Below are 288,358 nucleotides of genomic sequence, written 5' to 3'. Positions count from 1 at the left end.
GAGAAAACGTGGACTCCAAACTCTGTCTGCGCTACATTTTCTGCACATTTGAACGAATTTACCAAAGGCTCACGGTCATACTTATCTTTTGGTAAGCCATTTGAGTGGAGGAATCCTATTGATCATGTGAGTGATTGCTATTTTTGCCTGACTACACTTCGAGGAGGAAAATATAGCAAAGCTACGTATTCCGACGTATCATCCAACGAATACTGCTGGATGCAACTTCGTGAAGATTCCGTGCAACATAAAAGAAGAAGTTTGAGAGTAAAAGCGTATTATCGACCTCAAACATAGCCATGTCAAAAGCTGCAAAATCACACGTGTTGACTTTATAGCTCATAACTTCTAAAATTGTTCGTCGATTCAGACAAACTTAGGCTTAAAATGTAGGTGACAAAATTGTCTTTCAGAAAACCTATCATAGTCGGTATAAAAATTTTGTTTGTTCCAGAAAAAAGTTAATAAACTTGAAAATGTCTTTTTTAACTTTCAACAGCTGTTTTGCGAGAACTACGACTTCCAGGTTTTTTGGGAATATCTCGGAAACCGTTCTTTAAAAAAAAAAAAAAAAGTAATTTTTGGTTTCAGCGACCTCAAATTAGTCTAAAAGTCGCTTAGTGTTAGTGTTATTAGTGTTATTTCATTGAAGGCCCAGGAAATTTGAAAAATGTCTCACTAGAGGGACCAGTTACTTTCTTAAAAAGATTTAACTGGTTTAAGCAACCAAGTTATAGGATGGAAATCAAATACAGGTATCACAATGGGCCTTAGGGTCACGAGTGTCTTGACTGGCCTAAAGATCGACCATAAAACAATTTAAAACCTTTTGAGCAAAATTTTTACGCAAAAATAATAGATTATATAATAACACTGATCAACAAAATAAAACTTTCGGAAAATATCTTGGAAACCAACACTTGTTTTAAGACAAGTAAGACATGCTGATTACAAATATAGAAACCGTTTGTCTCTACCACCCACCGTTGTTGAGATATTTGGCATTGACCATTTATATATGTTTAATATTGTATCAAAGCAAACAACTCGCAGGCAAGTCACAGTAGAGCATATATCGCTGAATAGAGTACTACTTAACATAAATACACATAGTTTAAGATATAATACACTTGTAAAATACATAGGTATAACGTAAAGTTCCTTAAATTAAAAGTTAGTTTGGTTTGAATTTCTTGGCTGTAGACTTTCGTTTGTGCTGACAATTTGGCATGTTGCGCTGAAGCATCCAGCAATAGTCGGCTAACATTGCTGCACTCCATCGACTTTGATAGCGTGACTCCATCACCGAGATGTCCTGATGGAAACGTTCACCATGTTCATCACTAACAGAACCTAGGTTTTCTGGAAAGAAGTCGAGATGTGAGTCGAGGAGATGAATCTTGAGGGACATGTTACAACCCATTAACTTGTACACACTAATGCACTTCTGCACAATATTTACATAGTCAGGAGATTTATTATTTCCAACGAAATTGGCTACAACAGACTTAAATGCCAACCATGCTTTTTTTTCAGTTCTGCTGAGTAAATCTTCGAAGTGACTGTCTGCTATGATCTTCCTTATTTGTGGACCTATGAATACACCTTCTTTCACTTTCGCATAACTCAACTCTGGAAACTTGTTGCATAGGTACCGAAAAGCATCTGAGTTTTTGTCTAGTGCCTTCACGAAGTTTTTCATGAGCCCCAGCTTTATATGAAGTGGAGGCATAATAACTTTTTCACGCTCAACCAATGGCACACGCAGGACGTTTTTACTACCTGGCTCCATTTTATCTCTAATGGGCCAATTCTTATTTATATAGTGGTGCTTCCTATCTCTGCTGTCCCACTCGCAGATAAAGCAGCAGTACTTGGTGTACCCTGTCTGCATTCCCATGAGAATAGTGATCACTTCTAAATCACCACACATATTCCAATTGTAATCACGATAGCAAATTTTTTCAAGAAGTAGCGACATGGTTTCGTACGTCTCTTTTAAATGAGTAGAATAACCAACCGGTACTGATGCATACATGTTTCCATTGTGTAATAATACAGCCTTCAAACTTGCCTTGGAGGAATCAATAAATAGACGCCATGCTTCAGTCTTATGTTCTACACCGAGGCTTGACATAAGACCTTGGATGTCAGTGCAGTAGCACATATTGTTACTCATTGCAAAGAACTGCACGAGTTCTTTGTGTCTATGTCGAAATTGTGAAGTTCTTTTACCTGGTGATAGCAAATTAAACTCTTTCAGACGTGAACCTAGCAGTTCAGCTTGACCTTTTGTTAGTGCCAGGTCCCGTACAAGGTCGCAAAGATCATCATTATTAATCAAATGAATTTCATCATCATCAGGATTGTAGTCAGAGTCTGCCATGTTGCTGAAAGACGAACTTTCTTCTTGTGTTGCATCATCGACTCTGTATTCTGTAGGTGATGTTGGTATTGGACAACTGACTGGATCATGTGGAATTGGTTTTGAAACCGAGGGAATATCTGGATACTTCACAGATGAACGAGTCTTGTATGAGAAGACTGTGACATTTGTCAAACAGAAATAACAGTCAGTGATGTGGTTGCTTGACTCACGCCATATCATAGGAACTCCAAATGTCAGATGATTGTTATTTTTAGCCTTCCTTATCCAACCCCGTAAGTTGCATGCACATGTCAAACAAATGAACTGTGGTGCCCATAACTTGCCGCTGTCAACCTTTGAATCAAAGTATAGTTCATAAGCTTTTCTCAGAAATGGTGTAAATGTCTTTCGGTGTCTTTTGTCTGTGAGATAGCCGCACACATAACAAAACAAGTCTGCAGCCTCTAGACGCCATTGTTTCACTGAAAAAAAATAGCAAATATGTTATTAACTTAGTAAACTAAACTCTATTTTCTTATTCATTCGTAACAATAAGGGATTAGAAAATGTATGTTTATGTTAATACCTTAAAAACCTGACGTGATAGAGAAAAACGGTGTTCAGATTTGTAATCAGCATGAAAAACTGCTTTAGAAAATGTAATAATCAAACAAGATATTTTTGGGTTGTTATTCAGTGTAATACGAACGCAAGTGAAAAAAAATAAGTCAAAGTTTAAGTTTTTTCGGAGTTGAAAAGTTTAAGGGAGCGTTATAATTTTAATGAAACCTTCTTGGTAGTAATATATTAAGGGGGGAAGCTGGTCTAGAGCGCAAAAAATGGGCATATTTTATGAATTTATTTTGACTCAACAAAGGAATCAATCGAAAATCTGTGAAATAGGTTTAATAATATAGCTTTCATGGTACAAATACAAAATTTTTCGTCTGAATTAATTTCAAAATGGCCGCTATCCAGCAGTTCTCCTAAGGCGCCTTTTTTTCTAGTGGGTCCATTGCCGAAGACGTAAACTCCTTAATTTTTGTCCTGGATCAAAAAATAAAATTTTTTTAGTTTCTATATAACAACAGAAAGAGACGTACGTAGGATTTTTTCGATATTTTGTTTTTTCGCGAAATGGTGCACGTTTGAACAAAAAGTTAAAATTTTCACTATAAAGAACGACATAAAATTGTTGATTAAAAAAAAAACTATGTAATATAAATAAAAAATCCTACGTACGTCTCCGGAGAAAGGTATTTCGAATGTATTGTCAAAATTTCGTAAGAATCGGTAAAGATTTGTTCGAGTTATGTCTTCGGCCAGTTTAAAAAAAGTGATTTCGAGAAAAACGCGTTTAAAGTTGTAAGTAGCGTTCGGGGCATACCTGCGAGGCACTGCCGTCGAATGAAAAATTTGGGCATTTAGACATTTTTGCTGGCATCCTTCATTTGGTATATTATTTCTAAGACCCTAAAGCACCTTTTAAGGCAAAAAAAAATTTTTCGATTTTTTCAAAATTCTAGACCAGCTTCCCCCCTTAATAGATTGGCTCACATATCCTGAAAGGCGTTTGGACGATCTTCTTACCCCATTTGTGAGCCAAGAAATAGCTTTTTCATGGAAGAAGCGCAATCGACTGTTCTTCATTGACTGCCGAGTATCGACCGCTTTTGTTATAAAATATGTTTAATTTTAATCTCCGCAATGGCGAGTCACTCTAGTGTCAATGCGTCAAGCTCAACAGTACACTTTGTCATGATGACCACCGAATATCATACAAATATAAAAACAGAAAAGCTTTAATAGCTTCAAGTGAATTGGAAACCCTCTCTTACACAAATTGTGTTGCTGATACAAATCAATCAAACTCGTCAGACGAACAAGCGCATCATAACACCGTGCAGCTTTGTAAGCGGTTGGTTCTCTAAACTGGGCATAATATCCGCCTGGTGTCGATATGCAGCTTCACAAATAAATCTCTATTTCGCTAATTACGCGGTACTTATAAATTTTCTGCAGTAGATGGAAAAAGCGTGTAAAACTCAGATATTTGTTTGTGTAAACCAGCTGCACATGGCACACTGGCACCTCAGCAAAAACAAGTAGCAACAACTGCAATTACAAACGCAAGCAAAGGGCACAAATGGACAGCAAACTGCATTTTCACACATTTTCTGCTACTTCACATATGTACACACACACACACATGCGCGCCTTCTCTCCCTCTCTCTCAGCCTGTGTGTTTTGCACTCTTCCGCACCGCCGGCACTGTGACAAGCGGAAGTAAAATATGCAAACTGTTTGTTGTGCATTTTTTATTATTATTGCAACCACAACAGCAGCCAGTAACAAGCAGTAGTTGGTGGCCCTAATGGCGACAACATCAAAACGGAAGTTACAGCGGCCTGGCCACAAACAAGCCAGCAGCAGCCCCACTGATGCTGAGCTGCGCCGAAAAACGTCCTTTCCTGTGCAGCATTCGCTGCTTATTTTGCCTCTTTTTTATTTCCACTTGCTGTTGTTGCTATTGTTGTGCTGCACCTAGCATTATTTTTCCTTTACTAGTCGTTTGGCGCTTCGCTGGTGATGCCTTGTGAAAGTTGCTGGCCAGCAGTAGCGGCGGAGCGGCAACAGAGAGTCAGCAAGTCGAACAGAATTGCACTGCGGCTTGGCAAGACAACGCGGCGCCAGATATGAAAATATATAAATTTTGCATTTTCCTGCCACATTGATCTTGTTGCTTTCTCTTCTTTTTTGGCTTGTTTTTGTTTGCCGTAAAGTAAAAGTTGCGTGGCGTTGCCAAATTTTAAAATTTTTGCGTATTTGTACTGCATTCATGTCGACCAGAGTGACTTGTACACCTACGTACATACATATATGGTTGCCTTTGCATGTATATGTGGCCTTTATACACACTTTCCTATACTGTACCATGCCATTCAGCAGCTGGCCCTTGCATTCACCCTGCTTTTTCAGAAATACTGAATGTTACATAAATCTTTCGCCGCATTGAATGGGAGCCGCGCAAAAGCAAAGAGGCTAAATGTAAAACAAAAAAAAAGATTAAAAATAAAATAAAAAATTCGCGCACTTTTTCATATTAATTAATATTGCATATGCGTCATCGCCCGTCCCTCGTCCTGCTCTACCTTGCACATACACCGACCCGGCCACGCTGTTCGTGGCTGAGCGCATACTACGCCATCTTTCGTTCCACTCGCTGCACTCAACAATATTTTCCGTGAACTGACCTACAACTGCCATCATTCAATGCGGTTCCATATCCTGTTTTTCTTGCATCTCTTATCCTCTTTACACCTATTTGGCTCTTTTGCCATACATTACGGCATACAAGTCCGGTCATACTGCCCCCTGAATGCATTTTACATGCACTTCCGAACATTTCAGCAACAATCGCAGTAACATTGAATATTCTGGGAAATATTGCATTCGAATGTGTAAATCTTTCACTTGCATTTGCCTACTTATTTTTGTAATTTATAATTATTTTACGGAAATAATGTCCACAGAATGGACTTTAGTACTAACAAAAGCGAATGTAAAGACGCAAAATTAAGATTTTTCCACTGCGGTCTTAAATTTCAACTTAGCAGCTGTGCTGGAATTGATGAGTCTGATATTAAAACTATTTAATTATTGATGTTTTCGAATAGCACCAAAATTCGGCACACCTAAAAGAATCTTTTTCAAGTTTACCACCAAAATTAGCCAAAAAAAGGTTCACAATTCTATCTCACTTTACAGTGGATAACTTTAGTTAGGTAAGTTTAGCTGACTAATCCTAAAGAAACTGACGTTATTGAATAAATAAGCAGAGAACAGTCTATTGAGACAGCATTTGCTACTACTAAATACTACAAAGGGGGAGCGAAAAGAAATAATGAAGGAGATTCCGTATAATTCAGCTTAAGTCCTTTATAGATATGAAATTATATTAATTTTTTTAATGAAATTAAAGAGAATACTGCTCAAGTGCTTCCCACGCCTTCAAAGACATCCTCCTGTTACACTTTTGCCCTGGTCTTAAGCTCTTTTTCAAAGAAATTAAGAGATGTAACGCCTTTACAAGACACTCCCACCAAACTATTACGGAGACTGTATGGCGGCCACGCTGAACCTTTGGAACATTTTTTGCGTATTTAGAAGTCTTAATATAGATTTTGTCCTTTTGCTTATTAAACATTTCTTCAACAGTGAAAATTTTCTCATCGGTGAAAAGAATACATACCATATTTTCATAGCGGTTGATCGCGTGTCACCGAAGTAACTGCTTGCATCTGACGAGTCTAATTTTCTTCAAGCGCATTGTCGAAAGATGACCAGTTGATGTGGATGTGATGGTGAATACATTACTATTGTAATGCAAACACTGCAATGCGATTTTCCTTAGCCCCCCACCATTGTTAACAAACAAAGACTCTAAGCTGAATTTCACCAGCCATGTTAACCACGTCATAAGACGATCATATGCGATGCTAGCATTCGAACGCCGAAATTGTTCTGCATTTACCAACCCACACACTCTCAAAACATTGTATTGTGCTTTTGTTAGATCAAGATTAGAGTATGCCGCTGTTATTTGGAGACCGTACCAAATAGGTCTGTCTAATCGGATTTAGGGAGTTCAGAAAATCTTTCTTCGTTTTGCGCTCCGATCTTTAAACTTTTCTGAACCTGTACCATCGTACCGCTCTCGATGTTCATTGAGTGACTTAAAACCACTTTATAGCGGACGATCTATTCTATCGTGCTCATTTATTATTCGTATCATTTCTGGATCTATTGATTGTCCTTCCCTTTTAAATAAAATTCAATTTAAAATACCCAATATGAGGTTCCGACGGTGCGACACCTTTAAAATTGGTTTCTCAAGAACCAGCTATGGGGCGAATGCTCCGATTACTAGGGCATGTGCAGATTTAAATATGTTTTTCAATTCTTGTGGTGCTCATTTTATATCTTAGTCAATCATCATCATCATTATTTAATCATCTCTTTAATTTTCCTTCTCAAATGCACAAAATATTATACCCCATGATTTATTTAAAAAATAATAATTTAAACTATTTCTTACTGAGGTCCACTTAATAGTAATAGTCTAAACTTTAACTATTCAGTTCATTTTTTGCTTCCGGAAATTAAAGAAAGCTTAAGCGAACAAAATTATGAGGAAGTCAAGTCGGCTATTTCAGCCTATAACGACGGACTATATAACTCAAAGGACTCCTGCGAAGGACTCATTTGGAGGGAAGCATCAAAGCGGCCGCCGTAGCCGAATGGGTTCGTGCGTGACTACCATTCGCAATTCACAGAGAGCACGTCGGTTCGAATCTCGGTGAAACACCAAAATTAAGAAAAACATTTTTCTATTAGCGGTCGCCCCTCGGCAGGCAATGGCAAACCTCCGAGTGTATTTCTGCCATGAAAAAAGCTCCTCATAAAAACATCTGCCGTTAGGAGTCGGCTTGAAACTGTTGGTCCCCCATTTGTGGAACAATATCAAGACGCATACCACAAATAGGAGGAGGAGCTCGGGCAAACACCCAAAAAGGGTGTACGCGCCAATTATATATATATATATATCAAGTAAAAAAATGTTTTTTTTTTGCTAACATTTTCCCAAAAAATTAAAAAAAATTAGGAAAACTAATTTTAGTGAAAAAGTTTTTTAAAAAAATATTTTTTATAATTTTTTACCACAATTTTCTCAAAAAAATTAGAAAAAACTTCTTTTCTTTTGGAAATATGATTTTTTTATCACAAAAAAAAATTGAAATTAAGGGATCTGGACACCGTTTATTTTCAAGACGCCATTCAAGCAACGAAACCGTTGATCTTTTACGGGAAAAGTTTCCGGATCGTGTTATCCCTAGAAGAGGTGATCACAATTGGCCTTGTGACTTTTTTCTTTGGGGCCACGTGAAAGAGAAGGTCTACGCCAACAGCCCAGGGTCGATTCAAGAGCTCAAATATGGAATTCGTGAGGCTATCGAGGACATAGGGCAGCCACTTTGCTATTCGGTTAAGGACAATTTCATAAAATGGATATTGTCCGGTAAGCGTGGTCGTGGTGGTCATTTGCCAGATGTTATTTTCCACTATTAACTTCATACCATTGCCTTTATAATGAAATAAACATCCGATCATTTATATTAAAAAATAGCATTTTTCTTTGAATATCAAAATAACACCTCTTATTGGAAAACCCCTTATAATACAGACGCAAGCAAGGCTCTAGAAAGAAACCCAGAATTTTTTAGACAAATTTTTTTAAGATATCTTCTACAATTTTCTCAAAATTGAGACCGGATAGAAAGTTTTTCGTAACCTTTGGGAAAACAATTTTTCAGATTTAATCAAATTTTTTGGTAAGTAAAGTAGTAAAGTTAAAATTAAGTAAAGAAAAGTTAAGTTTTGTTGATCAGTGACATGATCTGAACAATTTGGTAGACAAAATATGTCGCAATATTTCATGCAATGCTTGTTGAAGTTGATAAAGAGAATATATCCAAAAACTGACAGTCGGAAAAAATTTCCCGATCTTAGTTGTCAATACAATACACAATAGAAATTAATAACAATCAAATGCTTTAATGCAAGGTGGCACAAAATTAATCACCCTCTCAGAAGATTTATAATTTTTGCAAATGGCGTCATATTTGGCAGTTGTGAGCTAGACAGCTCCGATGAAGCGACGCTTGGAGTGTTCGAGAGGAAGATTCTGCGTAAGATTTTTGGACCTTTGCACGTTGGCAACGGCGAATATCGTAGACGATGGAACGATGAGCTGTATGAGCTTTACGACGACATAGACATAGCGCAGCGAATAAAGATCCAGCGGCTTCGTTGGCTGGGTCATGTCGTCCGAATGGATACAAACGCTCCGGCTCTGAAAGTATTCGATGTGGTACCAGCTGGTGGTAGCAGAGGAAGAGGGCGGCCTCCTCTGCGTTGGAAAGATCAGGTGGAGAAGGACTTGGCTTCACTTGGTGTGTTCAACTGGCGCCGGTTAGCACGAGAAAGAAACGACTGGCGCGCTTTGTTAAACTCGGCCAAAATCGCGTAAGCGGTTATAGCGCCAATTAAGAAGAAGAAGAGCTAGACAGCTGCTGTATACAAACAGAAAAGCAATGGGGTGCGTGAAGATCAATATAAGTTCATAAATGATTAATGTTAATTAAAATATGTAATTTCTTTTTATTTATATTAGTAAAAAATTTATGCAAAATCAAAAGTGGATGATTAACTTTGCGCCACCTTGTATTATAAAAGAAATGTAGCCACACTGCACACAGCAATTCGGATGAATAATTATTCGCATCAACGAAAATGCAAATGCTAATTATCTGTTCACAAAAACGAAGCACCCAACTGTAGCACCCATTGAAGCACTCACATTTATATCCACTTCAATTTTCTGCCCCTTTTCGATTATACAAATGAATAATTCGAAAATATTTTTCTCTATTTCTTTGTGACTAAAATTAGTAAAAGTGGTGTGCTTGATTAAAAGAAATAAAGTGTGCAACAATAGAAAAGCACAACAAAAAAATCTACACACACACTCATACATACCTACAATACAATCCAACGCAAATTCTTGGCAGTCGCAACGAGCTTCGGTGCTATCTGCCGCCACCCCTGGTGAGGCGCAATGTAGAGTTGCCGGTAGCACAGCGTGCGGTCGAATTTGGTTGTTGCCACTGAGCTGGATGTTTATGAAAATGTTGGTGTCATGTTTTACATTTATAATGCATCGTGTATTCATATTATTTTATGCACTCACTGTGGGTGCACTCGTGTGCCAACTGGAAAATTTATGAGCGCAGGCACTCAATTTGGTGGGTAGATTGCTGGCTGGCTGGTTGGTTGTTTGGCATTGAACGGCAGCCCTTTATACACTAAGTGTTTGTGTATCTATGTATATATTTATTTATATTTTTACTATTTTGCACATTTCAGCAATGAAATACTGCACTGTTGCAATGCACATTTCTTTTTGTTGTAATTGCGAGTGGCAATTTAGTAATTTTTTTAAATTTTTCGCGTTGATACGGGTTTGTTTTTTGCAGTTCTTTTATTTTTTTTTTATTCTTTTAATTTGTTTTTATTTTTTATTTTTCGCTATCCTGCTAATAACGATTTTTACTCAGAAAATATAACAAAATAAAAAAATCTGTGAAAAAGAAGTTTGAAATATACCAGAAAATTTGGTTGTTGTATGCCACAAAAAGCAGTAAAAGCATAGAAGTGGTCGCTAGTAGAAACATGCGGGTGGCTAGCAGCACCTTCTGCTTAGTAATTGAAGATGAAATTGAGTGTATTCAAATAGCAAAAACTCGCGCTCACCCGCATATACATAAATACAAACATACACGGAAAATACAACGAAAAATAAATGCGGAGTATTTCAGAAGAATTTGAGTAATTTAAAATTTAAAAAGGCAAATTTTAAAATTCATTGCCTTAATTAGAAATGCAACTACTATTAATTTAAAAAAAGTAGTTTAGAAAATAAAATAAGGTAGAATAAGATAATACAATAAGAAAAAGAACAAATAAGAAAAAAAGAAAAAGGAAGAAAACGATAATAAAAATAAAACAAAAATGCATGAATCCAGTAAGGACTAAACTAGAGCCAAGGAATAGTATGCCCAAGCATATGTGAAATATTTTCAAGTTATTATCTGTATAAACGGGCGTACAGATTGAACGCAGAGCTAAAAAAATGAAGAGAGCTTTGAACAGCTCTAGATAAAACGGCTTATCTCAAGAAGTTGTAGGGCACTCTGAAGCGTACACTAGGCACCACTTCCAAAAGAGCAATTTAGAACGCAACTCGTAAGTAATCAATAAACAGCACAAACAACTTAGGGGGACAGATACCTGTAAACGGACATATTTTACCTGATTTTCATTAAAATTATTTAAAATGAAGAAGCCAATATATATACTTCAAAATTGGCAAACAGTTTATTTATATATTAAAATAATGTAAATTTTTTTTTTATTTTAATCATTTAAAATGGCGGATGAGCAATCAATTCTTCCAGGAAGGGGGGGCTTCGGGGGCTTCGCAATCGGCGGGCATTGTAGAATCGGCGTCAGTGACCTGAATACAAAAAACCAAAAATACCAATAAAATTCTTCAAAAAAAACTAATTTTGGGGCGAATTTTCCTACTACTTTTGCAAAAAACTCGAAGCTTAAACTTCAAAGGACATTAAAAAAACTTAATAATGAAAAATAAATTTAAAAAATTTCAATTTTCCTACTACTTTTGCAAAAAACTCGAAGCTTAAAATTCAAAGGACATTAAAAAAACTTAATAATGAAAAATAAATTTAAAAAATTTGTCTAAAAAACTGGCAAAAAATCTGAAATTCTAATTCAATAAGAAATGTGAGCAAATTTTAACGCGCAGAACACAAAAAAAAATCTGTATACATTTTAACATTTTAACTCAAATTGCAAAAAAAATTATTTCAATATTGAGCAAATTGATAAATAAATCAAACGCACGAAAAAGTTATTTTTCTTTTCTGAAAAAACCCTAAAATATTCAAAAAAAAAATCAAAATTCAAAAATACATTTTTTGTATTTAGAAACCAAACAAAGGGAAATAAAACATAAACTCTTTAATATAGGAATAAATCGAAATTACTATTTAAAGGAGATTTGTTTTTTTTTTTTTTGTTATTTTGTCACTTCTGAAGAATGGATGGGCGCGTTAGTACCATTTGGAAGTGTTTCGGTTCATATCTCCCTGCATGAAACGGCTAAATGATAACGGTCTTTTTTCTGACAGCGGTCACCCCTCGGCAGCAATGGCAAACATCCGAGTGTATTTCTGCCATGAAAAAGCTCATCACAAAAACCATCTGCCGTTCGGAATTGGCTTAAGGGGTTACATAGGTTTCGTAGGGTAAAAGAAGGCCTATTTTCAATATTTGTTTTCTAGGGAAAAAAATATTTATTTAATTCAAACTTTTTTCTGTCTTATAGAAACATAAAGAATAATTTCTGAAATTTTCAAAAAACAAAATTAAAACTCCTCCATTGCAACCTCATTTCCGGTGACCCCTCGAAAAAAGGTGCGTCCACGTTGTCATCATAACTCCTGACAGGATCATCTAAAATGAAAAAAAAAAATAAGTGTTAAGACCTTAAACTCGTGCTTGAACGAAAAAAAGAAAAAAGAGTAAAAATTGAAATTTTGACAAACATTTTTCATAATGAAATTTTCCGTCAAATTTGCTTGACATTTTATTTTTATTTTTTTTGATAGTTGTAATTGAAAAAAAATCCTTCGTCCAAGCACGAGTAAATTGTACCTCGATAACCTGTGTAAAATTTCATCAAGATCGGTTGAGTAGTTTTCGAGAACAAAACGTTTAAGGTTTTGAGTAACAATAAACGTGGCTTGGATCGCACACCTTCCAAAGGATGTATCTCCGAAACTATTATTCGGATCGACTTGAAAATTTAGGATAATATTCTTGAGATATTGTAGAAATTAATAAGCCAAAAAACAAAAAATCGATTTTTTGAACCCTTGAAACCCATGTAACCCCTTAAAACTGTAATTCTCTCTATTTGTAAAATAACATCAAACCGCCCTCCAAAAATAGGAAGAAGATCTCGGCCAAACACCCTATAAAGTTAAAGAGATCAGCAGCGAGTCACCCTGTCTGAAGCATCGTAAGCATTACATCGTAGCACAATTATCATGAAGCAGACTCCAGAGCATAGGAAAAGTTCTGCGTCAAATTTTCTTTAAAGTAATTATTATAGAAATATTATAGAAATTTCAAGCGAGCAAAAGGGAGAGGATAAACGTCTCAAGCCAACTTCAAAATGAGGTCAAAGCTAACATTAAAGCAAGACGGATTAAGGAAAGGTACTCCTGACGGGCCAGCTTTGCTAAAGGTCGGCTAAAATCACTTTGGAGGTTACTGTGCAGAAGAAGGAGCGGAAAGACGGGTTTTAATCGATTTCATAGAAAAAGAAATACAAAGTAAATAAAAACAACTATTCACTAGATTAGCTCCATAAAACAAAAATAATTGCTTTAAAAATCAGCACACTTTAATAAGTCTGATATTTTCCTCTTTTATGTATTAGCATCCAAAGAAAAAAAAAGAAAAACACTAAACTAAAAGCTGAACTGACAGAATTCATGGATCAGAAATGAGTTGCTAAAAATGTCAGCAAAAAAAGATTTGCTTGTAACTCACGACTAAACCGAAAGCGATATTTTCGTTTTACTGCGCCAAAGTTTGAATTGAAACACGTAAGGCAGACAATGAAAACAAAACAAGTAAAAATTTAAAACTAAAAAATACGCTGCCTGCGCTGGTTATGCAAACGTTCTGAGATAGAATTTCATTCTTATTTATTTATTGCAGGAGCACTTGAACATTTTTTATGAACCTTTCCCGACAATATTTTCATGTCATTTCTATTGCTTTTCACATAGATAAATATACAAATCCATCCACACACAACACACATACAGACACATTCGCTTATATAAATAAATAGGGGGAATCGCTATTTCTCCACATAAATCTACATTTGCTTGAATCTTTTGTGACCTTGAAACCAACACACACACACACACAAAAATGTATGCAGTGACCCTGCAGGCAAATCCAGAAGTAACGAACCGGTGCATTTGTAATGAATTTTGACCCATGACTAGTTTACTCCGCTTCAAATACTCAAAGAAATAATCAACCAGTGACTTTTTGATGCCAATGTCCTTGAAAGTTTCAATTCACCACCGACATATTCTACTTTCTATGTCTTCGAAATAGTTTACATTCACGGGTAAAGCTCCAGCATGCAGCTCATCTGCAAACACTCTTCCGTAGTATGGAATTCTGAAAATCAGAAAAGACATTATACATATATATATATATGTAATTGGCGCGTACACCCTTTTTGGGTATTTGGCCGAGCTCCTCCTCCCATTTGTGGCGTGCGTATTGATGTTGTTCTACAAATGCAGTGACCTACAGTTTCAAGCCGACTCTCAACGACAGATATTTTTTTTTTTTATTTTTATGAGGAGCTTTTTCAGTAGAAATACACTCGGAGCTTTGCCATTGCCTGCCGAGGTGCGACTGCTATTAGAAAAATGTTTTTCTTAATTCCGGTGTTTCACCGAGATGCGAACCTACTCTCTCTCTGTGAATTCCGAATGGAAGTCACGCACCAAGCCATTCGGCTACGGCGGCCTTAACTTATGCAAATCTCGCTGCCACATAAGTCTATAGAGGAGATCAATAATGCTCCAATCATTACTCGATGATCAATACTGAGTGATGGCAACAGCAGATTTTTGAATTCGTTTTTTTAAATTTCATAATTCAATTAATAAATTTTATGTAATTTCAATTTTACTAAAATTCAAAACCAACTTACGTTCTACTTATTGAATTCGACAAACCACCCTACCTCCCAACCCAGCTGAGCCAGTAACTCCATATGTCCGAAGCTGTGATAATCACACAAAGCCCCAGTCTGACTGTATGAGCAAGGAACATCATCTTGCTGGGCAGAGTACCACGGCATGAAGGCCTGGTCTAGCAAAATTAGAGGCTACGCCAAAATTCCATGGCCCAGAGCACTTTTACGGGCTTACCAAAGCCGTCATGAAGAAAATTGTCAACGACTGGGAGGACAACATTCAAAAGGCACTGATTGGAAGGTCCGTGATAGAGGCAAGCAAAGCATTGATACATTGTAGGCCCTTAAATCTGGATAGAGCGACCTTCCATGAGAGTTTGTGGATGCCATGCATTGTAGTCTCCATATCTTTTCAGGAGCCTAAGCTTAATAGAATCAAGCGTCTATCGTTTTTGCGAGCAGGGCGATAAACACCTTAGCACATTATCTGCGAATGTGCAGCTTTCGCAAGTTACACCCAGGTGGTGTGACTAAGGATCCATTGGTAACATAGAACAAAAAGTCCGAAGAACTGCGCAAATTCATTTGTGGCCTTCAATTATAGACTTGCAGTCAGGCACAATAGACCACTTTACAGGTGGCTGAATGAAACTAAACTAAAATATTCTATGAGAACAAGAGTTGTTCGCTTATGAATACATAGTTCATTCGCGTGAACTTCCGCGAGACTGTGTCTGAATTATCGAGATTCTTAAAGAAGTTTTCTCCAATTTGACTGCGTCACCGACCTAAGTGAATTGTTCACAATGGCCCATCTACAGTGAAGACGAGTTTGCAAACCCAGTCGCCGTACCAACTCCATAGATATTAGCTACAGCGACCTTTGGTTGGTTGGTTGAAGTGGTAATTAATCTACAATCCTACAAGCGCCTTTGTACCATTTTGTTGTTACATCCTGGCTACCAATTTGTTTTACGGCGATTTACAGCGTGACTATATACAGTCTGGCGGGTTTAAGAACCTGATTAGGTTGTTGACGTATAAGCTAAACAGTTGTACGATTCTGCAAGTTCATACCGATTCTACAAGAAGGTTATTTATTGCAGATCGCCCTCTTTAAAGTTCGTCCGCTCTTTCATTTCCTTCAATGTTCCGATGTCCCAGAACACAGATTAATGTAACTTTGCACTCAAGGTGGTGAGGCTATTTCTGCTTTGTATTACCAGTTTAGAGGTTTCTGTAACTGTATCGAGTATCTGAATCGCGTATCTGAATTGCGGCTTGGCTATCCGAAAGAATAGCGCTACTGCACTAAGAAGAAGAGAAATATGCGATTAGTAGCCTACAAATTTCTCCTATTGCCGGTAATTCCGCAAGTTTTGGGAACACGCAAAGATTCTTCCATTTTAAGTATATGAGAATCTACATATATCTGCTTCAACACCACAAAATATTTTTGAATCATCTGTGTAGACTGTAATGTCGAAGTTGCTTAGTAAAAGTCCCTTACTCCATTCCTCCCGAAATGGAAAGAGAGTGACAAAATCCCTATTGAATGTCACCGTTGGAAGGATGCAAAGACATCAGATCCTGTTCCAATGTACATCTATCATCAGTCTTAGAATGATATTAGACTCCCAGTTACCTCTGACGAAGAAGTGATGGTTCAAGCTAATCTCCGACCAAAACAGATCTGCGTAAACTGACACTTGCAATTTGCATGTAGGTGTGGAACATTCCGTTCTGTTTAAGTGGGAAGACTTTTTCTGTCACCCAAGGTCGGTTGAATGCCTTCATCCACTAGGCACTAAGAGTACTGCAAGCAATTTCAAATATTATTGTATTATAAGCGGTTGCAAATGGCAAAATTTTACTGGTAGCAGTTTCACCAATTAGACTCACTTGTTAAAGTTTCTCTAGGGAGAAGATGGAGAAGTGAACCCAAGGTAATGCACTGGCTCTAGGAAACAGTTGTTAGACCAATTCTATACTAAGGCATTGCAGTGTGGTGGGACGTCTTTGAGCAAGGTGTAAATATTAAGAAAATTGACGGGGTTCAAAGGAATACATGCAGCACTAAGTATTTCGTAAGTAAGAAAGAGGTCTAACAACGGTAAGATGATAACCGGTATTTCCGACCTCCCCGGACTGTTGGACTACGCAGTCCCGTCTCCAGTTACCCCCACAATATTCACGACCTTTCTATCCTCAACGGAAGATCGCAAACGAGATATTGTAAAACAAGGCAAGTCCTTTCATGCTTGCACATATAGCTCAAAGTATTAGGTAGGCAAGGTGGGTGGAGGTGTATATACGAACATCTGGGAATCCATTTTACCTCTCGGCTCTCCTACTATTGTAATACCTCTCAGGCTGAACTTAAGGCAATAGTTAAGGTCATCATACAGTTACAGTGTTATGACATGTCTGGAGATGATAGCTTGGCTATAAAATCCCACACAAGGCAGTCCATAACTTCTGTGGTAGCCATGCAATAACAAATAAATAATTGTCTCGTACACTTTTTTTAGATGTTTGGCCGAGCTCCTCCTCTATTTGTGGCGTGCGTCTTTCTGTTGTTCCACAAATGGGGAACCTACAGTTTTAAGCCGACTCCGAACGGCAGATATTTTTTTTATGAGGAGCTTTTCATGACAGAAATACATTCGGAGGCTTACCATCGCCTACCGAGGGGCGACAGCTTTAGAAAAAACTTGTTCTATTATTTGATGTCCTGATGTTCGAGCCTGGGCACTCCCGAATGGTAGTCACACCCCAACCCTTTCGGCTATGCCGGCCGACGGAGATGACAGTTAGGCGGCCAGAAAATCCCTCACCAAGCTGTCGATAGCTTCTTAGGTAGTCATGCAATTCCTCGCATATTTTTTACCGCGAGGGCTGAGCCATTTTGTCCAACGATTGTATGGGTTCCAATCGGTACCACAAACGAACACATTGGCAGTGGTATAGGTATACCTTTCCTTACAGGAATGCAACCTCCTTTTTTTTTGAAAAAAAAAAAAAATGGAAAATCAAAGAAGGTGTTATGAATCCACAGGCAAAATCGGAAAGCTATTGTGGCCGATTCTCAATTCTAAACGTACAGAATCCCTACAGAGTAGAAAATAAGCTTAATCTTGACGCACTAAGTTTTCCCTGCAGGGAGCGTACTAATCCACACACACACACACACACACATTGGTATACATATCAATATGCAGGGAGCAAACTTTTAAGTGAAGCATCCGCATCCACAGCAGAAACGCTTTGGAACTTACGCTTGTGGCCTGTCCTGCTAGTCGCTGAGTTGCCCATTGCCCGTTGCACGTTGCTTAGACTGCTAACAAGCCAATTAATGAATTAAGTAAATACTTATGGATGTATGTGTGTGTGTGTAGGTATGTATGTATAAGAGTCTAAGTTTTCATACACGTAGACTCGTTAAATAAAATGTATGCACGTCGTTGTACTTTTGCTTTTGTAGCAAAAAGTGAAAGTTTAAATAGCTATCGGGCTGCTACGTGTTCGTTGAAAGGGCTTCCCCCTCGGACAAGCTCGACCTTGAAGGGAAATTTAGTATTAATTAAACACATTTTTTCCAAAGGCATTAATTAAGGTGTAAGGCGATGCGCTTGAGGCATTTGCGGCAAATGTATCTACAACATTTCGAATAGTGAGTTTTCTTTAGACACAAATAAATCTCTCAAGTCTAACAAATATTTTGAATGTATAATAAATATTTTATTGCTTATAACAAAATATATAATAAATATCTTATTTACAATATTTAAATTCAGGTTGATGCTTAGGTGTCTGCTTGTTGCCTGTTCGCTGTTAGTTCAAAAAGTTGTTCAATTTTCTAAGTCAATTACCCTATAAAACGGATAAGTAAGATGAGCGTTTCCTCCCAGTAACAATGGATACCGAAACTAGGTACAGAAGAAGACGAAAAATCAGCTGACTTACATTGGTCATTGAAAACAGATAATCCCGAATTTAAAAGGGACAGAGGATAAAGCTTAATGTGCCACAAATGGACTGATGACAGTCACAATCAATCGCAACAGACGCCAAAAAAGGAAAAGTTAGTTTAACTGATTTGTATATTTTTTCCGTAATTCATTGGACTTTGGTGCTGGAAAGCTTTTTCTACAAACTTACATATCTTCTTCTTCTTGATTTTCGCGATAACTCTTAAGTGGTTTTGGGCGAGTTTAACAAAGTGCGTCAGTCGTTTCTTTCTCGAGCTTAACAGACCCAATTGGGCACACAAAGTGAAGGCAAGTCATTCTCCACCTGATCTTTCCAACGCAAAACAGGCCTTTCTCTTCCTCTGCTACCGCCAATGGGCACCGCATCGAATACTTTCTGAGCCGGAGCCGACGAAGCCGCTGGATCTTTTTTCGCTGCGCTATGTTTGTGTGGTCCTATTGTAGAGAGAGCTCATTCCAACGCCTGTGACATTCGCCATCGTCAAAGTGCAAAAGTTCAAAAATCTTTCGTGGAATCTTCCTCTCAAATAATTCAAGGGGCGCCTCATCGGATGTTATTATCGTGCAAGCTTCTGCGCCACACGATAGGACGGGCATGATGAGAGCCTTTTTTTGTCGAGTCAGCACTTTACTACTCAATTGCCTACTTAGTCCATAGTAGCACTTATTGGCAAGAGAGATTCTTCGTTGGATTTCAACGCTGACATTGTCTTCGGTGTTAATGCTGGTTCCTAGATAAACGAAGTCTCTTACAACCTGTCAACCTTCGAGCCTGTCAACAGTGTCGTGGGTGCCACCCAGTGATGGTAAATGTAGGGAAAATTCCCTACATGTGGGGATTTTTGTCTAAATAGAAGGACAGATTTTTTTAAATTCTGTAAATGTAGGGAATTTTCAAAAAGAACAGAAAAAATTTAAAAATAGCGGGAAAAATTAAAAAAGTTCATTTCAAATAAAAAGCCGCAGTAAGATTTCATGCCAGTGTTTTTTTCCTTATGGCAGCATACTTTTAAAAGGTTAATACGGCCACAATGGCATTTTTTTCTTCGTGAACGCTAACGCGATTTTTTCTTCGCGAGAAAATTGTTAGTTGTCCCATGTTTTCTGGTGCTTTTCACTTTTGAAGTAAGTTTGCAATTATTTTAGTTTTAGCTTTTTTTATATTTAAAATTTACATATTTTACAGAAATGAGCTCCTTCTCCTCGACTGACTCTTTGGAGGAACACGAGGAGAAAAATTCAAGTATCGGAAACAAAAGTTCAATAACAAAGCTGTGGCTAACGATCCATTCAAATGAAAATGCGCTGAGTGCGACAAAGTTTTGAACTGCGGCAATTCTGATTTGCAGAAGCACGCCGAAGCAAAAACGTACCAAAAAAATATGAAGACAATAAAAAAGACACCTAAAATAAACAGTTTTTTTTAAGAAAAAGCCGAGTAAACCAAATGGTTCCAGAAATTTCGAAATAAGATTTAGCATGCTCTTAGCTAAGCATAATGTCGCGCTGCAAGTGGTGGACCATTTTATCCCAATCTTAAAAGTAATCGTGCCGGATTCTGAAAAAATAGAAACTCGGTCTTGTTTTAAACAGAACTGAATGTAATGAAAAAGTCTAATTTTTAGTCTTTTTGCTAAATTTTTCTTCATATATGTGTTTATAATATAATAAATATGTATATTTTTGAAATAAAATTTCTTATTAAAGTGTCTTATAAAGTGTCAAAATAGCACCAAGCCTAAAACTTAAGCAAATAATTCAATTTTGACGTTGCAAGTGTCTCATTATAGTCACAGGAGAAAAATATGTGGGGAATTTTGTAGGGAAACTTTTTTGAAGCGTAGGGAAAAGTAGGGAATTTTTTTGGGCTGTGTAGGGATTTTTCAAAAAATCATTTACCATCACTGGTGCCACCGACTGTTTGTTTCATGGCAGGAGTGTACTTCTGCATTGTCCTCGCCCACCACCATCATCGCTTTATTCCTTTGTGCAGTTTGTAAAAAGCAGAACTAACAGCGCGAATGTTAAGGTCGATAATGTCAATATCATCCGCACACACCAAGAATTGTAACTCTTATAAAAAATTTTACCTGAAGGATTAAGTTCTGCGGCTCGTACGATGCTCTCCAACATCAGGTTAAAGAAGTCACACGACAAAGAGTCTCTATGTCTGTATCAAACGGCTCGGAAAGGTTCTCTCCAATTCTGATGGTGTTCTGCTATTGAACGACGTCATTTTACATAGCCGTGTTAGTTTTGCGGGGATACCAAATTCACATGTTATGGCATATAGGTAACTCCTTTTCGTAATGTTAAATGCAGCTTTGAAGTCAACTAAACGATGGTGGGTGTCGAGTCTCATTTCATGGCTTTTTTTTATTTTGTTAGATTGTAGATTGTAGATTTTCCAGGTCTAAAGCCACACTGATAAGGTCCAATCAGTTGGTGTATGGTGGGACTCAGCCTTTCACACAATTTGCCAGCTTGGTAATTGGGACAGATTGTGGGATCACCCTTCTTATGGACTTATCGGTAGGCATGCTTTTGCATAGTAGCTGATGCAAATATGAAGCTGACCAGCTCCTCGCCGCCATTCTTTAATGGCTCAGCCGGTAGTCCGTCGCCTCCCGCGAGTTTGTTGTTCTTTAGCAGACTTACATACATATGTATTCAGTGAGTGAATTAAATTATTAAATTTTATTATAGACTCTTAAAAACAAGAATAATTGTAAATGTTCTTTTATACGAGTTTTTTCAATTTTAAAATAATTTAAATCCACTTGAGCCCAAATAAAGAAAACTGCAATGCACTTCACAAAGTGTAAAAGCGACATCTAGGGACTAGATATCAGGTGTTCCATTATGCTTTAGCATTAGTATTTTCCCCTTTCACAATTTTCCTGTCTTTTTTTCACACCGTGTAAGTAATTATCATCACTTATTACCACTTGCTTTGCTCTTCAATTTCTCGCTTTTTACGGCAACTATTTTTATGAACAATTAATCCCAGAAGTATAGAGAGGCGGTAATAGAACCAATGCGCATTCGAATTCCTAATCTCATTAATTAAGGTGAAGTGCTGCTGCTTTTATTGCTGCTGCAGCAATGTTTGTGAAAAATGTGAACAAAAAAGAATCGACGAGAATGCAAACGTGTAGACGAGCTACTTTAGTAATAAGCTCTAATACTGACTGAATTTAAAAATGCGTTAAAAGTTGCAGGTATTTAAAATAAATCAATTGACGAGAGCTGTTAGGAAGCGATTGATTTTTCTTAAACAAATACAATCATATCCCATTTCAAACTAACAAATAAAGACTAAATTCCAAATGAAATGCTTTTCGATAACGAATTTTTTTTTAATTATTGCCATCTTACCCTCAAGGGAGAGGTGAAAGCAGGACGTTGTAAAACAGCGCGAGTCCATCCACGTATATACAAATGACTCGATGTTTGAGGGCAGGTTGGGTGGAGACGTATATTTCGAACATTTGCGGATCTCCTTTAGATTTTAACTCCCTACTACTGCAGTGCTTTTAAGGCTGAACTGATGGTGCATAGTAATTAAAGCCATGATACTGGCACAGTGTAATGAGATACCGGAAAATGTTATCTACATTTTCACTGACAGCCATGCGGTAATAAGATCCCTCTCAAAGCAGTCGACAGCCTGCAAGGTAACCATGAAATGCATCACATCTCTTAACGAGAAGGCTGATTCATTTCGCTCATATTTAACATGGGGTCCAGGCCATTGGGACAACGCGGTGAATTGTAGGGGCGATGAACTAGCGAAACTCGGCACCAACTCTCCTAACGATTATATTTATTTATTTGTTAATCTACAGTACGAATTGCCTTACAGACTAGACAAAAAGTTATTAAAAACAAGCCAAATTTGGCAACTGAAATATTAGCAACCAAAACAATTTGAATATTAAGCAACTAAATTTCAGTTTTTTAAAAAATTCGATTTAGATGAAGCAAAACCCAGAAGGTTAAATTTGGATAATGAATTAAAGTCTTTAACTGCATGAACTGTTGGTGCATTACTCGCAAATTTAGTCTTAAAGTTTTCGCCATAAATATGGTAAGCATTGCGAAGACTTCTTTGTGGAACATTAAAGTAGAAGCGGACAGTCAATGATGCTATTAACAACAGCGAAAATAAACGAAAATGTAAAGGACGAGAGTTATAGTGCAAAATAGCAACCTCAAATCATAGGCAATGTAATGCCTGCTTAAGAAATTTTTTTGAACGCGATTGGGGAATAAGTTTCTAGTGTTTTTACCGAAGAGTTTTATTTAAACAAGAAACAATAATCACATCAATAATTTAATAAATTATATTATATATACGCCGTTGCTGTTCACAACCTCTTCCCACCTCTCGGCCAATTCGTTGATGTCATTCCGCCAAAAATCGCCCGGTCTGGTGTGAAAGAAGTTATTGAGGCAGTTGTTAAGGACGTCTTTGTTATCCAAAGTAACGCCCTTCATATTATATGTTTCGACAGGGAGCGGAAATATAGTAATCGGTGGGTGCAAGGTCCGGAGAATACGGCGGATGCTGAAGGACCTCCCATTCAAGCTTTTGAAGCGCGGCTTTGACGACTTGTGCATCAAGGGGCTTGGCGTTGTCGTGAAGGAGTTTGGTGGGATCATGTCGATCAGGTCTTTTCAGTCGAATAGCCTCAATTACGGGGTGTAGTTGTTGACCGTAACATTCTTTTCAAGAATTTCTCAGTGCACTATGCCCTCTCAGTCCCGCCAAACACTTATCATGATTTTCTTTGGATGAAGCTCCGGCTTGACTTTCGGCTTTGGCGTATCTCCTGGAGCAACCCACTCCTTTCTTTACTTCATATTGCTCTATATATAGGCACCATTTCCTATCTCCCGTGACAATTCGGTGCAAAAAACACTCTTTATGACCGCGTGTTGCTCAATGGCGGACGAGATGCTGAGTTGCAATTTGAAGGCGATTTTCTTTGCCTTTTTCGTTCAGCTCGTACGACATCTAGGCTCCCAATTTTTCGGTAAATCCCACTGAATGAAGGTGATTGAGAATCGTTTTATGATCGCAGACAATTTCTTCCGCCAATTCACGACTCGTTCTTGGCGGAATTTCTCCTTCAAAAGTTATTTGAGACGTTCTTCCTTCCGCTACGGGTCGTGCCATAACATCAAAGTCGCCATTTTTGATCAATCAATAAACGATAATAGTAAAAACTTATAAAATAAACGAGAAAGCTCGAAAATAATATTGTCAAGACAAGCTGTAAGCTACTTAATTCTTAGAAATTTGTATGAAGAGTTAATGAAAGAAGGCCTAACAAATCCACTAGCAGAACGCCAGACAATTGTGGACGACTCGCAATGCTAAACGCACTGGAACCCTGCTAAGCCAAAATGAGCATAGTCTTAGCTAATTTAGGCTCCGCCTACTAGACAGACACGCCCAGAGGAAGCTCGTGCAGATACATGGCTTCTGAAGGAGCTGTCTAAATGACAGTCACACCTTCTGTGCCACTGTCCTGTCCTATCAGATGAAGATTTACGACTTTAGGTACATAATTTTTCAATGATTTGGATTTTTTCTTTTTCCTTGTTCACTCCACTCGGGAGCATAAGACCTCGACAAGACTCAGTCTTCCGTTGGTTTCGTTAATCTGTTTTTGATTTCTGACAGGGTAGGTGATTAGCCTGCCGCTACCAGTCCTAAGTAGTGGGAATGCCAACCTGTCGTTGCTTAGGAACAACGCCTTCTTACTGCTTGAAGCGCCATCTGTGTGTAAAATTGTTGTGCCAAAAGGATCACACAGATGGTGGAGGACTTCGCTAAATTTTTGGTGTGTCTGCGCTATTACCGCGATAGCCCGCTTCCTCTTGCTGGCGCCACTGATGCAATGTGTAACTGTGTATTTTTCTTAATTATTTTATTTTTATTTTTTGCTTGTTTGCTGCTAGCCACAATGCAAGTAATGCGCTGGAAGGATAAGGTCGTTGGGGTTCAGGAATATTTTTTTTTTTGTTTTTTATAGAAACTAGGAAAGTAGGTAAGTTTGGAAAAATGCGAGGATCGTGCTTTACGTGGGATTCGAAGCCACAACCTCTGGGATGGCAGGCTAGTGCACTTACGCTAGACTACCGAGGCCGTTGGAAAATTTTAGCACTGTAAAAATGACGGATCTTCTAAAATTGTTGAATAGTTCCCCATTCGGTAATTCAACGCGCTATGAGGCTGAGTGTGTATCCTAGCGGACAGCTGCTGCATTTAACCGTTCCTATTGGCAATTACTTTTTCTTCGAATACACCAAAAGAAATTCAAACGGCGTCAAGTACTTGCCCAATTCTTTTTAACGCAGCCTGATACAACCAGAAGTCCCTCAAAAACAAAAAGCAAAAGCGATAAAAAAAAACACACAAAAAAACATTAGAAAATAGAAAATAGAAAAAGAAATTTGTACAATTTTCTGAGTTTTTAATGCATTATTTCACTTCTCTGAATATTTCCTCTAAAACTCCCCCAGCAATCCAGCTAATATTTGTCCATAAACTGACTTTTGCAACCACCATTTACGACAATGTCTGCAGTGCCAATGTTTTTGTTGCACACATTTACGACTTTATGGCAAATAAATTTTATGGCATGCAGCCAACCTATTTTACAGTAAATTAAAGCAAAAAAAAACAACAAAAAACTCAGTTATGATTTTTAAATCACTTAACAGCTTGACACTCCCAAGCCAGGCATTCGCACGCACGCACACCAGTGCAAGGCAAGTGCATGCACTAAAGAAGTGAGGTTATAACAGTTATAGTTATAGTTTGTACATATTTACACACACACATGCACACAAAGTATCAGTTGATATAGTTTGTATAAATAAATTTGTGGTATATGTAAGCAACGGTTTTTATTCTTGCATTTATTTGACTTCATTTTATGACGCAGAGTGAGAGCGCATACACACACACACGCACGCACACTTGAAAGGGAAAGGTAAATTTGTCCATTTTATGAACAACATTAACAACTTAGTTATGTTTATGATAATAATGGCCTTAACGATAATGAAATTTACGCCGCACGCACAACCAACTGCATATAAGAGAAATATCAAAAAGTGTGCATGTGTGTGTGCTTGCATGTATGTAGTTATTTATTTTATTTGTTTGTATGTAGCTATTCATGCAACAAAACTATGCCACTACTATTGCATGGCGCTTATGCTTTGGAACTTCACTGAGAAGTCTGCAGTGCAGTGCAAATGCACGCACGCACATTCACAGCCTCTAGCAATAATGCAATACATTTGCTTGTGTGTATGAATATGTGCGTCTGTGTATTGATGTGCGCATTCGTTGCCTAGCATGCGTGTGCAGTTCAAGGTTGCACTGGGTCGACGTCTGCGTCAGCATTAACAACAACATCGACGACATCTACAGAATGATATCCTTGCGAACCTGATAATCTCACTTGTGTTGTTGTTGCTATTGCTATTGCTTTTCACTTTGACCATTGACGACGAAGAATTTGCTGTTGCTTTGGAATGTAACTGCAGATTTGCAGTGACTGCATAAAATAGCAAAAATATATATATTAAAAATATAAAAAATTAAAAAAAATAATAGAATAATAAACAAGGTGGCACAAAATGAATCACTCAAATTTTGTTTGTGAATAAGGTTTTTCTAAGGTGGCGCAAAAATAATCACCCTGTCGGAAGATTTATAACTTTTGCAAATAGCTAATTTCATTATTTTGTCATTTTTTTTCTACTGTTTATCTTACGTATTCCATCACAGCATTTCCCTACTTAAAACCAACCCTACCCTGCAGGGTCCGGCACTCGAAGTGTAATCAACTTCAGACCGCTGCACAGTCATCAGTAGTCTGTCAGTTCGCTAAATGACAGTCCAGAGTATCGTTTACAAGCACGTGGAAGCATTTTGCCGAGAGTATCGCGAAAAAAGAAAATCAGTAATGGATTTCAAACGTAATGAGATCCTCAAAGTAAATAAAGTTTTTGGTTATCGCACCATTACTTGTTGCAATGAGATGGTCATCAAAAGACTGCAACGTCACGTGAAATGGTTCAAAAAGTGCAGAAGCGACTTGAGCGAAATCTCCGGCAAATAGCAGAAGAACTCAAAATAGCTGACCGTAGCATCCACCCAATACTGAAAAAAATATCTCAAAGTCAAGATCCAACGGCGCATGATCTCACAACAGATCAGAATTGGGAGAGCGAAGGAGTTTCTTCGCTTGTCCGAAAGTGGTCAATTTCCGAACATTGTGTTTTCTGACGAGAAAATTTTTCAAATTGAGCAATTCGTAAACTCTGATAGGGTTTATTGGGCCGACTCTTCATACGAGAACTTGAGTCATCGATTGGCAGGAGGCAGCACCCGTCGCAGGTAATGGCTTGGGCCGCTGTAACCGCAAATGGGCGCTCTCCAATCGTTTTTATCGAGCCTGGCGTCAAGGTAAATGCGAAATATTATCGGGAAAGTATTCTGGAGGTTGTTTTAAGGTAATGGACATTTCAACAGGACTCGGCACCGTCTCACAAAGTTCGATTGAACTAAGAAAGGCTAAAAACAACAATGGCTTTCAAATTCACCAGACGCGAATCCGATGGGCTATTTGGAGAGCAACGTTCGAACTAAAAGATTCACCAGTCTTGAGGCGCTGAAAAAAGCCTTTGTGGGCCAAAAAAGCTACAAGTCACATTCGGGAAGTTTGCGATTCGTTTCTAGACCGTCTTAAGGCCATAGTCAAGGCAAAAGGTGGTCATATCGAGCAAACGTAAATTTGAATCCTAACTTTGTATTATTTTCACACATTTACTTCGAATTGAATAAAAGTAATTTCCCAAACAAAATTGATGTCCTTTTTCGTTGGTTATACTTCGAGTGCCGGACCGTGTATATTATCCCTTATTAACTTATCCCAACTATTTTAGGCTTTTTTTTAATTGACACTTACATCATTTCTCCTCCTATTTGTGGCGTGCGTCTTGATGTTGTTCCAAAAATGGAGGGACCTACAGTTTCAAGCCGACTCCGAACAGCAAATGGTTTTTATGAGGAGCTTTTTCAGGGCAGAAATACACTCGGAAGTTTGTCATTGGCCACTGAGGGGCGACCGCTATTAGAAAAGCCTTTTTCTTCATTTGGTGTTTCGCGAAGATTCGAGCCTACGATCTCCGAATACCGAATGGTAGTCACTCACCATATGGTATTTGAGGACAACTTAAAAGCAAAACTAATCAGTTTTTATTTGGAGCAAAATTTAATGAAATTTAACGCATTTTTTTTTTCAAAACATTATCTTGTTAAATATCTATCCAATTAGTCAATAAAATTTCCATCAGCTGTAATAACCTCTTCGATACGGCTTCGGAAACGATTGCATACCCGAGTCAAGTGCTCCTTATTCATATTGATCGTAACGGTATTAATTGCAGCCTTTAGAGGAGAAATAGTGCTATAAGGATGCTTTCTAGGTTCACCCTCAACTATGCGGCCATAAGATCAGTGTTATGCGATCACGGACATTTTTAACTGTCTTATCTTGTGTCGCCATCGGTTTAGGTGAAGGAGTAGAGTCTTGCTGAAAGATGTATGGGGTGTTAACGCGTTCATCGAAAATTTAGACCATCGGATGGAGGTGTGCCGCCAAAGTCGTGGCGGCCATTTGGAAAATACTTTTTAAATGAATTATAAAGTTTTTGAAGTAAAAGCTTTGAAACTTTAGTCCACATATAATACCACCAGATGGATTTTTGACCCTTGCGGATTTTTCAAAACATATACAAATATGTGCAAATTCAATGCTTATCCCCAATAATAATTCACATACACCTATCGCTACACCTGCTCCCACCAAATCACACAACCCTTACCTTACCTTTCTTTCATTAGTACTAAGTATCCGTCGGATTCTCATTAGCATACCCCGCCGCGCCCACACAAATAGTTTATCCTGAGAACAAATTAGCCCAAAGTGTCGGCAACTAAAAATAGTTGAAGGTTGCAATGTACAAAGAACATCAACACACATTCACACCATAGCGCTGCTGCAACCATTCGAAACGATAGCTGCATTGCAATCACTTGCAAAATTTACTGTTTTTGGATAATGAATTTAATTCAGTGGAAAATGAGGGCACGACCTGATTTACTGAGCCAAGTACGGGTAAACAAATGTGCAAAGTTATTAGCCCGAAATTCAAAAGTCACTACAATACGTTATGAAAAAAGTTTATGCAAGTGCAGGCGGTACGTAGGCGGCATTAAGTTTTCATTTGCGATAGACGAACATTGCATTTCAATGCATAAGAAGGTATACATACATATACACATTTACAAAGGGATATTACGGGAATGGATTGTTGGTGTGTACAATTTGTTCACGTTGCTGAGGATGCATTAACTCGAACGTGAGCAAAATAGCCATCAGTCGCTACCAACCAGATTTTATTAGATACTGATTTCTTAAATTTTTCACACAAACAAATTTCAAAAAAAACAATACGTCAGTGGCGAAAACTTATCCACACATTTCTAAAAAAATAAATATTATACTTAGTCTTGCCTTAAATTCTGTGGCAAATTTTAAAATGCATACGTCGGCAACAAATTCGCAGTAAAAATTCTGTTGAAATTGAAATTTGAAAAGGTCGAGCTAAGGAGCACCAAGACATTTGGTGGATCCTAAAACACTCTGGCTAAAAAGCCCATTGTATTTAGAGCTCTTCAAAGAGATAGAGTAGATAGTCAAGGAGGGAAGGAGAAAAGTATCAGAGAAAGAGAAAGGAAAAAATAGAGATAGAGATAAAAGTAGTTAGTCCAGTGAGACTTTTCCAGATTCTTTTGCAAATCTGTAAATATCCTACAGTTTTAGAGAACGAATATTACTCATTCTCACGACATCGGAACCCAAAACTCGTAGCCGTGATCTAGCAAAGGCAGGATACCGACCATCAACGTCTTTCATACTAAGTTTTAGAAGAAAGTTTGACAGTTTTCTGTTTGGGATTGTCAGAAAACATTTTGATGTTCTACAGTATTCCTCTTGTCCTCTTTCAGTGAATTTAAAAATTCAGCACATCCCAAGTATGAAATTAAATCGGGAAAATTTTCGTGTGATGATTTATTACGACTTCCGATGAGGATTATCGAGACACGAGTGCACTGATCAACTCACTTCGCCTTTTTACGTTGAAACATCACATTAAGCTACTGTGAAACGCTAATAAAAGAGTTCCAAACTTACAATCGGCACTTGCATGTTGAATTTCGTGAAGGTCGTACGAAAACGGTTGTTGTGCCAAAAAAAATCACTGCCGCGCATCAACTGATAACACAAGATCGCAATAAAGTATATCGCGAGATAGATGTATCTGGCATTGGACATTAGCAGGGCCAATATACACTTAATATTACATGAACATTTGGTCGTCAAGAAGATTTGTTCTCGTTGGAAGGACTCGTATCGGTTGGGGTAAAGAACTGTTGAGGAAATTCAGTCACGGTGGACGAGTCTCGGATCTATGCATATAAGCCGCTAACAAAACAGTCATCGACAGTATGGGTTCTCCAAGATGAGCTTAATCGGGGAAGAAGCACCTCAAAGCAAACGGTCGCCTGCTTTTTCGCACAAACAGTAAAATCTGGTCATGTCGCAATTGCGCCACGAGAGCAAATTAAAACAGCCAATTCAAAGTGGTAATTTTTCTTTGGGGATGCTAAAAACTAACTATGCAACTAATGTTCCTATAATTAGGACTACAAAGAAATTCCACTTGCTCTAAAGCTCTTCTGTTCTAGACATCTCTTACTCAGCAACCCATTTCAAATTGTTACTGAATAAATTTGTTGGTTAGTTTTTACTTTTTTTACACATATTTCGTTATAATCCGAATAAAATGTTACACATCCTGGATTACTAAATAACTGAACTAATTAACAGTATATCTGTGATTATTTTTTTGATTATGCTTCGTTTGCGCGATTACCACTTAAGCGACTTTGGCCGAAGTGCTAACCGACGCCAGTTGGACACACCAAGTGAAACCAAGTCCTTCTCCAGCTGATCATCCTCTGCTGCCACCAGTTGGTGGCGCATCGAATAATTTTGGTTGGTGCTTCTTTGTTATATTAGCTGAATATATTCAGTCATCTCGTGGTGCTATTCGCAGACAGGGAAGATATCTATGTCGAAAAAACTTACTCACCACTCGACTTTTACAGTTCCAAAAACGCCGTATTTAACTGATTTAGCGCCGCCTGGCTTCTGTCTGTTCAATCAACTCAAAAAAACACACTGCATACGTCCTACTTAATCCAAAGAAAAAGTTCAACATAAGTCGCTGCTGAAGTGAAGACAGTTTCGTAGGCCGAGTTAGAGAATTAAAAACAATTTTTCCATGAAAATACTTCATCACAGGGCGAATACTTTGTAGGTGACAAAATAGATTTCGATGATTAAATAAATATTATAGAATTTATTACATTTGCATTTATTAACAGAGTGAAAGACAAATGAAAAACAGATGTATGAGAGTATGTGTCTGTACCTTTTATTCGATTAAATTTTATATGGGTTTCACACATCTACACTCTACACACATCAACACCTGCTCCAGTGGCAATAACCGATTGTCGCACATTTCATTAAACAAAATTGATTTTTCGCACGCATCGTGCATTCGTTGAAGCCCAAATTTTCCATCCGATTTAACTATGTGCATGCACACATACATTTGCATTTATATACAGCGGCGGACACAAAAAGCTGTGCACCGAAAAAATTGTAATTCTTATTGTTAAGTTTATGAAATGCTAAAGTTGGTCATCTGCTGTACCGTTATTCCAAAGCTTCTTCCAGTAGCTGACAGATCTCATGAAAAGTCTTGAGTTTCCTGTTTTTTGCTTCCGTCTTCAAGGTTACAGATGGGTTAGAGATTGCGATTGAAAGAGATGGAAGTCATTGATTAAACAAAGTGGCGCAAAATTAATCATCCAATATCGTTTTTAAGGGGTAACACCACTGTACCCGCGTAAAATAAACACGATTTTTAAAGAATTTTTTTGTATAGAAGGAAAGGGAAAACAATCACTCTGATTTGGGAAGTTATTACTTATATACTAAAATACAAAACTACAAAGTTTGATCGAAAAATTTTACAAAATGGGGGCATTGGAGACATTTTTGTAATGTGGTTTCTCTTGAAGGAGCTCCGCGGCACGCAGTACAGAGGGTGCAAATTTTAATCTGGAACAAAGAAACATTTTTTTTCTTAATCTAGATAAGAATAGCTAGAGAAACACGTAGGGGATTTAAAAAATATTTATTTTTGTGGAATTAGCAAGCATTTGAAGGAAAAAACTCTATTTTGGACTAAAAAAAACGGCACTTAAATAATTATAACAATCGTTTAAATTAATCTATCGAAAATCTCCTACGTTCTTCTCTTAAGAAGGTTATTATACAGACGTAGTGAAAAACATGATTAAAAATTTGTTAAAATTGTTTGAGTTATGCTGCGAGCCAATTTCAGAAAACGTGCTTTGAGAAAAACGCGTTTAAAGTTTGGAAATTTGGAGAAGTCGTTAGGTAGCAGTCACTAACGCTTGGTTAAAAGCTTAAAATACTTATGAAATAAACTTCGGGAACGTATAAAACTTTTTTTTTGTATTTTAAAAGGTTCAAAGAATTTTTTAAGCTTATAAAAAGAAAATCAATTTTTTTAAATTTCTACAGTGGTGTTACCCCTTAAATAATTGTTGTTGAGTTAATGGGAGTCAGTTCTAGATAGGAAGGAGCTTATGCTGCTGCAATATATATACATATATACCCTCCGTACTATACGTACATCCTCTTTGTGTGTTTGGCCGAGCTCCTCCTTCTATTTGTGGTGAGCGTCTTGATGTTGTTTCTGAAATGGAGGGACCTGTAGCTTCAAACCGACTCCGAACGGCAGATAGTTTCTATGAGGAGCTTTTTCGTGGCTGAAATATACTCGGAGGTTTGCTATTGCCTGCCGAGGGGCGACCGCTATTAGAAAAAACTTTTGATCTTTCACCGAGATTCGAACCGACGTTCTCCCTCTGAATTCCAATTGGTAGTCACGCGCCAACTCATTGGGTCACGGCGGTCGCAATATACACCACGTAAATGTACGAAAGTTCTTATTTGCAACCGTCTTCGTTGACGGTATTCAAGGGCGAGAGTTTGCAACGATGGTCTTTTTTTTGCGGATGAGGAGGTTTAAAAAGTCGAATCATCATCAAAGCTGCCGTCGTAGCAATGATACGTCCGGAGACTAAAACACTCCCCTCGTTTGGGCCGTCGCCCACTCTGGAACCGCTTTCGCATTACTTCAGGGTGCCGTTCCATCTTCCTCATTACATGATACATATATGATTGTGTGTCTGCGTTCAGATCCTACGTTTTAAACCGTAGTATATCTACTGCGAATCTACTTACGATTTCCCACGTTTCCTCAATACTTAGCATCTTGTCGATAACATTTTCAGTGGTTATGTGACTGACTGCATTCTCCAGTGTTTGACGTACCACGAAAGCAATTGCATTGTATAAAAATTTACTTCACTGAAGCTCCTGCGTTTCCTGGTATTTTATTAGCCCAGCCATCCATCTGGCGCGAGTTTCGTTTCCCCAGCGGTCTTGCTATAGCGTTAGCGTTTAATCCTTTATTTCGCGCGCTACAGATTTTCTGACTCCTTCTTCCATTCCCTCTTTCTTTTATGTCCACAACTTTTTCCGCTCAAAGGCTAGTTGACTACTTGGTAATACACCAATGGTTATAAACTCAACTCAATCAATGTCGTTGAAGACCGTCGATTCCTGATCGAGAGTGATTTGACACACGATTCAGTCTTTCTAACTCATTCTTATCCATTTCTCTCACATCAACTTGCAAAGAGATATGCGAAGCCTATCTCACCCAATCTTAACTTTTCCCGAATAGTACATTTCCCTTCTGCAAGATCAAAATTTCTTCATTGTTGCTTTCGGTAATTTTTTTAAAACTTGGCTTACTTTATCTTTCATTGTCATTATGTAACCGCTTTTCAATCTTAATGCATCCCTCACCTGATAACTCTTTCAATACAATCTTACTTCCTGTCCTAATTTTTATGTCCGCAACTGTATAACAAAATTTCATTCATTAACTGGATATTCGTGGCCGCGGCTGCTGTTGCGGTTTAATGATTTTGAGAAAATGTTTGGTAAATTTAGCAATCTGTTCACAGCCGTCATGAATAAACACTCACTTACATTTACGTATGTAGATATGTGTATGTATGTATGTGCGTGCCTTTGTTCACAGCAGAAACCACATTACACTTTGCCTATACTGGGAGAAGCTTTGTCGTTGGTTAGCATGCGCTGTATGTTTATGGTGCCACGAGTGTTAGCTAAAGATTTTGCCAAAAATTCAAATTTTGGAAATAGAAAAATTTATTACAATGTTACTTATGCCGTGACTACTTCAAACTGGTGCTAAATAGATTAAAGGTAAAAGCTCCCAAAAGTAGAAGCACCAAAGCGTCTCCGTCTGCATATCTGGAGTTGCGCCTGATTGGGGCTGGAGGATTATTGGTTTTTTTCGACATTTACTATAAGTAGTAGATAAATATCCTTCGGGTATCGATGGGAAAATCCAGTGATTTTGAATAATTCGGAGTCGGTAAAAAACTATAGAGCACAACAAAATTTGGAGACCAAGCTAGGTCATAACTCTAATAAAAAGTTGTTCAAAAAGTTTTGAGGTTCGATAAGAGAAAGCGTTGGTACTACTCAAGTAAAGGAAATTTTTCAAGGAATGTTGACAATGTAGGTAGAAACTTATGAAATGAGACTTTCAGCTATTAGTCCATAGAGTCGCTAAGAGTATTTTTAAACCTACCCAAATGTCTTGATTTTTCGTCTGTCAACACTATTCAGTTCATTGTTTGTGACGTTTCATACAACAATGCATTTTTGTCGCTCTTTAAAATGTCGAGTTTCGTGCCTTCAAACTAAGATTTGCGGACATCGAAAAACCACTAGTGAAATGCTGTTCTCCCGGTTCAAAAGAAAGTCTTTTTTGCATCGAATTGTTACGGGTGATGAAAAATGGTTGTATTTCTCTACTCTCAAGCGTAAACGATCGTATGGTCCGCCCGGCCACAAGGCAAAAACAACGGCCAAACCAAATCGCTTCGGCCGGAAGGCAATGCTGTGTGCTGTGTGTTTTCTGGGATCAGCGTGATATAATTTGGTACGAGCTATTAAAACCAGGTGAAACAGTTGACGATGCACGCTACCAACGACAATTGGCTGATTTGAACAGCGCTATACACCGAAAACACCCACAATATGCCAATCGACGTCACAGAAAAATTTCTTGATAATTTTTTGATGACAATGCACCGCCACATCGAACAAGAGCGACCCGGGAATTGGTGGAGACGTACGATTGGGAACCGCTGGTGCATGAGGCTTACTCACCAGACTTGGCGCCTTCCGATTATCATTTGTTTGCATCGTTGGGCCACGCACTTTCCGAGCAGCGCTTCAATTATCACGAAGAAGCCAAAAAATGGCTCGATGATTGGTTTGCGGCCAAAGACTGCCAATTTTTTTGGCGCGGCATCCACAAATTGCCTAAGAGATGGGAAAAATGTGTCGCTAGCGATAGCTATTATTTTGAAGATTAAGTTTGCAACCATTTTTTGTTAATAGACGTTTGAAGTTGAAAAAAAGTCTCATTTCATAGGTATCTACGTATAAGGACTTTTCGTTATCAATTAGTACAGTAGAGATATGTGTTGCTGAATTTAAACCTGGTCGTACAAGCCTTAAAGACGATCCACGACATTACTCAAAATAATTTTTTTGACGTGATAACGTCTTATAATTCGATTTAACAGGCTGCACGCACAAAAAAGTGTGTCGTTACCTTGCTCATATGTCGTTACCTTGCTCATTGCCGTTACCTTGCTCATTGCATTGAATGAACTGCAAGCGAAAGCGCGGAACGAACAAAGCAAACGAACGGCAACGTTCGACATCTTGCTCTCTCCTACTTAAGTGAGCGTATATATGTATGTATATGCGCATATGTACATATATAAATTCACGTATTTGTATTTGCATATGCCTTCTTATTGATTATTATTAATTTGATTTACTTAAAGAATTTAAAATAAAACCAAGTTTGATAATAATACCTGTTGTCTTAATGTTAATATTATTAATTCTTTTATTATATATGAAGGAAAAAATGTATGGTAATATTTACCATATACCAAAAAGAACAAATCTATATGTAAAGATGTATACAAGTCATATGGGCATATCAAATATACGAATCTATTCCGTACGTAAGCAAATGTAAGCTAATCTGCTTGAACTGCAAGCGAGAGCGCGGAACGAACGACAAAGAGCACAATCCCCGCGTTCGGCAACGTTCGACATCTGGATCTGTCCTACTTGAGTGAGCATATATATGTACGTATATGCGCATATGTAGGTATATAAATTCACATACTTGTATTTGCATATGCCTTCTTCCTGTGTGCATGGTAATGAACCATTTCTCTGTTGAGAATAGGACGATGATAGAAAAAGTAGGAAATGAAAGGGAGTGTTTCGAGTGTAAAGTGTCTTGAAAAAGGCAAATCGATGATGGTGCCTCTTAGTGTTGTTGACTTATTAACGTCTTATGCACAATCGAAATTGAAGATATCTTTCATGAATTTGATAAATATTTCGTAATTTTTCACGTTTGTGTAAATGTATTCCATTGCAATTCCATTTACCTCCTCCTCTATATCCATACAAAATATCTATCAAACAAATAAAATTAAAATTTTGCTTTGAAAATTGCAACCATTCCATCAATATTTTCTTATGACGTTGTCACGTTAAACTATCGTCAGTAAACCGACTTTACAGACAACCTCTTTTTTTTAGTAAAAAAGTTGTTTAAAAACATAATTGGTTGATTAATTTTGCGCCACCTTATATGAGGACGATTCAATAAGTACCTTTGTTTGATGACAGAGAGCGCTCCTGAGGGAGTTGTTGTTAGCATCGTGTGCTGCCATCCATCAAGCGACAGCAAAACAAATTTCAGATTGATTGGTAGGCTAGTATTGATTTGGCGGCTATTCGAGTAAGACGTATTTCGTGATTTTCGCTGAGATGGAAAAAGAGCAGCATCGTTCTATAATTCGGTTTCGGTTTTTGGATGGCAAAAATTGAGAAGATAAAAGCAAATCTGGATGCTGTCTATGGGGATGCTTCGCCATCTATGACCACAGTTAGATATTCGTTTAACGAATTTAAACGTGGATGCACATCCGTCTTTTATGAGGACCGACCAGAACGCCTGGCAGACGTGGTTACCGCGGAAATCATTCAAAAAGTCCACGACAAGATTCTCGCTGATCGACGAACGAAAGCGCGCGAAGTAACAGAAGCCATAGGTGTGTCGACCGGAACGCCAATTAATATTTTACATAATAAGTTGGCGTTGAAAAAATTGTCGGCTCGATGGGCGCCGCTATTGCGCACAAGCAACAACAAGCGGAATCGGCTGTTAACTTCAAAGGAGTGTTTGGAGCAATTTAAGCGAAATCCGAAGGAATTGCTGCGTCTAGTTGTCACCGTAGATGAAATCTGGATTATTCATTACACACCAGAAGCTCAGCAACAATCAAAAGAATGTATTTCTCCCGGTGAATCTGCTCCAAGGAAGGTAAAGACAGTCCTATTGGCCGGAAAGGTCATGGTGACGAGCTTTTGGGATGCGAACGGTGTCATCCTCATGGATTTTTTAAGGAAAAGGAAGAACGATCACTGGACAATACTACAATGAATTACTGGACCGCTTTCACAAAAAATCGCAGGAGACACGGCCGCATTTGGCGAAAAAGAAGGTGCTGTTTCACCACAACAACATACCAGCACTTTCAACCGAAGTTGTCGTCTCCAAACTGCATGAATTGCGTTATGAATTGCTGTCGCACCTCCCGCATTCACCCGATCTGGCTTCCTGCGACTTTTTCTTGTTTCCTAACATAAAGAAATGGTACTGCGAGAAAACATTTAGTTCAAACGAGAAAGTGATCGCCGAGACAGAGGCGTATTTTGGAGAGTTCGACAAATACCCTTTTTTTGGAGAGATTAAAAAAATATCCAGAGCATTGGGAGAAGTGTATCTTTCTAAAAGAGCACTATGTTAAAAAAAAAAAATTTTTTTGAAAAAATGTTGTCTTCGTTTTTAGCAGGGGTACTTATTGAACCCCCCTTAAATATTCCATATTACAACATACGCTTCACAGAAGGCACATAGCGAAAAATGATCTCAATTTCTTATTGCACCAGATACATAATTTCTTTCAAATATTTATAATACTTCCAAATTTCTATTTGCATATTTACAATTACAAAATGTAATATATATTAATAATCATTTCGTTTCTTCTCTTTTTCTTTGCAGGTAAGTGTGACACGTTTCTCCTATTTCTATACTAAAAGGGCGTACGTATGTATTTGAATTAAAATTAATTTAAATTTATCCAAAAGAGCAAGGCTCACAGGCGAACGTAATTTTTTAAGCCTTATTGTGAAATCCCTGTGAACAAATCAATTCCATTATCGATAATAAAATACAGTGAAAAATTTGGAGTCTTTCTTGCATGCCTTAGATTAAAATTTATGAGATTAATTTGTTCACACATAGTTTGCTTTAAGGCTGAATAACACTCACCCAGGACTTGTTTAACTAAATATCGAAATAATGATATAAAAAAAAATATATAACATTTTATATTAAATATATAACAGTTATTCCTTTGGAACTGTAACATTTTTACGATATATAAGAAATGGTGTGCCCACATCGCCTTGTGTTACTGAGCAAATATATAAAGAATGATCAATTTAGAGGTGAAGTCCAAAATAAACATGAATGAGCTAAAAAAAAAAAGTCACAGGAGCTTTGTTCTGACAACTTCGAGTTTATTTATTCAAAATAGTCCGCTCTGGTCTCGATACACTCTTTTTTCTTACAGCTTTTCGAAAGAGTGTTTCAGGTCACTGACTGAAATGTTCTTCAGGATGCCGGTACAACTCTTTTGGATGGCCTCTACGGACGCAAAACGTTTTCCTTTCGAGATCAAATGCAATTTTCTGAATAGATAGGAGTCCGAAGGAGTCATATCAGGAGTCATATCTTTTTTCATTTTGGTTTTACACGCTTTTGAAGAAACATTCAAAATCATCATTTCCAATGAGGCGAGGGTCTTAACTGAATTGATGTAGAGTCAAATTGACATTTTTTGCCCGGGACTGATGTGCTTTAATAGGTAATAGGTGCTGGAAAAATAGATCTATGTGCGTAAATGCAATAGTTCACAATGATACCATCTGGCTAGACAGAATGAGGCTCTTGGAGTAGAGGTCAGCAACCTGCTGCTCGCGAGCCAATTGCGGCTTGTAGGAGGTGAAGTTGCGCCTCTTATGTTCCATACGAAACAAATTTTTTATTTAAAAAAAATCATTTGAAAATAGTTCAGAATCCATTAGCGAGGAGCAGGCACAGATTCTATCTCTCAGCCACTTGTACTCGCCATTGTAATCAAAATTGTTGGCCCCATCTTGTCATAAACACTCTTCCATAGTCAGTTTAAAAAATTCTTAAACGAAATGGAGGTTCAGTACTCCGACCTCCTTCTTAAAAATATAGTGCGATGGCTTTCCAAAGGTAAGGAGTTGAACCGTTTTGCTTTATGCTTGAATGAAATTCTCGTAAATGCAGTTCTATGATAATTGAAGAAGATATTAACTACCCTGAATTATAGAACGGCAATGGCTGCAAAAATTTTACTTGTGGTGCATGTTACAGCGAAACTATCAATGGAATCGGTGCTGGATCTCTAGCAATGCAGTTGATCGATTTTAAAAAATAAAACTTTGTGGAGTGGAGAGTTTACAGAGTTCAAAAGCAAGTTGGGGGTTCAGTAAATAGCTTTAAAAGAAATGCCGCGAGTTGAGGCACTTATATGCGACGCATGAAATAGTCTTTCGGATTGCTAAAGTGAGATGATTTATTGTTGGCAAGAAACAATTTTGTGGCTCTTTAAAAACTTTCAAATTTAAATTTTTAACTCTTCCCCCTTAAAAGGTTACCGACGCCTGCCTTAGGGCAATATATCATTTGACGCATTGCTAAAAAGGTACCAAGAGAGTGTTGTGATGAGTAGAAATAGTGAAAGAATTCTTATAAACAGTGCTGCACATGGTTCTAGGGCCCGAATGTGCCCCTCACGTCAGGGGTTTGAGAAAAAAATGGGGGGCAAAAAGACTCAGAAACTCGTTTTTATGGCACCTTTAGTCCACAGAGTCATGTGCAGCGCACAATAATCCATTGGAAAGCAGGCTGGTATAAAAATAAAAAATAAAAAAAAAATTTGTAGACTTATATAAATGACCACACCGCGAACAAAAACGATTGTCGAAATCCGTTGAAAGTTTACTCGAATGCTCAAAGCGCGCTTGTATGTATGGAGAGGTAACAGGATGGTTTCTAGATACGTAAAGAGATTGGTACTAAGATCGTTTCGTATTAATTTGGTTATATGACATGACATCCTAAATTTCACCGCATTCGAGATTTGCGAATTCAAATATTATTTCAAAATATGTTTCTTTTTTCCTTTTTTTGTTTTCTTGCACGTCCAGTGTTTTTAATGTTAGTTCCATGGTCCGGTTTATTGTCTATTTTTAGTGAAATGGTTTTACAACTAAAACAAATCATCAGTGAAATTTCAGCCAAGCCCTGACACTCAAAACTGACTGCTTGAACTTGCATGTAAATGTTTGGCGCTTCACAGCATTAAAAATAATAGATTTTTCTCAGACAATATTTAAAGCCGAATATCTCGCAAATTTGCTGAGTTATCGTTTAACTAAATGAATACCAAATTACCTCAATAATAGAGACCATATATTTCCAAGACGGCTTTCTCGGTACCCCTGTGTTGTCTCATAATTTGTACGTCTCTTCATTACTCATGGACACCGCGAATTTAATTAGACCGGGAAAACGAAACGATTTAAATTGCACTCCTCCACTCAAAATTTAAAACTAATGTAAATTCTAATTTTCAACATTGTAGACAATCAGAGAAATTTACATAGATAACCACTTTCAACTCAAAAATCTCTACGCTTACCCTAATCACTTCTTAATGAGCTTAATGAACTTTTCGCTTGCGTAACGGCTCGCTTGAACCTTTCCGAATCGTATATAAACTCAGTAGTCGCTGGCAATGAACAGTCAAAGTATTTTGAGTGACTATCTAAGCAAAAATGGAGTATCTGGCTTACGTCGCAAAGCTTCTAATCCTCGTTTGTCTGGTTTCTGAAGCAATACAAGGCACTATCGGCATAGACATTGCACCACGCATAGTAGGTGGTCAAACAGCAGCCAGTGGTCAATTCCCATATCAGGTATCGGTGCGCGTAGGAGGAAGGCATACCTGTGGTGGCACAATAATTTCTGAAGACTTTGTGGTAACTGCCGCACATTGCGTTTACAGGTAAAATAAAGCTTACTATATAAAACTGGTGTACAACCTTAAACCATACTTTGTTCCAGTGTTTCGCCAGCATACCTTACAATTCTAGCCGGTACCACAAATCGTACTGCAGACCGTGTAATTAAGGATGTGGTGAAAGTGATTCCACATCCTAACATAACTGCTAACTTCGACAATGACATTGCCTTACTTAAACTCAACGCATCACTCCAACTCAACGATCTCATACAACCGATACAACTTGCTGCTCTTGAGGCGCCCGTAGGCTCATTAATTACAATTTCCGGTTGGGGACGTACAAGTGAAGGCGGTCCAGTCTCATCGCAACTATTGTACAATAAATTTATGAAAACCATAAGTGATGCTGATTGCACCCGAGCTATTGGTTATGATACATCTAAATCTGGAATTCTGTGCCTTAGTAGGGGGTACGGAAATGGTATTTGCGATGGTGATGAAGGTGGTCCCGCCGTTTACAGAGGCACTTTAATTGGCATTGCAAGTTTCCAAACAGGTTACTGTGGTACTGATGTACCAGATGGCTACTCAAAGGTGAAATTCTTCAGAGATTGGCTGATTGAAAATAGTGCCAAAGACACCGCGCCCGTTTAAAAAGGTATTTGCTTGTTTAGATAAACTTTCAAAATTATGTAAAAACATTTAAAGGAAATGTAAAATTAAATTAAATAAATTTGTGAGAGCATACCGTATTTTAGTTTCAAAACATTCTATTTTATAAAAATAAACCATATATGGTTGTGGGTGTGTACCCGTTTCGCCTAAAAGCATTCCTGTACCGTTCAAACGACTGCTGAGTTTTCGTGAGCTTGCATTCGAGCATTCAAGCCTAAGTGGCTGCTAGGTGGCACTGGGATCGATATACCGCAAACATTTCATTTCTTGTGTTATGTTAAAATTATTGTGTGAGAGCAACTATTCTGCTAAAATTAGTCTGCTGTATGGCGCTGAGGCGGGAGTTTTTAGGAAATTGTATAAGTCCGTCCGTTACCGTCCGGTGTCGTGTGTGTGCAGAACGATGTAAAAAGAAATATTTCACCGGTTGACGTTGGGACACGCTTCTAGAACTAGTTTTGACTTTTATTCAGAAAATCTGTATACTAGATTTGCGAACATACATATCGAGCAGAGAGCAGAGAGAATATACTCATATAAGTGATATCGTAATGTTTAGAAAAAGAGGTTGTCTGTAAAGTCGGTTTACTGTCGGTAGTTTAACGTGATAACGTCATAAGAAAATACTGATTGAATGGTTGCATTTTTCAAAAGAAAATTTTAATTGTATTTGTTTGATAGATATTTTGTATGGATATAGAGAATGAGTTAACATTAACATAACATAATATACTTTAACATAACATAACATAACAAAACATAACATAACATAACATAACATAACATAACATAACATAACATAACATAACATAACATAACATAACATAACATAACATAACATCACATAACATAACATAACATAACATAACATAACATAACATAACATAACATAACATAACATAACATAACATAACATAACATAACATAACATAACATAACATAACATAACATAACATAACATAACATAACATAACATAACATAACATAACATAACATAACATAACATAACATAACATAACATAACATAACATAACATAACATAACATAACATAACATAACATAACATAACATAACATAACATAACATAACATAACATAAAATAAAATAAAATAAAATAACATAACATAACATAACATAACATAACATAACATAACATAACATAACATAACATAACATAACATAACATAACATAACATAACATAACATAACATAACATAACATAACATAACATAACATAACATAACATAACATAACATAACATAACATAACATAACATAACATAACATAACATAACATAACATAACATAACATAACATAACATAACATAACATAACATAACATAACATAACATAACATAACATAACATAACATAACATAACATAACATAACATAACATAACATAACATAACATAACATAACATAACATAACATAACATAACATAACATAACATAACATAACATAACATAACATAACATAACATAACATAACATAACATAACATAACATAACATAACATAACATAACATAACATAACATAACATAACATAACATAACATAACATAACATAACATAACATAACATAACATAACATAACATAACATAACATAACATAACATAACATAACATAACATAACATAACATAACATAACATGACATAACATAACATAACATAACATAACATAACATAACATAACATAACATAACATAACATAACATAACATAACATAACATAACATAACATAACATAACATAACATAACATAACATAACATAACATAACATAACATAACATAACATAACATAACATAACATAACATAACATAACATAACACAACATAACATAACATAACATAACATAACATAACAAATTACCCCGTATTAAAGCACTTATCAACAGCTCTCATTTGATACCCATATTGTACATACACAACCAAAGGTTACGCGGGTCCACGTTTTGACCTATATCTCGAGACCCTATCTACCAATAGGTATTCAAACTATACGGAAATCATCTTCAATACCTACTTAACAATGTGTGTAAGTTTGGTTTAATTCGGTTCAAAGACACGGCGGGTCCACGTTTTGGCATATATTTCGAGACCCTAGTCATCAATAGGTATGAAAATTACCCCGTATTAAAGCACTTATCAACAGCTTTCATTTGATATCCATATTGTACAAACACATTCTAGGGTCCACGTTTTGGTCTCTATCTCGAGATCCTAGTCACGGAGCGGATGGAAATACTCTGAACTAAAGCATTCACCAACAGCTTCTATTTGATACCCATATCGTACATACACATCCGAAGGTTACCCGGGTCCACGTTTTGACCTATATCTCGAGACCATATCTACCAATAGGTACCCAAACTATACGGAAACCATCTTCAATACCTCCTTAACAATGTGTGGAAGTTTGGTTTAATTCGGTGCAAAGACACGGCGGGTCCACGTTTTGGCATATATTTCCAGACCCTAGTCATCAATAGGTATGAAAATTACCCCGTATTAAAGCACTTATCAACAGCTTTCATTTGATACCCATATTGTACATACATGTCCGAAGGTTACCCGGGTCCACGTTTTGACCTATATCTTGAGACCCTATCTACCAATAGGTATTCAAACTATACGGAAATCATCTTCAATACCTACTTAACAATGTGTGTAAGTTTGGTTTAATTCGGTTCAAAGACACGGCGGGTCCACGTTTTGGCATATATTTCCAGACCCTAGTCATCAATAGGTATGAAAATTACCCCGTATTAAAGCACTTATCAACAGCTTTCATTTGATACCCATATTGTACATACACAGCCAAAGGTTACCCGGGTCCACGTTTTGTCCTATATCTCGAGACCCCAGTCACGGAGCGGCATGAAAACTACTCTGTACTAAAGCATTCACCAACAGCTTCAATTTGATATCCATATTGTACAAACACATTCTCTATCTCGAGACCCTAGTCACGGAGCGGCATGAAAGATACTCTGAACTAAAGCATTCACCAACAGCTTCCATTTGATACCCATATTGTACATACACATCCGAAGGTTACCCGGGTCCACATTTTGACCTATATCTCGAGCCCTATTTCCAAAATAAAATATAATCCATGTTACTCGTGGAGGATGTAGCTTTCGAATGGTGAAAGAATTTGCAGTTCATTCAATGCAATGAGCAAGGTAACTACATATGAGCAAGGTAACACTAATGAGCAAGGTAACACTAAAGAGCAAGGTAACACTAATGAGCAAGGTAACACTAAAGAGCAAGGTAACACTAAAGAGCAAGGTAACACTAATGAGCAAGGTAACTACATATGAGCAAGGTAACACTAAAGAGCAAGGTAACACTAATGAGCAAGGTAACTACATATGAGCAAGGTAACACTAATGAGCAAGGTAACGACACATTTTTTCGTGCGTGCAGCCTGTTAAATCGAATTATAAGACGTTATTACGTCAAAATCAGTCACAAGAGCGAATCGATGAGATGGTGCTTTATCTTGCAATAAGCGCCAGTTTCCTCCTTCGCGGTATTCAGGACGAATGAGATGGAACAAACGCTTCAAAACGCCACAATAGAAAGTAACATTGACGGTTTGACCCGTTGGCATGAACTCCTTGTGTGCAATTCCCTTGGAATCGTAAAAACAAATAAGCATCGACTTGATTTTTGACTTTTCCAAACGCGATTTTTTGGGTGGTGGCTTATCTAGGGCCTTCCATTCGGCACTATTACGCTTAGTTTCATGTTCATGTTGGAAGCACCACGTTTCATCACCAGTTACAATGTTGAAAAGGCAGTTGTCACCTTTTTTCGCCTATTTAATGAGGTCTTTTGAATGTTGAATTCTTAGCAATTTTTGGTTCTCAGTCAACTTGTGCAGAACGAAACGTGTACAGACCTTTCGTAAGCCACAGTTAAAATGCCATAACTCGATGTTTTGGAGATGTTCAACTCCGAGTCCATGAATTTCAATAATGATTTTTATTCATTTTTGTTAAATTTACGAAAAGTTTCTCACAACCATCTCTGAAACGTGTAAACCATAAACTTGTTTCATCAATTAAAATATTTTTGTAAACCTTTTACCTATTTTAAAACAAAATTCGATATTAGTTCTTTGTTTGAAACTAATTTTTGTACTGATGACACAAATATACTGACACTTTTGACGCAATAACTTCGCTTCCGACAACACACGAGCAACACGGTACGCCTTTCCTTTTCTCGTCGCCACTCTTTCACAAGGTAAGAATTGAAACTCCCTAATATCAGAAATGAGAGCTGGCAGCATTGCATATAGTGAGTTATGCCAGTTTTAAGAGGTACTGAGTACAAAACGAAGTACCTCTTGTCATCGCGTATCGGCACCCACGTCACTGTTGACAGTTAAGATTTCGAAGTTGTTAGGGACCTCGTTTACTTAGAGACCAGCTTTAATACCGATAATAATGTCTGCGATGAAATTCAATGGAGAATCTCTCTTGCCAACAAGTGCTACTTTGGACTAAGTGTGCAATTGAGTAGTACTCTTTTCCTCTTTCGACGAACCAAACTAACACTTTATAAGGCTCTCATCATGCCCGTCCTATCGTGTGACGCAAACACTCATAGGCGATGGAACAATGAGCTGTATAAACTTTCCGACGACTAGCTGGGTCATCTAAATTAATACCGACGGCCCGACTCTGAAAGTACTTGATGCGGTACAAGCTAGTGGTAGTAGATGAAAAGGAAGACCTCCTCTGCTTTGAAAAGATCAGGTTGAGAAGGATGTAGCTCCATTCGGTGTTTCCGTTTAGCACAAGAAAGAAACGACTGCTTTAAAATTGACATCTACCGAAATAGCGGGCTATTCAAAACAACACTGGGTTGTCTTCAACACTTTCGGCTACAACAGCAATATTTTCGGCTGTTCTTGAGCGATGTGCACGGGTTTTATTCTTCACATCACTAACTTGTCCCAACAACTCGTACTTTTTCACCAATTTCTGTATTGCGGTCCGACAAGGTGCTTCAGGATGACCCAAAAATGTTCGAGTTTTACCAACCGACTCTGCCAAATGTTCACCATTTTTTAGTGAATTGCGTTCCATTTTTATTAATGGGGTAGTTTTTACTTGTCAAGTATCAAAAAATTACAGCTTCAAGAGTGACATCTACCCAAAATAGCGGGCTATTCAAAATAACACCTGTTATTGAAAAACCCTTTAGTATAACACAGTTCAAGCTTGAAGTGGATGAAAATTCACTTTGATTGTTAATCATTTTTCTCTGATGGTGCTGCGCATTTTCTCCATATAAAAGATGCCATCCTTTTGCACTCCAATTATTTCTTTTTTTTTTTGTAAATTCTGCATAAAAATTCATTTTCATTTGTGTATCGAAAAATATTTAATAACACCCAGTTAACAGATTTCTTTCGAATTTCTTAACAAGGTAAAGTGTGTTTTATGTATCTGGGGAATAGTGTTAAAGTGCTAAGCGTAGATCCGAAACCTTAAGCACAAAAATAATTGAAAAATTATTTAATTCTTAAATTTAATTTCTTAAAATTGGAAAAACTTTAATTTCTCAGCGAAAATTTCTTCACAGTTCAAGCGCGTCGAAAATCACGCATTCTACCTTTAAAGGCTGGTTTGAAAAACTCAACCTCATTTCGCGGCCCTATCTTTTCTGTCCGCACTGGTATATTTATTCTATTATTACTCTTAAATAATTCAACTTTTGAACCAATTACTGAAATGTAATTATTTTCTAAATTTTTGCGGTAGGCAATCCCAAAGAGCCATCGTGATACTAAATAATTAATGTCTTATGAAGCGCTATACTCACTCATACCTCACAGAAATAGGTATATGTGCAAGAGTATTTTCATATGAAAAACTATAAAGAAGCAGGAGAAAGGTTCAGCCAACAATTTTAATATATATTTCGAAAAAATAGGAACAAAACATTATACAACAAAAATTCAACATGACTGAACTTATTAAATTAAAAAATAAATTAAAATGAATCCATATGAAATAAGTTTGTATATGTGCATTGGCCTTTCTTTACACTTATTTTCAACGTTTCTATAACTCTCGATTTCCTAATAATTAATATGTTTTCATTTACACGTTTAGGTATAGAGTCTGTCAAGTTTTGAAGAGTGAAGTCACCTATCTTATCCCACTCTTCCACTAAAGCACCTTTCAGGTCATTGATTGTCTCAAGCTGCCGACCATTTTTATAAATACGGGCCGACAATATTCCCCAGAGGTCCTCAATTGGGTTTAAATTGGGACGTAGTGCCGTAGTGGCCAATCCAGAACTGAAATTTTTCTTGCCGATATAAAGGCTCTAGTTAAACGAGCCGTATGGATTGGGGCGTTGTCTGACTGGAAAACCCTGACGTCTCCGTATATCTTCTTCTCTTCTTAATTGGCGCGATAACCGCTTACGCGATTTTGGCCGACATTAACAAAGCGCGCCAGTCTTTCTTTCTCGTGCTAACCGGCGCCAATTGGACACACCAAGTGAAGCCAAGTCCTTCTCCACCTGATCTTTCCAACGCAGAGGAGGCCGCCCTCTTCCTCTGCTACCACCAGCTGGTACCGCATCGAATACTTTCAAAGCCGGAGCGTTTGAATCCATTCGGACGACATGACCCAGCCAACGAAGCCGCTGGATCTTTATTCGCTGCGCTATGTCTATGTCGTCGTAAAGCTCATACAGCTCATCGTTCCATCGCCTGCGATATTCGCCGTTGCCAACGTGCAAAGGTCCAAAAACCTTACGCAGAATCTTTCTCTCGAACACTCCAAGCGTCGCTTCATCGGATGTTGTCATCGTCCAAGCTTCTGCGCCATAAGTTAGGACGGGCATGATGAGAGTCTCCGTATATATTTCCCGCAAACTCAATGAAAACATCCTCTAATATTTCAACACAGAATTCTGCTTTGCTTCTTGTCGATATAAAACAAATTGGAGACTTTCCACCATGTCCGAAAGTGGCCCAAATCAACAACGACCCACCACTGTAGTTCCGCTTATGACGCGTTTGCCGTGGTTACCTAAGGTCGCGCCAATATTTCTGGCAATCATCTAGACCAACTAATTTGAACTTTTTTTCGTCCGAAAATACAACGTTTCGGAATTCGTTAGCCCAAAATTTATATTTTCCGGCAAACGCTAAACAAGCCTTAATGGGACGTGCTAATAGTCTTGGTACCGACTCCCGCAAACAATATTTAAGTGTTCCGTCCTCGAACAAAATTTGACGTATTCGTCTATCGATGACCTTAAGACTTAAATTGTGTTTGATTTCCTTGGAAGACATTTATTTTTGAGCAGCCAGATGACTAATTTCTCGTTTACATCTGCTGTCGATGTTTGTTGGCCTGCCGCTACGTTTGAATTGACCATATGTTTCTGGATTTTTAAGAAAGTTGCTGATGGTATTCCTGTGCCGGTTTACTCTAGCAGTAATTTCATGAATATTTTTGCCACTTTCGCTTAGCCCTTTAATCAGACCACGCTCTTCATCGGATAAATGGCTTCCACATGGCGGTCTACAGATTAACCCATCAATAATTCAATTATTCTTTGTTCAAAAGAACTAAAATATATTTTACTTACTTACTTACTTATCAATGCAAATAACATACAATTTTTTGATAATTTGCTCTCTATGCGTGCCAAATCAATACTGATCTCTGATTGCACATATACTTATTTCATAAGAAAACCAAATCTCGCAACACAAATTTGTAATAACGGTACTAAGAATAATGACTAAGGAAGAATTTTGCAAGCGAGTAGTTAAATTGGACTGCAAATACAGACTTTGGCATACCAAACAAGAATGTACCGTTACTATCAAGAAAGATATCGATATAAAAAATTTTGCACATATACTCATTTCTGGCAGGTATACTCACTATACTCAAATTTAAATCTGTGAAGTGATAGAGAAGTGCCTCGGGAATACTTTGTGAGCTGTAAGAGGAATCACCGTCCCATCTAAGGCATTTCAAGTAGTAGTAGGGTAAGCTTTTAAAGGACTGAAGTTAATTTAAAAATCAACAATTGATTAAAACACAATTCCCTCTAATCTCTGCTGATGGAAAAAGGATAGATATGAGGCAAGTTTTTTTTATTTTTTGAATCATGATTTAGCAACCTAGAAGATATATAAATAGAATGGATCAAGAGTTAGGCGTAGCAAAACCATGGAACACTACAACCTCAAAGACTTTTGTTTCCAATTAATGCACTTCGAACCCAAGAAGGGTATATACAAGATTGCGCCTTCCCAAGAGCCATAACGCCAGTGCTGAATGTAGGCAAACGAAATGGATAGGAGGAATAAGCGAAAGTGAGTAAAAAGCCAAGAATATATAGTGAAGTAAATTGTGCTCATATACAGCTGCACGTGCATAAATTTGCACAAAACGGTTTGATAATTTTCTCCACTGGCGTCACTCCATTGACAAATTCGCAAAAAATAAAGTAGCCACTTTCTGTATTCCCTATATTCTGTTTCTAATCCTAGCTACGCAGAAGCTTTTGAAAATACAATTACCGCAGGCTAAATCTCTGTTTGATGAGACAACAGAAAACGTGCACCGATGTCGCCTTCTAATGTCGGCGTTGTGTTTAATTAGCGAAATCGATGCTGAGAAAACTCAGTCGGTTGCGTGACTGCTAATCAGTGACCCGCCTAACATGTGAATGTATTTTCTACTAAGTCTGAGAACCATATCGCCTCACGGTATCCACTGAGATCTAAGTTTAGCTACTCACTAGTTGTAAATCTAATAAATGGAAGTTTATTGGAATGCTCAAGGCGCGCTTTTATGTATGAAGAGGTAACGGGAAGGTCATTCTAGATACGTAAAGAGATTGGTACTAAGATCGTTTCGTATTAATTTGGTTATATGACATGACATCCTAAATTTCACCGTATTCGAGATTTACGAATTCAAATATTATTTAAAAATATTTTTTTTCCTTTTTTTTTCTTGCACGTCCAGTGTTTTTACTGTTGGTTCAAGGGTCCGGTTTATTTTCTATTTTTAGAGCAATGGTTTTACAATTAATAAGAGTCGTCACTGAAATTTCAGCCAAGCCCTGACACTCAAAACTGGCTGCTTGAACTTGCAAGTAAAAGTTTCGCAGTTCACATCATTAAAAAAATAGATTTTTCTCAAATAATATTTAAAGTCGAAATTCTCGCAAATTTGCTGAGTTTCGTTTAACTAAATTACTACCAAATTATATCAATAATAACGACCATATGTATCCAGAACGGCTTTCTCGGTACCCCTGTGTTATCTCATAATTTGTACGTCGCTTCATTACTCATGGAATTAGACGAATTTAATTAGACTGGGAAAACGAGACGATTTAAATTGCACTACTCTACTCAAAATTTAAAACTAATGTAAACTCTAATTTTCAAAACTGTAGACAATCAGAGAAATTTACATAGATAACCACTTTCAACTCAAAAATCTCTAAGCTTACCCTAATCACTTCTTAATGAGCTTAATGAACTTTTCGCTTGCGTAACGTCTCGCTTGAACCTTTCCAAATCATATATAAACTCAGTAGTCGCTGGCAATAAACAGTCAAAGTATTTTGAGTGAATATCTAAGCAAAAATGGAGTATCTGGCTTACTTCGCAAAGCTTCTAATCCTCGTTTGTCTGGTTTCTCAAGCCATACAAGGGACTATCGGCATAGACATTGCACCACGCATAGTAGGTGGTCGAACCGCAGCCAGTGGTCAATTCCCATATCAGGTATCGGTGCGCGTAGGAGGAAGGCATACCTGTGGTGGCACAATAATTTCTGAAGACTTTGTGGTAACTGCCGCACACTGCGTTTACAGGTAAAATAAAGCTCACTATATAAAACTGGTGTACAACCTTAAATCGAACTTTGTTCCAGTGTTGCGCCAGCATACCTTACAATTCTAGCCGGTACCACAAATCGTACTGCAGACCGTGTTATTAAGGATGTGGTGAAAGTGATTCCACATCCTAACATAACTGCTAACTTCGACAATGACATTGCCTTACTTAAACTCAACGCATCGCTCCAACTCAACGATCTCATACAACCGATAACTCTTGCTGCTCTTGAGGCGCCCATAGGCTCACTAATTACCATTTCCGGTTGGGGACGCACAAATGAAGGCGATCCACTCTCATCGGAACTATTGTACAATAAATTTGTGAAAACCATAAGTGATGCTGATTGCACCCGAGCTATTGGTTATGATACATCTAAATCTGGAATTCTGTGCCTTAGTAAGGGGTACGGAAATGGTATTTGCGACGGTGATGAAGGTGGTCCCGCCGTTTACAGAGGCACGTTAATTGGCATTGCAAGTTTCCAAACAGGTTATTGTGGTACTGATGTACCAGATGGCTACTCAAAGGTGAAATTCTTCAGAGATTGGTTGATTGAAACTACTTCTAAAGAAGATGTGTGTTAATAGGGTATTTGTATAATAATGTAATAGGGTATATTAATATATTTTATTAAAAACCCAACTCGAGTTAGTTGTGAATCGGAAACGGAAATCTTAATTTAAGAAAATGAAATTAATTAAATTAATACAAAATGTAATGGCAACTGTAATGACAACTTAAAGAGTAATGGTAATGGTAATGGAAGTAGTAATGACCAAAAGAAAATGATATTAATGACCTTCAACAAAAGCAAATGTAAAATAGGGACCTAAATACATTTCTATAACCAAACGGTATTTTACACTTTTCTCAGTTCTGCCTTGGAATTTGGTCTGTGCTATAAAAACTAAATTGGTAAGTGACGCGGAGTCCTCCCGAAAGATGAGCTCTGAAGAATACACATATTGTTTTTCTCCAACGAGAAGGAAGGATACAGCTTCTCCTTACTTTTGGGCGTTTATCATTCCATCAACAAATAGTAAAAAATCCCCTATACAGAAAGAAAACCACGTCCACACCATTTGGATTTCAGGATACTTAACCAATATCGTCACACAATTCCCTTTAAAGCGTCCACTTGGAGATCGACGGACATACGGTGAATGGCCGTTGCAGTGTAAATGGAATCTGTTTGACATTTTCCACTGCCCCAAGAGCCAGTTACGGTGCGTTATTGCCCCTTCCCATAGAACAAGTCTAATTTTTTTGAGGCAAAAGTGGTTTTTGTGCGGGTTTCCTTGTATTCAAGCGTTACTGCTGTAGCCTTCTGCGTAGAGTTCTTGAACTTATGGCTGCATTGTGTTGTTCCTCTGGACCCTTTCGAATTACCATGGAGTTTTTAAAGCGGTCCTTTAAAGAAATACTACGATGAACACTATCTGTTCAGGGAGAAGTCTTTCTCCTAATTACAGCGCTACTTTGCCGCTCCAAACGATCATACTGGGTATTTTTGTTTTCAGCGAATTTGATTTTTTTGCTGTTAGATGACTACATCCAACTTTTCTCGCTATCTCGCGAATAGGCACTCGTTCTTTTTCTCAAGTAGAAATAATTTTTTTGTCACGAGAGAATTGCTTATATTTAGCGCACATTTTTTATGCAGATTTCTCGCAAGCTCCTAAAATAGCTTTGTCAATATTTTGTTCTTCAATTTAAGCACTTCATAATAAAAACTTAAATCATTTCGACTCGAACTACCATAACTACGGTGGAAATGCATATTTAAGCGAAAAAATGTATTGATACATTTTGTGGGGCGACGAGTGTATGTGTGTCTGAGCGGAAAGCAAGAAAATACAATACAATTTTAAGGCAAATATTTTCGGTGACCGTTGTGACCCATCAGCTCCTACGTAAAATAGTCGCTTTGACGCTGAGCTCACGAAACCACTCAAAAACCAAACATGGAAAGTCGCTAGAGGATTAAAATGTTCTAAAAAACGATTCTCTGGAAAATTTTACTCGTGTTTAGAAGACCCCTAAGGTATTTTGTGCGCTTTAAAAAAATTAAAATAAATTGCCTGGGCAGTTTTGCCTTGCAGCTTAAACAGTTCATTGCAGCAAAAGAATGAAAAAGTCACTTTTAAAGTGTCACCCTGAAAATAACCTTGTTTGGTCCCAAACGGTACTTAGAGGTAAAGCGCACGCTCGATAACGTGAACTAATTCAAACCAAGGCAGTTCACGTTAACAAAAGTGTTCACGTTTTGGAATGCCCTAAGACTAACTAAATATATTTTTTCACATTTAAATTCACATTTTACTCTTGTTTTCGTTACATATTAATTGAAAATTAAGTCATGCGATGGTTTTATTTAAAAAAAATCAGTCATCTTTTTTGAATCTTCTGTTTTTCTAAAAGTTGAAGCACAGCTTTCTCCCTTAACGGTCTTAGCACACTCATATCATTTTGATCGACGTCTCATGGCTAGCTCATAATTATTAACGCCTTGTTGAAAATTTCAACTGCTTCAGTCAGCTTAATTTTCTCCACTCGCTCTGATACGCTGTCATCATGTTTGATGATCGTCATCTGCATTACCCTCCTCGATATCTTCGTTAACCTTAAAAATCGGACAAAACTTAAAAGGAATATTCACCTGTGGAATAAATGACTCATGAAACCATTGCTTGAAAATAGTCGACGTCATCCAAGGGGATTTCGAGCTCTTATGGTCGGTGGGACACTGAAAATTCTTAAAGCAGCGTGGATTCTTCGCCTTTCCAATTACCAAAAGCTTAAGCTTGTGAGATCCAGTGGCATTTGAACAGCATAAACGTGAATCGCTGCTTCTCGGACTTTACCCTTGGGGTTCTCTTCTCCAAACTTGACGCGTACATTTTCTCTAACAAAAGTCTAGAATAACCCCGACTCATCAGCATTATATAACTGAACTCCATTTCGGCCACTTTAGCTTTAAGTTTTTCTTTAAACGGATCCACTAGCTGAGGTTGCGAAGACAGTTTTTCGCCTGATATTTTAAGAAGACGAATACCGCACCTCTTCTTGAATCCTTGGCGCGATCGATCACTAGCAAAGAAGTTTGCTTCATTTCCTTTAAATTTTGCATGCAGTGTTTTTGCCTTCTCACTTAAGATTAGAGCACTTACTGGCCAGTTTTTATCTCGCATTCGGATAAACCAACGATAAAGAATGCAAGAACGCAGCGTTTTTCTATTTCCAGGTCCACAATACGTGTTGTTTACGCATTTTAAAATCGCCTGCCTTTTTGCTTTAATGTTACAAATTGTTGATTTAGCAACATTATATCTATTTTTTTGGTAAAATAGTCACAGATGAGCCTTTTTTTAAAAAGCCGAGAATTTTAGCCTTTTGTTTTAATGTCAAGCACACGGGTTTTTTAGAACTCGTTTTCACCAGAAAACATAAGGTGAAACACTCTTTGCAAAACCAAAACCGCATCTCAAATATTTTACTCCTTACATGCAATTACGAATAAAATGCCTATTTTATTATTAGGGGATTCCCCAATTTCATAATTACTTGAGATCAATGTAAACTACATTCAAATACTTGTAACGTTTATTGTTTATGTTATAGAGCTTTTTGGATTTGTTCACGTTTTAGAGCAGTCAATGCACAAAAATGTCTGTTCACGTTTTGGGGTGTTCACGCTTTCGAGCGTTCCCCTTATTGAGCGTGCGCTGTATTTTCCTATTATAATGGAGCTGTTAGCGTTATTTGACGTCATTTTACAAAGGTGCATTACTTTTCTGATACGCCAAATACGGGCTCTAGTTAGCTGGTAGTTTGGTTTAATAAATTTTTACTAATTTAATAATTTCAATGACTTGCCGTGCCTGCATATATGCGTATGTGTGTGTGCGCTATTTCTCATACAGCTCTTCTACGTGCTTAGCCCCATAAAGTTTGCCGCTTTACGGCAATGTGTGCATTCAGGCAAAATATTCTAAGCGTTTTGACCTTTGGCTCGACACCTTCGTCATCAACAATTTACAGTGCAATAGCAACAGCATAGAGCACCGAGCACGGCATATCATTTTACATAATAACAAGTTGCCCGGTGCAGCGCAGCAAGAACACTTACTCTCATTTGCTGTATGTGTATGCAATTTGTATGCATGTATGTGTGTGTATCGGGATATGTACGAATGTGTTAAACACTCATACGCAGCGTTGGGCAGCTGTGTTGTGCTTACTTAGTATGAAAATGTTTATGTTTGTATTCACTTGTAAATTTGCTTTGATTTGCTTTACAGCTCCCGAGCACCGTTACAACTACAATACATATACAAGCATGAGTACATATGTATAAACACATCTATACAGCGATTTAAAAAAGGAAAACAGAGAGGCATAACAAAAAACAAAAACAAAACAAGCAGAAAATTCACGCTGATGCGGCGAATGGTGGAAGAAACAGGCCAAGAAGAAAGCTTCAGCGCAAATTGTTTACACTTCTGCGGGCTTTCCCTGCTTTTTGAGGCAGAAAGAATGCCTTTTTACAGCAGCCAACTGCTCGCTTTTCACTTTCACTTTGACTCTGACTTTCGCTTTCACTACTTCTATATCTTCTATCCTGCACTGCTGCATTATTACGCTTTACTACTCTTATTTGCGTTGTTTCTTCATTTCTCTTTGCCAACTTCTTTGCAGTTTAATTAGTTTATTTTGCAATATATTCCCTTTTGATTGTCTTACCGCTTGGAAGCTCTCCGCTCTCAGTTCTCAGCTCGTTGCTTTGGTGACAGCTTCCGCGCTTTTTTCGCACTCTCGAGTTCGCTCTCACCCATGCAGCGTGTTGAACTTGCACAACTAAAAAGCTATTGTCCATCCTTAATCCTTCGGCAGATTGTGGCGCCATCTGTGCGCACTTTTATACAGCATCACTGACCGGCTGGAAACACGTCGCATGCGACTGGTGTTGTGCTGTAAACATACTCGTACTCGTACTGGAAATTCCAGAACTTTTAGCGAATGCAACGCTGCAGCTTTTTCCATCTCTTGACAATCCACGCTCTTTATCGCATTTATTTATTTGTTTTCAATAATCGCTTCGTTGGCTTTGTAATCAATTGGTTGGCTGAGCATTCACTTCAAGAGGCACACGCTGCTTGCATACATATGTATGTATGTATATGTGCAAGCATATATATTAGTTTTACAAATTGCTCGTATGCGATGCATGAAACTATTGAAAAATTTCGGAAATTTTTTTCGCATTTCCGCACGCTTTCAATTGAAAATTTCAATGTCTTAACATCATTGACCTGAACAAACACAAGCCTTCACAGAAAATCAGAGAAAACTAATAAAAATGAATTCTTCAGAACAATAAAATTTATTTAAATATCTCAAAGAAAATTTCGGCAGCAAACTTGGTGCAGAAATTCACATGTAACACTGTGTGGCAAAACCAAAATTTTTCCATAAGTTGCCATACAAATTTTTTGTTTTGATTTTTTTCAGACGTTTAGTGTGAAATTTGCGCTTTGGTGTATTAAGAGTTTTATAATAGAAATTTTTGGTACATATTTCTGTATTCGATTTTAACCGTTATATTTATAACAAGAAATACACACTAGTAGCCTTCCTAGATATCAAGGGCGCGTTCAACAACATCCTACTGAACACCATAATAAAGGCACTAACTGATTTCGGGATCTCCCGGTCTTTGGTTGAGTTCATCAAAAACATGCTCATGAGCAACTTTGTGATCGGAACCACCTACCTACCTTAACCGTTATATGACTTTGTTATGTGTATGTTTTGCTCTTCCCCACAAAAGAGACAAGAAATACACATCTATTGAGGAGTTGGAGGGTTAAAATTTTCCACAAAAAAGGTGTGGTTAGTATTTTCATCGAACTGCTGAGCACATCATATACCTAAAATGCAAGATTAACTCAGTTTTCTTTGTCGATTTACCAAAGGCATGTGCGGAAGTATGAAAACTTTGTCCTCAGACGCAAAATTTCAAGTTACATATAAAAGTATTGTTCTCCCCTCCACCATACCTCGTTGTCGAAACTATATTGTGTTTTTTTTTTGTCTGTTGCATAGTGTAATGAAAAGTAATCAAAATTGCAAAATAAAATGAATGCATTAAATGTACGGGCAAACAGTTTGTCAAAATAGTGTTTTTACAAGAGAAAAAAAAATCAGGTATAATATCTTCTTATTGCTCTACTCATTTAGTAGTGGTGCAAAATTAATCATCCATCGTATGTCTTTCAATTGGGCCACTGACTGTGGCTTAAGTGTAAACCTGAGAAAAAATTTACTGATGCTATTCACCAAGAAAACCAAGGTACCAAACTTTAATCTCCCAAAACCAAACGGCGTTAGTCTCACGCTAACCTAACAAGCAAAATACCTAGGTGTTATCCTAGACCCCAAACTCAGATGGAAGTCCAACGTAGAGTACAGAGTAAAGAAAGTGAAACCACTTTACACGTGTAAGAGAATGTTGGGTAAAAATGGGGTATCCAACCGAAACTATCCAATTGGTCATACACAGCCATTGTATGGCCAATACTAACATATGCGGCACTAGTCTGGGGGCCTGAACAGAAAAGAACAGCGTGCATCTTAACTACAAGAGCGCTTAGCACCAGTCCTACTGAAGCGCTCAATGTACTAACTCATCTGCTACCATTAGATTTAAATATTAAAACAATCGCTACTTGCAGCGCGGTGAGACTTAGAGGCATAGAAAGCTGGAAAACAAGTTCGTACCGTCACAGTAAGATCATCCTACAGGGACCCTCGCTGCTCAAAAACAAATCAGACTACACAGTCCCCGTCCTTAACTTCAAGAAAGACTTTACGGTACGTTTTCCATCGAGAGCTGAATGGAGCAAAAGGAAGGGATTGGAAGATACGATATCTAAATCTATACCGATGGTTCTAAAATGAACTGTGATGGGGGAGCGGGCGTCCATTCGGAGCCGCTCAACCTATCGCAGTCAATTCGTCTTCCTGACTATGCCAGCGTGTTCCAGGCAGAACTTTTAGCGATCAGAAAAGCATGCAAATCACTAAAGCTCTATAAAAAAAGTTGGTGAAAGAGTAGCTATCTTCTCAGACAGTCAAGCAGCTATAAAGGCCTCCAATTCCATTTCATCAAAACCGGTCTTACAGTGTAGAGAGGAGCTGGATTTGCTTAGTCATTGGCTTGAAATCACTCTGATATGGGTTCCCGGTCATAGGAACATACTATGTAATGAGATGGCGAATGAGCTAGCAAGGCAGGCATGACTTCGCTTCTTCGGTAAGCCTTTCTTACAGCAAATTAATGAGATTTCACACATCGAGATAAAGAATGTGCTGCTATACTTGGACCTCACTAAATCGATCTGACTTCGAGGAAAAAAAAACAAAAAAAAGACATCATCACACGAGAACAGTGGTAGTAAATCGGCGCTGGTCACTAATTCGGATTATTTCAGTGAAAATACTCAACCACTTCAACAACAACAACAACATACATCAATCATATTTGACACTTGAGAGCTATACAGCTGCAATATGTATACAAACAGACAAGCAATTCAACGTATCAAGTTCAAAATGAAGATTTTCATCAGCTAAAATAATTTTGTTTGTGTTTGGTGAGAAAGTTACTCAAAAACAGAATTGGATGATTAATTTTGCGCAGCCTTATATATGTACTTATGGTACTAAAAATTACAGGTTGATGGAAAACTATTGAAAGCGATACTTATTAACCCATCGAGGAACATAAATTTTTATAGAATTTTTGTATTTTATCTTTCTTTGAACACAAAATTTTTAATTTCTTTTTTCAAACAATTCAATTTCAATTCTTTGTTTACAAGCTGTGTAAAGTTGCTGAATGGGTGTTATTTTACAAGGAGAAGAACTGAATAATGATTACCTATAAATTTCTCTGCTTTATCGCCAAGAAAAATTCAAGCAATCCAAAAAAATGCTAAAAATAGTAAAGGGGCCTGCCTCTTCATTTCCAATTAGCCATCGTTGAAGATGAACCATGCAATTAAATATCATAAGAAATTACAAAAAGACTAAAAAAATAATTTTTTTTCTACCAAACCCAAACTATATTTGCAACAGAAACATTAAAAGATATACTTTTTCTTCTTGTAAATATACTTGCTTTACAAACTGTGCGCGTTGAATGCAAAAGCAGAAAGTCCACAAAAATCAAGCAAATGCACGCAAATGTAGCAGATCGGAAATACCTCGAATTCAGCAATGGGCATCGCACAATGAATTAAAATGAAAATTCAACAAAAGTGTAGTTTACAAAGCAAAAGCAATAAAAATTAACAATCAAAACCGTGAAATTCACAGCGTACAAACCTACATACATATACCCTGTAGGAAAATTATACTAATATAGCTGTGAAGTAGAATATTACCAGTTGATTTTTCAGCTCAACCACTTCGTATTTTATGTTTCACTCTCTGTTAGCAGAGACATTTTCAACGCGGAAATACTTTACAAAGTATCATTTGTACGGCCTTGCATCAGGAAGATACCAGTTAAAATACCAGTTAACAGTTCTTGTGTCCAACCAATCAACGAACAGTTCCTACTAGGCAATTAAAATTCTAGCCGAATATGTTTCGCTAAATCTTTTCATAGGTAGTGGTCCACATTATGGTATCAAAACGGCACGTAAGTGCTACTTGAAGTGTACCTGGGGTACTCTTGCCATCTTACCTACCTACCTACCTATGTTTCCAAAATAGCCAGTTATAGACCAGTTTCCATACCATTCCACGGTTTTGAAATATTCCATCTCATATAAAAATTCATAAATTTCATGGAAATACTTATCAAATGCCTTTATTTGATAGACTTGAATATAGTGGTTTTCAAATAAATGTATTCCGCAGTATCCACAAGGTGGCGCAAAATTAATCATCCATTTATTTTTTTCTATCACTTTCTTTACAAAATAAAAATAATGATTTTGAGTGATGGAAATCTTGGTGTTAATCTGCACGCGCGCCACTGCTTAACTTTTTATATACTGTAGCTGCTTCTTTCACCAGTGTCAAATATGATTGACGTACGACACCATTCGAAAAAATGTTTAATCTTCCGAAAGGGTGATTAATTTTGTGCCACTTTACACTTCTATCTATCTATCGCATTAAAACATCCAAACATAAGCCTTCAACTTCCTTATCATAAAAAACAATTTGTAAATAAATTGATAATTTTACTACTAGACTCATTCTAGTAGCTGACGACTAGTTTGGTTTCCTCTATTAAATACCAGTATTTGCACTAGAATGTTTCTATAATATAATAAATTGTAGACTGTAGATTTGTGGGGAGTTGGACAAGTCCAAACACTCAGTCAAGCAAACCATTGTACTACACCCGTATAGATGCCAGTGGAAGGGAAGATAGCAGTTCTGCGAAACTTTTATTATTATTATTATTAGAAGGCTATTACGCACTGCGACCAGAGCTGATCTATTGTGAAAGGCCTATTTCTGTAACTCTAGAGTTTTAGGCTTTTTAAAAATTTAAGCACAATTTTGGGTTTGGTGTTCCAGAGATTGAATGGAGATACTACGATACCACCAAGGTGATGAAGTCTCTGTCTGCCCAACGCAGGACATTCCCATAGCACAAGTTCTGACCTTTCTATGTCCATTTCACAAAAGCGGCAGACATTGGTCTCAGATAGACCAATATTATTTAGATGATATCCTGTTAAAAGACGCAGATCTACTCTGCTTAGTGAGAGTAGCTTGTCAGATATTCCTTTGTTGGGACTTAGAAATAGTTTGGCTTGACGCTGACCGGCACAGTTTATCCAGTGTGTAGCAAATTTCAATTCTTCCCATTTCCTAAGGAATTCATTAATGTGGCCTTTTGTGAGTCCACAGAAAGGCTCAGGATCAGTAAGTTGCATATTTGCTCTTCATTGATGAATCATAAGAGCTCCGAAAGAGTAATAATATAAACTTCATTCATTCTCTGCACATTGCAAGCCCACGCCTGAGTCTGAAAAAAGACAAGACAGGGATGTTGGGTCGCCAATTATTCCCATAGTAGCCATATGCTGTCCACAGGTGTTGTGCCCTGTGATTATACCCACCAGTACTCTCAGGTCCTTCCCACTAAGTTTTAAGAGACAGGTCGCTAGTTTCCCGTTTGGTTGTTTCACAAAGCACTTTGCTACTCTGCAGGAGCCCAACCCAGACCAAAGTCTTGTATGGGTAGACCTCACGACATCGTCCATCCATAGTTGAATCGATGCGGAATGGACACCTAGAAAGGGTTAAGGGACTAATGGCATACTTGCAGAGCATTCATTAGCCAGTTTATCAGCCAACTCGTTCCCTATAATACCACAATGACCAGGCACCCAATTAGAACCAACTTTGTCGTGTTTTGTAACACTATTTTGTTTTGTCTAACATTCACCGACTAATTTTGGAGAGCAGCGTTGGTTAGCATGGGCTTTTAGCTCAGCTTGACTGTCACTACAAATTCCAATACTACAACCCAATTAGTCAGTATCCTACTTTTAAGATGGCATAGACTAAGAATACCGTGGCCGTCTGTCGTGTGGCGTAGGAGTACTTAGTACGAGTACCATCCAGATCCGCTACCATCATTAATAGATTCGCTAGACTTAACGATTGATCTCTATCTGGGATCAAAATATCATACTTCCTACCGAAACTAACGACTGGCACCCGATTGTCCGCTGGCATCGAGAACAGCGTGCCCCGCTCCAACAACAGATGGAATATATATTTCTATAGTAGTTTGTCCTTTTCTACAGGGCACATATAAACTTTGTATATGCCAAATGTGCTTGTAAACAAAATCAAATAAGAATTGAATATATACGTGTGTACGTATATAAGTAGAAACATTAAATTTTCACATCTTTCCTGTAAAAATTGTTGAATAGAATTCCTCTTATCCCACACCACGAAAAATATTTCTTAAAATCTATTTAACAACTGCCTGGTATTACTAAATTTATCACACACAAATGAGTTACAAATTATTTGGTCACATTGAAATGGTCACAAAGACCAACATAACTACGCCTGCGCACAGTGGGATGAGATACGAAATCTTGCTACAATTGTCGAAAGCTTGAAATGCAAATTTTTAAAGTGCTTACATTTTTTTATTTAAGCGGTTTTGGGCTTCTTATGAAGAATTACTGCTTAACAAAAACTATTTCCCTCCTCTGAGTATTTGTTTGCCATGCAAAAGCTTTTCATGAAAACCCTTGGCTCCACCAAGGTGGAAAGGAAATTATACCATTTTGATCAAAAAGTTCCCGGAATATATTCGGAAAATTCCAAATAAAAGTTCATGCCTCAAAAGTGCTACTATCGCCTTCAGATTACTCCTCCCCTCAATTGCAACGCACTTATGCCAGTGTTTGATTCAGCTCTCGAAACATTTATTGAACTCTATTTTCGGTATAGCCATCAAGACGGGCGTCGAAGTGCAAAACGCCTGAAGAAACTCTCATTTGCACAAAGAAAGAATTTGAGAGTAGACCTTTTAATCAACAAAAACCAAATATTTATATAAGAAACTAAGAAACAAAATGTGCCAGAAATACTAAAGATGGCCAGTAAATACGAGTGCCGCCGTACTCATTACAGGAAACTTTGCATATTTTACGGAATTTGCTACTAGGCAGGTTCGTAGTTTTGACGTTGGGCCCCGCGACAATACGCAGGGCGGTGTATCTTCTCCTCTGCTGTGGATTACACGTAGTGGCCTACGCAGACGATGTTGCAATATTAATAAAAGGGAAATTCCCAGATACACTCTGCAACGTAATGTAAAATACTTTGAGCGATGTAAACCGGTGGGCTGCGTCGAGTAGTCTTGGGGTAAATTCAAACAAAACAGAACTAATCGTGTTCAGCAGAAAATACAGGATAGCCGTTCTAAACCCCCCAACTCTTGAGGGAATCACACTGTCAATTGGGGAAGATGCGAGCTACCTATGACTAGTATTAGTTAGGAAGCTCTCGTGGAAACAAACGATTAATGATAGAGTAAAAAAAGCAGCCACAGCACTCTATACACACAAAAGAATTGTGGGGGCAAAATGGGGCCTAACCCCAAAAATAGTACACTGGCTATATACAGCAGTGGTACGGCCTATCGTGAAATACGGTGTCTTAGTCTGGTGGCCAAAACTTGAGAAAAGAACAACAGTAAAACGCCAAGAAAGTATTCAAAGGGGTGCTAGTCTCTGCATAAGCGGGGCACTAAAGACTACGCCCACGGCAGCGATGAATGTCATGCTGCACTTATTACCGATTGAGGCCTACAGCAAACAGCTGGCAGCGAAGTCGGCACTTCGGTTAAGAGAATCTTCTAACTTAGCCATTAACAGAAGGGCTCACGCAAGAATACTTGACGAATACCCCTTCTTACATCAAACGACAGACTTTTGTAGCTCAGTTGCATTTAAACATATCCTTTACCACAACTTTCCCAACGAGAGAAGATTGGGATAATGGGGTAATGGACAATAGAAGCGGAATCAGTATCTATACTGATGGTTCCAAGCGAAATTATCAAGTAGGCGGAGGCCTTCATTCTGAAGGAATGTATGCCAACATCTCATTCCGGTTACCGGATCACTGCAGTGTATTTCAAGCTGAAATTTTGGCTATCAGGGAAGGTCTGCCAGCCCTAAATAAAAGTGTCCTCACCACAAGAGATATTCAAGTAGCCAATCGGCCCTGAAAGCTTTAAAATCGCCTAATATTAACTCGAAGGCAGTAAAAGAAGGAATCGACGTTCTGACAGAACTATCACAGTACTTTGTAATAAACCAGCTCTGGGTGCCGGGTCATAGAGACATAGAACGCAACTGCAAATCAGATGAACCAGCGAGATTACGTACCACATTACCGATCCAATCAGACAAAGCGAACATACCTATACCTTTAGCAACTTGTAAGATGCTTATAGACAAACATACTATCAGAGCTGCCAACAGGCTATGGACCCAGTCCCTGACCTGTGCAGCAAGTAGAATGACGAGGCCAGAATGAAATATGGGTCGCACAAACCGACTGTTGAAACTGAACAGGAAGAACATGAGAAATCTTCTCGGCGTCCTAACAGGGCTTTGTCTGATTGGCAGCCATGCCAGTAGACTGGGAGCACCCTATAACGACTATTGCAGAAGCTGTAATGACATCGAAGAAGAAGAGACAAGTGTCCTATGCTATGTGGGTGCATGGCTCTGAATAGGTTGATGGTTCAATATTTTAGGAAAAAAATTCCCTGAATAACTTGGCAGAAGTAGCCAATTTAAAAATAGCAAGTCTTGTTAGATATATTAAAGCCACAGGTTGGTCAATGAGGGCAATGTAGAGTGAGGAGAGGGGACAGCCCTGGTGGTATCACAATGGGCCCACAGCAGGCCTAGGTGTGTCAACCGACAACCACTATACCTACCTACCCTACCTTGCATACACACCCACCTTTCGAACCAGTGGTTTTCACACATTGCCTAGTGTTGCCTAAAATATATTACAACAACAGCATTACAATGCTATTTTTCCACTCGATCTAACAAACCGCCTTCAAATTCGCGTGTTCGCTTGCCTATTTAAAGCCCAAATATTTTAAAAATAGCTGCCATAATCAAATACGGGTAATTTGCTATTGCCTCACACCTTTGTGCCAATTGTTGCAACAAGCGCAACACAAAATTGACATTTCAGGTTACATTATTTGGCAACAACGCATAAATGTCAGATGAAAACAAGTGTCAGTTCACTGACAACTGGAAATACACACTGACAGTTATACACAAACACAAACAAAGCATTTTATTTCCAGCCGCCAAAAAATGCAATGGAAGCTGAACCTATAGAGTAGAGGAATTTTGCGATGTTTCACTTGCCATGGCATGCAGAATGAAATGTAGAGAAATGGTGGTATATGAAACAATAATAACAATAACAACAACAACAAATAGCAAAGAGACATTGAAACGCCGCAGTGGCGTTAACTATGGGGAAAATGCGTGTGTCTACAAGAGGAACTCTCAATTCATTCACACACACACACACACGCGCATACATAGATGCACTCTCGTTGTGTGCAAAGGTGTTTACATACAGGCGGCCGAGCATAAAGGAAAATAGGGGCTCCGCGGGTGGGCGGTTGGTTACAGTCAAACAGCCAACCAACCAACCAACCAGCGAGCCAGCCACCCAAACAGCCGACGAGCAGCGAACGCAGCAGCTCAAAGCGACAAAAATCGCTGCGCTGAAACGGTACACACAGCGGACGGATGCTGCCGAATCGAATTGATTGTGAAAAGTACTGAAGCGGAGCGGATCGTTGGAAATGAAGCAGAATTTTTGTTGAATAGATAAAACGCGAAAAAATCGAACAAACAAAAAAAGCAATTGCACTTTGGCGAAAAACGAAAAACAAAAACCAACATTAATTGGCAAATTAAATATTTACAAAAGAAAAATTTTTCCAACAAGAAAATGCGCTGGAAATTTTCGCAATACATTCACACGTGTCTTTCGCGCTTTCACTGCACCAGAGACCAAACGATTTCGGTGCATTAGTACGCGTTGAATGTGCCTGCGTGTGAGAGGGTGTGCGTGTGAGGGTGCGCGTGAAAAATTCTAAGACAATTGGATGAAAAATAAATTATTTGTGAAAATAAGTGCAAAAACATTGTGTCAAAGCGTTTGCAGGTGCCAGTGAAAATTCTCAAGTGCTGTTGGAAACTCTAAAGGAAAATAATCCCCACTTGCAAGGGAAAACAAAAATCAAAGGCCTAGTGTTTGCAACGGAAAACCCATTCAACTGCGTGTACAAGTTTATAGGCACAAAAGTGTAGAAAAAATTTTAAAAATTAAAAATAACAGAAAAAGTGTATAGAGAGTGTCAGCAAACGCTTTGCACTATGCGCTGCTGTTCTATGTGAGTTTCAGGCTACTTAACCTTGACATATCAAACGACAAGACGCATCTCGTGGCTACAAACAACCAACCAACCAACCAGCCAACCACCCAGCATCAGCAGCGACAAGCCACTAGCAGCTGTATGAAGGTAGCAGCCGCAAAAACTAACACAACCAAAAAAACAACAAAAAAACAACAACAACTAACAACTGAAGCTAAACTCAAAGCAGTCAAAGCAAATAATAAGGCTGGAAAAATAAAAAAAAATAGACAAAATATAAGAAAACAGTGGCCAACAAAGGAAAAAGAACTTTTTTTAAGAAGCAAAAATTATAAAAAAATTAAAAAAATGTTTATAATTTACCAATTTAAAAAAAATATTATTAAAATGTGTTTGTGTGCATATTGCTTGAAGGCGGTGTGAGAAGAAGTAAGTTGAAAAGTGCAAGCGAAAAGAGAAAGTTTTTCGAGCCATTGCAAAATGCATCGTCGGTTTGAAAAAAGTTATAAAACATTGCACGAAAAGGTCTAATCAACTTACAACAAATAATTGGCGCAGCAACAACAACGTGTTCTATACTATTTCGCTTTATTTTTCCAAAAAAATGTATATTCATTAAGTTAAACAACTACGAGCATTCCAACAGCCAAGCGGTTATTTGTTTCTTAGGCTGATGATGTGCGCGAAATTAATCGATGAATGCCTGACTTCATTTTCGGTCGCATCTGAAAACTTGGATAACAAGCTGACATATGTCGATGCCAGCTAATATACACAGTGCATGGATGATGAGCTGGTTGGGCAGAGTAACAGAGAGCTGGTTTCCTCGCGCGAGCAGAGGAGGGCACGTCATCTTGGTTACCTATGGTCTGTCGCTTGAGCGGTGGTTTACGTATCCACTCTCAGCGAACGTTGGTCAAGAATGCTAACTTATAGATTCGCTGGCTTCTTTCACGTCCACGTGTAGATTATAGACACTCCAGGCAGCTACTGAGACTAAAAAAGTGAGAAAATCTTAATAGCGGTGGGCATCTTAAGTGGGAATAGTTCGCTAGGTATTCATGCGTTGAGAGTTAGCATTCATTCGTGTACCTTTTGCGGCACCTATCTAGAAGATGAGGTGTTTTTCAACTCAGTAGCTACTGCTCGTCCGCTCTTGGTGTCTATTTACGTGTGTGGAGATAATAAACGTAGATATTTAGCGCCTCCTTTATCTCATTATCCCAATATTATCAACTACAATGAATTGTTTCGTGCGGCTGTAATGAGTCGCCGTGCGCAGTCCCCCGTTTACTTACTGCTCTTTCCCGCATTCCCTCCATCTTTTCAATAGCACCGCAATGGGCATATTAGAAGGCATATCCAAATGAACCACCTTCTCTTTGGAGGCAATCATCTAACTTAACTTAGGCTCTCGACTAATGGGTTGGTGTATGACTGCGATTCGGGAATTTCCGTCCATGAAACAGCAAGCTAAAGAAAAAAAAATTCTAATCGTGGTTGGCAATGGCAAACCTTCGAGTGCATCACTGCTATGAAAAAGTCGAAGTCGCCTCAAAACTGTAGGTCTCTCCTTTTGTGGAACAACATTTAGAAGTACGCCACCAATAGGAGGAGAAGCTCGGTCAAACACCTAACACAAGTGTATGCGCCAATTATTTATTTTTTATTTACGCCTGAAACTGACCAAAACTCTACAATAAAATATATTGCATATGTTTTTAGAATTGCTATGATAAATAATGTTTTTAGTGACTATTAGAAACTTATTTTCACCAAAAACTTATCTGCCATTAAGAACGCTGTTAAGTCTATGAATTAGTAAGCATTTCCACCACAACAGAGTTCATAGAACAGCTGATAGGTCGTTCGGCTTCAACTCTTGCACCAGCTGTATTTTGAAAGGCTTCACACCTAAATCCTTTCGCAAAATTGTCCACGTTGTTGAGTAACAGAGGCCCAATTGCTGCGAACGGCAACGAATCGATAATTGATGGTCATCAATAACACTGGCCGATGCAGCTGCGATATTTTCTTCAGTTCGCACTCTACGTAAGCGTGTTGGGGGTTTGATGTCCAATAATGTAAATTTGGTTCTAAATTTAGTCACAATAGCTCGAATAGCCGCTTTAGTGGGTCGATTAAACTGACCATAAAATGGAAGAAGCGCGCGATAAATTTTCATAACAGAACACGCATTTTTAAAAATTCAATGATTTGCAAGCCTTATTCGCTTGTAAGACGATTCATGATTAAATTATAGACCAAACTGAAGATTTTTGACAGTGAAACAAAACACAAAACGTGCGTCAGCTTTTTAAACCAACTGTTTAAAAATATAATACCTAAAAAATCACCCGTTATTTGATGGTGGATGGTAGAGATTATTCTTGTGATCTATTTCGATTGAGACCTACTTCCGCCGGTGTACGCTAGATGCTTCTCGCCTTCCTCAAAGAAATCAGCATTTTCTAAGAGTTATGTATCACCCGTCACGATACTGTTTTTGACTAACCATACGATTTTACATTTACTCGACGGGCCTCAGTGTCAATTTTTTTTTTTTTTCAAAATAGGACAAAAAGTAATATTTTTCACAGAAGCTGCTTATTAGGCGCAATTCTCTTATCTACACAAAAATATTTGGAGCTGAAATTCTGCTTTTGCATATTTTAGAGCGCTTTATTGCCACCTTCGAGTGATATGACCGCCGAAAGAAGCTTGAAATTTGATACTTAAAAGTAGATTTAGATGCTGTGGTGGTAACTAAATTTTCCTATATCAATTTTATGAGGAATATAAAAAGGGTTCAAAAAGCTGAAAGAGATTGAATTGCCGCAGGCAATGTTGGTCAGAATATGGCAAGAAATGTCAACATGTAATCATTTCCGCATTTTTCCTAATTGAGTTGACGCAGTGGTTATAAAATTGGTAGGAAAAAGTTCTTCGTCTTCGTCTTGATTGGCGCGATAACTGCTTGAGCTATTTCGGCTGAGTTGAATAAAGCGTGCCAATCGTCTCTTTTTCGACAGTCTGGATACACCAAGTGAAGCCAAGTCCTTCTCCACTTCAGCTTTCTAACGTAGAGGAGGCCTTCCTCTTCCTATGCTACCATCAGCTATTTTTTTGTTTGTTTTCCCTTGTTCACTCCTCTAGGGAGCATAGGGCTTCGACAAGACTCTTACATCGTACACGGTTCTGTGCTGTGGTTTTTGCACGGTCCCATGAGATGTCGGCATCTGTTAGTCGGCGCTACATCGACCTTCTCCAAATGTTTTTTGGTTGACCGCGACCTCTACTCCCTTGCGGATTTCAGTCCAGTGTCATTCTCGTAATGCTATCTGGAGGTTTTCTCAAAGTGTGACCTATCCATAGTCACTTTCTGTGTTTAATTTGCCTAAGGATGGGTTCCTCGTTCGTTAATATTCACAGTGCGTCGTTACTTATGCTGTGAGCTAGGAGATTTGCGAACTCACTCACATCGTATGCATTCGCCCGAATGCCGCCCTTGCCTTGTTTAGCCTGCAGTTGACATCTTCATCTGCTCCACCATCTGCCATGATGATGCAGACGAGGTACCAGGCCGTACCGCATCAAATACTTTTAGAGTCAGAGTGTTTGTGTCAGCCAACCCAGCCAACGAAGTCGCTGGCCGTAGGAAAATTTACATTGAGTAAATCAGACATAGTGAAAAAAAGTTCTTTGCAGATGCTCAAGCTTATCACGTGACTTTTATGAGCATCGTGAAAAAATATTCTAAAATATTTTTGATTTTCTAACTTTGTTAACTTTGTTAATTTTACAGCTAAGGAAGCTAAGCATTAGCCATATTTCCAAGACAGGTTCGAATTTAAATAAAAATACATTCCTTAGTAAATAAAATAACTTCAATAAAATACCGGTTTTTTTATATTTAAAAATGAGCGGACGTAAAGAATATCAACACCAGTAGGTGGCCACAAATAAAAAAAATCGATGCGACCAGTTATGAGTAAAAAATTAAAACCCAACTTATCCAGTAAAAAGAAAACAAGACATAAGCTCGAAAAATATTCAAAATTCGAAAAATTCTCGAAGTCTTATTTTTACTTATTTATTTTATGTATTTACATGAAATATTTTATAATTAAAAACGACTACACAATTATGGCAACTAGCAGTAAATATTATCGGCCTGGCGTGAAGCGTAAAATCAAACAAAAAACTAGAGAAAAAGCGCGACCTTCAAACGCTATTACTTCGTGAATGTTGACGCTAATATAACTTAATATTAGCATATGATTAAATAATATCTTCACATTAAATATTCAAATGCCTGCTGATAGCGGCAGGCTAATCACCTACCCTGTCAGAAATCAAAATAGATTAACGAAACCAACGCCAGACTGTGTCTTGTCGGGGTTCTATGTTTCCGAGAGGAGTGAACAAGCACTAACATTTGGTTGGTTTGAGTGGTGATTCTTCCAGAATCCAACTAGCGCTTCCGCATTATTTTGTTACCACATCCTCGTTACCAACTTGTTTACCAGTTATTAAAGCCAGTTATGACTGCCGCTAGTCTACGTCCGTCGTTTCATGTTTAACAATATTGACGATTGTTTGAGGTTGTAGGTGGACCATAACGTTCTGCTGATTTTGCATTTCGTCTGGTCTCTCCATCTACAATACAATGCGCGATTCGAAGGTATTTTAAGGAAATTGTACTCTTGACTGCACCTTATGGTGTGAATACCGATTCTGAAAGAGCGTTATTCATGGCAGATCCCCTTCTTGCCAGTTCATCGGCTTTTTCGTTACCTTCAATATTACGATGTCCCGGGACCCAGATTAAAGTAACATTATGGTTTATCCTCAAGGTGGAGAGGCTATTTCTACTTTGTTCCACCACCATAGAGTTTGTAGTAGCTGAATCCAGTTCCTGGATTGCAGCTTGGCTATCCGAAGGAATAGCGATATTTCCCTTAAAAGAGAAATCCGTGATTAGTAGCCTACAAGCTTCCCCAATTGCCAGTACTTCCACCTGGAAGACACTGCTGGTATTAGGGAGACGCCCAGACTTTTTATTTTTAAGTCTATGAGAGTATATACCAGCTCCAATACCACAATCCATTTTAGAACCATCTGTATGTATGTGGTAGACTGCAGTGTCGAAGTTATTTAATGAAAATCCCTTATCCCATTCCGCCTTAGATGGAAAGAGAGTGGCAAAATTTCTATTGAATGTTACCGTCGGGACGATGTAGACAGTCCTCGCCGAGGTTAACTGAGTTTGTCGCAATAGTAGCCTGGCATGACTTATATCTGGTGGTAAATAGCATGAGTTCTGTTTTACGCGCGTTTAAACTTAGGCCACAGCCTGTTGCCCAAGAATTAAGCTCACCTAATGCCCATTGAATGATCCCACTGACCGTATTAGGACACAGTCTTGACGCCATTAGCACCACATCATCAGCGTACGCCACCGTTTTTACCCCACCTTTATTGAGTTTTATTAAGATTTTGGTAATTACACATAACCAAAGAAGACGAGATAATACTCCCCCCTGTGAAGTACCCCTGTGGACTCTCTTAGTTATGTTGATATTACCCATATTAGCTTCTATGATACTGGTTTCTAGCAAAGAGATGATGCAATTGCTGATACAATTTTCCACCCCTAAGTCTATTAACGCCCTTAGGACAGCATCAGTGCTAACGTTATTAAAGGCGCCTTCTATGTCTAGAAAAACTGCCACGGTATACTGTTTGTTTACTAGAGACCCCTCTATTGTTCGGATTACCTCGTGAAGCGCTGTCTCCGTCGATTTGCCTTTGTCGCATGTACGCATGTTGTCCAGTTGATATACTAGAACTATCCAGCGAACTTCTAATGTGCATTTCTAAAAGCCGTTCAAAAGATTTTACGAGGAAGGACGACAGACTGACTGGCCTAAAGTACTTCGCTGATTCATGTCCTCTTCTACTACCAAAGGCAGGTAGACGACTCTAACAAGTTTCCGGCTGTTTGGAATATAACCTAGGTTTAGCCACGCTTTGAAAATTTCCACTAGCCATGGTAAAATACTATCAAAAGCTTCCTGTAATATCTTAAGAAAGATCCCTTCAGGACCTGGAGATTTGAAAGGAGAGATTGATTTGATTGCCCGTGCAACCTTCTCTTTCGTAACTATAACATCGACAAGATGATGTGGGTTATATCGGCTCCGTCGAATTCTCCCAACATCACTGTCATGGGCGCCACATCCCGGAAAATGAGTATTTAAAAGAAGTCCTAAAGACTCATCTGCCGTAGAAGTCCAAGTACCATCTGGCCTCTTGTCGCAAGAAACCATTGAATGTTCTTTGGACAAAATACGGCTAAGTCTCGCAGAATCTCAGGTAGATTCGATAGAAAAACAGAAATCTCTCCAGCTCTCTTTCTTGGCGGCCCTGATTGCCTGCTTGTATTGCCTCCGACTTTCTCTGTACAACTGCCAATTACCTGTTGAGTAGTTCAGATTGAAATTTGATCTGGCTTCTTCACTTAATTTTGAAAGCTCATTGCTCCACCAAGGAGGAAAGGATTTTTTGCTATATTAGCACTAACATTAGTTTGGGGAAAAAGAAATCCATCCGGCAAATGGCTGTAGTGATCGATACCTCGTAAAATACCCATCAAACACTTTGCAATTTATGCTCGTTGTCAAGGTGACATCTCACATTAAAAACATTATTCTTTTGTTTTTTATTTAGCCCATTCAATTGTGAGTTACAGGGTATTAACAATGGAAGTCAGCAAAGTGAAAATTCTGTACATTTTCTAGTTCTTCTGAAATTGGGAATGGTATTTGTGGTGTTGATACCGCAAGACCTAATTATGTGCAATCTTGGTTTCGTCCATTCATTAAGGCATTTTTGATGTTAAAGAAACTGTCGATGATGTCAATCGAATCACAAAACTAATCGATGTTGGCAGGCATGTTAGTAGTCGTGGCAGCATCAGGAGCTAAAGATCGACTATAAATAAGTTTTAAGCCATTGGCGCAAAAATAGTGGATTTATTTTCTTCAAACTAATATTACAGCTTCATGAAAGGTTTCAAGGCACCTTTCAGGACCCCATCTACTCAGTGTGATGAATTGAGTCTTATTTTTCTTAAAATTTTGTCTCACACCATAAGTGTGCTGACTCACCACACCCCTACACTATCTAACCTTTGGGTACCGAGTCACACACAGCCCTAACCCCTAGTAACCACCCCTATCATGCCGCAAGCAGGCTTGCCCACAAACTCCAAATTTGCATACTATTAATCCATATATTTCAGGCCCTCAAACCCAAGAAAATTAGTAATCGACTATATCATGTCTATGTTATCTTAATCGATTTTCAGGTGTAGGAAAATTTCGAAACATGAAAATTTCAAAATGCGATATCTCTGCGAAAAAAAATGATATTTGAGCAAACAAAACGCCATTTGAAAAAAGAAGGATTATATTTAAAGATGCCATCCTTTAATTTTGGTGAAAGAAAACATCTGCAAGGCTACATAACCTCAAATATGGGCAAAAATGGGGTTTTTTGCACTTTTAGGTTAGGATATCTCGAAAACTCAAACTAATAGAGCAATTCTGAGGCCAGATTTGGATTCAGCGCATCATACACCTTCGGAAATATATAGTCTGGTTTCTGGGTCTGAATGTTGGTTAAATTATGTCGGCCTGTGTATTTAAAAAAAAGTGTAAGTTATAATATTTTACAGAACTGATTTGCCTGTTTCGCAAACAAAAACTTTCCGAAACCATTCTGAAGCATTAGGAATGTCAGCGGAAAAGTCTATCTGAGCAGTAGCTGCTTATTCTTATATCATACAACAAATGAAAAGTTGTAGAGAAACTTGGTTCCAAGTACACCTGCACCAGAGGTTACTATGTACACAAATCTGCTGCTGAAAGGCCATAAGCTTACCCTCAAACAAACCCAAACAAATAGACACAAACACATACATACGTACACTCGTATATTTATGTATGAATGTAAGGCAAATAGGCAAATAGGCGAACGTGGAGCAGCTTTTCGTAGCGACAAAAATAGGCATTCGTAGAAGTGCTCGTAGTAATGGCAATAAATAGCAAAGCGTGCGCCACAGGCAATGGCAACAGCAACAGCAACAGCAATAACAGCAGCAACATTTGTCCTTAGCCAAAAGCAAAGTGATAGAAATGAAGAAGCAGAATAAGAAGAAGCAGAAGCGGCAGTAGCAAAAGAAGTAGCCGTAAAATTTGTGCAAAAATATTATAACATTCTTCTTAAGGGCATTCCAAAGGCGATTTCTACATTCGCTCTAACAATCCAACTAAGGCAACTGCACTCACACATATACATACATTAACATATATATAATTGCTTGTTTGTATGTATGATACATTACAAAAATATTTTCACTTAAATAAGTACGTTGGCGCTCGGAATATAAATGCATGTGTACATCACTTCATTGCGCGAACAAAAAAAGTAGACCGAAAAAGTAGCAACACTCAACAGTAAAGGTGACTTTGCAACAAGGAAAAGTGTCGAAAAATGCTTGTAAATATATGAGTACGTGCATATACAAACACAATATTGTGTATACATATACGCGCATATATACAGGGTATGTCATCAGTTGGCTGATTTTATAAAATGCTTTAAATGCCATGCGAATTTTCTTTTACTACAAAGATTAAAAATTTCACTTTACAAAGACTAAAAATTTCAGCATTTGCACGTCCACCATAGCCGAATGGACTACCTTTCAGTGGTGTTTGGTTTGAAACTCCGATACGAAAGTCCGTACCAGAAACACCAGAATAAAAAAAGCTACCCACAAAAACCATCTGTCGGTCAGTGCAGTGCATAAAACTGTACACTCGTCCGTTTGTGGAAAAAAAGCAAAATGCACCTCACAAATAAGCGGAAGAGCCCCGCCAAGCATCCAATAAAGGGGTCAATGCGCCAATTAAAGATAGCACGATTCCGCTCAATTTTAGAATTTCTTATCCTTCAAATAATTGCCTCGGCTAGTTTCGTCCTGTAGCCCATCCTGGTAATTCAAGTGCCTAAAACCATAATGACAATTTTTTGCCGTGTCTAATGAATATCTCGCCTAAGGTTGATCCAAAATTCCTTGATTGCTATGAGTTATCTGCTTAGCATAAATATTTAATAACAATTCACACAAAAACAAAGGCGAATGGAGCTCCAAAGTTGCCAATTGACACCGCTTAGGCAGCATTAGCTTAGGCAAAACTGCGATTATCGAAAGTGGTACCGAAACAAACAATTATTTTTTGGTCCGAATGGCATGTTGCAACATTCTTCTAAAACCAAAGCTTGCCATGTATTTGAACATACCTGTGAACAAAAGCGGAAAGCAAGAACTGTTTAAGTTTACACCTCACATAAATTTTAAATTCTCTTTCCGAAACATATTTTCATTTCGGGCCCCACACTCAAGATATGTACAAGGTGTGTTCGAAAAGTATCGCGAATTTTGTGTTTTTTAAAAAATTATTTATTTACTCGTATTGTCCTCTCATTTCCGATCATCAGATATATTCCTGCTACTTAAAGCGCCCGCTGTTATGAAAATGTCCCTCGAGATAATAATCAAAAAGTTCATAGTTTGAGCAACCGAACATTCGCTTTGTAAATTGGTTTACAATATATCGAAATAGCGCTCGAAAGCTGCATGCACCTTAAAAAGTATCAGCTTACAATGGTCCACCCTTTATATGAGTATTCACAAACAAAATCAGAAGTATGCAAATAAGACAGGAAAAAAGGTGGCGAAGACAAAATCGCATGTCATGCCCGCAAGGCGCATGCAGCATCACATCATGCAACCATGCTAGCAACAACAAAAACTATCTTTTGATTGTCGCATTTGTCATTTTGATTTGTCAAATATTTACTCCAAAAGTTTAATTTGCAATTTATTTTTATTTTAAAAACACTTTTGACTTAATTTTTTTCTAAGCGAAAATTTGCCAATAAAGTTTCAACAAATTCGTCTTTAACATTTCATGAATGAAGTGGCAAAAAATATATTAGAAAGAGCGGATGAAAGAAGGTGGCGTGTCACGCTATTTAATTTAAGAGGGAAATACAAGTATTATCCAATTTTGTTAAGCATTGAAATTTAGTGTAGGAGTGGAATAGAGGAGATATCCGTAATTAAATTTTGGCTAGCCGACACCGTAAGGCAGTGCATTGATTTAATTTGAATTGAAATATAAATTGAAAGCACGCTTTTTGAGTACCTCACCTCATCTTACTCTGTTTGGAGAACTTGAACGCTATGAAAATGTTTATAGAAAAAATAAGTACGCACGGAATACTCAGTTGTAGTAATTTTGCATTTTCAGTCTTTCGCTAGAATTTTTTGCTTTAATTACCTAAAAGATTCAAAAAGGTCCCAGCAGTCAAAAAATTATTACAAATATGCGAAAGTATAGTAGAAGAGCAACAAATGAAAGGAGAAAATGAATGAAGTGCAGAAATGCGTCCGTTTTACAAGAATCCTTATTGAGACATATGAAAAATTTCCTTTGAACTTGTTATTCTTCAATGTCCTTCCAGATATTTTACATAGAAGGTGGCGCAAATTTCACTAACTAATTTGTTTTTTAATAACTTTTTTTAATAAATAAAAAACAATGACTTAGAGTGGATGAAATCGGAAGATCTATAGTTCCATCAAATGGCGTCGTACGTCAAATATACTTTCCGCTTGTGCAGTACTCGTAGACAAACAGGCAATCAAATAATTTTTATTTTTTCATAAATTTATTGGAAATTGTAATAGTACCACCTCACCCTTTTTTCACCGCATTTACTTAGTCACAGGACAGTGGCCCCGCGTCAAGCATTTCACGTATTTTCGGTATTGTCGCTTCTTCTTCTAAAAATTGGTTTATTTCTCGGCTTGAGTATAAAGAGAAGTAAATTGGTAAAATTCTGACACAGAATTAAAAATTTTGAGATTTATCCAATGTTGTTTTTTAAAGTGAATTTTTTTTAATTTTTTTTATTTTAGGATAATGTATACTCTCTAAAAAAAATTTTAGTAAAAATGTAATGCATTCTTGTTAAAAAATGTTTGTAAATAAATTTTTGAAAGCTTTTTGTTTTGTCTTTTTTGAAAAACATCCTTGATTCACTGATCTGCTTTAGGTATTTTAATGGAACGCGAGAAGTAATAGAGAACTCATTTCGAAACTTCCAGGGCCTACCGAGCATAGTCCAAATTTGTGTTAAGAAGAATGAAGTCAAATACAAAACAAAAGTAAACAATATAAAAAAATTAAAAACAACAAAAAAAAACAAGTACTTCATAAAAGACAGCAGACAAATTTGTTCGCAAAAATTTGGAAAGATTTATTTATTTTTTTTTTTTTTGAACATTTTATCCTTAAAAATTAAGAAAAAAAAATAAAAAAAATGCTGATATATTTTATCTTAAAAAATCAAAAAAAGTATAATATTGGAAAAAAAATTTCAATATAAAAAAATATTTTCTCCAAACAAACTAAAAACACCAAGACTTCAAAAATGACAGCATAAGATACTTTGACTTTTATGCGCGAATTTAAATTGTAATCAAAATGCAAAAATTGCAGACACTCAACAACAGACCGTCGAGCCCGAAACATCATCATCTCATCGGATAGCTCAACCGATGAATTTGACATTACCAAACCAAGACAAAATTTGTTCACAAAAATTTTGAATAGCTCTTTTTTATTTTTTTGTACATTTTATCCTAAAAAATTAAAAAAAAATTATAAAAATGGAAAAAATTGTTATATATATTCTATCTTAAGATATTGAAAAAATGTGTAAAATTAAAGCAAAATTTTCAACACAAAATTTTATTTTTCCAAACAAAAAAAAAACAAGACTTCAAACATGACAGCAGAAAAATTTGTTCACAACTAAAAACTAAGCTAAAATTTTCAACATAAAAATTTTCTTCAAACCAAAACAACAAAACAAGCAACAAAAATGACAGCAGACAAATTTTTTCACAAAAATTTGTTGTGTTTTGTATATTTTATCCTAAAAAATTAAAAAAAAAAAATTATAAAAATGTTAAAAAAATTTCTTTTGATATATTTTGTATTAAAAACTTCAAAAAAAAATTTAAAAATTCGAACAAAACTTCAACATAAAATTTTTTGTTTTCCAAACAAAGAAAAAAACAAACAAGGCTTCATAACTGACAGCAGACAAATTTTTTCACAAACATTTCAAAAAAAAAATTATTTATTTTTGTATATTTTATCGTAAAAAATTAAAAAAGAATTTTAAAAATGGAAAAAATTGTTTGATATATTTTAACTTAAAAAAATGGAAAAATGTATAAAATTAAAGCAAAATTTTCAACATAAATTTTTTTTCCAAGCAAAAACAAAAAAGACTTCAAAAATGACGCAGAAAAATTTTATCACAAAAATTTTGAAAAAACAAATTTGTTTTTTTTTGTACATTTTATCCTAAAAAATTAAAAAAGAATTATAATAATTAATTTAAAAAATTTTCTTTTTTTATATAGTTTGTATTAAAAAATTAAAAAAAAAAAATTTAAATTGGAAAATAATTTTCAACATAAAATTCTTTTGTTCCAAACAAACAAATTTTTTTTCATATATATTATCATAAAAAGTTAAAGAAAAATATATAAAAATGGTTACAGAAACCAAAAGAGTTTATCCCGAGAAAACTCTGTAACGAAATAACGAAATTTTTGTATTAAAAAATTAAAAAAAAGTTAAAACTTGGAACAAAATTTTCAACATAAAAATTATTTTTTCCAATCAAAAACAAAAAAACAAAAAAAAAAAAAAAAACAAGAATTCCAAAATGACAGCAGACAAATTTGTTCACACAAATTTTGAAAAAAAAATTTGTTTTTTTTTTGTATATTTTATCCTAAAAAATTAAAAAAAAAATATGAAAATGTCAGCGATCCTCTTTTGATATATTTTGTTTAAAAAATTAAAATTGGAAAATAATTTTCAACATAAATTTTTTTTTGTTCCAAACAATTTTTTTTTTGTATTCTTTATCCTAAAAAACTATAGACAAATATATAAAAATGGTTACATTTGGTATTTCTCCCTAGAAAACTCTGTACCCATTTTTTATTTTTTTCCCCAAACCAATTTGCATATGAGGGGTGGTAAAATGTTGGCGGAATAGAGGGAAAGGGAAATAATGTTTTAACCGGACCTTCGAAATAAGCAGAAATAGCTAACTTGACTTGTCTCATCACCATCAACATCATTCGCCGCGAAGCACTGTTTTAATTAAAAAAGCTGGATTAAAGAAAATGTGATTAAGTCTTTCGAAGATTCATTTGAAGTTTCATGTTAAGGGTCGGATTGTTGTGCAAAGAAAGCACCAGTTTCTCAAAAGTCACTATATTTCACACTCAGAAGGTGCCTTTAAGAACTAGCATCTTACTATAATGATCTGTCGCGTTGTTCATTGCTTACTGAGGCACTTTCATTACGACAATAAGACATAGTTGTTATCCTTCTTAGTTGATATTTTCCTTAGTCGGTATTTTTTTCTCGATTGAGGTATTTATCTGGCTATATTTCAAGGGTCAGTGCACCGATTCGACTAAAATGAAATATTTACAATTTCATTTAGTCACCAAGTGGCGCTAAGTAGTGAGAGAAATTGCGCCCATTCTCGCCAACAGCTGCATTCTGCTAACTTTTTTATCTCTCCTCATCACTCCACATTCACATATACATAGACACCCATAATAAGGAATACGAGTGCAATATGCAATTATCTAGTTCATGTATCAGGCAACTCAATAAATTTTCGATTTAGTATGCGAATAAAAATCTTTATTAATCTCTATTAAATTTTTGGAAATCATTTGCCACTTTCTGCTATCTTAACTAGGCGCCATCTTACAGACTTATGAATCTACATCGTTTTACAAAAGCGTGATTTAATTTTACGACCAAGTGGGCAGGGGCATATGTGCGTTTAACCATTTGAATATCCTACTATATTTGAACGCACATACATTTGTATTCTTTGTATTATTTAACTAATAAATTGTCAGATGGCAATAGCTTTATTTGTGTTCCTTTAATTTACTTTGCTATCCACCTGCGGAAACTCTCCGCACAAGCAGCAGAAAAATTCTCATATTTCTTTTCATATGTGTGAGTAGTAGCGGTTACATTTGTATGTATGTCTTTCAAAGATTTATTGACTATTTGTACTGGCGAGCGTTGCAGAAAATGAATCAAAATTTAATTTATTCAAAGTAGTGCAAAGATTGTCCAAAAACTATATTAATTTAACCTTTCTCGTTCACCTGCAACACTCGCTCTGTAATGAAGGGGAGAAATTAGCTTTCCATTGAAGTGAACAGGTAAGCAAACTTTTCTAAAAGAAAAGCCAATCCAAGTGCAGGTAGCTTTTCAATAATATTTAGGAATATTCATGGAGTTCATGGAGTTCAGAAATCAGGAATGACATTTCGTATATACAAGGCCTTGAGCAAGCCAAAAAAACACAGAATCTGCTGTTTAATGGTTTTATTCCACTATGCTGAAGTGGCCCAAATGTATCCAGAAATGAGAAATGAAGTAAGTGTCTTATTGCTTTTGCAGCATCTCAAAGTGCTCGCCAAAAATGGAGTAGAGTATTTAAGGTTAGACGAGCTGCTTTGGAAATAAATTCACTCAGTGTTCAACAAGACCCATTGTGGTACCAGACAACATTTTCCTGTCATAACAACACCAGTAAGCTGTTCCAGTCGTTTACCAAATTCGAACAACTCTTCCGATGAGACTATACCTAAATAGTGCTGATCCTTGAAGTATTTCTTTCTTGAAGTGCGCATTCTTCGCAGCGCAGGGCATTCGCATAGAGAGTGCTCAGTGAACTCCACCTTTTCCCCATACCTGCAGCTCTTACAAACATTGTTATGTGATGCTCTGAAACTCATGACCATACGGCCCTCCGTGCATGAAACACCAAATGATAGAAAATGTTTTTTTTTCTAATAGCGGTCGCCCCTCGACAGGCAGTGCCAAGAAAAAGGTCCTAGTCGAAAGATTCCTTCATTTTTGAAGCAATATCGAACGCCCAAAAGGAGTGTAGCGCTAATTGTATTTATATTATATTTATATACTTGTATATATAAGGCCCAAGGTTCAGTACCCTGTTAAATTTCTTCTTAGTCGCCATTCTTCTTTTAGGGAGCTCAATAGGCTCCCACTCTGCAGGGACCCATATTAATCTGTCAACTGTTAGTAGCTAAATGTTCTAACTTTCTTTTCAAATGGTGAAAATAGGAGCCCGATTTAGCGAGTACACCGTCAGACTTCCTCCGGGATGCAACTTGTTTCTCGGGTGTACTATGTTATTGAAAAGAGCATCTATATACACCTCGAATGAGTTGTTACTGACCTATGGACCTGACTGAGGCTGGGCTGTGTGCAAAGAAGAGGAGTTTGGATAGAGCGACGTGCATCATGCACACAATCCTTAAGCTATGTCGATCACTAGCCCCAGTTGTAGTGGGAAAAATGAGCGTTGACATAAGATGAAACCAGGTCCTCTTAGAAAGTACGTTTTTGAAATTTTGTAATAAATAGAATGATATCAGATAGAAAGTAAAAGTTGCGGCTAACAAAATCTGTGCGATCTGCTGGTCGGAGCTTCGATGTTTAACAACACTTCCTTTTGCCCGACATCCGCATTTTAAACATATGTGGATGGATATAACTTAAGCGATACAGAGTTTGTTAGAGTTTGTTTGCTCTAGTTTTCTGACCTCAAATGGAAAATGTATACTTTATTACGCCTACGGTCCTTTGTTCTTTGCTATTAATCTGTCAATAAACATTCGAGCTGTTAGAGCATTCACCGTATTCACGAGATTTGGCCCTTAGCAACTTCCACTTGCTTCCAGATCTACCAAAATTCTTGCATGGAAAGCGTTTTTCATCAAATGATTAGGTCATAAAAGCGGTTGCAGCCCTTACAGATTCTCACTTCAGAGATGGAATTCCTAAATTGAAATCTCGTTATAACAAGTGACAGGGAAACTATGCTGAATCATTGAATAGAATAATAGGCCTCTTCTATTCACCATTTGCCCGCTCTATGCTCGATAACTTGATGAAAAAATTGCATGCGAAAGCAACAACAAAGTTATCGAGTAAGATTCGCCGCTAGCGAGTATGGCTATAGCTCATTAGGCCGCACTGCCTTACCAGCACATGTAACAAAAAATGGTTACAAATTAAATCTTCGAAATAATAGCCATCGCTAGCGACACATTTTTCCCATCTCTCAGGCAATTTCTGGATGCCGCGCCAAAAAAATTGGCCGTCTTTGGCCGCAAACCAATCATCGAGCCAGTTTTTGGCTTCTTCATGAGAATTGAAGCGCTGCTCGGAAATTGAGTGGCCCATCGATGCAAACAAATGATAATCGGAAGGCGCCAAGTCTGGTGAGTAAGCCGCATGCACCAGCGATTCCCAATCGTACGTCTTCACCAATTCCCAGGCCGCTCTTGTTCGAGGTGGCGGTGCATTATCATCAAGAAAAATTTCTTTGTGACGCCGATCGGCATATTGTGGGCGTTTTCGGTGTATAGCGCTGTTCAAATCGGCCAATTGTCGTTGGTGGCGTGCACCGTCAACTGTTTCACCTAGTTTTAATAGCTCGTACCAAATCATACCACGCTGATCCCAGAAAACACACAGCACACAGCATTGCCTTGCGGCCGAAGCGATTTGGGTTGGCCGTTGTTTTTGGCTTGTGGCCGGACGGAACATACGATCGTTTACGCTTGGTATTGGAGAAATACACCAATTTTTCATCACCCGTAACGATTCGATGCAAAAAAGACTTCCTTTTGAACCGGGAGAGCAGCATTTCGCAAGTGGGTTTTCGATGTCCGCAAATCGTAGTTTGAAGGCACGAAATTCGACATTTTTAAGAGCGACAAAAATGCATTGTTGTATAAAACGTAACAAACAATGAACTTAATATTGTTGACAGATGACAGACGAAAAAAACAAGACATTTGAGAAGCTATTTTTAGCGACATCTATGGACTAATAGCTGAAAGTCTCATTTCATAGGTATATATCTGGTAATTTTCTTCCCGCGTTGCCGTCATATGTTCATTTGCTTCATCTATTCGCTAAGCTTTGACGAAAAAGAGAGGCCCAATGATTCAAGCCATAAAACTGTGATTTCCTTATCGAACCGCAAAACTGATTGTACAACCTTTTATTTACATAATTTTGGACTAAAAAAATAAATAGTCTTAGTGTACGTAATTTTTCTAATTTTCTAGCTCTAAAACATATATAAAAGCCAAGATTGAAAATAATATAACTTCATTGGATCAGGTTGTTGTTATATTTCTACGGTAGTCAAATATATCTCAGTGCCGTTAAAGGGTTAAATAATTTTTGCCTGCGCCGATGTCACAACAAATTACTCCTTCTTCACAGTGTAACTAGAGAAGACTTTTCATGATTGAGTATAGGTCTCTAAAGTTTTATTGAAAACATACCTCGAGTAGATAAACTTCCGTTTACTTAATTTTTTACCTTATTTTTGCACAAATTTATGGGGTTTTCGTTGTTTGTCCTATTCTCTTTTGTTTCGCCTTTCCCACTATCAGACCTTAATCACAACCCCGTTCATATGTTATTCTCCGCTAACTGTATTTACTTGGTGCCTTAATTTTTATTTTTTATTTTCAACCAACGGTGGTTTCAGCAGTAATTAGCGATTATAATTGGCGACACAGTGGGAGTAATTTTTTTATTAAATGATTTTTTGAAAACTACTCTTCCACTGCTAAAGCCTTGGTGTTATTCTCCTGATTCCTTTTTTCCATGGAAAGCAAATTCTATATATATAATATAAGTACAGGTACATGCATACACATATAGAGTATTTAAGCATAAAGTGTCCACCACCAATAAAAACCACAACAATAACAACGGAACAATACGCAGCTTCCAAAACGTTCAGGCAACTTTGCCACGCATAGAATTTCCTTTTTGGCCTATTTCAAAGAAGCAGCAACGAGCACGACTCGCATCATGCATACATATGAGGCCAAGCAGATAGTCAAGTGAAACGACTGAAATTGTCTAACTGTCTACTTTTGGTCGAGTGTTCTCGCTTTGTTATTCGCATTTGCGCTTCATATGCCTTTTCGTCCCTGAGAGCAAGCTGTCTTGCTTGTGAGCTATGGGACTCTGGTCCAAATGCACAAACGTATATGCAGAAGAAATATTTAGTGTACTTGTAGATGGGTGTGTATGTGTATATGTGCGCGTGTGTGAAAGATGTGCGTGGTAAAAGATGTAATACAGATTTCCGTGATTAATAAATTCTCTTGGATAAACACAAATTTTTGCTGTTTACCTACAAAAGATTAATTTTAGTCGACAACCAGCAAATGAGCCTTTAAAAGTATTGAATTTTATTAGATTTGTATTTATTTGTTGATATTCAAATAAAATATGTTAATTATATAAAAATACGTAGATGATTGGTTGATGCATTTATAGCCTAAATGAGCAGCTTAAGTTAGAAAATGCATTTCAATATATTTTGATTGCCACGAGTTTCGTAGTCAAAGCCTTATATTATTCTGCTCTGCATTTTTCAAATATCAGCACTCAATTATATTGAAAATGAATATTCACGAAGGAATAATTTGAATATTTAATACATTCCGAAACTACTTCAAAACTTCAACTGCTTCATTTCCGGTTCTCCTTCGTTATTATAATATTAAAGAAAGTTTTCCCAATCCACAAACTAATCTCGAAGCTATGGAAAAGGCTCAAATATGGACAATGACACTGGATCGGGAGTGTACTCGGAACAATTATCCTTAAATTGTTCCTTTAGACTCACCGACTGGTGTAGCCTCTTTCAAGCTTAGATCCACGCTATAGAGCCAGCAGTGAAAACGATACGACTGATGAACTTACCTCCAACAAATAATGATAATGAATTGATAATGAAACATAGATCAAGGCATTGGCCTCAAAATATGCTAAAGACTGTTGGAGGTCGCTCCCGGCTAACCAACAAGACCACACTTTGTTGGATCCACGGCCACTCTGGAGTGCAAGGAAATGAAAGAGCGAATGAGTGTGCAAAGAAAAGCTCTGAGCTTGACTTTCAACGAGTGGTAGAAGACATAAGCATTTCTCTAAACGAACTATGCACTGCAGTTGACTTAAGCGTAATCGCGGAAATAACTTCATGGTATCCCAAAGGCTCTGGTCAAAACTAAATTTTAATAGGACGAAACGGAGTTGTGGAGATGAGCAAGAAATTTAATCAATACAACCCCTCCTCTGTGAATGTCCTGCACTTCAAAGAAGCCGTGCCAAATATTATACCTTGGCGATTATTTCTTTGAAGACCTGGGAAATTTACACTGGTGGACTACTTGCCTTCTTATAAAGATCTAATTGGTTTAAGCAACTTATTGCAGTTAGGGGATGGAAAAATCAAATACAGGATCACTATAGGCCTAAAAGCTACCGAAAGTTCTGCCTTAGACAAGCTACCTGGCTAACTTAACTTAGCCTAACCTAACCATGCAAGGAATGGCAAGCCATTGGCACTAAGACTTTGCAACTTTGCAGGTTAGTAATATTTTTACGCAGCAATTCTTAAGTGAACTCGAGGCACACCGGTAGTCAGTGGATCCCCACAACCTTGTTGTACACAGAGAAACCAACGCAAGGGGTCCCTACCTACTTAGCTTAACAGCCATTCATCAAACTGATTATTCAATTAATCGATTTTTAAGCGCGCTGTGCGGCACAATGCGTCGTTCTGTTGGAACCAAATTTCGTCGATGTTTAGCTGAATAATTTTGAGAAACAAAAATTCAGTTAGCATTGCTCCAAAGCGTTTGCTATTCACCTGAACGGCAGCTTTTTCCTTATTACGAAAAAAATAATTTCCGGTGATTTACTATGAACTTTGCAAACAGATTTGCTTTTTATTTTTCAAAGTAACTATTCATAATTTTGAAGCCTTTTTTCTGGTGTTAAACGATACATAATAACTTTTCAAACCGTACTGAACACAAATGTCGACACAGTTTGCGATTCTCAGCTGTCAAATCCTAATAATCGATATCGATAGCTCTCATGCAGCTAAAACAACATAGTAGCAGCATAAACATTCCCCATACTTACATACGGGGAATGCTGCTGGAATGACAGTCGTTGGCCGAATATAAATCCGGGTCGTTTCGGTAACGTAGAACCGACTGTCGTGTTAGTCTTTGCTGGGTGTTTGACTGAGTGCCTCCTCCGATTTGGGGTGTGCTTTTTGATATTGTTCCATAAATGGATGGGGATGCAGCATTAAAAATATGCTTCAATTACAGCTTAACACAGAAAACTAAATTTAAAAAAAATTTCAAGAACAAAACTCTTCTACAATTTCTTTAAAAGCAACGTTTGATATTTTTCTGTAGCTAAAATATTAAAAATTATTAAGAGTAAGCAAGCAAGGACGTGAGCAAGCTAGATATCTTGCGAGAAACTTCTCGCATTTAAATTGGCATCAACGACAGAAATATTCGCCCGCCGACTGTGCTTCGTATACCCTTTTTCGCATTGATTCGCTAAGAAGCACTGGGGTTCAGGCGCTGCGATAACTTTTTGTAATATTACTTATTATGTAGCTGGCACACATTCTTAATGTGTGGGATCATGAATGAAATTTTCGCCTAAAGCACCACGTAGCTTGATAGCTGGTACCCAGATATCTGAGAAATTCTCAATACACCTTTCACTAAAATATATTCACTTCTTTTTGGATCTTTCGCTTGCAAGGAAACACCATAAAATTGTATGTTCATAAATATTGTTCTTATCTCTGATAGCATTTTTGTGTCCACTGACCTATCTTCAAACTCTACCTTAGTCTCTTTCGTGAAGCATAGCAGGCATATAGTGTTTGATCTTTTGGGCCTTTAAACACAAGCTGTTTGTTGCACCTTCGCTCAATAGTGGGTGATGCATAAAATGTGAGGCATACACTTAATAGAATAAGGTAAATTATATAGAATAGAAACACTTAATAGAATAAGGTAAATTTTAAATTAAATTGTAGGAGTTCACAAAAAACCCACAACTCCCAGTTAAGCCACGTATAAGCACTGGCTTCTACGCATTGCTGTATTCACCTCTTTGTGACATACTTGAGACGTTACTTAAGACATTATTTAAGATAGTCAAACGGGACAGCACACGCCACGGATAATCGCTTAACCTCAGCAGTTGCACACCTACACGTACACGCACACATAGATGTAATGGCAAATGTAAAAAACAAACTAAAGCAGGAATGAACATATAAAAAGGAACAGGAGGCAACAACAACGCAAAGCAAACACCAGCGATAATCCGACAACTAGCCAGTTTGCTGAATGGACTAATGAATGTAAGCAGGGATGAGTGAAAAGCATGCGTGATATTTTCTTTTTTTTTTTTTGACTTCTTAGGGAGTATTTGTGCAAGTTTCCTTTTCCTTGATTATTCCATCAACTAACTGATAGCTGCAAATACTGAAATAAGTAATAAGCAAAATAAATTATTTGACGACCAAAGAAGTAGAAGAAAGTAATGTGAGAGAGAGCAAATACATGAAAGAATAAAGCAATATAATAATAATAGTAGGAAAAGCAACAACAAACCACTTTCACAGCGAATTCTTTGAGTAAGCGAGCAAAAAACTGTTAGCAGTTGGACAATCAAACAAATGAAAGCAACGAGTAAATTACGAGAAAATTAGCGAGAAGAAGGCATGTGAAAGCAGCGAGCGTACGAGCGTAGCAGTTATGTAGTACGAGGAGCAACAACAACGAGAAAGAAGAATGAAAACCAAACAATAGTGAAATAGAGAACTCAGCAAGAAGAGAGTGTCAATGCGAGAAAAAAATGTATACAACATGTAATAAATATAAAAGGGTATATGCACAATATGTAATAGCTTGCGTTAGACACAGTATACAGTACACAGTACACAGGTACATAGGTACATAATCCACATACATACATAGATATGTACGAATTTGTGTACGCTCGCAACGCGTTGCCATCGAAGAATAGCAAATGAGCGATAGGAATTTCATCGAAAATAGTCATAAAAAATGGCAATCAAATAGAAGTAACAAAGTCAATGCTGCAGTTACACACGTGCGCATACGTTGCATAGTACATATATACTTACATATGCTTGAGCTTACAAACGTTTTCCACGAAAATGCATATAAGCGCACAGTAGGTGCGGATTTCAATTAAAGTCTCTGTAATTCCAATTCATTAAACGCTATTTAAAAAAAATGTATTGCTTCTGATAAAAAAAAAGTATAAATGAAATGCATATACAAAATTCGGTGCTGCGTTGCGTATGAGTAACATGCGCTTCTATGCAGGCAGTGCAGAAAGTGCACAGCAACTCAAATGTTACTCATACGCAGCGTACGCGCAAAGCGAATTGCGAATGTCAAGCAACGTTGAAAAGGTCGTGGCTAATATTTTCTAGAAGAAAAATTATACACAACCGCTTGCTAGTGGGCTGTGGGTTACAGAAGTACTTGCTGCACCACATTAATGCTCATTTTAGAGCTTCCACAATAACAGACTTGTAAACAAACTGTTTATTAAATTTGTTATTTAAATTTTTTTTGCTTGAAATTTAAAAAATGCAGCCAATAACGGCATTTCTGAAAATACTAAATATACTTATTGGTATATAAAGGGTGGTTAAGTTTCAAGGGCCGGTGTTGACTTTGAATAAATACAATTTTTTTAGGAAATTATTGTCATTTCTCTTTATTATGATAATATTGGTATGGCTGAATTATGTATGGAACGGCACACCTCCATCCGATGGCCCAAATTTTCGATGACGCTGAGGTATAATTGAGGTTCTATGCCGTTAATGTGCCGAATTATCTCTTCCTTTAGCTCTTGAATTGTTGCTGGCTTATCGACGTACACCTTTTCTTTCAAATAACCCCAAAGAAAGAAGTCCAACGGTGTCGTTGACGTTTAGGTGTGGTTCACATTCAACATCGGCCCTTGGAATTTAACCACCCTTATATAACACCCTTTTTGGGTGTTTGGCCGAGCTCCCCCTCCTATTTGTGGTGTGCTCTTGATGCTGTTCCACAAATGGAGGGACCTACTATTTTTATAACTTGCTAGAAAATTCAATGCCACATTATTACTATAAATATTCGTTTTCTAGCTTCCACTAAACGAGTCTTTCAAAACAAAATTTATTTTAGGTTGTTTTGAATTTGTTTCTTTTAATTTTAAAAATGCTGCCGCAAACGGCATTTCTGAAAATATATTACATAAATTTTTTAACCTGCTGAGTGTTCACTTTCAAAGTTTTTTAAATAATGCTCTATTTACTCTCGTACTTGAGCTGAAGATACGCAGGTATCGAGCAGTGCAAGGAGCTCTGTGCTCGCTCGAAATTCGTTCATATCTCAACAGCTCAAACGTTTGTTCGAAATTTTGGCGCCCTCAAACGCTCAAATTGTTAAATAAGAATTTTAAATTTTATTTGTCAGTATTTCTTAAACTTTCCAGCGGCGTTACTATTGTGTATGAACACTTTGGGAAACTAAAAAAGTGTTGACAAAAACAGCACGGCGTACGTTACTCGAAAAACCTCGGTGCACTCAAACTCACGCTTGAAAATTTTCAAGTAATGTGCATCGGACAGTTCTTAAACTCTCCCCAAAAACACTTGGTATCACTATGGAGCAATTTCTTGTCTATGTGCGATCTACAGGATCAACCAAGTCCAACCTAACCAAACCTAGCATAGAACAGAAGTGCGGGTACTCATTGCTCATAGCGGAAAAATTGCAAACGAAATCGAGAGTTGTATTTTATGCAGCAGCAACCTCGTAAGAAAATATTTCGAATAAAAATTCATGGGTTTTTACTTTGAAAATATTGTCAAAAAATAGTAATTGAGAAAAATGTATGATATCAATGTATCATTTTACAAAGTTACTGGCAACCGCAATTTCACATTTTTGTAATAAGTGCGCGGTTTTTACAGTAAACGCCTACCAAAAGATATATTGTATATTTTTGTTTTTGCAAGTACAAAATTTTACTTTTTCATTTTGCAAATTCTGCTCTAATAGAAATTTTTCAATTCTTTACCAGTTACCTGAAATTTCAATCTCACATTTTGTAATTTTTTCTGTCCACGAAAAGTATGTAATTATTCTTACACAGTTCATTTATTAATTTCGCCTGCTCAAAATTTACCTTTAATTCCTCTTTCGCTCTTACTCGCCAGTACGCGCTCAGCCACTCACCCAATTACGCTCTTTCACTACTTTTCTTTGCGCTTCCACCAACTGGCTGGCTATCGACGCTGGCATATGTACCTAACCCACCTGTCATCATGATAATTATTCACTACTTCGCTTTCACGCTGTCATTTAGCGGCTTTCTTTCACGGTCAGCTTTCCAATATTCCTTTTATATTTTCATTTCTATTTCCACTTTCTTCATCGCTTCCTTTATCCTACAATTCTGCTTTATTTACTTCGGCTGTATCACAAGAAACTATAGCTGCCTGTTAACGGCTTCAAACTCCAGGGTAAAAGAAAGAGATAACTATATGCATGCATTTTTCGTAGCTGAAAGCGCCGAATTGTCAGCGAACAGCCGAGCCGTTAAACCGAGTACGAGCAGCCGTAGCAGCGACAGCAGCAAGTGGTGGTTTTTCGCTTTCACTCGCTATGCTCATATGCAACACATACACGCACACCCATACACCCACAACACACACACTTAAGCCAAACAGCAGCGAGGACAACGCATAAACACCTCTAACCTATACCGAATGTACAGACAATTGCATTGGCAATCCTGTTTTCGTGTGTTTCCTTTTTTGTTTATTTCACTGCGTCGCCATATTCTCCTCCATGACATAGGTGTATACGTGTATATACACGTGTATGTGTGTGCATGTGTGTGTATTGTGTGTATGCGCGTGGTAAATACAGAGATTCTTCTATGCCAACCAGCCAAGTTGCTCGGTCGCTTGCTCGCTCGCTTACCAACCACGACGGCAGGCAGCCTAGCAGCCTACCAAATGCAATACTAAACCATCGAAAAAGCCACACAGCCACCGCCGCCGCTGCCGATTCGATCACATTTTTCTATGTCTACGTTGGTCACAGCATTCGTGGTCGTTTCGTGTGTGCAGCAACAAAGCAGCGTAAAGCGAAGCAGACCAAAGAAAAAAGACGTAGCAAATGTGAAAAATTGTTAAAGTGTGTGGAAAAAAGTGTTCCAGCAGGATAACCATTTCGGTTATGTAGCAAATGAAGAATTCGAAAGAAATAAAATTGCAAAGAAGTTTTTTTACAAGCTCAATCCATCGAAAATGTAAAATTCTTATTTGTAAATGCTTTTGTTGAAAAAATCTAAATCTCACTGCCTTAGTGGCTGCTGGAAAATGTGCCGTGAAAATTGTGAACGAACAAATCAGCTAGCGAACAAAAGAAAAAGGTGCGTTAGTCGACGATGTACTTCAAAGGTGCGCGCGGGTGTGTGTGTGTAGGTGTGGGAGTGTGCTGGTGCTCCGTTGATTAGCTAGTGCTGGATTTCGTACACGATTTTTACCAACTTTACGCAAAAAAATATGAGAATAATGCATAAATTGAAAACTTTTAAACTAAATATGTGGCAGTGATTCGAAAAATATGCAAAAAGCATAGCGCTGCTTAGTGTTTTACACGCCTACATATAAATACGAATGCTGGAGCTCCTACTAATTCTGCTTGGATGTGGCAGCTTCAACAAAACGAATGTGTATATATTAAATACAAGTTGTGCAGTAAACAAAAATCAAGAAAAAATAGTATAGAGATGTGAAAACCCTAACGCTTCTTACTTTGAATGCTGCAAGTGAAAATCAGTGTGCTGCAAAAGCGATTTTTTATCACTCTGCGCCCTCTGCCTCTTACTAAACTAAATATCAGTAGCGACTGGGCGAGAAATATTTGCTTTACAAAACGAATTTTCTCTGCTCAAAAATCTGCTTTATGAACAGAAAAGACATACCAATGCACGCCTAATCTATTTGCTTTAATTTTTTGTTAATTCATTATAAATACAGCTCATGAATGGCTTAGTTTATGTAAACTTGCAGGAGTTTCATTCAAGGTGCAAAAAATAATCTATAGGGATTAGGTGAAGTAAAAGGTGCTCAATGGTTTTTTCTTCCCATTTCCACGACGAAATCAACATATCTTTGAAAATTCTTCCACAAATAGTTGCAAACACCTTCCAGATTAGCCATCAATTCTCGGGCATTTGAATCAGAGTTCGTATGCCGGTGCGTGTTTGTGCTCACCATGATTTCGTTATCATATTCGAAGTTAAGCGACAAGAATGGAATCACTGAATTCAATGCTTTTTACTGTGTTGAGTCTTTAAACACCACACATTTTTCTGGCCGCGTTCTTCAGATCTTCCCTTTGGTTGTAGTTAAACTGGAGAAGGGATCGAATTTTTTTTCTTTTTCTACCTTTATTTTGAAGTGCTGTAACACACAACCGGCTGGACCGAACACAAATTTTTCGAAAAATTTGTTTTTAAACGTGAATCCACTTTCAAATCGCCGAATAGTAAAAGCAGGTGCGATGTATGAGCCCCACTAAAGGATTCTAGCAAAACCCGTTCAGCACTTTTGCTTCACTTAATATTGCACCCTGTGACAGTAGAAGTTATCAAGAAAGAATTTCGTTTGCGCGCAGAACTATAGATTTCAAATTGTAATGCTGCATACTCAGTTTTTCAGTTACTCATCAATTTAATTTTGTAAAGGACTTTACAATTTTTACGCACTTAATTTTCAAAAATTGGTTTAAATTACTTCTACTCACTCGATGATATTAATATTGATATCAGAAAAAAGAGCATACATTCAACTGATAAAAAACAGATTTTTGTTAACTAAACGCTAGGATCAACATAAAGGGTGGTTAAGTTCTAAGAGCCGGTGTTGATTTTGAATAAAATATAACTTTTTTAAGAAATTATTGTCATTTTCCTTTATTATGATAATATTGGTATAGATCAATTACGTATGAAATAAAATATTGGCCAAATGGCCGCCATGGCCTCGGCAGCACACCTCCATCCGATAGTCCAAGTTTTCGATGACGCTGAGGCATAATTGAGGTTCTATGCCGTTAATGTGCCGAATTATCTCATCTTTTAGCTCTTGAATTGTTGTTGGCTTATCGACGTACACCTTTTCTTTCAAATAAACCCACAGAAAGAAGTCCAACGGTGTCAAATCACATGATCTTGGCGGCCAATAGACATCTCCGCGACGTGAGATTATTCGGCCATCAAATTTTTCGCGCAAAAGAGCCATTTTTTCGTTCGCTGTGTGGCAAGTGGCACCGTCCTGTTGAAACCACATATCGTCCACATCCATATCTTCCCATTCGGGCCATAAAAAGTTCTTTATTATCTCACGATAGCGACCGCTATTCACAGTAACTGCCTGACCGGCCTCATTTTGGAAAAAATACGGCCCAATGATGCCGCCGGCCCATAAACCGCACCAAACAGTCACTCTTTGTGGGTACATTGATTTTTCGGCAATCACTCTTGGATTATCCTTCGCCCAAATGCGGAAATTCTGCTTTTTGAGGTGAAAATGTGCCTCATCACTGAAGATGATTTTCTTCACGAAGTGCATTTTGATTTGAACGCCCGATTTCATAATAAGCCTGAATAACTTTAACGCGTTGCTCGATTACGTGTCTTTCCATGGTTCAAATTGAGTTAGTCTGAAATTGAAAGATGTTAAATGAAATGCAGAAAAAAACTTAGGGTTTAGGTGTGGTTCACATTCAACATCGGCCCTTGAAATTTAACCACACTTTAGTAAAACAATGGGCTTTGAAATATATAACCTTAAATATCCTGGAAATTTCTGAAGATATTATTTTCAAAAAATAAACATCTTATAGACATATATACGTCGTAATACATAACTCAGCTTCGGTTTTCTTGCTGTTTTATAGAAACATTGATTTTTGCTGCTATGAAATATATAAAATAAAGTATACGCCATGGATGCTGTTCTCTACGGTTTCCGCTTTGATATTTTAAAGTCCTTCAAAAAAGTGATATTGTTAAGAAAATGAAAATCTGATTATGCAGCATCATAGCAGAGAGTCCATGTTTTTGTACGAAAATTAAATGTTTCATGAATAACAAAAAATTTTAATTCTTGTCGCACTTTGTTATACGACTTCTACTCGTACGCCTCAGACTCTATGCCTCGTATCATGGATTTAGGCTGCAAATAACTATGTGAATATAAGCTGTTGAGTTCACTTTTTTCCCCGTTTTTTAAGAAAACAAATATGCTTTGAAAGGTAGCATTCGACGCTCATGTCTACGTACATACCACAGTGCAAAATAGGCTACCAAAGTCAACCGCTCAAATTTCAAATTTTCATCTATCTGAACCATCTGTAATGCCTCTAGTAAGAGTAAGAGTTAAGCAGAATTTGTAACCTTCAGGGCATCGGTACACTGGAATGTATTTCCTTGAACATCTTGAGTGGTATTCAATATGTGCAGTTGGTATCTTGGTCAGACTAGCTTGAAAATTAAAACTAAATTCAAATATAATATTTCCTTTGAAAAATCTCAAGAGCGAAAAAACTTGCTACACTGCTGTTACCACTTACTATTAATCTGACATAATTTGAATACATTCTTGCATCAAAATGAAGTAGCGTAATTCTACCAGTTCAGCCCATAACGTACCTCTTGCATTGCTTCCGAAGCATCGTAGTAAATAATTGGAAGCAATGAATCTTTTGCTGTCTGAATTGCTTGGGTGTAATTTTTTTTCCGACTTAGCCCCCCTGGCTTATACACTTTGTTTAACGCTGTTCCGAACAATAGAATTTGTCCGAGCCTGAAAATAGCCATACGTTTCTGCAATCACCTCTTTGTTTGAATACAATCTTTTTCCCACCAACCATTTATTCAAATTGGGCAACAAGTAGCAGTCCGAGGCATTCGAAGAAGCTAACTCTGGTGAAGAGAGAAGATATGAAACGATTTCAAGCCTATTTCCATTATTGTGACCACAACTGTAAAAGCGTAACATAAACTCGATACGCACCAGTGGTGTCATATCTCTAACTTTACACGCACTATTAAAATTACCCTTTCAGTAACCAGAAGCATTCAAAAACAAACTTCTCATTGAATAGAAACATATAGTAATTGCAAAACATCCCCTGGCTCAAAAGACGCAAAAGGCATTGAGTAAATTTGTGCACCTATTCACCACTGTCCCCTTAGATTTCAAGGCTTATTATTTTTTCTATGCGAGGCTCGCTATTCCCTTATTATTTCAGTCGTTCCTCTCAAAGAGTTTATGTGCTCTTACCAAGCACCTCTCCTACCTTTAACTCGCATATGGTAATTATGATAAGCCTAGCTGAGTTTACATGACACATACCCTCTGAGGTTCCTAAAGTATAATTAACACACATATGCTAATCCGAGCTGAAGAAATTGATGAAATGTATACATTTGCTATCGAATTTTGATTTGAAACTTTAATTCAAGATAGCTGTGAGATCTAGAGAAGTGCACCTCACCCACCTGATCACTCCAACCTGATCACTCCAACTCTTCATCTGTTACCACCAGCTGCTTTCAGAGCTTTGTATCCATTCGGTGACATGACCCAGCCAACGAAGCTGCTGGATCTTCATTCGCTGCACTTTTTCTATGTCGCGGTAAAGCTCATTGTTCCATCGCCTATGATATTTGCCGTCACCAACGTGCAAAGGTCCAAAAATTTCATCTTTAGTGATTACTCTCGGTCATAGGCTGTCAAAAACTTCCTGTACACTGGCAAGTGGGACTTCGAGTTTTGCCAGATTGACATTTAATTTTTCTTGTTTGAAAGTAAACTGCAAAAAACAAATCATGAATCGCGTAGTTTTCGAAGCATCCGGCGCTAATTTTCTGCAATTTCTTTCACGGTTAGCACAACCGTAGACAATTTTTTGTATATTCTCTTTGCTCAGAATTGTGCAGCAAATACATCTAAGAATATCCCATATATATGTTTTTTTCTCGCTGATACGATCCCGTAGCCTTAGTGCAATACTTATTACACATCCTAATCATATTGCAAATATCAGTAGTATTTGAGAGGCCCATTCAGTTCATTCACATTTTTTACCATGACAAGCTGTTCCCTTTTTGAAGAATTATCAACAGAATAGCTCTATTTTTGCATAGAACACCAATTAAAGGGGCAGCTAAACTTGAATTTTACTTGCACTTGCATAAAGTTGCACAATTAAACTTTAACAAGCGTTGCTTTTTATATTTTGACCGCTTCATTTTTTGATCCAGGATTTCTCCAGAATATGTAATGCAACTCATTTTACTCCTTCCACTTAAGTCTTCTGAATAGCAGAAGGCAAATTAGCTATCAATTTTTGTATTTGTTCATTTTTCCTTATGCCGAACTTCATCAAATTTTCATTCGCATAGTGGCTTCTAATGATTTGATCAAGCGATTGCTTTACCTCTGGCCTACCCTGATTTCGGTCTAGTCTTAAGATTCATATACCAATGATGTATTTACTTAAGATATAGGTAAAATCGGGTGTGTTCATGCATGGTTACCATTCGATTACTATCGGGACACTATGGACTTAAAATATGAAGAGATTAAAAAGAAATGTGCCTAATAGCGGTAGATATCTAATTTTTGTATAAGAAACCTGCTCTTCGGTGGCATAAAATGGAAAAACTAAAGGCTTCTAAATACATCTGTAGATCAACATTCGAACTCCTGTCACAAATTCTAGAAAAAATCTCCGTGAACTTCTAACAAAAGATGTGCTTATAAAGAGTGGCTAAGTTTCAAGGGCTGGTGTTGATTTTGAAAAAATATAATTTTTTTAGGAAATTATTGTCATTTCTTTTTATTATGATAATATTGATATTGCTCAATTACGTATGGAACAAAATATTGGCCTCGGTGGCACAACTCCATCCGATGGTCCAGATTTTCGATGACGCTGAGGCATAATTGAGGTTCTATGCCGTTAACGTGCCGAATTATCTCATTCTTTAGTTCTTAAATTGTTGCTGGCTTATCGACGTACACCTCTTCTTTCAAATAACCCCAAAGAAGGAAGTCCAACGGTGTCGTTGACGTTTAGGCGTGGTTCACATTCAACATCGGCCTTTGAAATTTAACCACCCTTTATGTATGGCAATTGCACAAACACACACATACAGAGCTTCAAATAAGTATAGCACACGGACTCTGCAGCAACTTTTGAAAATTCATTTGTTTCTTATTTAATTTCGGTAATTTTTTTATGAAAATACATAAAAACATAAAATTTTGCGCAAATGAAAGAAATCCAAAAAGTTTTAATCACAATTCGAAAAATTTTCAATCAGAATTTTTATAATAAATTTCGGGCATAGAATTTTATAGCTTCTTGAATTTAGGTATAATAAAGTTCAAGTGCAAAATGGTTCCAAAAAATTTTGCTGACTTTTGACAATTTTTTTGACGCATTTTTTATATGGAGACAATGCACAATGCCGCCAGCAAAAAATCACTCGAAAAATCAAAGCTATTTTTCATGAAACTAAATGGGCCATACAACTGCGTACTAGTAAATTTTCTAAAAGCTTGATTAAAAAGTTTGAAATTTTTCATGAAGATTTTTAAAATTTTTTTCATTTGCAAAAGTTTAAAGCGTAAATTTATATAGGTTTTGTAGAATAATTAGCTACATTTTCATAAAAAAAATTACTTTATTTTTAATTTATTATAAATATTCAAAACTAGTTAAAAATTTTCTGCGCTATAGTTAGGAAACGTACTGTATGTATAACTCAAGCACGTGGCGCCGTACCTAAGATGAACTTGAAGCGAAACTCACCTCGTGCACTGATGCCTGTATGCCGCCATATGTTGTGATGTGCATTAGCGTCACATCCTAGTACCAATCCGCACTTGGAACTTCGCTATCTGAGATCAATTACTTTAGTATTTGAAAAGTTGGATAGGTTATCTTGTAGCAGTCGCCCAGCTGACCGAGATTATGCTTTCTTTCTTATTTTTATAAACTATCAAAACATTATATATGGCTTTAGAAAATATCAAGCTCTCTTTTTGCCCACGTCACTGACACCATAGAACTAATAGTATGGATTCCTCTGCCCACAAATCCGCCCTCGCCATGCGTAAAACGAGAGCGGTCGTAGCGTGATGGTGCAGGCTTATTTGAAGAAGTATCATTGGTTAGAGTAACATCTACATCTTCCTCGCCCAACAGCTCCCACTCCGAAAGTAATTTTACACCGGCTTCCGACGATTCCGGCCCGTATGATGCATACTCAACAAACACTGGGGACAGTTATAGAATGGAATATGGGTCGCACTAATAGTCTACTTAAATTTAATTGGACAGACAGAAGAATAAGGAAGGATCCCTTTCTGGACACTGTCTTATAGGAAAGCTTGCTAGTGGAATTGGGGCACCAGATTTTGACTTATGCAGAGGCTGTGAGGATGTAGAAGAGGAAAAGAAAGTTGAACACCTCCTATGCGGGTGCATTCCTCTGTGTAGAAGAAGGTTTAATTTGCCCGGAATCGTTTTTCTGGACAGCATCGCTTAGGTTGATAATCTCAAACTGGCTAGCACAGCCAGCTGTTTAAAGGCCACACAATGGTTCAGAGAGGACCAGGTGAAGTACGAATGGGATAGTTCCGGTGATATCACAACTGGCCTCCATTTGGCCTAGGTGCATCGCAAGATAGCCATTTTACCTAACTTAACCTACCATACCGCCGTAGCCGAATAGGTTGACGTGTGACCACCATTTGAAAGTGCCTGAGTTTGAGTCTCCATTCATGAAACACGGAGATTATGGAAAAAGTTTGTTCCAACAGCGGTCGCCCTTTGACAGCCAATGGCAAACCTTCGAGTGTATTACTGCCCTGAAAGGGCTCCTCATCATCTGCCGCTCGGAGACCTATTCTACAATCCACTTCGATTTGTAAAGTAAACTCATACCACACAGCTCCTCATGCCTTCTTTTCAAGCTTTTTCTGCATTTTGATTTGGCTTGAAAATCAAAGGCATACCGTTCCTTCAACCCTGTGTATTGCCTTCTTCAAACCTGAGAAAGAGCTTCTCATTGGGACGAGTCAGAGCCAATACTTCTGAAAAAATTGATGAGATCCGGATTAACGGAAATTATTTCTTTCAATTCTGAGAACATGTTTCGTCCAAATAATGCAGAACAGACCCGATTATCTTGCAATCACTGACATTAAGTTCATTTATTTATATATAAAAAAATAAATCAATTTCCTTCCACGCCACGTGCCAAACAGCGAGAGTCGAATGTTTTCTCATTTGCTGCTTGTGAAACCTTCGCCCGCCGTAGTCTAAAAATATAACTTTATCATATCATATTGCTCCCACCACTACCAAACCGTACACCAATAAAAAAATACATATCTATAAAAAAATATTTTAACTAACAACAACAAAAAGCACTTTTGGTGATGAGTTTATTCCCCAGCGGAAGCATCGTCATCTTATTTGTAATTCCCAACTTTCATTTCTCGCTGTCCAAGCTATTCCTGACACAATTTGTTCCTTGGTGTGCCTATGTATGTGTGGATGTGTGTGCACATGTGTATGTGTAATTTGGTTTGACATTAACTTGAAGTGAAAGGTTGGTGCGCAGCAGCTGTACGCGCTCAAGTCATAAATAACGCAAACCTTATAAGAAGATGAAGAAGAAGAGGAAGAAGAGAAAGAAAGCGCTGCAAAGGGCTAAAGACAATGAAAAAAACCAACAAGAAAAATGCAATAAAAATAGTGACAATACAAGAGAAAAGTGGAAAAAATGAATCGATGTGCGTTACTTATTTACTGAAGCTGAAAAGGTTTGATGTGTTTGCATGGTATGTGTGTGTGCGTGTATGTGAGCGCGTGTCACAAGTGGGGCAATAAGACAAAAATAAAGCAATAAGTAAGCAAGAAAAGCTAAAACAAAAAAAATTGCAAAGCTTTCGCTAAGTTAAAAAGGATTTGTGCGCGCGAGCGCGAAAATACGAAAGCGGAGGCCAAAGTAAAGGCAAATAGACGAAATTTGAAATTATGGCCAATTTAGTAACTGTCTCATTTGAAGATGAACAGCACTTGTTGTTATTGTAGAACAACAACCACAACAAATATCGTCAAATAGGCATGTCGGCAATGCTTTGCAGCTCTTCAACGCCTAGCATTGCCTGCACGAAAGCCTTTGCTTTGCTAGCGCACATACCCATAAGCATAGCTATGCCTGTACATGACGTGTGCGTGTGTTTGTGAGTGAGCGTGTGTTTATTTTTTTCACAGCTGAAACAAAAAAAACAGCAAAAATACTGACAACATGAGCAACAACAACAATAACAAGAGCAAGCACACTCAACAACACTCGACAACTCAACTAGCGCTTGAACTTATACGTATATTTTTAGTCGTAATTGTTAGTAACTTTTTTCGTCATCATTCATTGCTTTCTACTTTTATCCTGCCCGCACGCTGACATTCTTTCCAATGTGGTTGCATTTGTTGTACAACATTGTCACTAAACAACTACGTGTACTACACTGGCTACTGCTGCTGTTGCCTTTGCCTTTTCCTTTTGCTTTTGCCTTTGCTTTAGCAGTTACTGTGATTGTTGTTATTGTAGCAGTTGTTATGCCTTGTTGAACTCGTTTAGGCATCCAGCGTTGGCTGACAGTGAAGCTGCCAACAAGCATACGTTTTGGCGTGCGTTGGGTTGAATGTACATATGTATGTGTATGTGCGTGTGTGTATGGGTGTGCACGTCGGCTCAACTGTTAGTTGTATGCCCATGCAGAAGGCCCAAAAGGTTCAAGGTTGACAGAAGTGTGGTTGTGTAAGTCAGTGTACTGTGTGGCGTGTCGAAAAAAACGCACGAATGAAATGAGCAATAATAAACGAAAAGAGTGTAAAAGTGGTGAAATAAACGAGGGAACGAAAGAACGAAAAATATGAAGATAAATAGAAAAGGGGGAGAGTGCGCGAAACAAATGCTTAGGTAGACGAAAAGGTGTAAAATGCACGGAAAATGTCTGAAATGTGGTAAACGTAAATGAGTTGAAAGCGAGGAAACAGTAAACGTGGAAAAAGAAACGCAAAGTACGGTGCAAAATGATTGAAAAAAAAACGAAAATTGCACACATATCAAGCAAGTTGCTAAAATTGCAACCATAGGATGAGCAAATAATAATAATAGGCTCGCGCAAACATCCTTGCAAGGTATTTAGGCAAAGTTTGTCCTCCAATTTTGGTTTGGCCTCCAATGATTTTTATAAGCAGCTTTTCAATGACATAAATGCCAAACGGCAACTCTAGTGGAGAAATAATTTTTAAATATCACATCCGCATTTGCCTTTAAGCCCAAGATTCACAAAAATTTTTTGAAGATTTTGTCCGAACTTAGACACATTAAGTGTCTCGAAAAGCGAAAAGCGTAGATAATAGATAATAGATAATAAATAATAGATAATAGATAATAGATAATAGATAATAGATAATAGATAATAGATAATAGATAATAGATAATAGATAATAGATAATAGATAATAGATAATAGATAATAGATAATAGATAATAGATAATAGATAACAGATAATAGATAATAAATAATAGATAATAAATAATAAATAATAGATAATAGATAATAGATAATAGATAATAGATAATAGATAATAGATAATAGATAATAGATAATAGATAATAGATAATAGATAATAGATAATAGATAATAGATAATAGATAATAGATAATAGATAATAGATAATAGATAATAGATAATAGATAATAGATAATAGATAATAGATAATAGATAATAGATAATAGATAATAGATAATAGATAATAGATAATAGATAATAGATAATAGATAATAGATAATAGATAATAGATAATAGATAATAGATAATAGATAATAGATAATAGATAATAGATAATAGTTAATAGATAATAGATAATAGATAATAGATAATAGATAATAGATAATAGATAATAGATAATAGATAATAGATAATAGGTGTCTGACAATAATTAAGAACAGGGCAAAATTTGGCTCGTTTCGTAAATGTCTGCAATGGAGTTTTCCAAAATAACTGTCAAGCTTCGAATTGTGAAAAAGCTTACGTTTTACACTGCACATCCAATATCTAAAGGATGATCAATTTAGAGGCATTGGATTTTAAATTGATTTAGGTAAGGTTAGGTCAGCCTGGTTGGTATTAAGCCTCGCATAGACCTTTTGGTCTATTCCAAATGGAGACCAACCTCTATGAACACTGAAAGTAGACATCATGTAGGATGTCAGCGCTTTTGGCGAATCTAAGCAGAGCTGAGAGATCCGCTTTTGAGACGTCCTCCTCAAACTGTGGGGCTCCCAGGCATTTGAAACGCGTTTTTAATAATGCCGGACAAACACACAGAAGGTGTTCGAAAGTTTCCTCAACATCCTCTCTGCATTTCCTGCATTTGTCCGTGTTAGCAATCCCTATCTTATACGCATGTACAGCCAATAGATTATGACCAGTCAGCATTCCTATGATAGTTCTGCAGTCCTTTTGCGAGAGCGTAAATACGAATTGAGTCAGTTTTTTGTCGTTGGTTCTACACATAAAAATTGCTGTTTTGCATGTGGTCAGATTAGTCGACCTTGCTTCCACTCGCTTTTTCATGTAGTCATCCACTTTATTGATATTGTATTTAGCGGTTTTGATATGTCGATCTCTTGTTCAAATGCTATCTCATCTACTATTTCGTTTTTCATAATGCATTTGTGACCAGGTACCCATTAAATATGCAGCCTTCTGTTTGCGGTTAGCCTTTCTATGGTCTCCCTGCTCCGTTGAACATTCTTGGACTTGCTACATACAATATGAGCTCATTGCTTTTATTGCTGCTTGACGTATATATTAATTGTTGAGTTCATTATTGTTCTTGTGTAGGCCAGCTCCGCTGCTTTGCCCACAGCAAAAACTTCCGCTTGAAAAATACTGCTCTCGTCTGGCAGCTTGATAGGCTGTCTAATCCCTAGTAAATTGATTTAAAACAACGAACAGTCAAATTGATTGGGCAATCTTTATTATTTTTGTGTAGAACCATTCATGACATTTATTTTTGCGCCGTAATTCGGCCATCAGCAAACTCCGATTTTGAATAACTCGCTGGAGTACTGCAGTCGGTATCTCGCGAATAACTTTAGTAATGTAGGACTTATATGCCTCAATTGAAGCTGGTTAGTCCACAAAACATTTAGACTTTACATATCTTCACAAATAAAACTCAATCTTAGTGTCCAATCCACTGGTCCGAGACGAGACATAAATTGATCGCCGAAACGACGATGCAGTAAATCAATTGTTGCACAGGCTGTACGCCAAGTAGTGCCGTTTTGTTGGAACTAAATATTGTGGAGATCACGGACTTCAATTTCCGGCTTCTAAAAGTTGTTGATCATGGCACGATATCGTTCGCCATTCATTGTTATGTTGGCGCCAGCCTCGTCTTTGAAGAAATGTGGGCCGACGATTCTTCCAGCCATAGACCGCACCAAACGGTTGTTTTCAATGGAAAGAAAATGAAAGAATGAAGAAGAAATGGCTGTTCTTGAATGGCTTTGGGTTGCTTCTCATCCCAAATATAGCAATTTTGCTTATAGGCGTAGCCGAAAATGGGCCTCATCGCTGAGCATAAGGTGGCCTGAGCGCACGATGAACACTTTTCACAGAGCGAAGATAATAGAATTATACAATTTGTAAACATTTTTGAGGCGTAAGTCTCTATACGAGGAAATGCCAATGAATACTGAATAAGAAACTATGTATTTATTTTGACCCTATTGTACAAACTACCCCATTTGATCACCCTTTACTACCCAAATAGCAGTATTTCTTTTCTGAGTAGGCTGTAGTGACGTGCATGCCACAGAATGTCTCGCTTTTGTATTTTAGAAATGCGTTCATTCATCGAAAGCTCGATTAAATGGCATCCCACGCTCCTGCCTGCTTCACACCTAACAGATTATCGATGCATGAGCATATGTGACGGTGTACGTGTGTATGTATGCTAATTTTATTTTTGTCGCCTTCACCTAAAAACGGAAATTGTTATTTTAAATACCCACTAAATGAATTTCGTGCTTACTTCCGCCTAGCGAACTACCTTTGAAAATGGCCAAAATTGATTTCTGGTTACGCGTGTATGCTAACATGCATTCACACATACATTTACATGTAAGTGATTGTGTATAGATGTTAATGTTGTATTTATTTTTAAACAAAAACAAAGAGAACACAAAGCATGTGGGCTAAAAATAAGTGCGAACTTTTTTCTCACGCACACAACAATCAGAAGGAAGTGTTGAAACCGCGGCCAAACAGTTAATTGAAAACAAATATTTTTTACATGTATTAGTGTGCGTAGACCACATGTATGCAGTATTTGTAGCTGTGTGTAGTAAATTTTTTTATAACACTGAGTGTAACGCGTAGAATGGGATTTTAAACACTTAATTTTTTTTTTGTGTTTAAAAATTGGAGACATTTTATAGTCACAAGTGGTTAAGGCGTTATATACCTTGTGAGCCCGAAAAAATGGACGGATGTTACAATTTTTTTTAAATATGTTTTAGAACTTTTATTCAAATGACGCATATATCATACTGAAGGGTAACTCTCGAAGAATACATTTTGGCGTTTTTATTTTAAAAAATGTTATTATTTAGTGTTGATATCGCCGCTCCCCCGAAACGCCGTTTTTTAGAAGGGGCTTGCGGTGATCACGGTAGCGCATGAGCAGCGAACTGAAATCAAAAAAATTAAATGAATATTTCAGAAAAATGTTTTTTAGTGAATCTGAACGGTTTATTTACCCAAAAAAAATTTTTCACGATATGAAAACCGCTTTGCACCAAAAAAACGATTTTTGAGGGGTTAAAAAAATAAAAAAAAAATTCCAGCGAACTATGCAAATATTTATAAAAAGTGAACCGTTCAGATTCACGAGGTTGTAACTTCGAATAATTAAAAAAAAAAGTTTATGTTATTCGGTCAAATAGTTTTTGATAAATAATGACGGTAGCTTTCAAAAAACACGACTTCAAGATAATCGCGTCTAAAGTTTTGCGGGCACTTCTCTTTCCAAGAAAGGTCGCGCGCTTCCACGATCTGTAACTTTCGTTCTAGTGCTTCGATGTTTATGATTTGTTGAATTTATATTTTTAAGATGATGTACTTTTAGAATATGCCATAAAAAAATTTACGATTTATTAGTCCAACACAAGGTATATAACCCCTCAAATGTTATGAGTGAGAATGCATTCCGAAACGGTTAAAGTCGAAAGCAAAGATTTAAAATAAATAATAATATGCAATATAATAGAAAAACCGTAATAAAAATAAAAATTTTCCATCGAAAGTTGCAGCTGCTTGTTTACGGTTTTTAAAAATGCTTGTATACGGCTGAAAAAAATATTTAAAAAACTATAAATAAAAAAATGTCCTCTTTGCAGAATTACCATATCAAAGAAATATTGAAATTTTACAACAAATAAAATGAGTATATTATAAAAAACAACAGATATCACAAATGAAACGAGCACATCATTTTGAAAGTAGAAAAAAACTTACACGGATCGTATTATTCAATAAAAAAAAACTCCGCTAGCAGACAAAAAAATAAATTTTGTTTAAGTTTTTAAGCGAATGTGGGGAAAATTGCCAAAATAACCAAAATCGCCAAAATAAGATAAAACCAAATAACAACAAAATGCAACAAAACTGCCAGAGAAGATGATTACAGTTGCATGCGACTTGAACGCGCTACTAGCAACAAAAACAACAACAATAAATGCGTCAAAACCAAACAAACAAAGCAACAGAACATAATCTAATTTACAAATTAATATAAAAAAAAAATAATAATAAATTAATAATACACAAATTCCCTGCAACAAACAACAATAAAATGAAGCTTTTATAATGCCTCAATTGCGTAATCAAAACAAATTCAAAATGCAGTGCAGATAATAAAACGCCTACAAGCTCTGAGCAAACAAGGCCGAACGCAGAAAGGAAGAAATTAGTATTAGCCATAACAAACCAAGCAAATACGTCAAATAAAAGATTGACAACAAGTCAGCAACTAGCGCGCGCTCATTTCTACTACTACTCGGCTAAAACTTCTCAACTATTCGACTTCGAATTAAAACTATTGCTACCTACCTACCTCTACTACTGCTGCTACCTACAACTACAAATATGCGTATTCACTTTTATTCCGAACACCAACAACAGTAAACAACAGACCAAAACGAAAACAGGCTTACGAAAAGCTCAACCTGGTTTTTATTATTTTTATATATGGAAGAGATCTTTATTTATTGCATTTAAATGTCCATTACGACGCACATCTCGGCGACTTTCAACAAAGTAGAGCTTTCCCTTCAAATCAACACTTTAAATTTAGCTTAGAGCTTTTACGCGTGTGTAAGCTCTATTAGGGTGTGCGCGCGCGCTGTTTTGTGTGTGTGAAAGCTTGGGCTAAACAAATCTCTTTAGTAAATCAAAGTGTGTAGGGTAGGGCGTGAGCTAAAGTGAAATACGAAAAATTGGCGAAACTACAACCAATTACAACAACTTGCTCATCATCAACCATTTCCCGCATAGATTTCATCGAACGATGGGGCCTAACACCGGTTCTGCGACCGCGTCAAGAACAACCATTAAGCGGTGAAAATTTATCAACAGCATCGCCCCCTCTTCTGCGTAATAGGTAAAGAAATTTTTTAAATGTTTAAATATGAAATGTGATATTTTATCAAAAATATTAGTTTATAAATATTGTAATTTTACAGCAAGAAAACCAACTTCAACTTTACATTTTTGTCCAGAAAAATTTTGGTTATTTTATGAAATATTTCAGAAATTTAGGACAGCGTAAATGTTTTCACACCTCAATCAAATGCATAGTCTCATTTGAAATATTAACTTAAGTTAGTTTATTAACGAAATAAATTGTTTCAAAATAACTTAAATCAACATAAGTCGTTTTTCAAGTAGTCGTTTTCCCAGAAGGTAGTGATGGACAGGAAAACCATTTCAAAATTTCGCTTTGCGGGACATCTTTCGAGTATGCAGTGAGAAAACTCTCTTTTTTTGTGGCCATGAAGGTTCTTTAATCATTTTTCAATGAATTACGAAATTTTATTTATATTTTTTCAACAGTAGGTGGCAACCTTATTCAAAAACGTTTTCGGATGAAAGCAGTTGTCAAAATATGTCTCAATAAAGGCTTATGATTTTGATATTTTGTTTTCATTTGAAAGGTAGCAGTTTTAGAGTCATATTCTCAGGGACCTCATCCCCTATCTTGATTAACTTAGATATCCACATGCAAAATTGCGATCAAAACATGAGTGCAATAATTTAAACAATAATTTTGTATTCATGATGAGATGGTAACTCTAATAAAAATATGTTTGTATTAATGTTGCCAAAAATACCTGTCAATCGATATGAGCTTTATATTTTATTCAATCTTCAACTAGTTTAAATTAGGTGGCAACCTTGTAAAAATATTTTTAGGGATAACTCTTATCTAAGATACTTGTATTCTTACAAATTAATATACTGTCTGAAAGCAATAAGCATTAGAATCGTTTCCGAGAAACCAGTGAATGAATTTATATTATTTAAATAATAATTTTGTATATAAATTAGGCGGTAACCTTACTTAAAACTATTTTTGCATTGTTGCTATCTACAACACCTATTACTTGATACCTATTTTATTATACGAGTATATCTAATTTAAAGTTAAAATAGTTTGAATGGCATTCCAATAAGGTGGCAACCCTATTCACAAATATTTCTGCCTTTAACCCCTCTCATTAATTCAAGCTATTCGTTAGTTTAAGCTATTCAATTAATGGAAATTATTTAATTATTTGAAAAGCTTGAAATTAGGTGGCAACCCTCCTCACCTATATTATATTTCTGCCTAAAACTCCCCTATGTAAATAATTAAATAGTTTTAATAAATAGTTTTAATTATTTGATTAGCTTGAAATTAGGTGGCAACCCTCCTCACATATATTATATTTCTGCCTAAAACTGCCCTATTCAAATAATTAAATAATTTTAATAAATAGTTTTAATTATTTGAATAGCTTGAAATTAGGTGGCAACCCTCCTCACATATATTTTATTACTACCTAACAGTCCCATATTTAAATAATTAAACAGTTTTAATAAATAGTTTTAATTATTTGCACGGCTTGCAATTAGGTGGCAACCCTATTCAAAAAAATATTTCTGCCTAACACTCCTGTCATTTATTCAAGTTGTTCAAATAATTATACAATTTTGTTTTGATAACTATTTTATTATATTATATATCTGATTTCAAGTTTAAATTGTTGAGATTAGATGGCAACCCTCATCCCAAATATTATATTTCTGCCTAAAACTCCCATCATTAGTTCAAACTATTGAAATAATTTAATTTTTTACACAGCTTGCAATTAGGTGGCAACCTATATTAGTTCATAAAAATGTCTGCCTAACACTCCTCTCATTAGTTAATTTATTATTTAATAGTTTAATTAATTGAGTAGATTGGCAACCTTACGTCAATACTTTCCTATCTTGATAAAATTATGTGAACAAAGCAAAACTTAAAATTCAAGTCCCTTGGAGCTGGCATTCCCAACCATTCAGATTTAAAAAGTGTCACTAAATGTTTGCTGATTATAATTTAAGATAAAAGATATTCAACACACAATAATGAATTGTATAAAAACGATTCGATGCCAATTTAGCACCCTTACAAATACCATCAAAACTTTGCATACAGATGCGCACCATCATCAAACCGACTTCAATAAACATTAATAAATCGAATGCCCTTGACAGTTTTGTTGATTATCTTCATATACATATGAGTCTTCAATTCCACAAACACACACTCAACATAACACGGGATCACATACCGTCTGCCGCTTTCCTCTCCAAAATAGACGGTGACGAATAGAAACCACTTTTGTAGCTAATCTCATTGACAACAATTTATGTCAATTTTATTTATCCTACAACACTTCTAAATTTAGCTCTACCCACACTCAAAGTATCCTAAACATAAAGGCAAACACAAATACGTACATATGCACATATCAACGCTTGTTTGTTGAACTTCTCGCCACATCATATATCACTTCAGTCAATAGAAATAAAGAATCGTACTTGTATTGCTATTGGTTTGACAGACTGAATGAATGCAATGAATGAAAACCCCCTTCCTTACTTGATTATTTTGCTATCTAGAATAGTTTTTCACTACTTCAAAGGCGTTAAGTACAACTTTGGTCACATGTGTTTTGTGGTTTTTAAGCTCCCTAGGATTCTTCTTCCTTAATATAAACCTCGTAAACATATGCCCCTCAGCTCTCCAGCCAGAGTAGACGGTAAACCCAATTTAACTATAATCGTTAAAAGAACCAAAGACTTCTTTTCACGAGGAAGAAAATTCCTCATAACTTTGTAATCTGCACCAAGTCTATCAGATCAAATCCAACGGTGGCTCTGCTTATGATCTATTATCTATCTATAAGCGTGAAATATTTTTATCAGGCAAGTCGTTTTTAACACTTCTTCGGAAGGCCCTCGAGAACGCGAAGCAAACCTCAAAGATTGTTCAAGAATGTAAGAAGAAGCTTAATTCTGGGAAACGAAATTCCCAATGACTTGGTCAACCGTGGATCAGCGGTTCCCCCACAAGGGCCAGAGGCAATAATCGGAATCAGTTCTACAGGAATCATGAATTGGATCAGCGATTATGTAGGCAATTTACATAAAGAGCGATGGTCCGGTCTAGAACGCTGTAGAACTGCAAAGTGTTTTGTGACAAGTCGGAACAGAAAACTGTCAAACTTTCTAGTAAAACTTAGAAGGAAAGACGTTCGGTTGATGGTCTTTCATTACAGTAAACAACACCTGGGGGCAGCATGACCACCATTGGAATCATTGAGGACCCAATGTGCCTGTCATACTTGGAGGAGGCGGATAACACTGAGCACTTTCTCTGTAAGCGTCCTGAATTTGCTAGAGCACGGCTACAAGTTTTGGGTTCCGATGTCGTGAGAATGAGTAATATTCGTTCTCTAAAACTTGAGGATGTTTACTGATTTGTCAAAGAATCTGGAAAATTCTCACAGGTCTAACTACCTCTATCTCTGTCTCTATTTTTTTCTATCTCTTTTCTTTTTCCCTCCTTGACTATCTACCCTCTTTCCAGAGCTTTAAATACAATGGGCTTTTTAGCCTGAGTGTTTTAGGAGCCACCAAATCTCCTGGTGCTCCTTGGCTCGACCTTTTCAAATTTCATTCATTTCAACACTTCTCCGACAGAACCTTTAATATATTTTTATTCCTCTAGAGAAAAGATATGATACTATTTTCATAACCCTTCGTGCAGTAGATGCGAAAATTTCTTCAGTGGACCTTCTTATCCCAAGCCTTAAGCGACTGCGAGACTAAGAAAATGCTTTACGGTCACTAATACACAGTTTCTGTCGTGGTGTCCTCCTGTAGCTATAGCTCCCCAGGAATAGAGAGAATGGCAGGGCTTCCTCTTAGCAGCTGTGCAGCAGTCTTCTTCTTGATTGGCGCGACAACCGCTTACGCGTTTTTGGCCGAGTTTAACAAAGCGCGCCAGTCGTTTCTTTATTGTGCTAACCGGCGCCGGTTGGACGCACTAAGTTAAGCCATATACTTCTCCACCTGATCATTCCAACGCAGAGGAGGACTTCCTCTTCATCTGCTGGTAAATACTTTCTGAGTCCAACCGTCTGTATCCATTCGCATGACCCAGCTAGTCGCCTTAAAGCTCATACAGCTCCATCGCATACCCTACTCGCCGTCACAAAGAACCAAAAATCTTTCGCTCAAACACTCCAAGGGCGCCTCATCGGATGTTGTCATCGTTCAAGCTTATGCGCCGTACGATAGGACGGGCATGATGAGAGCCTTATGAAGTGTTAATTTAGTTCGTTGGGAGACGAACTCAATTGACTAGTTAGCCCATTGTTATTGGTTACTAGTTAAACGAAGTCTCTTACAACTCTTAATGAAAACAAGGGGTTTTCCTTTACTTACATCCAACTTTTTTAAGTTTTCATCTTTAGATCATTTTTCTAATTTTGATGCATTTTTGGCGCTAATTGGAATGATAAAAACTCGCCATACCAACAAACAACTAACACAACCTGTGAAAAAAAAACATTTAAAAATATGGGTTAGGTTAGGTTAGGTTGACCTAACTGGCTGAAAGCCATCACATAGACAAATTGGTCCTTAGTGGTACCAGATGCAGCTTGACCCTTACGTTTCCTTGTAGTAGGCTTCTTGTAACACGTCTGCATCTTTTGCGAATCTAAGTAAGCTCTGAAGCTCTAACCCCGAGAGACATTCTAACCTCTCATAGTGTAGAGCTCCTAAGTATTTCATTCGACTTCCAGCTAGAGCAAGGCAAGAACAGGTGTTCTAGAGTTTTCCACTATTCCAGTTCATTGCAAAATCCGCAAAAAAAATATAACTTAAAACAAAATATGTTTTGCTTTTCTCTTTGAGTGTAAAGCTTCAGTTTACACTGCTATATCCCTCTGAACTGAACCGGCTTGTTCAAAGAACTTTAATACCATAGAAAATGCAAAAAGGACAAATACAATAGACCTGAGGACCCAACTTAGATTTCTCAAAGACAAAACTGCTTCTTTCCACCACGAGGAAAAAAATTCTTAATTTAACCATTCTCTCATAAATAATCATTTTCTTTCGCACTCGTCCAGTATGAAATACTTCAAAAACCAAAAATTTCAAAAGGCGGGCTAAAAAGCACCAAGAAAATGGTAGTTCCCAAAAACCGCTGAGGGTAAAAAGCCCTTTGTACTCGTATTCAAAACTGTGGAAAATAAAATGAGGATAGGAGTAGGAGGAAAGGAGAGAAGTCACAGAGCGAAAGGGATTGGAAATATAGAGACAGAAATAGCTAGGCTATGCAAATTTTCCAGATTCTTTGGCAAATCTACAAATATCGTCAAGTTTGGGAGAACGATTTTACTCATTCTTTCAACATCCGAAACCAAAATTCGTAGCCTTGCTCCGGCTAGGTCAAGACACTTACTCACAGAAAATGCTCAGTGCTATCCAGCTCCTCTAAGCAAGACAGACAAATCGGGTCCTCAATGATCCCAATGGTAGTCATATGCTAACCCCGTGGTTTGTGTCCTGTAATAATACCGACCATCACCATCATCAACGACTTTTCTCCCAAGTTTTTGTAGAAAGTTTGACAGTTTTCTGTTCGGGCTTGTCAGAAAACACTTTTCTGTTCTGCAGCATTCCTGACCGGACCATCGATCTTTATGTAAGTTGCATACATAATCGCTGATCCTATTCGTGATTCCTGTAGAACTGATTCCGATTATTGGTTCTGGTCCCTGTGGGGTAATCGCTGACCCGCAGTTGGCCACTTCGTCAGCAATTTCATTTCCATCAACACTGCGGTGTCCTGGAAAAGCGTATTCCATCTTGCAACGGAATTTAGCTTCTGCTTGAACAATCTTTGAGGTTTGCTTTGCGTTCCCCACGGGCCTTCAGAGCTAAGTACCTGCTGATTGCTCTTAGTATAACTCGATTTAATAAAAATTTAAAACCATTTTTTTCTAAATTATAAAATGCTGTCATTTTAGTTGAAAACTAATTTAACCAACTATGCTTTAGCCCATCAAACTTTAGCATACAGCAATAATTTATTCATTGCCTTTTTGCCACTTCGGCTAACGCATCTAAAATGCCAACGCGCACACACACACATGGACATGCATATACGAATAGGCAAGCATGCAAGTACTTACAAATATGCGGTTTGACACTCAATTTAGAAGCTCAGTGGGTCATAATAGTTATTCAGAATTTTCCATCCAACAACAAAAGCGGAAGCTTATGACCCAAATGACGTCAAATGGACACACAGACACATGCACACATACATAAACGTATATTGAATTGTAGTAATCTGACTTTTTAAAACGAGTTTGGTATTTAACAGAGTGCAAGGAAAATAAATAAAATAGTAATAACGGCAAATTTATGTCAGTTGACCAGCGATTGGAATTACAATTTACAATTGATGGCAAAGGGCCTACTGATTGCATAATTCGCTGATTCACTAATCTGTAGAGTTCGAAAATTGTTAGAATTTTTTTATTTTTTTTGTTTTTTTGCTCCATAGAAATTTATCGCCATAGCTCAGCAGTTTGTTCTTTTATGCATCATTTCGATTGTGCTGGTCATTGCAATAGGAATTTTATTGAAATTCTTCCGAACTAACTTTTCTAAAAAAAACGCCAATCACTTGAAAGGAATAATAAAAAACGATCCTAATTGTTTGCCTGATTTTTCTGCCAAATTTGTTAACCTTTCAGTGCTGCACAATTGAATACTTTTGCACTATTAAGTGTCCTATAGAATTCATTAACCACTTTGACCCTTCACTGCTACTAAATTCAACGGCAGCATATCCATGTATGCTTATGTGCTTTGTGGCATGCCACAACAGTTGGCGCGATTGAAATGAGCTACTGCCAAGTGCCTATTGTAGGCGACATTGTCATTGTTTTTCCTTCAGGTCTTCACTTATGCTCCGCCATTGTGTTTGGCAAGCCAGCAGCTGTTGCTGTAGCCACTAGTGTTGTCAACAACATTGTTGACATCAGCAAAAATCACTGTCAGAATAATTTTTTATTTGACTTACAATGCGCTCAACAACAATCAGCCAAGCAGGCGAGGGTGAGCGCTTTGTGTGTGCACTCACTTGCATTTCTTGGCACAGACAGTCGTACATATGTGTGTATGTGTGCGTTCAAATACAAATTAGTAGCTGTAGCAAGAGGGCTTACGTATACCCAGCAGTAAAAACTAGTGCTGGACTTCCTCTTTTCGATATGTGTTAATAGTTAGCGCTAAATCCTGGCAAAAGCTTTTAGACCACATTGCAATTGGCGATAATAACTGCAAGAGTCCGCATCGATTTGAGTTTTGTTTTCCAATTCAACATTAAACTATATCTACAAGCAGCTGACTTGATTTTTTCAAAATTTTTCGATGCAACTCATACTCAAAGGTTGCCAGAGACATTGCGCCGCAAATGTGCTGCTGAGGCAAAGACCTAAGCAGGAATTAGTAAATTCTGCTCGTAAAACAGGCGCTTCATCCTAATGCTTTACTAAATCACCAGCAGCTTAGCTTGACTTTTATTTAATAAGCAATTAATAGATGCGTCAGGAAGCCCACCTATTATGAGAAAAGACAAATCTCACCAAAGCTCGATGAAAGGTTTGATCCAAACCTCTAATCTCCTTGACCGTTCCTCCATTCATGGAATAGCAAGTTTCACTCCTGCATGCAGCCATATAATGTTGCAAGGCAATGAAATTCCTCAATTGGGCTTGCTCTGTTGCAGCTGTAAAGCCAAAAAAAGATGGCGAGCACTGAAAAGCGTATCTGCCACAATTCCGCTCTGACAAAAACACAACATCTCTATTTTGGCAATTTCTTGAAATATCTATTAAACTTGGAGTTCCTGAACATGCGGCGTTTGCAGCGTTTCATAAGGGAAATGATAACAGGTCATGGTCAAATAAAGCGACAGCATTGAAAACCTGCTCACGTCTCATCACGATAGCCCATTTGGCTTAAGCTGCAGCTCGGCACCATGGGGACAGCGGCAGTCACCTAAGCTCAAATTGGTCCAACGCCAAGCTACGAAACTCTCATATATTTTATTTCATCTATGGTGCATATTCACATTATACAGTAATAAAATATTTGGTTGAGAATTTGTACTCTTGTACGGCTCAGAGTATTCGCATGTTAGTGTTCTCTCATTTTTATTTTGAGTCTCATTTATTTACGTCTAAGTACTGCACAAATGCAGAGCGATTTCTTTTGTGGTATCTAAATTAAAAAAAAATTAAAAAATTAAAAATAAGATGCCATAACTTCTTTCATGTTTATTTTCGGTATGCTTGGACTTTCGCAATTTGTTTGCAATTTTTTTTTTAATTTTTAATAATATCCGGTAAATACATCGCCAGCAGCTACAAGTAATAAGCGATTTACTGAAAAATTACAAAAACAAAAATTCAAAAAATTAAGAAACAAAATATTTTTCAATTCGGTTTCTTTTTAATTTTTATATATAAAATATGTATTTTATTAAAAAAAAAATATAAAAGAAATTGTTTAATTCTTTAAAATGTTAAATTTTTAATTTTCTTCCGCCAAAAAAATTATTTTTAAATTTAAATTTTGTAACTTTTTTAATTTATTTTTAAATTTTGTTTTTACTTCTTTAAATTTTGAATTTTTCCTCCCAAAAATGTATAAATATTTTAAATAAATTTTTGGGTAAATAAAACTTTTTTTTAATTTCTTAATTTTTAAATGTTTTTCTCCCGAAAATTAATTTTAAAATATGAAATATGTATTTTTAGTTTTCTTCCACCAAAAAATTTATTTTTAATTTTTAAACTTTTAATTTTTTTAATTTATTTAAATTTTTTTTTTACTTCTTTTTAATTTTTAATTTTTTCCCAGAAAAATTGTATTTAAAAATAATATATGATATCTTAAGAACAGGTATAACAGTTTTAAAAAGAACGGAAGGTGTTTCACTTCAAAAAATTTAATACGAAAACTTATACATTGAATTTATCAAAATTACTAAACTTTTTTCAGAATTTTTTCGGTCTATTTCTTATTATACTCAAGCCTTCAAATAAATTAATTAGAAATTTTTACGAGAATGTCAAATTTACTAGAATCACTTGGCATGGATCAGATTTATCCGCGCACTTTTAAATTCATGAATTATTTAATTTAACATATGAATTATTTCTGGAATAACTCAACATCTTTGCATAGCTCACGCCGTTCTTTGACGGTACTTTCGAACAAAATTAACGATTGGTTGAATTTTCGTGAATCATCAAAAGGACCGATTACAGGATTATTTTATCTTGCTGAGTATGCAAAAATCGCTTGTAGAATGAAGAGCTTACACCGCTGTCGTTTGCTGCTTAAACTAGAGCCTGCTGACATCGAATTATTCATTTACAGAAAAAAATTCTAGAAAAAAATACTCGTGTGCTTATGCCGCTGTAGGGCTTTCCGATGGCGAGAATATCGTTGCCTTCTTCATTGTTGTAGCAAAATGAGCGATTAATGTCGGCGCTCCAAAAACTTTCTCATCTATTTTGATTCTCAACGTAGAGGACTCAAACATTCGGCACTCAAACACTAATTTATGACGCGCTTGACGATAAAAAATTGAGCACTTTGTTGAAACATTGATCGGAGAGTCGTCTACACCCTTTCAAGAACTCTGACCTAGCTGTAGCCCTTCTAGTAAACTGAGTTCGAACTTTTTCAAATGAATTTGAGTACACTGCGCTTCCTTTTCGAGTATTTACGAACACGAGCTCGGCGCAGTAGAAGCACTAAAGTAGCTTGAAATTGACGAAACGATACTAATACTCAACTAAATGTTCATGTAACTAAGTGAATCTTGAGCTATAGTAAGTAATTCTTGCACTGCGATTGACTTGAACATAATCGTGGAAACCAATAGAAGGTGGTCTCTAGCTATTAACTGTGGTGTCTCCAAAGCGCTCTGGCCGTAACGGAGCCTTAAAAGGCCAAAAGGTCTGCTTGGATTCAACAGATCAACCAACAGCGCACTTACAGGTGTTATAACAGGTCACACTGCACTGGGCAGCTAGCCAATAGAACGCGTATACCTCACAATGACTTCTGCAAGAGTTGCGGAGATGAAGAAGAAATTAAGTCGTTACCTCCTCTGTGAATGTTCTTCACTTCAAACAAGCCGCGCAAGATGTGGAAAATTGGCAAGATGTCTCTGGAGGGACCTTTTTAAAAATATCTAAGTGGTTTAAGCCACTTAATGGAAATCAAGTGGAGGTATCACAATGGGTCTAAGGAGTGTCCTATCTTAAGTAAGCTAACCTCATCCAACCAAAGAAATTCCTTTTGTCCCACCTAACCTCTCTTACGCGCTGCTCTAACTTTCCAGGGGCATTAAGTGATCAAACATTCCCAATCCCAATTCATATTTTTGATTTCACGGTGAAGATATCAATCCATTAGAATCTTTTGTTGAGCTTTCAGATGTATTCCCATATAAATACAAATTCTGCATCTCTAAATCCACACATATGCTGCCGTAGCAGCTGAATTTTTCACATCTCTGTGGGTACAACTTGGAGACTGCATTCCTTGCGGCTTTAAACTCATGTTTTCATATCTGTAACTAAAAAATATCGAGCACATCCATAAGTTGCAAGTCTGAGGAAGAACTGCGGAGCTTCACGGGTAAGATGGCCAGCCACTTCTAACCTGAAGAACAGATGCCTTCTGCAGTCGCTCTCTTCGAAACAGACACTACGAACTTCAGAAGACTTTAAATTGTGTATGTTAAAGTAGCACCACTCCCCGAAACTATCCTGCTTTCCTACGTGGATTGGATACCTTTTTGTTGTTGTTATAGCCGTAACTAGGCCCTGCCAGTGCGTTGTAGTCACCGGTCGTCTTTGTCTAGCTCGTGCTGTTTCGACCGGTTGGGTCCAGAGGAAGAGGAGTATTTGGCGTAATTGAATGCCACGTTGTTGTTGTTGTTGTTGTTGTTGTTGTTGTTGTTGTTGTTGTTGTTGTTGTTGTTGTTGTTGTAGCATAAGCATTCCCCCTGCAAATGCCGGGAATGCTGCTGTAGTGACTGTCCTTGGCCGGGTATAAATCCGGGTCGGTCCGATTACGCATAACCGGCGGTCGTGGGAACGGGAAAGCTCGTCTTCAGCTGTGGCTGTTCAGGCTACCAGGGTGTAGCACGAGGAGCTGAGAGTAAGACTTGAGATTATAGCATTCTGTCAGCTGCTTCCTTAAATTGCTAAAACCCTCTTACACCTCCTAAAACCCCTTTACAACCCCATTGCTCTATATTGCATGAAATCCAACGTTCAATACCACTCAAATAGTATTTTATCCAATTTCATATATGCCTACTTTTACTACATACATACACACAGACTTGTATAACTAAACTATATTAGGATGCACAAAAGCAATCTCCGCAACGCTGCTCACCAAAATGTGTGCGCTTTTCATGTGCATGAAGTGTCAAATCGGCCTTTCAGCATAACCACTCAACTTTTCCGAACCCACTCACACACCTTCCAGAGCAAGTAAAACTGTATGCTTTACCATGCACCATGAAACTACACATGAATGTGTGAATGTTTGTATGTATGTATGTTTGTATGTATGTTTGTATGGATGTTTGTATGTATGTGCATGCAAGCAAGCAGCAAAAAGCGTTGTGTTTTTTTTTCGCTCATATTTCCATTTTCATCATACAATTTTGCTGTCGTCGCTTATTTGCCTTTCTTTAGTGGATAATTGGCGGCAACAGGAACGCAACGAACGCCAGCCAACACAACGCAAAATGAGTTCCTTTGCCTCTTTTGTCCACTACTATTTATAATTCACATATTTTGTGGTACACATTTAATAAGGATGTGTGTATGTATGTGTGCCATGGCTTTAGTTGAGTGCCGCTTTGGAGGAGTGGCGACGACGGCCCTTCATGTTATGATTTTTATCACACTCTCGCACTCGACAAGTCGAGTTGACATGTCAATTGTGTGCATTTAAATGAAAACTTCTATACATTTCCACTTACACTTGCACACTTGTATACTCGTATATGTATATACAAACACACCTTCAGGCATGCATTGATAGTTGTACTGCATTTTTACGTTTCACATAAGCACATACATTTCGAAGCACATACGAGCGTGTGTATGTGTGTGTGTGCTGCATCAGTGTGTTTCTTCATTAGTAATTTCACTCATGCAACCAATGTTTATGCATGACACACACACACACACACACACAGATACCTACGACTTGCCTACGAGCCTGCGTTCTTGTGTAGTCGGCTCAGTTGCTGTTCCAGCTTGACTGTCACTTATTTTGGCATAAATTTACGCTCGTTGAAAATTTGTACTCGAACTTGCACCACCCCATATGCATAACCACGTACTACTACTACCACTATCCATCTCACTTGGATCTTGCGTATTATACTTGCCACAAGTGTGCGCTTCAGTTAGCTGGATTTTACACTATTTCTCTTGTTGCATGCGAAATTATATGTATGTATGCATATATTTGAGTGTGTGTGCGTGGGTAAGTGGATGTCGTTCAAGGACGCAATATAAAGTGGGCCAAATTAACTTAGGAAATGTGTGGAAACTGTGGAACGCCATTTTAATAGGATCGGATATTCAATGCACCTTATTTTCGTAATTCTTTTTCAATTCCATAAATTTATAGAAACTGCTAGCAATTAGGTTTTAAGCAGATACAGGGAATAATTTTAACAAAATTTAAAGGGCTAGGGGAAGTCAGAGGCACGAAAAAATTTTATTTTTAAATAATTTTATTTTTTTTGGCTAGTCAATTGCTTTATTTTACAAAAATAAAAACATGGCATTAATACATCATGTTTCGACTTCAAGGGGGGAGCCTGGTTTATGAGGTCTAAAAATTGCATCTCTTTGCGATTTTGTTTTTAAGGAAAAAATTAATTTAGCACTGCAAAGTTTTTTCCATCTTTTAATGAACATTTAAAAAGTATAAAAAAATTTTGTACTGGTTAAAATAAGTTGAAAAAAATGTTTAACATAGAAATTAGTAGAGCGCTGCAACGCTGGAGTTTCCAACTGGCGTACAAGATACAGCTCGTAATTATTATCTAAAGCAAAAAATTCAAATTTCTATTCATCATTTCTAATTATCATGATTTTTCATTCTAGATGAACTAAGAAAACAGAGAAATTCCAAAATTTCAACTTTTTGAAGGTTTTAAAGAAAAAAATGTCTTTCTATAAAAAAAAAATCACTTCAACTTGGTATAAATATCTTGAAAAATTTTTTTTTATCTATTTTGTTAGTTCAAATAGAAGAGCATTTAATACTGAAGGGAACAAACCATGATTCATTTCAAAAGGTTCATTAGTTTTTTTTCATTCATGTACGCCAATTCAAAGAAATCTTAAAAACGAAAAGTCGAGAAAAGAAGATAAAGTTTGTACTATAGCTGTCCGGTCACAGCGTAACTACCTAACGCTCGCCTACCTTTGACTTTGTATCTACGGAAATATTGAGGCTCTGTAACTTTGTGTGAATATTCTGAAATATATTAGGAATCGCTTATAACGAAAAAAAAAAAATTGATTTTTTTGACCTTATAAACCAGGCTCCCCCCTTAAGAAAAATTAAAAAAACAAAAAATGTATATTTGTAAAAGTTATTGCTGTTTGCGCGGAGCCCATTTTTCCAGAAGTCCCTTTTTTCAAAATTAACAATATGGCGGCCTCAGGAAATATTTTTCAGATTTTCGAGAAAAAAAAACGGCAATTAATTGTTAAAAAAAAATCGAAATTTTTGAAAATAAAAAATCCTGCGATCAGGCACGAGTTTTTTATGTTTTTCAAAGACAGCATACATTTTATTGAAATCCACCAAGCGGTTTTTAGTTACAGTCATCACCAGCTCAGAAAACATAGTTTTGAGAAAAACGCATTTAAAATTTTGCAATCGAATTATGTAGAGTTTTACGAATTATTTAACTACTTAAACTATGTCATCTATTTCTGGGCCATATAGTTGTTCTTCAGCCGTCATAGCAGCTTCCAAAATATCGATTTGCTTTTGCCTACGTAGCATTCTACCTTCTCGAGTGTTATCGTTTGCGCGCTTATCTGCTCCGGAGCGCCCGAGCGCCATTTGTTAATTCTTAAATAACTCGAAAAGTATTTTTTTAGATTCACTTCAAATTTTCACATAATATTTTTAAGATATAATACTGTAAGAAAATACTGTTTGAAAATTCTGACTACCCCTAACCCCTTGAGGTTTAGCGCAAGTTGAATAGAACCCAAAAAGGTTTTATGAAATATTATACATTCTGTCCAAAAAATATCAATCGGCGGGCATTGTAGCATCGGCGTCAGTGACCTGAATACAAGAAACCAAAAATTTTGTTTGTTTATTAATTTCATAATTTCTAATATATATGAATTAAAAAAAATGCTACAAAAAAAATGAATTTTGGAGCGAATTTGCCTACTATTTTTGCTTCGAAAAAATTATTTTTTCGAAAAATTTTCGAATTGTAAATTCACATAGAAAGTAATATCATAAAAAAAGATGTAAAATTTCAGGGAGATCGGTCAATAACTTTTCAAGTTATCGTGTATGCCAATTCGAAAAATATAGTTTTGAGAAAAACGCGTCTGAAGTCAACAACGTAGGGTGAACGATATGAAGTGTTACCTATTCAAAACAGCATAACTTTTTTGTGTGAAATTAGTTTTTATTGATTTCAAAGACAAAATTGTTAAAAATGATTACAATTTTAATATATATTCACTTTAGCTCGATATGACCACCTTTCGCCTTGACTATAGCCTTCAAACGGTCAAAAAATTAGTTGCATGCTGCACGAACGTGATCTTGAGGTATTTTGGCCCATTCTTGTATAATTGTTTTTTTCAGCGCATCCATACTGGCATATTTTTTAGTCCTCACCTTGCTCTCCAAAATGGGCCAGATGGAATAGTCCATCCGATTTGCGTCTGGCGTCCCTGGTCTACGACCGAAATGTTTTTCATCAGAAAACATAATGTTAGGAAATTCGCCACGTTCGTGCAAGTGCAACAACTCCTTTGCCCTTTCGCACCGAACTTTTTTTTGCTGGGGTGAAAGATCATGTGCTTTTTGGAACTTGTAAGCCTTGCGATACTATCAGTTCTTTGGCCATTTTTCTCTCACTTCGACGTGGATTTCGTTCAAGTCGACCCTTCACTTTCCGAACCATTTCTGGCGTTGTTGCGGTTGTTTTTGGTCCACTTCCATACCATACTTTTGATGGCTTATAAACAATATATTGAACTGTCATTAGAACAATTTTGACGTTGATGTCATGAGCTGTTTTACAGATACAAGCAGTGTGAAGAGGGTAACACTTCATATCGTTCACCCTGTACCTCTCCCAGCGCTCGAGAGAGAGAATAGAATCGTCACGGTTGACGATCTATAATATAAGAAATACTTAAATTTACGTTCTAAAAATATATATATTGACATATTCTTAAAGGATTTTAGGGAACATTTTATGAAAAAAGAATTTTTGTTTTTCAAAATTTTACAGATATCTGTCCCCTTAACTCACATAATATATTTCAAGAAATATAACTCTATTTTCATACATTACAAATAATAAATAAAACTTGGCATCTTTCGAATTTGCTGGGTACTAAGTAATCTTAAAGCATAAGAAACCCAATAAAGTTCAAACGTACGAAAATTACCCATACGGAACCCTCAATTAGCTGATGGTCAGCCAAGAAAAAATCATCATCATCGCATCACAGTTCGGTGTAAACCACAGCTTACGTTACAATTCGCTTCCATATTACGCGATCTTCAGCTTCTCTCTTAACATCAGATATGCCCATAGTTCGTATGTCTTCTTCTATCCCCTTGTGAATTTATTTCGAAGATCTTTTTTACAGTTCTAGCATTACTCATTCGCAGAATGGCACCGTACCATCAAATTTTTTCCACTTTAACGTATCTAATAACATGTGGACCTCCGATAAGTGTGTCTAACTCATCATTGTACCGAATGAGGTAAGAGTCATCTTCAAGTCGTTCAGGGCATCTTTCGGAGGATCTTTCTTTTGACACAAATTAATTGATCGACTTTATTTGATTTCAGTCCCCATCATTTGATTGCCACTGTATGTGAATGTAGTTCCTATAACGGCTTTATATATTCGAAGCTTCAGATTTCTGGAAAGTAGTCTCAACTTCATCAGTTTTGTTTGCGAGAAGTAAGATTTATTTTCAGCTTGTACCCACTCTAGTATGACAATTGATACATCTTTCTGCGCGCTCAACATAACTCCAAAGTACAGGTATCCCTCGTATAACGCGATAGTTACGTTCCAGAAGAATTGCGCGTTATGTAATTCCGCGTTATCTAAAACATAGTTTTCATATAAATTTGGGGGTTATGTTCCAATAGGTTTTTTTTTTAAATAAAATACATACAAAATAACAGATGCGCATATATTTCAACTCAATACTAAAGTTCAGACTTTATAATACAATTAAAAACACAAAACAAAAAATTTGAAAACAAACTAAAACAAATTAAAGGTTTATTAAAAACTTTATTGTTATTCTTCAAACTTCATATGGTAATTAATCTGTTTCACTGTCTTCAAAGATATTTGCACGTGGGCGTTTTGGGGGAGCAATAGCTTCATCAGAAGATATTTCTTCAACATAGTTTTCGCTATTGGATAAGGAACTCGTTCTGGGACCTTGTGGTTCTTCTACTGGTTTTATAATTGCAAAATCTGTTATCAGTTTTTGGTGGGTGGTTTTTTTAAGCTCCTTTTCAATTTCGTAATAAGGTGCTAGATTAATATCTATTCTATCTATCTAAGGCAAAAAAAGGTTATTCCCGGTTTACATTAAAAATACATTACATATTATAAATATGTGGTACGCAAATTAGTGTTACCAGATTTTATAATTACGTATTTTCCCCTTCGCATTATATAAGCCTAAATTTCCCGTTGTACTGAACCCTAATTTTTCCAAATCGCGTTATATCGAAACCGCGTTGTATAAGACCGCGTTATACAAGGGATACCTGTACTTAAATTCACTGACTTTTCAAAACTAACGCCAATAAAAGATACGCTGCCAAAGCGCTAGAATGAGAGAGAAAATAATGCAAAGCAGCTCACGAATAGTTGAATCAGGCTGTGGTTGAAAATAGAGCATTTGTAGTCGCAATCCTAAGCCTCTACGATTCTTCCGTAACCCCTACGCCTTTTGCGTCAAATAATACAAAAAATGCGACTGACCGCCACGTGATCACCATTACTGGTGGCTTTACTGCTCTGGGTGAAAGAATGTGGGGCTTACTTACTGTAGACTCTAATAACTCTCGCGTTACTTATGAATTTTCAAAGCACCGTCAAGTTATAGCCTAGATTGTCGGGTGCATGCCTAAAAATCACATACAGGTTTTATTTGAACTAATCCAAAATAACGTAGCCGAATGGGTTGGTGAGTGACTACCGTTCGGTATTCGGAGAGAACGTAGGTTCGAATCTCCGTTTTCTAATAGCAGTCGCCCCTCGGCAGGCAATGGCAAACTTCCGAGTGCCATGAAAAAGCTTCTCATAAAAAATATCTGCCGTTCGGAGACGGCTTGAAACTGTAGGTCCCTCCATTTGTGGAACAACATCAAGACGCACACCACAAACAGGAGGAGGAGCTCGGGCAAACACCCAAAAAGGGTGTACGCGTCAATTATATACAATATATATATATAATCCAAAACACTCTCTCTCACACCTCCCATCCCCCCCCCCCCTCTCTCTCTCACCCCTCTCTCTCTCATGGAGAGGGGGTCTAGGGGGTCTAGCTCGCACCTAATATAAAACTTGTCGGTATGAGTCCTGTTAAAAACCTCAAAGAAGCAGAAAACTATTTCCACCCTTTATGGCTACAAAACAGGGGCCGCCTACAACACAAAAAGATGGGTTACTGAAGTCGAAAATAATACATTGTCTGCACACAATGGACAGCGATTGCTGACTCAATAGATAGAAAGAAAAAGGCTGTCGGTCCTCGGCAGGCAATGGCAAACTTCCGAGTGTATTTCTGCCATGGAGAAGCTCCTCATAAAAACACCATCTGCCGTTTGTAGTCGGCTTAGAACTATAGGTCTCAACATTTATGGAATGGAACAACATCAAAACGCTCGCCACAAATTGGAGGAGGAGCTTGGCCAAACACCCAATAAAGAGTTATTTGGTATAGTGAACTAAATCCAAATGGTATAACAACGCGCAAGCTTAGGTGTAATAGTAAAATTGCCGTTGCTCTTTCAACCAAATCAACTGGTACTAGAAAATTAGCCTGTCAAAATAAAATTTATTATAACACGAATAAATTTATGAAAAAATTCTTTACGCTCTATTAAATTAATTTCTCAAATGGATATCTATAAAATATGCCCAAAATTTTAATATTTTACAAATTAGCTCATCTAATACCGAAGCTAACTACCATTACAAGCCCATCAACTATTGCAAGCCTTTTCCATACTCACAGAGACACAATTTCAAATAAAAATTTACATATGTCAGAAAATATGGTTGAATGCAAATTTATTCTGACACTTCTATGTACTCGTACATGGGAAAGTATTAATGCTTGTGGCACTCAAAATTGAAATGTGGTAAATAATTGAATTACATTTTGCTAGAATGCGCATGCAATGAAAAGGAGGAGGCGGAGAGGCAGGCATAGAACGGATTGCTATTCCCTAGACACATTAGCCAACAGCCAACGAACTTGCGCGCCTACCACCTACCGATTCACGTACGGGCTGGGTGGGCAGCAGAGATAAACACTGACAACTTGTACGATTGCTGTTGGCTGCCTGCCTGAATTTTCGTTAATACGCCACAAATCCAATGTAGAATGCTAATATAGCCATAGCATATGTGTGTGTGTGTGTGTATGCGTATGATCAAAAACCAACTGCATTCTGTCATGGTTGATAGTTTTTGTTGCAAGTTTTGATGAAAAATACGTAATGAACGCTTGTACCAGCAGTATACCTATGAAACCGGAATTTGCAAATAACTGGCGCCAACTACAAATGTGTGCACGATTTAAAATAATTTTTGAACTCTGCCAATAATATTCGATACACAATGCTAAAAGATTCTCACAAGAACGCTTTTTCTCTGTATCTTCAAACTATGTTTTGTAGTTGTAATCCAGTCTGAGCTTCTAAAAGCAAATGGATTTGCACAAGTCAGCGCTACCAGCAGCAATTAATCGCATTTAAACTCGCTTTCGTCTACAATTTCCCAGTATAATTAAAGGAGCAACACAAAGTGATTTTCCTTTTAGCAATGCAACAGTCCACCGAGCAAGGCATGCCAAGAAAATTAGGGAGGCGCTTAGCTTCCTTAGCTTAGCATTTCATCATGCAATTTATTCGCAAGACTCAGCTTTAAACGATAGCCTCTTTTTTGTTTTTGGTGAGACGTTCACAAATGAGTGGCAAAAAAAAAGGTTTATCTAGCAATAAAAATTAATTTTTGTGGAATATTTTCTCTAATTTGCGAGTAATACGAGTTGGTAATCTATCGGAAAGCCTTCGCACCAATGCTGGTGTTGTCTCCTTTATTATTTTTAATTGTTATTGATGATATACTAAAAAGCTGTATTGGGGGGAAAAGAAGAGGTATTTATTGGAACTTCTATGAACATCTCGAAGACTTTGCCTACGCTGATGATATATGCCTTCGCTCCGTCAAACACACCGACATGCAGAACAAAATTGACGATCTGTCCTCAAACTCATTGAATGCAGGGCTAAAAATAAATCACGAGAAAACGAAAGCCATGAAAGTTCGTTCCACTAGCCCGCTCCTCTTAAATGGTAATCAAATTGAGAACGTTGACACCTTTACCTACTTGGGTAGTATCATTGCCGCTGAAGACAGTGCGAAACAAGACGTTATCGCCAGAATAAATAAAGGGATCTATCTGGTTTTCGAGCATTTTCAGCGTACATACAAAATTACGGATCTTCTTTGTTACGCATTGGCTAATATTTGAGATAAGCCTATGAGACCAGCGTCCGTTAGTTGACGAACCCCATTTGCTTTGCCATTCTTCTATCGAATGCAGTCGATCTGCAGCTTTTTCTTCTAATGACGGCTTAGCTCCTCGCCTGCCATAGAGCCGGCTCAACTCCTTTGCCTAAATGTCAGCTGGTAGTTTGCCAGCGAAACGCCTTTTGCGTCTCTTGGAGCCGTTCTGTGTCCAAATCCACGCATATTCTACTTCGGCGAAGTACCTGTGCTGTGTATTGTAAGTTGGACGTTTTCGCTCCGGTCCACATCGGGGCAGACATAAAAGACTACGGAGTCTGCAACCATCGATAAGAGACGTCTTCTGCTGACTTGTGGTCCACCATTATTCGGAAGCATTCGTATTAGCACTCCATTGATGGCAGCAGCTCTTGCACTTACCGCAGATAAGTGCTTCTTATAGCTAAGTCGGCTGTCTATTATCACGCCAAGTTACTTAATCGATGCCTGAGGGAGTATTTCATAGGTGCCGATAAGTAGTTTTATTTCCTCGCACCTATCGTGGTTGTTGTTGCTGTTGTGGCAGCATAAATATTTTCCATAAATGTACGGGGAATGCTGCTGACATGACAGTCCTTTGGCGGATATTAATGCAGGGTGTTCCGGTAACGTAGAAACGACTGACTTGGGAACGCTGTCACCATAGTCGATAAAATTGGTTGATTGATACTGGTTCAATGTGACACAATAACCTATTTTTCTTTCTTTTTGTATAGTAAGTATATGAGGACAGACTACAGAAATGACCCTGTGAAGTAAAAAGGTTGTGGCGGAATAAGGCTATTTGGCTATTCATATGAACTTACACCAAAAATCACATTTGGAAGCCAGAAACAGCACAGCCAAGGCAAGCATTAATTGCACCTGGACGGACTTTCTTGCTAAATCAGTATCCCTAACAAATAAATGGAAATTTTTTCAAGCAGTCTGTACATCCATAAAATCGTATGTTGTCCAAGTGTGAGGCTATACATTTTCGGATGAGGTCGACAAACTGCAAAGATACTTCATAAAAAGCATATTAAGGATACCAGACTTCACGCCGAACTATGCAATTTTGCTGGAAACCGCAGCTGAAAAAAGTCACTATTTTACATTGAGTCTTCACATGAAATATATTTTTAAAACTTCCCACAAATATAAAGTAAGCAAACACCATAAATTGTTTTTGTGTTACGAAAAACCATTTTCTGGTACGAGCATTGAAATGAAATGGGCTCGGAATTCGGATTAACTTTCGAGGAGTGCATTAATAGTACGCGGTGCACAGCCTTCGCATACAGTTGCCGTCAGAATTAAAGGCTAAACACAGCAGAGAACATAGCGAAAAAGCACTCGCAAGTGCATCACGCGGGGTTCAGCCTACATAAAAAAGGAATGCGGATTGCAGATATCTCAATGACTTTCAAAGCACGATGTGGTATGCTTATGGTACAGTCTTTGCCAGAAAAATGGAACCGCGATTTTTCATGAAGTAAATATAAATATATACTTAAAATTTATTTACATGAAAGTATGTACAAAACTACGAGTCGCAATTACTCAATAAACCGTGTAGTCTTCATCATTGTCAAGTATAGCCTGGCATCTTCTTGGCGTGCTTTGAACCAGCTTTTCTGCGTAGCTCGTCAACAAACAGGACTAGATTTTGCGAACTTGACGCACGACTTGCTTTAAATCATGGACTGGCCTTCCGGCAAGATGCGTTTTCATAGTTCCCCACACATTTTCACTGGAAAGGCCAGTCCATCACTGTTGTTGTTTCTCAATGTGTTTTTTTGAGATCAGTGGTTTCGATGCTGTGGGACGGTAGGATATGTTCGCCTCCTTCAGTCGACGTTCGATGGTGTTGATACTCACATCTACTCCCTTTTTAGCCAGAACTGATTGTGCTTGGCGTAGTGACAAAGAAGGGACTCGCTTAAAAAGTGGGACGATCACTTTATCCTGCATTTTTGTCGTTATCGCTTCAAGCAGCGAACGACACTAACCGGAGTTAGCGCTGGCGTCGTAACCCTTGAGTGGGACTACTATGCAACAAAAAGCAGAACGAAATATACAGTAGGTTCTGTTTTTATGCGGTTTTGAAATAGTGCGGTTTGTTTTTAATTAAAAAATGCATGTCGACCTATCCGGAATTGTACATATAAACAAGATTCTAAACCAGCTAAGCAAAAACTCATCACAGATTATATCAAAAATGCTAACCCTACAAGTATGGAACCGCCTGCATCATCATCCAGATCAGACGTGTACATTTCCTCAAGTGACGGAAGTGATTTTACGCCAAATCCTAAACGAATGCGCAACATGCGGGTATTATCTGATTATATTTCTGACGATGTAAATTTATTTTTCGATTCTGACGTTTCTTAAATAAAGATATAATTTTCAAAAATACAAATTTTTGTTTATGCGATTTTATTTAATTATTTCAGATTCATGCGGTCTATGGAGCGTATCTATAGTTATAATACGGGGCTAGTACCCTTTATATTTTATTTCAGATTTATGCGGTTTTAGCACTTTTGAAACGTATCTATAGTTTTACTATAGAACTGGTAGCTTTTTTTATGCTTTTTTTTATGCGATTTCTTGCGGAACGTATATACCGCAAATTGAAATTACAAGAAAAAAACCGGTTATTTGCTTCTGACACAGACACACTTAAAAGCCAATCAATTCGGAAGCGTGTCAAAAATATGCAACCTCTGCCAACAAAGAAAAAAATGTGAAGTATTTTATTGGAAGATGTGCTGTACTCGCCAAGTTTAGAAACATTTATTAAAAAAAAAAAACGAAATTAACAGAAAAAGAAATTATAAACGCTTTAAATGGAGTAAATGATAAAAATTGGGGAAAAATGTTAGGTTTTTTGTATTCACCTTTACGCTATAGAAATTATTTGCTAGCGGAGTTTAACCAATTGATTTTTTTATTTATAATTATATAAAGAAAAAGGCAGACGATAAATTGTCATGTCTTATGAACATATACAGGGTGGGACATATAGCTTTAGCTTTTTAAACCACCTATTTTTTTGAGAATGGTAACACAAATGACATGTCAAATGTGTTCATAATTTACTTAAAGGTGTGACATTTACGAAATGGGACGCTATGCGCTTGAACAAAATTGGGAAATATTGAAAACCTATTTCCAAAGTGGTGAGTCTTCTTCTTCTTTTCTGATGAAGCTCATTTTCACATCGGTGGCTACGTCAATAAGCAAAATAGTCGGATTTGGGGCTCAGAAAATCCACACGTTACTGTAGAGAAGCAAATGCATCCACAACGAGTCACTGCTTGGTGCGGTTTTTGGTCTGACGGCATCATCGGGCCATTTTTTTCGAAATTGAGCGAGGAGCCGCGGTTACAGTAAATGGCGAGCATTACCGTGCTCAATGAGTTGTTTCCAAAAATTGAAGAGGATGACATGGACGACATTTGGTTTCAACAGGACGATGCAACTTGTCACACTGCCAAAGTTACACTCGTTTTTGAAAACCGAATAATCCGCCGAAATTCCGATATCAATTGGCCTCCTCGGAGCTGTGATTTAAGCCCGTTGGACTATTTTTTGTGGGGAGGCGTTAAGGACAAATGCTATGCGAACAATCCAGAGACAGTCGTGGCAGTCATTTGAACAATATTATTTTTCATTCATAAATTACAATGTTCAATCTTCAAAATAAAAAAAAGTTTGAAAAAATTTTGATTGGTTTTTTTTTATAGCCGACTCAAAAAGCAAATTTTACATGGCCCACCCTATAGTATATGTTTATATTATAAAAAACTTATATAACCTACTTTTATTGAATGTGCAAAAAAAGCCTATATCTCCATTAGAAGCTCTTGGCACTCCACAACCCCACAAACGTAATACAGAGAAGGGGAATTACTTTCGAGCACTTTTCAGCTACGACACTCTCAAACAGCCACACGCCACTGCTCGCGCCACGATTAGCAAAGCGGTTCACAATTGGCGTAAGCGTACTAGTTCCGGACTAGTCTTTTTTGCTTGACTAGCTTCAACTTTTGCTGTAGGGTACAAGCATATGTACGGCACACACACACACACATCTACATATGTCCATCAGCATTTGCACATATAAGGCACATTGAATGCCGTTTGTGACGTCATTGGAAATTTTTACACTCTGCATCCCCACCCAAGGGACTCGCATATTCACATATGTTTGCACATATGCATGCATGTATGTATGTGTGTGTGTGTGCTTGTACGTAGTATATTCTCTGCGGTGTCGTTGCAGTTTCGTTTTGATAGTCGTTTATTTACATATATGAGTATGACATTCACACACACACTCGTATTTACGCAGCGCCACATGTATGGCACACACAGGGGGGTGTGCGTATGTCGCCATGCTCGCACTTTTTAATGTCATGTCCGACTTTTATGCTTTCATTGCACTACACACGCATATACACACAAACATGCATGTGTACTTAGTTTTTTGTTGTCATAGTTTTTGTTGCGGTTCATGCCGTGATGTGCCGTTGCAGTTGACATTCGTTCGGTACACATAACCCACATTAAAATGCGAAATTTCACATTCATGAGTTTTCGTAATTTATTTTTGTTGTTTTTGGTTGCTTCTTTTACAAAGCTCAAAGTGATGCATGCGCTTGGTGTATGCTTCATGCAGCTCACATCCGATTTTGTTTTATGTGGCATATCTTCTCCTATTAAAATTGTCATTAAAGAGTGATGTTGCAGAGGATGCTTTCATTTTTATAAGAAGTAAAATTTTGTTAACTATTTCCAAGTACTCCTTCATGAGCTGAAAAGAGAAATGTAAATCAGTTGCACGCACAAAGCGCCGTGACTACTTCAGTCGTAAAAAATAATCTCTGATATCCTTAGTTATCAATCCATTGCGGAACTTTTTTCTCAAAAAAGTCATCAAAACATATTAGAACTTAACCCAAAATTATCAAAGTATAAGGTGCTTCCTATGGCGAATCCGAAGCGCTAGAAATAGGCTGTGCCCAAGGCCTGCGCAAAAGGGAGATCTTCTCGCTATTCCAAAAACAGGCCGTGGGCAGGTGGACTGAGGCGGATACCTGCAAAATAACTGAACAAATGTGGCCCAATTTCAACAAATCCAGAAATGACAAGCTGTTAAGAAAGCCACGAGCAGACATATTCAGAATTACGTCAACAATAATCGGCCACTGGCCTTTGGGATGCCATGCCAGGTAGATGGAGTGGCCGCACAACGACAGATGCAGAAGCTGCAATCGAGAAGAATCTAAAAAAGCAGTATCTCACTATCTGTGTGAGTGCCCAAGTCTGGATGCTCTATAGCACTCATAGCATAGAATGCTGAGGGAACTCTCGATGGTCTAAAACTTGAAAGAAACTGCAGAAAACCACTGCTAGTGGTGCTGTTCTCAGAGCACCGCTAATACAAAAGCTTGCTGCTATTTGAATGTGGTGCAGCTGCTTGATCGAAGTTTTCTGCTCAAGAGTTGACCACCAGACGGTATTTTCTTACATTTCTGGTTTTACAATAGGTGTATAAAGCCCGTGAACTATCTTGGGGGATAGGCTTTGTAGTACTTTTAGTGGAATTGCATAAAAATAATTAATTAATTCTCTTTTTCATGCTTTCATAGAATAATTAAAAAAGTTAATTTCAAGTTTAAAGTTAATTGATTAACGCCCAACAAAACCTGATTCGCAGTTAAGGCTTCAAGCAAGAAACAGCAGTCGGTTTAAAAATTCCTTGAAAAAAACTGAATAATCGTATGGCAAAACGAACCAGTTCTTCTGCTTACAAAACCTTTTCTTATTTCATTGATAATCCATTTTCCTTTTTTTTTTTTGCAACACTTTATAGGACTTTCGCATTACGCAGACATATGTGGCCTACGTCATTGCAACGCAAAATTAAAGATTATTTATTTCTCCTACTCTGTGTTCTTATGTATTTTTAACGACGTGTGCTGGCTTTCTCATATTGAAAAAACAAATAAGTTTTCCTGTTTCAACACCCAAAATAACACCAGCAAAATAAAAGAAAAGGAAAATTTTAATTTTGCATTATTTTTAAATGCAATTGTCGTCGCATCAGTCAGTTCGATGGCCATTCAAAGAAAGAACTGCACTTAAAATGTAGAGGTTTCCTTGGTACGTACTCGTATTAAAGAGGAAAGCGATAAATCATTATTTTCGTTTTGATCTTCTTGAGAGCTTTTCTTTTTTTCTGAGAAATTTATCTCGCGCTATCAAATTTATTTATTCCCATGAACGGCGTGCGAAAAAAGGAAAAGTTCGGGATTTTTTTTTGATGGAAAAAAACTTCAACTATTTTTTCTTTTTACATTAGATTAATTGATATTTATTTTATAACTGTACTATATAAAAAATAAAATTAAAATATAAAAAAATGGTGGAGATATGACTCCACAAAAAAGGGTTGTCGCCGCACCTCAGCCATGATAATGGCCGTTCTATTCATCTGAAACAAAAAAAATAAAAAATCATTTTATTCGGAAAGGTTGTCGTCATCATATGAACTAGAATCTCTGAAAAATAATTACATGCAATGAAATGGCAGCTTCTTAAACATGAAAATCGTGATTTTACTATTTTTTTTTTTAATTTCGTGGGCCATAAAAAATCGAATATATTATTGTATTGTAATAATTCTATTGTAGTTCATATTATAGGGGCATTAATTATGAATAAAATAAGACCTTATACGTCCAAATCGGTAAATTACATTTTGATTTATCGTGGCTGCGATTTTGAAAAACGTAAGTTTTCAGGAAACGCGTTTAAAGTTGGAAGTACCATTCTCTGTACCTGTGCGCGCTCGGCTTTAATTCTCCGTAACTTATGGAGATTTGAAGATTTCTCAAAAACTCCTGTTGGAGATTATTCGGAAAGGATTATAAAACTAAATAATTTAAAAAAATTCAATTTTTTGAAACCCGAATCATGGGAATACCCCCTTAAGCAAAATTGATGTAATCTTGCGGTTATTTGCTTTTTAATTTTTGAAGAAAAAAATAAAAAAGGATCTTTAAACTAATGAAGAAATAAGACATCATAATCATTAAGCCACGTCCGTCTCATGAGGCCCATTGCATCTTAAGAAATTTAAAATCACTGATGTTTACCCATGGAATTGTCAGTGGCGTTACTGATTGTTCAGATCTACTGTTGTAGATAAGCGTCAGAAGCGCCAGAAGACTTTGCGTTCGCACTCTCCGTTGCATGCTAAAGTTCTTAAATCACATTATTTAAATTATGCACCCATTACTAAATATCTCAATGAAATTAATAGAATTTTTAGTATTCTCGATCTTAATTATAAGCTGGAATCAAATTGCTTCTACAAATTAGTTTCACGTCTTATCTCCAAAAAAATGTTTAGTTATAGACTGTAAGGCTTATGGTTACAAAGTTCATTAATGAAATGAAATGAAATGAAATTCTTTTAACTTAGTGTACTCTTTAAAATAAAATGTCACATATTATTTGGGTAATATTTCTCTTATAAGCCGAAAGTTGCTCATTGCCTCTCGAACTAAGAATTTGGCCAAATCTAGAGGCCCCGCCTCTCCCAATGCTGCAAGCTTAAGACTTCAAACTCATCGAACTCCTAGAGACACAGAAATGTATTGAAATGCGCGCTGAGAGCAAAAGTGAGAATAAATTGACTCATATTTCGGTATTTATTCCATTTTCAGTTTATCGACAATCGAGCTTTCAATTGTACCCTTCGCTATTGCAGAGCGTCAATATTGAATCTTCAAAAGGCATATATGAACTACTGATGTTTTTAGTCCATAGATAACTATTTAGCCAATGTTTTCATGCTAGAGCCTAGTGCTTGAATTTATTTCTTTTCTTACTTTTCCGTCCGTAGCATATCGATAACTCTCTATTACATCTTTTTTATCGCATTAGATGCCGCCCACTAGAAACAAAATTACACTAAATCTTTCCATACTTGACACATTCAATGAAAGAGGGGTATGAAATAGGCCATAAATTTAGTTTGGAAAAATACTTTTATTCAATTCAAAGGAAAAAATTTATGAAAATAATACAAAATTAAGACTCACTTTACTTTTGCTCGATATGACCACCTTTTGCCTTGACCATGGCCTTGAGACGGTAAAGAAACAAATCGCAAGCTGCCCAAGTATTTTGGCCGACTCGTAAACAATGGCTTTTTGCAGCGCCTCGAGACTAGTGAATCTTATGAGAATAATCCATCGGATTCTACAGTTTATTGAAACGTTCCGAATTTGGTCTCACGTTGATCTAAATTAAAGGGTGGTTAAACATCACGAGCCGATATTGAGTGTGAACCACACCTAAACGTCAAGTTTTTTTTTGCATTTCATTTGATATTTTTCAATTTCAGACTAACTCAATTTGAACCATGGAAAGATAAACAATTGAGCAATGTGTTAAAGTTATTCAAGCTTATTATGAAAACGGGCGTTCAAATCAAAATGCATATCGCGCACATCATCCTCAATGATGAGGCACATTTTCACCTCAGTGGATTCGTCAATAAGCAGAATTGCCGCATTTGGGCGCATTGCCGAAAAACCAATGCTCCCACAAAGAGTGACTGTTTGGTGCGGTTTATGGGCCGACGGCATCATTGGGCCGTATTTTTTCCTAAATGAGGCCGGTCAGGCATTTACTGTCAATAGTGTTCGCTATCGTGAGATGATAACGAACTTTTTATGGCCCGAATTGGAAGATATGGATGTGGACGATATGTGGTTTCAATAGGACGGTGCTCTTTTGCGATGGCTCTTTTGCGCGAAAAATTTGATGGACGAATAATCTCACGCCGTGGCGATGTCAATTGGCCGCCAAGATCATGTGATTTGACACCGCTGTACTTCTTTTTTTGAGGGAATTTGAAAGAAAAGGTGTGCGTCGATAAGCCAGCAACAATTCAAGAGCTAAAGAGTGAGATAATTCGGCACATTAAGGGCATAGAACCTCAAAAATTTGGACCATCGCATGGAGGTGTGCCGCCGAGGCCGCGGCGGCCGTTTGGCCGATATTTTGTTCTAAACGTAATTGAGCCATACCAATATTATCATAGTAAAGAGAAATAATAATTTCTTAAGAAAAATTGTACTTTATTCAAAATCAACACCGACCGTTGAAACTTAACCACCCTTTATTTGGATTTTGAAGAAAAAAAAAAGAGGTTGTCTGTAAAGTCGGTTTACTGACGATAGTTTAACGTGATAACGTCATAAGAAAATACTGATTGAATGGTTGCATTTTTCAAAAGAAAATTTTAATTTTATTTGTTTGATAGATATTTTGTATGGATATAGAGAATGAGTTAACATTAACATAACATAATAACATACTTTAACATAACATAACATAATACAACATAACACAACATAACACAACATAACATAACATAACATAACATAACATAACATAACATAACATAGCATAACATAACATAACATAACATAACATAACATAACATAACATAACATAACATAACATAACATAACATAACATAACATAACATAACATAACATAACATAACATAACATAACATAACATAACATAACATAACATAACATAACATAACATAACATAACATAACATAACATAACATAACATAACATAACATAACATAACATAACATAACATAACATAACATAACATAACATAACATAACATAACATAACATAACATAACATAACATAACATAACATAACATAACATAACATTTCATTCAAAGACACGGCGGGTCCACGTTTTGGCATATATTTCGAGACCCTAGTCATCAATAGGTATGAAAATTACCCCGTATTAAAGCACTTATCAACAGCTTTCATTTGATATCCATATTGTACAAACACATTCTAGGGTCCACGTTTTGGTCTCTATCTCGAGACCCTAGTCACGGAGCGGATGGAAATACTCTGAACTAAAGCATTCACCAACAGCTTCCATTTGGTACCCATATTGTACATACACATCCGAAGGTTACCCGGGTCCACGTTTTGACCTATATCTGGAGCCCTATTTCCAAAATAAAATATAATCCATGTTACTCGTGGAGGATGTAGCTTTCGAATGGTGAAAGAATTTGCAGTTCATTCAATGCAATGAGCAAGGTAACTACATATGAGCAAGGTAACACTAATGAGCAAGGTAACACTAATGAGCAAGGTAACACTAAAGAGCAAGGTAACACTAATGAGCAAGGTAACACTAAAGAGCAAGGTAACACTAAAGAGCAAGGTGACACTAATGAGCAAGATAACGACACATTTTTTCGTGCGTGCAGCCTGTTAAATCGAATTATAAGACGTTATCACGTCAAAATCGTAAAAATATAAACTGGGCCCTCAAAGAAATAATCGCCAAGATATGTATTTGGCAAGGTTTATTAGAAGTGTAGGACATTCACATAGGAGGTGTTGTAACAACTCAATCTCGTCTTCATCTACAGAACTCCTGCAGAAGTCATTGCGAGATACACCCATTCTACCGGCTAGGGAGCCAATAGTGCACCTATGAGGAAGCCAGTAGTTTATCTGCTGAATCCAAGTAGATATTTTGTCCTTAAAATTTAACCGCCCTTTATAGATGAAGTGTTATGGTATTTTCTACAGCTGTTTGCAACAACTAAACGGTCTTAACCCAACTTATTTGACCAAAAAAAAACATTTACCCTGATCCTCTCCACTTCCTTGTTAACTTTTGCTTATGTACTTTGGATTTTTTCTTTATATTTACTTTCCTTAAACTAGTTTCATTTCATATTTACTTGTCAAGCCCGAAAAGGCAACAAAATTCCAAAACTGCTTCGAAACTTTTTGAAGTCACTGTAAATGTTGTAATTACCTTGACTCACAAACTGACAGCTCGACTGCCTGAATGGCTAAAATGGCTAAAAGGACTGAATGACTGGCTGTAATTGACACAAACATGCAGAAACAGAAGTACAGAAGCATTCGTAAACTCACACCCCCACCCATACATGCATATATGCACGCCCGCACACCATCGCATAAGCACAACTATCAGCAAACAAACACATTTATGCACTTCGATATTCATGAAACACAAAACGGCCAACAAGTGAGTTTTTGGATGGAGAGATGGCGACACGAGGTGGCTGCTGCAGCGCAAAAACTAGGAAAAGCAGAAGGAAAAAAATAACGAGAACGGAAAATCAATCTTGTTACCGTCTTCTTCTTCTGCTGCATGTTCTTCTTCAACTTGGATTGGGACTTAACGTGCAAATGGCAACACGTTTAGTGCCGTACCCACTCACACACACACACACACACACACATGCATGCACGCAGTTATGCAAATATTGTGAGGAGTGAATATTCATTGCTAGGATGATGAGTGCATAACACATGCATGCATACATACATACATGCACACATACATACACAAAGCAAGTGTACCTACATATGAACTCATTTGCACAGACACACACGCACATAGCAACATTCAGCAGCGCACTTTCGCCGCCTTGTAGCTGTCAACAAAATTCAATAGCTAGCAACGAGAATTACAAAAACATCCAACGGTGATGAATATGTATGCATGTGTGTGTGTGTTGGTACAGATGTATTTGAATGTTCAAGGCGAAAGAAAGTGAGCTCCTCGTATAGTTTGAATGGCAACACCAAATGGCAGCAGCAGCAGCCAAAGCACCAACAGAAGCAACAGCAAAAGTTGCATCTGTGCTTGCTACAAAAACAACGGCAGCCATGGCAACAGCTGCATAGGCAACAATTAAAGCCAGTCAGTCACTCAGTTAGCCAACCAGCCAGTTAGTTATTAAGAAATAGTCCAGCAGTGCACGGCATGGCACAGTAAGAAAATTAACTGTTTCACAACAACAACTTTGAAGACATTCACAAAATTCTTGTGCTTGCCACTTGTAATTGCAAGTGACTTGCTCCATTGCGACTGTTACAACTTGCAAGTGGCAAGCATGCATGTGCGTGCATATGTATATGTGTATGTGGATGCACACATATGCTTGTGTGTGTTTGCATCTAAGCCATTGTGGGAGTTTGTTTGCTCTAAGGACGCCGCGAATGAGGCCAATGAAGCGCCAAGCGAGTGTTTTTGCCATTTTGCACAAAACGACTCTCGCTGATTGTTGCTGCTGCTATGTTTTCTCATTACTAGCTGTCTTATCCGTCAAATACAGTATTGGTCTTGAGCAAAGAAACTTCTGAGCATCCTCATAGAGCTACGATTCGCATATAAGTAAAAGCAAAAAATGCCTTACAAATTTCTCGCTGTTGGCTTTTTTTGCTTTTTACTTACATGGATTGTATTTTTTGCTTCCATTCCCGCTAAATTTCTTTAATTTTAGTACAACCCAGCAGACTAATTATTTTCGGTAACCAAATACTATAAAATAAAGTTTGCTTAGAACAATCGCCTAAGAAAGCAACAACAGGCTGTGATAAGTTCAGAATTACTCAAAAGAGCAGACAGATTTGCATGAAGCTCCATAAGTTTTTTTTAACTGAAATTTTTATTTTAATTGAATAGTATTCCATTTTTATTAACTGTCAGAATAATCGGACTAAGGGGAGCTGATTTTTCTTATAACTTAAAATGCCTCAGACTTCCAGATTCCGTCATCGGATATTCCGGATATTTTCTCAGATACATTTGATTTGAGGTTTGCACTTCGACTTCAAGATCTTTTGTGCCTTCTATTCAACACCGTACTTCATCCGAACCCATATTAAACTTAAGATAGAGCTGGGGTGGGCTGAGCGTATGTGCCTTTCTTCTAGCTGCAATGGGCCGAGATGTCTCAACCTTCTCGGCACTGGAGCGCTGCATTCAAGGAGGAGGTAAATTGAAGTCTCCGAGGATTGGCCGCAAAAATGGTAAGCTTCAATGGACCATTTTCCAATCCTGTGCGGATAACTGCGCAAATTGCAATGGCCTGTGATAATTCTCGTGAGCATTCTCAATTTATCCTTAGGGTTGGTTATGAGTTTTCTAAACTTCTTTTGATTGTACCACCCGTAAGGATATCGCCCGACATGGCTCCCAAATTTGTAAATACTAAGTAACATACCTATGAAATGTGTGAAGTTCTCGCAAAAATTCCGCACTTAGTAAGTTCTTCAGCTTACAAAGTAGTTACATTGAGAATAGAACTAGTTCGCGCAGCATCGACCTTCTGCAAGTGTTTTTTGGTCGACCGCGACTTCTGCCCCCTTGCGGGTTCCAGTCAAGTGCCATCCTCGTGATGCTATCTGGTGGTTTTCTCAGTGTGTGACCTATCCATCGCCCCTTTCTGCATTTTATTTGCCTAAGGATGAGTTCCTCGTTCATTAACCTCCACAGTGCGTTATTAGTGATGGTATTTGGCCAGAATATTCTGCAGATGATGCGGAGGCATTTGTTGATAAAACTATCAAACGCGACGCAATATGGCTGGCACTGAGTAAAAAGGTAGTTCCCACCAAGATAATCCGCCTCTTCAAAGCCCTCTACGAGAACTGTCAGTGCTTTACAAAGGCGATATCAGCGATCCATTCACTACCAACGCAGGCGTATGCCAAGGTTTTCCCCTATCGCCCCTTTTCTTCGTCATCGTCCTTGATGACGTCATGAGCCAACTGACCCTGCACAAAAAAGGCATCGTATGGAGTTTCACCAGACATTTTGAGGACCTGGACTTCGCTGATGACATCTGCCTCCTCTCTCACAAACTCTCCGACATGCAAGCGAAGGCGGACAAACTAGTCGCGCTGGCACGCACTGTCGGACTGGAGGTCAACATCGCTAAGACCAAGGTCATGAGAGTTAACCACAATAACTTGACGGACGCCCGGTGGAATTCGTTGAAAGCTTCTGCTACCTCGGCTGCATTATCACGGCAGATGGTGGAGCAGATGAAGATGTCAACTGCAGGCAAAGCAAAGCAAGGGCGGCAATCGGGCGAATGCATACAGTATAGGAGAGTTCGCAAATCTCCACGCGCACTAAACTACGAATACTCGCTAAATTAGCAACACAAAATTTTCGTCTATCGCGCATTCTATGACGTTCCATATATGCACTACATACAAGGTGGCGCAAAATTAATCAGCCAATTTTATTTTTAATTCACATTTTTACTAAGAAAAAAAAGGATGGTTTTAAGTTATGGAAATCATATACCGCGTTAGCCGAATGGGTTGGTGCATAACTAGGAAGTACCTAGGTTCGAATGTCTGCAAAATAATAAAAACGCTTTTCCACAGGGATGGCAAACCGCCGAGAGTATTTCTGCCATGAAAAAAAATCCTCATACAAATTTTCAGTAAAAGAAAAAACTGTAGGTCCCTCCATTTGAGGAAAAACATGAAGACGCACCCCACTAATAGGAAGAGAAGCTCGACCAAGCACCTGACAGAAGTGTACTCGCCAATCTTTTTTTTATTTATATACCTTTTTCAACGGAGAATTTCTCGTGCCAACAACTGCTACTTTGGACTAAGTAAGCAATTGAGTAGTTAAATCCTCTCTCAATGAACAAAACTAACACGCTACAAGGCTCTTATCATTCCCGTCCTATCGACTGGCACAGAAACTTGGACCATGACAATATCCGATGAGCCGTCCTTTGGAATGTTTGAGAGAAAGTTTCTGCGGAAGATGTTTGGACCTTTACAAGTTGTGTCATAGGCTGTGAGCTTTACGGTGGTATAGTGCAACGAATAAAGATCTAGCGGCTTCGTAGGCCGAGTAATGTTGTTCGAATGGATACTTTGCTCAAAATATTCAATGCAGCACCAGCTGGTGGTAGCAGAAGAAGAGTAAGGCCTCTTCTGCGTTGGAAAAATCAGGTGGAGAAGAACTTGACTTGACTTAGTGTGTCCAACTGGCGCCGGTTAGCACGAGAAAGAAACGACTGGCGCGCGTTTTGTTAAATTCGGTCAAAATCGCTTAAGCAATTATCGCGCCAATCAAGCAGATGAAGAAGGTATACCAGTTTGAACTATAGCGCAGCTGTTTAGTTCACAAGTGTCTAATATGGTTCACGTAAGACGCCATTTGCAAAAATTATAAAACTTTCGAAAGGGTGAATAAATTTGCGCCACCTTTTATATGTAAGCGTATTTATAACATTGCACTTTTCCATACTATTTTCTTACGCCGCTATCCATGTACACGTAATTCTCTCAACTATCATAAATGCATCTGGTCTACCCATTCCTATTCACCTCGCCTTCCCTCTGGTCATTTGTGCTTCGGCGGCTCTGCACAATTTCGATTTAAATATTTATTCGCAGAGATTTCTTGTTCCGCAATTTGCAATTCTGCTTCCTTCAACACTGCACTGTGCTTTCTTGATATTGGTATTTCCCCTTTTTTTTCATCTGTTAACTTTCTGCGTCACCTTGCTTCCATATGTGCAGCCGCACGTGGCTTCAAGTGTTCTTCTCACTTGTACGCTTTTCATTTCTGTTTTATAAAATAATTATTTTTAGACAGCAAATATTTATGTGGATGGAAGATATTTATAGCGAAAGTGATTATAATACAAACATAAATATAAGTATAAGTACATACACGTATGTGTGTGTGCGTGTGTGTGTAAAAATTCATATTTTTGTTACTTGCAATGCTTGACTCGATGTCATCAGGGTCAAAGAAAGGCTCTCTTTAAAGAATTTTTAAACGATATGAAATTTTATTTGCACTTATTTGGAGTGACGTATGATACATAGATTTTTCAGGTACACGTACAATGTTTCCCATGCATGTGAAATAAAATACAGAAATAAGTTAGGTAAGATATTAATAGTTGGGGCCTGCATCTAAAATTAAATATGCGATCAAGGCTCTGACGACGCCATGGTGAAGAACGAAACTAGTAAACTCCTGTAAGGAGAAAATCAAATCTCTTGGGAGTGCAGGTAACATTTCTCTGACCTGGCCTCCAGGACATAGGAACATAGAGGGAAATGAAATTGCTAATAAGCTTGCCAGGAAGGGACGGAATTGGCCTCAGAGACCTCCTACCCGGTCATCGGCATCCTCCTGGCAGTTGTTAAAGGGGAACTGCACAAATTATTTCTCAGAAAAGCGCAGAAAAAGTGAAGCTCCATTTCTTCATGTGCTATTGCGAAACCCCTTTGGCCCGAGTACAATTTACGAAGGACTCGGAAAGTCCTTTTGACTACTCGCCATTCAATTTCCAAACTCGTAGCTGTATTTACCGGTCACTGGACGATCGGCGCACACGCAGAAAAGCTAGGGCTGCCATTTAACCCCCATTGCAGAAGCTGTGGTGATCTTTCAGAGAAGCACTTTCTCTGTAATTGTCCGGGCTTGGCAGCCAGACGATTAAAATCACTGGGCGCTCCTTTCTTTGACAGCCTGGGGCAGTGCGTCAACAAAAATGTCATCAATCTTCTTCATTATATCAACAGCTCTGGCTGGCTATAGATATCTGCCTGTTGGAGGTCTCATAATGGTATCAAAACGGCGCTTTAGTGCTACTTCAGCGCCAAACTGGCACTTCAGCCATTTCACCTACCTACCTATTTGCGATTAGTAGAAGATGTCTCGTAATAAAAAAGGTGAGTTAAATCATATCTAATGGTTATTTCCATTGTGACGGGTGTGACCGTGTTACTGATATTTTTCGTTATAAATTTAGAATTTAAAACTGTTACTTAAATTAAAGGACACTAATCCCTGCCATGTGAATATTAAAGTTGTTTGATACCAAGTACATACTGAAAATGCATCATTTCCGACCATAGCTGCGAAAAAATTCCATGGCACTTCTAACCCAAAATCCTTAGGAGCATGACATATGTTGAAAATGTTGTACCTATTTTTAAATTGAGATGCACAACCATCTGAAAAAATGTGTACAACTTTCAAATCAACCTTTTCCTTAAGGTCACTTGCAATCATTTTTAAGAATGCCCAAACACTGTGTTTGTTATGAGTTAAATCATCACTGATAATAGCGTAGGATTGTGTGGAAATACCGTATTGATATCTAACCCAGGCGCATGCTGTAAAAATAGTCAATTGTGGATGCTTCCAATGTGCACTTTGTATTTCGTCTTGGAAAAATATTGAAAAGTTTTCAGCGAAATCTACTTGCAGAACCACTTCGTTTTGGTGGGGTATCGCTTTCCTGTCTTGGAAACATTGCGCTTGCATATTGTTGACATACCAATGTGTTTTAAATTGATCTAGATTTAATTGAAAAAAGCTTCAAGAATTCTCCTACAGCTGTTTCCTTAGCAATTATATGGAAACGCCCTTCCTGACTTGTCCAATACTTCCACGACACTATCATATTTTCATTCTAGTTTAATGGCACCAGATCATATATATTATCACAATAGAGGCATTCGTTTCTCATACATTTCTCACAATGAATATTGCAGCATGTTGACTGCAAAACTTTTGAAGGACTTTCCGGTATAGTGAAAAAAGTTGTATGAGCAACATCTGTATAAACTTAATGTTTTCATGATAGATGCAAATGCACATATTGAGGAGAGTTTCCGCCACTAGGCACACCGGCCGATAATTATAAAATTGAGATTTACCAATTTTAATTGTTGGATTTTCTTCCTTAAATAAACTATAGCACTCGCCCACAGTCATGTTGAGGTATCGTTTTTGAACTTTTTGCTTAGCGCCCGTTGATGGATTTTTCACGATTTTTACGTCCCTTATTCCAGGTGTATGTCGACTGATATCATCCCGTAACCAAAAGCTTTTGATTTTGTCAATATCGTCAATCGGAGTTTTCACTCTTGTACTTACTGAGGGCATTATAATATAGATTTTAAGGGGGTGGTAGGGTTTAGCGCTAAAAAAAAACACTTTTTTTTTGAATTTTTTACGGAAATATGGCTTAAGATACTTTAATAAAATCAGTTGCATGTTATTGTAAATCTTTTCAATAAGTTTTTAAAAAATATTAATAATAAAATATTGACAAATAAGCCCATGACAGAGTTTTTTCGGAGATATGTTTTTCGAGAGGTGCTCTGCGGTGCCAATCGGCATTCGTCGTAGAATCATCTGAAACTAAAAAAGTCGAATTTTTCAGTTAAAGTATGACGTAATGCTCCCCCCCCCCCCCCCCCCCCCATTAATAAAGGAACGTCTTTAGCGAGTTGCTTAATAACAGCAATTCTTTTCCATGGACTACGAGGCAGGATTTTTTCAATTTTGGTGACTGTTTTTTTCAATGAACGACGTGATTTGAAGCTATCAATTTCAGATGTATTCAAAACACATGATACTTTCTGCTCATCCTTTTTGCGTTGCTTTCACTTTCTTTCTTTATCTTTTCTCCTTTTTTCTTCCAACGTCACTTCATCCATTGTAATTTTTTTGACATCTCTGCTTTTTTATCTCTTGTTCTCTCTAAAGCCAAATGCAGTTCATATTTTCTTTATTGTTTTTAAGTTTTTTCCTTTGTTCTCGCTTTCTGGTTTTCGAATCCATTAAAAAAACAAGCACTTCGCGTTTATGTGACGGGTGTGACCAAGTATTTTATATTACTAAATTGCCAAAACGCGAATAAAAAATTAGTAAAATGTCACCAAACTATTTACTACGCATACTTTGTTATCATTGCAAGTATCAAGTGATTATAATGTACAGTACCAATTTAATTGAACTTTTTCAATTTTTAGTGGGACGGGTGTGACCGAAAATTTTAAAGTTTTAAAAAATCGATAAAAATTTTATTTTACAATGTACCATGTCAAAACTTTGAAAGAATGGAAGCAATAGCATATTATATTCAAATATAACGGGGTTTTGTCAATAGTCATAAAGGAAGAATAAGAAAATGTAAAATAAAAACACATCGTAAAAAGAATGTAAACTCACTTTTCAGTATAGGTGAAGTTCACAGTGTTGCCAAACTTATTAAACTTAAGGCAAAAATATAGTTTTTGATTTTCCCATATATATTATTCTCTGGCAGACATTATTTGACTGAATTTAACTAAAAACAACTAAATTAATTTTTTTCTGCATAGGGCCGTTTTAGGTGGAATTTACCTAATGCGATTGTCGATAAATTTTTTGCACTCCCAAGGATCTACTGTGAATCTACAGTAAAATTCATGTAGTAAAATTTGGTAAGGAAGCGCAATAATGCTTTCATAATCCATTTCAATTATTTTTCCAGCCAGCTTCAGTTGATATCAAGCTAAATGGATACCTTTTCTCATATCCAAAAGCCGCCCAAATCATTTGCGATCCACCACCGTAATTTTGCTGGCGCTGCGGCAGTACTTATAGTTGGCCGTTAGAGTTACCGCTAACGAATTTTTCCATGTCAGAAAAAATTACGTTCCAAAATGGATTCATCCATAACGACTATGTGTCGTTTCAATAATTTCGCACTCAAAACCTACCTACTTTTGGAAGACACCTACTTGAAACGTACAAAATCAATTCGTTTTCCTTCGAGGGTGGGGTAGATGGCGAATTTTGGTAAATCGAGAAAAGACATTCACTGTTTTAGGTTTCAAATATGCAGATGACTTGCTGAGGGAAAAGCCTAATTTCATTTCATTGTTTCAGTTAATTGCCTGACTAAACGGTACTTCCTGCCAATTCGATTACTGCCGTTTAATAGCGCCAGAAAACATGCTAGCTTTATTTTTAAACAACAAAAGTGAAGTGCGTAGCTTTAACAACACTTTTAAATAGGTATACAAATATACACACACATACATATGCATGTATATTTCTCTGACGTCACGCGAATGCTCAAGACGAGAAAAGCGCTACCGGCAAAAAAATGCAACCCATTTTGTCCCAAATACCTATGTACGCGTACAAATGTGCATATGTATATACTAGTGCGTATGCATATGTATACACTAGTATATATGTATGTATACACGCACATAAGGAAAATCCTGGCGAAAACGGGAACGTAAAACGAGTTCACAGTGCCTGCCCAGCTGTGCTACGTCACAAAGGGCAGCTCTATACTGAGTAGTTGCATACACACGCCAATAATTGCATACCTGCATATGTATGTATAATCGTATGTACAAAAATATATGTACAATGATTTGAGCAAAGAATCATAATATAATATTTGAGCCCCATTTTTCTCAAACAAACTGTGCACCGAAAGTATGCAGGGCTTCACACACACATATACATACTCGCGTATATATATAAGTATATGCGTACTGCCATAAATAGATTTGAACATTAATGCAAAGCTGCATATTCAAGCCATGCGACATACATACATGCCATGTACTTATGTACAGGCACACGCATACATAAGCGCGCCATATATAGGTCAAAAACTTACACAACAACGACACTGCAACTTGCCACCCACCCTCGCACCACCACCGCAGCAGCAGCGTCAGCGGCAGCTCAGACGGCACTTTGGCCGACATGCACCTCGTCGAGGTTACGGCCCAATATGCGGCTTTACTAGTGGCTGTGACGTCACAGCTATGTAGTACATTAATAAATACCTCTATATATGTGCATGTATTGTATTTTGATTACATATAGCCACAACATGAATGTTGTATGCTGCATATGGCAGCAGTGCACGAGCGGCAACGAGCATCGAAGTGCCGCCGCTGCTGACCCAATTTGAGTACAACCATTTGCCGCACCGAACGCTATTGCAAAACTTTTTTCTTTTTTTCTTTTTTGTTTGTTTGCGTCTCTTGTGGTATTCGCCCTTGTATTCTTCCTTCGCATACACACACACACACACATGCGAGTAAACACAAATACACCAAAGCATTGAAGCTTATGATGAACGAGGAGCGGCAGCGGTTGGCGCTTATGCACACAAAATTATGCTAGGACAGCAACTCAGCAACACAGCAATCGGCGACCGGCGTTAGCAACACGTCAATACTTATTCGAGTACGTCACATAGGTATATAGAGTACTAACAACAACAACCACAAAGGCAACAAGGAAACAGTGAGACGAACCATTTTTTAGGTTTTATGTCCACTTCGGCAGCCGCTTGGCCACCTTGGCGTTCGTCCGTTTTTGTTATTCCTCTGACTCGTCCGTTCACCTTGGCGTCGTTGCATCAATGAAATATCTTCCCTGTACGTATGCAACTGCTGCAATTGGAAGAGCTTTTGCATTGTTAATGGCTAGTTTTGTTTTTGTTGTTAAGCATGAATTTAGGTAAAACGGTATACGAACGTTTTTAGCTGGTATTTGTTTGTGGCTGTTGTCCACAAGGTGTTCTGTTAGCGGCTTTCGAACACAACATCCGAGCCATTTGTTCTGCAGCAGATGGGTTGGTTACTTATAATCCAATGTCGCATAGTACTAACTCATGCGTATATATACAAGGTGTGGCTATTAAATAGCGAGCATGAAACGGGAAAACATTTGATTTTGACTCCATACCTTCCTACTTTCTCATTCTTCTTCGTGGTGGCCGCGATAACCGATTAAACGATTTTGCCCGAGTATAAAAAAGCGCGCCAGGCGTTTATTTCTCGCGTTAACCGGCGCCCATTGAAAACACCAACTGAAACTGAGTCCTTCTCCACCTCATCTTTCCAACGCAGAGGAAGTCTCTCTCTTCTTCTTCATCTGCTACCACATCGAACACTTTCAAAGCCGGAGCGACATAACCCAGCTAACGAAGCCACTAGATCTTTATTCGCTGCGCCAAGTCTATGTCGTTGTAAAGCTTAGGCAGCTCATTATTCCATCGCCTACGATACTTATCGTCGCCAACGTGCAGAGGTTCAAAAATCTTCCGCAGTATCTTGCTCTCAAACACTCCAAGTGACGCCTTATCGGATATGGTCATCGTCCAAGCTGCTGTGCCATACGTTAAGACAGGCATGATTAGAGCCTTGTACAGTATTAATTTTGTTCGTCGAGAGAAGATTTTACTATTAAATTGCCTACTTAGTCCTACTTAGAGAGATTCACCATAAATATCCGAATCAATATTCACTTATTGGAAGCAAAGCGGAAGACTTTTTCTATCAGCTACTTCAGGACGCATGTCAGCTTCTCCATCACCGCTTTCACGAACTCAAATTGTATTGCTTTTAATGTGGCGACTAAAGTGAACCACTGTACCTGACTAGCAAAAAAAGCCTCGCTTATCTTCTTCTATAATATAGGCAGTTTTTTCCGAGTTTTCTCACGGGATTCCGTGAGAACGGGAAGGTGGCAACGGTCTTACCTTTAGCATTACAATGAAGATGTACCATTCCATGCTTATCGAAAAAATTTCAGTAGCCATCTCTCCAAATTTTTGTGTGAAATTAACATAATAATTCATTACTTTACTTTACTTTATTACTTCACAATTTTCCGCCGAAGCAAGAAACCACTACAATGCGAGTAAAGTTATGGCATAATTTTTCTGTTTTCAGAACCACCATCAGACCGTTAACCGACTCTCAACGATTTTGAGGGAATTAGCTAATTTTTTGAAGCCAAAGTTACTCTCACAATTTCGCTTCGAATGTCCAAATCTTGTAATCAATCATCTTTGGAGTGAAGTCTATGGCTCTACTGATTTGTTTACAGAATTAAGCGCAACTACATTCCAAAAGGAGAGCTTCTGGTAAAGAGCCGGTGGTCGCTTGCCGAGTTTGTTTGATTTATTTTATTACTTCCCCGATATCAAATCGCAGTATCAAATCATATCTTCAGTCGCACTAAATTTGTACACTTTGCATTGAATACGAAAATAATCAGTTTCCTCGAACGGCTTTCTCGATCCTCCCCCGCTCTAGACGCTGATAGTAGCCGCTGGCTGAAAGTAACCGCAACGGAAGTTATTAAAAAACACAATTTTTAACTTAAAAAACATTCGAAGAAAGGAAAAAGCTAATTTTAAAACATCGTTGGGAACCTAGTAATTGACGCTTACAAAACAATCAACCCGGAAATGATGTGATGGGGTATATAATACCCTAAACCTTAAATACATACAAAGGATGATGAATTTAGAAGTATTGGAATTTAAATTGAAATAAAATTTTAATTGAAATAAAATTGTAATTGATTGAGTAGTCTTTATTATTTTTTAGTAGAACCATTTATGACATTTATTTTTTAAAGATAGCCTCTTTCAAATGTTTGGCGGAACTGCGCCGTAATTCGGCCATCTGTAAACAACAATTCTGAATGGCTCGCTGGAGGGTTTCGGTCGGTATCTCGTGAATAACTTTAGTAATGTTGGCTTCCAATGCCTCAATCGAAGCTGGTTTATCCATAAAGCATTTAGATTTTACATACCACCACAAAAACAGCCCAAGGGTGTGATATCACACGAGCTTGGTGTCCAATCCACTGGTCCGAGACGAGAGATAAATTGCTCACCGAAATGACGACGCAGTAAATCAATTTTTTCACGGGCTGTGGGGCAAGTAGCGCCGTCTTGTTGGAACCAAATGTTGTGGAGATCATGGGCTTCAATTTTCGGCACCAAAAAGTCGTTTTTCAGGGCGCGATAGCGTTCGCCATTCACTGTTACATTGGCGCCAGGCTCGGTTTGAAAGAAATATGGGTCGATGATCCTATCGACTGTCCCAAACGGTTGTTTGCAATGGATGTAATGGCTGGTTTTGAATGGCTTCGGGTTGCTCTTCAACCCAAATACAGAAATTTTGCTTGTTGATTTAGTCATTAAGCCAAAAATAGGCCTCATCGATGAGGACCATAAGTCGGCCTGAGCGCGCGATGAACATTTTTCACAGAGAATCGGTTTTCTGAAAAAAAACTATGTATTTAATTTGACTGTAGCCACGCGTGATTTGTCAAAAAGCTCTGTTGAAAAAAGAGTCTCCCATCTGATCACCCTTTATTAAATTATTATTAGACTGAAGGGATAAAACTTATATTTGCATTTTTACTACCTATACCCAATTCCAATACTTATTCCACACTAAACGTTCATAAATGGCATGGACACAGATTCCAGGAATAAACTTTTGAAAAGTTACAAGAATAACACTTTTGGGAAATCAAATGACTGAATATTATGAATGAATATCATTTCTCGAACCTTGAATTATTTTCCGAAATCTGAAGAATTTGTGTGCATTCAAGTAGAAGCGTCTCAAATCGCGTTTATGAAATCGCGGACATGAGTTTCATAAAACTGTTTTTTTAACAGTTTGCTTTAACAATGCTTTGATAAATACATACATACGAACATATACAATACATGCACATTCAGTTACTATGTGCAGTACAATGCATACTTTTTATGTTGCCTTACATGAATACTTGCTTGAACGCAATGAATGAAATTTTCATTGAACGATGAAAAGCAACGGCTGGAATTTTTGTATGCAAAGTACACTAACGGTATGGTTTTAGATGTATGTATGTACATATATATACTACATATATTTGTTTATGCATTTATATGTATGGTTGTATACACGCGCAAGTACTAAGTACTGGTCCCGAACTGACGAATTATCAACCACTTGGTATACACCAGTAGTCCCAGATCAGTCTACTCAGAATGTTTTCAGTGCACGTATTTGACATTTGCATGTCCTAGGTGGTAGGCCATCGTCACCGCCGCGTTTCAATTAGATAGCAAACTATATTTAAAGACACAATCACCACCGCGGCCGCCGTAGCCGAATGGGTTGGTGCGTGATTACCATTCGGAATTCACCGAGAGGTCGTTAGTTCGAATCTCGGTGAAAGCAAAATTAATAAAAACATTTTTCTAATAGCGGTCGCCCCTCGGCAGGCAATGGCAAACCTCCGAGTGTATTTCTGCCATGAAAAAGCTCCTCATAAAAATATCTGCCGTTCGGAGTCGGCTTGAAACTGTAGGTCCCTCCATTTGTGGAACAACATCAAGACGCACACCACAAATAGGAGGAGGAGCTCGGCCAAACACCTAACAGAAGTGTACGCGCCAATTATTTATTTTTTTATTTAATCACCACCGCTGCTACACTTCCTCGGTCTGTCGTCAGTCGCTTGGATGTAGTAAAATATATGCAGATGGATAGTAAGCACTTACAATTAAAAAAGCCTTAAGAATTAATAATTTTTTGCTTTTTTATAAAAATATTTACTTTTAAACCCCCTTTTTTTGCCTATGTCTACATATATGCTTAGTTGTAAGCACTGATGATATCACGCATTTTAAATACATCAAACATAAATGGCATTAAATAAAATACAAATGCACCTTTAAGCAGGCTGGTTGCAAGGTATTTTTGTTGCTTTTTTCAAAAAAATTTTTCTTTGCCTTCCATTCGTCTCCAGCCTTTCCAGTCCGGAAATAAACCAGAATTTGTTGCAAACATATACGAAATGTAACGCAGAGAGAGCGACAGACCCTTAGCACGTATGTCGCTATCTACATGTAATACTGAAGTGGCGATTGGCCGCCGCACATGCTAAATTCTATTTACGAAAAAGCTATCGCGTACTATGGAGTGTACTCGTATAAGCCGAACAGGGGCGAAAATACACTGCCACTTGCTGGTGGACTAGCAGCCATTGTCAGGACGCGCTCTTTGTTTCCCTAAATCCATTTCTAAATTAAAGTGAACTATTATTTCATTCACCTAGTACAAGTATTTTATTCTCACAAGAGTAATGAAGTACATGCAGCCTTGTTGTCAGCAAAACTTAAACCAAGCTCCTATCAACAACAAGCAAAACTAGCGCAAAGCTAAAGTCAACGACCTTTCTAGGTATTGCGTTTAAATACAATAAATAGCAATATATTTAGCTCTGTGAAGTATTTACGCATTTGAAAAGAATTAAAGGGCACTTTAAGGTAACAAACAGTTTATCGACTCGGTTAGTAAAGTTCACCTAATAGGGCAGATAAGAAAACTAATTTTAACTAAAAGGCTTTGTGTCAAATTTAACTTAACAGCTACAGAATTTGTTCGAATCCCACGTAAAGCACGGTAATCGCACTTTTCCAAATTTACCTACTTTCCCTCTTTCTAAAGCAAAAAAAAACTTCTCATTCCTCAACCCCAAAAAAAATTATTCTTCCCATCCGTACTCCCGCACAAGGGTCAGCGCATTATTTGCATTGTGGCTGCTAAAACAAGCAAAAACAAAGAAAAATTACACAGTTACACAATGCATCACTGGCGCCAACAAAAGGAAGCGGGCAATTGCGACAATAGCGCTGACATACCAAATTTAGCGAAGCCCTCAACCATTTGTGTGATCCGTCTGCCAAAAAAAAATCTGAAACACAGATGGCGCTCAAAGCGGTAAGAAGGCGTTGTTCCTAAGCAACGACAGGCGGGAATTCCCATTACTTAGGGCTAGTAGCGGCTGGCTAATCACCTACCCTGTCAGAAATCAAATAGATTAACGAAACCAACGCAATACTGAGCCTTGTCGAGGCCCGATGCTCTCGAGAGGAGGGAACACGTAAAGATACACAGCGTTTGGACTTCGATTAATCTTTTTGCTTTCCCATTTTATTAGAAAAAAGAAGTTTTCGACCAAACACAACGAATGCTTAAAAATACGATCCTATCTCATAGCTTAAATGTACAAATAATGTAAACAAACTGAGCGCCTCTATTCGGGTGAACCAATAAATCAGGCATAGTATTACAGCTGCTGAAGATTTACTGGTGCAAAATGCCGTTATATGGAATAATATTTTCATGAAGGTTAATTTGCGAGCAATGTAAAGTCTTCCCTTGAATTATCAGAAAACCATGGGTCAGTAGATGAAATGCGGTAGCTTTAAAATCCATTTTCCTCCATAAAAATGATTGCTTCTAATCAAGTGAACCGCGAATTGCCTCTAATCGATTCAAGCGTCCACTGTAACCAATTGGAAAGGTGCGTAACTATCATTCGGAAGTGCGTAGCTTCAAATCTTCGGCATGAAACTCCAAAATGGTAGAAAACGTTTTTTCTAATAGCGGTCGGCCTTCGTCAGGCAATGGTAAATATTTACTCGTATAATCAAGTGAACCACACTGTATTTTGCTTGTATCTAGAAAACCCCTTTTTGGAAAAAAACAGTGAAACCCACGTTCATGTTAAATTAGTCCCAAGAAATCATTTTTTTTAAGGAAGTACTTTTTTCGTGCGAACTAGTTTCTATTTGTTCGCGTTTGCACTAGTTGTGAACTAGATGTTGGTCCCAAACTTTAGGCTTTATACTCGCACACAAGTACATACAAACATACAAACACACACTTTGCCTAACGCACAAATTTAATAGCAGCTTGCTCGTACATATCTATGTATGTATAGATGTATCTGAGCAACACTACATAAGCCTCCGAGAGTATCCGCTATATAGTAACCCATATGCCTTATTTGTTGTTGCAACTGCTACTGCAGACGAATCTATTAAGTCCGCGCCGGTGTTCGCACCTCTGCTGCCGTCATGTCTATGCACTTTTCGCCTGCTGACGTCATTTCCCTTGCATTCATTGTTCAAGTTTCTATTGTTTTCCAATACCTCGTCGTTCTTCCCACGCCAGCCTTGCCATCATCACTTGCTGCTCTGCTCTTAAGTTTGTTTATTTCATTTGATTTCATTGAAGTTTTCAATTCAATTGCTAAACGATGGCAAGTGACAATAAAGGGAAACGAGCGTCGATGTGAGTGCGGACTAAGAGTGAGAAAGAGAGAGGGGCACTGCGTGCATTTGGGTGCAATTTGATTTTGCGAAACTTTATGTTTGCTAGCATACAAATATGTACTCATAATATTCAATTTATTTATTTTTGTTTTCTCTGTATCTGTGGCATTCGCTCAAGGCTGGTAAAACTAGCGTAGTCTGCTGGCGTCGCTGAGAACCTTACAACTTCAGTGAATGAGAGGAGAGTGAGGTAGGGTCGTGAAAGCGCAAGCCTCACATAATTTCGTGTAACTTTGCTCCTTGAAGGAGCTGCTTGCAAGTCGCTACACTCATACTCATACTCATGGACAATTGTTTTTGTGTTTATTGCAATGCTCATGACTGTAGCGCCTCCTTAGCATGCTACCTCTTACAACGGCTGTTTTTTAATAAGATGTTCTCCTTCGCTCTCACTTGCCTTGGTCCTATGTTCCTCTGCTGGCTTTTTTACTTCATCAACCCGTCATCTTCGATGTCCTTCAAAGTAATTTGATGGCAAATATTGGATTAGTTTTTCCTCCGCTTTGAACGCTAGTGAACGATTTAAGAAGGTTATTTATTTGTGGATACTTATGGTTCTATAAAATATATGTATGAGCACTAAGCGAAGTGTTTATCCATGTGTATGTGCGTGTGTGTGTGCTGTGCGGAATGTGCTTTTCGTTTCCACAGACTGCGTTTTGCACATAAATAACCACATAACTTAATAAATTAAGAACTTTCCAAGGATGATGATTATTAACTACAAATTCACAAGAACCGATAAATATTCATTAGTTGGATATTTCGAAACGTTTAAATGAATAGCTAGAAACTTTCTACATACTTCCACTTTTCAAGATTTTTGCTATTGGAAGTTATAAAAAGTCGCTTAAAACTCAACCCTTGCGATAAAATTTATTTAATGCCTTCTAGTTGCTTTGATTTAGCTTGGACTACTGTGGAAGCATAACTCAGGAAAGACTCTCGCATACATCGATGGCCAAAACTCAGCTGAAGGCCCGATGTAGAATACAAGGTGAAGAAGCACTCTGCACATGTACGAGAATGTTGGGCAAAAATGGGTTCTTCAACCAAAGCTATCCTGCGCAGCCATTGTAAGACCGATGTGGCCCTAGTCTGGTGGCCCGCTATAGAAAAAACGAAACCAAGCTGCACAATATACAAAGATCCACAGGATCGCTTGGAGCTCTTCAACCAAAGCTATCCTGCACAGCCATTGTAAGACGGATACTAAAATATGTGGCACTAATCTGGTGGCCCGCTATAGAAAAGAAATACAACGAAACCAAGCTGCACAATATACAAATATCAGCGTGTATTCTACCCACAGGATCGCTTAGCAGAAGTCCTTGTGAAGCCCTTAACGTACTAACACATCTATCATTTGGACTTACACATAAAAACAATGACAGCGCAATGGATGCAGCGCGGTGAAGCTGGACAACAAGATCGTACGGTCAGAGCAAGATCCTTCTATAAGGACCCTCACTGCAAAACAAATCAGTCTTAACAATCCGCGGACTGTGAATTTCAAGCAAGATTTTACGGTTCGTTTTCCACCGAGAGCCGAATGGAGGAATGGGAAGCTGATTGATAGATTCGACATGGAAATCTACACAGACACAGAATCTAAGATGCTAGCTAGCGTGTTTCAAGCAGAAATATTAGCAATCAGAGAAGAATGCAAATCACTAAATACGACATTAGTGCAAAAGTAACCATCTTTTCAGACCGGCAACCAACCCTTTCATATATGTATATATATATTAGGCCGGGTCGATTTGTGGGGAGGCAAAAAAATCTTTTTAAGATGTTTGACTTCCAAGTCAGTTTCCTCTCTATGTTTAGTCCTAAGTACTTGGTTTCTTCCGAAATCACAACGCCTTGCGGTGTACCTCTACGTACCAATCTCCTAAGCACCGATTCTCCTGGATTCGCTTCAATGGTTCGATCTAAGGTTATTTTTATTAATTAATTTTAATAATAAATAAGTCGAATCTTGTAGGTATTTTCAAAGGACTCCTTTATATGAATAAATCTTAACCTTTTTCCGAAATATTTTGGCGGAATTCTTGAAATATACTAAACTTTATTACTCCGTTTGAAGAGCAACCCTAATGGGCACCATGAATGCCACGGAACTGCTTAAAACACGGAGATGTGTCTGCGGAAAACTAAGTACTCCATCATCATCCCTCTAATACGGAAACGTCGCAGCAATACTAACCTTGAAAATACCCCCGCCATAAATAGAATTGCTGATAGAAGCAGCAGAGCACAGCGTCATTTCATCTTCCCCTTATTGTGAATTACTTTTCTTTTCAGAAATCGTTCCTCATACTTCCAAAAATAATTGAATTTTCTTGCTTGAAAACAATATTTTATAGTAAATAAATACTCATACAAATGAAGACCTGTCACATTGAATATCACAAAATTTGGCAGCTTTGCCAAAAAATAGCGCAAATTTTCTGCTCATCCAAAACGCGATTAAATGCCAAATTGTAAAAGTACTTAGTTGTATAAAAAATTTCTTTCAATTACACTTTCAACACCGGCATAAAAATTTCCGCTTAATTGTACATTTATTGAAGTGTTAAATGCGAACAAATCACTGCTTGGCAAGCGAGAATGGAAATGTTGCCAAAAGCGATGGAAAGGTCAGATAATGCAACATATTTGTGAAAAAGTAAGTGCTGTTGCTTAAAGCGCAACAACAAATGTAATGTAATGTAATCATAAAGATTTGTAATTTGTGTGCTGGCCAAATTTGGTAGTGTATAATAAAAAAATAATATAATATTAAAAAATATTTTTTTTCAGCTTAAGTAAATAGTAAAATTACTCAAGAAAATTTTTAATTTGACCACTTTTTATTCGCTTTAAATACCACTGTTACTAATCGACTATTTATATTTTTCTTTCACTTGCAGGTCTCTACCCAAATTAAGCAGTCAAGACGAAGAAGGGGGGGCAGGTCATGGGTATGGTGGGGGGCCACAGCACTTTGAACCCATTCCTCATGATCATGATTTTTGCGAAAGAGTCGTTATAAATGTAAGTAGAAAGAAAGTACCGATACCCTTTAGCAAAATTCTGCTGCTGTTGTATAAAAATTAGTTTGTACTTCTTTTTAATTTGAACAGAAAATCAAAAATCATATTTAAAGAGCTAAAATTGATATTACTACTAAATTAAAATTAAAACTAATACGCAATTTTTAGCTCAAATTCAAATTCATTAGCAATCAGAACTTGAATTCAAATACAAACATAGTCAAAATTCAAATTCGAAAATCAATTTCGGTTTCAAACAGCAACTCGAATTCAATTTCATACACAAATTCATATACAAATACAAATACAAATGCAAATACAAATACAATTTGAAATTCAAATTAAATTCTTTAAATTCGCTTTAAATTAAATTCTTCAATTTTAAATTTTAGTCCAAAATCGAGAATTTGAATTTAAATACACACTCAAGCCCAATTGAAATTCAAACTGTGATTCGAAATTCAGAACTGAAAATTAAAATTCATTAACATTCAAATACAAATTAAAACTCAAGTTCTGTTTTAAAATCAAAATTTTAATTCAAATTTCAATTCAAAATTTTAATAGTAAATCACAAATTCAAGTCAGAATTCAAGTTCAAACTTTCGAATACAAAATTCAAGCCCAAATTGTAGTTCAGATTCGAAATTGGAAAACTAAAATACAAATAAAAATTCAAATTCAAAATTCGCAAATTATAATACAAATACAAATTTTAGTTCAAAATCCAAATAAAATTCCAATCCAAAATTTTAGTATTAAAATGCAAATTCAAATATATTAAAAATTCTAAAATAAACTCAAAACTCGAAAATTGAATTACGAAATGAAATCTTAACTAGAAGTCGAACTCAAATTTAAGTTTAAAACTAAAAACGCAAAAAACTCAAATAAAAACTAAATAAAATATAAATTCAAAATCAAATTGGTATCCTCGAATTAAGTAAATTTTTTCATATCGAATTCTCAAACAAATAAAATTTAAGTTTAAATTCAAAACTCAAAATTGCAGTTCCCACAAAAGTAAAATTCTTAAATCTAAATAAAATTCAACTAAAAACACAATTAAAAATAAATTCGAGATTCAGAACTCGAATGTCAAAATCAAATTTCTGAATTCAAATGAAAAATTTCAATTTAAATACAAATACAAATTAAATTCGAATTCGAATTAAAACTAAAAATTCGAAGATCTAGACCCAAAATGTATAAATAGTCCAAAATTTAGAATTTCTAATTAAAGTTCGAAAATTAAATTAAAAGTGCAATCTTACATTTACACTAATTTCCTTAAAATTTTAAAACGTAATAAATTTTTTTAATAAATCCACATACCAACGCATTTTAAATTCAAACTCAAGCTTTTGAACTCAAGATTCGAAATTGAAATGGAACTTGAGTTTGATTTCTTCAACTACACACAACTAAATTCAAATTTAGAATTCAAATTTCTAATTTCAAAACTCAAAATTCTAAACTCAAAGTTCGATATCCAAACTGAAAATTCAAGACTTAAAATAAAAAATTGAATGTTCAAATTTCAAATCTCTAATTTCAAAACTAAAAGTTCAAAATTTTAGAATTCAAAGTCCAAAACGTAAAATTCACACTTTTAAATAAAAACTGTAAATTCTAAATTAAAAAAAAATTAAAAATCTTAATTTCAAAACTCAAAATTCACAATTCAAACTTAAAAACTAAATATTCGAATTTCGAAATTCTAATTTCAAAACCCAAAATTCAAAATCTTAATTTCAAAACTCAAAATTCACAATTCAAACTTCAAAATTGAATAGTCGAATTTCGAAGTTCTAATTTCAAAACTGAAAATTCCAAATTCAAATGTAAAATTCAAGATCGAAGGCACAAAATTTGTAAATTTTAAATTCAAAGTTCGAAATCCAAAGCTCAAAGTTAAAATCTTAACTCAAAATTCAAGACTTAAAATACAAAATTGAATGTTCAAATTTCAAAACTCAAAATTTAAAATACAAAATTGAATGTTAAAATTTCAAAACTCAAAGTTCAAAATTTTAGAATTCAAAGTTGAAAGTCGAAAACGTACATTTCAAGCTTTTAAATAAAAACTGTAAATTCTAAATTCAAAACTTAAAATAAAAATTCAAAATTTTAATTCCAAAACTTAAAATTCACAATTCAAACTTCAAAATTTAAAATGCAAAATTGAATATTCGAACTTCGAAATTCTAATTTCAAAACACAAAATTCCAAATTCAAGATCTAAAACACAAAATTGGTAAATTTTAAATTCAATGTCCGAAATCCAAAACTCAAATTTCAAAATCTAAACTCAAAATTCAAGACTTAAAATACAAAATTGAATGTTCAAATTTCAAAACTCAAAATTCAAAGTTCAAAATCCAAAACACAAAATTTAAACTTTTAAACAAAAACTATAAATTCTAAATTTAAAACTCAAAATTCAAAACTTAAAATAATATAAAAATTCAAAATCTTCATTTCAAAACTCAACGTTCAAAATCCAAAACTCATAATTTAAAACACAAACTTGTGTATTCGAATTTCGATATTCTAATTTCAAAACACAAAATTCCAAATTCAAATCTAAAATTCAAGATCTAATACATAAAATTGGTAAATTTTAAATTCAAAGTTCGAAATCCAAAACTCAAATTTCGAAATCCAAACTAAACATTGAAGACTTAAAATACAAAATTGAATGTTCAAATTTCAAAACTCAAAATTCAAAATTTTAAAACTCAAAGTTCATAATCCAAAACGCGAAATTCAAACCTTTAAATAAAATATGTAAATTGAAAATTTTGAGTACAAAATTTAATATTCAAATATTAAAAATCTAATTTCCAAACTCAAATGTCTAAATTTAAAATTAAAAATCCCAAATCCAAAACTCAAAGTTCAAACTTTTAAATAAACACTGAAAATTCTAGTTACAGAACACAATTTCAAATACCAAATTTAAAATTCAAATTTCAAAACTCAAAATCCAAAATTCAAACTTCTAAACTTGAAATTCAAAGTTCAAAATTAAAATAAAAACTGGAAATTCAAATTTTAAAACTCAAAATCCAAAGTTCAAACTTGAAAATTCGAAATTCAAAGTTCAAAATTAAAATAAAAACTGAAAAATCAAACTCAAATTTCAAAACTCAAACTTCAAAATTCGAAATTCGAAGATCAAAGTTCAAAATTAAAATAAAAACTGAAAATTCAAATTTCAAAACTCACAATTCAAAATTCAAACTTGAAATTTCGAAATTCAAAGTTCAAAGTAAAATAAAAACTGAAAATTTTAAAATTCGAAATTCAAAGTTCAAAATCAAAACTTAAAACTCAAGATTTGAAATACAAAATTGATATTCAAAACTCATAATTCAATATTCAAAATTCAAATTTCAAGACTCAAAATTTAAAATAAAAACTAAAAATTAAAATTTCAAAATACCGATTTCAAAACTCAAAATTCAAAATCCTAAACTTAAAACTAAAAACTCATAATTAAATATTAAGAATTAAAAACCCATAATTCAAAATTCAGAATTCAAATACAAATGAAAACTAAAATTCATAGCCGAACATTTAAATTGAATACATTTTTTTTTTTTATAATAAAAAACACAAAAAATATCTTCTAAACTAAACATAGATAAAAAATATATTAATATACATTCGCATCTATTGTAAACTCTTGTTTTTATTTACTTTTTTTCTTTTATCAAAAAGGTTATATAATATTTTTTTTTTTTTTTTTTCAAATGTTTCTTACATTTCTCAATGAATTCTCTTCCTATTCTTCTTGAATTTCGCTTTGTTTTTGTTCTCCATTTTCATCGATGTCATCTGCAGGTAAGCGGGTTAAGGTTCGAAACACAATTACGAACGTTAAATCAATTTCCGGACACACTGCTGGGGGATCCAGCTCGGCGATTACGGTACTTTGACCCGCTTAGAAATGAATATTTTTTTGACCGTAGTCGGCCGAGCTTCGATGCAATTTTATACTATTATCAAAGTGGTGAGTTTTAAAAGAAACGTATATTTGTAGTGAAATAACGGTTTTTATATTTTAAAGTATACTAAATATGTATTTTATTGAACTATGATTTTTAATCTTACTAATGGAATACAAACATAGTTACAATGAGGTAGACTAAGTTAACAAAGCCATACTGGGATTCCAAGGCGGTTTGTTTCTAGTATTTCAATGCGAAATTTAAATATCTTACGCGCTTCTCTAAGGCAAAGGCCACCATTTCGGCTTAGACCATTCCACCCAAATCTATACTAAAAGTAATAATAAATTTTCAATGATACTTATGATATAATACTGGCCTGAAAACGAATTTATTAAACAAAAATTTAGAAGAAAATGTAATTTTTTGCATTTAAACAAAAATTAAAAAGAAAAAAATTATCAAAAAAACCAAATTAAAACGAAAAAAATATTAAAAATAAATTATTAATATTTGTTTAAATGTCAAGAACTAAAAACAAAAGCTTTGTGTGTTTCTGAGATTTGACATAAGCAACAGCCTTCAAATTTATTATGCAATAACCACTAGTAATAACAAAAGCTGTTACTAAACAGCGTGTACAGTGGGCGGTAAAGGATTAAAAGCTGCTTAACCTTACTTACCATTCAAATTACTTCATGGAACCTAAGACTTAAGCGCATTTATTAATAGTATATGATTGATTGGTTGATTGTGTGGAGTAGGCCCAAATGGCTACACAGAAGTTTAGTTATCGTGACTTATGGTTCCCGAAAGTCTTATGTCGTCTAGAAACAGATATACCTTGGATGGCAGCACGAAATATTCTTACTGAACTTAAACAACTCTGCGCTAGGCCCAATTTCAAACAACTCTACGCTTGGCCCTTTTAACGAAGTAGTTGTACTAGAAATTGCAATGAATTTCTCTTTGGTTTAAACTGAGGGAACGTCAAAGTCATCATCATCGTCAGGCAGCGTTACAGCTCGGAGAGAGCTTTTGCTTCGTCAACAAAACTTCTCCAAGTTACACGATTCAAGGATTCAGTAGCCCTCCAGTTATAAATTTTAATTTTCTTGATATCTTCGATGATGTCGTTTCTTAGACCTTCCTTTACATCTGGTGGCCAGTGCGATGTAATTTTAGAAAGATTTTCGGGGACGTTCCTTACTCATGCGCATGATGTGACGTAGCCATAAGAGTAGTGGCGATTTGACATACTTAACGACATCTTCACCTTTGCAAAGATGCAGCAGCTCCTCATTGTATCTAATGCAATAACAGCCATCATCAACCCGAATTATACCATACATTTTTCGTAAGACTCTTCTTTCGAAAGTTCGATTTTGTTCATCCTTGATTGATAATACCCATGACGCACAGCCATACCTAAGTCAAAAAATTTTCATACAGAGTTCTGCCTTAGCGATTGGCTCGCTCATTCGCTTCACTGTTTCCGTAAAGGAGTATCTACGCAAGAGAAAACAACCTTTTCAGCGACACATATAGTCAAAGTAAAAAGAAAATTCACATCATTTCAAGTATGCAATTTGATAGCTCATTGAATTTACTAAAGTGCAAGTTTCAAGTAGGTGAAAAATCAAACTGATTTTTGAGAACTTTTTTCGCTCACGATCTTGTGGATTTTCTCTATTTAACGCCTGCTCCCAATTTTTTTATATAAAAGAAAACACTCAACAGCGTTAGCCAAAAAATTGTCAAAAATCAATGCGGTTCTTGAACTACTAGAAACTTGCACTTTATTCTATCAAAATAAAATGATCTACCGGAAAGTTTGCTAAAAATTTTGAGTAAAAAGTTTGAAATTTTGATGAAACTTTTTGCGTATTTTATGTAAATTTAATATAGCAACTTAGCATTAAATGGTTTTTGTTGTAGTACCAACTATACTTTTATAAAAAAATAATTGAAATTACAAAATAAATTGACTAAATAGTCAAAACTTGTCAATATGTGGTGTACACTTCCTTTTGACTTTGACTGTATGTAGCTCAGATTTGGTGATAGGAGATGCTAATGATAATAGTTCCACCTGGCTGTTAGAATATATTCCTGCTCTATTTCTTTGTATAACCCTGTTTCTTAAGGTCTCTTACTGGCCTCAAAAAGAACTAACACTTCCGCTTAGAGAAGCTCACGTGATTCAGTGGTCGAGTCAAAATTGATCACTGTAAAGAGAAATGGCTACTCTAAGGTCTACTTGACCTCTCCATGGTATTACTCTGGAAGAGAAACGTACCTGAAAAACCTTTATTGGTACATATAATAAATTTATTTTACTTCCCCTATGAGCGATTCCATGTCAAGTGACAAAGGGTGATTTTTAAAGAGCTATAGGAAAGTTTTTCAAAAAAACACACGTAAACTTCAGAAAAATGCATGAAATTTTTATTTAAATCGATAGTACAGTTCATAGAATTTAATGTTTGAAGATTATTTCATGCAAATGTTGACCGCGACTGCGCTTCAAATGGTCCATCCGCTTAGTCCAATTTTGGCATACTCTTTCCAATGTTTCGGCCGGTATCTCACATATAAATGTTGTAATGATGTGTTCCAATGCGTTAATTGAAGCAGACTTGTCTGAATAGACATGAGCTTTAACATAGCCCCACAAAATATAATCTACAGGTGATATATCGCACGATCTGGGTGGACAATTGACAGGTCCCGAACGTTAAATAAAATGTTCACCGAACTCGCCTCTCAACAAGTCCATTGTTACGCGTGCTGTGTGGCATGTGGCACCGTATTGCTGAAACCACATGTCATGCAAGTCAAGCTCTTGCATTTTGAGCAAAAAAAAGTTGGATGTCATTTCACGGTAGCGCTCACCATTCACAGTTACGTTACGATTCGCAGCATCTTTGAAGAAATACGGTCCATAAACTGCACCAAACTGTGACCTTTTCTGGATACATTGGACAATTCTGCTTATTTACGTACCCATTGATCCAGAAATGAGCTTCGTCGTGGAACACAATTTTTCAATAAAAAAGTGGATCTTCGGCCAGCTTTCCACGAGCCCATTCACCAAAAATTCTGCGTTGCGGTAGGTCATTCGGCTTCAATTCTTGCACCAGCTGTATTTTGAAAGGCTTCACACTTAGATTCTTTCGCAAAATTTTCCACGTTGTTGAGTAACAGAGGCCCAATTGCTGCGAACGGCGACGAATCGAGAATTGATGGTCATCATTAACACTGGCCGATACAGCTGCGATATTTTCTTCAGTTTGCACTCTACGTAAGCGTGTTGGTGGTTTGCTGTCCAATAATGTAAATTTGGTTCTAAATTTAGTCAAAATAGCTCGAATAGCCGCTTCAGTGGGTCGATTAAACTGGCCATAAAATGGTAGAAGCGCGCGATAAACTTTCTTAACAGAACACGCATTTTTATAATAAAATTCAATGAAACGTGCGTCAGCTGTTTAAACCAACTATTTAAAAAGATAATAGCTAAAAAATCACCCGTTAGTAGCTCTATTTTTTGGCATTCCGCTAATATGTCCCAGCCATCTTGTTCGTTGACTTTCTATATGTCTCATATATCTATGTAGAAATCTTTCGATAGGGTTATTAATTTTGCGCCACCTTGCACATATATTTACATAACATGAATTTGTGCATGTGTTTGAAACTAAAATGATATTACTATGAAATATTTTATTATATAAATATTAACATGTATTTTTCTGCTCTTCTCTTTTACCCCTCTCATCTGACAATACACAATCATGTGCGCCCACACATTTATGATATGAAATAAACACAAATATCCACACGAAAATATATTTTGTTAAATTTTTTTTTTTAATATCTATTTGCACTATAAAACACTGCCGTTTTCTTTTATTATTATTATGATTGCCATTAATCACCATTCGTATTTTCATTACCATAATTTGTATTTTACAATGAAACTCCCTCATTTAGGTGGTCGACTGCGGAGACCGGTCAATGTCCCTTTAGACGTATTTAGTGAAGAAATAAAATTTTATGAATTAGGTGATCAAGCAATTAATAAATTCAGGTAAGAGTGTTACCAAACTAAGCATAAACGATGTAAAATATTTGAAAATTTGAAAACAAATATTTTCGTATAAAAATTTGCATAAATAATTGGTTACTGAAGCTGATGCGTAGATTTAATTGGAATGTTAATGCTGAATGAATTCTAATAAAAATTTGGTTTTTCATGTAGACTTGTACTATATATACATACATACATAGATACTCGTACACACTAAATGTACAGAGCAACACTTTCTACCAAATTTTGATTAACGTGCATCAACACTAACACAAATGTAAACTGACAAAAGCCCAGTTGGAGAGACAAATCGAAAAAAAAAACAACGCATGCCCACATAAAATCAATACATATGTACATATTTTATTTTTTGAACAACTTATACTCAATAGTTATGTATTTTCTTAATTATTAATCTGAGTTTACACTCTGGGCTCGAACACACCACTTAAGGCACTCAGTTGCATCAGCTGCAAGTCAAAAAGTAGTTTAGAACTGTAGTTGATATACTTAAATACAGCCATATTTGCAAATGTAGTTGTTTATTTAACTAAAAAATATTTCTCTTTAAAGAACTTAGAAAACTATATTTAATTTTAAAAAATATTCCAAAGCATACAACAACAGCTGTTAGTTCAATTTATGCACTTCAAAATACTTCAGCGCGCACGGAATGTGAATATCATAAAAAACGTCACACAAAAATGTCATTGACGTCACTGAAAACTGAGTTTGGTAAATTTGATAAAAATGTCTTTGAATGGTGGAATATTTAGAACAGCGAACTGTAGCTGGCCATGCCATACCTTATTACCTTGCACCCACTTCAACTCCATGCGTGGTCTAGCCTTAGAAATAGTTAGCGTAGCGGTTCCAACTTGATGATGTTTGAACTAAGTATTCCTCAGTTGTCCATTGTACATCCATCCTCAAAGTCCTTCTTTAGTCATTCTCGCCCTCCATCTTTTTAATCAAATTTTCAGATAAAGTAATTTACTTAGATAGTTGATTAGAATCAACCTGAATCAATGCGACCTGAAGACATGCATACGAAGAAGGCCGACAAGTTTTCTTTTGCTACTCCATAAATTTGTAGGTAGGTAGGTGAAATGGTTAAAGTGCACCTGGCACTCCTCCAGTAGCACTAAAGCGCCGTTTTGATACCTTTATGAGACCTCCAACAGGCAGATATCTACAGCCAACCAGAGCTGTTAATATAATGGAGAATATTGATTGGATTTAGGTTGGCGCACTGCCCCAGGCTGTCGAAGAAAGGAGCTCCCAGTGACATTAGTCTTCTAGCTGCCAAATCCGGACATTTACAGAGAAAATGCTCAACGGTCTCCTTCTCTGAAAGGTCCCCACAGCTTCTGCAATGGGGTTAAATGGTAACTATAGCTTTTCCGCGTGTGTGCGGATCGTCCCCTGACCGGTAAACACAGCTATGAGTTTGGAAATTTAATGGCGAGGAGTCAAAAGACTTTCTGATCTCTCCGTATATTTCACCGGAGCTAAAGGTTTTTCGAAATAGCACATGAAGAAGTTGAGCTCCATATTTTCTGCGCTTTCCTGAGAAACAATATGTGCAGTTCCCCGTTAACAACTGTCAGGGGGATGCCAACGTCCGGGTAGGAGGTCTCTGAACCCAATTCAGTCCCCTTCCTGGCAAGTTTATCAGCAATTTCATTTCCCTCTATGTTCCTATGTCCTGGAACCCTGATCAGAGAAATGTTACCTGCGCACCCAAGATATTTGATATCCTCCTTACAGGAGTTTACTAGTTTCGTTCTGCACCATGGCGTCGTCAAAGGCGTGATCGCGGCTTGACTATCGCAGAAAATGTTAATATCTTCCTCGCTCCCATGTTTCCTAAGCATTATGCATGCCTGCAGGATCGCAAAGACTTCTGTTTAAAAAATACCTGCTGATTTTGAGAAAATCCCTGCTCCGACTCCCGATTCCATCTTGGAACTGTCAGTGAAGACGTAGGTGCAAGTTTCTATGCAGATTTTCCCCTCCATCCAACCCTGCCTATTTGGAAAGATTGCCCTAGCCAAAGTAGGGGCGAAAGGACAGCACCCTGCGGCGTCCCCGTGTGAACGAAGAATCTAGTGACTTTAGGTTAATTACCATTGAGTTCCGGTATAAAAACACACTTCTCCGTGAATTTGGTATAAAATCGATATTATTTAATATGCGATTCTAATCCTCCCTCAAAAATGTCCAAAATATTCGAAAGCTAAAAAAAACCAAAAATATGGCTGTACAACTAAATAATTTCGTATTTTTTTGTTAAAAACCCCATTTATTTAAGTATTTATAAAAGTGAAAAAAAATATTTTATTCAAAATATAGTCCATCGGAGGCGGCAACATTTCCCATCTTTCAGGCAATTTATGGATGGCATCCCAAAAACACTTCTCATCTTTTGCGCCGAGAAAGTCATCAAGCCATTTTTTAATACCTTCAACATTGGTGAACCGTATTCCAGAAAGGTGATTCTACATCGACCGAAACAAGTGGTAATCAGAATGAGCTATGTCTGGGCTATAAGGCGGGTGAGATAGAATTTCCCATCCGGCATTTTCCAAATAATTTTTGACCGGTACTGCAACACGTGGCCGAGCATTGTAATGATGGAAAATCAATTTCTCGTGTCTGGTCGCCCATTCTTGCCGTCTTTCGGCTGTTGTATAAATTGTTGCCTGTATACCATAGCTCTCCCGTGATCGTCTGGCCCGATTTTAACAGCTCATAGCACAGCACACTCATCTGATCCCACCAAATATAGAGCATTACCTTCAAACCATGAATATTCGGCTTTGGTGTTGATTTGGCTGGTTGGCCTGGCTTCACATATGATCTTTTACGCTGTGGGTTGTCGTAATGAATCCACTTTTCATCGCCAGTGACAATACGATTCAAAACCGATTTCTTTTTGTGGCGATTAAGCAGCATTTCAGACATGCAAAATCGTATCTCAACGTCTCTCGGCTTCAATTCGTGTGGCACCCAATTTCCTTGTTTGTGAATGTATCCGGCTGCTTTTAAACGTTTAGAAATGGCTTGTTGAGTGACTTCCAATGTTTTTCCAAGTTCTTCTTGAGTTTGACATGGATCTTAATCGAGGAGTGCCTTCAATTCATCGTCTTCAAACTTTTTTGATGGACCTGATCGCTCTTTGTCTTCTGTGTCAAAATCACCACTTTTAAATCGTGCAAACCACTGCTGACATACTCTAACCTCTGGAGCATATTCAAGATAAGCTTCTAAGAGTAAACGATGTGCTTCTTTAAATTGAATAACAAAAGCAAACCTCCCCGCGAATGCTGTTTTGTTGGAACGTAATTTGACTTGACATTTTGGCTATAATAAAAAAAAATTGTGTGTTTTACATTGAATAGCTGTCACTGTCAAAATATTGACTACATAAATAAATATGAGATTAGTAACAAATACGAAATTAATTAGTTGTACACCGATAGCTCGAACAATTTTTATAACAACCTTGAAAACAATCCATAACTAAAAAATATTAAGAAAAAAATATTTTTTTTTTTACTTTTGAGCTGTTTTTATGCGCTTTTTTCTTCAATGTCATGCGGACTTTCAGTGGCAGTTTGGGTTCATGTCCACTTAGGAGAAAATATGCCTCATCGCTCGTCACACACTGCGCCAAATGCAATTCTTGCTTCTCATAAAATTCTTCTCATAAAACGTTTGGATCCCTTTTAAGGGGTTACATACGTCCAGCAGAGCCAAAAACTACGCAAACTTTATAAAAAAATGTATTTTCTTCACAAAAATTAGTATATAAAAATCACGTGACTCAAAGTACAATGAAAAAAAGGTCGTTCCACGGTCTGCATCATTTCTCCTTGAAATGTTGATCGATCTGTAAAAAGTCAAAAAATTCTTCTACAATAAAATTGTAGTTATAGTCTGTCGAGTAGAATTTCTGAATTTCGAAAAATTTTACAATTTCTTCTCTTCTTAATTGGCGCGATAACCGCTTACGCGATTTTGGCCGACATTAACAAAGCGCGCCAGTCGTTTCTTTCTCGTGCTAACCGGCGCCAATTGGACACACCAAGTAAAGCCAAGTCCTGCTCCACCTGACCTTTCCAACGCAGAGGAGGCCTTCCTCTTCCTCTGCTACCACCAGCTGGTACCGCATCGAATACTTTCAAAGCCGGAGCGTTTGTATCCATTCGGAGAACATGACCCAGCCAGCTGGTTCCTAAATACACGAAGTCTTTTACAACCTCAAAATTATAACTGTCAACAGTGACGTGGGTACCGATACGCGAGTGCGCCGACTGTTTGTTTGAAGACAGGAGGTACTTCGTTTTGTCCTCGTTCACCACCAAACCCATTCGCTTTGCCTCTTTATCCAGTTTGGAGAAGGCAGAACTAACAGCGCGGTTGTTAAGGCCGATGATGTCAATATCATCGGCATACGCCAGCAATTGCACGCTCTTATAAAAAATTGTGCCTGACGATTAAGTTCTGCGGCTCGTACGATGCTCTCCAACATCAGGTTAAAGAAGTCACACGACAGCGAGTCACCCTGTCTGAAACCTCGTTTGGTATCAAACGGCTCGGAGAGGTCCTTCCCAATTCTGACGGCGATGCTGCTGTTGAGCAACGTCATCTTACATAGCCGTATTAGTTTTGAGGGGATACCAAATTCAGGCATAGCGGCATACAGGTAACTCCTTTCCGTACTGTCGAATGCAGCTTTGAAGTCGACGAAAAGATGGTGTGTGTCGATTCTCCTTTCATGGGTCTTTTCTAAGATTTGGCGTATTGTGAATATTTGGTCGATGGTAGACTTTCCAGGTCTGAAGCCACACTGATAAGGTCCAATCAGTTGGTTGACGGTGGGCTTCAGCCTTTCACACAATACGCTCGCTAGAACCTTATAGGCGATATTTAGAAGACTAATCCCGCGGTAATTGGCACAAATTGCAGGATCGCCCTTCTTATGGATTGGGCAGAGCACACTTAAATTCCAATCGGCGGGCATGCTTTCATCCGACCATATTTTGCTTAGGAGCTGATGCATGCACCTTACCAGCTCCTCGCTGCCATGTTTGAATAGCTCAGAATTTACAGAAATTAAAAAAAGTATGCGTTTTACTTCATAAATGTCACACTTTAATTATGTTTATAGAATTTATTAATAAAAATAACAAAAATCCGGCTCGACAGACTATAGAGAAAACACTTCCGAATATTTTATAAAAAATTTAAAAATCAAAAAATATTAAAAACTGTATGTAAACTGCAAAAGGGTAGTCTAGGGTAAGTGCACTAGCCTGCCATCCCAGAGGTTGTGGGTTCGTATCCCACGTAAAGCACGGTCCTCGCACTTTTCCAAATTTACATACTTTCCTGTTTCTAAAAAAAAAACGAAACAAAAAAGATTCCTCCAATTCCATTCTTCAGCCGCAAAAACTTATCCTTTCCATCCTTACTCCCGCACAATAACCTGCGCATTAATTGCATTGTGGCTGCTAAAAACAAGCAAAAATAAACAGTTACACATTGCGTCAGTGGCGCCAGCAAGACGAAGCGGGCAATCGTGGTAATAGCACAGACACACAAAATTTAGCGAAGTCCTCAAACATCTGTGCGATCCTTCTGCCAGAAAAATGTGAGACACAGATGGCGCTCCGAGCGTAAGAAGGCGTTGTTCCTAAGCAGGTAGGCATTCCCACACTTAGGACTGTTAGCTAATCGCCTACCCTGTGAGAAATCAAAACAGATTAACGAAACCAACGCAAGACTGAGTCTTGTCGAGGCCCTATGCTCCCGAGTGGAGTGAGCAAGGAAAAAAAAAACAAAAATGAGTTATCATGCAGACCGTGACGAAAAAAGTTGTCTCGAGAAAAACTAGTTTAAACTGTCAAATGCATTTCGCTCGCGCATTTAAAGCAAGAATTTATGTGCATCAAACTCGCGACGGGCAGTTACATTTTCTTCCATAACTTTGTATCTATGGGAAATTTTTAAAGTCGACTTCCACAGAACTACGCCTAAAACTATAAAGTATAACAATCTGTAAAAAAAATCATTTTTTTGAAAATTCTGGATGTATGGAATCCTTTAAGCGTTGTTCAACTGAGTAGCACTCCATGACAAAATTTGCCTAAGCTCGCAATCCTAGTTGTCGCAAATACTCGTAATTACTGTACAAAATCTGTATCACCCTTGGATTATCCGATAGCAATAGACGCAATGCCGCCAACAAGAGGCTGGACATCACTGGGGTCCTTTTTATATTAACCACAGCCTTCATTGTGGCCCTTTGTTTCTCCCTGGAACCATAGGCAGTAATAATAATAATAGTCTTCATTTAAAAAATATGCCTTAGACCTGGTTTCATTTTCAATTGCAGGTATTTTTTATGTGATAGGTGCCAAGTGCAGCGCATTGTACTAGGTTTTTATTTGTAGTTCCATAGGCAACAATTAGTGGGTGAACGATATGAAGTGTTACCAACTTCACACTGCTTGTACTATCTGTAAAACAGCTCATAACATCAACGTCAAAATTGTTCCAATGACAGTTCAATATATTGTTTATAAGCCATCAAAAGCATTTGCGTCTCAGTTTTGTTGAACGCCAGAAATGGTTCGGAAAGTGAAGGCTCGACTTGAACGAAATCCACGTCGAAGTGGAAGAAAAATGGCCAAAGAACTGAAAATATCGCAAGACAGCACTCGACGCATACTGAAAAATGAGCTCAAGGTCAAGGCTTACAAGTTCCAAAAAGCACACGATCTTTCACCCCACCAAAAAAAAATTCGGTGCGAAAGAGCAAAGGAGTTGTTGCGCTTGCACGAAAGTGGCGAATTTCCTAACATTGCGTTTTCTGATGAAACAAATGTTCCAATTTAGCAGTTCATAAACACTCAAAACGATCATGATTACTTTACCGAACGCTCATACGAGAATTGAATCCTACGTATGGCCAGTCGAAGCAATTTCCCATCGCAAGTAATGGTTTGGGCCGCAGTGACCGCTGATGGACGCTCTCCAATCGTTTTTATCGAGCCTGATGTCAAAGTGAATGCGACTTATTATCGGGAAAATGTTTTAAAAGCTGCTTTAGAGCCGTGACACGCAAACATTTCGGTCGTAGACCATGGAGGTTCCAACAGGACTCGGCACCGTCTCATAAAGCTCGTGTGAACCAAGAATGGTTAAAAAATCATGTTCCACACTTCATTTCGTCCACACAATGGCTTTCGAATTCGCCAGACACAAATCCGATGGACTATTCCATCTGATCTATTTTGGAGAGCGAGGTGAGGACTAAAAAAAATATAAGCGATTATACGAGAATGTTCCAAAATACCCAAAGATCACATTCGTGCAGCATGAAACTCATTTTTTCACCGTTTGAAGGCTATAGTCAAGGCAAAAGGTGGTCATATTGAGCTAAAGTGAATATATATTAAAATTGTAATCATTTTTGAACAATTTTGTCTTTGAAATCAATAAAAACTAATTTCATACAAAAGAGTTATGGTGTTTTGAAACACTTCATTTCGTTCACCCTGTAGTCTCCTCTTTTGAAGAATTAGATAGCTGGTATTAGAGGCAGTACTTTTAAGTCCATTTTTCCTGCTCCTATATAATCTGCATAAATGATGTTCTCAATCCATCGGCACGCAGCTATTTCTTTGTATTCCAACTGGGCATATCTCGCAGCTTTGATGTTTGCAACCCAATGATAAAAAAGCAAAAGAACTAATGAATTCCCCAAAGGGCATTCGAAACACCGACTCTCATAACCACTACATATTATAAATATACATATTTTTTAATGTTATCGTTGTTGTTGTTCTTTAAATTTGCTGTTGTATGACATTTGAAATTAGTGTTTGAAAAAATTAATTGTTTATTTGTTTACTCTGAAGCAAATGTATATTATAAAAAAAAAAACAAAAAAATACAAGTAAATAAGCCAGCCACACACAATTAGACGTGAGAAACTCTTTAAAATGTTGCAACCAAATTCAAAACGCAAAAGCAAACAAAAAATTCACGAAAAATATAACCGCTAAAACGACACAATTAATCACTTGACCACTAGCTTAAAATTTTGTGCATACGGCATGGGGGGAGTATGTGGCCGGTACCGTGGCAAGCACAAGCATGCGCCAAAAGCTGCAAGCAATAAACAGATTTAATGTAGACAAAATTCCATTGAAAATTAAATGCGAATTTCACTTCAAGTGCGACGATCACCAAATATATATAAAACGAAAATTCTCATCCACACCCACTAAACACATCATTTGTAGCCGACACCATTTGTAGTACTACAGCAGACGTAGCAAAGCTCCTGCTCGCAGTGACAGTATGTTTTTTATGCATATAACCACGAATACAACGCTGAGCAAACAGAGGTGCTTACACTCAACATACACGATAAACCATTCACTCAAGACACAAACCGTCTTAGCCGACAACGCTACCACCGCTGCTGACTTCGCCGTTGAGCGCTGCGAAATTTGGCAACACAGCCGCTGATTTTATTGTCGTGTAGTTTTTTTTTTCTTTTTCATTAATATTTTACTTACAAATATATGTACACACACACGCATATGAGCGAAAACAAATGAAAGTCAACCAATTTTGATATATTTCTTTTTTCCTCCTTTTAGTTTTATAATAAGTAGAATTGTTGTTGATTTTTGTTAAATTTTAATATAAAATTAACATCGTTTTTGTAATAATCGTCGACAATCGCTTAACTGAATTAGGTGTCTATTAACACAAAAGAAAAAATAAAACAAAAAGCAAAAAACAAAAAACAAAAAAACTAAATGAAAAGCAGCGTGTAAAAAACACTAAAATTTGTTGTAAATTCGTTGGTGTAAAATTAAAAAAACAAAAAAAACCAATGCATATATCTATTTTAAGTTGAGGATAATTTACTAATGCCACTTTCTTAACTTTCTGTATATTTTTTGAAACCATATCACTTCAACTGCCATTCAAAATGCCACAGAGAGGATGAAGGCTTTATTAAAGAGGAAGAAAGACCATTGCCGGATAATGAAAGTCAAAGAAAAGTCTGGTTACTCTTCGAGTATCCGGAGAGTTCGCAAGCCGCCAGAGTTGTAGCCATAATTAGTGTATTTGTTATATTGCTATCAATTGTTATATTTTGTCTAGAAACATTACCCGAATTTAAGCATTACAAGGTGAGTTGAAAACAGCAAAAGAACAAATACATTAAGCTTTGAATGTATGCGCTTTTTCACAATTTTTGAAGAAAAAGAGATCTTTAAAAGCAACTGCGCTTTGGATCCATGAAATTTTCAATACCAAGCTTTTATTGCGAAAGCATAAACCCAATTACCTAACCTTACCTCTTCCCAACCTAACCAGCGCTAAGCTATTTTCAATGAAATCCAAGTAGACCCAAATGATATGGTCAGCTTAACCAATTCGGGAAAATGCAATTTTTGAAATTTCTGCATCCATGAGCTTTTCTTGCGAAAGCGTGATTTAGCTTGAATGAAAGCTTTGCATTTATTATAGCAGCGCTAAGCTACTTTTAGTGATAGCCTTACAACCTAAACGATATGGTTAGCTTAACCATTGTTCTGCATACTTCGGAAAAATGTGCATTTGGAAATTTCTGAATCAATGAACCTTTATCACGAAAGCGTAAACTTAGCTGGAATGAAAGCTTCACTTTTATTACAGCAACACTAAGCTAATTTTAGTAAAAACCTTACAATATAAACTAAACTTCTATATACGATTAGCTTAACCATTCTTCTACTTGTGAAAAATGTGTATTTAGAAATTTCTAAATCCTTGTGCTTTCATTGCCAAAGCTTAAACACACTTCAGTGTAAGCTTTACTTTCAATCCGAAGGCGGTAAGCTAACTATACTGCAAGCTTTTTGACCCAAACTAAATGGTTAACTCAACCATTAATCTACTTCAGAAAATGTGAAAAAGCTCATTAAGTTTTATTAAATTTTCTAACCTAAAACTTTTTTACACTTTTTATATAGTTTTTTTTTTATTTTCTCTTTTAATTTTAAGCATTAGCATAACACTTTTTAATACTTCACTTCTATTCTTGTTTTTCTGCTTTTTGCGCGCACATTTTTGCAACTTGATGTCAAAATATTTTGAAATCGATAAGCTTCCGGATCGGGTTGGATATTTTTTTTTCTTAAAACTAATTTTTTCATACTAATCGATGTTCGGTGTTGTAACTCAATGTGCTCCAACCAAAGCCTTTTGAAAATACACAAGTACATAAAATATATGCCTAGGAATGCCTCAAATGTAAGCCAGTGCGCAAATTGAGAGTACTTTCTGGTTTGAGCTGCACAAAACAAGTGATTTCCGGTCGAAAGCAATGAAGTCTTATATAAAGAGAAAGCCAGCCGTTCCCTTTACTAACCAAATGGAAATAAAAGCTATTAAAGCAAGCAGAAAATAGTGAAAAGTGCCTTGGAATTCCTCCATGAATTGGATATCAAAAGCTTCAAAAACCTTCAAAACAGCTCCAAATCCTGCCATTTCTCTTACTAACTAAAACTAATTAACTAATGTCAGCCGTCGTAGCCGAATGATTTGGTGCGTGACTACCAATCGGTGTACGTAGGTTCGAATCTCCGAGAAACACCAAAATGAAGAAACAGTTTCTTTCTTATAGCGGTCGCCTCTCGGCAGCCAGTGACAAACTTCCGAGTGTACTTCTGTCATGAAAAAGCACTTCCTAAAAAATATCTGCCGTTCGGAGTCGGCTATAAAACTATAGGTCCCATCTTTTGTAGAATAACATCAAAACGCACGCCACCAATAGGATGAGGAGCTCGGCCAAACACCTAACATCAGTGTACGCGCCAATTATTTATTAATTTTTTCTTAATATTGAAAAGCAGGACGGCTGTTGCCTTAAAATTTTTCCATGCGTGGGGTTTATGAAAAGCTTCAAAAAAGCTCTCAAATCCTGCTACTTCTCTTACAGTACCTAAAAATAAATATTGTAAAGAAATTTCCAAAGTTATAAAGCTAATTAACAATTTCTCGCAAAGCTCGTCATAGGCAGAGTAAAAGTTCCAAGAAAGCTCAAACAAAAATTTACTAAAAATTAGCTTCCAAAACGTAATTCGATTTAGAACACCGCTGGAATATGTTATTTGAGAGCTTTTATAAACTTCTGAGCATCTCTAATACCAAAGCTTCTCGAAAGCTCAAATTAAAAGTAGCCTAGCATTCTAAATTTTCAGTGAAAGCTTTTCAACCTATTCTTGTTATTGTATGCTTTCTTATTTGAAAGCTTTTGTGAACTTCTGATCATCTCTAGTATGCCAGCGAAGAGTTTTTCGAATACGACTAAAGCTTCTCGGAAGCTCAAATTAAAGACGGCCTATGTTACGCCTAGTATCTTAAATTTTCAGTCAGAGCTTTTCAACCAATTGTCATCTTTTCCTTAAATTCATAATTTTTTCTTGTCAATTTTCAAACCCTCAAGCCAGTTTGTCTCTCGGTTTAATGTTTATAGCTAAACAAGCTTAAATTTCAACGGTAGCCAATACCATTTTTTTTTTAATATAAAAAAAATATGTATAAATATTTATGTGTGTACATTTACGAAAAATCAAAGATTGCCTACAGTGCACTTATCCTTTTGACATTAAGTTGTGAAAAGTAAAGTATTTTGTAAATATAAATTATAATTTTTTGTTGTTATTTTTTCCACTCATATCCAGCTGTTTTATTGGCCAGCGGCATTATACCAAGACTTTGCAACACACAGCCTAAACGTATGCAACAAATTTGCGGCAGTCATTCAAATTTATAAACTTTGCATAGAGCCACGCCTCGATGTAGGCAGATTCACTAAAATCAGTAAAAAAAAAACACAATTAAATGCTGTCACATACTGGAGGTCTGAAACTAATGTTAGTGCGCACCTGCGCTAGTGATTGATAATTTTTGGCAAGCAATCGATAAACTATCGACGGCATTCGATATAGAGACCTGGAGCGGAACCAATTAGAGGAAGTAATCTCCTAGGGAATAGGCTGTTTTGAGAGAAACTGATTGGACGCACTTTGAATGAATAGCCTCTTTCACATATTTTAACCGTTAAGCGCAATGATATGTGTAGTACTCACCACGGCAAAGTTCATATTTTTCATAAACATTGACAAAAGATAGGCTCAGATTAGATTTTTAGTATTATTTCTGACTATGTTTAGACTTGATAGCTCAGCCGGTACAAAAAACAGCCTACCGCAGGAAATAATTTGGTTAAGGCGGAAGCCTTACTCTTCCTCTGCTACCACCAGCTGGTACCGCATTAAATACTTTCAGAGCCGAAGCGTTTGTATGCATTCGGACGACATGACCCAGCCAACGAAGATGCCACATAGTTTAGGTTATGTTAAATGGTTACACCTGTGGACAAGAGAGCTCACTTAGACGTGAACCCTTAATTCATTCTTTGTGGCTCCACCGAAGGGAGCAAGAGGAAGCAGGAAAGAGTGATAAGTAAGGGCGAATCACCAGATGATGACTCATTACAGCTCTGGCCACCCTTTCGAAGTGATAATGGAATTCTGTAGCGACTAATATCCAAATCTGCTACCTTCGCAAGGGTAATTAACCCCTTGCCGTGCCATTTAGCTCGGCGAAACTCGGGCTCAAGTGTTACGCGTCAACGCGTCGTCAACAGATCAGACTGATGCGCGAGATGGTGTAACAGCAATTATAAGACTCGTAACTAACTAACAGATAGAAAGTAGCATTCAATCACGACCCAGGCTCGTGATGTTTGTGTTTGATCCGACTATCTGTACAGATATTTTCGTTTGGCCCCATGATCTATTCACGAATCTGGCACGTCATATTCATGTTTGGGCAAACATTTTCATCACGAGTCAGACTCGTTAAGCCACGCAAGGGGTTAAGCAATACACCTTCGCTAACTGTACACCAAAGTAGCTAACTTTATTTTGCAAAGCACGCAGTCCGTAGCCGAATGCGTGACTACCATTTGGAATTCACAGAGAGAACGTAGGTTCGAATCTCGGTGAAACACCAAAATTAAGAAAAACAGTTTTCTAATAGCGGTCGCCCCTCGGCAGGCTATGGCAAACCTCCGAGTGTATTTCTGCCATGAAAAAGCTCCTCATAGGTCCCTCCATTTGTGGAACAACATCAAGACGCACACCACAAATAGGAGGAGGAGCTCGGCCAAACACCCAAAAAGGGTGTCCTGCAGACAGCTGCCGCAAAAGGCGCTCAAAGTTACTTAAAGTCTCTCCGGAATATGCGGAAAGGACATATGCCATGACTTTTTTTAATTTTAACTTTTTAACCGATCACGCCGTGACCATAAGAATCTCACGGTCTTGCAAGTTAGAGCACTTGCCCAGTACTCGCTCCGCTGAATTGACGTGATTGCAGAAAGCCAAAGGAACACTAATTCTCGCTTTGCATGTAGAAACCAACTCTTTGTGCCCCTACCTAGCCAACTCATCAGCCAAACAGTGTTCTACAATATCTCGTTGAGTCAGCCACTTCCCGATTAGTTTCGAACGCGCCAACAACGCTCGCATTAGAACTGAAAATTATCAATTACATCACCTCAGTAGTTAAAACCTATCGATAGTCACTACACACACTATCACAGTTTCAGATCTCTATCACATACATATAAATACTCAAACGCATCAAGTCCATATACCCTCTCCCCTTTGAATATTTCCAATAGTTCATAAAAATATTTACATTAATAATCTCTTTTGTCTAAACTCTGTAAATGCTTCAAAGCTACTTGAATATGTGTTGATTATTTTTTGTAAATTTCATTTTAACCGACTTATTTAAAAATTCCCAACAACGCAACAGGTGTTCAATACAACAACAAATGGCACAAAAATCGAGGAAGACGAGGTGCCTGACATCACAGATCCTTTCTTCCTTATAGAAACAATATGTATTATTTGGTTTACATTTGAACTCACAGTCAGGTAAGTTTATGGTCGTATAAAAAATAAAAATAAAACTGAAAAATATATGAAAATTTAATAGATTTAGGTAGTTTTTGTGGTGTAAAAAAATATATTAAAAACAAAAAAAAATTATAAATTATTGCACGTGCTTAAAAAAATTAGCACATCTATACAGTTTTGTAAGTAACGGTTTTTTTAAAAGTGCACTTTAGTAAGAAATTTTAGCAAAAAAATATGCAGGTTTATAGAAAATAATTTATTTTTTAATCATGAAAAAATAATATACCAGCAGCTAATCTTATCTGTTAGCCCATTATCCATTAAAAGTCGGTAAGAATGAACACTAAGACAAAGAAGAACAACTCACAGTGGGAGGAAATAATGGAAAAATTTCATTGTAAAGCAAAATGGGATCCCAGCAAAAAGCTGTGGTTAACTAACAGTGGTTTTTTATGTAATGAATCGGTGATAATAACCATCGGCTAATCAAAAACAGCTACGTAGAAGGACTCTGCGCAAATTTATGCTCTAAATGCAAAAAAAAACACCAAACTACAAAAAAAAGTTAGCAAATTCCTGGAGAGATCAAAATGAATGATAACACTGTGCGACAAAATCGAACTTATTGCCTCAGTATTAAGTGAAACGCAACACAAATGATAGCTTTGGGTATCAATAATACTAAGTTAATGGCTAACTCAAATAAGGAAAATAAGCCTAACTGAAGGCTGGCGGCACATTACTTATTGCTTAATTAGATTAAGTTTTTGAAAAATATTCGCAGAAAAGAGGATTTTTTTGGTAATTTGACCTTTTTTTCTTGGCGCTGAGGTTGGGTTACAAATGCCATCGCAACATATAGTAACCGTCGCTATTACGTGTGTGGTGATTCCACTAAAAATATCCCTCCTCATCTCTTGGATTTTTCCCTCCTCCCCGGGACTACTTCCGCATTGCTTCGAGGTAGAGAGCCAAGACAGCGTACTAAGAAGGACACTAACTTACTCACCCTGCGCCCAGGGTAGCCTGTTCTGAGAAACCTATGTATGCTCAAGACTCTTCAGCATAACTTTCCATTTCACGCTTCTTTTTTCGGATAATATCCTCCACGCAGTTTGCGACGGCATTTCAATTTTCTTCGTCTATCATCATTTTCTCGATAATTTCCACCACCATTAGCTCGTTGCAGAGCTGTTCTCTCCATCTTCCACCTCTCGCATTTAGAGAAGGTGCGCTCCGCATCATCATACCCAGTATCTCCATATATGCAGTTTGGTAGGCTCACTTTTCCCATTCGCCACAAATACTTGCGAAAGGATTCATGTCCGGACCAAAACTTTGTGAGGTAATAACGGGTGGGCCATATAGCGTTTGCTTTTTGAACCACCTATTTTTTTGAGAATGGTAACACAAATGACATGTCAAATGTGTTCATAATTTACTTAAAGGTTTGACATTTACGAAATGGGACGCTATACGATTGAACAAAATTGAAAACCGAATAATCAGTCGAAATTCCGATATCAATTGGCCGCCTCGGAGCTGTGATTTAAGCCCGTTGGACTATTTTTTGTGGGGAGCCATTAAAGACAAATGCTATGCGAACCATCCAGAGACGATTGATGCTTTAAAACACGAAATCGAAGTTGCCATTCATGAAATTGGAGCCCAAACAATCGAAAATGTACTTAAAAATTGGGTTGATCGTATGGCCTACTGTAAAGCCAGTCGTGGCAGTCATTTGAACGATATTATTTTTCATTCATAAATGACAATGTTCAATCTTCAAAATAAAAAAAAAATTTTGAAAAAATATTGATTAGTTTTTTTTTATAGCCGATTCAAAAAGCAAATTTTACATGGCCCTATAGTAACCTCCCCCTGCTTTCTCTCTGCCCACTTTTTTGGAGCGGGTATTAATCTCGCTGCCTATCTACCATACCGTTCAGAATTCCATCTTGCCTGCCAAAGTGTGAGCGTTTAAACTCTAATATCGGAGAAACGTGACACTGGGATTCCTGTGATTTTCGCCTTCCATCTCCATTTGGGCTCTAGTGCTAGAATATCTATAGGGATGATTCTGCTTATAACTAAAACCGCTGCTGCAGATACTGCTCTGTATGAAGAAGCCACTCTGAGAGCGCAGGTGCGTTGCACAGATTGCAGAGTTCTCCGCCGGCATTGCACCCTTAGCGAATCTGCCCACATTTCGCATCCGTATAAAAGAATCGAGTTCGTCGTGTCCATTGGTAATTTGACTATTGGTTTAAAAAAATTCTTCAAATTGATCTACAGCGCCATCTAGCGTAGAAATTATATAAAGCATACCTCGGAAATGCGGTTTCCCTTTCCTCGTTCTTTCTCTTTCTTTGAGAGAAAATAGTTGAACTTGTACATAAAAAACAGGCGATCTTTCCTTCTATGAAAAAATAAAGTGGATATACGTAATGGGTACCGTAGGTTATGTTAAGTTTTTGGGGCAATCGGTTTGAGAATAAGCAACTCACTTAGAACAAATAGGTCCGTTGTGGTACCACTAAGATCACTAAGATGAACCAAATGGAACCATTTAGATGCTCTTATGAAGCGAAGGATAAGTTTTATCCCAACACCAGATAGTTCCGTCAGAGAGTCAAAATGGTATTTTCCTAACAATCTTGCTCTACTTTTAGCTAAGGCTGGACAATTGCAGAGGAAATATTCTACTGTTTCTTCCTCTCTCTCGTTGCTACCACTTATGCAGTATTCATGAGTTAATACTCCTAGGCTAGAAGAGTTGCTACCGAATAGCCAATGACCGGAGACACAAGCCACGACCTTCAAGATGTTATCTCTTGAGAGGTTAAGCTTGATCTTTTCTTAAGCGCTCCTGATCTTTTCTTATCTCTTTGCGGACAAACTAGTCTGATTGTAACTGAAATATTTTCTACTGTTGTTGTTGTTGTTGTAGCAGCAATACTAAGCCCTGTGGAGTGTATGTCACCGGTCGTCTTCGTCTAACTCATCTAAAGGTAGACCCAGGAAACCTGCTGTTTCAATAGGCTGGGTCCAGAGGAAGAGGAATGTTAGATGGGTGGGTTTAGTAGGGCATGTGAAAAGGTGGTTAGTGTCGTGCGGGGTGCCTTCACATGCAGGACTTATTTTTAATACGTCGCGGTCAATTCTGGATAAGTAACCTGCCAGAGTATCCAAAACGTAGTTGTGCCAGTATTACGCGCGTCTCGTTGGGAAGCTGGAGCTTCTCACCTGCTGTAGGTGGTGGTTGGACTCCGATTACGGTATTCGGTGGTAGGTAGCTTGAAAAGGTGGTAATGGTCTCCCGATAAATGTCGTTTATTGTCTGTCTAAACACTGTCTGGTCCAGTAGATTTTTGTTCCTTTTGTCCTGTATCTCATCGGTGTAATTGAGGAGGTGTCTCCTGATGTGCCTGGGAAGCATCTTTGGCTCAAGCAGGTTTCTGCAAGGGTGAGTCCTTTGGTAGCTCCCAAGCAGAAACTGTTTGTTGAGTAGTTTATTGTGCTCCTTTACTGGGAGCATCTGTGCCTCGTTGTGAAGGTGTTAAAGCGGGGACATCAGGAAGCAACCCGTCGCTGTCCGAATAGCAGTGTTTTGGCAAGTCTGGAACTTTATCTACTGCGTGTCACTAATTCCAGGCGATCAGACAGGCGCAGCGTAGTTTAGAACCGGCCCTTTGCCCCAAGTGCAGCCGGCAAGCGATTTGAGGATGTTGTTGCGATTTTTGACTCTCTCCATGGCCTCTTGGAGAATATTATTTGTTGTCCTTAATTTGCAAGTTGCCATAGGAATTCCAGTATTGCCTCTGTTTTCAAGCAGTGGAAGATTAGTACCTTTTCTGGTCAGTTCATCGGCCTTGCAATTTCCTTCAATAACTCTATGTCCCGGCACACATATAAGACTGACCTTGAACACGGTGCCAATATCATTTAGAGCCGGCAGGCATTCCTGAACAACCTTTGGTCTTAGTATAACTGCCTCCACGGACTCTATAGCCGCCTGGCTTTTCAAGAAGATATTTATAGTAGTTTTTTTACACCGTTTGTGTTAAGGTACACAGTTACCTCCTTTATAGCTAAGACTTCTCCCTGGTGTAAAACTGTATCTACCTTCTTCTCCACGGGCTCTTATTGACGGAATGTGAGTCTTTAACAGCCTTTCGAAGGTGGGCTTATGGAAAGAGTAGTCGATTTCTGGATTTGAGCTACTCACGGTAAGTAGTATAGAAGCGTGGCGAACTGCCGGGTGTTCCATAGCGCCATATAAGTAAGTCTAAGCACTGAAGCGGCGGTCACGTGTTTTCCTACCAGATTTAGATTTGTCTTAATAACTGAGTGTATCCCCTACGATGCGATGTCAATTTTATTATCATAGAGGGAGTCGTATCTCCGTGCTTCAAACAGGAAATTTAGCAAAGTTTTTTCTAATAGCAACCGCGGGGAAGTCCAAAATAAACAAGACTGAGCTACAATAGAAACACCAGCAACTTTGATCTGATAACTTTGAGTTTATTTATTCAAAATAGTCCCCTCTGGCCTGGATACACTGTTCTGCGCCATCTAAAAGCTTTTCAAAAAAGTGTTTCAGATCATTGAGCGAAATGTTCCTCAGAATGTCGGTACAAGCCTTTTGGATGGCCTCTACTGACGCAAAACGTTTTACTTTCATGGCCAAATGCAATTTTTCGAATAGGGAGCCATACCAGGCGAATACGGCGAGTGATTGATGGTTAAAATGTCAATTCTAGTCAAAAAATCAGTCACAAGAAGCGATCGATGAGATGTGCTCCTTGTGGACAATTCCCTTGGTAAAACCAAATGAGCATCGGCTTGATTTTTGACTTCTCCAAACGCGATTTTTTGGGTGGTGGCTTGTCTGGGGCCTTCCATTCGGCACTTTGACGCTTGGTTTCAGGATCGTGTTTGAAACACCACGTTTCATCACCAGTTACAATGTTGCAGAGGAAGTTCTCACCTTTTCTCGCCTCTTTAGTGAGGTTTTTCGAATGTTGAATTCTCAGCAATTTTTGGTTCTCAGTTAACTTGTGCGGAATAAAACGTGCACAGAACTTTCGTAAGCCCAAATGATCAGTTAAAATTCAACTATGATTTCGGTTCATTTTTGATCAATTTACGAAAAATTTCGATGGAGTTTTCGGTGATTCGGTGATCTGAAACATTCAAGAACTCTCGCCATAAACTTTTTTCATCAATTCAAATGTATCGGTAAACGTTTTACCGATTTTAAAACAAAATTTGACATAAGATCTTTGTTCGAAACTCATTTTTGTACCGATGACACAAATATACTCACACTGTAAGCGCAATAACTTCGCTTCCACTGAAACGAATGTCACCAAGATTTCACTGGAGGTCAGCTAGGGATGTAACTTCCAACGCTCTGACTCATTACAAAGATGGCGCCATCAAAAACATTTTTATGACACCAGTCTTGTTTATTTTGGACTTCACCTTGCATGTATGGTTTTTTTATATTTTTCATCAGTGAAAAATGGCTAAGAAAGTTAAATCTCAGCTAATAATCCACATACATAGATAAAATTAAAATGCTTAATTTTTTAGCACATAAGCAGTGCAAACAAAAAATAATAAGGAATAAAAGTAAATGTAAACTAACATGGGAAGCACTACGTCGCCGAATCGAGAAAGACAGAATTTAGCGAGGACAAAATTTAAAAATTTGGGATTAAAAACATTGTTTAGGTAAAAGAGGATAAGAGGAGGAAAAGAGGAGATTCAGGGAGCCAGTTAAGATCAAGTTAGAGGTATTACAGGAGATGGGGATATCTTTGAATTGGAAATACTTATATGAAACAAGTTTTGTGGTGCGCTTATTTATTTGGCATCAACCTGTATACGTAAGCTGATTTGAATAAACATCTTTCAATTCTTACGCTTAAGTTTACTTCTACAGAAATTACACTATAAGTCCTTTGAAACATTAAACTCGTTTCGAAAATTTAATTGATGAGAAAATGAAAAACTGTGTATGCAGCAGTAATTCATAGATAAAATCGAGAGTTTCACGTGCATATGAAATTTGTGCTGCATAACAAAAAAAAAGTTACTTTTTGTCGCACAGTGTTACAGTAAGCAGATAATGTGTGCTTTCGATGCATCATACCATAAGCCGGATAAAAAGGGCCGGTATGCGCTTGAAATCAGTGAAATAAAAGGCAGAAAGCACGAATTGCTATCGAAAATTGCATACTTATAGGCATTAAAAGTAACCAAACTTATTAAAACACCAGGTAATATGGTACTTAATATATTTCTAAAGCAATTTAATATTATTAATATTTTTTTTTTGGAGTCCAAATACCGCATAAATAGTATCTGCATTTCCTTTAAGCGCCTTTAAGCCACTTTGAATGGCGAAAAAATTAGCTTTTTTGTGAATTTGTTGTAGGAAATTTGTGAAAGAAGTGCAGACTAGAAAAAATGTGTTGAATATATGTACAAACATATGTACATAACATATCGTGTACTACATGAATTTTTTTTTTTTTGGTTGCGTATTTTTTCAAATTTGAAGTATAAATTCTATTTTTAAGTATAAGTAAACGTAATATATACATACAAATGCTAATAAAAATAATAAACTAAAAAAAAAAAAACTATCCCTAAAATGTTCTAATCTTCATATTTATATTTTTGTGTCAATATCATCCCTGTTTTATTTTCAAATATTAAAACCTCCTTGTAACTTTCTTCACTCTTTGCATAACTTCCGCGCATTACGACATTGATTTTCTATTCTTTCTATTATTTTATCAAATCTAACCACCTTATCTATTTTCCTTGCTTCGTCCCTCAAACTCTCTATTTTTTTGGCTTTTTTAACAAAACCTTTATTATATTTCCATACTACCATTTCATATATTTTTCTTCCTCACGCGCTCTGAAACTATATATTTTTTGTCCCATCTTTACGCGCATTAATAACTGTTCATTGTTTTTTTTTTATTTTATTTTTTTTGTTGTTTTATTTTTTTTTATCGTTCTAAATATTTTTCTCTTTGATAAATTCCATTTAATTGAAACCCGTCTTTCTGTCATTCAAACTGTATATCCTGACACTTTCGATCGCTCTTTTTTTAATTTTTATTTCATCTAATCTACTCCTCCTTGATTTTGTCTCTATAAAAACGCCATAATCGTGTATTCCTCTTTCTATTCCACTCAATACCGCTCACTCCATTTATATTCAACTCGTTCAATCCCCTTCATGTTCACTCTCACTCTCTTTCTCTCATTATTTATCTTTATCTCTCTCTCTCTCCCTCTTTCTCGCTCTCTCGTTATTTTCGTGTTAAAGGTTCCTCGCATGTCCGAATAAGTTACATTTCTGCAGGGATGTCATGAATGTTATCGACATAATCGCCATCATTCCGTATTTTATAACATTGGCGACCGTCGTCGCCGAAGAGGAGGATACGTTAAATCTTCCAAAAGCGCCAGTCAGTCCACAGGTACGTTTTCTTGTGTGAGAAATGTTTGATTAAAAAGAAAACTAAAAAATAAAAAACAGAAACGATTTTATTTTAAATTTATTTTATATTGCGTAATAACAACAACAAAAGCACACCTAGTTCTAATACCTGGAATACATAAAAACTGAACACTAAACTGAGGAAATTTGAAAGTTTCCGCACACATCTAAGTTGCCTAAAACACTTACAGACATTAATTTACACATAGTAAAAAATTTTAATATTTTATAAAAATTTCTTATTTATGCTCGTTCTCTTAATTTACCGAACTGTCTTGGCAGTTTTCGAAATTATCTTTTTTCGTAAAAAAATTGGCAATCAAGCGAAATTCTTACACTGCATAAATATGGAATTCCAAATTTATTTATGTTTTGCGTTTTTTAACGGTTTCAATACTCTATGCAAATAACAAATGCATTTGTGAATACTTACACGTATATACATACACACAACTACATAAATATACCTGTATGTAGACACGTTTACTCGCTCACTTTATAGATATTACTGCTTCACTCTCACTCTCACTCTGTCTCTCTCTCTATATATACATATATTATACTACAAATATATATAATATATATATATAATCCTTTTTTTATTTTGTTTTTGTTTTCAACTACTATGTCAATTACTAACCAATACTCCCGAATACCAACCGCTATTTGTTACTACTTCTTGATTGTATTATTATGTTTTTTGTTATTGATTGTTCAACAACACATATATATTTACATACTTGTATACATAACTAAATCTATACATACTTATATATATATAAATTTGTTGATTGAAAACATGCCATACCGATTATAATTTTTTAGGACAAGTCATCGAATCAGGCTATGTCCTTGGCAATATTACGAGTGATACGATTAGTTCGAGTATTTCGAATATTTAAGTTATCTAGGCATTCGAAGGGTTTACAAATTTTAGGACGAACTCTGAAAGCCTCAATGCGGGAATTAGGTTTACTTATATTTTTCTTATTTATAGGTAAGTTCCAGACAAAAAAAGCAAATACACAAAAATCAAACCTAAACAAAAAAAAAAGCAAAGAAATTACCAACACATCCACATGCATTCACCCAAACAGTTACAACAATTTTCGCATATACTTAACCCTTGGTATACGTCCAAAACGTAAACCATTTAACCACCAACCAACACCATCACTGCTACAACTACTACTACCACTACTACTACTATCACTACTCTAATGATACCCATGCCAATGCCAAAACACACGCACACTCATACCATATACCCCCAAGCTAAGAGAACACTTGATGATCTACGAATACCAAAAACAAACAATCAAAGTAATACAAACAAAAACACAACCCAAAACAACTACAGGGAAACCCAAACCAAACCCAATACCAGGTCCAACCAAATCAAACTTTTTCTATATTCCAATATGCCTATTTCATGCCACAAAGAATGGTTGAAAGAAACCAAAAAAACTAAATTTTCGGAAATCTTCAAGCCTTTAATTTGTGCTTGAAAGTTTCTGTTAATTATGAAATCAGTAAAAATCTCAAAGCCAGACATTAAGAGTTTGAATTGAAAAAAAAAACACCACCTCACACTGGAAATGTAAGGAGCCTTTGGAGCTGCTCAAATGGCAGTCATTTTAACAGGCCCTTAAAAAAGTGAATTCAATGTCATAGAAAAAGAAATTTTAATCAGCAGCAAGTAACAGCAAAAGCATAAGATAGACGGCCAAGCTCATGTCATATTTCGAATTCAAGCTGACTTAAATATTCTCTTCTTGTCTGTATAGAAACTGACTTGATTGAAAAAGGTAAAAGTATTCGTTTAAAAGCTCCTCATAAAATCATAGTACAGGTAAATTGTACTTGAACAAAAAAACACGACAAAGAAGCAAAATTGCATCAACTCTAGATTTCAATTTAATTGTCCTGCAATCAATCTCGTTGGTGCAGTCATAAGAATTTTTGAATGCTCCCTGAATTTGAATATCTGAATCTTGAATAATTTTCGTACAATTTTCTCTGACCAAATTATTAGCAAATTATTCAAAAAAATGGATCGCCTTATTTCGAAAAACTTTTGTTAAATTTAAGCCTGAGAGCTGTTAAAAAATCAACTCTAATCCAGATATTCGCTTAATTAAGACGAGTTTTCTTGAAACTAAGTTAAAAAAATTCTTGAAAAATTAAAGTAAACAAAAAATACAAAAAAATAAAATCCATTGAAAACAGATAAAGATAAAGCATCAAAGATTAAAAATAAAATTAAAATTAAAAAATAATAATAAAAAATTTAAAATTTCAAAATTATTAAAAATTGTTATAAACAATGTAAAATTAATTAAGAGCTAAAAATTAGAAGTTACAAGTTTAGAACTAAAAATAAAAAATATAAAAAAATATCAAATGCTAAAAATGAAAAATGAATCATAAATAATACAAAACGTTTAAGGAAAAATTAGAAATCAAAAATTAAATACTAAAAACTAAAAATTTTGACTAAATTAAAAATGAAAAATTAATCCTAAGCAATTTGTAATACACAACTTTCAAAGAAAAAATGAATCACTAAAAATTAAGAAAAAAAAAAATATAAAAATTTTGAATAAAAATTAAAAATTTTAAATTACGAAGTTAATGCATAACATAGAAAATTCAAAATTACGAAATTAGAAATTAAAAAATAAAAAATTAAAATTAAAATTTTCGCATAAAAAAAAATTGGAAATTTAAAATTGAAAACTAAGAACTAAAAATTAAAAGCTTAAAATTTACATAGAAAATTGAAAACTAAGAATTAGAAATTAAAAAATAAAAAACTAAAATTAAACTTTTCACATTAAGAAAAAGTGGAAATTAAAAATTTAAAACTAAGAACTAAAAATTAAAAACTTTAAATTAATAAGAAAATTGAAAACTTAAAATTAGAAAATAAGAAGTAAAAATTTAAAATTAAACTTTTCACATTAAAAATAAAATGGAAACTAAAAATTGAAAACTAAGGACTAAAGATTAAAAACTTAAACTTAAAAAATTTAAATTAAAATTAAAATTTTCACATTAAAAACAATTGAAAATTGAAAACTAGGAACTAAAAATTAAAAATTTAAAATTAAAATTTTCAAATTAAAAAAAAACTTGGATAATAAAAATTCCAAATCGAAAATTAAGAACTAAAAATGAAAAACTTAAAATTAGAAAATAAAAAATAAAAAATTAAAATTAAACTTTTCACATTAAAAAAAAATGGAAATTAAAAATTGAAAACTAAGAACTAAAACCTAAAACCTAAAAACTCAAACTTAAAAAATTTAAATTAAAATTAAAATTTCCACATTAAAAAAAATTGAAAATTGAAAACTAAGAACTAAAAATTAAAAATTAAAAACTTAAAATCAAAAAAGAAAATTGAAAACTAAAAACCAAAAATTAAAAACTTAAAATTAACATAGAAAATTGAAAACTAAAAATTAGAAATTAAAAATTAAAAAATTAAAATTAAAATTTTCAAATTAAAAAAAAAATTGGATATTAAAAATTAAAAATTTAAAATTAAGAACTAAAAATGAAAAATATAAAATTAACGTCGAAAATTGAAAACTAAGAATAAGAAATTAAAAAATTAAAAACTAAAATTAAAATTTTCACATTAAAAAAATGGGAAATTAAAAATTGAAAACTTAGAACTAAAACTTGAAACCTTAAAATTAAAATCGCCAAACTAGAAATCAAAAGTTCAGAAATTAAAATAAAAAAGTTAAAATACAATATCAAATATCAAATGAAAACTAAGAATTACTACAATAATAAAATAGTAAAATATTAAAATTGAAATATTCAAGTTAAAAAAAAAATTGGAAATTAAAAATTGAAAATTATCAATTAAACACTAAAAGCTTGAAATTAAAATCTTAAAACAAAAACTAAAAATTAAAAACAAGAAATTCAAAATTAAACAATAAAAATTAAAAATTTAAATATAACTAATAAATTGAGTTAGGAATGAAAGATTGAAGTTAGGAAGGAGAGAATGAAAAATTAGGAATTAAAAATTAAAATCAAAGAATTCGTAAAACAAAACAAGAATTTAAATTAATTAAAAATTCAAATTTCAAAATTCAAGAATTAAAAACTAAGAATTGTAAATTAGGAATTAAAAATATTTTAAATTATTATTAATATTAAATTTTCAAACTAAAAAATAAACATTTTAATTATTATTACATTTAATTAAAGGAATAACATAAAATAAAAATTAATAATAAAATTTTAAAATATAAAAATGAAAGCCTAAAAATTAAAAATTAAGCATAAAAAATTAAAAATAAAAGCTAAAATTTATAACTCAATAAAATAAACATATAGTTACATTAATCAAATAGAATAAAAATTTAAATTAAAAAATTAAAAATTTAAAAATACATAAATAAAATATTAAAATATAAAATACATAAATAAAACTTTAAATTTTAAAAATTAAAAAATTAAAAATACAAAAATAAAACATTAAATTAAAAAAACTAAAAATTAAAAAATACCTAAATAAAACATTAAAATTTAAAAATACAAAAATAAAACATTAAATTTTAAAAAATAAAAAATACATAAATAAAACATTAAAATTTAAAAATACATAAATAAAATATTTAAATTTAAAAGTACATAAATAAAACATTAAAATTTACAAATTTTAAATTAAAAAATACTTAAAAACAACATTAACTTTTAAAAATTAAAAAATACATAAATACATAAAATTTAAAAATATATATTATAAATAAAATATTTAAATTTAAAAATACGTTAATAAAACATTAGAATTTAAAATTACAAAAATAAAACATTAAATTTTAAAAATTCGTAAATAAAATACTAGAATTAAAAAATTAATCAAATAAAAAGTAATAATAAAATATTGAAAATTGCAAATGAAAAATTAAAATTAAATGTTTTTAATTTTAAATTTAAAATAAAAAATTAAAAGGTTAACTTCGAAAAATATCTCCTTTTTTGTTTTTGGTTTTGTTTTACCTTCAAAATTTCTGACTAGAAATTACTTATTAACAACCAAGGATTTGGTGAAGGAAAAAATAAAAATAAAGAAAAAAATAAAAAATTTGCTACTTAATTCAGTTAATTAAATTGAAAGCGAAAATTAAAAGTAGAAGCATTCACTGAAAGAAAAATAAAAATGAATTTTAAAGTGTAGAGTAATTTAGAGCAACGAATGTCTGTGCCCCTTGAAACTTTTACTGATTTCTGCGCAACTAAGTTAAAAAAAAAAAAAAAAATATTAAAAAGCTACCAAGAAAAAAACTGAAAATAAACACATGCACTTTTCCAATAATTTCTTTCGAATCCATCTTTTACGTTTCCCTCCCTCCGCCAAAGTCCACCACTGTAAGCTTGCAAAGAAAAAAATAAACAATTGGAAGCATACCAAAAAAACACTTTGATTTCCCTATTTTTAAAAATTACCGCTTTTTTCTATAAATATCAAAAATATAGTAAACTTAAACATAGTAAAGATGGCAAAACAAACGTAAAAAGAAAATTTATTTGTACTGTACCTTTGTGCGTAAAAATGTAGCAAAGAAAGAACAAAACGAATAAAAAAGTAGTGCTTGGGAAAGTACTTTCCAAAGTACTCCACAAAGTGCTTTCAAAAGTGCTTCCCAAATCTTTACCCGCTCACGCAGTATACCGTTCAATTAATTTTGTTTTTTTTTTTGTGTTTAAAAGTTATGAAGCAAGGTGATGATTACTCGTACATTTTATTGCTCGTAAGTTCTCATCAATAATGTTTTTTTTTGTTGTAGGTAATATTTACAAATGCATATAAATACAACTCTTTTTGTACATCAATGTATAGCGTATAACTAACTGAGTGTGTGTAGGTGTAAATAGGTGTTAGGTATCTATTTTTAAGCAGGCATAGTTTTAGGCGAATCAACATTAGTTTAAAATGTAGTAGCGGTAAAGTGTTGTAATTGAGAAGAAGAAGAAAACGTACGCACATACCTACATACATATATAGTAGTGTCGTAGGCACTCACCCATCTACATAGCAGTAAATGTGTAACGAAAATAGCACTTAAATGATATTAACAAAACAAAACTTAAAAAAATTACCTCCCGAACCGAAGAAACTTCCACAACGTGAAACCCGTATAGTTAAACGCTCACATAGTAAACTATGCGCGCACTCCTATTCCCCGTTTCTGCGTCCCATTGAGGCCTCTAAGTGCAATGCATTCATGTCTGTAGTATCACCGCATCGTGTGTGTGTGTGACCCCTTAAAGTATGCTACGCAAGCATTTCGATTCCTGAGAAGTAAATATATGGAAATTTACTCGAATTTTAGTCTATTACTCCTGATATACTTTGACAGAGTAAAACATATTTGAATGCCATCAGTCCGTTTGCAATTTTAAGGTGAAATTTAAAATTGTGATTGTTGCCCTTAAATTCCAGCAGCAGCGCCACCAGCGGTGTCGTGTGTATTGTGTATATGTCTAAAGCTGGCGCTGTGATGTAACCGTACGATTAAAAGGCAACAGTTGCCTTTGTATACATAGATTTTTATCTTCCATATGTATTTACATATACGAGTGTGTGTATGTTTGTTTGCCCTCATCAGGGTAAATCTTTCAAATTGTATACCTAAACAAATATAAAAGACGTATTCATTAAAATATCTATGTCTGTGTATTAGTGAAGCGGGTGGATAATTTTGCATGCATACAAACACTTAAATGGATTTCTTGAGACACCAAAGTCTGTCAACTCTGTTCGTTAATAGTTTTTTTTTTTTTCTACAAATTTTACTCACCAGTGTTTTTGACATGCCAATCTGAACGCTTGAGCAAATACTTTCAAAGTGCATCAATGTAACTTTTCACTGTGTTTTATTCGATTTTTTTCAAAATTAATTTCTTTTACACCAACTACTCAACTTCTCTGCCGTAGTATCAGTTTTTGTTAATAATAAACTTTCGGACTCTCTTGTCTAGCGTCAACTGTAGTTTCATGATTTTTCTTTCGCTCTAAATGCTGCTCAGTCTCTTTCTGGGTAATGAGTGACCTTTTTCTGCTACTTACTAACAAAATTTATATGTACACACAATTACTTTCTTATCTCCTGTTACTCAACTACTTTAGAGTTTTATATTTAGTTATAGCTGGGGATGTGCAATTAATCAAGTAGTCGCAGCAGGGAAGAATGAATTTAAACGCTGTTGGCGTAAACTATAAAATTATGTTATATTAAGTGATTATGTAAAATAAAAATTAATAAATTATGTAAAACTTAAGTTAATAGACAATTTTGGCTAAGTAAGTGTTCCAAAAAAGGAAAAATTCAATATGAAAATTAGAAAATGATGCAGTTATTAATTTTTTATGCTGGGTGCTTGATGTAAAAACAATAGCTATTAAGAACTAAAAATACAAAATTCAAAACTAAGAACTAAAAATAAAAAAATAAAATTAAAATTAATATGAAAATTAAAATAAAACAATGAATAAAACGAAAAATATTAATAAAATTCTAAGCATTAAGAAGGAAAGTTTCAAAATTAAAAATCACGAATTAAAAAATAAACACTAAAATTACAAAAAAAAGCAATAAAAAACAAGAACCAAAAAATTATATAAACAATTACAAGCCAAAAAAGGGGCAGATGAAAATTTCATCGGACCTAGTCCCATGCTTGGATTCAACAAAAACAGCCTAAAACAAAAAATAAAATACTGGGCCAAAACTCTAATAAATCAGCGTTGGAACAACGTAGAGGGTCTTAGACACTCCAAACAGTTCCTAAGTTTCAATGCTAAAAGAGCTAACATGACCCTCACGTTAAACAAAAAGAGCATTCGCACTCTCACAGGCGCCCTCACGGGTCACTTCACCTGCAACAAACACTTACATAAATTAGGCATAACTAACACCAGCACCTGCAGATTTTACTGTGAAGATGAGGAGTCTATAGAACATCTCATCATCGAATGCCCGGGGTTGACGCAAAAAAGGAAAAATTTTTTAAACAAGTTCATGCTTATAGATGAAGACCTTCAATCACTCCCTCAGAAGGAGCTGGTACAATTCATAAGCATACTTAACAGTCAATAGACAGCATAGGGTGCACAATAGATCAATATGGTCGCAGTGCTAAAGGTCCATACCTTAACCCTTTACTACCATTAACCTTTAACAATATAAATTAATATATAAAAATAAAAAAATAAAAAATGCAAATGAAAAATCAAAAATCAAAAAATACGAAAATAAAAGAATAAAAAACTAAAATTAATATTAAAAAAATTAGTAAAATGAAAAAGTAGAAGTAAAATATTGAAACTTAAAAATCAAAGTTTCAAAATTAAAAATTAAGAATTAAGAATGAAAACGCAAACAATAAAATTAAAAAAAAATAAAATAAAATAAAATAAAATGAAGGAAAAATTTAAGTAATTAATGTCAATGAAAATTAAAATCTAAAAATTGAAAATTAAGAAGTGCAAATCAAAAATCAAAAAAAAAAAAAAAAGAAACTAACATTAGTAATGCTCCAAAATAGAATAATCACTTCAGAGCTTGGGTTAAGCCGCATGAGAATGTACGCCGTCAAAGGCACTCCTCAAGGCGGAGTACTTTCACCCCTTCTCTGGAATCTCGCTGTAAACAGTTTGCTTCGAAATCTCGAAAAAGCAGGCTGCAAGGTTGTAGCCTATGCAGATGATATTGCACTCTGCGTGTCAGGCAAACACCTGAATACCCTCACTGAGCTCATGCAACGCTCAATCAATATTCTGTCAAAATGGTGCACCGAATGCGGACTAAATGCGAATCCAGCAAAGACAGATCTTGTTCTCTTCAATAGGAAACAACAATCTCCTCCACTGCAAACAATAACTTTAAAAGGGGAATCATTACTCCTATCTGATTCAGCTAAATATCTAGGAGTTATTCTAGATAGGAAGTTGAGTTGGAATTTGAACATCGAAAACAGATGTAAAAAAGCTTTCATAGCTCTCTATACTTGTAAGAAAGCTATAGGCAAAACCTGGGGTTTTTCACCTCGGATCATTTATTGGATATACACCTCGATCATCAAACCGATACTCTTCTACGGTGTGGTTGTATGGTGGACAGCACTCGAAAAACGATGCAGAGTAGCCACAATTGATCGAGTCCAAAGAACAGCCTGCCTCCTGATAACAGGATGCTTAAGTACAACACCTACTAAGGCTCTAAATACGTTGCTTCACTTGTTCCCTATCGATCTGGCTGGCAAAGCGATTGCAGCGAAAGCAGCGACACGCATGAATGCTATATCGAAATGGAATAAGTATCTTGGCCATTCAGCCATACTGAACAGGAATACTGTTATCTCTCCCGACATAGACTATCATGTAAGTCTTCCATCACCACCCTTGCTCTTCTCCTGTTCACTCCCAACTAGGGAAGAATGGAAGACAAATCTAACCGAAATCGATGGCCCGCTGATTATATATACAGATGGTTCAAAACAAGACGGCAAAGTGGGATTTGGAAAAGATTCCAAATTCTTTTCCAAATCCCCTCACATCAATCTATCATTTAGATTACCCGACTACTGTAGCGTATTCCAAGCGGAAGTATGCGCTATCTGGTATGCTGCGAAAACTCTCTTAGAAAATAGAATATCACTAGAGGATATCCGCTTTTTCACCGACAGTCAAGCGGCCGTTCGAGCACTCAGCTCCTCTTATACCCACTCAGATGTGGTTCGATCCTGTCTCTTATCTCTTAACGAGATAAGTGTTCAGAATTCTGTTCAAGTTATCTGGATACCGGGTCACAGTGGATTCGAAGGTAACTGCAAAGCTGATGAGCTCGCAAGAGCTGGAGCTGCGCAATCAAATGTTAGTGACTTACCCACAATCCACATTCCGCTCTCAACATGTAAAATGCTCATCGATCGAGAATTTCACAGCATTGCTGATCGGAGGTGGCGAGTGGAAACTACTTGCGTTACGACCAGACAAATCTGGCCATCCTACAATCTGAAACAGACAAAAACCCTTATAAGTCTTTCGAAACACGAACTAAGGCATATAACATCTCTTATCACCGGCCACTGCCTTTTGGGCACTCACGCACGTCGGCTCGGGGTTCCTCAGAACGACCTGTGCAGATACTGCGAGGACGAAGATGAGGAAGTATCGAGCAGACATTTGCTGTGCAGTTTTCCGGGTCTAGCCAGAAGTCGACTCGCTCTTCTAGGCTCTCCAACAATTGACAATCTTTCAGTACTCTCGGACCTGGAAATCGAATCTCTCATCAAATTTTCGAAACGAATTAATATCTTTGATCAAAATCTACAATAAAAATCTCGGTTAGGTGGGGAAATCATTCAAAATAATGAGCTCTAGGGCAACACAACGGACCCAACTTGCGGTCTATGTGGTACTCCGATGCGGGGTCACCCTTAAACCAACCAACCAACCAACATTAGTATTAAAAAATTGGTAAAATGAAAAATGTAATAAGAAAATATTAAAAGTTAAGAATCAAAGTTTAAGAATTAAAAATTAAAGCCTAAATAATAATAAATAAATAAAACTTAAAAATGAAAGTTTTAAAATTAAAAATTAAGAATTAAAAATGAAAATTCAAACACTAAAATTAAAAAAGAATAAAATAAAAGAAATAAAATAAGAATTTAAGTAATTAATGACAATAAAGAGTAAAATCTAAAAATTAAAATTTAAGAGTTGCAAATTAAAAATTACAAAGTAGGAAAATAAAAAAACTAGAATTAATATTACAAAATCAGTAAAATGAGAAAAAGTTATAATAAAATACTGAAAGTAAAGAATGAAACTTTCAAAATTGAAAATTACAAATTAAAACTTAAATAATACTGGGTTGCCCATATTTGACGGACCCATGTGTTTTTTTTTAATCAAAGAAAACCCCAATTTTCTTGATGTTGACGATAATAATCAGTTTATTTGGTTCAAGTAGATTTGTTGACATTAATTTTTGAATATGATATCTCTCAAATGACCGCCTTGAGCCTGTATGGCGTATTGTGCCCGTTTTGCAGCATTTTCCATAGTTTTAGCTAACATTTCGGCTGGAATAGCGGCTATTTCCTCACGGATGTTGTTCTTGAGCTCTTCTATGGTCTTTGGCTTATTAATGTAAACCTTTGATTTTAAATATCCCCACAAGAAGAAGTCAGGTGGCGTTGAATCGAGCGAACGCGGTGGCCAGTCAAAATCGCCATTTTTCGACATCAAACGAAGAGGAAACAATTTCTTCAAAAAATCGATTGTGGTGCGAGCTGTGTGTGGTGGAGCGCCGTTTAGTTGAAACCAGAACTGCCTCATACGCTTTCGACGAATAATTGGCATCACAAGAGTGGTTATCATATCGCGATAACGCTCGTGGTTGACGATAACAGCTTGACCATCTTCATTTTCGTAGAAAAACGGCCCAATAATCGGTTTCGCACTAACGCCGCACCAAACAGTGACTTTTTCGTCGTAAAGAGATACCTCTTGAATTTCGTGAGGATTTTCAGTGGCGTAAATACGGCAACTGTGCTTGTTTACCGTCCCATTCAATAAGAAATGAGCCTCATCGGACATGATGATTTTGTTCCGAAATTGCTCGTCATCTTTGGCCATTTCGATGACTCTTTGGGCCCATTCCAATCGACGAGGCTTGTCCGCAGGCAACAATTTGCGTCAATTGAATCTTATATGGGAATAGATGCAAATCAATGCGGATAATTCATTGTAAAGTGGTAATGCCAAACTGCTGACAACGGCGATTTTGGGATGTCATTGACGTCTTAACACTGGCCCGTACAAGAGCAATATTCACATCCGATCGCCTTGATCAGTTTTTATTTGGCTTCTCTGGATTAGAAAGAGCATCACCAGTCGAAAACCTTTCGTACTAACGTTTAATGGTGTTCTTAGAAGGCGCACATTTCACATTATTTAATTTTTTATACGCACGTTAAGTTTTCACAATTGACTTCTTTTGTTGAATTTAAATTTCAACAATTTGGGAGCGCTCGCGTGGCGTGTACTGTTCCATGGTAAAAATCTGTTTGGACTGACGCTTCCAACGCGGTATGTCATTAAGCGATCTGACGTCTCTGTCAAAAGATAAAGGGTTGCCAGGTGGGTCCGTCGAATATGGGCAACCCTATAGGTTAGGTTAGGTTAATATGGTTGCCCAAGGAATGAGCACACTTGGACGAAGAAAAAAACGGTTTCGTCCTTTGTGATACCATTATGAAGGAGGTGAGGTGAGAGAGCAAGACCTATGGGATGTGGGGAGAGGGCGGGGAGAGGTGGTGCTGGGATGGTTAGGAGAGTGGGTTTAGAGTGTGAGGATTACGAACGGTGACTGTGCTGCGTTTGCGTAAACCGCTTTGTGCTACTGATGAAATTCATCAGATTTTTAATATCAACGCCAAGGTGCCTGGATCTTAGCCCTACCATACCAAGGCAGCTAAGGAGAAGGTGCTGAGATAATTCCACCTCATCCATCGCAAAAGGGACTTGAGGTAATTCCAAGCCTCACAACATGCATTCCTCACGCATAGTAACCTGTGAGGAAACCCACGAGATTCGAGAGCTGATATTTTGGCAACCTCAGAAGGTCGCCAGAGCGCACGCGGTCCACACGTGGCCAGAAGAATTTCTCGACCTTTCAAGTTTGTATACTTGCCCAACGCTCGCTGAGTTGGCACGATGCCCATCTTTCCAGGAGCAGGCCGCAGGTAGTCAGGGGGATCCCAATTCTCTCCTTTCACGGGGAGATCACCCTTGTCTGGCCAGCTCATCCACCTCGCAGTTTCCCGCAATGTCGCTGTGACCAGGAACCCAGATGAGGCTAATGTCAAAGAATTCGGACGCAGTCAAAAGTGAGGTCCGGCATTCCCTGACCAGCTTCGATGGCACCGTCACTGACCCGAGGGCCCTTATTGCCGCTTGGCTGTCGGAGTAAATATTTACTTTTCTGACTGTTAGTACGCATGTGAGCAGTCAATCAGCTGCATTCTTCAGTCTGATTGCGGTACGTGTAGCGGCGATTGTGCCTGCGATGTCTACGGGTACCACATTTAACATTGCGATGAGCGCCAGAGTAGGAGTCGTTCGAAGCGCTCCACTGATTCCAATGAGTGCCGACCTCTGAACTCTCCCCAGCTGCTTATCCAATGTCGTCCTCTCTAGTGAGTTCCACTAGACTATGCCTCCATATAACAAGATAGGCTTTACAATAGTATTATATAGCCAATAAAAAACAACCCTAGGCTAATGGCCCCATCTTTTGCCAATTGCACCCTTGCGCCCATACAAGGCTATTGTTGCCTTCCTCACTCTTTCCTCAATATTGGGCTTCCACGTAAGCTTACTGTCAAGGACTAGGCCTAGGTACTTCACCTTCTCAGAAAGCATCAGAGGAGCGTCCCCCTGTTGAGGGAAATTGAGCTCTGGGTATTTTAAAGGTTAAATCATAATCAATAAATAAAAAAATCAATAAATAAAAATAAAAATTTGGAATTAAAAATAAAAAACTAAACATTAAAATTAAAAAATTTATAAAATAAAACAAAATATGTAATTAATTAATTACAATAAAAATTAAAATCTAAAAATTAAAAGCTGAGAGCTGAAAACTAAATTTAAAAACTGGCAATTAAAAATTAAAAATTAAGAAATACTAAAATTAAAAACCAAAATTTAATTTGAAAAATTTGTAAAAAGAAAAATGTAATAATATTATAGAATATTGAAAGTTGAGGCTGAAAAATTAAAAGAAGCCATAACCGGTACCATAAAAATCAGCTGTTCTGAACAAACATATGACTATAACTGTAAACGGTTATAGGAGCCACTCCATAACGCCATAACCACAACCGTAACCTGACCTATCGACTGAATTTTGATTTTTCACTGTAACCGTAAGCAGCTGTGAAACACTTTAGATTTGTTTTGATATTTCCGATACAAATTGGAATATTAGAAATTAATGACGAAAAATTATTTGACTCAGTGGAAAATTATCCGTATTTTATGACAAAATGTAAGGGTTGTCATTAATTCTACTTGAATATCAGCTGTTTATGGTTACGGCATGACTAGTCGGCAAATGCAACATTACAGCGTCTATGGGTACGATTACGACTATGGCGTTGTGGCTACGACACCAATTATTGCAGCTTAACTCAAACAGCTGATAGCAGATGATTAACAGAGCTGCCTGTTTTTTTTTTTTTGTGTAAATCAGTTACCAGTTGAGGTTTGTTAACATCGCAGGTTTACAGAAAACAAGTGCCGCATAGAGCTGTTTATACTTTTATGTAAAGAGGGTCGTATGCAAGTTTCATTTTACTATTTTGCAGGAAGTACGTACATATTTATTCTAATAATTAATAGAAGAAGTACTTTTTATATGTAAATTCTATCACACAAAACTACTTAACACGATGAATGCCACGCCGATTTTACATGGTTTACCCGTAGTTTACATGAATTTGTTAGTATGCAAAAATTATTGTGTGCACATGAAATTTATACACACATTTCTCATATTTAAATAAAATATTTTTGTATCTTCTATACTCCATTATATCAATTACACTATTGCAATAACAGTAAGCAAATAAAATTGAAAATTTTAAAACTGTCACCGATGACCCCCACGGCGCTACAAAAAAACTTAGTGCCGGTCATTGGTGACCCCCATGGCATTCAACGTTTTAATAATCCCTCTCTACCATAAATGGTTGCTGCTCTGGCTGAGCCTGAAAACATACTATAAAAATGGCACCTTAATATTATTTGTATTTGTAATACGGCTATTTCTGTTAGCATAACATTTTCTGTTAAGCCAGCAATGTTAAGTTCACATTCTCTGGCACACCAAAAGTTTCATTAGAACTCGGGCATTTCACTCAGACTTTTCACTTTAGTTCAGCGTAAATTGCAGCTAAATCTCTGTGGAAATAGGTATAAAATGCAATTAGCCACTCAACGGTTTTTTAACTAAAATACAAATTAAACTACCGAATGAGAATTGAATTATCAGAATAAATTTAAGTAGATTGAATAACAGTTTGAAGCAATGTACTATTATTGTATTATTCCTACTTAAATATAAGCATATTTATAAAATTATTTATATAAATTTTATGAAAACGTTTATATATAAAAATATTTATAAAAAATTATATATAAATACATAAAAAGTATTATAAAAATATAAATATTTTATTTTATTTGAGGTTTTATAAAAATTTTGATTTATTTAAAATTTTATATACATTTTTTTTAATAAAATATAAAAAACAATTTTATATAATTTTTTTTATATAAAGCTTTAATAAAATAAAATATTTAGAAAATTTTAAATTTTATAAAAATAACTTTTGTATAAAATTATATAAAAGTATACATAAAAATATAAAAAGTATTAAAAAAATATAAATAATATTTTGATTTATATAAAACTTTTTAAACATTTTTTTTTATTATAAAAACTAATTATACATAATTTTGTTTAGTACAAAGCTTTAAATAAAAAAAAAACATTTACAAAATTTAAAATTTTGTGAAACAAATTTTATATAAAATAAAAAAAAATAAAATACTTACAAAAAAAATTGTATATAACATTTTATAAATATTTAATTTTATAAAAAAATTAAGTCGATTGAAAATTTATAAATGAATATTATATAACATAAACTAAATAAATATTTTTTTAAATACTCATAAAATTTATTGTTTAAAAAAAATTACTATAAAATATTTTTTTAAATTACACAAAAATTAAATTCTTTTGATATTATGAAAAAACAAATTATTAAAATAGTAGTTATAAAATATTTATAAAATAAAATAAATATTTATAGAATATTTTTTAAAAGTATTTATAGGATTTCTTATTAAATATTTATAAAATATATCTTAAAAATATTGAAATATTAATTATTTATAGAACATTTCTTAAGAATATTAAAATATAAAACATTTAGATATATTTTATTATATAAATATTTATTTTATTTTAATTAATATTAATTAATAAAAATTTAATATTTTGATATTTTTAAAAAATAATTATAAAATAAATAACAAATATTTATTTTTAAATAAATATTTTATAAAGAAATATTAAATAAAAAATTGTATAAATATTTTTGAAACAAATATTTTATAAGTAATTACAAATCCTATAAATAGTTTTTAAAAATATTCTATAAATATTTATTTTATTTTATAAATATTTTATAACTGCTTTTTTAATAACTTTTTTTTTTTATAATTTAAAAAGGTTTTAATTTTTTTGTAATTAAAAAAAATATTTTATAGTTATTTTATACATTTTTTTAAATATTTTAAAAATATTTATAAGTTGTGAAACAATTGAATTTGATCAAAATATGATTGATGATGATGAATAATAAAATAGAAGGCGCCACACAGCTTCTTATTTTGTGGCATTTTCACAAAAGTAATCTTGAAAGAAAATCCCGTTCTATGAAGTACTACTACATAGCCGTTATATACGAACGTCGTTTGAGAAGTTCTTGCAAACATAAAAACTACTCAATTGCTTGAGGTGAACCATTTTTTTTTTCGACATAGTCTCCTTTTAGGCTCATACACCTCGTTCAGCGCTGTTCTTGATTGTAGAAATCTTTGATGAAATTGTACTCCAAAATTTAGCACCAAATACCACACACTTTAAAAAAAATCGGCCAAAGACTGTCACTTTAACAGCATTTACCATAAATTTATTGAGAAATAATTTTGCTGTTGCAACAACAATAACTTCATTATTTATTTAAAACCATCAAAAGATATTAAATCACTAAAATATGGCCTTTTATGCTAGCGACAACATTTCCGATTTCCAATTTTTTTGCTCTCGTAGCTTCTCTACAAGTCTCTAGTGGTAGGACTGAATAAAATAATGCAGTATTCGAATAAATTCGATGCAATAATTAAAAAGAAACTAATCCAAGTAATGGCAGGCCAGTCTTCTGCTAATTACCAAAATTAGCGTAATTTTGCCTGCAACTTTTTTGGTTTATGTTTTTTCATACGTTGGCAGCGGTGGAGTGGTTAAATGCGTACGTACAGCGTTAACGAGGGACCATAAAATTAATTAATTGAGCAAACTTAGTAGAGACTAACTTGGAATAAATGCAAGGATGATAGACTACTAGGTTTGGCCCATCTGCCACATCACCGGGTCCTCGGCAGCCGAATTCTGCAAGCTAATTTCACACGCATTGACACACTCGTCCAATCAGTCGTGGTTCAGACGGCAACAAAGCAGCATGAAGGGGGACTGTGTTGATTTTTTTCGTATATCACTAACGCGATGGTACGAAAGACCAATTGATAGCAAAAGTTGTTTCTAATAACAGTCGCTCTTGGGCGACCTCCAAGTGTATTTCTCTCATCAAAAATCTCGTCTGTCGTTCGGAGGCGACATAAAACTGTAGGTCTCTCCATTTGTAGAACAACATCAAGACGCACACCACAAACGGGATGAGGACCTAAAACACGCCAATATATGTGCGAGTATATAGAATTAAATATTGTTTGGTATCTTAATAGAATCTTATTTAATTGTATACTTATGAATATAATAACAATTTGTATATTGAATTTTCGCCTAAGAAGGACCCAACAGAATAGATTGATGATCAAATGAATGTGCTAATTAAAAAGATTATTTAACCTATAGCATTTGACTGTCATTTATTTGCTCCCAAATGCGAAATTTTTAAAGTTTTAGTACACTAAATTGTCATTACGATTACAAAATTATTTGTATAATAACCTTATAGTTAATAAAATTTCATATTAGTGGCGTATGTAAGACTTTTCACCAAGCCTTTTTTCGTCACGGCTTTTTTGTGAATTTATAGTGATTTTGCAATTTTTTTTTTTTTTGGTTTTTTGGTTCAGTTTTATTTTGTAAGTTGCGACAGAAAAAACATATGTACTTCCGCTTAATTTTTCGAACCTCAAAGTATGGTATTCTAGAAAGAAAATCTTTGCTGAAAATAGTCGAATCAACTAACACGAACTTCATAACTAAAAACTAAGCTGCTTTCTGCAATCAGATTGATGTGTTCCGGCCACCAGCTGGACTTAAGCTACGGACACTCTAGTATTCTTAGAAACTTTGATACATTGACGGGGTTGTATTCTGCGAGAAGCTCCCCATTAAGCTTCCGGACCGCTGTAATGTTTTCCAAGCGGAGGTAGCCGTAATTAAAGATGCAGTGAATTGGTTGCCTCTGCAATTGCTCTAAGTGAGGTAAATATCTACTCCGGCAGCCAGGCCTCTGGGCTCATTGTTTGTAAGTTGAAAATTAATCAGGTAATGCCTGACTTCGCTCTCAACTGTATCCTAATACTTCGATAGTAGGCTCATTTGGGTTCCCGGTCACAGTGATATAGCGGCAAACTGCTGGATATGGTGAAGGTTTCACCGCGAAACGTGAGGATTGTGGTTCACTTGAGAACCTCTGCTCTACTTCTGGAAAGATGAGCCTCGCATCAACTCAGCGAGCGCTGGGTTAGTGCGCAAACGCGCAAAGTTTTGAGATCCTCCTGACCACGGATAGATTGGCTGCGCTTGAAGGAACTTCTAAGGTTAACAAAGCCACAGCTCTTGAATTTGGTGGGTGTTCTTACCAGGCATTGTCCGTTGGGGTTGGGGTTCCCTTGAGAACTTCTGGTCTACTTCTGGAAAGATGAGCCTCGCGCCAACTCAGCGAGCGCTGGGTTATTTCGCAAGCGTGCAAATATCGCGAGATCCTTTAGTCACGGGTAGATTGGTTGCCCTTGAGGGAACTTCTAAGGCTAAGGCTAACAAAGCTACAGCTCTTGAATTTGGTGGGTATTCTTACCGCGCATTGTGCGTTAGGTATTCATGCGGTGAGATTTGGGATTCCTTCACGTCCTTTTTGCAGAAGCTGTCTAGAACATGAGGTGGAAGCACATCAGCACCTTCTTCTAAGCTGGCCTAATTAATATATTGCAGGACAATTCCTTTATCGAGCCCAAGGCAATTAATCCTCCATCTATTTATAATTTTTACTTGAGTCAACTTTTCGTAATCCACCCCTTTAGCGAAAGTCAACATGTTACCAACACCAAGAGTGTTTGGTTTTGGACACTGTATATCTTCACATATGGCGGCCGTAGCCGAATGGGTTGGTGCGTGACTATCATTCGGAATTCACAGGGAGAACGTAGGTTTGAGTCTCGGTGAAAGACCAAAATGAAGAAACATTTTTTCTAATAGCGGTCGCCCCTCGGCAGGCAATGGTAAACCTCCGAGTGTATTTCTGCCATGAAAAAGCTCCTCATAAAAAATAGCTGCCGCTCGGAGTCGCCTTGACCTTCAGATTATTTAAAAATTTTTGAGATTAAAAACACTGTAAATGTTTCAATCGGCGTAGATTAAGGGCTTATTATTACTATTACTAATATAAAAATTTATCAGCGAGCTGAATATCTGTGTTACCTGACCTCCTACTTATTGTAGTTAGGTGATTTATTACTTAATTTCTATAAGAAAAAATAAATAAAAAATAATAATTCAACACCGAAGGCCAATGCAGCCAGTGTGTTAAAATTGTTAGTGCAATATTTTATATTTCTCTAATAAATAATACTAATAATTATAATAAAATAATTAGACTTAAAGGTAATTGGATAAAAATTTATTCTCAAAGAGCCGTAATAATAAATAACAATAATACCGTTATTCAGTGAAAAGTTTTATTTAAGATATGATATTCAAGTGCCATAGGTCAAAATAATTGTAAACTACAATAGTGTAGGTGGAATATTTTAGAAAATAAGAAATATACTGTTTAAAGTAATATTTAGTAGTGTTTTTATTGAAAAAAGGCATTTTGAAATCAAAGTGCGTAAGCCAAACACTCAGTTTTATGGTAAAAATGAATTTAAATTAAATATAAAAAGTTTGATTTTATTTTTTATTTTTGCTCCTAAGCTAAGTTGAAGACTTCTATTATCGCTAATGCGATTTGTTTTTTTATAAAGGGTGGTTAAGTTTCAAGGGCCAGTGTTGATTTTGAATAAAATACAACTTTTTTAGGAAATTATTGTCATTTCTCTTTATTATGATAATACTGGTATGACTCAATTATGTATAGAACAAAATATTGGCCAAATGGTCGCCACGGCTTCGGCGACACACCTCCATCCGATGGTCCAAATGATCGATGACGCTGAGGCATAATTGAGGTTCTATGCCGTTAATGTGCCGAATTATCTCATCCTTTAGCTCTTGAATTGTTGCTGGCTTATCGACGTACACCTTTTGTTCACATAACCCCAAAGAAAGAAGCCCAACGGTGTCAAATCATATGATCTTGGCGGTCAATTGACATCGCCGCGACTTGAGATTATTCGGCCATGAAATTTTTCGCGCAAAAGAGCCATTGTTTCGTTAGCTGTGTGACAGGTGGCACCGTCCTGTTGAAACCACATATCGTTCACATACATATCTTCCTATTCGGGCAATTAAAAGTTCGTTATCATCTCGCGATAGCAAACACCATTCACAGTAGCTGCCTGACCGGCCTCATTTTGGAAAAAATACGGCCCAATGATGCCGCCGGGTGGGTGCATTGGTTTTTCGGTAATCACTCTTGGATTATCATTCGCCCAAATTCGGCAAATATGCTTATTGACGAATCCACTGAGGTGAAAATGTACCTCATCATTGAAGATGGATATGCATTTTGATTTGAACGCCCTTTTTCATAATAAGCCTGAATAACTTTAACGCGCTGATTGATTATGTAGTTTTCCATGATTCAGATTGAGTTAGTCTGAAATTTAAAAATATCAAATGAAATGCAGAAAACAGCTTGAAGTTTAGATGTGGTTCATATTAAACATCGGCCCTTAAAATTTAACCACTCTTAATAAAAAGTTTGAGTTTTTTTTTATTTTTTGCTCCTAAGCTAAGTTAATGACATCGATTAACGCTAATGAGATTTTTTTTATTACACATAAGTGACTTTATTGCTAGTGAAACAAAAAAATGGTGGAATATTTCGTACGTTATTATATTATTACAGTTATTCCATAAGTATTAATTACCCACAACGCTAAAGCTTTGATCAATCGAACACGCTGATTAAATGATTAAATGCACAGCGCTAGTTATGAGTTTCTCCTTTCACTTTTTATGCCAAATATTTTTTTCGAATTTTTGTATATTTTTTTTTTCGGATAGTGAAACCCTGTTTTTTATTGCCTTGCGCTCACACTTCGCATATCAAATGAAATTTCACACCTCGTACCCCCCTCACTCTCTATGTCTATGTATCTCTCTAATTTACTTCAGCAATTATGCAACACATTTTTTGCTCTATTTCCCCATTTGCTCCCCGCACTAGATCAACACCCACCCACCCCATCACCACCCGCTTCTTACGGTACGCACTCCGCTAAGCCCAATTGGCATATTCACAATACCCTGTGTCAATCTGGGGTCTCGTCTATCAATATAAATGCTTAAAATTGCAAATTTCGTCGACTGCTGATGTGCCCAAACAACAACAACAACACCACCAGCAACAACAGCAACACCAATATTTTGCTTTCATTTGTGTAATTGAAAGTTTTGTGGCCTAACAATTTTTGATTGTGTGTTGTTGCGTTCAAGTTTAACCATAATCTCTACGTCTGTCATACTTACTTAATTACATAAATATTGTGCTAAACAAATATGAAAAATAACAATTTAATAAAAATAAAACAAAAACAATTTTTTTGCCAATTGTAGTAAATGTAGTCTCATCGTTTTGTCTCATGTCGCTAATCTTTATCGTCTCGTCGTATCGTCAAAGTTGTATATTTGCATATAGAAAATACTCGTACTTACATACAAACATATAAATAGATATAAATACATACTATTCGTTCAAATATTGCCGTCTTAATGTCATCGTTGTAATTAAACGTCGTAATTGTTTAGTTGCTATCAGTTTGTAGTTGCCTCAAAATCCAAAAAAACCACAAAACCAAAAACTTTGTGAAAGGAGTGGCAAAAAGGAGCTGATGCTATTTATTGATAAAAGTATGTTTTACTTCCATACAAATTTTTGGTAAATACAATTTTTGCTGAAAATATATGTTTTGTAATAAAACTATGCTTTTTAAAACAAATAACAGTTCAGAGGAGTTTCTATCAATTTTCTTTGATAATTAAAAAAAACATACTTTCGTAATGCCTTCTTTTAATAAATCTTTGTTTTTTTTTGTTTTCATAAAAAAAGGAATTTAGTTATAAAAATTAAAACGATAAAAATTAAGTTAGTAATTTATAACAACTGCATAAAACAAGTAACTGTAAAGAAAAGTAATTTCTTAATAATAATTTTTTAAATAATCTAAAAAAAAACAAAAATTTATTTCTAAATATATATTTTTAATACTTTATCATGATGGAAGTATTTAAAACGAGTTTGAAAAATATATATTTTTTATCTGGTGTTGCCACACGATTTTAATTGCTAAAATAGCTTATTATGAAAAATTTGTAATTCATTTGCATACTGATATATGGGCACCAAATGAAATTTATTTCAACAAGCTTTAATAAAAGAAAAATTTAAATTTATGGTATTGCAAACTATATTTTAAAGAATTAAGAAATTGACTACAAAAATATGTTTAACAACTACAAAATTTCGGGAAACAAGTAACAGTACAGAAGCGTTATATTTGATTTTTACAAATTTCAGTAATTAAAGCAATCAAAAATTCCTTTCTTTCTGTTTTTAATAAAAAATACTTTTAATCAAAATAATTAAAAAAAAATAGGCAACAGTGCAAAATAGTTACCTTCATAGTTTTTAATTTATTTAAAATAAAATTCCTACCTATTGTTTTAATAATTTTTTCAATAAATATTTAATAATAGGAAAATAATCTCAATTAAATAGGTAGCAGTGCAAAACAGTTATCTTCTTTTTTTTCAATCATTTAAAATAAAATTCTTGAATAAGATATTATTTTAATACAAAATAAAATCAATTAAAAAACTATAACAGTGAGAAAAATAAATATTTTTAATTTATTAAGTTATTAAAAAAAAATAAATATGTTTGAAAATAACAAATTCATTTCAATAAAATAGGCAACAGTGCATACAAGTTATCTTATTTATTTTTTAATTTATTTAAAATAAAATTCTTGAATAATATATTATTTTAACTGTTTTTTATAAAAATATAGTATATTTAATATTAACAGAATTATTTCAATATAACAGGTAATGGTACATAATAGCTATTGTTTTTTTTTTTTTTGTAATCCTTATATTTATTTCAAATAAAATTCTTGCTCAAATATGGTTTTAATAATTTTTTTAACAAAAATAAAATATTTTATAATAAAAAAATAATCTCAATAAAATAGGTAGCAGGGCAAAAAAGTTATATTCTTAATTTTTTAATTTATTGAAAATAAAATTCTTGAATAATATATAATTAAAAAAAAACATAAAATATATACAAAAATATAACAGTGAGAAAAAATCAAATTTTTTGTTTTTTTAATTATTTGAAAAAATATATATGAATGTATGTTTAATAATGGCAAAATAATTTGAATAAAATAGGCAACAGTGCATAAGAGTTATCTTCATTATTTTTAATCTAATAATTTTTTAATAAAAACATGTTTAATAATAGCAAATATGTAGCAGTGCAAAAAATTTATGTCCTTAATTTTTTAATTTATTCAAAATAAAATTCTTGAATAATACATTATTTTTACAATTTTTTTAATAAAAACTAAAATATATAAAAAATATAACAGTGAGAAAAATATTTTTTTTTTAAATTCATTTAATTAAAATAAAATATATACGTTTAATAGTAGCAAAAGAGTTTCAATAAAATAGGCAACAGTGTAACGAAGTTATTTTCTTATTTGTTTAGTTTATTTAAAATAAAATTCTTGCCCAATACATTATTTTAACAATTTTTTTAAATAAAAAATATATATTAAATCTATGGAATAAAAGGAATTGTTTAAATAAATAAGTGCAAATAAATAAGTGCGTAAAGTAAATGGCAGCATAGAAAACTTATTTATTTGTTCTTTATTAATTTTTTAAAAATGTAATTTTAAACGCCTTTTCAATAAAAAAAAATCACATTCACAGAAAAATATTTTTAATAACTCCATTCAAAATTAAAAGAAAGGAAAACTGTTTTTGCTTTTTTTTCTTAATTTTTATAAAAATCAAAAATCGCTCAAGAAATGTCTTTTGTAATATATTTTTAAATATTTTCTGAAAAAAAATTATATGTATTACAATAAAGTAACAGTCTGAAAAGTTTATTATTATTTTAATATAATTTTAATTAATAATTTATTTAAATAATTAAATTAAATTCAAATAATTTAATTTAAATAATTAAAAAAATGTCTTTCAATTATTATTCTTATTATTATTATTTTTTTTAATAAAAGAGTATTTAATATTAAGCAAATAATTTTTAAAAATTGCCGTATAGAAAAGTTTACACATACATATGTAGATAATATAATTTTTATATTTCTTTTTTATTTTTATTTTTAAATGAGAAACTTATAAAAATTATATTTTTTATATAATAAATTATTTTTGACTTTTATATTTAAATTATATTTTTATAACTTTTAGATTTTTAAATTAATAAAAATATATAAAATAATAATATAAAAAATAATAAAAAATTAAAAAATTACTTTTCTGTTACGTTCTTTTTAAATGTTATTGATAGACCAAAGTTTTTCGAACTCGAATTGTAAACTTCTTTGCCTCTTCTTCACCGCTCCTTTCGTCAAATGAACTCATTCTTAAAATTACAAATATGCACCACATAAATATTAATAATCAACTAACTTAATTAGCTTAGCCTAGCGTTTTAAATACTAACTGCTAATTTCACTGTTTAACCTTTTTCGCTACTATACATAAGTACTAGAAATTTTATGACATACTACCTACATCCAAACATAAGAATGCATAGCCGTAGGCCTTCTATGACTACGCACATCTACATTGAACGACATCGATGGCACTTATCGCCATTTTACCATAGAAAAGACGAAATATGACAAGTGGCATATACAATCACAAACGCCAACAGAAGTTTGTTCTGTACCGTACAAGACCGAGAACTCAGGAATTATCAGAACACGTGAAATTATTCAAAGGAAATGATAAAAGAAAATGTTTGTTCGAAACTCCTTTTGCATCACTCTGCGATAGTACTTCCCTCCCATGCAAAAGCAGATGCTAGAGATTATCGAATTATGCATATTTCGTGTTGAGCAGCGACTTTGTTGTAGTTTTCTCTTCCACGCAAACCAACGTAGGCTGCAAACTAAAGCCAGCATTTGCTCCTTCGTGAATTTCCCCACGATAAAAATTGCAAACCGTGCATTGGAATGCAGTGAGCGAAGAAGCATTCTTTCCGCATAAACTAAGTGCACTCTAGATGCTAGTCACCTGAATTTTGCTATTCTTGCCATCACAAAAACTACTGCTTATAAGTTCGATGACTTAATAAAAGCTCATTTAGTTACTCATTTCATTCTCTGAAGATTTTGAAATCGATAATCCAAATAAGATCCACAAAGCCTTCTTAGTTAAAGAAATAAAGTATCAAGCATCAAAATCTCGCTTTTTATTGAGAGTTAGCATAATTTAAGCCTTAAAAAGTAGGTATTTTCTGTTATATATTTTGCACAAATACTTTATTCACTGCTTCTTCTCCGCTTGTTTTTCCAGCGCAGAACAGAGCTACCTCTTTACTTTCAGTGCTGGAGCATTTACAACTATTCGCCAATAGAGATGTAGCATCTTTATTCACTGCACTCTGTTTATATACCGGTAAAGCTCAGTCAACTCTTTGTTCTACTTGTTCCAGTATCTGTAGTATGCTATTCCCTGTCCCCAAGACGCAATGGGCCATAAATCTTCCGCAGAGTCTTAGGAGTCTAATCTCCAAGCGCTGCTCCACAAATGTTGACATGGTCCTCCTGTCACGCAATAGCTCCATAGCCGTTCTCAATGCCGGTTTCACAAGTATATGAACACATAGCAAGGCACTCAGTTATGTGACGAAGTTAGCATTGTCGTATGCAGATTGCTGAAAATAAGCACGAGCGCAAGCTGTATGCAAACCTATCTAGTTTTCAAATCATGTACATAGTTTACATAGTTATAACAGATTACAAGGTGTACGAGTAGCAGAGAATGTTAACATTCATTGCCCCTGATTAACATTCTCTTTTAAGTTAACATTCATTGCCCCTGATTAACATTCTCTTTTATGTTAACATTCATTGCCCCTGATTAACATTCTCTGGTAATAATTCATGCATAACAGCAATAATTAACATTTTTATACCTGACAATAACGTACGTTAGATACACTGACGGACTTCTTCCTCACATCAAAACTCTGATTTCCTATTCTTAAACTGTTGATACAAAATTCATGTACTTTAAATAAATAAATATTTTGTGAATTATTGCTTGTGCTGTAGAGTTTAGCTAATGTGTTTCTTCGTGACGCTAAATATATCTATGTTATAAAAATTTAACAAAGTAGTCAAGCGTTATACATTTGCCAAGCGTTAAAATATTTACAAATACAAATACAAAATACTTAAACGAGCATAAAAATATATACAAAAACATAGTAGAGCTACTTAAAATATAAATTACGCCCAGAAACGTTTCGAATCGCTTCAGTGTACTTCTTAAAACAAATGCATAGGAACTTACAAATTCGGCACGTGATGTACATATGAAAAAGATTGCCAGCTAAACGTTTTATTGTAGAGAAATATTAAAAAAAATATTCTTAGTTTATTTCCAGCGCAATAATATACCAAATACTATTCTTAAAAAAGGTTCAGTATAAATCATTGAAATTGTTTGTATGAAAAATTTGCTATGAATACTAAATATTAGTCAAAAAATTAATATGAAATAAAATTACATCTATATTTTACAACATTTTAGTTGACATTTTTCTATGAGTTGCACCTTTAGTTAACCTGAAATTAAGAAAGATATTATCATATACAAAATAATTATATTTAAAACTATTTTTTTACTATCCCACCATTTTTTGCCCTAAGCCGCTCTTAGTTATTTGTTAATGAGTGCACAAAGTTTTCAAAGTTTTTCATATTTTACTTTGTAGTATAGTTAGCTATAAAAATATTAAAATAGTATTTAGTAAATATTATATTTGCCTTAATTTTTATGTACTTACTTTTACCGAAATGTTCAATTTAACTTGTGACTGAAATTTTAATTACGTATTTTCGGTTTGGGTTTATGTAGTTAGCTAAAAGTATAGTATTTCGATACGAATATATTTTAAATGTTACATAAAATATTGTAGTGTTTAATGACGTCAAAAGCTGCCGCAAAAAGTAGTAGTTTAGCTTGTGGAGCCAATGTGCACTTTAGCGCTTTAGTCGTTATTCAATAAGTACAGGGTACGCCAGCGTAAAATTTTATATTTTAATAAAAAGAAAATCATAAACTTGCAGTAGATCTCTTATAATTTCATGCTCATAGATTTTCAGCGCTTAAAGCCACTTTATACATGTAATAATAATAATACTTTAGTTTATATGTATAAAAATAATTTCTAAAAAATTCCAAGCAGAATTTAAGCGCAAACCTAAAAACATATTTTTGCATATCAAAATATGTAAAAAATTTTATTTTATGATGAATTAATGAAAATATTATATTTTAGACTTGACTTATTTATAATTTTTCCATTAAAAATTGCAATCGTACTAATCATTTTAACATTTTCCTCCATTCATCAATTTACCGCCTGTCCCTGATACAAATTCTCTTCGCATTGCATTAATTTGAATTATATTTTTGCCATCGACTATTGCCTTAAACTCGGGCATACAAATAATGCTCGTGGCGACGTACCTTGTGTGCCGTAACGTAGGCATCGTGCTATTCTCATCGGCGGTTTACTTTGCGGAAGCTGGTGCCGAAATGTCCTTCTTCAAATCTATTCCAGACGCATTTTGGTGGGCAGTGGTCACCATGACCACGGTGGGATATGGTGATATGAGGTATAATGAAAGCGGAAAAACAAATTTTTATAAATAGAAAACAAATAATTATATTTAAAGTGAATATAATGTCAGGGACGGAAACAATCATAAAGCTTTGTTCTTTAAAAATCAACATAAGCAACATAACTTTAGAGTCGATACAAGCGAGTGTATGCTTTTGTAAAATAGATCTTTAACTCAATCTAGTTTTGCTTCTGTTTTTACTGGATGTATTACTTTACGCAGTGTAAATTTAAACTTTAGCTGCCTAGTACGGCAACACAGGTCCTTTGTCTAGCCACAAAACAGTGGATATTTATTTACACGTTTCATGGAATTGTTTGATGAATTTCATCAAGAATTTTTTAAAGACAAAATGCTATAAATAGTTAATTAAGCATAACTGGGTGAAGTAATAATTGTGATCCAAGAGGCTAAAACTAAGTAGTAGAAGCAAATAAAGAAATAAAGAATTACGAAGGATTGATCGTCTTGCTTATTTCGGCATTGCATCTTCTTGTACGATAACAACTTAGTTTAGTTTTCCTTTTCTCACTTTCAATTGAATTCTTGACATCCACAATCGAACAAACAGCTACCAATTGAATTATTTGTAATTTTACAATCTAGCCTCTTTCATTGAATATTTACATTTGTGCTTACATAAGTAATGTTGCTATTTAAAACTTGGATAATTGCGAAAAGAAGCACACACCGAAAAAATATTGAAATATGTCATTAAGCGAGGCAAAAAAAATATGAGAAAATGCCAAGTAGACATAAAAAAATTATTATGTTTAATAAAAAAATAATCACAAGTCAATTTAATCTTACAAAAGAGCATAAATCTTTATCATCAATTTAAATGTGCAAAAGCTGTAAAATCATTATAATATTTTTTTTTTCTATTGATTGCCGTCCCTGACAAATACATATTATGTGCTATATACTAAGAATATTTCTATACTTTTTCGTTCGCATTTCCTTATGCTACTTTGTTGTGAAGAGTCTGTATTTTCACTACGGCTATCACTTCATTTCAATATATTTTTCAAGCTATCAAATCTATTTGTGTAACAACTACTCGTTTTAAATATTTTTTTAACATTTAAGTGTTTTAATTTCAACACATTTGCAGCAATTTAAAAAATATATATATAAATACAAAATATAAATAAGCAATAACTTTCTGTGCCTCAGTGTCACCATGTAATTGTGGTGCATATGTGTCACACTGTGGCTACCTTCGTTGTTGTTTCGTTGTTCGGCAGTTATGTACGTATTATAATTGTAATATTTTCGGTTTATTTTTTTTGGTTGTGTGTAAATTGTAAAATATTTATTTCCTTATATCAAATGAATGTGATAAAAAGTACAATTTAAATATTAATTGTATAAAAATACCTGTGTGTGTGTGTGTGCGTGTTGTGTTAATGAATATTTTGTGGTATTAATTTGAGTTCGTACGAAATTGCTTTCCTTACAAATTCTTATTACTTTTTATTTTTTTTTTAATTCGTTAAATTTTTTCGACACAACTAACAGATTTTATTGTCTATTTATATATTTTGTTTTTGGTTGCATGAATACACTTTAGCCCAAGCAGAACAGAGTGATAATTTTTTGTTTTTGAATTTAAATTTGAATTAAAATTTAAAAGCATTTTTTTTTTTAACGCAGATTCTCGAAATTGGAACTATGCTTTGCATCGTATCACCATATTTCATATCAGGAAAAAATGCGAATTCTAAAGTGTATTTTTTAGAGTGAATTTTGAGCACTCAACAAGTAAAAAGTAACTTTAAAAGTTGGAAGGCTTGTTGACATAATCCCTTGAACAGAATTGCCGCGGACAGCGGGTAACGGGTAACGGCTTGACGGATAGTCGCTGTCAAAATTAGAACACATTTAATAGCGCAAAATTGCACAGAATTGCGGCTGTGACAGATGTCTTGCCGTCGGTTATTTTTACGGCGACAAAATAATTAGATTCATTTATATTTTCTCTGATGGGTTGACGGTTCAGGATTGCTTTTTTGCTGACAAGCAACAACAGGCAAATAACAAGCAAATAATATTCCATTTGCACAGGAAACCAAAATTTCAAAATTTCAAAGCAAAATGGCAAAATATCAATAGTTTAGAAGTAATTTTTTTTTTGCAATAGTTGAGAAATAAGTTTTTTTTTGTAGCATTTTTTTTTAACATTTGTTTTGTAACATATTTTTTTTTGTAACTTTTTTTTAACATAACAAACAAAAGATTTCACTACAAAATTAATTTTATTATCACCACAAAATGTCAGTTGAAAACTGTCCTTCTGCAATAGGTGCTCAAATTTTCGTCGGAATTGGATCAGCTGATCACCACCCGTCAATCTGTTGCCCGTTGACCCGCTACTATTCTGTTTCGGGCCTGAGATATTGAATTAACAGCATCAACCATAGAGGATTCTGTACATTTATTACAGAATAAGAAAGGCAGTTCACAATCAATAATTTCCGTTCAGTCGCCAAAAGATTGATTTCTGTATATCTACCAATTTTTTCGATAAACTATTATTTTCGCGAAAAACAAGAAACAAAATTCCCTCATTGTATGCCGACATTACGAAAATATTGCCTTATGAAAATGTTGTATGTTTCATATGAGAATCAGAAAAATTCAACATTTCCATAAATTATCATATTTAATATAGTAATATAAAATTTAATATTGAATCGAACGAATAGAGTCAAATAGATTTTACTTAAATTTTTTTTTAACACAATTTTTCGGAACGGATTGGTTCATTACCCGATGATTCCGGATCTTTGTATCCAAATGGATGATCCGAACCAAACGCCTGCTTGCAGTAAGATCCCTAACTTTAATTTAAAACCAAATTTAAAGGTTTATATACACAAATTAATTAATGAACCCGCTTCGAAATATACGTTTTTTTATTCTGCCTTAAAACAACAGTCAGTTAACTTATAATTTTTTTATTGATAGCATTAATTATTATTTATTTTTTTGTTTTAGTTTAAACTATTTAATTGCAATTTATTAAGTAAAATCAATTCTGGTCATTTAAACGTTGAGTGGTCAGACTCTAAAATATCCACAGATAAAAATCCAGTAAGCATCTTTGATACAAGTATGAGGCTGCGGCATTATTCGCTTATTTGTTTCTTGCACTTTCTTATACTCTTAACAAATTATAAATCAAATGGAAGGTAATTTTATGTGGGTATTTTTGGCCTAAGCAACTTCACATTTTCTCTGCTGAAATGGGGTTTCCTGCACCATTTTCAAACGGCTTCCCAGGGGTCTGTGGGAAAATGAGGGAATGGAGGACCCTTTTCAAAATTTTAGCTGCCCCCTCTTTAATTAGTTGGGTTTTAGAGATGTCACCATCTCTGCCACCCAATTCGTACTTTGAACGAACTTGCATACATAGGTAAAACTAAAAAAACAGCTGAACAATGCCACTTTTTGTAGAGATTAGAATATGCGCAACATTCGCCTGGTGCGAGTACAACAGTTTTGAGAAAAGAAAACGCCACCCTTTGAATATGCGAAGAAAAGAAAAGGAAAACTTGGCAGCTCTAGCACAGGGCGGATTAAATGTGGCACCATCTGTTACCATTCTGTGAGTAACTTCCTACACCCCAACTTTACACAGACTATGTTAAAAGCGTAACTTTAAAGCAAAAATGTTACGTGGAGAGCTGAGAATTTCCCATGTTAACTCCACTGTTAAGACAAATACTTGTGTAAGTATCGTGGCGAAAATCTTAACATAGCTGTGTTAACATGAACTGCTTGTAATTTCTTAGTTTATCAACTAATCCTGACGATCTGGATTTGGGATTATATTGAGTTCTGTTACTGCGTTTGTTATTTTTAGTTTGTTTCTAAATTCGTCTTCCACTTAATATGACATTAGAAATATTCGTGGGATTGTGTTTAATATAAATATTCTAAATTGCATCGGCGTTTCATACTGCTGGCGAAACTGAAGGTCGTATAATTCGTTCATGTTCGCCCTCAGTCTTTTATGGCAAAACGGTTAAATGATTAATATTTGAAAACCATTAAAGAACGATGTTTTCATATTTTTAATTAATAATTATGCAATATCCATTGGCATATTATGTCGAGGAATTATCAAGTATAAAACTTCTATATTTGAAAATTGCAACTTTATACTGCAATTTGTTATACTTTCTGAGAAAATTTTGGTAATAAAGAACTGCATATTTGGATTTTCCAACTTCTCTCGAAATAAGTACGAAGGTTTTCGCAATGCTCCCGAAGTACTAAATACTTTTCTCATTTTGTCTTTCATAACGTTATCGGACAGGGTAATCCGAATAATTTGTTGGTTTTCAGAAAATGTTGTCTAGTAGCCTTTTGGTAGTAGCTGCAATGTTATCTACCTCTCATGGCAAAGTTAGTCGGCTATCGTTCATTAGCTAGCTGAATTTTCGTTTTATTTTCGTTTCATTTTTTTTTTTTTTTTTGTTTATTTTAGTATTAGAGTGCTTCTATAAATCGACTATTCTTTAATTTCGGATCAGTCCGGATTTAAATCTCCTTGAATCCTTTGTTTCTTCTTATTAGCACTATTAGTAATTAATATGTAAGCGTCTTCAATTCGCCAAGCGTTACAAAGTGGCGAATAGATGAAGCAACTGGTAGCACTGGAAAAGATTGCCCAAATTTTATATCTGTTTGTAAGCAGTTATTGAGTATTAGTAAGACCGCGTTCTTACAGGGAAACATTTGTTGCTTCAACTCGTTACTTGTGATGTTCGTGCTCTGTCAAGACCGTTTGTGCTCTCGCTCGTCTCAACGTTGTACAACAGCAAAAGAGAATTCGCAAAAGTGAAACAACAAAATGTGCGCTGTGTGAACGTGGTCTAATGAAACTCGCCTGATTGTCGTAAGAAAAATCTGGCAGCATTGAAAGTAGTGAGTCATAGCAGTTTTTTGAGGTATAACCATACTCGCTAGCGGCGAATCTTGCTGTTGCCTTCGTATGCAATTTTTTCGTAAAGCGGGAAGAGCCCAAACGTAACGAGCAGAGAAGCAACGAATCTAAGGTACCTTGCATTTAGGTTGCAGTTCAAATTCAGAATCTTAAACCTTCGATATTGATTCTTTATAGCCTTCTCACATTATGTAACTTAAGGGGACAGATACCTGTAAACGGCCATATTTTCCCTGATTTTCAATAAAATTATTTAAAATGAAGAAGTCAATATCTTTTTTTCAAAATTAAAATAATATAATCTTTTTTTTTTTAATCATTTAAAATGGCGGATGTACACTCAATTCTTCCAGGAAGGTCGCAGCGGGGATTCTAAATCGTCGGGCATTGTAGCATCGGCGTCAGTGACCTGAATGAAAAAGAACCAACTTTTTTGTTTGTTTATTAATGTCATAATTTCCATATGAATTAAAAACAAAAAAAAAATCGCGGAATAAAATGCTTCAAAAAAAAAATAATTTTGGGGCAAATTTTCCTACTATTTTTGCTTCGAAAAAATTATTTTTTCGAAAAATTTTCGAAAACTTGTAAATTCACATAGAAAAGATGTATGCAAAATTTCAGGGAGATCGGTCAATAACTTTTCGAGTTATCGTGTACGCCAATTCGAAAAATATAGTTTTGAGAAAAACGCGTTTAAAGTTTGAATACAAGGTAACTATGCCTCTCCCAGCGCTCGAACGCAAAGAATAGAGTCGTCACGGTTGACAATCTATAATATAAGAAATACTTAAACTAACGTTCTATAATTGTTTGATATTTTCTTAAAGGATTAATATTTTATGGAAAAAAAATTTTTTTTTCGAAATTTTACAGGTATCTATCCCCTTAAGAACTATGCATTACTTATATATTTGTGAATTTTAAGGTGAAAAGTCTTGGGATTTTTTTCGAAATTTCGGACTTTGTTCTTTTGCTTGCTGTTATGTCGGTAATTCGTTCGCGCCAGCTAGCGAAACGTTTCTCATTTACTCCATAGCCTTCTCACACGTCATTTATAAATCAAACAAATGTCTTTACTACTCATTTTAAATGTTTTTAGTTATCTTTAGTTGCTTTTTTCACTTTCCGTTTAAAACTATTTTGCTAATGTAACTAAAAAAAAAATAAAATTTTTTTTAATATTTATCAATAAAATTAGAGACTTTCAAACTCAAGTTTTCCATTAAATTCTGCTTGGGATGGTCTCATATAACTAAAATAGCAAAAAATATATACTAAAAGAAACAATAATCTGCTTATCATTTACTTACGAATTTCAAATTCATCATTTTGTTGTCAAATCAAGTAGAACTTCAGTCATTATTAACAAACATAAAATTAAAAAATTAAACCCTTAAACCAGACTACAAAATTTAAGTTGTAGTCTAAACCAAAATACGAAACTCTTCCCGCACCAAATATGGCCAACAACAATGCGAAGTTTAGATTTGCGGCAAACTGCTTGCAATATAAAATAAAGACCCAACTACAAAAACTACAAACATTTTGATCAACTCACTCAAAACCTATATGGAAATAAATAATCCTAACATTACTCACAGTTTTGTACACCAGAAACCATCAGCGCCACTAACAGTACCAACATCAACGCTAAAGAAATTATAAACTGCCACTACAGAACAACTAACTCAAAAAATAATAATTCTTTCATCCAAGCCATCCACAAAACCCGCCTAATCCTTGAATACTTAACAGTAAAATTAACAGAAAAAAAGCTTGTATTCAATCAACTAGCTCAAGCGCTAATTCCGACTAATCCTGACACAATTACCTGTTCATTAAAAAAACAATAAAAAATAAAAAAACCAACAACCCTTTCCTTCCCTTTCCTCCACACATCCCTGCGCGTTTTGCTACCATTTCAATGCTTATTCCTGCTCCTCTTGCGCCCACTCCTGTATCCTCCTCTGCTGATTCCAAAAATATGCATCCCCTTTTTCTTTCAAAACAACCAAAGCGAAGAAACCAACAGATTTGTTTGATTCTAGGCGTTGTACTCTTCTCATCGGCGGTTTATTTTGCGGAAGCTGGAAGCGAAAATTCCTTCTTCAAGTCCATACCCGATGCATTTTGGTGGGCTGTCGTTACCATGACAACCGTTGGATATGGTGACATGACGTATGCAATATCTACTAATAATAAATATTTTCACTTACTATTTACATTTTTTTTTTTAACTTTTCGCATAAGTTCATTTGCTGAGTATATTTTTTCGGATATCGAGATCAAGAAATGCAAACTTTATTTTGCTTTCTGAAGAAATGAAATAGGGTGGCAAAAAGTAAAGGTGTGAAAAATATGTGCAAATAGCAAAATTTGGGAAATATTTCAAAATATCAATAAACAAATGCCAAACAAAAAAATTTGTTATACTATGCGAAAATGCATCATACGGAAACTCTGTAAATCTATTTTGCCGCTACATTTCATTTTTTCTTGCGCCAACTCACCCGCAAGCTTAGTTTGTATTTCTTTTTATTTTGCAAAATTTTTGCAAAACTTTGCAAATCGTTTATTGATATAGCGTAAATACTTATTTCAGTTAAATTTAGTGTTCACAAAACCAAAAAAAAAAAAATTACAGTTATCACGTTACAATTTCAAATTTCAAAAACGTAAATTTTCATTCGAATTCATTGGCATCGCAATCGCATCTTCTCAATTATCGAATCCTACAGCCATTTGTCTAAAATGTTCACACATTTGCATTTATACATACTTACACTCGGTACTTACTTACATGCATCGCGCCACAATTATCGCCACATTCAACAGAGAAACGCACTCATACATACTCACACACATACATATTGTACAGCTCAAATGACACTCACCCGATTACATCAAAATCATTTTTCATTTTCTCATTCACAATATTCGCAAAGCTTCCATGATTCCATTCGATTACATTTCTGCCCTCTCCCTTCACACGCATCTGCAATTGTTAACATTCACTCCCTCACACACTGAAACGTCGATACACACAAGCAGGCAGGTGTGCACAACAATACTGCATTTGTTTGTTTTTCTTGCATTCTGCATCAACCTTCTGCATTTCCTTCGTTCATGCGCGTTCACATAGTTTTCACCTATTATGCTGAGCTCACACGTTGATTTAGAGAATGCTGTTATTATGAACTCTACATACAAGTAACTCTAATTTTTATGAATTATATCAATTTTCTGTGAATGCAAATTTTCAACATTAGACATATACTTTTTTCCAAAGCTTTGTACAATATATAAGGAATCGCTTGTACAACCACCCAAATCAATTACAAGGCACTAATATTTTGGTGTTCGGAAATTTATTTCATTTAAGAAACAGTAGTTTTTTCAGCGTGGAAAATATAAGGTTTTCCAAACAGAGGTGTTATTTTGATATTCAAAGAAAAATGCTATTTTTGGATATATTCGGATGTTTATTTCATTATAAAGAGGAAGGTATGCTGTTTATAGTGGAAAATAAATAAGGCAAATGACCACCACGACCACGCTTACAGGACAATATCCTTTTCATGAAATTGTCCATAACCGATTTGCAAAGTGCAAAGTGGCTGCCCTATGTCCTCGATAACCTCAGGAATTCCATCTTGGAGGTCTTGAATCTACACTTGGCTGTTGGCGTAGACCTTCTCTTTCAGGTGGCCTCAAAGAAAAAAGTTACAAAGTGTTAAATCGCAAGATCTCGGTGGCCAATTATGATCACCTATTCAAGAGATAGCACGGTTCGGAAACTTTTCCCGTAAAAGATCAATGGTTTTGTTGCTTGTGGGGCACGTAGCGCCGTCTTGTTGAAAATAAACGTTGTCCAGATCAGTACCTTCCAATTTCGGCCATAAAAAATTGCGAATCAACTCTCAATAGCGCAATCCATTCACCAATAACACCTGTTATTGGAAAACCTTATATTTCAAAAGAAAAGTTGAAGTTACCAATTCTGGGCTTCCTAAAAAAAAAAATATTTGCCGTTCAGACTCGGCTTGAAACTGCAATTCCCTCCATTTGTGAAACAATAACAGAACGCACGCCACTAATACGCGAAGGTGTTCGGTCAAGCACCCAAAAAGGGTGTACAGAAGACGAAATAATTGAGATATCGGACTAAAATTTATTTCACGTCTTTATAAAATACAAGGTACCCAATTTTACCCTACCACTAATTAATGTACAAACTTTCCCAATTTCATCCAGCGCAAAGTTAGTTGTAATCTTGGACTCGGAACTTAGCTGGCAACTGAACGTGGAAGAACGGGTAAGGAAAGCAGAAATAGCCATGTATGGCTGCAAACGTATGCTTGGAGGAAGATGAGGTCTTCAACCTGAGTATACTTTAGGGTTGCATAAAGCGGTTATACGACCAATTTCATCAAACGGTTCGGGTAGTTTGGTGGAAAGCTCTGCGAAGAGATTACCTTACAAACTACCTAGCAGAACCACAGATCAGCCTACGCAATTACGTTCGGTGGATCTAGCTCATGTCCTAGAGAGTCTCCTAATGCATTGACACATGTCACTCCGCTAAATCTCCACTCTGCTACCAAGATTGTATTTATGTAGGTTAAATGAAGCGGGGCGCTGGAGGGAAAAAACCTATTGGCATGCCAGTCTATTAATGCGACAAACTCAGTTAAACTCGGTGAGGACTGATTACATCATCCCAACGATAGCATTCCATAGGAATTTTGTTACTCTCTTTCCATCATCGGGAATAAGGGACTTCTACTACTAAACAACTTCGACACTACAGTTAATAATATATAAATGGTTCAAAATTGGATTGTGGCGTTGGAGCTGGTGTATATTCTCATAGATTTAGAATGTGAACTCTGTGAATTCCCTGCCATATGGAAAGAGAGAATGTCAACCCCTGGCAAATCACTGTTCAAGAGTCTCCCCCGACAGTCGGTTCTATGTTAATGGAACGACCCGGATTTACCACATATCCGGTCAAGGACTGTCACTCGAGCAGCTCTCCCCGTACATTTATGGGGAATGTTTTTGCTGCTACAACAACAACAACAACCAACAACAGTCTCGAACAACTGTCTGACTTAGACGTCAACAACCTAATAAGGTTCTTAAACCGCACAGACTGGATATAGTCATGCTGTAAATAACCATTAAACAAGTTGGTTGCGAGGATGTGGCAACAAAATGTTGCGTAGGCGCTAGTTGGATTCTGCATGAATCACTACTTCAACCAACCACCCAATAGGAAACGTGTTAAATTAAATCGATTCCTAGGAACTAATTTTCCCCCACTCTTCCACACATATCGGTCAGAACGTTGCCAATTTCGTGTTTTTTCGTGTATTTTTTTCGAGCAAAAATTTGGCTATCTGGCAAAATGTTCGCACTTCAAATGATCAAGAGGCTTCACTTGTTAAGTTAACTTCGTATTTTACGAGTGAAAGATTCTCAATTCCTGTGAACAAAGCAGGTTCCTTTAAACTTATCCCTTAAGTTACAACCGGCAACCTACAACCTGAAAATATTGGCACATGCTATTTTGAATAATTTTCGCCCTTACCCGTTCACGAACTTCATCAGGACATAAATGTAACTCTCCAAGCAACTATACAAGCCCTTGATGGGCTTATGCTTTTCCATAAAATTCTACCAGTCTGTACATTATAATTCGAGTATAATTTTTGTTCGAGTTGGGTTGCTTTGCCTAAGCTCATTTTCCTTGTCCTAAGTTCTGAGTAATTAAAACTCCTGTAAATTACATTTCCGTAGAAATTTAAAACTTTTAGCATACTGTTGAAACAAGTTCTGTTAGTGAAACTGAGTTTAAGTGCAATGGGTGCTCTAAACCTAATTACTAAAGGGTTTTCCAATAAAAGGTGTTTTTGGAGATATTTTCCCGAAAAAGATCAATGGTTTCGTTGCTTGTGTGACACGTAGCGCCGTCTTGTTGAAAATAAACGTTGTCCAGATCAATGCCATCCAAAATACCATCCATGAAAAATCGTTAATCATGTCTCGATAGCGCAATCCACTCACCGTAACTGTTGTTCGAGCTTCATTTTCGAAAAATTAAGGTCCAATGACTCCGCCGGACCATAAATCGCATCAAACAGTCACACGTTGAGGATGAAGAGGCTTTTCAACAATAACTCTTGGATTTTCTGAGCCTCAGATCTGACAATTTTGCTTGCTGACGAAGCCACCGACGGTGGAAATGGGCCTCATCACTTAAGATGATTATTCGATGGAAAACCGGATCATTTGCATGCATTTTAACGACCCAATCAGCAAAGACACGACGTTGTTGGTGATCGAACGGCTTGAGTTCTTGTGTTAACTGGACTTCATAAGCCTTAAGACCCAAATCTTTATGCAAAATACTGTGTAATGACGTTTGTGGAATGCTTAATTCCACAAGAACGACGAGGAATGGACAAACCTGGGTTTTCTTCAACACTTTCGGCTACAACAGCAATAATTTTGGCTGTTCTTGAGCAACGTGCACGGGTTTTATTCTTCACTTCACCAACTTGTCCCAACAGCTCGAATTTGTTTACCAATCTCTGTATTGCGCTCTGACAAGGTGCTTCACGATGACCCAAAAATGTTCGAATTTTACGAGTCGTCTGCCAAATTTTCGCCATTTTTATAGTGAATTTTAATCATTTCAATGCGTTGTTTAAGCGTGCGTCGCTCCATTTTTATTAATGGCGTAGTTCCTACTTGTCAAATATCAAAAAATGGCAGCTTCAAGAGTGGCACCTACCGAAATAGCGGGCTATTCAAAATAACACTCGTTATTGGAAAACCAGCTATAAGTCCATCCTTTCAATCGTTTTCAACAACATTCATGCCTATCGCATGAAATACTTGAACGCAATGATTGCTGCATTAATGCTTAACAGCTTAGTGCTTAGTCACGACCCCTGTAAATATTCTTACTGCAGATTTGTTCAGCTTAAATGAGCCTCTTCTTTGCTTTATGATCTCTTTCTTTGTCTTTCTCTCTCACTTATCCAATGGCATTAACAAGTTCTTTGCCCCATGAATTACATATACATGGGAGAAGCTTTACCCCTGGTTTTTGTGCCAGCCTATGAATCATTCATAAGGCAAATTAATGCTGACTTTAGACACATTTTTCTAGGAGTTTGACTGGAAAATATTATGTTTTAGTACAGGGACGTGTGAAAACATACTTCTAACTTCTCTCTTCTTCGCCTAATCGTTGTCTTATCAAAGCCTCTCACCGCACCTTATCTAAAATGATTGTCCACTTTCATAAGTGAGGAATAAAAAAATTTTTTTTTTGTATGCTTTTCGCTTACTCAGTAACAAATAAAGCAGTATTTGAAGATATCTGTCTTATTTTCGGCTGTTATGCCCATTAACTCATCAGAAAGAAATCATTAGCCACTCAAATGTTATCAGTGAAGCACAAAATCTTCTTCAAAATCATTTATTTCTCTATTTAGTAGAGTACTTCTACTAGAAATTTAACTGCAGTTAAGAGCTCTGCTGCATATCAAAACTATCAGGCGTTACCACTTCAATCAAGTTTACTAAAACAACTGATTGTTGGTTGCATTCGACCAGCTTATTTGTCTTTACATTTAACAGGTGTTTAACAAAGCTGCCTGTACTTTTATATACAAAGCCTCAGCTGCAAGTTTCATATTTTTCTTTTGCTTTTTCGGCATTTGTTATTCCTAATAAATGGCAGTGTTTGCTGCGTTTATTATAAAAAATATATACTTATGCTAAAATTAAAGCAAAATTAAATTTTACATACGAAAATTTTAGTACACAAAACTTATGTAAAGCGCCCCTTATTTGCTTGCATAGTTACGGCAGAAAATGTTAATGAAAAAATGTTATTTAACATTTGCGGCTGCTCATTTTATTAGCATTCTCTGGCTACGGCACGAGGTGCGCCTGTAAGCTTCTTTAAGAAAAAAAACAGGTTTACATTTTTAATGCGACTAAAACTGTTAACATAAACTCATTTTGCTATGGCAGTAAAATTGAGCTATGTAACTGCGTTCTGCTCTGAGTAACTTAACGCACTTTGATAGGAGAACAAGAAATTTTAGAAATTTGGACATTTAAATGTGATATCTATCGTTCGCTCTTCATTTTCATTCAAAAACTCTGTTAGAAAAGGATGTATGTTTTACACGATATGAATAATCAGGCAATGCAGAGGGTACAAGCGAGCATCTACGATTCCATTATTCTTCTTCACTGAGTAAACACACAGTAAAGGAGTTTTGGCGCAGATGTCTTTCACGGCAACTGCGAAGAACACGAAGATATGAAGTTGCAACCAAATCCTCAATTGGAAAGGGCTAAGAGAAGAAAATTTAAATGAAGAATGCAATTGGCGGCCGCTGTAGCCGAATGGATTGGTGCATGATTACCATTCGGAATTCACAGAGAAGTCGTTGGTTCGAATCTCGGTGAAAGCAAAATTAATAAAAACATTTTTGTAATAGCGGTCGCCCCTCGGCAGGCAATGGCAAACCTCCGAGTGTATTTCGGCCATGAATAAGCTTCTCATAAAAAATATCTGCCGTTCGGAGTCGGCTTGAAACTGTAGGTCCCTCCATTTGTGGAACAACATCAAGACGCACACCACAAATAGGAGAAGGAGCTCGGCCAAACACCTAACAGAAGTGTCCGCGCCAATTATTTATTTTTTTTAATTTTTTTAATTGGTAGAAGAATGATATTTGTCATCTTTAAGCAACTGCATGATGATATTCATGGCGGAAAATGATTTCGAGTTGCGTTTAAGGTACATGACGTACCTAGAAGAACCAACGCTCACCTAAATCTCCAGCCATTTCAGACCGTGCGTCACGGTATTAATGTACATATTCAATTTAAAGAGCTTCTTCATGCACTTTCCGCACTAGAAGCCTTGGTGCATGGCTCGATACATGAAATGGTCATTGTTCGCCACTCTTTATAAGTAATTTTTTAAAAATCAGGCGAACCTTTGAGAACTTAAAATATTATATAAACATTTGTGAGAGTGGTCTTCATATGTGAGTACGACTGATTACGCCAGTCACTGTTCCTTAAAAATTGATAACACTTTGGTCCTTTGGGCAAATACAGGATTCCATGCTCAATCAAACCCTTTTAGAGAAAATATAAAATTATCTGGCTCTTCTCTTTAACTTTTACTCAAACATTAAAGTACTGTTTATAAAACTTTACATTCTTAACACTTCACAATCAAAGTTTATTGCTCAATCAACTTACACAAAAAATGTTTAGACGCGGTTTGAGCGCATTTTTTATTAACTTAAAAGAAAGCATTTATTTTGTTCTGTGCATGTGGGCATGTTTTGCATTTTTTATGCTTTATTATGAATACAAAAATATTATAGTGAAAATTGCGAATACTAAAACCTCAAATTATTTATTCTTTTACTAAATTGATGGAAAAATATACAGTTTTAATGAAAATTACTTTTCATTGTTTGTGTTTTTTTTTTTGTTTTCGTTTCTTAGTTCATATTTTATTCATTTATTTTATTTCACTTTACTTTCCTTTTTAATGAATATTTAATCATGTGCTCATTTCGTAAATGTTTTTATGTACATAAATGTAATTAATATTTAATATAAGATTTTTAAATGGAAAATTTACTATACATATACAGAAATGTCTGTTCATGAAAAGGAGTAAATCAAAATCATACATGAATTTCCATCATTTCCTTATTTTCGCTTGCCATCAAATCATATAATGCCTACATTTTCCATATTTTCATTCTGCATCATCTACTCGTACATACAAGCATATCGAGAACTGCGCGATTATTAGCCTAAGTAGTTTCTTCCATCTTCGATGATCCACCACGGACTCACTTATCCAGAAGCAGGGAAAGGAAGTATTCAAATACTACCTTAAAAAAGAATATGTCGTCAGCTTTCCTACAAGAACGTAATCGAAAGATCCAAACACTCTACTGTGTAGCTCGATGAAAACTTTCTATATCTACGGCTTAGAATGGGAAGGCTGGAAGGAAAAAACTTATGGTCATGCCAGTCTATTATTGCGACCAGTACACCTCAGAGAGGACTGATTACATCATCCCGACGGTAACATTCAATAGGAATTTTGCCCTTCTCTTTCCATTTCAGGAGGAAAGAAGTAAAGTATCCTCACTAAACACTTCAAGACTGTAGTGTCTCTAGATGGTCTTAAAATTAATTGTGGTATTGAAGCAGATATATATTTTCATATACTTAGTATTGAAAAATCTGCACGTCTTCCTAATTCCTGCAGTGCCTTCCAGGTGGAAGTATTGGCAATTGAGGAAGCTTTTAGGTTACTAATCGCAGATTTCTCTTTTAAGTGAAATATCTCTATTCTTTCATATAGCCAAGCTGCAATTTAGGTACTAGATTCGGCTACAACAACCTCTAAAGTGGTGGAAAAGTAGTAGGATTAAGTAGGAATAACCCCACCACCTTGAGTGAAAACCATAACGTTACCTTACTCTGAGTCCCGGGACATCGGAACATTGAAGGTAACGAAAAGGCAGATGAACTGAATAGATAGAAATCTGCCATAAATAACGTTCTTGCCGAATCGGTATTCACACCACTGGGTGCCATCAAGAATGTAATTTCTACAAATCGGAAATTGTGTTGTAGATAGAGAGACCAGACGACATGCAAAATTAGCAGAACTTCATGGTCCGTCTGCAACCACTAACAAACGTCAACATTGTCAAATATGAAGCGAAGGGATGCCTGCAGGCTCACGGCAGTCATAACTGGCGTTTGGTCTATCGGTGAACAAGCGGGCGAAATGGGCATCCCTCACAAAAGGAAACAATCCTCCATTTTCTCTGTAACTGTCATGCCCTATGAAAGGAGAGAGTGTCAACTCTGGGCAAAAAACTGTTCGAGAGCTTCGAAGAAATGTCTGGCTTAGTCGTCAACAACCTAATAAACTCTTTAAACCATGCAGACTGGATATAGTCATGTTGTAAGTAACCGTTAAACAAGTTGGTAACGAGGATGTGGCAACAAAATGATGCGTAAGCGCTAGTTGGGTTCTGTATGAATCACCACTTTATCCAAACAACCAGCCAAAGGCTTAAAGACTAAAAATGATATTAAAGCTGATTGGAATTTGGGCAGTAGCTCGGATGCTTTACTGCTTTAGGTATAATCACGGAACGGTTTTCCCATCGGACGTCTTTGAAATACTTAAAGTAACAGACTGAATAATTAGCAAAAGGTGGCGAGAACTTAAGATCAAGATCTGCAGTGACATAACTCATACTTCCTGAAAATAGTACTGGTTTGTAAGTTGAAGCTAAACTCCGTTGTAAGGCGCATTAAGCTTGAGTTTATGTGGGTGCTGAGACTCTGCTATTCAAGTCAACGAACTGGCTGATAAATTGGCGTACTGCGATTATTAGAAGCGTTCAATTGGACCAGAGCCAATTTTAGGGCCAAGCATAGCCATTAATAAACCTGCTGCAAATCTACCAAATGTTTCGTGGTTGCAAAATTTCAAATTAGTTGTTGTAACAACATAAACATTTCCCATAAATGTTTGAAGAATGCTGCTGGGGAGACAGTTTGTGGCCGGATATAAATCCAAGTCGTTTCGATTGTTTTAATGGCTTTCTCTGCTTCGTTACAAAAAATAAATATACGATATGTAAGAAATAAAATTTGGCATGTAACCTCCCCATATATTGTGATAGAAAATAGCAACGAACTTAAAACCACTGCGATTCCTACTAAAGCTTTCGCTATCGGCATAAAAAGTGGCTGCAACGCTGCTCGTCGCCAATAAGGTAAAAGTGTAGGTGAAATGGTTGCAATCCATTCTGGCACTCTCCAAGTAGCACTTGATACCAATCGAAGGCCTCCAATGGACAGGTATCTACAGTCAACTAGAGCTATTGATGTAACGGAGATGGCTGATGAGATCTAGATTGGAGCACTGCATCAGGCTGTCGAAGAAAGTAGCACCCAGTTACCTTAATCGTTTAGCTACCAAACACGGGCATTTATAGAGAAAATGGTCAATAGTCTCCTTCTCTGAAAGGTCCTCACAGCTTCTGCAATGGGTATTAAATGGTAAACCCAACTTTTTTGCGTGAGTGCAATGACCGGTAAGCACAGTTACAAATTTAGATATTGATTGGCGTTAAATCTCCAGGACTATCTGCGTCCTGCGTCTATTAAACTGGGGCCACGAAGAAATGGAGCTCCATCTGATCTGCGCTTCTCTGAGAAATAAGTTGTGCGATTTCCCTTTAAAAACAGTCAAGGGTATACCGACCACCGAGTGGGAGACCTCATCCACTTCAGTCGATCTCTTCCTGGTAAGCTTATCAGCTATTTCATTTTCCTCTATGTTGCTATGTCCAGAAACCCAGATCAGAGAAATGTTACTTGCACATCCAAGAGACTTGATCTCCTTCTTACAGGAGTTTACTAATTTCATTCTGCACCATGGCATCGTCAGAGCACTGATCGCAGCTTGACGATCGGAGAAAAATGTCGTTAATAAGACTACCCTGCGTTGCATTAACAATCACAACGCTCCTATTGATGAAAGTGGAATAAAATAATCATTTAATTAGCCACCGAAAAGCAGAGTCATTTGTAGAATCTGAATTTATCAGCTTTATTCAGCACCAGTTTAGCTCATATTTCTCAACCTCCTTCGGATTCTTGTTGTTGAGCAGCCACGGTTTCTGGTTCGATACTACATTGGTTGTACCGCGCCAGAGGTGAAGTAAAAGGTTCGCCTTCGTGCTTTTTTTTTTTGAGCAATTATTTGTAGAACAAATAGTTTAATTTTTTTTGTCAGTTTATCAATTTCTCAGTATGAGTCCTGTGAATTCTCAAAGCGCGGAACTTATTTCTATACCAGGTAGGATAGAGCGTCCTAGTTTATATGTAAAAGAAATCAACTTTTGGTAGAAACAATAGTATCTCAATCCATTTATATTTCTTTGGCTGTTCAAGAAGTCTTCCTCACTCTATGCGAACCAAAACCATCTCATACAGGAAATTTTTTATTGACCCTTTGCCTTAACGCAACATGTGGACGACATGGTCCTGCTTCCGTGCCTAAAATGTGATGTCTTGTTCTGGCCAAAAGTGAGAACACGTACCAAATACGAGATAGTTTTTATGCACAAGAAAGGCCTTCAGCGAAATTAGCAGAAATAATCGTCGTTCGATTCATAAGGCAAAAGGTTAATTTCCTCTAGATTCACCTCATTTCCGCACAAACATTTATAGAAAAATGATATCCATAAGCATCACGCATGCAACGCATTCCCATATGAATCACATAATTAAATTTAGTTTTTATATAAATATAGTGTAACTTAAATCAAAAGCACTTAAGCTAAAACAAAACATATTCACCGAATTAACATTTACACACTCTCACACTTTTCTCACCATAGCTGTAACACATTCACGCTCCTCACACTATCTCACCGCTCTCTTTCACTTTTCGCTCCTTAGTCATATTTCTATTATCGCTCCTTCTCTGACGCGTTACGTACATATTCCATAACTGTATATACGCTCCTCATATAGTTTTTTTACATACACAAAAACAAAAAAATATATATATCTAAGTCTCTCTATATATTATTTTTACTTAATCGAATTGTTTCCAAACATTTCTATCCCTCGTTCTTCAAATATGAAAGCTCTCAACGTAGTACATTTCGTTATTTGTAACTAAACATTTTTTTCGTTACATGTTTTTACGTATTTTTAACGTCATTTAAGATATATGCTATATATATCGTTATCGATATTTTTTATATTTAAATATAATACAACAAAACAAAGCAGTTTCAGAATTTTACTTTATATTTTTATATATTTGTATTTTCATTTTATTATCGTTCGTTCTCGTTCGTTACACATCGTACTTCATCCCAATGCCAAATCAAAAATAACTAAATCAATCAAAATTAAAAAAAAAATCGAAAAAAATCAAATCAAAAACTTACAAAATTATTAAACGTAATCGAAAATTCAATCGAAATCAAAATCGTATCGAATCGACTTAAATCGATACTTATCGCACGTAAATCATATGTGAATGAATGAATGAATGATCACGCAAACGTATGCAAACGCAAATCAACTACACTGCGAAAAAAAAATTATGATGCAAAAAAATTACCTAATAAATGTACACTTCGAAATCGTGGCAAAAAAAAAAAACATTTACATAAAAAATTAAAAAAAACCATTTAAATTGAAACAACAGACCCGTCGGTGTTTGGGGTAAAATCGTGGGATCACTGTGTGCCATTGCTGGTGTCTTGACAATCGCTCTCCCGGTACCAGTTATCGTCAGTAATTTCAATTACTTCTATCACCGCGAAACGGATCAAGAGGAGATGCAGAGCCAAAACTTTAATCACGTTACTAGTTGTCCATATTTACCAGGTACATTAGGTAAGTACTTTTTGGTCAAATAACAATTTACATGTACTGTATATATAATATATAAAAATTGACTCATAGCATACACACACTTACACATACACCACAGAATTACCCGATAAAAATACTAACCTATGTTAACTTATATCCATTTCCTAAATGACAGAAAAAGTTGTTTCTAATAGCGGTCGCCTCTCGGCAGGCATCCGATGTATTTCTGCCAGGAAAGAGCTTCTCAAAAAACCATTTGTAGAGTCAGCTTAAAATTGTAGGTACCTCCATTTATGAAACAACATCAAGACGCACGCCACAAATAGGAGGAGGAGCTCGACTAAACACCTCACAGAGTGTGCGCGCCAATTATTTATTTTATTTTAAGTAATTTATGTCGATAATCGAAAGGTTAATTCTACTTAGTCATAGGCATTGTTTTCTAAACTCGTGCTACAAATCGCTTGTTTGCTATAAGAGCGACATAACTTAAAAAAAGTGCCTAAAGCGTATCTAATATATATAATGTATAAGGTATAGCTCTCTCTCCTTTTCCTCTATGTAATATCTTTTTTCTCTCTCGCGGAACGAAAATGCCCAAAACGTTGCATGGCCTTGAAATTTTACTCTCCATTCTCTCTCGTCCATCGACGCCTAAGAAGTTTCCCTTCAAAAATTTTAAATTTATTAAACTTTTCCCATTTACATTTTACTCTCCAAGTAAAATTAAAGAGGCATTTTCATCTCACGCGATACTGTTAAAAAAATATCGCCTTCGATTTTTTACACAAGATTTTTTTTTTTTTTTTGTATGACACTCTTATAGCAAATGAACCAAAAATGAAATATTTATTATTTTTGCGTAAAATTTTTGTTTTATGGTCGATCTTCAGCTCCTGGGTGATGCTACGACTACTAGCAATCAAATTCGATTATTTCTGTGATTTCATCGACATTTTCTTTAACATCAAAACGGCCTGAACGGAATCTATTCTGCCGTTTGATACATCGAAGCAGTCTTTCACCTGGTTCGTTCATCGGCGGCAACCAAATGCGAGCTCTGAGTCTTCCCGGGATCTCACCCGCTGGGATCAGCTTAAGCTTCAAGTCCGCTACCGTGCCACTTAGCTTAGCGATACTGTCGGACAGGAAATCCAAAGAAAACTGATCTGCGCAGTTGATTACCCTATAACCCCTAAAGGTTTCCAATGAATCAAACTCCAGGTGAGGACCTTCTGAATTATCGAGTACGTAGTTCATTACGAGTCGATCATCCCCACATCGATTTCCACCAAATTCTGCTGAACTAACTGCGGCGTTTTGGTGTCGTCATCTATGATCACTGCCTGTAGATGGTCTCTTGCGATCTCGCTGAAGTGCCTTGTGACTGCTTGGTCTTCACCTTGTTGCTCATTTTCCTTTTTGGGCTTCTTGGGATGGGCATTACCTCTTTCATTATGAGCGCATTTTATTTTTTGGGTTTGACTAACGGTGGGAGTAGCAGGCGTGAGTGTACGTTCCTGGAACTCCTTGTACTCCTCTACAACCGCCTCGTACCTTTGCTTGTCGACTTGGTCACGTTCATGCACGGGGCCGACTGCTGCAGTCTTGGCTGTTCTGTCGACTTCTTCACTTCGACTAAATACTCCACATACTCCTTCTAAATACTACTCAAACGTCGTTAATTCCGAGTCACCTGGACGCCTATACCGATTTCAGAAACATTTATTAAAACTAGCGTCTACCTACTTCGCATTTAGTCAGTTCCTTGCGCATATCTATTTTTGTCCACCGCCTCGTTTTTAGTTATTTCAAGTAGATCCCCATTTGAAACCGCGTGAGGTCGAAATTCACGAAAGATAATTCTAAAATATTGGTTTATGAGGGCTTGTAAGTATCAGTTGCTAGGTTAGGTTAAGTTGAAGCGGTTGGCCACTGTGAGACTGACTCTAATGACACTAATGATAATACGTTGACTTCAATTATTTATTATTTAAATCGGAACTAATTTAGATTAATTAGTAAAATTTCGAAATAATAATTTATTTTCGCCAACAACTTGATTGCAGTTACTTGCGCGTACACTTCTGTTAGGTTTTTGGCCGAGCTCCTCCTCCTATTTGTGGCGTGCGTCTTGATGTTTAAAGGACCTACAGTTTCAAGCCATCTCTGAACGGCAGATATTTTTATGAGGAGTTTTTTCATGGCAGAAATGCACTCGGAGGTTTGTCATTGCGTGCCGAGGAGAGACCGCTTTTAGAAAAAGCTTTTTCTTCATTTTGGTGTTTCACCGAATTGGATGCTAAGCTCTCTCTCTTAATTCCCAAAGGTAGTTACGCACCAACGCGTTCGGCTACGGCGGCCGTGCAGTTAAAAGCTTTGATATATTTCAGAAGACACTTTCCGTTGATATATGGAGAGTTAACTTCAACGTTTTGCATTTGCCAACAGATCGCTAACAGAGCCAAGCCATTTTATGAGCAAGTTTCAAAGTATTAGGTTTTTTGTTGTTTGTTTTCTTAGTTTTGTTTTTGTTTTTGGTAGCATTGTTTAGCTACAAATAATGAGAGTGCTTACTTTATAATAATGAGAAAAATATTAATGCAGGCTTAAAATAAAGTTATTCGTTTTTATGTACGAAAACGCGATCCCACAAAATGTAATTATTTTTTATTTATTTATTTATGTGAAATATAGTTGTAAATAATTAAATTCCAAGGAGTATAAAGTAACTAGCAGCCTGAGACTTTTGACCAGTAATTTAGTTTTTGGTTATATAGTCGCAATACTGACAGCACCTAAAACCTTCCTATGAAAAATGTTTACATACAAGGTGTGTTCAAAAAGTATCGCGAAATGTGTGTTTTTTTTTTAATTATTTATTCATTAAAATCTATTTTGTCCCCTTCAAAGTAATCCCCATTAGATATTATGTACTTGTGGCAACATTTTTTCCAATCTTCGAAGCACTTCAAAAAATCATTTTTTTTTTTTATCTTGTTCAGCTCCTCCTTCGATGCCGCCTTTATCTCGGCAATCGTAGCGTAGCGACGCCCTTTCAGAGGCCTTTCAGGAACAGGGGGCCAGATCTGGGAAATACGGTGGGTGTGGCATCAATAGTGTGGTTTTTGGCCAAAAAGTCGCGCACAAGCAACGATGTGTGGGCAGAGGCGTTATCGTGATGCAAGAGCCAATTTTTGTTCTTCCACAAATCTGGCGGATTGCTTCGCGCAAATTGCGTATAACTTGCAGGCAATATTCCTTATTGACCGTTTTACCCTGTGGTAAGAACTCATGATGCACAACGCCCCTGCAATCGAAGAAAACGGTAAGCAAAACTTTTACATTCGACCGAACTTGGCGCGTTTTTTTCGGTCTTGGTTCGTGCGGCAGCTTCCATTTAGATGATTAAGCTTTGGTCTCCACGTCATAACCATACACCCACAATTCGTCACCAGTTATGAGCCTCTGGAGCAAATTTGGGTCGTCGCGGACAGAGTCCAACATCTCATTGGCAATGTTCATGCGATCCTGCTTTTGGTCGAAATTGAGCAGTTTTGGTACGAATTTTGCGGCGATCCGTCATTCATTGAAAATCATTGAAAAAATCGAATGGCACGAGCCAATCGATATGTCTAGGTCCTCAGCAACTTCTTTAACGGTGATTTGACGATTGGCCAATATCATTTTCTTCACTTCATCAACTTTTTCGTCTGTTGTTGATGTTCTCGGGTGTCCGGCACGCCAGCACGCTTTTCGTCGTTCACATCTTCTCGACCTTCTGAGAACATTTTGTACCACCGATAAACGTTGCTTTGGTCCAAAGTAGCTTCTCCGTATGACACAGTCAACATTCGGAATGCATCTGCGCACTTAATTTCGTTTTTCACACAAAATTTGATACAGGTTCTTTGATCCATCTTTTTGAATAGATAAAAATCGAAGACGAGCCGAAACACGTGCAAGCAAAGCAGCTGTCAACTATTAACTGAACATTCAAATTGGCCGAGCTCGTCGGCTTGAGTGAGAGACATAAGTACACACATATCGCCACAAAAAAATCGAAATTCGAATATACGTAACCTGCGAAAGTTCAAAATTCGCTATACTTTTTAAAAACACCTCGAATCTGACTAAGCTTTCACCGATAAAATAGCACTTTCTGTTCGGTTAGCAGAGCTGAATTTGTTCTGCTCTGACGGGGAATCTTCGTGTTTTTAAACCACTTTTGCGTGGAAGTTTTATCATTCAAATGCGATGTTTTGCTTAATTGTGCGTGACTGCTGTTAACGCGCGTTGGCGATAGGCTATTATTTTATATGAATGTTTAGAACTTTGCCATGGCGTATTTATTTTCAATTTTCAGCAGCCTACATGTCGTCTTTACCGACTTCCACTACTTTTAGTCAAGTAGAAAACTCATTTCCAGAAGATATAATAATAATAATTTGTTTCTTGAGGCAATTTATTTTCTAGCTTCTCATATTGTGTACGGATTCAAAGTTTTTTTTTTTTTTTTTTTTTTTTTTTTTTTTTTGAAAAAGATTTGAAAACAAAAAAAATTATATTTCCCATTATTAAACAATATTAAAGAAACTCTGAGCATCTCTACTAGGCAAATTAAGGTCAAAATAATAAAAACGGGTAGCTTAATTAACAATACACACCCTCACACACACTCAACAATCCATACCCACAACTATTTATGTATGTATCAAAACAAATTTCTCTGAAATCTTTTTGCGCAGCATTTGCAAAATTTTCTGGTTAATTTTCAACATATTTCCTTCTTCTCTCACCTAACAACCTTTCACCACCACAAACCATCCACTTCCCACTCCCATTCGTACTATCAATTACCCCTTTACCCAATTACTCCCCTATCTCATTTTCCATTTCCCCATAAAATCCCCCCTAATCGTACATTCACAAGTAGGTCAACATTTAAAGAAATCATCGTTATCTGAATCCTCATCGGATATGATGGATTTGGATGATGGTGCTGAATCAACGCCAGGATTGAGTGAAATGCATCCTGGTCGTACGGTGGCTCCATTTTTAGGAGCACAACAACAATCTATCGAAAAGCAACAGCAGCAGCAGCAGCAGTTACAACAGCAGCAAGCATCATTGCAGCAGGCGTCGCCGCAGCAGTCGCAGCAGCAACAACAAACGCTGCAATTGCAACAGCAACAACAAAATGGTTATAAGCAATCCGCTACAAGCGTCACCGGTGGCAATAACTTAACCACCACAACAACAACGCTAAGGCATAATAATGCCCTGGCCGTTAGTATCGAAACCGACGTTTGACTACTGGGTGAGTGCGATAAACTCTAAGTTGTTCCGTTATATATGTATGTATATGTATATGTATATGTACGAGTATATGTGCTCGTATTTTTGTTGTTATTAACCTGCAACCATCCCACTTGTATCGTAACTGTACATTTCCGTACTTTTGTACCTGTCTATTTTGATTGTATTCACATTTATGTTATTGTTGTAATAAAGTAACTTGTACTTACATACAAACATGCTCGAGTGCATAACTACAAACTTAAAGTACCTCCAATTAACATGCCACTAAAAACTAATTTTATCAAAAAATAATTGCCAACTCTTAAAGTCTTCAAGGTTTTTTTTTTTTGTTTTAATAATATATGTAACTTCCTACTTCTTTTTTATAACTGTTAATTTTTCAACTTAGTTGTTATCTCTCAAATGTACACAAACAACAAAGCTATCATACATACAACGTATCCCAGCAAACATTTAGATTTGATAAGCATACATTTAGGCGTTGACATCAAAGCGCAATGCTTTACATTTGTGAGTCACTGCTTTCTCAATAAAAATGAGACTCTTTCTTTTTTTGAAAAATGTATCAATTCTTAAATCAGTTTCAAGTGCACTTCAAATGTGAGAATCAACTATTTTATCTGATAAGAATATTTCGAAACGAAAAAGCTCGAAAAATTAGGAAAATTGTACTGTTTATTTATTATTTAAGACGCTTTTACGCTTACCCCTTTGGATGTTCATATGAAAGATCGATTAAAATGATAAAAGTAAATTTTATTTTATCTTTTTTAGTCCAAAGTATACACTAAACCAAAAACTTTCCATGAACCTCATTTCATCACCATCATCATCATTTGGCGTTACTGCTCGGGGTGAGCTTTAGCTTCATCAACTGGCTTTTTCCAAGTTACACGATACAAGTCAGCAGATCACCAGTTATGTATTTTCAATTTCTGAATACCTTCGCTGACGTCGTCGAACCAGTGTTTCCTAGGTCTTCCTTTACATCTGGTGGCGAAAGAGTGATTCACTGCACCGAATCGCAAGCTGCCCGAATGTGACTCGCAGGTATTTTAGCGCACACGCATACAATGGTTTATTTCAGCGCCTCAGAACTGGTGAACCTTTTAGTTCGGACTTTGCTCTCGAAAATGGCGCAAAGGGAATAATCCACCGGGTTCGCGTCTGGTGAATTTGAGAGCCATTGTATGGACGTTATGAAGTTCGGAAAGTTGGTTTTTAGTCATTCTTTGTTCACTCGAGCTTTTGTGAGACGATGCCGAGTCCTGTTGAAACGTATATGGTCTGCCACCGAAATGTTTGTCTGTCCACGGCTTCAAACAATCTCCAAAATACTTTTCCGATAATATTTTGCATTTGACGCCAAGCTCGATAAAAATGGTTGGAGAGCGTCCATCTGCGGTTACAGCGGCCCAAACCATTACCTGTGACGAGTGCTGCTTGCTGGTGGCCAATCGATGACTCAAATTCTCAATGTTCGGAAATTGATTGCTTTCGGCCAAGCGAAGCAACTCCTTCGCTCACTTAAGTTTGACATGTTGCTGCTTCGGTTTAAGGTTATGCCTTATTTTGGATCTTCTAAGACTTGACTCTGAGGTCATTTTTCAGTATGCGGCTGATGCTACGGTCAGATATTTTCAGTTCTTTCGCCATATGATTGGCACTCGGGGATTTCGCTCAAGTTGCTTCTCCACTTTCTGACCTATTTCACGTGACGTTGCAGTCTTTTGATGACCACCTCCATGACGTTTCGCGATGCTACCAGTACGATTGTAACGAGTAATGGTGCGATAAACTAAAACTTTATTTAGCAAACTTTGAACTAAAAAATTATTTTTCTTCTTGCCTCCATTTTCTTAATGTAAAAGGAACCAAAATTTACCTAAAAATCATGTCGACAGCTGTATTCATTACAAAAAAAGTTAACTCGATATGAGATTCAGAGACTTAATTTCGTCAAACTTATTTTTGCTGGGATGTTGTTTAATATACACTTACATACGACAAAGTATTTTCGATTTGTGCTCAAAGTTGCTCACTTCAAATGATAATTTCTAGTTTTAAGTATAGTTTTTGAATAGTAAATACAAGACACATTACATTGTTTTTAGCTATTTTTTTTTACCCTCGACAATAGTTAGCAATTACTATCATTATGCAAGGTGGCGCAAAATTAATCATTTATATTTTTTAACAAATTTTTTACGAAATAAAAAAAAGTATTTTGTATTTATTTTGACCTTTGCGCACTCCATTACTCGTCTGTTTGTACACTGCAGCTCTCTGGTTCACAAGTGTCAAATATGATTGACCTATGACGCCATTTGCAAAAATTGTATCATCTTCTGATAGGGTGATTAATTTTGCGCCACCTCAAACATACAAAAAATTTGAATATTGAATTATTGGGAATACTAAAAATTAATATTAAAGCGCTGCTCTTGAGTTAGCAATTTATTTCTTCGTATATTTGCTATGAAACACATTTCCTTTGATTTTATTAATTTACGTGAATTTTTTCAGCCAACAAAGCTTCGTCATTACTGTACTGATACTCAAGATACAAATTCAGTATAGAATTATGCTATTTATCTCACTCGGAAATCTTGGTAGCTATAGTTTTATCTTCCTCAACATTAGCGAAAATTTAATATTCAATCAGGAACTATCCTGTTTCTTTCACTTTAATGAAACCTTTCCACCCGAATATATTGAAAAGTTCTTTGTTTCTTCACAAGCTGGACGAATTTTTGGAATCAAATTAAAGGTATTCACCCTTTTAGTAAAGATAGTTTCGAGAGTATCAAACCTATTTAAAGTAAATTTCCAATAAGCTCAATCTCCAATGATTTCGTCCTTCCAAAAAAATCAGATATCAGGCATCAAATACTAACATATACTTTAGAGTTTAGTCAGCGTAAGTCACGTTCGAGCGCCAAGTGATCATTTATGGAAGCATGTTAAACTGCTGGTGCAGGCTGCCAGTTCCGCCTATACGGGGGTAACTTTATTCTCTTTATCCTCAGCTCTACGATCTTCAATTCTTTGCTATGGCTCTGTACAAAACTATCATTAGACCTATCTTATGCTGCGGAAAACAGATAAAGCAAAACTGCAAACCTGCGAACGAAAAATACTTTAAAAAAATTTTGTTGCAAACAAAGGAACGACGAGCTAGACCAGCTAATAAATGGCGAAGTCCTTATACTTTTCATCAAAGCGCAGCGTCACTAAGATGACTGAGTCATACGAGTATAACCAGAATAGACGATACGAGGGCGTAGAAGCAAATTGGAGAAGCCTGAGCGTTAAACACTAAAGCAAAAGGAAAATCGAGAAGAAGATGCCCCGTGACGGACTAGTTGAAGACATCAACAAACTTGGGATAAAGAATTAGGGAAAAGATGTCACACAAAGGTGTCACATGTCAAAAGCTGTAGTACTACAAGGCGATGATGATGATGAGAGGCTCAGCTTTAGAAACCCATAAGTGCGCCCACAAAGAGATGCCCAATTCTTCTTCTATATTGGCGTGTTAACCGTCTAAGCGATTTTGGCCGAAAAAATTAGCCAGTTTAAGCAAATACGCCAGTCGTTTCTTTCTCGTGCTAACCGGTGCCAGTCGTAAACGCTAAATGCAGCCAAGTTCTTCCCCACCTGATCTTTCCAACCCAAAGGAGCCCTTCCTCTTCCTCTGCTACCACCAGCTGGTACCGTATCGAATATTTGCAAAGTCGGAGAGTTTGTATCTATTCGAATGACATGGCACAGCCATCGAAGCCACTGGATCTTTATTCCCTGCACTATGTTAATGTCGTCGTAAAGCTCATCCCGTGCATTGTTCCATCGCCTACGATACTCGTCGTCGCTAACGCGCTAAGGTCCGAAAATCATCAGCAAAGTCTTTCTCTCAAACACTCCAAGTGACGCCTCATCGGACATTGTCATCGATGGGACGGGCATGCTGAGAACCTACTATACATATTTAATCTATAGTTTGACGTGCTTATGAAATGTTTCCTAAATTGCAAAAAAAAAAACTGTAATATAAAATTCCTATGTGCACCTAAACGTAATCCTTCTGCTCCTAAATGGATTAACCGAACGATTGACCGAATGATTGACGAACTTGTGTTTTTGAATTTACCGACTCGCCTTGTCGACTCTTAGGTATATTGTAGATGTCGCTGTTGTCATATAGTTCTAAAACTCCTAATTTCAGGCCGATTTGACTCATATTGAAAATACAGATTTGTTGCATATTTACTATCTAAAAAATTCGGTTTTGCTACTTCAAAAAATAGTTGAGGTGCATTTGAGGTGTAATTCGGTTCATATCAGGCAAAAAACTTGTTCGCATGACACCAAAAAATATTTAAATAATAAAGAGATCAATGAGGTATGGTGCACTAGACAGGGCTAGTTTACTGGGGCGGCAGCGCTTGGTCGGGAAAAACACGAGTCATTCCTGTGACGTAGAACCGGCTGCCATGGAAATGAAAAATACATCCGTCAGGTGGCTCTGCTGTCGAGACATTTCTAAAAATCGGATTTGCATTTTGCTCATACCTAAAACCTACTTGAGTTACGTGAAGATGAATAATAATTTTTTTGCGAAGCAAATGACTTAAGCTATTTATTTTATTAAAAATTAAAAAAGCAAAATCTGCATTTTCCTTTCAGCGAGCACTTAAAATCAGCTGGTTTCATTGCTCAGTTAATTTGAACTCTGGTGAGATAATCGATAATGAGCATATTTGAGATTTATGAGATAATTCCCCTTAAGTTGACTCGCTAATAAGGAATTGAAAATTTATGTTGAACTGTCGAAGTAGAAGTATTTCACAATTGTAAAGGTGGCCCTGAATGATAATTAAAACAAAAAGCTTTGTTGGTATTTTATTTTCATTTTGCACGATGCCACTTTAAATAAATTTAAATATATATTTTTTTTATCTCTGAGACAATGAGTTTTACAGTTTATACTTATAAGTTCTGCTCAGTTCTAGCATTACTGGTTGTTGTTAAAATTCTTTGTGCGACTATAAAATTTTTTAAAATTTTTATAAAATAATAAAAAAAAAGTTTTTTACTCATGATGTGCTTTACCACCATTCTGCATGTTTTTTAGCTGCTTTTGAATAAAACCAAAAATGTTTCTTTTCCAATTTGCTATTTCTTCTTTTTTGCCGCAAACTCAGTAAAAAAGACGATCCGTGCTCTAATTTGGCCTTGTGAAATGTTACGTTGGATGCCAGAAACGACTACAAAAGCTGTTTAATTAAATTTAAGTAGACAAATAATTAAATTAATTCCAATTGAAACTAAAGCAAAAATAATTATATAATAACAATTACACACAAAACTAAATATGGAAACAGAACCAAACTAAATTAAACCAAAAAAAAGGAAATTCCAAAAAACAAAAATTGCTAAAAACATCGAAAATATCACAGAAATTTAAACAAAAAACAAACACAAAATTACATATACATACAAACATAGATACATGGTTACATACATGCAGAAATCCAAGGAAATAATAGCAAATAGTTATGAAGCAAATCAGAGACCAATAACAGCGGAAAATATTACAAGCAAAATAGATAATAAACTGTGAGGTAGCGAAGAAAACCGATGGAAAATGCGCAAGAAAAAGACGCTTGAAATTGAATGCATAAAATAAGTGGCAAAAGACTGTTAAACGCGAGAAAATGTATTATGAAAGTAGCAAGCTTTTAGGAAAACAAAACCTCCAAGAAATACGTACTGATTACGCTGGCTCACACACCACACACACATACACAGCCACATTTACGCAGGCATACTCAGAGGATGAACTGGCTTAGCAGCAGTACGTTGGTGGACGAAATACCTATGAAATGAGACTTTTTTTTCAATTTGAAACGTTTATGAACAGAAAATCGTTACAAATTTAATCTTCAAAATAATAGCCATCACTAGCGACACATTTTTCCCAACACTCAGGTAATTTGTGGAAGCCGCGCCAAAAAAATTGCCCGTCTTTGGCCGCAAACCAATAATCGAGCAATTTTTTGGCTTCTTCGTGAGAATTGAAGCGCTGCCCGGAAAGTGCGTGGCCCATCGATGCAAACAAATGATAATCGGAAGGCGCCAAGTCTGGTGAGTGAGCCGCATGCACCAGGGGTTCCCAATCGTACGTCTCCACCAATTCCCGGGTCAGTCTTGTTCGATGTGGCGGTGCATGTGGAGGTGCATTGTCATCAAGGAAAATTGCTTTGTGACGCTGATCGGCATACTGTGGGCGTTTTCGGTGTACAGTCTTGTTCAAATCGGCCAATTGTTGTATGTGGCGGGCACCGTCAACTGTTTCACCTTGTTTTAATAGCTCGTACCTAATCATACCACGCTGATCCCAGAAAATACGCAGCATACTGCATTGCCTTGCGGCCGAAGCGATTTGGTTTGGCCGTTGTTTTTGGCTTGTGGCCGGGCGGACCATACGATCGTTTACGCTTGGGATTTGAGAAATACACCCATTTTTCATCACCCGTAACGATTCGATGCAAAAAAGGCTTCCTTTTGAACCGGGAGAGCAGCATTTCACAAGTGGTTTTTCGATGCTCGCAAATCGTAGTTTGAATACACGAAATTCGACATTTTTAAGAGCGACCAAAATGCATTGTTGTATGAAACGTAACAAACAATGAACTGAATATTGTTGACAGATGACAGACGAAAAAAACAAGACATTTGGGAAGGTTTAAAAATACTCCTAGCGACATCTATGGGCTAATAGCTGAAAGTCTCATTTCATAGGTATGGTAGAATGACATGGCTTGCAAAATTCAAAATAAAAATGACTTTAATAAACAGTAACATTAAAAATAAATATTTCAAAATTTCAACTGTCAAATTAGCTAATGCGCCAAAAACGAGCAAATGTCGCCCAAGACAGAACATAATAATATTTGAAACCTTAACTTTATCAATTCTATCAACAAACTCCTTTTTTATTGCTAGAACAGTTTGCGGTGTGGAATTCAAGAGAAAATTTGCTAAAAACTTCACTTACAAAATTCGAACAGATGTGACAATATTTCAATGAAATATGCTCTCCAAAAGCATGGCTTCGCGCTGAATCACTTGAAACCAATGGCGCATATTGATCTCATCGTGTGATTAGATGAAAATAAAGCACGAATAGGTGTTAGAAAAAATTGTTCGTTGTTACTTTGTTAAGCTGACAGCGCAAAATTCTCAAAATTAATTTTGGTCTAACTTAACAATTTGACGTACAACGAGAAAATTTACGCAAAAAAAAACAGATGGAAACTTACTAACTAATGTGTGGCAACTCTAGTTGCAAGAAGAAGAAGAAGTAGAAAAATTAAAAAAAATTATGACATATCCAATAGAACGGTTAACGAAGGACTTGATACAATTGGGCAATTATGGTGAAGCAGGCGGCAAACAAACTACGCGTAGAATTACAAAAACAAAACTAAAACAACTACAGAACGAAAAATAAAACAGAGAAGAAAAAAAAATACAAATAGTACAGAGCTTTTTTATTATTTAATAATATACTGAATTTGAAAAAAAAAACATAAAAAATATTCAAACAAACAAAAATTAACAACGCCTTCTGAAAGCATACAAAACAAATAGAGAATACATACAAACAAACAGTCTTCAAGATTTCTCAACTTCTAGCGTAACATTTATTTTACATAAGTTCCAACCTAAAGCATTTTTTTATAAAACAGCAAAACTTTCAATTAAGTTCGAAAATATTTTATTTTCTATTTTTTTTTTAAGCTAGTAAAGAAGCTTTCGCTATTTCTTGCTCATTAAGCTTTACTACAATAATGCAAGTATTTACCTAAAAAAAAAATTCAAATCCCGTAAGAAATAAACTGCCGTTAATAGATAAATTACTAGGTATTAAAGAAAAACATAGCAAAATACAAGAACAAAGGAAAGAAAAAATATATTACAAAAAATTAAAAAAAATTAAAAAAACATGAAAACATGAAAACAAAAGTTGAAAAAAGAAAATTAAAAAAAAAAAAAAAAAGAGCAAGCCGTTAATACTTACATAAATACATACATACATACCATAATAAACCGAAGAGGAAATTCTAAAATCACATAAACATAAACATGCAGCAGAAACTGAAGGCATGATGTAAAAATTGTAAATTATTTAAATACAGCAAATACATAAAACCAACATAAACTCATCGAAAAAGCTTGTGTATATATGTCTGTAGTAGAAAGGTTTTAATAAGCAGTGAAAAGTATCGAACAATTAAAGTGATGTTGGTTGATGAACAAAAACAAGCTTTTGAAAGAAATAATCACCCACCCTATACACTTGGTACCACCCGGAGCAAAATGAACTACCGATACGGATGACCACATATCCATACACACTCACACACATGCATACATACATAAATGCATACAATTATAGAATAGCACAGAGTTCAGGCCGTTATTTTTTCAGAATGGTAGGAAAGCTGAAAATGTAAGCAACGTTGAGCAAACGTTTAGTAAGATGTTTTATGATTATTTGCAAATTATGAAAAATTCATGAAACTAAAACAAATTTTAAAATATTGTATTAGGTGCGCAACTAAGTTCTTTTGATGAAAAAACAACTTTATTCAGAAAAAATGGTTACAAGTGAATCATTGAAGGTATTGCCCATCGCTGACTACTACTTCTTCCTATCTATCTGGTAGACCTCGTATACCGTCGCGGTAAAACTGTTCATCTTTTTAGGCTATCCACGGATCGAGCCATTTTTTGATGTCTTCATATGAATGGAATTGGTGGTCAGCTAGACCATGTGCCATCGATCGAAACAGGTGATAATGGGACAGCGGAATATCTGAATAATATGGCGGGTGGGGTACGATTTCCCATTTCAGTGTTTCCAGGTAGGTTTTAAAAGAGGTTTGGCATCGTGAGGCCGAGCGTTGTGATGTTGTAGACTCACTTTTTCATGTCTCTCCGCGTATTGCGGCCGCTTCTCGCACAGTGCTCGGCTCAATCGCATCAATTAAAGTCGATACCGATCCCCAGTGATGGTTTCGCTTGGTTTTAACTGTTCATAAAAAAATATATTAACACCAACTTGGTCCCACCAAATACATAGCATAACCTTCACAGCGTTAATATTCGACGGAGCCGACATGACTTTCTATTCTTTGGATTGCTGCAATGAATCCATTTTTCATCACCCGTCACGATGCGATGAAGAAACCCCTTTCTTTTTTGCCGCTGGAGCAGTTGTTCACAGGAGAAAAAACGACGTTCAACATCCCTTGGTTCTAACTCATAAGGAACCCAATTCCCCTGTTTCTGAGTCATTCCCAGAACATGCAATAGCTTGAAAATGGATTGGTGGGTAACTCCTAATCCTAAAGCAATTCAGCGTCTTCGAAGGTTTTTGGCCTTCCTTCATGCGGACGGTCGTCAACATTTAAATCATCGTATTTGGTATATGATACCAAAACAAAATCACTAATGTATAAGGTAAGCTGTGCTGAAGCTTCACTCGGCCATTCCTATTAAATGCGTACCCACAAAAAGATTTACTTCCCTGTGATGAAGTTTTTTTCGCAAAAATTCTCAACACAAAATTCGCGAGTTATCTTTCCACATTTTCCATATATGTATGTACGTGTTTGTATACATTTACGTATATTCGAAACTAAATGTACAGTTTTTGTTTGTTAATCTTTCGCCAGTGTTTGTCAGTGTGGCCTGGATTTTGGTGCGATTTTGATTCGACTTTTTAAGATTTCAGACCGTTTTTCAAAACTGGATTCCGAGAATGTTCTTTCGTACTATTCGTTGCCAACCCTTATAGATATGTGACTACAATTCGGTAGTACCCGGTATGAAACCTCGTACATGGAACACCAAATGATACAAAAACTATTTTCTAATAGGAATCGTCCCTTGGCAGCCAATGAACAAATACCTCGGACTATATCTCTGTCATGAAAAGAGAGCTCGTCATAAAAACCATTTGCTGTTCGGAGGTCGCTCCATTTGTGGAAAAAACTTCAGGACTTACACTACAAATAGGAGAAAAAGCTCGGCCAAAACTCCCATCACATTTGACACTTGCGAACTAAGCAGTCGTGGTGTACAAACAGACAAATAATGGAACGCCTAAAGTTCAAAATTTATTTAGTAATAAAGTTGTTCAAAAACAAAATTGGATGATTGGATTCGAGAGTGTGAACTAATGGCATTAATCTTCAGGATGCTTTCACCTGCTATTTATTTCGAATTTAAGCTCAAAATTCGTGCCAACCTTATGAATAAATGTTCAACGAGGCTACGTACTGAATGCCACACTAAAGTAATGCTTTAAAAGGTAATACAAATTTCGAATTTTTCCAAGTTAGTAAAAACTAGAACAATTGTGCTAGAATTTGTGTCATAAGCGAAACGAACTTGTCTCGATTAAGCGCTGAGTTCAAAAGTGAATTATTTTTAAGTTCGTCTGATTTAAATTTAACATAAAATTATGTTTTTTGGCTGAGAAGTGATTCCGAGTCTCCGAGTTGCTGGTTTCACCAACTAATTTGTTACGAATGTTCGCTCAAAATGGTAATTGGCATTTTTTCACTAATCAAACCCTACCACCCTAATAAATAAATATTGTATTGTATTATTTACACTAAAAAGGTCATGAGAATTTTAAAATTTAGCAAGTTAGTCAAAAACACATGGTTATCTACAAAATAACTGCAGATTTCTTTAAAACTGAATTTTAAATTTTTTTTTTTATAATTTGCTTTCGATGTAAAAACCCATGTATGTACTTTCAGCGTCAAAATAAAGTGTGCACCACATATTGATAAATTTTGACTGTTTACAATATTTTTTTATTTATTTTATAATTTGAATTATTTTTTTATAAAAATATTGTTCATACTACAACAATAACCATATAATGCAAAGTTTCAAACCTTGTACAAAAATTGTAAAAATTCGGCAAATTTTCATCAAAATTTTAAACTTTTTTCTTCGAATTTTTAAGAAAATATCTCGAGTATGCAGTTTTATGGAGCATTGAATTTTCGCATAATAAAGTGAAAGCTTCAAGTGGTTGAAGAATCGCATTGATTTTTGACAATTTTTTCCGCTTTCGGTGTTGGGTGGTTGCTTCCATATCAAAAAAAAATGTGAAGGTGACTTGAATGGAGAAAATCCGCCAGACCGAAATCGAAAAAATTCTCAAATATCAGTATGATTTTTGACCTACTTGAAATTTGCACTTTAATGCATCGAGATTTAATGAGCTATAAAATTGCATGCTGGAAATTTTTTCAAAACTTCTGATTAAAAAGTTTGAAATTTTGATGAGAACACGCCGAATTTTTATAAATTTTTTACAAGGTAGGCGACTTTGCATTATATAATTTTTGTAGTGAAATTTGAAAACGTCGAGCCAAGGGGCACCAGGAGATTTGGTCGCACCTAAAAAGCACTCAGACTAAAAAGCCTATTATATTGTAGTAGTAGTGTTAACTATATTTTTGCATAAAATTTATTAAAATTAAAAATAAAAACATAAATTTTCAAAACATGTCAACATATGGTGTACTCATTCTTGTGACGTTGACTGTATAATGCCACGTTGCTTACATTTCACTTAAATACCTTCTACAGCTTTTTACTATTTTCTCCAAATAGGTGTACAGGATACATAGAACTAGAAACAGGCCAGCTTTCTTTAAACCCACAAAAACAAAAAAAATGATAAAAGTACAAAATGTAAAAAAGGTTAAAATTCATGCCAGTTAATGAAGCAAAGATATCCCAATCGAACAAACTCAAAGTGCATAAAAAATTGTATAAAAAAAGCAAATGCAAAAACGAGGATTAATACAAACTAACGAACCGTTAACCGCTCTTATGATCGTATACACACATAAACAAAAATGCAAATACACAAATGAATTAAGAAGTAAAAACCCAACAAACAAACCCAAACCAAATTGCTTTGCAAAGCCACCAACTACAAGGCGGCGCACTATGTGTCATTGTGTGTGTTAACTCTAATAAATTAACTGCCAAATGCAATAAAACTAACATCAAAATTTGTTTTACGAATGCTTTTGTTTAAGCTTTTTCAAGCTCACCACAAAAATGGCTTCAATTTTTATTTTATGTTTTGCTATCGAAATCATAGCTTCTCCTTTTTTACTTCTTGCATTATTTTCCCCAACAGATTTTATGCCACATTTGCCTCACCAAATCACCCGAAACAGTAACAACAACCACAACCACAACAACAACAACAAAGTATACACAGCATATACACACAAAAAATGATGACTGAAAATATGCAATTTTTTTAAGTTGCACTATTTGTAAATTAAATATCAAAATATTATTGTGTACATAGAAAAAATTACTTAAAAACAAAGTAAAACAAAACAAAACTACCAAAAATATGTATTAAAAGGTAACATTAAATAATTTTAAACATATGTAAATATTAAATTAAATATATAAAAAAAAATATAAAAATAAAGACAGCTAAATAAATAATAAAATGAGGAAATTATTTAATATTGAAAAAACTAAATAATTAAATGAAACAAAAAAAAAATGTTTGTAAAAGTAAAATGTAAATTCAACAGCTTTGAATACCGTCCACGCACTCATACATAGAAACACAAACACACATACTTATATATTTCGCGTTCACACTTGCACAATAACTAGAGAAAGAATAGAGAAAGAAGAAACTAACTCAACACGAATGCATAGTAATATTGAAATTTTCAAAAATTACACAAAAAACAAAGTAGCATGCACAGATTTTTTCCATTTTTTTTTACGAAATAATTTATGAAAGTTAACACATGCACACAAATGACGCTTTGTAGTTGCCTTCAGTGGCAAATAACTATTGAACGAGTAAGTCTGCAGTACTGAGGAATGTTTTTGAATGCTGCTTAAACCCCGAAAAGTATGCTACACCCGAGCATGAGCTACCGCAATGCTAGTAGAGATCTTCAAAACTCTCATGTAGCTTATAGGAAGGTTTAACTATTGCTAAAGTCCCGAACATTAGCTAAAATGGATAGTAGACAACGGTAATGACATAGCTTCGAAATCTCATAACGAAGCTTGCTTTTAGACAGATGACACTGGTGTGCCGCGGCATTTTTATCTTGTCGCGCTTTCAGTTAAAGGGTTACGTGGGTTTAGTCGGGTAAAAAAGGCCTATTTTCAATATTTTTTTTTCTATGTAAAAAATTATTTATTTAATTCAAACTTTTTTCTGTCTTATAGATACATATGTAAATCATAATTTCTGAAATTTTCAAAAAAAAAAGATTAAAACTCCTCCATTGTGACGTCATTTCCGGTGACCCCTCGAAGAAAAAGTGCATCCGCGTTGTCAGCATAACTCCTGACAGGATTATCAAAAATGAAAAAACAAAAATAAGTGTTTTAGTTAAGACCATAAACTCGTGCTTGAACGAAGGAAAGAAAAAAAAAGTAAAAATTGGAATTTTGGCAGACATGTTTCCAAAAACATGAAAATTTCGGTCAAGTTTGCTTGGCATTTTGTTTTTTTTTTTAAATAGTTGTAATTGAAAAAACAAAAAAATCCTTCGTCCAAGCACGAGTAAATTGTATCTCGAACACCTGTGTGAAATTTCATTAAGACCGGTTGAGTAGTTTTCGAGAACATTTGACTACCGACTTTGAAAACACGGGAGAACGCGTTTAAGGGTGTAACAATAAAAGTGGCTTGAAGCGCACACCTTCCAAAGGCTGTATCTCCGAAACTATTATTCGGATCGACTTGAAAATTTAGGATAATATTCTTGAGATGTTGTAGAAAGTAGTAAGCCAAAAAAATTGATTTTCTGAACCCACGAAATCCATGTAACCCCTTAAGCGAATTTCAAAACAATTTGAAGCTTTTTTCTGTGTAATTGAGCTTTTTTACTTTATAAAATTAGTTTGTTTTCTAGTTTTTGGTGCTTTTTAATGCGAGCAGCATTATTTATTTTATTATTTCGTTCACTTAGATTAAACGGTGTAATTCTCTATTGGCTTGTGAAAAAATGTATAAATATGCCGCGTGTATCTTTTTCGAGCATCAATAAGAGATTTTCTGCCACGCAGCACCATCCAGCCATAATAAACCTCATCTCTAGGCTCAGATTGACAAAGTTTGGCTATCCGAAACAAAATTGTGTGAGTACCTTCGGCCCTCACGTCAACGGACATTCGGCAGTAGAATTCTGCTCACTCATTTAACACTTACTCACACTCTCGCCCTATAAATTGTTGTTCAGACGGCAATTAGGTAAAATGAGCGGTGGCTGCGATGGTTTTTTTTCGTTTATCACCAACACAATCTCAGTTTTTTCGTAAACAAACCGCTGTGAAAACCTCGTCTACGTCAGCAAATCAGCTGATTACTTCAAAAGCGCTAAGAGCCAGTTAACGGTCTGATGTTGACCACACCTCCGCATTCTGTACGTCTTGTTAGTAATCACAAAGCAAGATGATTCCAACAGAGCTTTATAGCTGTTTTTCGCCATTTTGTAGTCTACAATTTTCAATTCGAACACGCCATAGTACGATATTGTTCCCCATTCTATAACAACACCTTCTCGGCTGTGATGTAGACTCAAGTACCTTTCCTCCTTTTTTAAGCCATGGATTGTATCCATCCGGTCCATCAAGATTGAACTTCTTTTCGTCATTAAATACTACTTTTTTCCATTCACCAGAATCGTTATTTATAACAGAACCCCGAGCCATCCATTGGTCCCTAGCAAAATCAAGGCAACATTCTTTGCGAAATTTATTCAAAGGTGTTTTTGTTTTAATTTTTTATGTTTCCGATGTGGCGCCTTTAGAATAGCCTTTCAAACGGTGGGTTTGCTGGCTGCAAAATTTGGCATTTCTTTCATTTTTGCTATTCAATGGGCGGAATTAAATGCAATCATAAGGATTTTGGGGGTTTCCTTCGGTGTCAAAGCCATCGCAGTTAGCCTTTGCAGTTCTTACCATAGAAGGCAGCTTCTTCAACGTAAAAATCCACAACATTTAGACTTCGACCAATCTTTTTGGCAATTTGGCAGTTTTAAAGTCCATCTGAGGTCGAGATATCGATTTGTCCTTTTTCGCGATATGTTAAACCTTTCTGATTTACCATTTTATTAAAAGCAAGAATTTTTCGGCCAAAAACAATGAATGCTTAAAAATACAATCCCTTTTCACCGCTTTAATACACAAATAATGTAGTTAAACTGAGCGTCTCTATTCATTAGAACCAATACTCGTAAATCAGGCACAGTATTACAGCTGATGAAGATTTGCTGGTGCAAAATACCGCTAAATGGAATAATATAATATCATATTTTCATAAATGTTTATTTTCGAGCAAACTACAGTCTTCCTAAAACTATTAGAAGCCCTTGTGTTTCTACATCAAATACGTTTGCTTTCATAACCATTTTCTCCATAAAAATGATTGCCTCTAGTCAAGTGAACCGGCCTGTATATACTTTATATACCAGTGACGTGTTAAATACACGAAAACTTGAAAAGATCCTAGCATAGTGTGAAATTATACTGCATGGTAACCCTGAATGTAGCTAAAAGCTTATTATGAAAATTTACCATCTAAGATTTTTCTCTCTCGAAGATAAGAAGCTTTCGTTCAGGTGCCATAAGAAAACGATGTAGTTACTTGTGCAGTGTAAGCGGAATTTCAAATAAGAACCAAAACCATTTGCGAAGAGTGTAATAAGGTTATAAAAAATATTAATCTAAAATATAAGGATATCAATAGCATATAGCTCTTTAATCAGATTTAGCTATTTTTAATTCCGAGATCAAGACACAGATAAAAGCTCTGCTGGTATAACCCTTCCTCTCACCATGAACGCTAAAACCCCATTTTACGATTATTTCATCAGAAATATTATGTAAAATATACTTTGAAATAGTTTTCCTCAGATATTGAAACTCTCATTCATGTTTAACAAAAGTTGGGCGAATATATCTCCGCTATTGCGCAGATCCTTTTGAGGTTTGGACCCAAATACTTCACCGTTGCGCTCCCTCTCTAATGAGACAAATAAGGCACATAACAGACTTCTGCTCATTTTCATCTCTACTTCTTTTGGAATAGTCATTGAAGTTATAAAAGCACATCTTTTAACGAGATGGCTGAGTCATTTCACCTAAAGATAACATGGGTTCCTGGCCATCGCGACATTGAGGGTAACTGTAGAGCCGATGAACTAGCGAGACTCGGCACTAAATTGACTGATGAGTACATAGATAATGACATAAGGATACCCTTACAAACATGTAAGCTACTCATCCTTGAAGAAATTGTAAAGAAAGCAAACGAAAGATGGCGTAATGAAGCCACCTGCAAAATCGCCCGTCAACTGTGGCCGACTCTAAATGCTAAACGCACAGAATCTCTGCTAAGCCAAAATAAACACAGTCTTAGCACATTGATCTCAGTCATAACGAGGCACTGCCTAATAGGTAGACACGCCCAAAGGATGGGTGTGCAAACACATGACTTCTGTAGAAGTTGTCTAGATGAGGACGAGGAAGAGACAATCTCGCACCTACTGTGCCACTGTCCTGCTCTATCCAGATGCAGGTTTACTATTCTGGGTGAACAATTTTTTGATGAGTTGGAAGATCTCAGTTCTACAGAAATCACAGATATTTTACACTTTTTGAAAAGCCCACACTGGTTTTAGGAGAGATAGGGACAAGCTCCCCACGCGGCATCAACTCCAAGTCGATTCGAGACCTTTCATTCATTCAGTCTCGAAGCCTGCAAAAGCACGCTTCGACGATTTGCTGTCCGAAAAGTGGATTTAAGATGCCTGTATAGTTTCTGTATTAATCATTATTAATTTTTTACCCGAAATATTTTGCCACCACGAACTTGCTTGCTTCGGGTGCTCCCTTTATAAGCCATCACAAAGTCCACTACTGTCACATCTTCGGAGTTTTCGAACTCAGGAACTTCACTCGCAAACGAACATTCAGGCTTCGCCCTGCGCTGTCATGTTGGTTGTGTAGTATTTTCACGACATAGACTGAGTACTACTTTGCCGTGAGATACATACGAAAGTTCACGTATATTTCACGGCAATGCAATTTGTATGGATTTTGACAGCCATTTCACTTGACTTGATCAGTAACAACTTGAAGCCCACCTCTATCACTCACGGGTAGAGTTGAGAAGACACAAAAGGTTGCACATAGCGCAGCAATCGGTGTCCATGAAGTTGGCTAAAAAATTGCTTAGCTGTTTAGAAAACACTATTCTTATAATTTTTCTATTATTTGTCTGTTTGCAATAATCTGCTTAGTTTTCGATTTTTTCTGTCTATTCTGACAGTTTCAGCTCAGTTCCCCTTCACAGCTCATCTAAAGCTACGTCACTTTAAAATCATTCACAAAACCCAACTTCAATCTGCGTAATTTCGTATTCGTATGCTAACATTCCTGATAGCGAGCGATTTGCTTATCTCCCTCATGCAAAGGTGTAAACTTAAATAGTGAGTCTGAATCGCTTGTTTTTTCTTCATTGTAGCTTTTTAGGCATTCGATTCACTAGGCCGTTTTTAATTATTTCTTAGAAGATCGTATCCACTTTCCTGTGGCGCCCACTGCTTCCATGCTTCTTCAGCGCTACACCGCACTCGTTCAATATGCCCAAAATCTTAATGAATATTTCTTTGCTAACTGTAAATAGTCACACAAGAGTTCAATAGAACTGATATTATCAAACAACAGAAATTTAAAATTACCAATTACAAATTACCAATTACTCAAATAATAGCTTACCAAACAAACACAAACACTTTGTACAAAATCTAAAACAGTTGTACTAGAAATAGGAAAAGTAATTCGACGAAGAATAGTTTTGAGAAGATTCGAAACATGGGTTAAAGTAAAATAAAAAAATAGAAAGAGCTAGCATTTGAAAAAATGCGCATATTACTCGTACATTCAGCAAGTAGGCAGCTTTTAAGCTAAGACTCTATGTGGCGCCTTCCAGACGTTGGAACTTTCACCGCTTTATTCAGCGCTCAGGTGTTATAGCTACCATGTCTTATACATAGCTGAATAAAGCGCTAAAAGCCGTAACGCTGGAGAGGTCTGGCATAGAGTTTCAGCTGTAGTCAGTCCAGTTCCAGTTAAAGCTCCAGTTCAATTAGGGTTAATATGTCTTTTTTGTTTTTTTGCTAAAACAATTTTTTCTATTTTTGTTTTACACTTGTTTTTTATAATTTTATGCCTTGCTTTACACACATTTGTATAGTATTATGACAGCTCTTACTAAAATTTTGAATATCACAAATCTAAACTTGCTTTTTGTGAGCTATTCTAACGAAAGCTCAGTTAAGCTCGACACTGGTAGCGTTGCAAGACACAAAACCAAAAGAAAAAACCAGTAACAATACTCAATACACAGTCCAAGCAAATCGAAAATATTCCATACACTAAACAAAAGTTCAGTGGCCTCTCCCTGACCCTTCCCAAACTAAACGAGCGCATGCGCGTCACCCTGTTAACCCTTAACTGCATTCATTTGTTCGATAGAGTGTCTCTTAAGCGAGCAATACAAAAGCTTAACTAAATGTTTAAATTTGGAATAAATGTGTTCAAAAAAATTAAACAAAACTAATTAAATGAGTAAATAGCAAGAAAAAAGTATCTAGAAAAATTAAAACAAAATAAGTTGAGATGTGAAGTTGAAAATTTTCTTATGTGTACTAAAAAATGAAAAAATGTAATGAAAATTAATTGTGTGAACGTGTAAAAATTGTTAAATATTGTAAATATTTTAAGGAAAATATGTGAATAAGAAATTAAGTTAATTTACGAAAAAAAAACAACAACAAAATGCAAGAACAAATGTAATATACTGAATGCAAATAAAATGTGAAGAATAAAAATTTATTTATGAAATGAAAACAAACAACAAATCACGTGAATTTCATTTTCAAACGTGTGAAGAATTAAGAATAGCTAAACGTAAAAGTATAATAACAAAAAAAAGAAAAATGTAAAAAGTTTGTTAATTTAGTTTAGTTTAGTTGTTAGTGCGCGAGTACGTAATTACTTTAAGTTTAACTAGGTTCTTGGAATTGTGTAAATTTTTGTACATTTAATTAATTAATTTAGCTAGTTGCTTAGTGCAAAGTTACCGTAAAAAATTACAAAAAAGAAAACAAACCCAAAAAAAATACACACCATAGTAAAATTAGTTATTAAAGAAGTAAATATTGTAGCTCATTATTTCATGATTTTTGTTTGTATTGTCAATTGTATGTATTTGGAAGTGTTAAATAATTTTTTACCTGTGAAAAAAAAAACAAAAAATACAAAAGGCGTAGAGCAATGTATGAAATAAATTTTTAAATATCATATATGCATATATACGTTGAGTTTTCATTTAAACATTTATTTATTGCGCAGTAAAAGCGTTGAGCCTGATTTTTTAAATTTCATTTATTTATGCTAAAGTCGAAAATTCATATTTTTCTTATATGCCCTTCTCTTTATTTAAAATTCAGACAGTATTTAGAGCCATTGTCCTCACTCTCCTGTAGTCTCGCCGCTCACTTTATCCTGCCGATAAACCAATTTCCGTTCGCGCGGGTCGATATATTTAAGGAGTACGCTTGATGTGGGCTTTAAAATTTGTAGTTCGCTTCAAAGTAAACAGAAATTAATTCAGGCTGTGCAGCTAATAGAGCTATCACAATGGGTTCGTTGCGTCCATTGACTGACTTGAAACCTACCTACCTATGAAATGAGACTTTTTTTCAATTTCAAACGTTTATGAACAAAAAATGGTTACAAAATTAATATTCAAAATAATAGCCATCGCTAGCGACACATTTTTTCCATCTCTCAGGCAATTTGTGGATGCCGCGCCAAAAAAAATTGACCGTCTTTGGCCGCAAACCAATCATCAAACCATTTTTTGGCTTCTTCGTGAGAATTAAAGCGCTGCCCGGAAAGTGCGTAGCCCATCGATGCAAACAAATGATAATCGGAAGGCGCCAAGTCTGGTGGGTAAGCCGCATGCATCAGCGGTTCCCAATCGTACATCTCCACCAATTCCCGGGTCGCTCTTACTCGATGTGGCGGTGCATTGTCATCAAGAAAAATTACTTTGTGACGCCGATCGGAATATTCTGAGCGTTTTCGGTGTATAGAGCTGTTCAAATCGGTCAATTGTCGTTGGTAGTGTGTACCGTCAACTGTTTCACCTGGTTTTAATAGCTCGTACCTAATCATACCACGCTGATCCCAGAAAACACGCAGCATACAGCATTGCCTTGCGGCCGAAGCGATTTGGTTTGGCCGTTGTTTTTGGCTTGTGGCCGGGCGGAACATACGATCGTTTACGCTTGGAATTTAAAAAATACACCCATTTTTCATCACCTGTAACGATTCGATGCAAAAAAGACTTCCTTTTGAACCGGGAGAGCAGCATTTCACAAGTGGGTTTTCGGTTATCTTGCTGCCTTTCAGTCAGTTCATGCGACACCCATCTTCCGACCTTTAAAATCATGCCCATGTCTTTCAACCGTTTGGAAATGGTTTTTTGGTCAACTGATCTGCTCTGCCATCATTTCTTGCGTTTGACCATCATCATTCATCCAACAATGCTTGCAATTCGGTGACCTCAAACTTTTTCGGTGGCCGGCCACGGTCCTCGTTCTCCATGCTAAAATCACCACTTCGGAATTTTTCAAACCACCTGAAGCACTGTGCTCTACTTAGAGCGTGTCCACCATAAGCTTCTATAAGCATTTGATGAGCTTGAGAAGCGTTTTTCTTCAATTGATAACAGAAAATCAACGATGTCGGCAAATCGTAGTTTGAAAGCACGAAACTCGACATTTTTAAGAGCCACAAAAATGCATTGTTGTATGAAACGTAACAAACAATGAACTGAATATTGTTGACAGATGACAGACGAAAAAAACAAGGCATTTGGGAAGCTTTAAAAATACTCCTAGTGACATCTATGGACTATTAGCTGAAAGTCTCATTTCATAGGTATATAAACTTACCGTGGTGCTACAGTGAAAGTACGGCCGCATATAAACAAAAAACAATTGTTCCTGCCGTGAAAGCAAATATCATATTTCGTTGTGTAAATACCGGATTTCATTGATTAGGACGTAGACGCTGGTTGCGAGCGCAACCTCGAGATCGGCACAACTTGGTTAAGCATAGCCTTTTGTCTACTCTTTTAAACTTTTATCGAAAAGGGTACATTTGATTTGACTCAATTAATTTAAATTCTATTTATTTTCTGCATTGAATTTGATATAATAAAAATAGCATCGATAAAAACTTGCCCGATACAAAATTGTTCTTCAAACAGTTGTGATTTTCGCCACACTTGCCCTACGGCAAAAGTCGAAAGTTGCCAGTTTTTGGGCATTCCGTATGTGGCATACGGCACGTATGTGGCGCCTTTAACTCAAATACAGATAATCAATTTTGCTGTCAGTCGAATTCGTTGCCGCAACGGACCCATTGTGACGAGCCTATAAAGCATAACTCTGCAAAATTAACAAATAGTCGAACAAAATAGTGGATTTTTTTACCACAGCCGCCCTGTATTAACTTCCGTACCTGCAAAAGTAGACTTGTTAGGCATTTGAAAAAACGAAAAAATGCACTGTAAAGCTAGGAGTGGTTTATCGACTCATTAGTTAGATAAGAAACTGGCCCGAAATATAAAATATAAATATCAAAAATAAAAAATTTTCCGGATTTTTTTTTTGGTTGCATATTAACATTTCTATGAATAGTAGAAACCCGCAGCAATGATATTACCCCAACAATCCACTTGTGCCAGCTAGTAACGTTATACAAAGATGTATAGTAATAGCTTTATTCCTTTTGCATTCCACCCGTTAAAGAACACTGCGAAATTTTACGAATTGGGTGAAAAGCCACAAAAGAATAAATCCCACTTGAGTGGATATACTCGGTATGAGTTGAAGGCCCATAACTTTTTGCGACTTGATTACTAGTGTTGTAAATGTAACAGATGCTATGGTGAATGCGCCTCTGGCAAGTAGTCACATGAAACCGAGACGCATCCACACTAAGTAATAGCAATAGAATCGCTGATTTGTAAACATAGTATAATAAAAAGGGTTTCCCGGTGCTCTTTTTGCAGGTCGGTTGCAATAGGTCGGTTGTATAGAAGAACTACTAAGCAACTGACAGTTACGTTGCGTAACATTAGAATAGTATTTAGTTGAAGCAAAAATTTGCATATTTTTTCAGTGCCAACCATAACATTTAGTTAATCACAATATTTATAGTATACAATTTACTTGAGCAAGAAGTAGCAAATTATTAGGCCTCTTCTTTTCGCCAAGCGTTAGCAAGTGGCGAAGAGATGAAGCAACTGATATAAATAAACAGATCTTGGCAGCGCTGGAACACAGCTCCCTTAAATTAGATGTGTTTGTAAGACGGTTGGTTACATCAGTTTTATAAGATAGTACCATACTCGCTAGCGGCGAATCTTGCTCGATAACTTTGTTGTTGCTTCCTCATGCAAATTTTTCGTCACGTGAACCGAGCATGGAAGTGGCGAATAGAAGAGGTCTTTTATTGATTTATTAGGCGTCTGAGAACAATGTGGCACAGCTTTTGTATTAACAACATACTATATGTTGCCATATTTTGTATCATTTTGAGATTAATATTTACCTGAATGAAAAATAGCATATCTTTCATGTATATATATAATATATACTATATATATATATTTTTTTTTTTGTGAGCAGCTGCGAAATATGGAAAATAGATATTTTTTTAACTTTTACTTTTATTCTACGCACTGCTGTTCCGGCAGCATAAACATTCCCCATATATGAACGGGAAATGCTGCTGGAGTGACAGTTCTTGCACGGATATAAATCCAGCGAATTTTTTTAACGTAGAACCGACTATCGTGCGAACCTCCGTCTTGCAGTGCACTCTCTATACACAAGCTTCTATAACTCGTGTGTATATCTATACCTTTCTTTAGCTACTACGTTGCCGAACATTTTCGTCTGCAGCATGCTGCTGCCTCTCTACTTTTTCTACTTTTTTTCTTGCATAATTTTAATACTATTATTAGCTTGCTTACTCTTTTAACATGGGCTACTAAAATTTTCGGCTCATTTAATATTCCATAGCATTTTTAAATTTACTAAAACAAACATTTTCTTCAGTAGAATTCTTTATATTTAGTTGTGTTACTAGCAACATGCATACAATATTCCAACTGAATCTAAATATACCCTAAAGCATAGTACTAAGTTCACGTTTTATGTGAAATGGCTGTCAAAATCCATGCAAATTTCATTGCGGTGAAATATGCATGAAATTTTCTATGTATCACATGGCAAAGTAGTAGGCAGTTCACGTCGTGAAAACAACGCGCAACATCCCAGCAACATTTTTTCACGCACATGACATTTAAAATTGAGCGAAAAATGAGTGAAGAGCCCAAGTTCAAATATTCCGTAGAGCAGGCATTTTTAAGCGAAACGTCTGCGCAAAGATTGTAAATATATCTTCCTCATATTTTTTTGTGTCAATATATGTACATATGTGTGTGTTAATTTGTATAAAAGCACTTCTCTAAGCAAAATTTGCCAATTGCTTCTGGCAATTTGACGTTTCTTCTCATTTGATAATAAATGTTGCTGGCAACATTTCACGGCAAGTCAAATACATGTTGCTGGCGTAGTTTCACGGCAGTGAAATTAGTAGATACTAGCCTTAATAACTCTTAAAAATGTTGCGCAGCCTATGTACCTGTAGCATGTTGCTAGCAATATGTATTTAAACGGCGATTACTTAGTGCCCGACTAAGCCACATTCGTGTCTGCAACATGTTGCTAAAGGCATGCACTGATTTTAACTAATTTCTGGTATTGATTTATGTAAGTGGCGGTGTGAGTACTTCAAATTTTATAGTTTTCCATAAAAAAATTTCTTTAAAATACTGACTTTCCCTGATGCTAACAGCAAACGTTAGCCATCATTCGTGTAACATATCGCGCTTTTGCACTGGCCACAATGGCATTAAAGCTTTGGTAGATCCTCCTACTCGTATTGCCAGCTGCATTTAGTTATTAGCGTACTTAAAATCATTATTTACTTCATTATAAGGTAGTAAATTTATGCTTTTAAAGTGTATATATTTGTATTATTTTTAACTGTGCAGAAAACTTTAAAATATTTTTCTCTTAAATTAATTGCCGTCCATTACAGTTTTTGTGCTAAGAACACAGCAAAATATGGTAGATACTTTCATACATTTTTTATATAGTTTTGCCACATTTTAAATATTAAATATTTGCTTTCTTATTTCCTTTTTAGTAAATAGCGTTGATCCTATTTCGATTTTTCTTTAACTATTAAACATATCAGTTAAAATATAAACATAAAAAAAAATCGTTAATAATTATACTAATAACCCTAATAATGCAAGAAACGCTTAGTAAAAAATAAAATTTTTTAATGTCTAAAGTTGATGAAGCAACAACAATAAATTAATATGTACGTATATGTAAAAGAGAATATTCCAAAAAAATGCGAATAGATTTGTATTTTTCCATAAAAAAACAAAAATAGCACCCAACATCAAAATCCCCATTTTGAAATGGTATAGTAGACCCTTAGCGCCCCCCAGAGTTATTCAAGTCCAACACATTTGAATGTGTCTTTGTGTAAATAACACTTTTGAGTAATATGCATAGACTCGTACATACAAATTAATTAATATTAGCATATAGTGCGTTAAACGTCATACGTACTCAATATTCGTACGAGGTTAGTAAGCGAAATCAGCGCAGAAAAATTCGTAATACTCGTACTTATTATTAGAAAGTAGTTGTAAATATTTGAAAAATTTGCGCAAAATAATACTTAAAGTAATGAAACAAATAAGATTTAGACTAGTTAGTTTAAAAGTTTTTTTAAGCATCCCATTTATTTAGATAAATTTCCAAAAACACATTTTAATTCCAGTTTTGGAATTTTTTTATGATTTTTTACGTAATCATTTTTTTTTAATTTAATTTTTTTTTTATTCAAATTTTTTTTTTATTAATTTTTTTTTTAAATACATTTAATTAAAAAAAAAATTTTTCAAAAATTTATCGAGTTTTTGGAATTTTTTAATGATTTTTTTTCGTATTAAATTTTTTTTAATTCAGTTTTTTTTCATAAAATTTTTTTTTTTAATTAAGTTTACTTTAAATTTTTTTTAAATTACATTTAAGTAAAAAAAGTTTTTGAAAAACTGTAATTTAAAATAAAATTTATCACAATTATTTTGGCGTATTTTTTGGATTTTAAATAAAGAATTTTTTATGATGCATTCGGTTAAACATATGTTTAAATGTTTTATTAACATATGTTTATATTTTAATAAAAGTGCGAATAAAGTGCTTTCACTTAAAAGCTTAAGGCTTTCACTTTCTTTTACAACAAAGTTCTTTGACTTGAAAGCACACGGCTTTCGCTTTCCTTTAAAGCAAAGCGTTATGAGGCTTCAAAGTATAAGGCTTTCACTTTCCTTTACAAGCAAGGTGCTTTCACTTGCAATTAAAGTACAATTAGTTAAAAAAAAATATCAATATTATTTTGGTATATTCCTGGATTTTCAATAAAATATATTTTGTAATATATTCGCTTAGTGAAAAGTGCCAAAAAATGCTGTCACTTGAAAGTTTAAGGCTTTCACTTACCTTTACAAGCAAAAGCTTTTGACTTGATGGCTTAAAAGTTACAAATTCCATTATTACGGAGAGCTTTTATTTAATAATTTAAAATGCTCACATTTATTCAAATAATAATTCAATTAAATCAATATATGTAACGCTTATTTGAAAAACCTAAATAGCAAGTATATAAGCGAGCAGATCCTGCCATTAATTCTAGATTTTATAAATTTTAGTAAAGTGATGTCATCTAGAACTTTTTTCTGTTTCGAGCAGCAACTCGGAGCTTATGATTATAAAAGACAAAACTGTAAGAATTTAGCGCCATTTTCGTTTTCATTACACATTCCTAGTAAGAATTCGAGGCTTATATTTATCTTCTTTTTTACTGCATTTAATATTTCGAGGCTTAGTTCGATCTTTTTTTTTAAAAACTTGCTTTCTGCCGAAAATTCTCATTGCAGCCAGCTAAAGGTTGTCAACAGCAGAGTGAAAACTAAATGCATTAACACTCGCACCTTAATTGTCTCTTTACACACCTGAGCCTTGAAATCGTTGAATCTGCGGTCAGTGGAAAATCTATCCAATCAGGAAAATGTTTGTTTCATACAGTATCTGTATATTATAAGAGTAAAAGGTCATATATTTTTTACCAAAAAAAATTAAATAAAAACACCTTGTAAGTGAGGCCTTTTTTTTGTTTTTTCCCTCCCTCGGCAGCATAGGGCCTCGACAAGACTCAGTCTTGCGTTGGATACGTTAATCTGTTTCTGATAGGGTAGGTGATTAGCCTGCCGCTACTTTAAAGCCTAGCATTCAATTCTAAAACCAAAGTTTCAGTAATCTTTTCCGAAATGCTTCATGTCTTTTTCGACAGTCGCTCTTCTTCGTTAAATATATTTAAGAAAATATGCCGAATTTTCACTTATCAAGAAAAAAATTTGCCAAAAGACATCAAACTACTTACTTAGCAGATATACTCGTAAGTCTTGGCAATAAATTTGAAGCGCTGTTTTAACACTTTTTCTCTTGTAAAGGAAAGCTCAAAAGATTTTCTTCTGCGAATTTTTAAAAACAAATAATTTCTTGACCACTTCCGAAGCGCTTTAATAGCGAGTTTTTATTTTAGTTAAACATTTTTCTGCGTCATAAAATTTTTTAAAATATTCTTAACACGTTGAGCACCTGAATATTTGTATGAAATTTGCATTTTCCAGAATTTATGAAAGGAAACTACTTCGTGCGCACCTCCAAAGCGTTTTTATAGTGAGTTTTTATTTTCCGATAAAATTTTTCCAAATTTCTTAACACGTTGAGCACCTCAATATGTATATGAAATTTGCATTATCCAGAATTTATGAAAGGAAACTACTTTATGTGCACCTCCAAAGCGCTTTTATAGCAACTTTTTATTTTCCGATACAATTTTTCCAAATTTCTTAACACGTTGAGTACTTCGATATTTTTATGAAATTTGCATTCTCCAGAATTTATGAAGGAAAATTACTTCGTGTGCTCCTCCAAAGCTATAAAAGCGCTGAGTTTTTATTTTCCCATAAAATTTTTGCAAAATGTCTTAACACGTTGAGCACCTCAATATTTATATGAAATTTGCAATCTCCAGAATTTATGAAAGGAAACTGCTTTGTGTGCACCCCCAAAGCGCTTTTATAGCGACTTTTTATTTTCCGATAAAATTTTTCCAAATTTATTAACACGTTGAGTACTTCGATATTTTTATGAAATTTGCATTCTCCAGAATTTATGAAAGGAAATCATTTCGTGTGCATCTCCAAAGCACTTTTATAGGGAGTCTTTATTTTTGTTCAAAATTTGTATGCCCCATAGAATTTTTGTAAATTGTCTTAACACGTTGAGTACTTCGATATTTGTGCTAATTATTTTCCTACAAAATGTTTCTGGGACTTAGAAATTTTGCACGATTTCTTCCGCTATATTTAATTGAAATCTGCATTCCTCAGGTGTCATTGTTAAAAAGAAGCAGAAACTCTAAGCTTTGAGTATTGAAATTAAAATAGTTCCTCCTAATAAAAAAACACAATATTTCTTATTTTGTAACTTCACGCACTTTGCACATACATTTTTTTTTAAGTCTAGTGTTATAGAAATTAATCTATTTTGATATCTAACTACATTTAACCTTCAGCGTCACACACGGCACTTTTATAAAAGTAAAGTGTGCATGGCGCTCAACGTGTTAAAGTTTATATTAACTACACTTTCACAGTTTTACGGAATCAAAGGAGAAATTTAAGTTTGTTTCCATTTATTGCAAACATTTTATTTTATATTTTTTCCTTTACAATTAAAAAAGTAATTAGTTTTATAAAAAAATTTTATTAAAATAGAAATAATTTGAATTAGTTATTTTAGTCATAGCTAGAAGTAAACATATCGTTAATCTTATATACAAGTAAATGAATCCAGTTGTCTCAAACATATTTACATTTCATGCTCTCTTCTGTCTTGCCATGGCATTATTTACAGGCTTTCTAAAAGCTTGAAATGCAAACAACCAAGTAGTGAAATATTTCACTAATACAAATCTAACTTTTTCCGCTTTTATGTACCTACAAACATACATACAAATGTATAATTAAATAGAATCTTGCTTGTCGGCAAAGAAAGAGGCAAAATAAATTTGAGAAAAAATAAAACATTACGCCTAAATTTCTATTGATAAAAAAAGACTGGAGTTAGAAAAATTACATAAATGCATGAACGAATAATAATTAATTAAAAATTGGATATTAAGAAAAATTAAAAATTATTTAAAGCACAGCACTGAGCTCCAGCATTGGCTAGTGAAGGAAAAGGCAACGTTTAATGTAAAAAACAGGTAAAGCTCAATACAGGTAAAGCTCTACTGCATGCTTTACGCGACGCGTGCGAAATTTTGAATTTACTGCACGCGAAAAGTGTGTTTGTTGCATAATTTTAGGTGCACTACCTATTTATTGACAGTTCTTTCCGCAAGCAAGTGCTGTAGATCGTTTTGTTAAATATGTTTTTTTTGTAATTTTTTTTTTCAAGTTCGTTTTCGTTTGAGTTACAATTTTATTTCTCAAATGCTTAATTTACAAACTGCTTGTGGACATTTAAAGAAACTGTGAGACAAGAACTTAAAGTTGAAAGCATTGCTTTACGAATAAATATTTCTAAAACCAAATTAGTGCAAAATTTGGTGTCAGAAAGAACTACTGCTAAATTGGAAAAAAAGCGATAAAAATTCAAAACTGAAAAGCAAAAAAAAAAATAAATAAATAAATATCCATTTATGTAAAAAAATTAAATTTTAAAGAACTTCAACAAAAATATGCATTATATTTTGTTAAATATTATTAGTTAGCGAACCAAAGGCAACATGCGTACATACTTACATACATACATACATACTCGTAAGCTACCCTGAACGCAATTTGCCACATAGAGTATAAATGGGAAAATATTTGAAAACAAAAAGTAAGAATAAATTGCGCCAGCCTGATAACTTTAAATAGAAGAAAAAAGAATTGCAACATAAAATCGCTATTTATTGAATATTAAAAATAAGCAGTACAGTGCAAGCAAGGTAATAAACGCCAGAAATACTTTAAATTCTAAACGTACACAGAAAGAAAGTAAACCAATAAAGAAATGAGATGTTATAAGCAAAAAAAAAAAAACAAAAAATAAAAAAATATGTTAAAAATTAAATAATACAAGAGCCAAAACATTGCAAGCTAAAAGTTTTCATTTTCGATTGCGATTATTCATTCATTATGCTTGAAAGCAGAAAAAAATCAGAAAAGACAAAAAACGAAATTAAAGAAACAAAAAATTAATTAAATTAAATTAAAAATATTAAACAAAGTTGTTAAGCATTAAAATGTTTTATAAACGTTATGAACAATTAAACAATTAATTAAATAATAATAATAATCAATAATAAGTGAAAATCAATTAACAATAAAAAATCCGAAAAAACAATAAAAATTAATAAAGCAAAACAAGCGCTGCGAAATTCGATATGTTAAAAGCATAAAATGAACAGAAAACAAAAAAAAAAAGAAAACAAAAACAAAACCGCTACAAAATGCATAAGAGAAAAAAGCAACAAGTAACTTAGCGAAAACAAATAAAAAATAAATTATGAAAATTTCATAGAAACTAAAAAAAAACAAATTGATAAATAATTAATAAACAAAATACAATACAAACAAGAAACATATTCCTCTATTATTCTTATTATTACAAATGAATTATTATTATTATCATTATTATTATTATTATTATATGAAATAATTATTAAAAAAAAAAACAAGAAAATTATAGAGCAAAAAATTATAGAAAAAACAAAGCGGCGATAAATAGATTAAAACAAAAAATAGAAAACAAACCAAAGCAAAAAAAAATAAAAGCAGAAAAAGTAATAAAATTATGAGAAAAAATTAATGCACTACTGGTTTTTATATGAATTCATATTAATTTTTCAAATTCGAGCAAGCATTGAATATTCAACGCAAAGCGCTTGTTCGTAGTCATCCCCCCCGCCCAGCTGCTATGATTCAAGTAGCAGCTTATTTTTTCCATATCGCGCTTCATACACTAAATATTTAGCACCCGTTCGTGCTTGCCCCAGCATAAGCGCCTAAAATAAATTTGATTAACTCGTAGTCTAACTCAATGCTTCTAGTTAACGCAAAAGTAAAAGCCATTCAAACTTTTAAAAAGCTCCCAACATTTTGTCTTCATTGTTAGTTAAACAGTCAGCCGGTATTTGTAAATTTTCCGTAAGTTTGGAAAAACGTAGTTAGGTGAGTGTAGACGATTTTTAAGCAAAAATTTTAGTCCAAAGTTTTAAATAAAACTGTAAAAAAGTAATCAGTAAACATCCATATTTGCGCCACAATGTAGTGTTGTTCGAATATCTTTTTTAATTTAGTGTAAAAACTCTTAATTCTGTTGAGTAACTTTTAGACCTGGTACTACATACTTTGCTCACTTTTTTGAAACTCTCTCTCACTATGTAAACTTTGCACACCTTTGAGCTCTTTCCGTTGTTATATTGTTGCTCTATTTCTCTCATTTCAGTAGACAATTAAATTTTAAATACGCGTCTGTGATGTAATCGAAATATGTTTCACTGGGATTTATGAGCTCTCAAAGCTCTCCAAAGTTTAGTTACAATATTGGGCATACATACAATTTTGGTCATTAGGGTGCCTCACCAAAAAAAATTGGTGTTTTCCAGCGGAATTATAAAATTTGACCACCGCCAAATTATTTCGGAAAAATATTAAAATTTACCTGAGCTGACCGATTCGAAAATACCTCCAAAGCATGCTTTTTTTATATTTTTTTATATAACGGATGTTTTTTTAGCTTGAAATTACCTCCAAAACATGATTTTTTTTATATATAACGGTTGTTTTTTTACCTTGAAATTACCTCCAAAACATGATTTTTTTATATATAACGGATGTTTTTTTTAGCTGCAATTCTCATTCTCGATATCGATAACTATGGCTTCACAGCTGAGAACCGCAAACTGTATTGAAATTTCTTGTCAGTAAGGTTTGTCAAGTCATCATGAATCTTTTAACAGAACAACGTTTCCAAATTGTGGAAAATTACCTTGAAAAAATAAATGTATTCGTGGAGTTCATAGAGCACTGACGGCATTATCGGTGCTTATTTCTTTTGAAATGAAAAATGCCGAGCACCATCGAGCCAAACAGACTGAATTTTTCTTTCCAAAAATTAATCAGTTAAGCATCGACGACATTTGGTTCCAACAAGGCGGCGCAACTTGCCATACAGCGCGCTTAACAATCGATTTATTGCAATATTCAACATTTAACGCCATGCAGCCAGATTTATTGGAAAAAGTAATCAAAAATTGGACCATGTAACTCGTAGCCGCGGCGGGCACATCATATTAAAAAAATAAATGCTATGAAATTATCTACCAAATTAAAATAAAAAAGTGCATTCCAACTATATTTCCCTTTTTATTACCATTTTAAATTCTCAAGCTCTTAAAACACACTTAATCTAAAATTAACTTTCAAAAATATTTTTCCGAAAAAATCATTCACATTTTTTTTAATTGCGTCAAGGGAATCAAAATAACAATATATGTGGAAGACCTTCAAATCAGCCCAGCTCACATAAATCTTAACATTCTTCTTAAAAATGTTTGTCAGAAGTCTTAAAATATAATAAATTTTATATAGTTCCGATGGAAAAACACTATCGAAAAATCGTTCTCGAAGCTCAAAAACGGTAGAAAAATCTGTTTTTCTTAGGAGTCCATGCCTTGACACCTTGAAGGGCAAATCGCTAAGCACATTTATAACAACAAAAAAGTGTCGGAAAAGACTTTTTTCACACAAATATGAAGAAGATCTCTTCATTTATTAGAGAATCTTAAGTGGGATGCTAAAAATTTGTGGAGAAGCAACCCATTACTTTCCTTATAATACACGGTTTTTAAAGGCCTCGTCTACACACTCTAGATTTAAATTTCATTTTTATAAAAGCTTGGCCGGAAACTAAGTAAAAATGTCATTTGCGAAGTAGTCGCCGATATAGCAACAGCCAAAACCAAGTACTTGAATTCGACTATAAAAATAATGACTCCAAACGGCCGTTACGTAAATTTTGTTCCATTTGTGGAAAAGCTTAAGTCATGGTCAGCTTTATACGCTCAATACTTTTGCCAATTCATTAGCATGCACTCTGTGCATTAAACACCAAAATGATGGAAAACGTTTTTTTCTAATAACGGTCGCCCCTCGGCAAGCAATGGCAAACCTTCAAGTTTATTTCTGCCATGAAAAAACTTCTCATAAAAAACATTTGCGTTCGGAATCGGCTTAAAACTGTAGGTACCTACCTCTATTTGTAGACCAACATCAGGGCGCACACCATAAATAGGAGGAAGAGCTCGGCCAAACACCCAAAAAGGATGGAAGCGCCAATTATTTATTTATTTTATTTTAAGAGCTTAAACTATTAATGGCGTAAAATAACTTTGCATTTTGAAGAAAGCACCCATCATTTTTTTGTTTTGAAGTAAAAATTGTCCTAAGCAAAAGCTCTGCATTTATGGCATGCAGTGCCAATTTTTTTAGCTCGAAAAAAAATTAAAAAATTTGCCTAAGTGAATATTTTTTTTTAATTACTTCTAAATTCATTTAGACTGCGTGAAGGCATAAATCATAAATCACAAATTAGAAAACCGTGCGTTCACCTGATAAGCCTTGATGAGGAACCCTTTGTCATTACTCTCAAAATCAGAGAGAAAATTCGAAGTAACACCGCACAGAATCCACGTAAATTTCAAAGCTTTCAAAATTATATCAGCCACTCTCTAAAGCTCTAGGCAAGCGATTGCTTAAAATCAAAAGTATTGGAAAATCGCCAATAAAAATGTGCTAATTAAAACCAAAAAAAACAATGTATTTGTCCCTTTAAGGTTAAAGCATTCTGTTGCGCAAAAAGCTCAACATTTTAAATTCACATTAAAATTTCTTTTGCTTGCTGCAGCTTAAAACTTAACCACAATTTTGTGATACTATTAGTAACGCAAAAGCTCACGCCATAAGACCGACCGAATTATATTACGGGCGCTTAAAGCGCTTGGAAAACTATAGCTAAGAATCCTACCCAATACTTAGCTTTAATTGCTGAAATTGACTGTAACCAGCATGAAGGTGCTTCTTCGACCCTATATTTTTGAATTTTATGAGGGCTACCCAAATGATATTATGCTCTTAACCGGAGAAACGCCTAAAAGTTTGATTGAAAATTGCTAGCAATTCAGCGTAATGAAATTTCTGTTCACTGCACATTCTCATGTATATCGAAAGCTCCTCTTCAACTCATTAAGTGAAAGCTTTGCTTGGGTACGAAGCAACTTTCAACTATGAAGCTTGAAAGTAGTTTGTCGATGAAAGCTTTCAACTACCTTTTGTATATAAATTAGAAACAGAGGGACATGGTAGAGTAAAAAACTGGTATATAGTGTATAGTGTATATCGTGTCTTGATTGCGTATTGAAATAAATTGTTTGTTCTTTATAACATCTTCAATAATGTAAAAAAAATTTAGTGTAATAAGTATTTTTAGTCATATTGTTTAGTATAAGTAAAATGTTTGACGGATTTCATGAGAATGTAAAATGTAAATACGTAAATGTGTGAATGTGGTAAGTAAAATCATATTTTTTTTTTTTGTTTGTTTGTTGTGTGGAAAAATTTCGCAATTGTACAATACAATTTTTCAAAACTTGCAAACTAAAAATTATTTTCATTCTAAATACTACTTCTTGATGTGTGTCTGTGTATGGTTATTGTCTTCACAACGATTACATGCCCATTGAACGTATTTCTTGTTTCTGTTTTACTTTTAATTTACTTTGGAATTTACTTCTTTTAGACATTTTGTATGTAAATCACAATTTAAACTGTTTCAGTGTTTTTTCTTTTTTTTTTTGTAATATTCTCGTTTTATTAAGTTTGTTTTTTTTTATAAAAATACTTGGTTACATTTTATTTCTAAGTAAACATGCATGTCAGTCAAGTTGATTCAGAATTTGTGTGTAATTTTCTTAATAATTTTTTCGGATATTTCGAATTTTTTTCAAACGTTTTAACTAAGAGAGTTGTGCACGTTTATTGCGATTTCTATTTGCACTAATAAAATATAAAACAAAAAAAACAGAAATCTAATATTAACTAGTGACAAAAAACACTAACAACAGCTGCTGAGATGACCAACAAGCGCTGCACTAAATTTCCTAAACTTTAAATAAAAGTAAACGTAATTGAATGTAAGTTTGAACTTTTACATATTTATTCTCTCAGAACTGTTTACACTTTCAGTAGTCATACATAAATGCATATCAACATCGGCTTAATACATAAAAAAAATAAAGCTAAATTACTCAACAAACACATTAGAAACAGTTATAATTCACCACTAACCGACCACCCCTAGGCGAAAACGCCTATAGAATACCCGCCACCAAAATTGTTGAATTCCTATACTCCTACATATGAATTATTGCTGAAATCTACATCTCTCGCGCTCTACCACCTGCCACTCATACAAGCACAAACTATAAGACACTCCTCATTTACTCATCAAGTTTGTTCATTATCGCTGGTGTTATTTTCGTTGAAAAATGTAGTCGAATCGCTCTCTACTTCCCTCTCTCTCGCTCTCTCTCTCAAATTTTCATACCACTCTCAGTCTGAAACATTTCCCATTTCCGCTCAAGCGCCCACCTACATACACACATTCATGTATTTACTTGTCGTACTCATTTATCATTCACATACTAAAATTTCATTCCTGTGCCCATACCGTTACTCATTGATATCCTCATCTGCTTCACTCTATAACTTTCTCATTTATTCACTCATTTCATTACTTTCTCAATCCAATAAAGTTTTAGTTCTATTACACTCGTAAGTCTAAAAGTCTGTAGTCTCACTTGCTCACTAGCGTAAAATTCATTTTGCTTTAAAAGTTACTCTTCTAAGTTACGAAAATCGGTGTCTAAAACTTTTCTCTCGATCTAGCGTATTATTCTATGCCAAGCCTCTTTCTCTTACAAGCTAGAAGTAAATTTGATTTTTCTAATATAAATTTTGCTCTTTTAAACTCTTCCAAACCACAATCAAATCAATTATAAAAAATTAAAAATAAAAACCCAAAAATGTATAAACTTTACCAAATAAAATAATATCGGCTGTCGTTACAAAAACGAAAAACAAAATGATCCATCTCACCATCTCCGAATCAATGCAACAGTCCCGTCGGGTTCTGGGGAAAAATCGTCGGTTCGCTGTGTGTGATCGCTGGTGTATTGACCATCGCACTGCCCGTCCCTGTAATCGTCAGCAACTTCAACTACTTCTATCATCGCGAAACGGATCAGGAGGAGATGCAGAGTCAAAATTTCAATCACGTCACAAGTTGTTCATATTTACCTGGTGCATTGGGTGAGTGCGAAGCCATGTAGAGCTTTTAGGGTAAAAATGTTACCATTCACCATAAACAGCTTTTCTATACCACCTTTCCCACATTTATATTCTTGTTGCTAACTTATCATTTTTACTAGCATGTCATTATATATGTATTTCTAATATCTTTTACCTTTCTTTGTTTGGTTTGCAGGCCAGCATATGAAGAAATCCTCTATGTCCGAATCATCGTCTGATATAATGGATTTAGATGATGGCATCGATGCTACACCGGGCTTGACTGATCATCCTGGCCGACATTTAGCTCCATTTTTGCGAGCACAGCAATCATTTGAAAAGCAACAATTACAGCTGCAACAACAACAGAATGGCTTGCGTGGCCAATCGAATACACTGCAACTGCGTCACAATAGTGCCATGGCGGTCAGCATTGAAACTGACGTCTGACTACTGGGTAAGTGGCAAATATCTTGTGAATACTAAAAAAAGGTTTGTACACAAAAAATGTTGACTTAAAAGAATAATTTAGAAGCGAAGGCTCATCCGCTAATAAATTAATTCAAAACCGCGTTCTTCTTAATTAAAATATATTGCAACTGCAATGTTTTGTATAGTGAGGAAGTTGCAGTTCATTAGAAATGCCTAGTAGCGTACTGCCGATATGTTTTAGTGTGCCTCATCAACGTCCCTCCTTTTCAGCACCAGAATGCATTAACTAACTGGACGAACAGGACTAAAAATAATGCAATTAAAATCCCATTATATTATAAATATTTGTAGAAGCGGAAAGTAATGCCGCTTTTTACCGTAAATTCCAGTAAATAATTCTTTATATTTCTTACAAGTTTTTCGTTTTAGTCAATGATGCAATCAGCCTCGTTGGTAGTCCAATTGTTCAAAATAAATATCTGCATCAACAGTTAGTTTCTTTAGTTTTCCGTACCCCAACGTACAAAAGCGCATTTTTCGGATGTAAATCTGGCTGGTTCATTCGGAGAAAGCCACTATCTTTTGCGTTTTGGAGTGTCCTGCAGGAACCATTCATTTCTAATCTGCAGTGATCAAGCAATCAAAAAACCGTTCTGTTGAAGCAATAAGTTGCATGTCGTGGATCGGTTGGCTCTATTTTCTACAGACAGATTATGCGGAACCCAAACATCTGCTCTTTGTGTTTTACCAATTTGTTGCAACCGTTCTTGAATAGCCGACCAAGGTTGGTTAACAGTATTTAACAGTTCATCGATTGTCACGGATTTGCATCCACTTCAGCTCTTAATACGTAGTTGTCTAAAGTGGTCAGCCTTCCTGATCGATGCGAGTCGGAAAGATCGGAATTACCTGGAATGAACTTACAAAACCGCCTTTGTGGCATTTACGACACCTGGACGACTAAAGCACTTGGGTAAACAGAACTTTGGCAGCAACTGGTGCATTAGAAAAAAATGTGTACAAAATTATTTTGGTGCTCTTTGGACACCCAAATGACTCATACTGTCATAATCTTCACAGTCTCCGCGCTGAGGACCCACATTTTGTTCAATGCATGGGCGTGAATGACCTGAAAAATCGCCAACGGCACCCCATTGGCTTTGCCACAAGGATATAAATGAGTGTTTCAAACACAAAAACCAAACCAACTGGTCTTTCAGGGCTCTCTTTGGATGAATGACGCTCTGTATGACATGTCACCTATCATGTCATGCAAACTAAGTTTATCTTTTTCTCTCTTCTGAACAGCCCGAGAAGTCAGTTTAAAATTTTATTTTTCTTTTTAACTTAAAGTTGGATTAATTAATTAAAGCCAAATCGTTTATAATGGCATTCTGCCCTCAAAAATGAAATTAATAATTTTATAGATGATATTTTTATCGATAAGCTGTTTTGCATCTGAAATACTGTAACTTAAACTTTAAAACACAGACTCCTTCTTAAAATTTTCTCAAAATTCTTAAAAAAAGCGGTGTTTGCTTGGACTTTTGATTCCTTATTAGACGTTGTTCTTGTTGTTGTAGCAGCATAAACATTCCTGAGAATGCTGCTGAAGTGACAGCCCTTGGCCGTATATAAACCCGTGTCGCTCCGGTTACGTAGAACCGACTGTCGCAGGAACGCCTTATTAGTTGTCTTAGCAACTCGTTCCAATGAGTTTATTTTATACGATTCGAATAAATTTTTGTTTAACTCCACAAAAGGTTTCACATCAAGTATTGGAGCAACTCATATAACAGCAGCAGATCTCATCTGATCATATTAGTGTGGAACATGTAAAGCTCGCTACCAATACATGACGTCTCCCCTTCATTTAGGCACAAACTAGCGCTATATCGAAATCTTTTCCTTAATAATTTACCCGAATATTTTACCTGCCGATAGTTCGGGCAAAGCTTTCGTGCCTCGATTAAGTTAAGAGGCGTAAGATACAGGATTTTCTACCACAGGCACTCAAAAATTTCCGTTTAGACTGCTGAGTACACACCCACCCTACTTAAAGAAACCTTCTCCACTCTCATCCTCTCAAGAGAGAGTTGGACGCGGTGCAATATACAGAAATAAACATATTCACGGATTTTTCGAAGCTAGACCGAAGGGATGATGAAAAAACCTTTTGCGTGCACCGTTCCATTAAGTTTAAATTTAAGCGGTGATTTCCAAGCGGTTAGCCGCAGCCTATAGTCTTCTCTTGGTCTGCTCTCAACATAAATTCGGGCCCCTTCAACTGTAGCTCTTTGCTACTACAGCTCCACGGGTAGAGGAGCTATCTTGCTTAAATATTAGCTGTCTACGAAATTTTCTTATTAGCAAGCAGAGTTTCTTCACTCACAACGCTTAATGGTCTGGATTCAAAAATGTCCTTCTTTTCTTCCCTCCAGTAAACATTTCGTGTTTTAATGTTGCCCAATGGTAAGCTTTTTGGAACCTAACTTTCAACTACTCTACATTTCATGTAAACGTTGTTTCGACTCAAAATTCACTTTTTGTGCATTTTTTCGGTTATGTTCCAAGAGCTCTTTCATTGTTTTCACATTTAAAATAGGTAAATTGATTGGCGCCATATTATTTGTCTCAGCATTTCAGCGAGGCGGATTACTTACCCTGCCTTAGAGGTTACAGGCAGGTATGTCTTAAAAACCCATTACTTCACTCACATCTTCTCCGCATTGTACTGTGAATAGAAAACTTGGCAGAAAAATGGCAGTGACTTCATTAGTACAAAGTGGCGCAAAATTAATTAAGTAATTAATTTTGGGCCCCCTTGTATAATATTATGCATTACTATATGTCATATACGATTTACGGTGTTATGTATTTTTCAGTACTAACTAAATTTATAACAAATTTCTAGTAAAACACTTGGAAAACGGCCTCAATTGGCAACGTGAAATGCAGCGTTGGATGCCAGAAACGTCATCGAAAGCGGTGTAATCCGCTTCAGTGCAAAATGAAGATTCAAAGCAGTTGATGAGAACGCAAATGTCGAAACAGTATAAACTGAGAACCAAAAAATCAAAAACAAAATGTAAAACAAAACAAACAAATATTAGTTAAACTTATTGTTAGCAATGAAAATACAGAAAGCGAATAATTTTTTTAGAACACATTTAGAGAATATCATATTTAGCTACAGAAAATTAAACTAAAAATGCAAACAAACAAACAAACAAAACCAAAAAATGTAAAACAAGTAAAACATGCAACAACAAAAAACAATTAAAAGGGAAAAATTGTAAATTATTTTATTTCTTTTATAATTTTTTTTCCTTTTTGGTATTAGCGGCGATAAAAAGTACACAAATAAAAACAAAAGCTAACAAACCAAATACATCGAGACAAACTCATTAAAGAAAGGAAACTAAATATTTTTTTAATTAGTGAAATTTATTAGTGTATTTATTGAAAACAACCTGACGTCAGTAGCAACAAAATAGAAGAGCGCATTCGAAGACATAAACCAAAGGTGTGAAATTGTGTAAGACATCTTTTGTTCGCATAAGACATTAATTATACGCCTGGTAAACGCACACAGGCACCAAAATCAAAAACGTTTAAGTCAATGTTGCTTGTTTTGTTATAAAAGCAGATTTTTTCGTTACAATTTCGAGTAATTCATAAGTAATTTTTTTTTTCCTTCTTCACTCCACTCGGGAGCATAAGGCCTCGACAAGACTCAGTCTTGCGTTGGTTTCGTTAATCTATTTTGTTTTCTGGCAGGGTAGGTGATTAGCCTGCCGCTACCAGGTAATTACAAATTCCGAAAATAGCGCTGTTGGCAATTAATCCCGGAAATTTCGAGGCTCCAATTTTTTCAAATCAGATTTTTCCTTTACTATTTCCTGTAATGCATAAGTAACTGCAAATCCCGAAAAGTCCGCTGTTGTTGGCAATTAATCCCGGAAATTTCGGGATTTCAAAAAAATCTTATGCTATTTCATGGCGGCCGCCCTAGCCGAATGCGTTAGTGCGTGACTACTCTTCGGAATTCAGGGAGGACGTAGGTTCGAATCTCGGCGAAACACCAAAATTAAGAAATCGGCAGGCAATGACAAACCTCCGGGTGTATTTCTGCCATGAAAAAGCTCCTCATAGGTCCCTCCATTTGTGGAACAACATCGAGACGCACGTCACAAATAGTACGAGGAGCCCGGCCAAATACCCAAAAGGGATGTACGCGCCAATTATATACAGTGACCGTCAAAAGTCTACATACACCCCCCATTTCCACTGGATTGAAAGTTCAAAAACTTTACTGAAAAATGTGTTTACACAGTTTTATTTGAAACCTTTTTCTAATCATTATAAACTCAAAAAAATCCATACATTAACATAAAATAGCAAAGCTATGGCAAAAAACCCGAAAATCAACGTTGACTATAGTCTATATACAGTACACAAATATCTTTCTCCAGTGTGAGAAACTTCACTTAACTCTAAGTAATAATGCTTCTTAGCATTTGGTTGATCCACCATTAGCATCAATTACAGCTTGAAGCCGTCGTGGCATCGAGGTGACTAAATTTGTTAACTGTGCAGAAGTTATATTCTTCCAAGTTTCTATTAGTCGTTCTTTGAGTACTGAAGCGTTTGAAATCGGATTTTTTATAATTTTTCGATCAAAAATTTCCCAGAAATCTTCAATAATATTCAAATCTGGGCTTTTCGGTGGTGTATTTAATTGCCTTGAAGCATGGTAAAGCAGCCAATCCTTCACAATGTGCGCTGTGTGCTTTGGATCGTTATCCTGTTGAAAGTTCCAAACTGGACCAAGCTCCAAATCATCCACCGAAGATTTCAGATTGACTTCCAATAGTGATTTGTATTTTATTGTATTACCTTCAATAAATACTAATTTTCCTACTCCAGATGCAGCAACAGCTCCCCAAACCATTACATTGCCGCCACCATGCTTCACTGTTGATACCAAATTCTTCGGACTCAGTGCAGTATTTTTTTCTCCACACTTGTGCTCTTCCATCGCTACCGAATATATTAAACTTCGACTCATCTGTAAACAAAACTTTTTGCCAAAAATCCATCCCTTTTTCCCTGTGTGCTTTGGTGAACTCCAGGCGAAGTTTACGTTTTTTTTTTTATTCAGAAATAAGAGGTTTTTTTCGTGGTGTTCTACTATGAAAGCCGTTTTTGTTCAGAGGTCTTTGAATTGCTCTTAGATGAACACACTTGTTGGATGAGCTTGCTATATCCTCGGCCAATTTGGGGGCAGAAACTTTTGGATTTTTGTCCACTTCTTTTAGAATCAAGCTGACGTCTCTGCGAGATAGTTTGCTCGGGCGACCACTGCGCGGTTTATTTCCGACGGAACCACTATTTTTAAAGTTTTTAACAATGATCTGGGCCGTTGCACGACTTAAGTTTAAGATTTTTGAAATTTCGCCATATGATTTTTTTCTTTACTGTGCTGAGTAACTAAATTTCTAACGTCAACTGATATATCTTTTCGAGAAGCCATTGTAGATGCTTAAGTATTCAAATTGCAACTAAAATCAATATTACCAAAGCAACAAACATAAGAAAAGGAAAGAAACAGACAAACGGTATTTTACCGTTATCACAACATAGGATATAACGATGGTTTTCGAGATAAGTGACACAATTCAAAAATACAAAATATTGAGGTGGGTCAGTTTTCTAGATAATTGACGCGCCAATTCGATCACCTGACAAAACGACACTAACGCCATCTCTCAGAATTGCTTCAAGATTCGCTTATGACCATTTTCCAGATAAAAATATATAAGCTCTGTAGTTGATTTTTGCTTTTAACGGCAAAACTCCGAATTTGAGTTAATTTTGAGTTGTGTCGCTTTTCTCGAAAACCATCGATAAGAGTGTAAGCTAGGAAACCGGTTCTGTATGTACACTTTTGTCAACGCTGCTTTTGCGTTTTTTTAGCTTAACTGTGTGTTTTATGTTAAAGAATGGAGTTGTTTCAGTTAAGTAGATTAGAAAAAGATTTCAAATGAAATTGCATAAACACATTTTTAAGCAAAGTGCTTGTACTTTGTAAACAACGAAAGGGTGTATGTAGACTTCTGTCGGCCACTCTTTGTCAAAATGGACTTACACAACTTTCAAAGAAAACGGCTCACTTTGTTTACTTTTTGCTGACTTTGAAAGTGGTGGAAGAACTTCTGAAGACTTTAAAAGTATACATTTTTGTAAATCACATTAAAAAAATGATTACACTATAAATTTAAATCAATTTAATATTTAAAAAACATTAAATCAGTGCTTTAACAAATTCCAATATTTTTCAAACCATTCAAATGCAAACCCTTAAATATCTCGATATAATATAAAATGGACTTACCTCACTTTCAAAGAAAACGGCTCATATTTTCAAATGATTCATAAGTAACTACGAATTCCGAAAATTGCGCTTATATTGGCAATAAATCCCGTAACTTCGGAATTCCGATTTTTTTCAAATTCTGAATTAATTACTTATGAATCACATGAAATAGTAACGAAAAAGTTGATTTTGCAGCAAAAAAATAAACATTGGCTTGAACGTTTTTGTTTCTGTTTTATTTGTAATTAAAGAACCAACACACCCATACATATGTGTGTATGTAAAAAGTTACATTTTCTTACTTAATTTTTTATTTTATAATGAATTAATATGTACTAACTCTTATTCTGCTTAAATTGTATTAAATTAAAAAAATATGAATTTCTTTCAACCACAAAATACATTTTTTTATTTTCTGAGTTGTTTTTTTTTTGTTAGAGTATTTCTCGACATGCCATAAATTACTTCAACAGATATGTGCAGGCTAAAGTATTACTAAAAGCGTAGAAATTTAACTATTGTGTCTTGTTTTGTTGCTGCTCTAATAATTTTTATTTGAAATAAAAAAGTAAATTTAAAACTTATTTATTTATTTTTTATTTTATGCTAGAGGAGGTTATTACACAATATTGTTGCAATTTTTTCGAATTAAGTTGTTGCAAACTAATGAATATCTAAATACCGGAACTAGTCCGGAATGTCATAACGAGATCCCGAAAATCCCAGGATCACAAGTAAAGTAAAAATCAACATACCTAACAGACACACAAAAGCATTCATGTAACAAATAAAACTGAAGCAGAAATAATTTTTTGGCCTGCAGTAAAGAAAGCAGAAATGTGGTTGTAGAAATGAGAATTCTTAGATTGGAGCTTTAAGTTAATGTAGAATGAAAATGCTGAGAACTAACAGAAGTTCTAGAATGTCATATATATATACATATATAAATACTAGTACACGCAATGGGCAGCGACTTATGTGAGCGAATTCGACAATAAAATATTGTACTTAACCTGGTTGGTACCCACTTGATGGCCAGCCTCGTTATGGTGGAGCCCGTAATTTTGCGCATCCTTGCAACTATAGTATAATATGATCCTCCACGACGAGATTTCATTTAGGGAGGGATATTAGATATCAAATCATCAATAATGGCAGCCGCCGTAGCCGGTTTGTCCTTAGTTCGTGGGTATAAAATATTAAACGATTAAAAAAGAGTTTTTCCTACGAACTCACAAACAAAAACAAACCTCTAAATGTATTTCGGCAACCACCGTAACCGAATTAGTTGGTGCTTTACTACCATTTGGAAGTACCCGGGTTCGAAACTTCTTACATAAAACATCAAATGGTAGAAAAGTTGTTTCTAACAGTGGTCCCTCTGCGACAGGCAATGGCAAACCTCCGAGAATATTTCTGCCACGAAAGAGCTCTTCATAGAAAAAACCGTTTACCATTTAGAGTCGGCCTAAAACTGTAGATCCCTCCATTTGTGGAACGGCATCAAGACGTACATCACAAATAGAAGGAGGAGCTCAGCAAAGGGCTCAAGCGCCAATTATGTATGCATATATAAGTGTAACAAATCTATGCGATGTAGAAACTGCTCATAAGCCGTATCCATGAAATACCAAGTCAATTGGTTTAAACCGTTTTTAAGAATATACAAGTCATACTAGTAGCGGCGATAGAAGAAGAGGAAGACCTTTTTTGCCATAGAGAGATGGACTTTACTTGGTGTGTTCAATTGGTGCCGTTTAGGACGAGGAAGAAATTACTGGCGCACTTTGTTAAGGGAGATACACGCACTTTGTTACAGATACCTGTAAACGACCATATTTTCCCTCATTTTCATTAAAATTATTTAAAATGAGTCCATATATTCTTTTCAAAATTGGTATACAGTTTATTTATATATTAAAATAAAATAATTTTTTTTTTTATTTTAATAATTTTTTTTTTTATTTTAATCATTTAAAATGGCGGATGTTCACTCAATTCTACCAGGAAGGTCGCAGCGGGCCATCGACGTCACTGACCTGAATACAAAAAACTAAAATTTTTTTTGTTTATTAATATCATAATTTCTATATAAATTAAAAAAATGGAAAAAAAAAATCGCGAAATAAAATGCTTAAAAAAAATGAATTTTGGAGCGAATTTTCCTACTATTTTTACTTCGAAAAAATTATTTTTTTGAAAAATTTTCGAAAACTTTAACTTCACATAAAAAGTACATAATATCATAAAAAATATATGTGCAAAATTTCAGGGCGATCGGTCAATAACTTTTCGAGTTATCGTGTACGCCAATTCGAAAAATATATTTTTGGGAAAAACGCGTCTAAAGTTTGAATACAACGTAACTATACCTCTCCCAGCGCTCGAACGCAAAGATTAGAGTCATCACGGTTGACGATCTATAATATAAGAAATACTTAAATTTACTTTCTAAAATTTTTTTGACATATTCTTAAAGGAGTATATTAACATTTTATGAAAAAAAAAATTACAGGTATCTATCCCCTTAAGGTGGTTAACTAGCGCACTTTGTTGAGGTGGCCGGTTAAGAAGAACAATTGAAAAGCTAGATTTGAAGCTCAAAACACGTGCAAAGTCATACAAGTTTTTTTAATGAGGGTGGCAAAAAGCGTTGAAAGCCGAAAAGAGTGAGACTTATCTTTCGACTCACCCACTAAAAACCCATCCCAACCGAATTTCCCTCAAGCGGGCAACCGTTAAGTATTACTTCACACTTATATGACGTAAGCTGTTATATGACATAAGCTGCTGCCTACTGTATGTATGTATATATCATATCTACTCATAAGTATTATCTATGCATAGACCCAGACTAAGTGTAATTATCTAATTTTGAGGTCACTAATCTAATAAATGAAAATTCTTAACAATTAATATGCGGCCTGTAGTCAACATTTTTAGTTCATATTCAGCAAAAACTGAAATTCCGCACAAATTATAATATTCGTAACTATTCTTTTGTTTTTTTTTTAATTTCATAAAATTTTTTAAAATCCATTTCACTAAAATCATTATCAAATTTGAGATCCGCTTCAATTTATTCGTAGAGTTTTTCCATAGATTTCAAGTCAAACCTTATGTGATATTCTGCTAACGTCATACACACATACAAACATACATACATAAACCTACAGCTAAATCTAAGTATGAATTCACCCTACTATGCCTACAGGCGGTTATCCACACACACACACATACACATTGCCATACATAAGTACGATAAATTAATCAATAAAACTGCCGTTACGTTTAAAAAGTAATACAAAATATGAAACACAAAGCAACAAACAAGTGCTCGTACTCGTACACACACAAAGAAAAAACAACAACAAAATATTTAACTACAAAACTATTAAAGTAAAAAAAACCAAAATACGGATACAAGAACACAAAGATTAACTCTCCTTCCTCTTTTTGTTATTGTAAATACATGACAAGAAATTAACTGCAAAACAAACGTAATAGTCAACTGCAACAAACGCTAAGAAAAAATACAAAGATAAAAAAAGAATGAAAACTAAGAAATATTTATTAGAGACAACCAACTTGTAAATTATGAAAACTATTACAATTCTAGCTACACATACATACATACATATAAAATAAACTTTTTTTTTAATTTTTAATTTTGAGTTAACCTTTTTTTTATGGTTTTTTTATTTATTTTTTTTTTTTTTTTTTTAACTTTAAATAACTACTTTAATACTTAACTTTTTAAGCAAGAAATATAGAATCTTCCAGAAAAAAAAATTAGTTAGCATTCGTAGGATTTTAGATCTACAATTATATGCAATACCTGAAAGTCTTATGTCATTCTTCCTACTGTATAGACTATATAATATAAATGGGTTAAAATATTTATCACTTACATTCATACATTCATCCAGTACATATTTTCGCCAAAGAAGGCGACTTCGAGGGTCCACTGTTTCACAAAAACTTAAAATATACTTAGCTTGGTAAATTTTTAACTTTTCATGCAAAATTTGTTCAAAAGTGATGGATGAATTGTAGCCTGTCTTCTTGGGCAAACTATCATTAAATTTTGAGTTTAAGGGGACCCTGTAGTCTAGAATTATATTTATCATAATATCATAAAATCAACAAATTACACAATTTTCTCTTCAATATTTCAAAAGTATGGTAGGTAGGTAGGTTAGATGGCAAGAAAACCCCAGGTACACTTCACTGTGAAAAGATTTAGGGAAGAGAAAACCCGCCTACTGCCATGTGCTGTTGATGTAGTGGAGGAGGGAAAAGGGATCTAGGCAGGAGAATTTCTTCAAGTCATCTCCAAAG

The 288,358-nt window shown here is 35.7% G+C and overlaps 3 protein-coding genes across 3 annotated transcripts; all 3 read left to right on the top strand.

Annotated features, from left to right (window-relative positions):
- Positions 1-41,163: 41,163 nt before the first annotated feature.
- Positions 41,164-42,145, top strand: LOC128857377 (serine protease SP24D-like). The gene is made up of 2 exons (XM_054093119.1): positions 41,164-41,435; positions 41,495-42,145. The coding sequence occupies exons 1-2, from the start codon at positions 41,206-41,208 to the stop codon at positions 42,045-42,047; spliced, it is 783 nt and encodes a 260-aa protein (XP_053949094.1). The 5' UTR covers positions 41,164-41,205; the 3' UTR covers positions 42,048-42,145.
- Positions 42,146-51,699: 9,554 nt separating this feature from the next.
- Positions 51,700-52,839, top strand: LOC128857376 (serine protease SP24D-like). Its single transcript, XM_054093118.1, has 2 exons — positions 51,700-51,957; positions 52,017-52,839. Exons 1-2 carry the CDS (start codon positions 51,728-51,730, stop codon positions 52,564-52,566), a joined length of 780 nt encoding a protein of 259 aa, XP_053949093.1. The 5' UTR covers positions 51,700-51,727; the 3' UTR covers positions 52,567-52,839.
- Positions 52,840-101,563: 48,724 nt separating this feature from the next.
- On the top strand, positions 101,564-287,686 carry LOC128857441 (potassium voltage-gated channel protein Shaker). Its single transcript, XM_054093199.1, has 16 exons — positions 101,564-101,639; positions 107,816-107,999; positions 158,716-158,839; positions 162,688-162,856; positions 166,788-166,884; positions 175,913-176,108; positions 180,793-180,914; positions 188,251-188,404; positions 189,250-189,421; positions 223,640-223,769; positions 235,915-236,105; positions 241,021-241,391; positions 253,654-253,727; positions 277,037-277,227; positions 277,403-277,663; positions 280,553-287,686. The coding sequence occupies exons 1-15, from the start codon at positions 101,564-101,566 to the stop codon at positions 277,654-277,656; spliced, it is 2,505 nt and encodes an 834-aa protein (XP_053949174.1). The 3' UTR covers positions 277,657-277,663; positions 280,553-287,686.
- Positions 287,687-288,358: the final 672 nt, after the last annotated feature.

The sequence above is a fragment of the Anastrepha ludens genome, chromosome 3, assembly GCF_028408465.1.
Source record: "Anastrepha ludens isolate Willacy chromosome 3, idAnaLude1.1, whole genome shotgun sequence".
NCBI lineage: Eukaryota > Metazoa > Arthropoda > Insecta > Diptera > Tephritidae > Anastrepha > Anastrepha ludens.
The sequence above is the reverse complement of the archived record's forward strand: the minus strand, read 5'-3'. Positions and strand labels throughout refer to the sequence as shown.

Bases quoted from the DNA above. Each gene is read 5' to 3' on its own strand.
- LOC128857377 (XM_054093119.1), top strand. From the start codon at position 41,206: ATGGAGTATCTGGCTTACGTCGCAAAGCTTCTAATCCTCGTTTGTCTG. The intron at 41,436-41,494 runs GTAAAATAAAGC...ACTTTGTTCCAG, and splicing joins GCCGCACATTGCGTTTACAG to TGTTTCGCCAGCATACCTTA.
- LOC128857376 (XM_054093118.1), top strand. From the start codon at position 51,728: ATGGAGTATCTGGCTTACTTCGCAAAGCTTCTAATCCTCGTTTGTCTG. The intron at 51,958-52,016 runs GTAAAATAAAGC...ACTTTGTTCCAG, and splicing joins GCCGCACACTGCGTTTACAG to TGTTGCGCCAGCATACCTTA.
- LOC128857441 (XM_054093199.1), top strand. From the start codon at position 101,564: ATGAGCAACAACAACAATAACAAGAGCAAGCACACTCAACAACACTCG. The intron at 188,405-189,249 runs GTACGTTTTCTT...ATAATTTTTTAG, and splicing joins AAGCGCCAGTCAGTCCACAG to GACAAGTCATCGAATCAGGC. The intron at 236,106-241,020 runs GTAAGTACTTTT...ATTCACAAGTAG, and splicing joins ATATTTACCAGGTACATTAG to GTCAACATTTAAAGAAATCA.